Below are 288,358 nucleotides of genomic sequence, written 5' to 3'. Positions count from 1 at the left end.
TATATTATATTGTTTATTGGTACAGTATATCACTTTTTATGCATTTCACTTTAGTCTTTTAGCGCTATTCACACCACCCTTTTTTCTGTACAGTGTCTTTCTATGCCAACCATAACATGGCCGAAGAAGGGCTGTTATTTTCCTGCATTATGGAGCTCTTCTTTCCCCAGAAGGCGAGAAGGGGGATCCCTGCTACAAGTATATGTCTGAGCAAGGTAGTATGAAAATCAGATTTCACAGAGGTGTGTTTTGGACCAAACGTGATTTCTCATAATTACTACGTCAGTGACCTTTCTGGGAGAGAACCTATGACATATGGTAATGGACTGTATAGGATTTCTATTATATGTATTATCCTGGTATTTTAAGAAACTGTCCTGCATTTACTGTAATGTATATTCATGTAATAATTTTTCTGTAATCTAAGCACTGTATGTTTATAAATATTAAAACATTTAATAAGTGATGCTTTGGGCTCTGAATGAACTGTTGCACGGTCTAAAGAGAGTATCTATATTTTCGGACACATTTTGCAAAAACAGATTTTTGTGTGTTAAGTGCATAGTTTTTTCTATTATAAACAAATATCTGAGACCCTGGCAGATGTTAATTTGACATCTTTAATTTGTATAATTTCTCAGGTGGTGGAAGCATATAGATATGATTGCAATTGAGTAAGGGGTTAACATTAACTAATTGAAAGTACCTTATGGAGGAGAAAGGTGAGTTGGCTAGGGTACCTGTGTGTATTAACCCTGGTTGCATATCTAAGTCACGTGCTCACTGGTGTGCTGTTCGTGACAGGTGGAATATGGGGATGAATTTAGGGGAGATACTGTATTATCCATTTGAGGGACCTTTGCGAAGGTGAAAAGTGGGTTAGCTTGCGAGCTCTATATTAACCCTTGTCCTGTATGCAGGTCACGTGCTCACAGGTGTACCGTATGTGACACTAACCTCCATTTTTTATATATAGGATTGGAAGCAGGGGCTCCCCCAGAGCTTTACTGCACTATTGTCAGCCCCTGGGGCCACCCGGTTCCCCAGATATATACTGTACTGGCAAAGTACCTGGTATTACTTCCTGGTTGTTAAAGGGATTTAAATGGTCACCAATAAGAAACCACGACTATTGGTGTTGCAGCTTCTTATAGGCCCGAGATATGTCAGTCATTTTGTTTGGGAGACTTAAAGCACTAAAATAAATTATTTAAGAGGACCTTTTTTTAAAGGGTGATTTATGTTTTTTTTATTTAGCTAATTACTGTAATTAATATCATAAATATTACATATAATAATATTATAATTACTTTAGTAAGTTGCTAAATAAATTAAATTTAAATATATATATATATATATATATATATATATATATATATATATATATATATATATATATATATATATATATATATATATATATATATACAAAGAAGATACAGTAGCGCCACTTGTGAAACAAGGTGATATAAACAATATTTAACTAAAAAATAATAAAAATATAAAGAACAATATATATATAAATGACAATATATTAATCTAAAAAACTATATTACGTGCCAACAATAGTGATAACATATAACAAACAAGAAAAAAGAAAAACGAAAATGTAGAAAGTCCAACCCTTAGTGCAAGTCCAGAAAAATTCAAAATGAGGAACAAGATGATTGCTGACTGTTGATCCACGAATTTAAGTTACAAAATAACAGGAGAAGGCATGAATAAAATCTGCTTTCAAACAGAGCAAACTTTGTATATTTTTATCAAATTGCATATCTTTTTAGGACAATTTTGCAGGGCAAAATCTGGAGTTTAATGAATAGGCCCTTAGTCTCAAGCTGAGCATCAATAGGAAGAGTTAGGGAACAGGTAAATACTGTACATGTTATAATGAGATGTATCTGTCTGGCCTTGGAGATATGTTTCAAATGTCATGCACCTGTTTCTTAGGCCTGGATACATTGAGCTGCGGTAGCCAAAAAATGCGGTATTATCGCCAAAAAAGTGTTATTTTTACCATGCAATACATCAACGTTGCACAAACAAAAACACACTTTTTATCGCATCCATTAAAAATATTGGATTCTGATAAAAAGTAGGCCAAATACAGCCTTTTTGGCCCTTAACGGCCGTTCTCCAAGTACCGATATTTATCGGAACGGGATTAACGGCAGAAATACCGCAAATAATTTATCACCCACTCCAGACTAGCATTAGTCCTGTTTTTCCTATGTATATAATGGCCAATATACTGGCCATTATATAAACAGACACACCACACCCCTGTAAGCTGAAAACCCAGACCGACCCCACCATATATACTGTATGTATATCAAAAGGGAGTGATACCGGTTTGTGACAATGTACTGTATACAACAAAAGACAGAGCGACCCAATGCTACATCCACTATGACAAATTATATAGTTAAATACTTATGTTTTATTCTCTCTTAAGCGAGGTTAATTTAGTTAAATTCTTTGGCCAAAGCATTTTAAGCTTGCAGACCACATCAAGGTGTCCTTTTTGTTGTCTTAACCTAACACTATCTCTGTAAACGTTCTCTTTACCTCTCTGATGGAGGAAGAAGTCTTGATAGACAGGTTATTCACAGCTGCATCTCAAGACCTGCTATTTAAAGGTGGGCAGGGCGAGCTTGGAAACAGGGAGGAGGGGTCACAGACCTCCAAACAATTGTTTACCAATTAAAATCTACAAACACACACACCCCTGTAAGCTCAAAACCCAGACCTTCCTCACCATATATATTTAAGTTAAAAAGGAGTGCTCCTGGATTTGTGACAATGTATACAGCAAAAGACAGAGATCCCTAATGCTACATCCAACATGACAACTGGTATAGTTAACTAATCACTGTAAATCTTGCATAAGTGAGGGTCCCTTCTTTGGCCAAATCATTATTGTATATACATAGGCATGATAAGATAAATCAACGGGAAACAGATGACAAAATAGTAATTAAAATATATTACCGTACACATTAATCCTTTAGTAGCCCATGGGTCAACCAGTCATGAATTTTCATGATGAGCTGACCACAAAGGGCTACAATGAGGTTAATATAAACATAAAACGACATTACCTACCTCCCTTGGCCACCTTAGTGACTATAAATCATTGCCATGCAATGCTTTACTAACCGCTAAGGTAATCAAGGGATTAACCCTCCAGATACCCCCACCCAACCCCCCTTTCCCCCAGAGAGGCCTAACTACCCTCCCCAGGGGAACTACCCCTACCCCTCCCAAACAAACCTACCCCTCTCCACCTAGACTAATGCCCAATATCACAATTAGCCAAATGTGGCTGAAAGTGCTTTTGGGCATTAATCATAAAACAATATTGTGGGGCGGGAAGGAATCACATGGTACATGATTGGTGTGGTGTGTATCATGTGATTCCTACTCTTTAAGGTGACCTCACCTCACTAAAAATGGGAAGGAATCACAACCAATAGGATGGTGGATATACTGTACCACGTGAGCATCTAATGAGACATCACAGGCATTATATAAGGCCTGGGATGTCTCATTTGACCACAAAAAGACGACGAGTCAACATCCTAGAAGAAAAGAAAGAGAGAAGAAATCAAACATAATAATTAATAAAAAGACGAATTACTCACCGGAGACTGCTCTTCAATCAACGGAAGTTCCATTGTTTGGTGTAAAGTTGATGATCCATGAACCTTCACCCAGAATTTAGATCTGTTTGACCTTCAGTAATTGGCACTTTTTATTTATTTTTGTACCTTCGGCATGGATTTGTTTTTCCTGATTTCTATTTATTATCTTTTTTTGGTGTAATTGGGCAGGGATTTTTAGTTTCTGATTGTTTTTTTTGTTGGAGGGTTTGTTGCATTGGGCATGGGACTATTTTCCATGGTTTTATTGTTTGTTATTTTTATTTGCCATCAGGCAGGGATTGTTTCTTGGTTTTATTTTTATGGTTGGGCAATGTACCTTTATTGGATTAATATGCGGGTGCCACTTAGGATGTGGAGGACTTCATCCCAGCATTGGTAAGTAATACGTTTATTTATTTATCGTCCATTTTTCGTGCCAATGTGGCTATCTAATCCCCAATAGAGGGCATAGGCACTCACAGTGACAATCAATAGATTTAATGGCATAGTTTTTATTATGGGGGGTACTCTTGTTGGGAGTGTTGATGGGAGTAGTAGCCCCGGGGTGAGTGGTTAGGCCTGCTTTTTCTTATACATGTTATGGTGAGGGTGGGTAGGATTGTTTAGGAGGGGAGTGGTAGTTGTCCCTGGTAGGGTATTTAGTCTTCCCAGGGAGAGGGAGGCACCTGTGATGCGTGTGGTATACCTTGATAACCACAGGCATCAAATGGGTTAATATAATTTTGATCAGAGGCTTCTATGTAGTAATACATATTGCAGAAGCCTATGATAGAAACATTATTGCCATATAACACCTATATATTTTTTTCCCCAGGTACGATATTAACACCACTTTAACAGAGTTTGATGTATACGAGCCATAGATTTTATCATGGATCAAGAGAAGTTAAAAAACAAATGCCGATTGGTTTGAAATGTACAAAACCCATACTGGATCAGCACTCAAAAAGTAAATCAAAGAAAATGAAACACTTACGGTTTATTTTTGGTCTCAACAAGTTTCTTCTTTAATATCTCAATAAAAGCAACAATACAGAAAAAAACAGCACAAACAGGGAGAGGAAATTTTACTAGACACACTTTGTTATATGCGCACAGAAGAGCAATGTTTCTAGGCCTACTGGCCCCATACTAAAGATAATGTGTGTCTGCTAATTTTTCCTCTCCCTGTGTGCAAGGCCATTTGATCCATTATGCACATTAGGCAGTGTGCCCCCGGCCTACAAGCCTTTTAAGGGCCTTGTTGCAGGGTACATGCAACTACACACGTGGGTTTCTTGACAAGGCTGTTTTATTTTGCCTTGAAAAATATACAGCACACAAAACAAAAATAGCTCTTTTTCAGCAACAAACGAAAATGGCTTTTCCTTCAGCAAACCGAACAAAACAGTTTCTCTTTAGCAGACAGTTTATATGTATGCAGCTACCCTTTTTCTATGCAGGGGACAGACAGTTCACAGTTTCACTACTTTGCTACGCAGACCTTGTTTTCAGGAAACACTTTAGCAGCTTACTCCTCTCTCATCAACAGCCAACTCCATGTGTCTACAACCTGGGTTTTAACACACCTTGATTAGGCAGCTGGGATCCAACTAATTGTCCTGAGGTTCCCAGCTGAAGTTTAACCTAGTCAGTGCTGCACTGCAGACTAGACATAGGTTTTCCAGGCATATAACTGGTGGCTTTTATTTACCCTGTCACAGGCCTACAAAAAAGTTTGAGACCTTGGGAAAAAAATGGATTGAGCCGAAAATAGGAAAAAGAAACTGCAAAATCAAAATTAATAACTTTTTAATTAAATGTCTTACAAATCTTAACATGTCACAACTCTCAAACTTTTAAATCAAATATCTATATACACTGGCGACACACTTTATTCGAGCTCGGCTAGTCCCACGAATTCGGGTATACCCGGGTGTATTGAGGTTTGTGACTGTTTTCTGCCCGAGTGCATTGAGGTATTTTCCAGGCAGGGATTGAAGCATTTTATTCCCGCTGGCTGCAATACTGCACAGTATATATATATATACTGCATTACAATTCATGAATTTATGCCATCTGGTAGACACGCGAAGCATTGCAGCCTATTAAATCCTAATCATTATCATTTAACAGATCAGCCGCCCATCAGCCAGGCATGAACCCAGGCTGGGAAGGCAAACACAACGGGGCTTGTCAGAGGTGAGGAGCGGCGCATTCCAGGTATCTGCCAGGTACATACTGGGTATTTGCTCGAATAAAGTGTGTCGGTGCAGTATAGAGAGCAATAAAGTTTGCTTAAAATACAAAAATATGATGTTAACAATAATAAAATGAAACTAAGTGGTAGGTACAGTATATTACTTTTATGCGTATGGCAGTATTATACGTTAGTTACAATTTAACAATACAGATGCAGCCACGAGTATTAGAATACTTGTACCTGGGACATGTGGGAGATTCTGGGGCAGTCTCACAGTAAATGTCTCAACATTGCCTCAACATTTCTGTGAGATTCTTAATGGTCCATCGGACTGACACAGCGGGGTGCCCCTGCAGTCCTATTCAAACTGAATGGGACTGCCGGGATCTCTGCTGTGTTAATCCGATGGGCCATTAAGAATCTCACAGAAATTTTGAGGCATTTACTGTGAGACTGCCCCAGAATTTCCAAGGCAAGAGATCTTATACTCGTGGCTGCATCTGTACTTAATGAAATCAGCGGTTGTCACGGGAGACCAGGGAAAATACCCCTTTATACCGGGATCTTATCAATGAGCAAAACCAATAAGTAAAATATATTGTAATTTATTCCATAGAAACAGGCAAACACACATTGAATTACAATAGGCAGAAAAAGATACACTTACTGGGGTTGACAAACTATACTTCCTAAGTGCAGGGGATCTTCACTCTGATACAGTTGCAAAAACAAACAGCCAATTTTCAGGCAGTTTTTTCTCTTGAAGCAGATTATTCCTGCTGGATAATTGTAACTGGACACTTACAATATGAGCATCTTAGATGACTTACTCAGAGCTTGGAACTAACTTAGAGTCTTTGGAAAACTTGTAAAATCTGGAACACAAACATTGAATCCCTTGGAATCACTGGGAGAAAAAACCTCTCTTGGGAATCTCTGGGGAATCTGCCAAATCTGAGCTAGGTCAGAGTTTTTAAAACCTCTGGTATTCATTCCCAGAAACCCAGTAGCCCAATCAAAAAACCTTAGCAATTTCCCTAGCAACCAATCTGAGACGACTAGACGGGGTTTCCCAAGCACCTGAGTGTTCCCAACATATTCTTCTTTGCCCCTTTGCCCACCACGGTGCGAGGATCCACTCTGTCTGGCTAGGCCACATGGACCCTTTGAGATGAGGATATGGGTGCTCCATTTAGCCCTCTATGCTAACAAATGGTTCACACCTCTAGCATCTGGTAACTGTGGCCAGAGAGCATGGTGCTAGCCCAGGATGTGGGTACTCAAGCAGAACTGCAATACCCCTCCTATTTTAACACCTTGGCATCCCTGAGGCTTGCAAGTCCTGACTTCTCCCAGACACATAGGCATCAAGCTTTGTAGCCATAACTTGGAAATCCCACAGTTCATTTACAGGTTACCAGTACATATACTGTACCTATTAAAAAGAATTATTTAATAAAATATACTGTGTCCTGTCTTGTGGGTGGTAAAATATGTCTCTGTTCTGGTGTCATGGATGGGGTGAGAGTATAATTCACCTATCCTCACTATGCCTGGCACACATTAGAAAAATAACGTTTAAAACTTTTACACACTGCGAATATGCTCAGCTTTATCACCTAGCTGGAGCATCCCCTGAACCCCTATTGTAGGCTCCAGGTACCTAGGCGTATATCTGGGTACCTGTCCTTATACTAGGACCCCTCTTATACCAAGGACTGTTTCAGGTACCCTTTGAATTCCTGTGCTTCCTTTTACTTTTTCTGGTCTATGCTGAAGCAGGACCTCCTAGTGGTGAGTCGCAAGAACGCTTTCATGGTAGGTTTTTGACCGGAACACTGCGCTTCAATGTACAGTAGCCGGGAATCTAACCTGAATCTGGGGTACTTTTTTGGGGTCCCCAGTAACTTTGGAACTCTGCTAAATACACGCAATCTGAAACATGTTTCTCTGTCAAACCTACCCTGAAACTCACAGTCTAGAAATCTCCTGTCCCAGCATCCCAGGAAAGGCAAAACACACAGACATCTTTAATGTCACATAATTTGCACACAGTCACAGTAATGCATTTAGGACATCTGGGTCCAAGAGCTGACACTCTAGGACCCCAACACATGGATCAGGGGTAACCAAGTGGGCTTGACCTTTATTGATGAGCCTGGTTAACCCCTTCACCGTCACAGTGGTTAACATAGCACTTGTCACTTGTTGCGGATGTCATCATCTTAACCATTAGGAACCCTTTGACATCTCTCCCCAATCTACAAATGGTTCTTGAGGAGTTTGGAGCCCTGTAAGGGTATAAACATAAAAAGCTTTGATAAATTGGAAGCCATGAACCTATCGCTCCCAGAACATGAGGTGAAACAAATCCAATTAAACTTTAACTACAGATGGCAGAAAACAAAAATGAAATACCTACTGTAGGGATCTTTCTTACACAGAAGTATCAAGACGTATTTAAACAAAATTTCCCAGACCTCTTCTCCAAGATTAACAAGGATCTAATAGAATGGAGTAAATATCAGATTTCCTGGCTAGGGCAAATAATGGCAGTAAAGATGAATATCTTACCCAGCTAACTTTACCATTTCCAGACCTTAGCTATGGCAATCCCCTCAAAGTGTTTCAAAGATATTCAGAAGAATATATTCCAGTTTATATGGGGGAAGAAAAATCCTAGGACTCCTATATTGGTTATGCTCTCCTCAAAAATGAGAAGACACCTAGCAGTTCCAGATATAAAGAAATATTATCTTGTATGTCACCTCAAACTAGTTACTTATTGGCACTCAAATATCAAGCAATACCGTTGTGTGGACATTGAGACGTCGGTGACGGCTCCAATTTCTTACCAGCATTATTGTGGTTAGAAAGGGACAGATTTAATAAAGCAATGCTTCAACAGCATTCTGAAGTGATTAAATTCACCATGAATATTTGGTATCAATCTAAAAAAAAAATGTGTCCTACTCCAAAACCCCTCGAGATTGAGGCAATTTTAGATAATCCTAATTTAACTACAGGATTTAACTCAAAACAGCTGGATCAATGGTGAAATAGGAATATTCTAGACATAGGATATCTTATATCTGAGGGTAATTTACTCACCTTTGAAGACCTAATTATAAAATACGCCCTTCCCAAAGAAGAGTTTTATAGGTACCTACAAATAAGACACTATATTTTGAGTGCGCAGTCGATCTCAGTCTTTTCAATGCCTATGATCTTTGAAGGCCTTTGTAGATACAGGAAATATCAAAAATGCCTTATCTGAAATGCGTATCAAGAACTGATCCAGGAAGTAGATATATTAGATCATGATTATATGCGTAAATAGGAAAAGGATCTAAATATGGAAATTGCTAGGAAGACATATGGGAGGCAGCTTCAAAAACATCTATTTGTACAAAACTTCGGAAAACGTGTATAAAATAATCTTACATTGGTATCTGACTCCAAACAGACTTAACCTAATCTACCCTGGCACCTCAAACATGTGCTGTCGAAATTGTGGCAAGATTGTTGACCTTGTACAAATTTGGTGGCTATTCCCCAAGATTCAGAAGTATTGGAAGCTAGTACAAAGAATGATAGAGGAGGCAACTGGAATTAAAATACCATGGGAACCATTCATTATATTTTTAGCCAAGCCAATGGAGGCTATCGATCGCTATAATAAAAAAATGATATCCCATTATTCTAACCACGGCAGGATGCTTGATCTCAGTATAATGGAAGAACCAGAATACTCCCCCTAAACGCATGATCGTGAGGAGTATAAATTAGGTTATGGGGATGCAGAGGTTGACGGCCTGTTGCACCATAGAATGAGATCCTTTCATAAGATATGGGTGCCTTGGACAAATGCTTGAAGTCCTAGGAGATGGATATAGATATAGATAAGAAATCTAAAAAACCCAGCTAAAGAAGCGAAGTAGAGTTTGATAAAAAAAAAAATGGTTCTTTATAGTCATATCAAAACTATAGCAAATAAGTATAGATTATTCAGTGATGATAACTGGTAGACTTAGATGTAGTTGTTGTTATTTTTGTTTTTTTAGAGACAACATATTGTAAGTGACTTCATGTTTCCCTCTCATGTCCCCCCACTTGTATTCCTTTCTGTATCCCCTAAGTGAAAATTCAATAAATCTATTTGTACAAAACAAAAAACTTGTATAAATTTGCACTGTGATCGTGTTATCAATAACTTGTGAAGTTGTGAATACTTTAAAATTCAATTTATTAAGGTCGCATCTAGCAATCTGTACTATATATGTGTCACATAAACGGGAAAATCACAATATGCACTAGTTCATGTGACACCATTGCGCATGCGCGTCTGACATGATGTGGGGTGGTGCTTATGAATGCAAGAGTGCCTAGGGCCTTCTATGATCTTAAAACGGCCTAACCTATGTGTGTTGATTTATTATTTATTGCTGCTTTTTTATACATTAAAGAACAAACTTGGTGAGACCAAAAGAAAAATTTAAATCTTTCATTTTTGTTGATTTACTTTTTGAGTGCTGATCCAGTATGTATTTTGTATAGTTGTATGCATGTAGTGGTATAGTTGCAAGATCATAGCAATTCTATCTGAATTATAGTAGACAGGGTGAGTGCTAGCTCATTCTATTTTTTGGGGTTTGAAATGTGTACAATATCCCCAAAGTCACCAAATAAATTATTTTCAAAGCTAATAATATATGGTATAGTTTAGTTTCAGATATCATACTGTACTTCATTGCAACATAAATTAGTTCTTATCAAACAAAATGACTAGAAAATATCATATATGGTGGTCTTCCTCAAATCTGCAGTCAAAAGGCTTTGGTTAAAGCTTCCCAGAGGAACTGGGAAGATACACAATGCTTGTAAATTGTCAGTTTGTCTGTCACATAATAAAAAGTTTCACAACCACAAAAAAAATGCTTATATATTTATAAGATTTCCTACTGGAAAAACGTCTAGGTTTGCCCTTCCCTTGTGCCCATTTGCATGTCATTACCCAGAATCCCTGGCTGCAGTGGAAGCACTGTATGCTAAGAGATAATGGGGAAAGGCAGGGTTGCAGACCTGTCTGAGACGTATGAAAGTGCTCACATGCGGTGTTTTTATTTGCCGTTCACCGTACGGTGCACGGTTTATGTCACTTTTTTTTTTCTCACCAGCACTTTTTTTGTGTCTGGCTGTTGCCACCTCCAGCCTCACATTGCAAGGCTAGTATAACCAACCTCACACCGATGAGACCCAGAAGGTTGAAAAAGCTGTGTCTGAGTAGGTTAATGGTAATCATTCAATTACTGGTAATGCTGAAAAAGCTGTGTAATACGGCAGACATACGCTTATACGTTTGAGTCCATGTTACAATGGACAAGAAGCAAAATGTGACACACTGTGTCCCCATTTGCATGTCATTACCCAGAATCCCTGGCTGCAGGGGAAGCATTGTATTCTAAGAAATAATGGGAAGGGCAGGGTTGCAGACCTGTCTGACACGTGAATGTGCCCACGGGCGGTATTTTTATTTGCTGTACACCCGTGTCTCGTGTGAGTGCGGTGCTTATTATGCTGGTGGCGAATTTAGCAGAATGAGCAGTCAAATGGTAAAAACCAATGCAACCTGTTATTTCAAGAAGCACATTACCATGTTCCTTATTTACTATGTGTTCATTTTAATCACTGTGCTGATGGAGGATCTTACATTCTTCATCCATCTGTTGCTTGCTGTCTCGCTGCAATCTTTTTGTGTAATGATTAAACATAGCCAAGCCTTTTGCATCATTTTCTGAGAATGCAAGCTGTTTTCATTTAGTTCTCCAGTGCAATAGTAGTAAGACCCTGCAGGAGTGTTCTTTTTCTTGAGGGTATATAATAACTGTGTGGGATTACCAAATGTTGTCCCAGCATTGGCACAACAAAAACTGAAAGCCTCAGGAAGGAAATTAAATGTGGTAAGAACGAGTGGCCTTGTGGTTAAGGAACTGGCCTCTGAAATGGAGAACCACAGTCTGAGACTCAGTGCCAGCTCTATGTCACAAGAGAATATATAGCATGAGCTCTTAGTACCAAACAACTGAATTGCCCTCCGGGTAATGGAGAGAATGCACTGTTTCTGCATTGTTCTATAATACAGTACATATTAAACGAACATGAGTATTAGACAAAATGATTAGTATTATAATGGCAGTCTAACACTACAAGACCTTAATGGCTGTTTTAAAATATTTCCTATTAGGGGGCATTCTAGCAGAGATATAACCTAGTGCTAATCAAACTCCTACAGGCTGAACATATAAATTACAGTGTAGGTGCCTAAAAGTAAATAAACAAGCAATGTGTAAGTACATATGTATGCATATACCATCTACCATGTACACAGCACTTTACATAAAATAATAAAATTACAATGCAATAAATTATGATACAGCCAGGGATAAATGCACCAAAAATAAATAACACAGAGTGAGGAAACCTCGCCCCAGTAAGCGTGCATTCTAAGTACTATGTAGAGAGACCTACAGAGACAATAGGAGTAGGTGTTACAATTTTTTACACCCTCTCCCAATCTAAACAGGATCAGCTGTACGGCTGGACCATACTCCTTCCTGAGGTATACTCGTCCCACAATGAGCAGCCACTTTACTTTTTGTTTTAACATTGATCTTATTCCCTCATGATCGAAAATTCTTACGAGCAGGTAAGATACCATTTGTATCTGTGTAGCCCCTGTAAACAGCACAGGCTATACCTATCTCCTTCCTACTGTGGTAAGTCCTGTTAAGGGCAGGCACAAGTAGTCATCATGGGTTTTCCCCCTTTCAAGCCCTGCCCTGAGTGATGGATGCCGGCCCCTGCCTCTGCTGCAGGCATGAGACAGAGGGGAGGTTCTGATGACATCATGAGGGGTGGGGCTGACCAAACCTAGTTGCAGTTCCTGCCTAGAGAGTTGAGTTAGTGCTAGAGGAGTGAGGAGTGCGGCAGAGGAGTTGGTAGTACTGGAGCATGCAGAGGAGAGGAGAGACTCTGACACCTTGAGTAGAGCTGATAGCACCATAGATCCGGTGGACCAATGCCCCTCACCCCAATGCTGGGGTGATGGGAAGAATCCATTCCCCACCCAGAGGATACCCTCTGAGGTGGGCAGTGGGGTATTGATGCCCCAGTCCAGACCATCCTGTCGGAGGAGAAACTTGGAGGGAAGGAGAGGAGGAAGGATCTGTACAAAGCGGAGGGTCGAGTGATAAGCGGCACATTGCTGTTGTTGTTGTGGCTGCTTGTAGCCACTTCTGCTGGAGGCGCTGATCCGACAAAATAGAGACAATACTTTAATAACAAAGACTGTGTGTGATTCTGGAGCATCCACCCTGGGACCAGGGTTCACTCTTCTATACAGGTCCTATCCCACATCCCTGGGAGTATAGAGGATGGAGGCGCTGCACCACTAAAGCATGGAGGCTACTACCCCAGAAGCCTGGTCGTGTGATCCCCACACCACCACGGGAGACTCAGGCCCTCCTGTTCCACACAGGTATGCACCACTAAGTACATGTAGTTCGCCCTCACACACCCTAGACATGTCAGATGAGTCTAGGGGGGGGAAGAGGGGTTACATCTGTTTATGCTCGTTTGTCCTCATTTGGTATGTCATTCTGTTTATGTTTTTGTAATATATATCTCTCTGTACCCCATTTGAACCATGCTGAGGAATATGTTGGCCCTTTACATATAAATAAAGGTAATCATACAAATAATAATACTATTGTGGTATGTATTGGCCAGATGGGTAAGTGCCTTCGTGTAGGGTTATGGAGTCTTAATTTGAAGCTACTGAAATGCTACATAAATAAGGGATGAGGGCTCAGATAAGAACTTAAAGGTTGTTATGAAAGATACTAATGGGAAAGAAGTGTACAGTGTCCAAAATCGTGCTGTGGGCAAAGAGAACACAGTCTACATATTACATAGAGCTAAAATTGATTTTCATAGCTATTTAGATTATACTATTTAGGGATAGATAATAGTAATTACACTGAATATATTCCTACTGTATGAATGTAAAGTATGTAAAGGATAGAACAGTCGTGCAAATTGCCACTGACCCGTTTGCCTGGGATGAGCGGTAATTAGACGAGTGGGCCGTCAACAAGGGAGAGCGCCAGGACAATTGTCCCAAGCCCAACGGCGGAGGGGAGCATGGCCCAGCAGTCCAAAGCCGTAAGTAAGGCCCAGTTGGAAGTCGGCCCAACTTTCGCTATCTGCTGTCATAGCAGCCCCCTCCACCATCAGGTAGGTCCTGAACACCTCACTAAACAGGTATGGCCCAGGGAGTGTGGGCGGGGGGGAAAGTAGGAGAGTATGTGGTGGAGCAATAGAGGCGATGTGTGGGATAGAGAGGGGGGAATGTGGGAGACGGAGAAGGGTGAGGGAGAAGGGGAGTATGGGGTACATAGAGGGAGAGGGTTGGAGTGTGGGAGAGGGTTGGAGTTATGGGGAGAGAGAGTGGAGATTCTGGGGAAATGAAAGAGGGGGAATGTGAGGGAGAGATATGGGCTTGTGAGGGAGAGAGAAAGGGGAATGTGGAGAGGGGGTTAAAGGTAAGCGGGATGGGCTGATAAACATTTTTGTTGGCTGGTACATTTTTTCTACTTATCTTCATGGCAGGACTAGAACATAAACATGAGAGTTTAGTGCAGGTTTAACTTGTGAATACAATAGCAGCATGTGAATGTGAACATAAAATATATATATTTTTTTTTAATCATGCACATGCCACACATACTTTAATACCTGTCATAACTTGTTATACAGTAGCTGCTAGACAAACCAGGTGCTCCTAGTAACATGTCACCATTGAGATATTATGCAAACCTCTGAAAAAAACCATCCATAAAAAACAGACAGAAAATTAAATAGAAAAATAGGAAATTGTAAGAACACAGAGTACAGAATGCAGTTGAGTGTACTTCTTGTTGAGTACCCAAGTTCACTTTGTGCCCTATTGATTACAGCCGAATTCTTGATACAATGTAAATGAAAAAAGAATCAACCTATTACTGTAGCTGCCCTAAAATACTTGGCTAATAAGTAACACAAGAACATGTATTTTCTTGTGCCATTTAAACTGACAATGCCTGCTAACCAGTTACAATTAGGGTTGCCAGACGTCCCGTATACACAAATTGTCCCTTATTTCACTGACTTGTCCCTTTGTGCCGGAAAGGTTTGTAAGGATGTATAATTGTCCCATATTTTAGCGTCTTGACGTGAAATGCCTGAACTTAAAATGAAATGAGTCATGAAAAAATGAATAGATTTTTACTTGAGTGTAACAGTTATTTTTTCTGCTAGATGTCTCCTTAGTAAATTATTAAAATAATAATGTTAGGACACTGCCTGGTCATCTCATAATACCATGGCACCCACTCCTATAGGCGTTACTTTTTCTCTCGCCGCCCCTTGTTAGTTCAGTGCGTCTCTTTCCCTGCCCTGTCAAGAGCAGGGATGATACAAAAACAAAGACTATAGCGGTCAAGCCGGAGAAACCATTCTGCTCAAAGCATTTGCAAATCTTTCATCACTCATTATGACGTAACCACTTGCCCGTATTATAAAAACTTAACTGTGGTAACCCTAACTATAAAGGACATTTAAAGGGGCTATATTTTAAGGTATTTAAAAGACTGTTAAGAGTGAAGTTTAGCTTGTGCTTGTTCATTTACCACTGGTAGATTCAGCATTTCTCACATGCAATTGTTAATGTTGCTGCAGGAGATTTATGTATATGCGAATAGGAAATAGGTGATATTAAGTGAGATTTTATGATACCAACCCCTAGACAATTTATAGTTTTTCACTTTATCCAAAACTTCAGTTAGTCACTCCTTTTGCTTGCAGATCTGTCTCTGATTGTATCTTTCAATTTATGTTGGTGGAAGTATTCTTCCGTGTGTCACAGTACTGTATGTTTGTTTGTCAACTGGCAACATTATGCCAGCATGCCTCTAAGGCCGCATCCATGCTGCCTGCGCGCGAGCACGAGACAGAATTGTATTGTATTGTATTGTATGTCTTTATTTATATAGCGCCATTAATGTACATAGCGCTAAATAGAATGCCGTGACGTTGCGCTTGCTTGCAGCAGAGGCGATTCATAGGTCTACGTATGTTTTTAGAAGCATAGATCTCAGCCTATGGATTCACGTACAGGAGTCATTCCAGTTTTTAAGAAGGTTACACCATTGAAGTCTATGGGGCCTATTTACTAAACTTCGATAAAATCAGTGTATTGCCGATCGACTGTGCATTGTTTTATCGCGCTATAAAACATGTTGGTAAAAACGGTATTCACTGAGAAAAAAAACGTATTTTTTAAAGTTCGTTAAAAAAGTGCATGATTGACCAACTTGTTATTGAAGTGAAACTTCTTTGCTAGCACCTACAGAGTTTTGATAGGAAAAATCCCTTGTGTTGTAACAAAATTCCATGATGGAAGTGACGTCACAGCTGCCAGAACAGGCCATCAGCGACGTCGGGGGAGGGAGAGGAAAGACACACACACACACACACCGCCATGTCCCCACAGCAGTGTTGACAGCTTGCACCAGCGAGGATGAAGGCACCGCTGGATCCATGGGGGAGAGAGAAAGGACACACTCAAAATCCGGCCGCCGTATCCACAGCTCCGCCAGGGGGAGTGAGTGGGGGCTGCTACACACACACACACACACGATATCCGGTGGATGCTGAATAGCGCCCACAACAAGTGTAAAATGGGCAGACTACAGTAGGTAGATGTGCGAAGTGGTCCATGCTGTATCTGCCATCAAATTCTATTTTTATATAATCAACTCAACATGCATCATTTGCTTTCTGAAGTATTTTCATTTTAATTATAAAGAGATTTCGGGGGATTAGTAATCTAAATCCAGATCAGCCTAGCTATATTGTTTTCTTGGTTGCATGTTGGTTACTTACAGTACCCTAAATGTTTTCCTGAAACAAGGTACTGTACAGTATGTGCATTCATTGCATCACTCCTGTATTCATCAAAACAACTACTTAAGGCAAATCAATGTAACTATAATATGTGGACTAATGAGAGATCAGTGCCCATTCCATGATTTTCTGATTGAAATGCTTTATGGTTCCTGCTGTTTCCTTACAGATTATCACCCGAGAAGAACATTTTAATGAAACATTGATTAAGTAAGGATCACATATCCTGATACTATTACTATGATTAACGTACCTTTTGATCCTGAATGTTTTGACGTAGTCACTAACCGTAACACTTATTTTAAAACTGTTTTAACATTTTGCATTTCAATTGAATGTGAATGCAATCTATCAGTATTAAGGGGGATTATCGTTCGATGATCCATTCTTGAAAGAGTTTAAAACGGTGGAAGATCATATTCATATGAAAATTACATATGATTTTTCAAAGACATAAAGCCCAGTTATATAACTAACAACTGTTTTTCTGTTTTTATTTTGCTGATAAAACACAGATTGCTCCAAAAAGACAAAATAGTCATGCTAAAAGCAGACGTTAGACTCTTTTAAATGTGTCACTAACATTGAAATAGAGGGTTATATAGAAGAATATATGTCATTGTTGTGGAAGTTGTTATACATCTGGTATAAGATTTGCAGGTAAAAGTATAAATAAATAAGGTACAATGAGGTATTGCAAGGAAAACATTTGGTCAGATGTTTTTACTATAAACAATATTCTTGCATACAGTAAACATAGTTATTTGTTTGGCACAGACAGACACTTACTTACAATCAAAGCCAACGAGGAAACAAAAGCTGTTCTACATGTAAAGTATTTGTCTTATAGGTATTTGGAAATAAAATGGTTTTCTTCCAACAGGGACCATAAAATGCGTTATATATTTTAACCAACTTCAGAGATAACAACCGCCAAAAGGCAAATGTCGGGAAATATGGGGTTCACTACCCAAAAATGGGATTTCAATGGAAAAGTGCTGTTTTTAAGCTTTGTGACTACATTAAAGAAGCAATTCAAGCGTTTGTTTTATTTTTATTTTATTCTCCAGAGCTGAACCCCACTAATGTCATCTCTGGGGATCCCCTGCTTCTGGAGGCACTCCGTTGTGAGTGCCTGTAGCCACGCCAGGGTTCAATATAATACTGCTTTTGAAAGCTCCTGGGCCCATGACATCACCCAGTACGGCTTCCTTTTGGCCCATGTGACCAGGGGCTTTAAAGTCAAGAAAACTCCAGAGATACCAGCACCCCTTTCAGACGTAAGTATCTCCTGAAGCATGGGGTCCCCAGGGCTGAAAAAAATGTAAGTTAAAAAAACGGCTTTGATTGCTTTTATTGTCTAATGATGTTAAAACAAATCAGCAAGACTGACCCCAAATTTGAGATTCCAATAAAATCAGTGAGAACTGAAGTTAATCCGAAAAGGGCCAATCAAAAGTGGCGGATATCATGCCTGTAGTAGAGTAATCAGACAGATCAACGTCTTCTGGCTGCAGAAGTGGGGCAAAACTGGAGCAAAAAACTGCACCAAATGTATGAGGGCAAAAAAATGTTGCCATTTATTCCTTGAACAACTGAGCTGTACAACATATATTACAGGGTGTGCACTTTCACTGGTGGGTTATTTAATTTTTTTTAAATATGTTTTGGTTTTGTTTGTGGTTCCAAATAGAAAATTGTATTTTGGATTTGGTTTTGCCAAAAACCCAATTGTTTTTTGGATTTTGACAAATTAATAGGGAAAACAAATTGTTGACCACCATTTTATTAAACAAAACACACACATAATAAAAATAAATAGATGATGAAACAAAACATTTTTTCCCTCAGAATCAAAAACTTGTTCTAACATTTGCCTCGGAATTCTAATCAAACGTCGAAGTTGCTAAGTTTGGATTTCGAAGCCATGAACGTGCTCCTCCATAATGTTGCACAATTATATAAAGTGAAGTTACTGTTAGAGGAAAGGGGGAGCGTGCTGAAAATTAATGTTGGAGAAGAAAGCTCCCGAAATGCGTCGGAGTCTGCTGTCATATGCCCATCCACCTTTGATGTCTCAAATGTCATCCCTTGTATTGTATTGTATGTCTTTATTTATATAGCGCCATTAATGTACATAGCGCTTCACAGTAGTAATACATGTGGTAATCAAGTAAATAACAGATAATATAAATAACAGATCATGGGAATAAGTGCTTTAGACATAAAAGTAACATTAAGGAAGAGGAGTCCCTGCCCCGAGGAGCTTACAGTCTAATTGGTAGGTAGGGAGAACGTACAGAGACAATAGGAAGGAGTTCTGGTAAGTGCGTCTGCAGGGGGCCAAGCTTCATGGATCATGTGAATAAATTTTTTTTTAATTAAGTTTTTGATGTGCTGAACTCCATTTTTCCGCTCCCCTCTTTTTGGGATTATACAAAGATAGGCGCTAGTATAGACTTACTAGCTGCAGTTGCTGTAGAATGTAATGGGGGATACAAGAAGTTGTGTAATGGGCAAATATTATTCTCACACCCTCTTCTCCAGGTATTATAAAATGATGAATTATGTTTTTGAAGTTGAGTTCTTTATTGATATCCACATTACCGTAAGAATTTCAGAATTGATGGACTAATAAAGGTTTGTTAGCATTTATACACATGCTAATTTCCCTGTTACATTAATACAATGAAGAAGAGTATGTTTATAGACATACTTTGTGCTTTGGTATTCTCAATACCTGCAAGGCATCATCCTATTTCCTTAGGCTGCAACATATTTTCGATCTACAGAGCAGAAACATTGTCTGGCAGAGTTGAGCATCACTGTTTTTAACAAAAATGGGTAGAGATGGACAAATGTTTTTTTTTGCCAAAGTTTGGATCCATTAGGAAAAATTGTGTTTTTTCGCATTTTTAAACATTCATGAATTTACCAATAGGAAAAAAAAAACCTGGCGCTTACCTTTAGCTTAATATATGAGGTGTGCTTACAATGTGGCAGTAAATTAGACCACGGCTCTATGACAGATGCTTTGAGCCAGCATGAAGTTCCCCTCTGCTTCAACCCCAGGGAAGGGTTAATCCGGAACCCTTTCAAAGATATAGAGACATACAGGCAATGGGGGAGCGTGGGATTAGAATAACATTTGAGAATAAAAAACAATCAAATTATTGTGGTTACAACAATAATGCTGGGGGTTGGTGAATATACTAAAGACACTTACACGGCCATGTGCAAGCAGACACGGTGATGTGGTTTCTTTTGGCAATTCCAGTCACTCCCAACAACAAGTATTGGTGGTTTAAAGGGTTTTAAAATAAATATATAAATATATCTGTACTCACACGGCCGTGTGTGAGTCCTTGCAGGAAGTTGGTAACTTTGGGGTTAAATTAACCCATCTGCATCTCCCCCCAGTGTAGACTCTTCTCTTTCTGCAACCAACGTGGGGTTCTAACCCCGGTCTTGGGCATCAGATGGGGACTCTCCCCGGTGGTGGTAGTAGGGGGGGGAGTAGGTAGAGAAAGTGAGGCACGTTGTCAGTAGGTTTTAAAACACATTTATTAGTTTTAAAAGCAATTGGTAAAACAAGACTCACATACATACATAGTGGTTGGACCCCTGGCCTCCTCGTGCAGTCCAGGATACAGTTTTAGCAGCCGTTTATGCAACTCACGCGTCCGTGATACAGGAGAAAAAAACTTTTTCTCCTTGTCTGCAATGGCTGCCTGGTTGATCCGGCTACGGGAGCCACGTTGGGCCAAATTCAGCAGGAACTTTAGAGCTACGCGTTTCGCCGAGTCATCGGCTTCCTCAGGCTCATATTCTGACGAGGAGGGGGTCTCTGAGTTTTATAAACCCCCTGTGTAATCAAAGTTTAATTGGGGCGGGCTGTGTTTAATAAAGCCCTAATTACAACGTTTTATTAATGAGATTTACATATTTCATGTTCTGTAATCATACTGTCTTGCCTTTAAAATCAGTTTAAGCTTAAACGTTTTTATATACTTAAATTGATATCCCTATCTGTCGGGGTTAATAGATGACTGCAGTAAAATACATACTTGTTAATTATTTAATTAGACAATTTTATCAGAGTATTATCAAATCTATTTTTAAACTTCACACACATTTAAACAATTTTATACAAATTCTACTAAAATTAAAATTCACAGGTATTTTGGTTTTAAGACCTCCAATGGGGTCCATCTAATCATATGTCAGAATTGGTCATCTGGATGATAATAGTGCAAAGTGTACTTGCTCCTTGAACTTGATTAAAAATTATTACCATGTAGATTTATAAACACATATAAATTAATTAAAACATTTTGGCTATCAAAGTGCCCAAATCCTTTGATATAAAGCAAATTACCCATCCCCGTCAGGGTTATGCGTTGGTTAAAAACAATTATAAATGGATCATACGCAATATGTTCCATTTTAAAATTTGATCACTTTTATAATAGTCGCACAAAATAGTATTATCATTCTAAATCTAAAAGCTATAAACTAAAAAACTAAAAACAAGACTGACAACTAAAAACTAAAACTGAAAAGGGAACTGACGCTGGACAAAGGAAATCTAGGGAACTAAAGGGAACTGTAACAGAATGGAACTGTAAATGAATGGAACTGTAAAAGAAGAAGGGGAGAGGGGAAATACAGTCAAACCCACATCTAATCCAATTTTCTTATGGTTCTAGATAGGGATAAAAAGTTCCTCCCTCATAACTCTATATGGTTTAATGAATGCCTCAGTAGCCCAATAAGATTTAATTTAATTATTCAATTGAAAGCGGGGATATCGAGGTCGACGTTGAGGCCTGAGGGGGACATGGATTTCAAACGGTATATCCAAAACGTCTCCCTCTGCCGTAAACGTCTCAATCTATCAACCCCCCTCCAATTCTCAGGGACCACTTCTAATCCCCTATAAAGTAGTCCTGAGGGGTCCCCCCCATGTTTCTGGATAAAATGAAGGGGCACACTATGGGTGGTCATTCCCCTTCTTATATTGCCCAAGTGTTCCAGTATGCGGGTCCTAAGACTTCTTATGGTCCGGCCCACATACTGGAGTCCACATGGGCATTGGAGCATATATACCACGTATTTGGTTTTGCATGTGATGAGTTGTTTGGTCTTAAACCCCTCCTTTGTAACATTTGAGCTGAATTCTATTTTATCAGTCATCGCATGTTTACAGGCCTTGCATTCAAAACATTTAAAAAAAACCATCGGTTTAGGTAACCAGTTATTGTCTTTAATCTCAGTTTCCTTCCTGTATACGCTGGGCACTAGTTTGTTTTTAATGTTCTCCGCCCTTCTGAAGATGACACGGGGTGTTTCTGGCAGATAGTCTTTTAATAGTGTGTCTTTGCACAGCACGTGCCAATGTTTCATTAAAATCTTTTTGATATTTTGGGCCTCGTTGTTATATCTTGTTATAAAAGGAACGATGTTATTGGTGGTATCTCTTTTTTGCTTGGGTACCATCAATTCTTCTTTATTTAAGTTCAGAGCTCTCATATGTGCTTTTGCAATTAAATCCTGTTTGTACTGCCTTTCTTCGAATCTGGTTTGCAGAACTCCTGCTTGTTCTCTATAGATCTCGACCTCTGAGCAGTTCCGTCTAATTCGTCTGAATTGTCCGAACGGAATATTTTTTAGCCATTTTTGATGGTGGCAACTGCTGTTTAGTAAGAAGTTATTAGCATCTACTTCCTTGAAATAGGTCTTGGTTCTGAGAATATTTTTCTCAATGTAGATGGTTAGGTCAAGGAAATTGATGCTCTCTGTGCTCATCTCTGATGTGAAACTCAGATTAACCTCATTGTTATTAATATAGGTCAAAAAGAGTTTAAGATTTTCCTCGCTCCCCTGCCAAATGATGAGCACATCATCGATGTATCTCCTCCAGAGGACCAGGTTTGCTCCGTATGGGTTTTCCGACCAGATGTTGGTCTCTTCCCAATGTGCCATGAAGGTGTTGGCATAGCTTGGAGCAAACCTGGTCCCCATAGCGGTCCCGCATTTTTGCAAGAACATGGACCCATCAAACCAAAATAGGTTATGAGACAGAATAAACCTTATTCCGTCTAGTAGGAAACGTTTTTGTTCCTGTGGGACTGATGGGTCTTTCTCCAGCGCAAATGCCACCGCTGCACACCCATCCTCATGTCGTATTGATGTGTATAGAGACGTCACATCACAGGTCACTAATATGTAGTCTTCTTGCCACTTAATTGTTGATAATATGTTTAGGACTTCTAAAGTGTCCTTTAGATAGGCTTTTGCGTTAGTCGCATACTTCTGTAAGTATATATCAACATATTCAGAGAAGTTCTGTGTCAGAGACCCGATACCCGATATAATGGGTCTACCTGGTGGTCTTTGACGGTTTTTGTGGATCTTGGGTAAAAAGTAGAACACTGGTTTTACTGGTTCAGATTTGAAAAGATAGTTAAACTCCTTTTCACCCAAGATCCCTACGTCCCTTGCTTCACTCAAAATCTGTTTTAATTCCTCCTGGTATGCCTTTGAAGGATCTTGTGTCAACCTCTCGTAGGTTGTCTCATCACCTAAAATACGGAGACACTCAAAGAGGTAATAACTGGTGTCCATAATAACGACACCACCTCCTTTGTCTGCTGATTTAATTGTAATACTAGTGTCTTCGCTGAGTGTTTTTAGGGCTTGCTTTTCCTCCTTTGTTAAATTTTCTCGATGCTTACCCTTTTTGGATGCAAGTTTTTCAAAATCGTCCATAACAAGTTTGTTAAACACCTCCAGATATTGCCCTTTGCAATGGGCTGGATAAAAGTTCGATTTATTCTTAAGGTTAGAGTGTATGAACACATCCTTGGGGGTAGCTGCAATTTCTGATTCCTTCGTTAATTGATCTTGGCTACACCCTGGGGTACTTTTATTTATAAAAAATCTTTTTATCGTTAATTGCCGTAAATATTTTTGTGCATCGATAAAAAGATCGAAGCCACTAGGCCCCCGTGAAGGCGCAAAATTAAGTCCCTTCGCGAGTACCTGTGTTTGCACTTTGTCTAATGTTTTTGAACTTAAGTTAAAAACACCTTTTAACGTGCTGCTTTCTTGCTCCCTACATTTTCTTCTTCCTCTCTTCCCTCTCTGTCTCTTTTCCTTCCTTTCCCTTCCGGTGTCTCCGATACCCCTGGGTCGTCCAGGCAAGAGAACCTGTTTTTTATCTCCACTGTTCCCTGTGGTGCCTGTTCTAAAAAAGAGACCCCAGCTCTGGGGCCTTCTGTGCGTTCCCAAATAGGGTTTCTGGGTTCCTCATATTTGGTTCTCATTTCCCTGTGATCTCTTTCTTCTCTCCTGTTCTCATAGTATACTCTAGGGAAGGGGGAAGAGAAAGGGAACCCTCGCGTCTGCCTCAAATAAATATGTGATATAAACAACGGTGCAATAAGGGGAGAGAGAGAACAACATTAATACTAGAAAACAAAAGCACCCTTTTTGACAGCACTCGTTGTATATGATAGTGTAAAGATGAATGATTTAAAATGTAATCTTTTAATTCAACTGGTTAAAATAATTGTCAAAACATTAGAGCCAAAAAGGCTTTTGACAATTATTTTAACCAGTTGAATTAAAAGATTACATTTTAAATCATTCATCTTTACACTATCATATACAACGAGTGCTGTCAAAAAGGGTGCTTTTGTTTTCTAGTATTAATGTACTCCTGTTCTCATACCTTTCCCTCGACAGTACCTCTCTGGAACGTCTTGGTGATCTTTCTCTCCTCGGTGAACGATCCCGCCTAACTGAGCGGTCTCGCCTTGGGGAACGTTCCCATCTATAGCTATGGTCATCCCTGGTATACCTGTTATCTCTGTTATATGAATAATGGTCGCCTCCTCCCCTGCTATAGTAATTGGGATATCTTCTTTCCGTCTCCCTTGTGTGATCTTTATCATACCTTGAGGAACCCCCTTTTTTGTAGGTGTTCGTGGGATATTTCTCCCTCTGTCTATCTTCATGCTGATACCTAGACGTGGGTTTTTTATCATGAACATTCCCGCTACTATCTCCTGTTATGTCTTTCTTTGGTTTTATAATTACAGGTTTGGCGGGACTTTTGTTAGTATCTAGAGGTTTAGGGGGTACTTTTTTGTCTCTACCTAACGTTGAGTTACTTCTATCCCTTTTATTCGGTTCCCTTGTCATCGATTTATCCCATTTTCTTTGCTTTCCCTCCTTGTAATCCTCCTCGTCCCTTGCAAATTTTTTATTTTTATTTATAAGGACACTTCTTTCTAATGAATCAAATTCTACGGAGAGTTTACTATTCAGGGTATTAAAGCTGGGACAATTCATAAGGGGCTCCAAAACGGCCTTAATCTGATTTATTTCTTTGTCTAACCTTTCCAGAGTTAACTCATGATGGGATATGAGCAACTTCATTAACTCAATGCTGCAAGTGTCTTGTATTTTCTCCCACATGCAGGCATACTCTATTTCTGTGAGTTCAAATGAGGAAGGTTTAGAGACTCTGAGACCTCTAGGGATCCTTGCTACTCTTAAGTATTCTTCTAGATATGTTTTGTCCAGAAGAATACGTACTTCTTTTTTCATTATTTTATCTAATTTCTCGAATTCAGCTTTAACTATGTCAGAGGTATTGATTTCTTCTTTGACGCTTAATTTACTTTCTATATCATAAGATCTCAGTGCCCTTTTTACGAACACACTTTGTGTAATGACAGTTGGTGTGCTGTCTACGGGGGTGATTGATTCTTCCTCCACCTCCATATCAGCCATGTTCATAAATGTTAAGCTATAAGGTGGCAGCCAATGGTGAGGGATATAACAGAGAGACAATAGGAAAAAAAACCTGGCGCTTACCTTTAGCTTAATATATGAGGTGTGCTTACAATGTGGCAGTAAATTAGACCACGGCTCTATGACAGATGCTTTGAGCCAGCATGAAGTTCCCCTCTGCTTCAACCCCAGGGAAGGGTTAATCCGGAACCCTTTCAAAGATATAGAGACATACAGGCAATGCGGGAGCGTGGGATTAGAATAACATTTGAGAATAAAAAACAATCAAATTATTGTGGTTACAACAATAATGCTGGGGGTTGGTGAAAATACTAAAGACACTTACACGGCCATGTGCAAGCAGACACGGTGATGTGGTTTCTTTTGGCAATTCCAGTCACTCCCAACAACAAGTATTGGTGGTTTAAAGGGTTTTAAAATAAATATATAAATATATCTGTACTCACACGGCCGTGTGTGAGTCCTTGCAGGAAGTTGGTAACTTTGGGGTTAAATTAACCCATCTGCATCTCCCCCCAGTGTAGACTCTTCTCTTTCTGCAACCAACGTGGGGTTCTAACCCCGGTCTTGGGCATCAGATGGGGACTCTCCCCGGTGGTGGTAGTAGGGGGGGGAGTAGGTAGAGAAAGTGAGGCACGTTGTCAGTAGGTTTTAAAACACATTTATTAGTTTTAAAAGCAATTGGTAAAACAAGACTCACATACATACATAGTGGTTGGACCCCTGGCCTCCTCGTGCAGTCCAGGATACAGTTTTAGCAGCCGTTTATGCAACTCACGCGTCCGTGATACAGGAGAAAAAAACTTTTTCTCCTTGTCTGCAATGGCTGCCTGGTTGATCCGGCTACGGGAGCTACATTGGGCCAAATTCAGCAGGAACTTTAGAGCTACGCGTTTCGCCGAGTCATCGGCTTCCTCAGGCTCATATTCTGACGAGGAGGGGGTCTCTGAGTTTTATAAACCCCCTGTGTAATCAAAGTTTAATTGGGGCGGGCTGTGTTTAATAAAGCCCTAATTACAACGTTTTATTAATGAGATTTACATATTTCATGTTCTGTAATCATACTGTCTTGCCTTTAAAATCAGTTTAAGCTTAAACGTTTTTATATACTTAAATTGATATCCCTATCTGTCGGGGTTAATAGATGACTGCAGTAAAATACATACTTGTTAATTATTTAATTAGACAATTTTATCAGAGTATTATCAAATCTATTTTTAAACTTCACACACATTTAAACAATTTTATACAAATTCTACTAAAATTAAAATTCACAGGTATTTTGGTTTTAAGACCTCCAATGGGGTCCATCTAATCATATGTCAGAATTGGTCATCTGGATGATAATAGTGCAAAGTGTACTTGCTCCTTGAACTTGATTAAAAATTATTACCATGTAGATTTATAAACACATATAAATTAATTAAAACATTTTGGCTATCAAAGTGCCCAAATCCTTTGATATAAAGCAAATTACCCATCCCCGTCAGGGTTATGCGTTGGTTAAAAACAATTATAAATGGATCATACGCAATATGTTCCATTTTAAAATTTGATCACTTTTATAATAGTCGCACAAAATAGTATTATCATTCTAAATCTAAAAGCTATAAACTAAAAAACTAAAAACAAGACTGACAACTAAAAACTAAAACTGAAAAGGGAACTGACGCTGGACAAAGGAAATCTAGGGAACTAAAGGGAACTGTAACAGAATGGAACTGTAAATGAATGGAACTGTAAAAGAAGAAGGGGAGAGGGGAAATACAGTCAAACCCACATCTAATCCAATTTTCTTATGGTTCTAGATAGGGATAAAAAGTTCCTCCCTCATAACTCTATATGGTTTAATGAATGCCTCAGTAGCCCAATAAGATTTAATTTAATTATTCAATTGAAAGCGGCGATATCGAGGTCGACGTTGAGGCCTGAGGGGGACATGGATTTCAAACGGTATATCCAAAACGTCTCCCTCTGCCGTAAACGTCTCAATCTATCACCCCCCCTCCAATTCTCAGGGACCACTTCTAATCCCCTATAAAGTAGTCCTGAGGGGTCCCCCCCATGTTTCTGGATAAAATGAAGGGGCACACTATGGGTGGTCATTCCCCTTCTTATATTGCCCAAGTGTTCCAGTATGCGGGTCCTAAGACTTCTTATGGTCCGGCCCACATACTGGAGTCCACATGGGCATTGGAGCATATATACCACGTATTTGGTTTTGCATGTGATGAGTTGTTTGGTCTTAAACCCCTCCTTTGTAACATTTGAGCTGAATTCTATTTTATCAGTCATCGCATGTTTACAGGCCTTGCCTAGACAAAGAAATAAATCAGATTAAGGCCGTTTTGGAGTCCCTTATGAATTGTCCCAGCTTTAATACCCTGAATAGTAAACTCTCCGTAGAATTAGATTCATTAGAAAGAAGTGTCCTTATAAATAAAAATAAAAAATTTGCAAGGGACGAGGAGGATTACAAGGAGGGAAAGCAAAGAAAATGGGATAAATCGATGACAAGGGAACCGAATAAAAGGGATAGAAGTAACTCAACGTTAGGTAGAGACAAAAAAGTACCCCCTAAACCTCTAGATACTAACAAAAGTCCCGCCAAACCTGTAATTATAAAACCAAAGAAAGACATAACAGGAGATAGTAGCGGGAATGTTCATGATAAAAAACCCACGTCTAGGTATCAGCATGAAGATAGACAGAGGGAGAAATATCCCACGAACACCTACAAAAAAGGGGGTTCCTCAAGGTATGATAAAGATCACACAAGGGAGACGGAAAGAAGATATCCCAATTACTATAGCAGGGGAGGAGGCGACCATTATTCATATAACAGAGATAACAGGTATACCAGGGATGACCATAGCTATAGATGGGAACGTTCCCCAAGGCGAGACCGCTCAGTTAGGCGGGATCGTTCACCGAGGAGAGAAAGATCACCAAGACGTTCCAGAGAGGTACTGTCGAGGGAAAGGTATGAGAACAGGAGAGAAGAAAGAGATCACAGGGAAATGAGAACCAAATATGAGGAACCCAGAAACCCTATCTGGGAACGCACAGAAGGCCCCAGAGCTGGGGTCTCTTTTTTAGAACAGGCACCACAGGGAACAGTGGAGATAAAAAACAGGTTCTCTTGCCTGGACGACCCAGGGGTATCGGAGACACCGGAAGGGAAAGGAAGGAAAAGAGACAGAGAGGGAAGAGAGGAAGAAGAAAATGTAGGGAGCAAGAAAGCAGCACGTTAAAAGGTGTTTTTAACTTAAGTTCTAAAACATTAGACAAAGTGCAAACACAGGTACTCGCGAAGGGACTTAATTTTGCGCCTTCACGGGGGCCTAGTGGCTTCGATCTTTTTATCGATGCACAAAAATATTTACGGCAATTAACGATAAAAAGATTTTTTATAAATAAAAGTACCCCAGGGTGTAGCCAAGATCAATTAACGAAGGAATCAGAAATTGCAGCTACCCCCAAGGATGTGTTCATACACTCTAACCTTAAGAATAAATCGAACTTTTATCCAGCCCATTGCAAAGGGCAATATCTGGAGGTGTTTAACAAACTTGTTATGGACGATTTTGAAAAACTTGCATCCAAAAAGGGTAAGCATCGAGAAAATTTAACAAAGGAGGAAAAGCAAGCCCTAAAAACACTCAGCGAAGACACTAGTATTACAATTAAATCAGCAGACAAAGGAGGTGGTGTCGTTATTATGGACACCAGTTATTACCTCTTTGAGTGTCTCCGTATTTTAGGTGATGAGACAACCTACGAGAGGTTGACACAAGATCCTTCAAAGGCATACCAGGAGGAATTAAAACAGATTTTGAGTGAAGCAAGGGACGTAGGGATCTTGGGTGAAAAGGAGTTTAACTATCTTTTCAAATCTGAACCAGTAAAACCAGTGTTCTACTTTTTACCCAAGATCCACAAAAACCGTCAAAGACCACCAGGTAGACCCATTATATCGGGTATCGGGTCTCTGACACAGAACTTCTCTGAATATGTTGATATATACTTACAGAAGTATGCGACTAACGCAAAAGCCTATCTAAAGGACACTTTAGAAGTCCTAAACATATTATCAACAATTAAGTGGCAAGAAGACTACATATTAGTGACCTGTGATGTGACGTCTCTATACACATCAATACGACATGAGGATGGGTGTGCAGCGGTGGCATTTGCGCTGGAGAAAGACCCATCAGTCCCACAGGAACAAAAACGTTTCCTACTAGACGGAATAAGGTTTATTCTGTCTCATAACCTATTTTGGTTTGATGGGTCCATGTTCTTGCAAAAATGCGGGACCGCTATGGGGACCAGGTTTGCTCCAAGCTATGCCAACACCTTCATGGCACATTGGGAAGAGACCAACATCTGGTCGGAAAACCCATACGGAGCAAACCTGGTCCTCTGGAGGAGATACATCGATGATGTGCTCATCATTTGGCAGGGGAGCGAGGAAAATCTTAAACTCTTTTTGACCTATATTAATAACAATGAGGTTAATCTGAGTTTCACATCAGAGATGAGCACAGAGAGCATCAATTTCCTTGACCTAACCATCTACATTGAGAAAAATATTCTCAGAACCAAGACCTATTTCAAGGAAGTAGATGCTAATAACTTCTTACTAAACAGCAGTTGCCACCATCAAAAATGGCTAAAAAATATTCCGTTCGGACAATTCAGACGAATTAGACGGAACTGCTCAGAGGTCGAGATCTATAGAGAACAAGCAGGAGTTCTGCAAACCAGATTCGAAGAAAGGCAGTACAAACAGGATTTAATTGCAAAAGCACATATGAGAGCTCTGAACTTAAATAAAGAAGAATTGATGGTACCCAAGCAAAAAAGAGATACCACCAATAACATCGTTCCTTTTATAACAAGATATAACAACGAGGCCCAAAATATCAAAAAGATTTTAATGAAACATTGGCACGTGCTGTGCAAAGACACACTATTAAAAGACTATCTGCCAGAAACACCCCGTGTCATCTTCAGAAGGGCGGAGAACATTAAAAACAAACTAGTGCCCAGCGTATACAGGAAGGAAACTGAGATTAAAGACAATAACTGGTTACCTAAACCGATGGGGTTTTTTAAATGTTTTGAATGCAAGGCCTGTAAACATGCGATGACTGATAAAATAGAATTCAGCTCAAATGTTACAAAGGAGGGGTTTAAGACCAAACAACTCATCACATGCAAAACCAAATACGTGGTATATATGCTCCAATGCCCATGTGGACTCCAGTATGTGGGCCGGACCATAAGAAGTCTTAGGACCCGCATACTGGAACACTTGGGCAATATAAGAAGGGGAATGACCACCCATAGTGTGCCCCTTCATTTTATCCAGAAACATGGGGGGGACCCCTCAGGACTACTTTATAGGGGATTAGAAGTGGTCCCTGAGAATTGGAGGGGGGGTGATAGATTGAGACGTTTACGGCAGAGGGAGACGTTTTGGATATACCGTTTGAAATCCATGTCCCCCTCAGGCCTCAACGTCGACCTCGATATCGCCGCTTTCAATTGAATAATTAAATTAAATCTTATTGGGCTACTGAGGCATTCATTAAACCATATAGAGTTATGAGGGAGGAACTTTTTATCCCTATCTAGAACCATAAGAAAATTGGATTAGATGTGGGTTTGACTGTATTTCCCCTCTCCCCTTCTTCTTTTACAGTTCCATTCATTTACAGTTCCATTCTGTTACAGTTCCCTTTAGTTCCCTAGATTTCCTTTGTCCAGCGTCAGTTCCCTTTTCAGTTTTAGTTTTTAGTTGTCAGTCTTGTTTTTAGTTTTTTAGTTTATAGCTTTTAGATTTAGAATGATAATACTATTTTGTGCGACTATTATAAAAGTGATCAAATTTTAAAATGGAACATATTGCGTATGATCCATTTATAATTGTTTTTAACCAACGCATAACCCTGACGGGGATGGGTAATTTGCTTTATATCAAAGGATTTGGGCACTTTGATAGCCAAAATGTTTTAATTAATTTATATGTGTTTATAAATCTACATGGTAATAATTTTTAATCAAGTTCAAGGAGCAAGTACACTTTGCACTATTATCATCCAGATGACCAATTCTGACATATGATTAGATGGACCCCATTGGAGGTCTTAAAACCAAAATACCTGTGAATTTTAATTTTAGTAGAATTTGTATAAAATTGTTTAAATGTGTGTGAAGTTTAAAAATAGATTTGATAATACTCTGATAAAATTGTCTAATTAAATAATTAACAAGTATGTATTTTACTGCAGTCATCTATTAACCCCGACAGATAGGGATATCAATTTAAGTATATAAAAACGTTTAAGCTTAAACTGATTTTAAAGGCAAGACAGTATGATTACAGAACATGAAATATGTAAATCTCATTAATAAAACGTTGTAATTAGGGCTTTATTAAACACAGCCCGCCCCAATTAAACTTTGATTACACAGGGGGTTTATAAAACTCAGAGACCCCCTCCTCGTCAGAATATGAGCCTGAGGAAGCCGATGACTCGGCGAAACGCGTAGCTCTAAAGTTCCTGCTGAATTTGGCCCAACGTGGCTCCCGTAGCCGGATCAACCAGGCAGCCATTGCAGACAAGGAGAAAAAGTTTTTTTCTCCTGTATCACGGACGCGTGAGTTGCATAAACGGCTGCTAAAACTGTATCCTGGACTGCACGAGGAGGCCAGGGGTCCAACCACTATGTATGTATGTGAGTCTTGTTTTACCAATTGCTTTTAAAACTAATAAATGTGTTTTAAAACCTACTGACAACGTGCCTCACTTTCTCTACCTACTCCCCCCCCTACTACCACCACCGGGGAGAGTCCCCATCTGATGCCCAAGACCGGGGTTAGAACCCCACGTTGGTTGCAGAAAGAGAAGAGTCTACACTGGGGGGAGATGCAGATGGGTTAATTTAACCCCAAAGTTACCAACTTCCTGCAAGGACTCACACATGGCCGTGTGAGTACAGATATATTTATATATTTATTTTAAAACCCTTTAAACCACCAATACTTGTTGTTGGGAGTGACTGGAATTGCCAAAAGAAACCACATCACCGTGTCTGCTTGCACATGGCCGTGTAAGTGTCTTTAGTATTTTCACCAACCCCCAGCATTATTGTTGTAACCACAATAATTTGATTGTTTTTTATTCTCAAATGTTATTCTAATCCCACGCTCCCCCATTGCCTGTATGAATTTACCAATGTTTGAAAACAGACACCATTTGTCTTTTCTTAAAAATGTCAAACATAACATTATTTTTTTTTTAACTTTTATTTTTTAATGTATTTTGGAAAATAGATTGTTTTGCAAAATTGGAACATTTCACTAGCAGTTTCCAAGCTAAAAGTTTGAAACTTTTTTTTCAAAAACAACTTCAAGTATTTGAAGACTCCTTACAGCCTATTCACTGAAATGGGCTTTCAAAGATAAAAGGTGTCTTGGGGCAGAAGACTGGTTAGCAAATATGCACACGAAAAAGGAATTCTACTGTATAACAATACAGATGATGCTGTTTTAAATTGCTCCCTTTGATGGGTTATGTTTAGATATTCTGTGCTATCACTTACATTGAAATCTATGGAAACTCTGATATTCTGCTTTATAATGAGTTCTGCTGTGCTATAAGTAGGAACAATAACCCTCCCTACATCTGTAATTAGGAAAACACTGCAGGTGTTAAACTCTGCATGGTCAATCACACCGCCAACTGGTAATAAAATTTCAAAGACCAGCACGTTTAGTGCTAGTAGTGTCTTCAAGAGCTATTTATTGCCCAACGTGTAGGTCCATAAACGCTTACAATTTAAGGGATATAAAGTGAGTTGCCTAAGGTCACAAGAAAAGCTCAAGTTGGAAATTGGACCAAGTTCACTCACTTTGAAAACACTGTTCTTACCACTAAAAAACTCAAAATGAAGCGTAGTGCCAACTCCTCTTCATTTTGAGTAGCTTGTCCATGCTGAGAGAGTAGCAGGCTGGACCTGGAAATAAGAAGCACCAGTAACTGGAGAACTGTTGTTCTTTTATGCCACAAAAACCGTGAGTGCTCCAGTTTATTCTTCAATCCTTACCACTAAAAAAAACTCTCTCAGCCCAATGGAAAATAGTTGTTGATCCCCATGATACACAGCCCCCCCTGTGCTTTGTTCCTTTATTTTTTGCCTGGGTTCTGCTTGGCATGTGCACACAGCGGGGTTCCTGTAGTTAGAATTTCAGTCACACAATGCTTCTGAGCTGTTTGTTTGCTGAGGCAGCATGAAACATTTACACAATGAGTTCTAACATTTTGATGTTTCTGATGTTTCTCAGCATATAGTGAAATGCTGTTGGGATTATAATATTTTGGCAATTAGAGGCTGTATGCTTTTAGTGCTCACAAATTATTTAAAATGTTTTACTGATGTGCTCACTGGACCACGCACAAGCTCATGCAGTGGAAAATTCTTCCGGAGGAAAGTAGGCTTTTATCTGCTCTCTTCTCAACCTTAATTAAAGTGGGGTTTTTTTTTTTTAAGAAACCATAAATGTTGATACAAAGCCCTGTTGCTATGGTTTTGTAGAACACCAGGGTTATTTAAAAATGAAAATGATGTCATATATACATATTACAAGATAATTTTAGACCCTTTAAAACTCTGCATAATAAAGAATATGTTACAATTAAAAAAAGTTGCACAAACATTAGAATGTTTTACAACAAAATAGTATGCTTAAACAAAATGTTACCACAAAAACCCCAGACAGTTTTTACTCGAGCACCAAACCTCAAGAATAAATTGGTCTCAAGTCTTTAAAAAAAAAAAAAATTCTAAAGGAAGTCTAATAGATACTTGGTTGGATCAGAAACCAAAGGGATTTTTATCAATGCGACAATGTACAGTAAGTGTATGGCCAGTCAGAAAGGACAGTTTTTTTAATGTTTACTGTTGAATTAATTGCAAAATTGATTTTATAGTGCATCTTTTAGAATACCCGTGTGGCTTACAATATGGCCAGTGTACTACCCAACAAATCAAAATTAGGGTATTAGGATATTAGAACATATATGTAATATCAGTCTCAGTTTGGATTCTCATATTTTGCAATTACATTTTTTTTAAATATCCCAATTCAGACCCCATGGGATTGATATATTTAGGTATAGATTATATTTACCCCAACTGAAGAAGAGGAGGCAATAGAGTCAATGATTTATCACGAAAGGAAACGCTTTGGATTCACAAATTTAATATCCTACTGTACATCCAGATGTGTTAAATAGTGATATAGACATTCATAATTTTTTTGGCTTATTTTGATATAATTCATTGCTCTACCTCACCTTTGTATATTCTGGGTTTCATTTCTACTTTAATTTTAATTATAATTTATATATAAAGTAACAGTATATGGAAAAATATTCCATATATATATATATATATATATATATATATATACATATTGTTTGTGTATATATAAGTATATATACATATTGTTTGTTTTATTTAAAATGAATAATTTTTAAAAGATTTACTGTATATACCTCTATATTTTTTCCTTTTTGTATATACTTATTGTTCGTTTTTTTCATATTCTTTCATATATTTTTCTCATATCATTAGTTTTTTTGCTGTGAATTAAAAATATATTTTAATCATACATAACTTTTTTGGTTGTTCATTTTTTAGGAGGTTAATTTATGTATATATCTCATTTTAATATTCTAAATATCTTATATTATCTGTATGGATTCATAATATTAAGTTTAATATTGGTTTAAAGATCCCGTGCAATGCTACATGGGCCCAGCCATAGCGTCTACCGGCAACCCTACGGAGGTCTATATCTGCAGAAGCACGGGTCCCAGAAACAGAATTGAATGGGGCTCACCTCCGGAGACCCGCTGATTTAATACAGTATGTAGCCCTGCTTCCTATCACTTGCAGGCCGCTCCTATGTGCTGTATCACCTGTAAGCTTACAGGGCCTAAGTCTCTGCCTCGGAGAGCCTGGGGTACTCGCATAATAACTATACCGGGTGCAGCGCCTCCACCTGCGACAGCTCCCGCCAGAGAGGGAGTGGATCTTCGCAGGACATATACGTATACAACAATCACTAACACAAAGCCTATAACTGTAACCAACTTCTTTTACTTGCATTTGAACCCTCACATGAATATACATGCAATACACTCCCTCCGGAGACACTCAATACTACGCCACGGCGGGCGCCAACACTCCCCGATCCCTCCACCGGGTGATCCCACCCCGTGTCCGATCCCTCAAGGGATAAGTCCTCCCATGCCCAAGAGAGCCAAATATGTGTATATATATAGGTGACTGCGCAGCCACTGTGTCCCGAATGAATGGAAGGTACCATTGGTGCACCTATTGAAATACCTGCCGGGTACTCCGGTACCCGGGACTGCTACTCTCTTCACAAAGGATCCACCTGAGGCAGAAGTCATCTTCCCACCCACGCGGTCATCCAGGGCGATCCCACCCGGACACTCGAAATCGAATAGCAGGGTCTGAGCCCAGACCTCCCGCCAATTAGGACAGTCCTGCTCCACTCGACTGATACAATGGGGAATCAGGAACCTCACTATGGTAATCATTAGCTCTGCTTGTCTCTACCATGACTCAGGGCCTAACTGGGCCGGGGGCACACGGCCTACGCAGGGGGGGTTTTGGGGCCTCCCCTACATTGAAGCTCCGTCTCCTCTCCTCTCCTGCTCTGCTCCACGTGCGCGCAACCACCTCCCTTTTCCTCCTCCACCCCCTTGCCCATTGGATCAACTCTGTCACAAGGTACCCGCGTGCCTGCTGGGACAAGGGTCTCGCCACCTCCCACAATTAGCACTCTCCTCCTTCGCGGGCTTGGCAACTCACATCCGCGCAGGCGCAACCTCCCTCCACTAGCAAGGGTGAAAAAGGGCGGTCCCGGCTACAAGTATATAAAAATAATTAAACACAGTAAAACATTAAACATACATACATTACCTCCCTCCATGCTTCGAGCTGGACCCTTCCCCGCATTCCCAATAACCACACCAGACATTCCTTTGGCTGAAAACCAGTCACAGCTTTATTTATAAACAACCAACATGATAAATATAAAAATTTATCCCAACTAGAGACCCAGCCAGATTGCTCCGCTACCATCCACCAAGAGCTCAATGGATACCCTCAGCTCATTCTGCCATTCGGCACCTTAGGCTGAATGGTAGCCCCTTCCCCAAAAATCAACTTACAAGGTCTGAGACCTTCCACTAGGAGACAATACTGACTGAGTCCCCGCCCCTGAGTAAACTCCCGCCACTAGCATGGTCATTTAACCAACATTATGATTGTGTAACATCTCAAGTGTCACATTTAAAGTGTCTGCAGAGTTAATTTTTGAGTTATCATCACTGGATGTTTTCTTTCTATATCTTTAATCATGGATGCATTCTGAATATCTGGGCTAACATTCTGATTCATTTCTTCAAACAGGTATGTTTCTGTGAGCTGATTACTTCTATCAATTGAAAGAGAATTTAAAATCTAATTAACAACTATTTGGTATGTTCCTGTGAGTTGATTAGGCAAACCCCTCCCTTAATTGTTAGTCAAATGCATATGATGAGTATTTAAGACAGTCTATCATGGCTGTCAGCCATATGTCTGTGTAAGATCTTAAGTGTGATATTTATAGTGTCTGAAGAGTTAATTTTGGAGTTTAAATTGGAGGTGAAGATTAGAGGAAGATCTGGACTACACAACAACAACTTTGCAACTGTGAGAACTTGACTTTCTAAATGCTGTGATTATTTGTACTCTTCCTATCCTCCAATTACTGGGAAGTCTCTCCTCCTTAATCGCACTATGCTCTCCCTATTGCTTTTTCTGGTTACTGTTTTTTCACTCCTTTGTGAACGTCTCTGTTCTCTCCAACTTCCCCACTCCCCACTGCACCATTATTTATACACCTCTCTCCAACAACTTCTTTACCCCTCAATAAAAAACACCCACACAAATCCTCTATTCACACCCTCTATCTACTCCTTCCTGCTGCTGGGAATCTCCCCTAAGCCTGAACCCAGACATACACACCTGATCTCACCCATGCCTCCCTGCCATCTCATCCCCTGTAAATGTTGTTAACCTTCTGATTTAATACTGACTAACCTTAAAACTCGCCAACATATCAAGCATTCCATTAGCCTGTACTCATGGCTATTGTCCCACACCCACATTCATTCCTACCACCAAATGTGGTCAAGTACTGCCATCTACAGCACTTATTCCCTCACCTGCTGTCTCTGTAAAACTCCCATCATACCACTTAGATTGTAAGCTCATCGGGGCAGGGATTTCCTTTCCAATTGTCTGATTTTGCTGCGCTTATTGTATTATTATAATTCCCTGTACTTTATTCTTTGTGAAGCGCTGAGTACACTTTTGGTGCTATATAAATAAAGACATACAATACAATACATTAAATTGGACTTGTGAGCTGCCACTAACCTCACCGCTTTATCCAGTGCACCCTGCCATGCCAAAATCAGGATAGCATTCCCGATATCGGATAGGTGAACCTAATCATCTCTAAAGAAGCCTTTCAGCCACCCTTCCAAGTTCACATTCCTCACTGCAAAGCCAGCACGAATGCCGCCCATATTGACTTTTTTCCTCAATCTATCTACTGCAGCGCCAGTCCTCCTGCCACCACTGCATCCTAGGTGACACCTCTGACATACTAATAACATGGGCCTAAATCTCATTACTAACTGCAATATATCCCTCTGCATGTCCCGCATTAAATTCAATCACCAGACCGATGCCACATTGTCGTTATCCCTCCCCCAGCCCCCAACATTCAGCAAAATTATATCAGGAGGGACCCTTCCACTCTTCCTACCAACATCTTGGGAAGCATTTGGTCCCAAATCATGCCCCTACTGCCAACCTACAACATCCTGGCCAAGTCTTTCATTACCCCCAATTGCCTTCCTCCTGGCTTATGCCTTGTCCTCTTCCCTGCCCAGTGGGGCCTGCACTGAAAGTACTCCCCCACTTCCCTTACTGTACAGATCACACTGCCTTCTATCCCCCATTACCTATTCCCGCCTGGTCTGTCTTTGACCTCCTAATCCTAAACCGCACAAACCCAGCTTCCCACACTACATCCTCTTCTGCAACCCGCCCGCGCCCTTCTTTGATGTGCTCACTATTTCGTTAATGCGCATGGCCCTAAAAAAAGCCAAGAAAAATGAAACACTAAACAGCCTTGCCTCGTAACCAGTCAAACATGCCCGGCGTGTTCCGCCACTATTTTTTCCAGCATTACAGCTGACAATGGGGCACGGTCACCTTGGATCTAGCCACCCTCTTCTTACCTGCTACTTTCCTGCATATCACGAAATTCTTTGTATAATCCCTTTCTCCATTCAACTTTAATAAAAAAAAACTGCCAAACAAATCACCGCCATTTAAGCTGAGCCCCAAACTCCAGTTTTCTTAACAGAAATCTCAGCAACCTTTCCCTGATCGCCTCTATCCTTGCGACCTCCATTCCCCTTTCTTCGAAAGCCTCTCTTAACCAGGCCTACCATTCCACCCATGCCCTTGTGTAGGCTGATCACATACCCAAGGTTACCAAAGCCCCCACCAACTCCATCACTCCAGTACTGCTTCCTGCAAAAGTCTCTAGCCATATGGTGAGGGAGATGGTGGCAATGGCGAGTGACATTGTGGGTCTGTATTCTATTATAGATTCACAGCAGCAGAAGAGAGGAAGAATCTGGAGTAACCACCCCCTCCTGTGTCTCAATGCCATACCCTGATGTTATAAATACATTCCACAATAGTAACATATAAATAGTGCCCCAAATCCCCACAATGCAGCCTGTCCAATTGGACAGGCTGCATTGTGGGGATTTGGGGCACTATTTATATGTTACTATTGTGGAATGTATTTATGCCATTGTCACTTGAAAAAGACCACTTAGGTCGAAACGTCGTGTTGGCTCAATAAATGAGTTTATTTTGCTCAAATCCGCAGTGCCCTTTGTTCCTTCATTCATCTGTCTTGGACTGATTGCAGGCTTTCGTGCAAACACTGGAGCACCGGTAATTGTATGTTTTTTCTATTTTTGAGGTGTGCAGCATCACTTTATTTGTTCTATACCCTGATGTTACCCAGCTTCCCAGACAGCGGAAATTGTGGTAACAAGCCTCAGTGATTCAGGGACCGACCTGTAGGAAAGTGACATCCCAGAGCAGTTACCTTTGCCTGATTTACAAAGTACATGGCACCACGAAAGCAAAAACCTGAGATGATCCATAGGGATGCAATAGATGACATCACGCTTTATGTAATACAAACAGAAACTTTGGAAAGATATGTAAGAACCAGTAAGGTACAGACGATTTAACATACTCCCCTAATATTTCAGCATCATGTGACTTTTGATTGCTCTGCCCAATAAAGTAATTAACAATTTGTTCTTGTAGGAAACACATCCAGCGATAATGAATGTAATGTATGCGTTCCATTTAATTGTTAATATGTGTACTGCGCATGCGTTCCATACAGTTCTTACATACAGTTCGCATGCACAACAAATCAATGACACGCATATGCATTCCATACAGGTTCCATAGTACACGCACACGCAGTTTATTGGTAGTCGACACTGTAAGTCATGCATCTATTTCTTCTCGATTATTAATAAATAACATTCTCACAATTACAGTACTTTACAGGTGAAAGCGCACAAGAGACAGCCCGCAGAAGATGTCGGCTGAAGGAGATTGTATTATTTCACAAAGTCTTTGTTATAAGAATAAGGGGTGGGTTGCACTGCATTTAGATTAAAGACACACTAGTGCCTCCTTTCATTAATGCAGAGGACTACGGCTGCCTCATAGCTCCATTTGCAGTCACTGTATCCGCAAATTGCTAACAAATGTTGGGGATTTACACAGTTTGTTACAGTCACGAGGACAGTAAGTTTTGCTTAATCTGTACTTGCAGTTTTAATTTAATTTGCTCTAGATTTTCTTCCCATTTCTTTTAAAGCATTTTCTCAAGGTAAATATTCTATATATCTGTACCAGGTTTATCAGAGCAAAAATTACTTCTACGGAACATTATTTTACTTAATAATTCTGATGGACCTCCTTTGGTCCAGTCGTCTTCTAATTTTGCAGCTGAGACACTTTCATACATAACGCAAATTCACCTAACATGCACAACTAGAAATTGATTTTTCGAGCACCAACTTTCTGTAAATTAAAAAACAGATGTCTTTAATGTATGTGAACAATCCTTAAAAAACATATTTGGTAGAGACACTATATATTGTATTACTGTCTTGCAGTAAATAACAACATACATTTTCTTTATTAGTGTACCAGATTTTCTGATTTAATGAAGAAAAAACACAGGGGTGTTAATTGCTTATTTAATATGGTTTATGACCACTTAATTGAAAAATGTAGATAGGATAAGGTTGAACCATTGTTCGTAGGTTTTCATTTATAATAACTACGTTTTTTCTTGTATAGCGCTGATAGTGTACACAGCGTTTTATATAGAATTTTTGCAGACACAAGTCCCTGCTCCATAGAGCTTAAAATCAATTTTTATGTGCCTGAGACACAGGGACTTACCCAAGGTCACAAGGAGTAAACATCTGGATTTGAACCAGGCTCCCCTGCTTTAAACTCTGTCATTGTTTTCTTTGCCTTTACTTACCGAGCCGCATATGAAATAGTTTTTTATTTCCTGAATATATTTGAGTTGTTTTCATCATTGTAGGAGTCTCTCACATACTAGACTTGGAAGACTACTTGTGAGGAAAGGCTGAGGTTCAGACAAGCTGGCAAATACACAGAAATCCAGGTGTTAGGAAAGTTATGTTTTCCTGTTTTGAAATATTTGAATTGCAAGCACTGAAACAGACCACCAAGGTAAAAGCTGGCAATTGACAAAACCTTGGCCATTTTTTTTTTATATAGTTTTCTGGGTTGACAGAAGCCTCAGAAAGACACAATTCTACAAAGGTTGTAGAAGTTCTTGACACGCATTTTATTAATGCCAACATTCCTGTGAATAAGGCTTGGCATTACGTTACAGCAGTGGTTCCCAGTCTTGTTTTGGATTGGCACCCACATTCTCCTAACATTAGGAGTTTGAGCACTCCACAAAAATCTCAATTGAAAGAATGAAGAGTTTTTACTTAGTAGAATATATTGACTGTTTATTTATGCAGGGAAAGTGCCTTCTTTCTCTTTGTCACTATTTCGGACTCCCTGTTTTTCTGTCATTCTATGACCTTCTTTTTCTTTTGTATTTTCTGTATCTTACAGTATATGTGTCCTGCTATTAAATCCTTTAGGTCCTCCAGGTTGGGAAAAATTGCCTTTCAGCAGTAACTATTAACCAATAAAACAATATTTTAAGCTGGAGATCTGCTGGTGATTTTCCACATTCTAGAAAATGTGCTCTGTAGTTCAGCAGAGCCATATCAGGATCCTCCATGTTTATCATGATCTTCGTGAGCAAGGTCTTTACGATTTTTATTCCACACTCAGCAAGTCCATTACTTTGGGGCTATCCTTTTTTTTTTGCTTAATATGATCAGTTCAATTGCATATGCTACAGTAAAAAGCTGTAAGTGTTTTCCTGAAATATGTGATCCATTATCTGTTTTCATAATTTCAGGTATCCCAAATCCCCCCAAATGTTCTTGTTCTTTTCAATCTGGCAACCTCATGTTTGTTAGAGTATGCATCAATAACAGCCATGTAGTCTATAACTTTGACAGTGATCAGATCAACTCCCATTTTGTAAATCTCTTTCTTTTGTATCTGTAATCATCAGTGGTTCCTTAGTTAGAGCTCATCTGTGAATTTGGCAGACGTTACATATCTGGCTCTTTGTTTACATTTCTTAATTTCCATGTGTCCATAAGGAGTTGTCTTGGTTATAGTATTCTATGTTACATAAGGCCTAAACAAAACAGTGTTCATGGCGCAAAGTGATAAAACAGTTAATATGTGCAAATGAACCCAGTGTTAGTTAGCACTGAAAAACACATGATACTGTAACTCCAAGTAGAAGATTCTCTAGGTCAGCAGACTCTTTGTAGACCCTCATATGAAGAAAAACAAATGCAAGTATATAGTGCATTAACATTTACTTTAAGATGACATACAACACAGAGGGGATGGTAACACACTCACACTCTCCCCGCTGGTAAGTAAACAAGATGTGACTTCGGGCGCACTTCAACCCTTCTCCTTAGATAACAGCACCCGATGCGAAGGCTCCACTTCTCAGTCAGGAACAGACCGTGATTGCCTCTGCCAGCGTCTCTCACCCGCAGTGGGGGCACTTTGCCGCGTCACGGCCGTCTCAGCAGTCTCCTTCCAATCACGGCTTCTCAAGAGATTGGGTACAGTGGCCTCAAAGCATCAAAAAAGGCCCAACATGTTTCGTCCCACCGGACTTCATCTGGGGTCACTTCAACTGGTTGCCACAGTTCCTTCTTGGAAATTGTCAGAAGAGGTCAGTTTAAATTACAAATGGAATGCCCTATGTAACACCTCTACGTCTGGCCAATAGAAGAGGAGCCACACCAAAGTGTTTCACTGTCTCCTAAAGTGATATTTCTTGTGTGTGCTGGTGATGCTCAGCGGTTACCTTATTTCTCAGGGTGCTACAACTTCATGCAGGGATGGGGTGTTGATATTGAAAAGGGCGAACAGGAACTTTCTTTTAACTGCATTGAACAGTCAGCCATGGGCAGTAACAGAAACAGTTTCCAGAGTCAAAAGATAGCTTCTTGTTACATGCAGACACATACACCCAGGTTTCCTCAACCATGAGTAGCTATTTTTCAAGCATTTCCCCTGTTCCCAAAAACAGAGCTGGAACCTTCACCAACAATTCATCAGCAACTCTTCCAGGTCTCCTCAATGATCCCCTGTCTGAAGGACCCACTTCCTACTGTGACAGGCTACTGGTTAAGTGAACTGTCTAGATGGGCCCCTATATTGGGAGATTTGCCCTAACTTAGAAAACAAGAACATGTTGCTTACCCCTAATTACAGGGCTAGGCGCCCCAGAGATCTCCTTAACACGGGTCCACTTAAGATCTAAGGAAGAAGATCCAGGTTGCAAATATTTCTAACCTTTCCTCTACCCCTGTTGCTGGGCAAGAAAAGAGAGGGCCTTAGCTACTGAGTTATCCCCTAAAGGGTTGACATTTCCAGCACATTCTGGAAGAACTCAAACTGGCCAATCACCGATCTAGATCATTTGTAACATGCAAATGGTAACATGGAATAAGTTACTTGAAATTAGTTAGTTCACATTAGTTACTTCCTTGAGCCTGTAATAAGATGTAACCCCATACCTCCCTGTAGGAGCCAGGAATGCACATTATGAAAAGCTTCCCCGCCAAAAGCAATTCCAAATGTTTCTTTTTCTATTTGCGCACATTTGTACTCTGTGCTGGTGAAAGCTCAGTCGGGATGCTGAATGTTGTAATAGTAATGCATCCATGCCATCTTTTGGAACATCTATGGACACCTTGGTAGGGCATGTGATATCAATGTATTGCAGAACAGGAGCAGCAGTAGTAGATTTTTAATAATGAGTATTGCGCTTCAGCTCACTGGTCCAGCTCAATTCTGTATTTTCTGCTAGCAATTTATGCATATTTTTAGTTTCTTCAGCCAGGTTGGTGACGAACTTGCCTAAGTTCCATACAGAGAAATCATTGGAGATATTTATTTTGGTCTGTGTACAGCTTGAACTTTTTCATTATCAAGCTTGACCTATTTCTGACAATATTTCTCCCAAGTATAATATTTATTCCATCACAGTTTGACACTTGGATTTTTTTAGCTTAACTCCTTTGTCTCTTGCTATCTGCAAAACTTGTGCAAGTCTTTTATTATGTTCTGCTAATGTAAAGCGCCAAACTAGGATATGAGCAATGTAAACCCGGGTACCTTGTACTCCATTAACAAGGAGTATTTTTGGAATGCGGTGATGCTCCCATATACTGTAACTTGCATTGATTTATTTTCTATCCAATCTCTCCCCCTCTCCCCACCCCCCCAATATAAAGAGGATGCACCCAGTATGTTGGCTACTGAAACCATTCAATCCCATCAAGAGTAATTCAACTTTGCAGTTCCTTTTGCAGGTCCTCCTTTGAGCTTGCATGTACAGTATTGCAGGATTTGCATCCTCTTTTAAAGTAATTGTACTGTATACTGAAAAAATGTTCAGACCTTTTTAAATATCATCAAATTCTGCCATTACATATTTGGTATCTAATTAAATGGCTTGTGTCAGAGAGCCCTAATTTCTGGCTTGATTCCAACCTGTCTTGGTGTTGCTTGACACAATGGCAAAAACATGCGTGCTCTGCTTCTCTTTATACTGTATAGTACTGTAAGTGCGCATTGTCCTATTGTTGGTGTTAATATGTACATTGTATACCTATAGTGCACCTCAATACTCACCCCAATCTCAGTGACAGGGCATTGCTTTGAGCTCCAGTACCTACCTTGTATATGACCTGTGTGCCCTTAGTATCTGACATTTGTGGTACCATACTAAACAGATTACTGGAACTAGTGTCTGTTTCTTCCATAGCATTCATACTTTTTTTTTTTTATGTCTGTAGAGTTTGGAAAAATGATTGTATTTGTTACAGTTTTTACATTTCTGCCCAGGGGAAGAGCACTTCCTGTGTACATGTTCAACTCTACAATTGCTAAATTTTCTTTGGCCTTTCACGAGTAGAGGAGCAATAACCTTTTTCTATTGTTTTTCTCTTTTCTTTGTCACGCTACATTTGTTTCAGAAATTTAAGATGTTGTGTGTGAGTGCGTACCTAGTGCAGAGAATCATGTTTTTCTTTATTGTTTAAAGCAAACATTTATATCTTAGCTTGCTCTGCTGCCTGGTTTATCTGTATAACTACAGATGGTTAAATCACTCTCTCTCTTAACAAACTTTGGATTATTGCATCCCACAACATCTCTCTCTTTTATCAGAGAATCCTTGAGCGGCCCAAAATTGCAAGATTGGCCTTTCAGTTTAAAAGCTGTAACAGACTCCTCAATACTTTTCCGGTGCTTTCTGCACTCTGGTATTGAAAATAATTCTTGCATAAATCTAATTCTTTCATTTGTACCAAGTATGATTTACACTTTTGCATGACAGCGTCAAATATTTATTGCGATCTGTCAGTTTTATGTCTAGTGCTTCTGCCTCAGCAACTATTATCGGCAGCGCTACTTTTTTAGAGCTACGGAATGGGTCCTTATCAATTGCCTCCAGGTATAAAATGAACACTTGCTCGAAATGCTTCCAGGTTTCCTCTAAATGTGCCACAAACCGTAACACGTGTGGTGACTAAGTTGTCCATCTCCACTGGAGATTAGTTTCACAAGTACTAATGATTCTTCTAATGGCTGCTGCTGTGTCATAGATAGAGATTGGCGAATCCGCCCAAATCCGTTTCCCGCATTTTCCCCCTAAAATCCGTTTTGCAATGTAAAATCCGGGGACAGATTTAGTCAATTTTAATCCGCGCGGATTCATCAAAATCCACCATTGGATACAATCCGTGGATGGATTTGTAGAATCCAATTCTCGGATTCAGCAATCCATTGGCAGATTCTTTAGAACCCGCCAACAGATTGATGAATCCACGGATTGGATTCTACAAATCCACCCACGGGTTGCGGAATCCATGGAGTGTACTGATAATAATAATAAAAAAATCTGCCAAACAAGAGTTGCCCTTTTTCAGATTGATCTGCAGAAATCCACGGTCCAAAGGAACCGGCAAGTCTGCTGCAGATCCAACTTTGCCAAGAAAATGTGCCTATCTCTAGACACAGACCCTTCGGAGGTATTCCTTCTCCATTCGCAGATTCGTATATGTTGAAAGCTCCCTATTACTTTCCCCTGGTGCCATGTGTTACTTGCAGCGCCCTATTGTTCCCTCAGACCGTGATAGGGGGACAGTGCCAGTTTTACAGCAGGCAAGCCAGCTGGAATTGGGATATTAAGCAAATGCACACACTTCAGTGTCCTTTTTCTATAAGAACTTGTACAGTAAGTCAGGTAGTAAACTTCTTTCATTGAGCATTACAGCTTATAATTATAAACTTGGAACTTTCTGTTAATGCTTTCCTAGACCTATTGTCTCAGTCTCTACTCCAAGTAATGATCTGTTTAACCTTTCTGACATAACTTTCTAATATTTACAGATTCATAAGCTTCTACTGTACAAGTTCAGTGCCAGCTACTCAGCACAGCCCACTGTAAGGAACTATATATAATTTACCTCAGTCTTATAAGGAAATGGATATGGTTTGTATACACTGTCTTTTGGTTTGGCAGGGTCCAGAAACAGCTCTGACTTTCTTCATTGATTATTTGAATCAATTACCATAATTTATATGATTTACTGTGAATCGGAGTAAATCCAAAATCTCTTTGCTGAATATTATGGTGAGAACATATGGATAAACATATCACAACTGACATTTATTTCAAGCCTACCAATCATAACACAATTCACTCTGCAAATTCCTGCAAACCCCGTTCTTAATAAAAAGCCTTACTTATAGCTGGATATTAATAGCAAAACAAATTGTATTAGAGGCAGATGCAGAGACTAAGGCTATAAGGGAGACATTTATACAAACAGAAATATTGATCCACCTTAATGGCAGTGTCAAGAAAGAACCATGATAATATACAGAAGGGACAATACTACAGTGTTCCAAGTAACATATTAAAGCAGGTGAGGCATCTAAAAATAGGGTTGAACATGTTTTATCTTCCCCTAACCCCAGTTAAAAATGTATGGGATACTACATTTATTTGACAACTACCTTATTGAAGGTGATTCCTACACACCGTAAACATGGCACGAAATACAAAATAAAAAAAAGTAGAGACATGCAAACCTTTAGTCGAAGTTCCCGAATTTTGCAAAATTTGAAAAAAAATGCCTAACTTCGTTGAGTACCCATTGACTTATGTACCTGCGAAAACTCTCTATACAACATGTGGAGACATACAGATGCAGCAGGCGTTATATTACCCAATTGTAGTGTGTTACTCGGGCGCTAGCTCTAACCGTCACTTGGTAAATGGATATGTATTTTTAGGATAGAAAGGGTATAATACAACCTTATTTGGAGTTCTCTTGAAAAGTCCTCACGTGACTCAAATTACCCCACTAGGGTCTATCCCGGACCCTTGATAAATATGAAACAAAAGAAGAGATGGGGGAGCACAATGTGAGGGGAATGTAATATCTTTCACTGACGGTCAATGTGGTGTTTATACCTCTATTGATCCCTCATAGAAAGATCAAAAAACTCCTTGGATGGGGAGCTTGCGTATAAATGTGTGATCACAGGGATTAGAATGGAAAAATAAATAAACTTACACGGCCTTGTGTAAGTTGTATCCCATCAAGGTTTCTTTTACTTCCTTTCGAGTCTTGCTTCTGGATGGTGGTGCTTCTTTCTTTCTGGTCCTTTTTTCTCCTTTAGGTCGGTGGATTCTTGACTGTAGTTTGCCTCTCGTGTGGATGTAAGTGTAAACAATAAAAGAAGGCAATTAGGCACATATATACACAGATCTGCTGCGGTAAGGGGGTGAAGCAATATGATATTGCATGTATCCAATACTGATAAATAATATTCCACTCACACGGCCTAATGTGAGTGATCTCCTATATCCGTATCTTGTCAACACCCATACGGTTAACAGGTCTTCAGGTAGATAAACATATAACCAATGACCAGGGCTCAGATGTTCAAACCTGGTAGGAGGGGAATAGAGGGATATACCAAAATACTCACACGGGCCAGTGTGAGTACACACTCATAGAGGTATCTTTGATACTCCAGTAGCAATGATAGGAATGGTAGGTAAACCCCTAGGGGCTACACACAATCTCAAATGGACTCAGGGACACTGAACACTATGGGGGGTGATAGCTTTATTATAAACTAGCATAAAATAAAATCAGCAATAAACACTTAAAAACAATAAGGGGATAGGAAATATAAAAACAAAGAAGCCACTGCTGCTTCTAATTGGGAGAATAAAACAGCAAAAGGAATCTCTTGGTGGTTAGTGGGCACAAAGTCTCTTTTCTCCGCGTCCGGATGAAGAGAGTTTCCACAGCACCTCCGGTTCCTCTCTGAGTGCTGCACAGTTCCAAAGTCGATGAGTTACGCGTTTCGCCCTGAACAGGGCTTCCTCAGGCTCGTGGAAGGTGGAGTGGCTGGTTTTTAGTCCCTTTGAATAGGCACCAGGTCTATCCTCCATGATTGGTGATTGGCTTCAGGCTCCCTGCGCGACGGAGAGCCGCCATCTTGATTGATGCGTGTGCTTCCTGTGGTGGGCGCCCGGTATGACATCAGTGGTTTGCGCCCTCGTGGTTGAAAGCGTTCCTGCATAAATTACTGCGCATGCGCTTTGCAGATTAGTCCGGAGTCCCATAGTGTTCAATGTGATCTTTCCCGTATTCTTTCTTCTGTTAAGCATCCTAATACGTCCTGTTCGCTCTCGTTTTAAGTTAAGTCCCCCATGGGATTCTAAAATACATAGACAGGGGTTTGTGTATTTCCATCATTGGGGTATTAAAAAGTACAAATAATGCTCATCATGATTATTGCAGAATGCATAATGCATCATACAAAATACATATAACTCAATGGGTGATCCTTATAATGTGTGACTTACTGATTTCAAAGTTCTATAGCAAAATTTTAATCTAATTGTTGTTCAATTTGTTTAGATATTAATCTAACTGTCGTACAATTGTGACAGTCATATCATTCACTCATTGTTAACAAATGAAATCCAGAGTGGGGTAAATACAGGCTATGGTAAAAACAATACTGTATATCCATAAAAGTTGATGCTATAGTAGCATTTTCATGTGCATTGTGTATTTAATTGCCCAGGTTTCTGTGGGTGTTATAAATAGAATATCTAATCAAACATAATGAAGTTCAAAAAGAGTTTGAAAGAAATTTAAAAGATACTTAAAAAATATATATAAAAATATTATTTAAAATTTTTTTTTAAATAAGGCTATAGACAATAAATATAGAGATTCCAGGAGTGGAACTGGGTTGTGTCCCTACTCAATATAAATCCCTCTTGGTGCCAACTTATGCAATGAAAAATACCCTAATACAGTTGGCTTATCTGAAATTGGGTATAGAGAATGGTTCCCAGGATGTATAAATGCATACTGAGGCGAGAAAAAGATGTTACATAAAAGCCCCTAGGTCTATGTCAATATTCATCCCCCTTGGTGTTAAAGTTTTTAATTTGTAAATCCAGAACGTTTCACGTTGGCATTATTTACGCAGCCTGTCCCCCCCTCTCCAGTGGGCATCCATTCTCTCAATCCCTTTATAGGTTAAAGCTCCTGGATTACCCCCATGGGCTAGACTGAAGTGCTTGGAGACGCTGTGTGTCATTAGCTGCTTCCGTATATTTCCCAACTTTTCTTTCGTTATATCACCCAATATCATGCGATTTCATGTTACCGTAGTTGTGAGTTTTACTGGGTGCTGATATGCAATACAATTCAATGGAGCTGCGAGTTGCCAAATTGTGCGATTTTTAATAAGACAACTCATAAATTAGTGTATTAACGGTCGATAACATCGGCTAAATCTATACCTGTGAGTACACCTCAGACCTACAAAACAAGATACAGTAATTTAAATATGTCAAGTATATTCAAAATAGCATATTTCCCAGGTTTCTATACACATGGTGTATAAAGATGTGTTTTGTGAGGTACAGTGTATATGTCAGAGGCTACTCTAATAAATAGGGCCATTTCTCTTTCTCAAACTTTTAGGGCTAAAAAGTGCTATCAAACGTTTTGCCAAATTTTCTAACTTTTTGGAAAGTTGGAGCAAAACATTGGCAAAGTGAAAACAATATTTTATTTAACATAAAGGGCCTATTCACTAAACTTCGATAAGTGGCTTAATGCATGTCAAATGCCCGTATACTGAAGTGCTATATTGCTTGCATTGCTATTCACTAAGCAGTGATAACAGTGCAGTATCGCGCTATAATTGGCTTTTTAACGACCTTTAACACTCTGAGGAAAAACAGTCATCCAACAAGCCAAAAAAAAGCCCCAAATCGTTTTTTTTGCCAGTAACTGCTATTCACTAAACAGTGATAAGCTTATCGAACTTTAAAATCTTGCAATATTTTGGCGCCAACTAAAGGCTGGTGCTAAAGATATTGCAAGATGCATAAAAGCCTTTTCTTTTTACTGCACAGGATTGATATCGGAGGCCACTGCATAGTTGTTGGTACAGGAGGTGGGTAAAGCTTGTAGTTGCCCAGGGGTGGGTGTTTAGGCCTTGCTGGAGGGTGGCAGCCAGGTCTGGGCCCGCTAAGTCAGCACTGGCTCTACTCCTTTCTGGTATTGGTAGGTCAGCCAGATGCCTGAAGGGGGGCATGCCTCACCTACATAGTTAGTATGGACATTATGTACAGTGGTAAGTTTGTGAATGGGGATCAAAACTCCCCTACTATACTCACCTCCACCCCCGCTCTAGCTGGGTCCCTGGTCCTCCCGCATCCTCCGTCTCCTCCACGAGGAAAACCAAACATACTGTAGTCTGTGGCCTTGTTTAGTATTATAACTTGCTTCTCAGTCGTGAGGGAACGGAGGGAGGCAGGGAAGGGGTCGGAGGGGTCCCGTAGTTCACACCCATAGGTGATCGGGACACAACTCTCCGGTCGGCATCCACGGTAAGTAGGGGGGGGCGGAGTGTGGTACCTAAACTTGTGGGGTAAATTAGGCATTCGATCTGTTCCTTCTGACACGGGTTACGCCAGGACAGAGGTTTCCACGGTTGGACGGGTAAGCGTGTGTGAATTTTTCAAGCCTGTCGCATTGGTCAAGCTTGTCAGCCTTAGGGAAGCCCTGAATCCTCAGGTTCCACCCTCTTGCGAGCTCACGCTCAAATTGGGGAAAGGTTTGTATCCTTGATGTTGTTGTTGGTTGGGAGACATTTGAATTTAGGTTTCACTTGGTGGATCTTTGTTGGTTATGGCCAGCCAATCTTTCTGACATTCGGGGCGGTCCACCCTGGTGGTTTGTTCTCTGTGGTTTTGGCTACAGCTGTGGTTCACTGGTGGCCTGAGAAAGTGTTAGGCCAATTGCTTGCAAGAAGTTCTCTAATTCTTCGGGGGTACCGGAGGGCGATCTGTTTTCCATTCCTTATCACAGATAGCTTGAACGAAAAGCCCCACTGGAATTTAATACCTTTTCCCCTCAGGAGTGAGGTTAGTGGTTTCAGCTCCCTGCGACGTGCCACAGTGACCCTTGAGACATCATTGAAAATTTGTAGGTTGGAGTTTTCAAAGGCAGTATCACCATTTATTCTCCCGCAGTTAATAATCCTGTCTTTTGTGGAATAATGGTGGTGTCTCACTATAACATCCTACGCTCTTTTAAGATCTTCTGATGTAGGTCCTAAAGCTCTATGAGACAGTCCATTTCTAGATCTTGTTTCTATATGGTTTTATCAATTGCAGAGCAGAGCCTGATGAGATAGGGACATAGGTCGTCCACAAGGACCGTCTCAGGTATGTTTCTGACTCTGATGTTTTGTCTTCTTTCTCTATTCACATGGTCTTCCTGACCCTTCTTAAGTAGATGGACTTTGTGTTTGAGCTGTATTATCTCGTCGTCCATATTCGCCTGCAGATGGAGGACTTCATCCATTTTAATTTCCAGATCTGAGGTTCTCTGGGAGAAGGCTGAGATAACTTTTTTAATATCCTTGACTGCCATGTTCAGGTCGGCCTGGAAGGATATTTACAACGACTGCTGCATTTTCTTGAATAGGCCTGCAAGACAGGACCTAGTAACTTCACCCTCTTCCTCCTCTTTCTCTGGGTCTTGATCCGCCGTCACGCATGCTGTCTGTCGATTCAGCGTTGCCGCCATTTTCCTTATTTTCGGCCATTTGTTGAGTTCCCCCAAAAAACGTTGTAAATTCCTGCATCGTGTTTTATTTTTTTACTTTATAGACATCCCTGGTCTATTCTATCGGTTCAAGGAAATTTTTGGTCCGTTTTTCTGAATCAGAAGTTTGCTTTATATATGTTTTATTCCGGAGGATCCTAGGGGCTCCCTCGCTAGTGATCCATGCCCATTGACGTCACCGGAAGTCTCGAGTTCAATGGGTTTTAAGGTATCTTCCAGCTCCCTAAGCTATAGTATCTAGGGTTACCTATGTAACGGTGTTTTCCCTGGGCCCTACTGATCCTGACCCATATGTAAGAAAATCTCCCAATTACATGGATGTGTGATGTGTGGTGCACCTGCTGGCAACAGAATTACTGAGTCTCCCGCTTGGTTGGTATGGGGAATATCAGCATGACAGGTGTCTGAGGTAGTGTCTCTGAGTCCTACTCACATACGATGCAGCGCCTCCACCCCATCAAGATCTCTGCGGCTGCAGGGGGATGTATCTGATGGGGAACTCCTCTGTGGTACCTCCTTCTATAGAATGACTCCACACTCACACAGAAGGGATGTAGTGAACAAGGGCATCTTTACTATCATCTTCATGGACAGACTGCCCCTCATAGCGGTCGTGCTTAGCCGCTCATCCTGTTGGAGTACATTCCTCGCAGAAGGTTCCTCCTCTCTCAATAGAGTTGGCTCACCTCTCCCCTAAGGGAGATCACCATCTGTGTCAGGTCCCTGAACACAGTGTGTAGTCAGCTAGCACTTGAGTCTGACAGCCTTGAACTGCTGCAAACTCTCCTGAACTAGAACTCAGACTGAATACTTGCACACTAACTTTTGACAGTGCTGTGTCTTATATAGACTCAGAAAACAGACTAACAGTGGACACAGTGCATCACTAACAGTGGACACAGAGCATGTTGTCACTTCCCTTGATACATATGACACCTCACCAGGGTGTGAGGGCAAACCTCCATGATTGTTGCTGGCAACCCTGCATACAGTACTTACCAGGTTTAATGCCAGCATGAGAAAGAACTGTATACCATTTTTATACATTGCTACATTCTCCCCCTGGTGAAACCCAGCGGCCCGGCTGGGATCTAAATTTGTGGAACCTTCTTCCAGGTAGCACTGCAACACACAACAGAACAACATATTATAAAAATTCATTATTTCACACTAGATCATTTCTTCATACAGTAAACATAATTACACACAGTGCCTGCTTACCTGCAGACTGCACTGCTCCTACAGAGAATCCACATCAACACCACACTAATAATAGTGCCTAGGGTCTGGCTTCCGCACTTCCCTACCATTGACATCCTTTACAGTCACGCTGTATGATCTAGGCGACCCATTTTCTGGCCGGTACTCCATCCTATTCATGAAAATGTTGCGCCCAACACTCCACACTTTCATAAGATGGGAGATTCGCTCCTTCCTTAATATGAACCGTGTTCGGTCCATCCAGGCCTCATACCCCTCAAACATGGGCGCCCACCACCTGGTTTCTCTCTCTTTGACTCTCTCTGCTACCGCTACCGTGTCCTCACTTTCTTCCGGTTCTCCTCCTGAAGAGATTCCGGATGTCCCGGTGGACCTCGAATTAGATCCAAGGCGCTTAGGCCTACATTTTACATTCATCGTACTGTTACTATCGCTAGTACATGAAGATACTTTGCGCATAGACATTTCCCTCCCCGATCCCTCATCGGAAGTAAAACAATCGCCCCAGTCCAGATTTTCCCCAGTCCGTTCATCGGATGTAGCCCGTGACTCCCCAGATAACCCTTGGCTCGACTGGGACCCAGATGAAGAGGTGACAGGGGCAGGAATTTTAACTACGGCCGGGGGCTGGGCATAGGGAAATGTTAGAGGCCGATGCGGGACTATGACCCGCAGCTTCTCGATACCACGGCCGGTACCAGCAAGTTGGGATTCAAGCTCACCCGTCTCCTGGTTCCCAGGCTTCCGCAGGGCCTGCGAGCTATTTCCCTTCCAGGATCCAGGCGACCTTGTACAGCACGGCGGTCATGAGGGCGCGGCCATCTTCCATCCGGTTCCGCAATGTCCGCCGGAAGTGATGTCATCAGTTGCTGGGAATGAGACGTCGCCATCTTGGGTTGGGTTCCCAACCGGAACCTCTTCTTCCACAACGACATCCGCCGCCGGAAGTGAAGGTTCTGCTCTCCGTTCCGCTTGGGCCTTGGCTGGGCCTTCCTTCGCCATCGCCATCGGGTTCTGTGGAGGGTAAGGGTGAGTCTCACTGCTCCTTCGGCTCAGGATGGTGTCGTCTCCTCCTTCCACATTGGAAGTCATCATAGCCATGGGACTCCTCCACTCCGGTTGTCTCCGCACAGGTGATCTCGGCACCTCGAGACTCAGCTCCGCTGCTTGGTAGGTAAGAGCGGGTTCTTATACAGCTCCGCTGCAGTGGTCCGCCGGTAGGCGCATCACCACCGATGTGGGGCTTGCTTGTTCTTCATCCGAAGATGCGGACTCTGACTCAGGTAGCGGCATACCCGTAGGGGACCGACGACGAGGTTCCAGGTTCTCACCGCGGTTCCAGGCCCCTGATTCTTTAGACTCCGTTGATATCATCAAGTGCGATCCCCATTCTCCGGGATCAGCTTGCTCTTCCTTGACCTTGGGCGAGGCTTCAACCGTCAGCTTGGCTGTCTCCGCTCCCGCCTCCATGGTCTGTTCCGGCACAAAGGGCTGCATGGCCCACAGGTAGTGAATGCCACATTGGGGGCACCTTGCCGTTGTACTGACTGCTCCACCCAGCAATCGGCACTGCATACACAGGCATTGTATAGTTTCGGTATCACCCGCCTTGATCACCAGGAAGCCTCCTGACAACGAGTAGGGGTGTGCTGAGATGTCCATCTCTTTCTTTTTTTCGCTTGCAACGCTGATTACAGGGGACACCTTGCACAGTGGTCTTGCCTGTTCACCAGCTACTCGCAACTGAAGGGCAGGGGTCATTTCTTTAACTCCTCCCTCAGCTATCTCCACTCTCATTTGGCAAAGGCGGAGACCCCTCCCCATGGTAGATATTAGGGTAGGGTCCCACAGATTCACTGGGTGACCCAGCACTGGCTCTGAGCCTGTCACAGTCCAGGAGGGTGCGGCCACAGCTTTCGCACCATACCCCCCAGCAGGGTGGGGTTCTCTTTTTGGCGCCAATCCCGGCCAACTTTCTGCAACTTTAGCATTTGCAGAATTTTCTGCACTCGGCCCACGCGGTCTCCCAGGGAAGCGGGAACCGCCATCTTGGTTTACACGGCCATTCACTATAGTAACTGAGGTAGATTTTTGTCTTGGGATCACCGTCTGGCAATCAGTTTCTCCATCCGCACCACACATAACCACAATGTCCTCGACACTGTCCTCCAGGGTAGCACCCCGGGATCCTAGGCAGGACAAAAACGGCGCGGCCACAGCCTTGACGCCACACCACAACATGCTAGCAAAAGTTCCTTCTGCAGCTCTCTCTTCTGTGGTATACACACCACGTGCACTCTCTCCATCAGCCGCGGTCTGTCATTTTGGACTCTCCGCACCGCGCGGAGCTTCTCTACTTGCGGTCGCCATTTTCACACTATAATTTCTCTTATCACACATGGCGCTCCTCTCTGCGGGGCAGCTGCCATTCCGATGCAATAAAGAATGCCACGATGCACCACCTACGTGTATCTAATGTACGTCTGACTCATATTGCACTACCTCAGGCTAGGCTCACTCTCTCTGTGTATGCTGTGTCCACCTTCCTCCAGTCTGTGTTCTGCGGTAAGTGTCCTGGTTACTGGCTAAAGTACTCTGGCTTCTCCCATGCAGTACTAGGGTGTCTACCTACTGTTGGCCATCACTAGCGCAGATCCTCTCCAGAATTCCTGACCCTTGTTAACAGGCTATCCCTTCAGGCATCCTACCACTAGCTGCCTCAAGGTGACTAGGACAGCTATAGCCCTGTCTCCAGACCCACTTAACTCTTCTTCAGGATCCTATGTTGTGCTTTGCGAGCTGACAATTCCATCACACTCCTGACTACCCCCAGGCTCCGTCCACATCCCACAGCACTGACTGGCAGCATACACTCTCCCTGTTTCCTAGTGTGCCTAGCAAAAGCCTGTCCTGTTGATACACCTCTCAGCAGCACCTCCAACTGAACAGTGTTTTCCCTGGGCCCTACTGATCCTGACCCATATATAAGAAAATCTCCCAATTACATGGATGTGTGATGTGTGGTGCACCTGCTGGCAACAGAATTCCTGAGTCTCCCGCTTGGTTGGTATGGGGAATATCAGCATGACAGGTGTCTGAGGTAGTGTCTCTGAGTCCTACTCACATACGATGCAGCGCCTCCACCCCATCAGGATCTCTGCGGCCGCAGGGGGATGTATCTGATGGGGAACTCCTCTGTGGTACCTCCTTCTGTAGAATGACTCCACACTCACACAGAAGGAATGTAGTGAAGGGCATCTTTATTATCATCTTCATGGACAGACTGCCCCTCATAGCGGTCGTGCTTAGCCGCTCATCCTGTTGGAGTACATTCCTCGCAGAAGGTTCCTCCTCTCTCAATAGAGTTGGCTCACCTCTCCCCTAAGGGAGATCACCATCTGTGTCAGGTCCCTGAACACAGTGTGTAGTCAGCTAGCACTTGAGTCTGACAGCCTTGAACTGCTGCAGACTCTCCTGAACTAGAACTCAGACTGAATACTTGCACAATAACTTTTGGCAGTACTGTGTCTTATATAGACTCAGAAAACAGACACACCTCTGCATCACTAACAGTGGACACAGAGCATGTTGTCACTTCCCTTGTTACATATGACACATCACCAGGGTGTGAGGGCAAACCTCCATGATTGTTGCTGGCAACCCTGCATACTTACCAGGTTTACTGCCAGCATGAGAAAGAACTGTATACCATTTGTATACATGGCTACACCTAGAACGCATTTTTATAAGAGCTGCATTTTTATATATTTTGCTAATCTCTGACCGTAAACACATGAACGTGTGTGGCCATGATATTTAGCAAACATTATGGATAAATATGTGCTTATATGCAGGATTAAATCTTATATCGATATTTTCAAAACAGTCATTTATATTAAAGGTCCAGTTTTCAATGACTACTTCTTTTTTTAATACAAACTACCTTTACAATCCTTTCTCCATCATGAGCACATACTTCGTTATAAAATTACCCCAAAATGTTTAAATGCTTCTGCTTTTGGGATTTTCAACAAAATTATTTAGAATTAAATACGTTTGAGCCTGTAACTAGAGCCTACCAATGCAGTATGTATTGTGTATACTGTAATATATTCAGCTATGATAGGAAATCTACTGTATAAGGGATATCTAAAATGATTAAATAAATGTTAAAATGCTAGGGAATGTCTTACATTGGTTAAAGGATGTCACATAATAGCCATTCCAACATGTTGCTGTGCAGCACTGCAATTTAAAATATAGTAGAATGTTCAAATTTAATTAAACATCATTTTCCATCATAGAAGGGATTGGGTGTGACTTCATCTGTGCTTTCGTTACCTGTGTTCTCTCTTCTCCTATGACCTATAACTACAAAAGTCCGTTTTTAAACGTACATGAAGGGACAAATATCCAGTCTTCTCAATACTGTGTTCAATTACGTATGAGCCAGAGATTTTCTGTAATCCATACCCAATTGTTCATCTGTGAGAATTGACATGGTCCACTAAATTAAATATGCTATGTGTAAAAATTGTGTCACATGGTGGCTATGAATAGATTTGCGTTACTATGCCCTTGACAGCAAATCCTCTTCACCAATCTCAGAAATGCATTCAGTACAGCACGGGTAATCGCCTGTTTATCTTATATATTACCAACAAGGAGATCGCTTTTTATATTCAGTTCCTTCCGCATGATTACTGCAGAGGAAAATGCAGGCGTAGTGTTTGCTTTCCAAATGTGAAACTTAAAACCACAATCTCCGGTTAGGAATACATAGAATGAGTCACAGGAAGGGGCCACTTGCTTGCAAAACTCATTAAAGGCAATGCAAGGCAAAATGGATTTCCTGCATCAATAAATAGATTTCTGGCATCACACTGAACGCCTGATGTCTCTGCATCTCAAAGCAATATGAAACCATAGAACATTTCTTGAATTATTATAATCTTTTCAGGATATCTTTCTGCAATTACTCCAACAACGTATTTGTATATTTTTTTTCCTACTATGAAGAATTAATCCGTTTATTATCTTTACCATATACATCTCAAAGACATGAAACAAATGTATGCAAATATGCAATTTTCAACAGTCGTATAATAAAAACCAGGGACGCTTTATTTTTAGCTATTAAATTATGTAAAGCCTTTTTCACAGCAGTATATTAAGTAATGTGTCAGTGAAGCACAGAGTATTAAAAGCTGTAATGTTATTGTGTGGTATGTATTAAATATTGATTGCTTTTTCCATACATTGTAGTATCTGTGGTTTTAATTTTCTTGAGCTCTGAGGTTGGTATGCACAGATCTGTAAACTCATAAGAAATAGAAAAACCTTCATTGTCTATTTGAGTAGTTTAGTCAGGAGACAAAGACTTGTAGCAATTCATGAGAAAAAATAATAATAGTAAACAAGCAACTAACTCTGGAGACAATTCAGCATGGACACGTCTAAAGCTCTGAGGGGCTGGTTCTATGGGGCCTATTCTAGTAAGTGCGATAACTCATCAAGCATTTTGAGCACTTCTCGCACGAGTTGGCATAGGTAGCTATTCAGAAAGCTTTGATAGCATGCAAAACACGCACGAGAAGTGCTTCTCCCCAATCAGTAGCACTCTCCCAATCACAAACCGAGCGGTAGCTCAAAAAATTATCAAACGCGCATGGGGTGGGTGAAGGGGGTGGGTGAAGGGGGTGGGTGAAGGGGTTAGTTTTTCCCGGGTGGGTGGTTAGGCCTCTCGGGTGGGTAGAGGGAGGGGTTAACCCCTTCATTACCATAGCGGTTGTCATGGGAGAAACTAAAAAATAAGACTGAGGATATCTGTTTGATAGACTTCCAGCTCCGCAGCTAGACTGTGAAATTCCTTTTTAGAGCTTTCAAGTTCTGTGTGGAGACCACTGATCTCCTGGTGTGTGGCATCCACCTCTATGCAGAGTATTAACCTTGTCCTGTGATATGTCCAACTCTGTTCGGAGACCGTTGACCTCCTGGTGAGAGACATCCAGCTCTATATTGAGAGCATGGACCTCTTTTCTTTCTCCCACTCTGTACCAAGACTATGAACCTTGTCCTGTGATATGTCCAACTCTGTTCGGAGACCGTTGACCTCCTGGCGAGAGACATCCAGCTCTATATTGAGAGCATGGACCTCTTTTCTTTCTCCCACTCTGTACCAAGACTATGAAACTCTTTCTGGGAGACTTCCAGCTTGGCACAGAGACTGTGAATCTCTATCCGAGAGACTTTGAGCTCCAACTGAGGCTGTCAAACTCCATTTGAGAGCCTAAGAGCTTTGCACCGAGACAAAGAGACTCCTTCTGAGATAGTCCAAGCGCTACAGTACACTGAGATGGAGGGCCTTCTTTTGAGGCTCATCCTGCAAGTCAGCAATAACTTTGTCCGAGCGGGTCTGTTTCTTGACCATGGCAGAAATAATAGCGTCTGCCATCTTCAGCTCAGACGGCAGGTCTTCAAAGTCACTACGTAAGTGACGCTCCATGTTTATCACAGTCCGACAGTCAAAGGTGAGTGTGAGAAGACCACTCTGTAGCTTAATGTTAGCTTCTATACCCTTTTTCAATAATTCACAGAGGAGATCAGTCATGTCTGGCCTTTTGCAGTACATCTTCAGGGCTGGTCAAGGTATTGTCACTTATTGGTTCTTGCTCCGCTTCCCTGGTATTGTTTATTGAGGGTTTCTCACTGTCAGAACTGAACAGACACCTCTTTGTGATACACAACTTCTGCCTTGGGCCCTCTGGAGAATCAGCCATTCCTGGGATGAATCTCCCATTCCTCAAGGCTGCAAGACATCTCTGCCTCCTTCTGATGGCGGGGGCAGGGGGTGAGAGAGGGGTGGGGAGATGAGAGACATGGAGGGTGAGAGAAAAAGGGTGGGGTAGTGAGACAGAAATGGGATAGGTGGGGTGAGAGATGGGTTGGGGGTGAGAGAGAGAGGGAAGGGGTGAAAGAGGGGTGTGGGGGGGGAGTGAGAGATTAGTTAGGGATAGAGAGAGGAGTGGGGGTGAGAGAGAGGGGTGGAGGAGTGATAGAGAGGTGGGGGAGTGAGAGAGAGGGTGGGGGTGAGGAGGTGAGAGAGAAAGGGGTGAGGGTGGGGGTGAGGGATGTGTGGGGGGATGTGAGAGAGAGGGGTGTGGAGCATGAGAGAGAGGGGTGGGGTTAAGATAGAGAGGAGGTGGCGTGAAAGAGAGAGGATGAGGTGAAAGAGGTTGTATGGGAGAGAGAGAATGGGGGTGAGAGATGTGTGGGTGGATTGAGAGTGTGGGGGTGTGAGAAAGGGTGGGGGAGTGTGTGAAAGAGAGGGTGGGATAGTGTGAGAGAGGGGGATGAGAGAGGGTGGGGGATAAGAGAGGGGTGAGGGTGAGAGAGAGAGGGGTGAGGGTGAGAGAGAGGGGTGAGGGGGATGAGAGAGAGAAGGGTGGGGGGTGAGAAAGTAGAGTGATAGAAGGGTGAGGCTCAGAGATCAGAGAAAATTGGGTGGGGTTGAGAGAGGTGAGGGGAGTGAGAGAGGGGTGGGGGAGTGAGAGAAGAAAACGGGTTGAGAGAGGGTGGGGCGAGTGAGAGGAGTGGGGGGTCAGAGATCAGAGAAAGTGGGATGTGGTTGAGAGGGGTGGAGGTGAGTGAGAGAGGGTGGATTTAGTGAGAGAGGAGTGGGGGTCAGAGATCAGATAAAGTGGGGTGGGGTCGAGGGAATGAGAGGGAGGGTGGGTGGGTTAGAGTGAGGGAGAAGTGGGGACTGAGAGGGTGGAGGGTACAGAGAGGAGGGGTCTAGAGAGAAAAGGTGGGGGAAAGAGAGGGTGGTGGGATAGAGAGGGTGGGGAGAGTGAGAGAGGGTAGGGGAAGTGAGAGAGGGTGGGAGGAGTGAGAGTGGGTGGGTGGATTGAGAGAGGGTGGGGGTGAGCAAGAGGGCAGGGGGTAGAGAGAGAGGGGTGGTGGGGAGATAGAGATGGTGGGGGAGAGAGGGTGTGTGTGTGTGATTCTTAGGAGGGAGGTGTGTGTGACAGATTGTTGGGGGGGTGTGATTCTTGGGAAGTGTGTGCAATTCTTGGGGGTTGGGGGAGAGGTGTGTGGGGTGGCGGATTGAGTGTGAGAGGTGGGGATGTGAGAGGATGGGGGCATTAAGTGAGTGTGCAAAAGAGGTGATGTAAGAGAGGGATGGGGAAGAGGTGAAGGAGAGCGAGGGGGAGAATGGGGTAAGAGGGGAACAGTGATAGAGCAGGGGAAGAGAGAGGAGGTGTTGTGACTGAGAGATGATTAGTAAATAATTGTGTATTTGTATTAGTTTGTCACATTACTGTATATGATTTCCCATCCTTGCATTCTATTATCTTTACATATTTGGAGACTGTTTGCATACTAGAGATATTAGTGTGCACAGATGTCAACAAAACAGTGAGTACTATAAGTATTCATTCTCATTGTATTTATTGAGATTTTATTGTCTCTCTCTGTCACTGTATATTGTATAGATTTTAGACACATACCATAGCCTTAAGGTTATAGAACCCTTCTTCACATTTTCTTGGGAGATTTTTTGTGCCGCCAACGGTTTTGGTAAATTTTTGGAGACAGTTGGAAAGTCTTTTCTGTGGAGCTACTGATTTCACAAGAATTTTAAATACCTTCACTGTGAAACTTATTTGATTTAAGTGAAGGGACTTGTGCTGGTCTTTGGTTCTATTGCATTACTTGCTAAAATGTAAAAGTTTACATTTTGATGGACAATAAAAATGTAAATATGATCATAATACGTGAGCCCCACAGTAGTTCCCAAATGAACTTCTGTGAGAATTGTGTAATAGCAGAGTAAAATAAAGCAAAGCTTGAGTCCCATGTGTAAAATTGTAAATCTCGAAGAGACTTCCGGTGATGTCACTGAGGATGGTTGTTTAGCGAGGGAACTCCTGAGACACTCACACAGCAAACACGTTAAAAAAAGTAATTTTCCTGCCAAAATTCTCAGACCTTTTGGTACAATCCTACAGTACAGCTAGACATGGCTGGAAAGCAGAAAAGGCAGCAGGTGTAGGACGTTTCTTGCAATTTTAGCGGGGTGCGGGGCCCAGCGGTGAAACACAAGATGGCGTCGCTGCACGTGCCCCTCCCGACAGAGAGTGGGAACAGACGCCCGCAATCATAGAAGGGGATGAACTCACCAAGCAATATATTGAAGATTTGTTCTTAAAGATGCGCTTATCCTTCCAAGAAGACCTAAAAAGTGCTGTCAGTGGCCTCAAGCTAGAAATAGACATCCTAACTCAGAGAACAACAGACCTAGAAGCCAAAATGCAGGAAGGCAGGAAGCCGACGATGAGATCGTTTGACTAGGATATGAGGTAAACTACCTAAACAATGGCCTAGAAGACGAAGAAAACAGAGACAGGAGGCAAAATGTAAGAATTAGAAACATTCCAGAGGCCATCACACCCGAAAACCTTCACCCGTACGTCACAAAGCATTTCACCTCAATTATCCCAAACCTCCAGGAGAGTGAGCTTAATTGACCGTGCCCATCAAGCTCTTAGCCCTAGGTCTGAAGATCCCAAGAGTAGGGATATTATAGCAAGACTGCACTATTATGCAACCAAAGATAAAATCATGGTTGCATGTAGGGAGAAAGGCGATATCTCATTTGAGAACAAGTCTCTTCAAATCTTCAATGATCAAGAGTAACGATAGCCAGAAGATGTGAGCTGAGACCCCTGACCGTACTCATTCGATACCGATGTGTGTTCCCATTCAAATTTATCGCAGTTAAAAATGGAAGACACCTCACCATGAGGTACCCAGAAGAAATCAATCTGTTCCTCAGATCCCTGGGCATCTCGGCTCCTGATCAGCAACAAGAACCCAGAAGGACACAAGGTACCGACCGCAACACAGCTCGCCTACGGGCCTCAGGCGATCCTTCCCTGTATATATCCTGCTACCTCCACGGCATTGACCCTTCCCCGGGAACCCATGGAGCCCGGAGCTCCATCCCACATACCTTTCGTCCCCCACCGGCGCCCGAGGAACACTTGTCTCGGCTTACCAACTCCGACCCTATCCCACTGCGGAAGGGAGGACTGGAGGAGGGGGAATGATTGGGTTCAGACCTGACCAGGAGCCCATAGAATAGCACGACTACCGACCCTTCTGCGTGTCCAGCGAGCCTTGGAACCCGAGGAGAAGAAGGGCTATAGACGTGGAAATACTCATCTGACCGGAGGACGCAAGGGGGCAAGAACCATTATTGGGGCAGATCCATATACCTGAAGGCCCCTTGAGAGACTCTGCATATATCTAGCGGTCGGGAGAGGGAGACCTGCCCTGACCCTACGCGTTCGGCCAGAGGGGTGATCCGGGGTGGGTTCCAGTTGTCTTTTTCTTTTCCTGAGGGGAGGGGATGATGAAGATGGAGCCGTTTCTGATTTCTGATCGCTGAGGCTCGTCCCTGAATGACATCAGGACTTGCGGCAAGCGGTGTAGTATATATAGAAATTGGACACGATCCCCAACATCAGGTCTGATTTGGTTTTATACAGTGGGTGAGTGTTTAGACGAGGAGCCGCTGGTCCAAAGAAATGTTTTGGAGCGAATGGAATGCTACTGTAAAAGCAGACAGGGGGAAAAACACTGAAAGATCTGCAATCAATCTATCCGTCTCTGATCGGGATGGGGGGTGGGGGCAGGTTGATCACCCCCCATCATAACCAGTTAGTGTCTGTGTACAAATTGAACAAATTATAAGTTATATATGTTCTCCCCCCTGTTCAGATATGATTAGATATATGCTGATGGGAATATAAATTCTAGTTAGTGTACTGTTTATCTACTGTTCTGAAAAAAAGTTATTGTTTATATTTTGATTGCAAAAGCCAGACACCGAACCATTTGTCAAAAAACTGAGATGCACCTGTTGAAATTACGCATCCCCCCTTCACATTCTCTTTACACCCCCCTTTCTCCACCCCCCTTCCCTCCATTTCTACCCCCCTTCCCCTTCCCCTGTACCCCTCTCCTTCTCATGTCCCCTCTCCTTCTCTATCTCTGCTATCTATTGGGCCAGCTGATGCCTAATTGCAAGCGGAACAAATCCCAAGACAAATATGCTTCTTAGTTTGCTCAGATATGTGCCTAATGTAAATTCTGGCTGTGGACTGTGATGTGTCTGCCCTTCAAAGCTCAAAATAAGTTAGAATCTGTATCTCCATAGGAAAAACAAATATTCTGGGCCCTGAAATAGAACACCCTCCCCCTCTCCCCCACCTCTCCAGTCCCAGCTAATGGACCCACTCTCCTCCCTGGGCTCCCTGTCCACGGGTCCCTGATGGGAGATACTATCTGGCCCATCGCATGGCTTGTTTTGATTTGTATTTTTTTTTACAGATTATTGGGTGTTTTTATTCAATGATGTAATTTGTTGGCTAATGGTTTAATTTACGTGTTGCCTAGCGGATGTATTAATTAATTGATGTGTTGGCTACTGCTTTTATATATGGAATTTATTGTTTGGTTAGTGGTGTGAATTATTTAATTGATTGTCTAGTGGTGTGATTTATTTAATTGATTGTCTAGTGGTTTTATTTCTTTAATTCATTGGTTGGCTAGTGGTTTTATTTATGTAATTGATTGATTGCCTATTGCTTTTAATTTTAAAGTTTGGGGATTTAGGTGCTTGTTGTATACTGTAGGTTTTATTATTGTGTATTTTGGATAGTCAGGCTTATGTATTAGTGACCATTTACTGCAATAGTACAGTAGCTTATCATGCCCATATTATATGGGTATGATGTAATACTAAAACAATCAATGGGTACAGGGTGGATATAGTGGTTCCGGGGTGGGTGGTTAGGCCTCCCGGTTGGGTAGGGGGGGAGGGTGTCTTAACCCCTTAATAACTATAGTGGTTATTAACCGCTAAGGTGATTAAGGGGCTAGCGGCCATTAGAATGTATTTTGCTATGTATTTTTTCTGGCAACGGGGGACATGGCCCTGCAGTAAGCTGACAAGGACGCCCTTGATATTGCCAGGGGTAAGTAGAACAGTTTTATTTACTTTATTTATGCTGCATGGCTAATGTTGTATTTAATAATGGGCAAATAATCTATTATCCATATCTGAATAATAGATATTTTGCCCATTATTGTACTGTATGTGTTTGGGGGGGGTGATGGGGAGGGGGTGTATTGATTTAAATGTAGGCCATATTTATTTTTTTAAATATAGGATTGGTACCGCAGGCCTGCGGGAACCCACAGGGATCACCCGAGGACCCCCGGACGCCCACGGGTACCACCCGGGGACCAAAAAGGAGAGATAACCTGGGGCGCTCCCTCCAAATAGGATGGTGCTACAATAAAATAACGATGGACCATACTAGCCCAAACAAGATGGTATTGATTGCTGCTCAACCCCTGACCAATGATTTTCCCGCGATCCTCGTGGTGTAAATATGTAGAAAAAGAGAACAGGGGGCGCAATGCTAATTACAGGGAGACAGAAAATGTCCCTATCACATAATAACACACAATAAAAATGCACAATAAAAATGCAATAAATGATAATAATGGTAGAGGGAATAAATATATAATATATCACTGTGTACTCACACGGCCAAGTGTGGTACCGAACAAGGGTATTGGTATCTTTTCACAGCTGCCAGCTACCGTCCAAGAACTTTCTGTAATGGAGCTCAGCAGTCTGATGTCAAACACTCGTCTTGTGTATTGTGCATTTTTATTGTGTGTTATTATGTGATAGGGACATTTTCTGTCTCCCTGTAATTAGCATTGCGCCCCCCTATTCACTTTTTTCCACCACCCGGGGACCACCTGAGGACCCACGGGGTCACCTGCGGGGAAGAACTGGGGACCCCACAGCTGTGGGGGACCCACAGGGACCACCCGAGGGCCCCCAGACACCTGTGGGAACCACCGGAGGGCCCCAGACTTCCGTGGAAACACCCGAGGGTCCCCAGACACCCGTGGGGATGACCCGGGGACACGTGAGGATCACCTGGAGGCCACGGAGCCTAGAAGGGACCACCCGGAGGCCCCAGACACCTGTGGGTACCCCCTAGGGTGCACTGTGAATAAGGCTTTATTGCGCCTGTCCCTTTTAACACAGCAAAACATATGAAAACAACAAACGCCTATCCCTGTTTAAGGGCTAACTTACTTCCCCAGTCCCTTTCTCCAGGGCTGGAGGGATAATCCCATTACCACCCTATTCCACAAAGTCTCAAGAGATACCTTAAAGCAGGTGTCCCTTCATGGCAGTCTCTGGTAGGTTCCTGGGTCCCCTGTGTCCAGGAATATAGGTCTTTGGGTGTCTTGATCTCAGCAGAGCCTTTCTGCTCAAGACCTCTTTCCTCTTGTCAGCACGCTTGTGTACTGAGGAAAATCTCCCTTCCTGTCTCAGAGACAGGCTTTTTGTGACACCTCTAATCAGCCAGGTGGTGTTGGTTAATTGTCTACCAGCAGTTAACCACCACACTGCTGGATTAGAGGCACATTTTTGAACAGGGATAAGTCCCTGTTACATACCTCCCCTGTTTGTGGGAAGTTCGGGCTTGCCACGGCCAAAGCCCATCCTTCCACTCTCATTCGAGATCTTTCTGTGACTTAAATGAGAGTGGATGGAGGAAGAGAACCCTCAGTCCCGCTGGGATTGGAGCCCTTTCTCCAGTTTATTTGTGTCTCCTCCTGAAGGTGCTTGAGCACAGCAATCTTCAATCACTCGAGGAGGACTTTTCCCAAGTATCGTCTTCTTTCTGAGTGCGTGGTCATGAGATTTCCCTTGCATCGGGCACTCTTCTTTTTGTAGATCAACTGTATGGCGACAGTTGTAGAGGAGTTAGGACTAGCCCTTGGAGTTTTCCGCCCTTGAAGCTGTCTTTCTGCACTTCCTCCACTCAACGGAGTCGCCAGTTCAGCTTCTTTGGGATTGAGTTGCACTTCCACCTCCCTTTCCAGAGAACGTCCTTAGCTTCACCAGCTAAGAATTTTTCTGGTTTTGATTCGGCACGTATATCTTTTTGTGTTGCCTGTTGGGCCACTGAAGGTTTAGCTAGTGCTTGCTTAGGTGGTTTAGACTTTGCAACCTTGTTTTTTACGTGAGCGGTGTTCCCAGCTCTCACTGTACCCTTTTTTCTTTGGGTTTTTGTGGCTGTGGGACACTGACGCTTGGTCAGGGTCAATACTTGTCCTTGTAGTGCTGTAATCTCATCCGTGAGAGATTCCTGTTTTTTGAGTGCATCTTGCAAGTCTCTTCTCAGGGAATTTATCTGCGCACTTTGCTTTCTCTGATTTTGTATCAGTGTCTCCTTCATATTCTGGAGCCCTGTAATTTTTGTCATCAAGGTTGCCGCTACGTCTGTTTTCTCCTTGGTGTACTGACTCAAGGGGATGGAATAGACTTTCTGTCTCTCCAGCTTTTGCTCCAGTTTCAGGGCCTTCCCCTGCACCTGCTCATACAGAGTCACCTGATCTCTAAGCTCTGCCTTCAGCGAGGCTCTGGTGACATGCAGCGTGGCATTTAGCTCCTCATACTGCTCTGTGGGGCGCACTGTGTATCCAGACATTCCTGCAGCGCTTGTACTTCTTTAGCAGCCTGCAGATTTTCTTCCTGCAGAGTTCGCTGCTTCTCCTCGGTATTCTGGAGGTGTGTATGCAGACTTTGTAGTTGATTCTGCAGTCGGTGCTCTGCTTCAACCTTTTCACCTTCCAGAAATTTCTTTATTTTTTACAACTCGTGGAGCTTTTCATTCTTTCCATTGACGTGGTCTGTCAACTCAGAATTTTCTTTTTTTAGTCTTAAATTTTCTCTTTTTTCAGTCTCTGTAAAATTCAGGGCTTCCTTGTAGTCCGCCTTCCATTTTCACACCTCTGCTTGGAGACTGACTGTCTCCTGGCGTGAGACTTCCGTCTCTAGGTTGAGGGTCTGAAGCTCCTTCTGAGAGACTTTGAGATCTATATTAAGATTGACAATAGTTTTTTTTAGAATTGTCAGCTCCTCAGCGAGACTGTGAAGTTCCTTTTTGGAAACTTCCAGTTTTGTGTGGCAGCTGCCGATCTCGTGGTGTGAGGCATCCAGTGCTGTGCGGAGTGTATGAACCTCCTTCTGGGATACGTCCACCTCTGTCTGGACACTGTTGACCTCTTTTTGTGAGGCATTCAGTTCTAGGCGAAGACTGTGAACCTCTTGCTGAAAGACTGTAATCTCCTTCAGTGCCTCCTCATACTTCCGCTTCAGCTTAGCCATCATTTTATCGGATTGCCTCTGCTTTTCCACCATGGTGGCATTAGAAATGTTTGCAGCATCTAGCTCAGACTTGAGATCGTCCAATTCTGTTCCAGATTCAGAGTACATTGCGAGAACAATCTTCTGTAACTCAGCATTATCTTCCCTCTCAAGTTTCAATTGTTCCCGGAGCAGATCAGTCACGCCTGGCAATTTTCAGGGCATTTTTAGGGCTGGCCAAGGGATCGCCACTCATTGGTTCTGGCTCCGCTTCCGTGGTATAACCATAGTTGAGGGTTTCTCACTATTAGCACCGGACAGACACTTCTTTGGGGTACACGACTTCTGCCTTGGGCCCTCTGGATATTCGGTCATCCGCGGGACTAATTCTCCATTTTCTCTAGGCTGCAGGGCATCTCGGACCCCCTTTCTCTCCGCGGGATCTGCGGATGTGTCTGTTCCTTCCACAGTAAGTGAAGAACCGCTTTTCTTTTTCCGTCTTTTTGTTTTGGAGGACTCCGTCCCATCAGGAATACTGGGGTCTCCGTCTTTATTTGAAACTTTTGCAGCTTCATTGTATACGTCAGGCTTTTCTTGCAGTTGCGTTAGCTGACAGAAATATTCGGTGATCTGCTGCTCCCGCTCTTTCTCCGGCCGATCATATTCGTCATCATAGAGAGCGGTCTTTTCGGTTCGTACCGAGTTCAGGCACCCCAGCCATTCTTGGGGTGTTTTGTGGGTGTGACTCGGTTTGGGTTCCACATAAGAGATGTTTTCCTCCTCATCGGACTGGAAGGGCCACTCTTCTGTGGGGTAGGGTTCATTACAGGAACGCCGCATCTTGTCCTCCATTTTGGGGCTACCAGGTGTATTTTTCTTCCTGACCTCAGGAGGCGCTATTGCAGCTATTGCCACTGTTTTTGCTAGAACCCAAAATTGTGGTAGTCCTACAGGTGGGCATATTTTGCTTGTTGAGGTCGTAGCTCTCACAGGCATCTCTGTAGACTTTTTCTTTTTCTTTCCTTTGGTAAGTTTTTAAACATCAGAAATACTGTGCATGCATTCACTCTCATCATCTGAATAAGGCCTGAAGGGACACTGCTTCGTGTGGTGGGGTTCTTTACACCAGGAACATATTTTCTTCCCTAGTTTTGCAGAGTCTGTATTTGACTTCAGCTGGGCGGCCATTTTAAATTCCCAGAATCAGTACCTTGTGTCGGTCACTGTCTGTAAAAGTTTCCCTTTTTTTATTTGTTTTTCTTTTTAAAGAAAACAATAAACAAAGCATAGCTCCTCTGGGGCGCTAACTCACTTCTTGAACCCTTACTACGGCTGGAAGGCAAAGCCCCTTTTCAACAACCATATTACACATTATTGTGATAGGCAAGTAAGGTTTACCTGCTTCAGCAGTCTCTCTCTCTCCTCTTGGGATTGGGGAAAAGAGTCCATCTGTGGTTTTGTGGCTTTCGTCAGTGCAGTGTAGATTTCCTGCCTGGATGTGTATTCCTTTAATTCTGGTCTCTGCTGCATGTGATTCTTTGCTTTGTTGCTCAGGCTGTTTGCAGGAACTATGAAGGCAAAAGCACAAAAAATGTCACAGGTAGTCTCCGGGGCCCCTTTGAACTTCAAGGGCCACCTCTTATCCCAACTTCTGACACCATATGTAAGAGATGTGTGCAGAGGTATTCAATGGAGACCGTTTTTAAGGTGAAATTAAAATAAGGCTTTATTGCGCCTGTCCCTTTTAACACAGCAAAACATATGAAAACAACAAACGCCTATCCCTGTTTAAGGGCTAACTTACTTCCCCAGTCCCTTTCTCCAGGGCTGGAGGGATAATCCCATTACCACCCTATTCCACAAAGTCTCAAGAGATACCTTAAAGCAGGTGTCCCTTCATGGCAGTCTCTGGTAGGTTCCTGGGTCCCCTGTGTCCAGGAATATAGGTCTTTGGGTGTCTTGATCTCAGCAGAGCCTTTCTGCTCAAGACCTCTTTCCTCCTGTCAGCAACCTTGTGTACTGAGGAAAATCTCCCTTCCTGTCTCCGAGGCAGGCTTTTTCTGACACCTCTCATCAGCCAGGTGGTGTTGGATAATTGTCTACCAGCAGTTAACCACCACACTGCTGGATTAGAGGTACATTTTTGAACAGGGATAAGTCCCCTGTTACAGTGCTTAATAGATATTTAATTTTAAACATTTCAATAATGTAACAGGGGATCGATCTCCGGAGCTGAACCGCATTGATTTCAGGTCCGGGGACCCCCTACTTCCCGAGATACAGGCCCTGTTATGGGGTGCCGGTATCTCCTATGACTTGAAATGTCTCACTTCACGTGTTAGGGACATTTCTATGCGTAGGAGATACCGGCATCCCATAACAGGGTCTGTATCTCAGGAAGTAGGGGGTCCCTGGACTTGAAATCAATGAGGTTCAGCTCCGGAGACCCACTGCTACATTTCTGTAATGTATAAAATGAAATAAAACCCCTGCGATCGCCTGTAAGAGGTGCACAGTTAGAGTGACTGATTCAGCCTCTTACTGCGCATCTATTATAGAAAGGCAGACCCCGGTAGGGCTCATACAGCAGAGACCCCTGCTGTGTTAATCTGATGGGCCATTATAGTCTTCCCCGGCAAAATTTGTGCAGATTACGGGGAAATCTCGAAATCTATTTTGAGATTTGTTCAAATAACGGCCGCTGCATCTGTAAATCACTAAAAGCAGCAAAATCCCCAGGTCCAGATGGACTCTCAAATATATATTATAAAAAAATCTCACAATTTTCTCACCATGTATGCTGGAGCTATTTAACTCCTTTCTAGATGGCGAACAAATTCCAGCCTCCATGGCTGCGGTGAACCTAGCCATAATACATAAAGAGGGCCGAGATCCACTCCAATGTGGCAGTTATTGCCCAATCTCTTTGCTAAATACAGATCTCAAGATCTACAGTAAAATTCTTGCAACAGGCTAAATCCCATTTTACGGAGACTGATCCATATAGATCAGGTGGGATCTATCTCAGGTAGACAGGCCTCCGACAATGCCTGGAAGATAATTGATATCATCGAGCATGTGCATCTCACTGGGACCAAGGCTTTCCTGTTGAGCCTAGATGCTGAGAAGGCATTCAACAGGATAGACTGGTCGTTTTTAGACAGAACAATGCAAAGATTCGGATTTGGGGGTCGTTGTCTAAAGGGTGTTAAAGCACTGTATCAGAATCCTACAGCATCAGTCAAACTTCCAGGAAACAACAGAGGCTTAATCAAAATTAAAAATGGTACGAGTCAGGGTTGCCCCCTATCCCCCCTCCTTTATGCCCTGTCAATTGAACCTCTTGTCTCAAATATTAGAAACGATCCAGATATCCAGGGTATCACCATAGGCAACACATATTACAGTTTCCTTATTCACGGACGATATCATCCTAACATTGTCCAACCCCTAAACAACTCTGCCCAATCTTCAATCCCTCCTAACAGAATTCGGCAAAATATTGGGCTATAAAATTAATAACGACAAATCGGAAGCCCTAAATTTGACACTCCCACCCCAAGAAATTAAACTGTTACAACTGAACTTCAAATACAAGTTGAGTTCCTCCCATATTAAGTACTTGGGAGTCAAAATTAACAGATACTATGGCTCTCTTTTCCAATACAACTACCCTCCCCTATTTGATAAGATCAAAAAAGACCTGCAAAACGGAGATAAGTACCAGATATCTTGGATTTGGAGAATAGTATCAGTCAAGATAAATATACTCCCTAGACTGTTATACTATTTTCAGACCCTCCCGGTTTTGATACCAATTTGCAAAGTAACATTTTCCAATTCATTTGGCAGGGCAAAAGGCCTAGAATGGCAAGGTCAGTTAGGTTGGCCTCAAGAGCAAGAGGGGGCATGGGGGTCCCAGATGTATTAAAATACTATCAGGCAGCCGAATTACAGCAGGTTGTGATCTGGAACGCTGGCCTGAAGTTATTTTGCTGGCTGGGTATCGAATCTCACTATTCTCACTATTCGAATCTCACTAGCAAAGTCTCTATGGACCCCTGGGAAACAGGATACAGATACTAAAATGTTCAAATTGGGCCCGATGGAATGCACCTGGAACATCTGGAATAGAACTAAAGAAAAATACAAACTCACATCGCCTCTGTGCCAACTCACCCCTCTATTCAATAACCCAGATATCCCCCCTAGTTTGCGAACCAAAACAATATGTCCAATTCCAGACTAAAAACATTAAGATAGTAGCAGATCTTTTGAATAAGAGGAAGCTTCTTAGCTTCCAAGAACTCCGTAACAAATATGAGGCTCCAGACCTCCACTTGTGTAAATATCATCAATTAAGACATTTTCTATATAAAATATCCGGCACCCTAGCCTTCCCTGAAATCTCTAACTTCAAATCATATTGTCAGAAAGGAATCTATCAGAAGGGGCTGATTACAAGAATATACCTAGGAATATAAGCATTGATAAACACCCCAGATAATAACTATATGTTCAAATGGACTGAGGATTTAAATGTCACTATCGATAGAGATGACTGGGAAGATATCTGGGAGTACGCAGCCAAGACCTCAACTTGCACCACAAGAAAATAAAACATGTATAAAATCCTATTCCACTGGTACCTAACGTCAGACAGGTTGAGGTAGATCTACCCGGAATTCCCAGATCTGTGCTGGAGGGGTTGAGGACAGAAAGGGGGTATGGCTCACATATGGTGGACTTGCCCCGCAATACAAACCTTTTGGCTGATGGTCCAGGAAATTATTAGGGATACAATCGAAATGGCGATTCCAATAGACCCCTTAATATACCTATTAGCAAAATCCAGTAGAGGATATAAGTCACCCCCTAAGACGGCTTATCTCGCTCATATTAACAGCAGCCAGATGCTCAATAGCAGTTGCATGGAAGAAACTTGCCCCCCCTCCAGACATACAGTAGATAAACGAATAAACGAGGTGATGACTATTGAGAAATTAACAGCCTTTATGAAACAATCTACAGACAGACAATTTCTATAGAACATGGTAACTATGGCTTGAAAAATAAGTCGAGACGAGCGAGATTTGTCTTTATCAATTCGATTTAATTAGAAGAAATGTGGAGGGCTGGGTCTGACCCAGGTGCGCTGGAAAAGGAGCTCCTCTCCTCACATAGCCTGGATCAAATTTAACCAGAACGAAATAAGAGTATTCCAGGTACCTACCATGTGGGCAGACTGAGGACAGATTAAAGGGTGGCCAACAGCCCCCCTCCCTCTCCTTTAATTTTTTTCACACTATTTTCTTTTTGTTTGTCTCCCCGAATAGGTTTGCTACTCAGCAGTTGCATAATAATATGTATGAGTCGTCTTAGATGATTATTGAACTCATATCCACATATCAACCGGTTATTCAAACCATTGGAACCATACCGGTGTACTGTATGTGGACACAGAGAGTCGATTTACTGTTACCTGTATGTGATAGCTGCTGTAAGTTGTTGATTTTTATGTGCTGTAAAAACGAATAAAAAAAATTTGAAACAAAAAAAAATCGTAAATCTCTACAAGAACATTTGATTAGTCTCCTTGAGACTTTGCTCGTTGCTAATGTGGCTTTCTGAATGTCAAAGGTTGAATGCTACTGCTGGCATTGATTACTGAGCAACAGGGATTCAATTGTGCTTGTGGAATACTGTAGTTAGAACAGCGTAAAGGTGACCCCTTCCAGGATAAAAGCAATATATCAAGGAAGTCGGAAGGTAGAGATACTGATGCCTATATTTTCTAGTCTTCTCTTTCTATAACCAAAATGTCAAAACCCTCTTAGCATCCAAAGATTAAAAATGCAAACAAGATAGTCTTTGTAACTGAATTTCTCACCAAATAGTATACATATTAGAGGATGCAAATGGTGTTTTTGACATTTGGAAGTACTTCTTTAGATATCAATGTGCTATGGTATGTTGCACATATTTTGCCCCATGTTCTGTATATCAGCTTTGATTAAGGGAGTATCATTTAGCAAGCAGTAAAGGGACATACACCATAATGGTTTAGTATAAAAAAAAATTTGTGACATCAGGGAAGTCTGAGCTGGCACAAACTCAGCTGAGTAAGATCTGTGTCAAATGTAATGCCTATAATCAACAAGTAGTCTTATTTAAGAACAGAAACATGTAATACATTTGAAATCAAAACACGTAGACCTTTGCAACCAATTTTTATTTCTTTCAGCATGTAATTAGTTTTATACATTCGGCACATCAAAATCTTGCTTTCAATCATTTCTCTCATGAAATATGCTCACACTTACAACAGGGTGCATTTGTAAATATGTAACAGTAATCAGTGATACGTGAGAGTTGTTTATCTGATATGGATCCATCCCCACAGCTTACCAGTAAGGGCTGGGAGTGAGACTAATGAATGAGTAATCTACAGTATGTCTTTACCCAGTGTCCTTAACGCTTAGCCATTGTAGATATAATCTATAACAAAGCCATCCAATGCATCAACCTATTTCTCTTCTCCCAGAACCAAAGGAGTGGAAGTGTTACTGTAGTTGGGAACGAGGCTGTAAATACATTAAACTATGACAGTAAAAGTATATGCAATAAAGTATCACATTAAAGCAAAAATATTGGCAATATTAAATCTCCAATCAAGCTCGTTTATACCAACCTACCAATGTGTTTCTTCTCCACCGCCTGTCTCCATATGGTTACAGAAATAAATACCAGCGGTACTAAATAAACTAGAACATCAGAATTTAAGGGGGAAAAAATCATGTAGCCTATAACTTAAAACCCACAAATTGAAACGGCAGTTGTACTCTTCCATGGCTTCTGTGGTGGATATCAAAGCCCCTCTCATATAAACAGATTGAGGGATGTGTATCAAGGTACAAGTTGTCCAGTAAATACTTGAAAAAGTCACATTATTTGTGTAATTGTAAAGTTGCATGTACAGATGTGTCTCCTGCAGCTGGCTATGCATGAGCACTTTAAGGCTACGGCCCGGTGTTGGCGCGTGCAGCTGTGATCCCCGCTCTATGCAGAGCTGCTGGGGGAAAGACAGGGGGGAGGAGGGAGTCGCGGCCATGATGTCACCAAGCAGGTTAACCCTCATTGGCTGAGCCGCCGGGGGCGTGGCCAGCGCTCCGTCGCCAATTCTGAAGACAGTTTTACTGGTCAAGCAACATGGCGACCAAGGCAGCAAGCGTGCCTGGCCCAATTGAGGAGTAGTTCATGTCCCTGCATCGCACGCACAGGCACCGGTGACCTGGCCTAGAAGCGTGCAGGGGTCATTTCAGGATGGCCAGCAGCTTTCCAAAAGAAGATTTGAAAAGGCTGAATGCAAATTCAGCTACTCAGGTGTTCTTATTTTTACAACGTCTAGTGTGTCTTGCTGTTGGCATACTCATAAAATAATAATCAAAATATACCCAATACTTTAAATATGTCTCCCCCCTTTCACTTCATATCTTTTTAACATCCTTTAGATTGATTGCAATCTCTAAATAAAAAGATGTGCTGTCAATTATACTTTGTTCGTGTAATAATATCGCTTAAACAAAAACAGAATTTTATGGAAAACAGATTTTGGATTCTACTTTTTGACCTTACGTTATCACAACATTCCTCGGACACTTGCAATCTTTACACATTTTTGCGGCCTGCTACAATACAGTACATATTAAACAAGTGCACGCAATTTAGACGTTTTCCAGTAATAATATAATTAGCACAATAATTCCAGGAATCTGCCCCAAATATGTTTGATATAGACACCATGCTAAAATGACAGTAGCACCTTAATACATTTCCTTATAGCGATCACTTATTTAAAAAAAAAAAAAAAAAAAAAAAAAAAAACGTGACTGTGTTGGTGTGTGAATGCAAACAACTTGTGTAACAGAAAGCTGCGTTACTATGTAAGCAGTCTATAGATTTTCTTTCATAGAAAGAATATATATACAATACAACATTCCATTCTGTTTTATTAGGCATCAGGCAAGTCACCTCTAAAAATGTGGACGTACATATTTTAGGATTTAGTTATACCAAAAATGCCGCTTAAATGTGAAACGCAATCTACTGGAAATTAACCCTTCGGTTCTGGAGGTATCGGTTATGCACAGCAAAGTAAAAGGTTTCAGGGTCTTCCAGCACAAAAGGTGGAAAAAAATACATGTTAGGGGCATGTAAAGCAAGTCCCCATCTGTGACCAAAAAGTTAGATGATTTTGTATCTTATCTGCTGCCCTGTCAGGGAACAAATGGTTACTAAATAAACAATGATAATAATAATAATAATAATACAGTATTAACCTAGCTTTTCAGACAATTCCATGTCACCGTTTTGCATGTACAGCGCATGAACAAACTGCTGCCTTCTGGTTTAGATAAAGATAATTGTCCTTATTTGGTTTAGATAAACTAAGTGCCAAGAAAAGTTTGCTTCTCATGTTAACCCTCAGGAAATATATGTAATGAAATTTCACAAAAAACGATGTTACTCCTTTTTTTTTTTTTTAAAGGAGTATGGGCAGTATGCAAAAATACAGTTTCTGCATTCCTAACTGTATTAGAAATGGTGCGTTTTCTATATATAATGAGTACCACCATAAAATAAATGTTTGCTGTTAATATTTTGATAAAGTCCTGCGGGACGAAACGCGTTGGTGCGGCTGTTATATACACCCATGTGTGAGTCTATATAAATAAATAACCCTCGATTTTATTTTGGAGTCTGCCCTATATTTTTTCAAACAATTATCCAGTTGCAGTGCATCCTTTGCTTCCCTCCATTTCTATTGATTTAAGAATACAAATATTTCATTTGAAAAGAGCAGCAGTGCTATGTTGTAGTTCTACTTGTTGTCAAATGCGGTGTTGTTGCCATAGTTCAGTGGTTCCCTTTTCCTTCGTACAGAGGAGTTAATTAAACAAACATGGGGATAAGGACACAAAGCTTCATAGTGCTCATTTTTCATTAAAGTATTCAGTACAGCATTTGAGTGTCCAAACTATAGCATGTGACTATGCGGCCCCCCGGGTGACACTTCTGTCCTTGGATGTAAGCTCCGCTATCTAAGGCTGGCTACTCGGCTCAATAAAAAGTGGTCTAGTTACAGGCCCTGCTGCTTCATATCAGATGAATGATATAGATTAGGAATGGCCAACTTCAGTCCTCAAGGGCCACCAACAGGTCAGGTTTTCAGGATATTTCAGATTTAGCACAGGTGGCTCAATCAGTGGCTCAGTCGTTGACTCAGCCACCTGTGCTGAAGCAGGGATATCCTGAAAACTTGACCTGTTGGTGGCCCTTGAGGAATGGAGTTGCTTCCCCCCGCCCCCTGATATAGATACTGTATGAAAGATGCCTGAAATGTTCTTAAAAACCACATATATTTCCTATATAAGAAAACCACCCTGAATTTGATCTATACAAATTAAATATACCATCTTCTCAGTCTAATTACATACACTGTTAACACTAAGAGAATATTACACACCTGGAACTATTTTATCATCTTTCACATTCCAAGGCCTCATAGCCTTGACACCGTTTCAGATTGCAATGGACCCCCCTTTCCTTTCAAGCCTGGGGGGAACGCAAAGTACTACTTTGTAGTATTATAGAACCAGCTGGCAATGAAGAGTTTACAGTATGTAGAAAGTACAAATTGCTAGCGTCACTCAGCGAGTTCTCGTAAGAACATATTTGTATACAAACCTCCAGGAGAAGGGAGGGGTGGGGTGGGGGGGGGGGGGGGAATCCCAGGTGAACAATTTCAAGTCAATACATTGTTCTAGTCTTTTCAGGTGAAAGAGTGAGGGGTAGGAAATGATGCTGGTAAATTAATGTTTTTTTCTAAGATGCTGCAGGATGAATGTCTTGATGTTCAAACGGGGGCAAAGGTTCCCTCCAGTATGTGAACTGGCTGTATGTATCGGAGCAGGGGAAATCCAAAGAATGGCTTCTTTGCAGCAGAGGGAACACGTGATCCACCACCTCGCAGAGTCGAACGTAGCTGAAACAATACACACGGGAACAGTTAGCACCCGAGAAAAATGTACCAGTTCAAACCATTCTCCCATTGACGAGCAAAATTGCAGTCACAATGTACAGGTACGATGAAAGATAAAATGAAGTATCTCCAGCTACTATACATCACAAAAACAAAGAGTAATAATCGCTTTGGAGACACAGAAAAGCAAATTAAGTGGTTGTGACGGTCGGAGGTAGCTGGCCTTCATTAATAAAGGTGAATCCTGGCAAGTTGCCTCTAGAGACCGTGGGTAATGGCCAAGAAGGTTAGCTCTTGGGTCCAGTAAGGTAAAACCATGTATTTGCTGTAACTCTGTTCCCCTTATACTGTCCCACATAGGGTTATAAGCTAGGAACTGTGTGTGTGGGGTTAACTATATAAGCCAGGGGCCAGGTATCATTGCATGTAAAAGTTAAAGTGACCCCTGCTTTTCCACTTTTCCTGTTCCTTTGTCCCAGAGTCCTGAAACTTCAGGAGTGTACGTTTTAGTGGGATATTTTGACGAAAATGTATTCCTTTTGTTTGCAGGAGTTCGGGGAACAAAGTTACTGGAAGTCCCCCTAATTCTCCCCGGCGTGTGAGGAGAGGTGCTGTGAGAGAGGGAGAGACTGCATACAGTATGCTGTCGAGCTGAGCTGTGTGAGGAGAGGTGCTGTGAGAGAGGGAGAGAATGCATATGCTGCCCAGCTGAGTGAGGAGAGGGGCGGAGGTGCTTCCGGAGCTTGGACCAGGAGAGGTATTTACAGTTAAGTTTTAAAATTGGAGTTTTTTTCTCAGCGCGCTCCTCCTGCATCTCTAAAAAGTGAATTGGCAGGTTGCCAAAAATTACGGGCAATACTGAATGAATAATGCCCGGAATTCTAACCAATCAGAGAGCAGGGATTTCAATAATGCCCAGAATTTTACTGCTTTAGCCTACAATGTAGAATAAATGATGTGAGGAATAGTCACCCAGCAGAGTTGGTAGAGATAACAACGGTAAGGAGTAAATACAAAATTATTTACTCGTAGCATATCAGGATAACCATTTTCTATCACCTCTAGTAATACATTTTCAAGCTGTTTGACTGACATATTTCTTTATTTTATAACCCACAAGTACCAGTTTATGTTCTGTTCTTTCTGTAATATATTGCTTTATTGCTATTGTCAGCGTCATCATTATTCAAATAAAATAATAAAACATGTTGAGGATAGACAAGAGTGTTTTACATTTAGAAAAAAAGAGTATGCTCAATGAGCATTTTACAATAACATAGAAAACAGTGCACAATGGGTAAACCATATAAGGCCAGCAGTGCTACTCCCTAACACACCTCCCAGCGCAGGTGTCTTATGATACAGTTGTGCTTAGTACACATAGTCCTTATATGCCATCAGTTTCTATGTTTCCTGGGGCATTGGTTCAGTTCCCTGCAAGCACAATACACAGATGTAGCCAGACTTAATGTTCACGTGGTCGCGCCCCCCAATTATTAACACAGCGGTAGGTCCCATTGAAAATAATGGAACCACCCCCCCACCCCCTCCCTGTTGCAGCAGCAACCTCCCCCAGGGCCTCGGTATTCTAGTGTTTCCCCCGCAGCCACACGAACGGTAAGGCTCCCTACAGCTGGACAATGCACTTCTAAAAAAACATGAAGTTCTCTCTTAAAGAACTATAGTATTCACTTTCTACTTGGACCTTTATTACTTTGGGCAAACCAGATAATCTGCTGTGAAAATAACACAAGCGATATGTTTTATATTTATGGTGGTGACTAATTCCCTACAGTTCGCTGTGTATAACGTTCAGACAATTCATACCGGAGAGACCTTTGAGGGTCTCCCAAATATCTTTTGACGTACAATTTCCCTTGAATAAACAGCTGGCGAATACATTTACAATGAAGTGAACCCGGTGATAAATGCACCATTGTTAGCAGGACTACTTGTTTACTAGATGCTGTTTAGACATTTATAGCCACCGCTTGCTCATTTTTATAATATACCATCTTTTTTATTAATCAATATAGTACATTTGTAATGTCAAACAAGATACTTACGAGGAGATGTTGGTCTTTGCGTGCTCCTGAATAAGTTCTCCTTTGGGATTGACTGTAAATATTCTGTTTAAACAAACTCCAACTTGCTTATATGAATAAACATCCTGTGTGAATAACAAAATATACATTTGTTATGGCGCTGACATTTTAACAGGGGTAATAATAATGTAAATCCTTGCAAATTCAGTAGCTACAAAAAGATTTATAGCTCTATAAATTGGAGCTTGTGTAACCAGTTAAAAATATAATCCAGAAATGTAAAATAAAAGATTCTCTACAGTATATTACTCAGTAATAACAAAGGAGGGAGTAAGTGATATGATACATTTTATTGGACCAAGAAGTAATTGATCGGGTATAGCAGAAATACAGAAACACAATATTATAATTATTTCTTTATCAAATGTTTTACCAGGAAGTAATACATTGAGAGTTACCTCTTGTTTTTAAGTTATGATGACAATTCATGGTTACATGTAGCAGGGTTATACATTATATTTAAAGGCATTGCATGAACAGTAAAATATAATATATGTTATACACGTATGTAACAGTTGCAGATCAAATTAAAATGTGAGAGAGCTTTAGTTTTCAAAGAACATAGACTGGTGACGGCTTTGAGAGTCTCATGTATATTGTTCCATTGGTATATTGGTATATTGTGAGGTGCACGGTAAGAGAAGGAGGAGCGGACGGATTCCTTGTTGAACTTTGGGATCATCAATTGTCTTCTGAAATTCAGATCTCAGGTGAAAAGTGCTGGAGTGAGGAGCTTGTTCTTGCCCAGAAAGTGTTTGAAGGCAAGACAGGAATAATGAACATTGCGCCTAGACTGAAGTAATAAGCTCTTTGAGCATTTCACAGTGATGCGTGTTGCAGTTACATTGGAGGACAAAGCGGTATATTCAGTTGTAGATAGTGTCTAGTTTGTTACGGTGGCTTTGGGGTGCTGTACCATATACTATGCCCCCATAGTCTATAATTGGCATTAGCATTTGCTGTCCCAGGGGTGCGCAAACTGGGGGGCGGGGGCGGTTGCAGAGGCCCTACGCTCTTCCCCGAGGCATTTCAATTAAATGCCAGGGGATCGCGTGAGGCCTCTGCAATGATATACTTACCTTGATTCAGACGCTCTGTGACGCGTCGCCATGGCAACGCAGTGGGGCTATGTGACATGACGTCACACGCGTCAAATGACACAGCGGGCACGTCATGTCACCCCGAGCGTCATTTGACGCAGCTCTAAGGTAGGGAATGAGGGCACCAGCATCGAGGCAGGGAAGACAGGGGGGCGCAGCTGGAAAAGTTTGCACTCCCTCTTCCTATAACGTACACCTAATTTGGCATAGGTTTTTGATGTCAGAGAATCAATGTGCAACCCGAATGTTAAAATGGGAGTCAAACCATATGCCCAGATATTTCAAACTAGTAACAGGGGCTAGGATTGTATTAGAGTTGGTTCTGATCTGTAGCTCTGTCATTGATTGCTTTAGAAATTTAGCTTTGGTCCCAAATACCATTGTTACAGTCTTATCAGTGTTTAAAACCTGTTTGTTTTAGGAAATCCAGTTTCAAGTCTTGAAAAATCTGATTTAAGTATGTGTCCAAGTTTAGAGAGGCTAGGGCTGTGTGCATATAAGAGGTGTGAGGACACAAAGGCATGGACAAGCGTAGTAAAATTCCCTGTGGGCGGGGGCGGGGGGGCGGTTGACGGATCAAGTACTTAATGCTGGCTTTGTTCTTTAGGTGGAACAATGAAGATTTGATCACGGCTGACACCTGATGTTTAAGGGTAAGTCACAGTCAAGGATAACACCAATATTTGCACACAGAGTTCAGTAGCTTGGGGCCCCAAGCTTAAGGCCGGCGTGTTGACCGCAGTCTAGTCTTCCGATGGTGAGCATCCACCATGAGCACTTCTGTCTTATCAGGATTCAACCTCAACCAACTGGAACTCATCCACTCTAGGTGCTCAGATACACATCTATTGAAGACTGATAATCGGTCCTTAGTGCCTGGTACAAATGGCAAATAGAGTTGAGTGTCATCTGCATAGCAGTGATAACACTGGCCATGTCATCTGATTATGTCACCTAGTGGCAGCATGTACACTGTGAACAACATAGGAGATAGGATAGAACCGGTGTGGCACTCTGCATGACAGGGGCATTGGTGCAGAGGAGTACACTCCTGAAGATACTCTCTGTGACCTGCCAGTGAGAAAGGATCTGAACCAGCTTAGAATTGTGCCATCTAGTCAGCAGAAATCCTTAAAGCGCTCCATTAAGATCCCATGGTCCACAGTATCAAATGCTGCAGAGAGGTCAAGGAGTACTAAGATCGAAAATATTTTTCACCTTGGTGCAATAAAGATATCCCACCCTGCACATAATCCAGTTCTCTTTACAAGGGCTTAGATGCAGTAAGCTCCGTTAGACTTCCCAAGTTAATTTTACGTTAATAGTAACGCTGTATCAACTAAAGACAATAATAAAAAAAGGTGGTGTTTTCTTCCGTAAAGGGCATAGCGTTATCTAAAATGAAAGTTAGTGCTAATGATATGCAAAATAGTTGCAAATCTGTCTTACAGACAGTAGGGGGTGCTTAAGGCCCGGGCCATAGAGCACTCAGGCGTGCTGAGGCGTGCTGAGGCGTGCTGAGCCGCGCTGAACAGATGCAGAAAGCCCCTGCATCTGTTATCAGCGCGGCTATAGTTTCTCCCTGCTCATGCGCGCTGATGCGCGCTGAGGAGGAGAAACTCTTCCCCGAGCGCCAAACTGATATTTGGTGCTCGGGGAAGCGGAGGAGCGGTCACGTGACCGCTCCCATCCAATGGGGCTGCAGCCGGTTCCCTACAGAGCCGCCATTACCAGACAGAAGGCATTGTGTGTTGTGTGTGTTGTGTGTATGTGTGTGTGTTTGTGTAGGTGTGTAGGAGGGGGGGGGGAGGGTGATGCCCCGATCGCTGTCTCCCTTCTGCTCAGGTCCCTGCCCCCCTTCTGCTCCGGTCCCTGCCCCCCTTCTGCTCCGGTCCCTGCCCCCTTCTGCTCCGGTCCCTGTCTCCTGTGTGTGTGTTGTGTGTGTGTCTGTGTGCGCATTGTGTGCCTTGTGTGTGTGTTTGCATTGTGTGTGTGTATGTGTATGCATGTGTGTGCATGTGTGTGTATGTGTATGCATGTATGCATGTGTGTGTGTGTGCCTTGTGTGCCTTGTGTGCCTTGTGTGTGTTTGCATTGTGTGCATTGTGTGTGTGTATGTGTATGCATGTGTATGCATGTGTGTGTATGTGTGCATGTGTGTGTGCATCTGTGTGTGTGTCTGTGTGTCTGTGTGTGCATATGTGTGTATGCATGTGTGTGTGTGTGCATTGTGTGTGTGCATTGTGTGTGTGCATTGTGTGTGTGTGTGTGTATGCATGTGTATGCATGTGTATGCATGTGTGTGTATGTGTGCATGTGTGTGTGTGTATGTGTGCATGTGTGTGTGTGTATATGTGTGTGTATGTGTGTGTGTATATAATGTGTGTGTGTATGTGTGTGTATATATAATGTGTGTGTGCATCTGTGTGTATGCATGTGTGTGTATGTGTGCATGTGCATGTGTGTGTGCATTGTGTGTGTGTATATATGTGTGTGTATATATATAATGTGTATTTGTGTGTGTGTGTGTGTGTGTGTATATATATATATATAATGTGCGTATGCATGTGTATGCATGTGTGTGTATGTGCGTGTTTGCGTGCGTGCGTGCGTGAATATATTTATCAAAGTTGCACAATAATAGTTTATTCTCACCGCGTCTTTTTTTTTTTTAATTTTTAAAATATTATATAATACACACACACACACACACACACACACACACACACACACACACACACACACACACACACACACACACACACACACACACACACACACACACACACACACACGTTCCCCAGTGACACACAAACACACAGAACATTTCAAAGTGATACCCGCCTCCCAAGCGCGCTTGCTGTCTCCTCTGTCAGGACAGCAAAAAGCTCCTGGTAGCGCGAGCGTCAGCAAGCGAGAGCACTGCTCAGCGACGCTCAGTGCACTATGTCCGAGGCCTAAGTCAAGAGCTAAACTTGGTGTTACGCTTATCCACACCCTGAAATAGCGATGAGTTTGCAGTGTTTTGATAAGTAATGCAACAATTAGACGAGATTTAAATAACATAGCGCTATTTCCCTCTCCTCTCCTCTCTCTCTCCCCTTCAGCAAATGCCCTGCTCCAGGGTCTGGATCGGAGTAATGCCAATACTTACACATTTTTGGATAACACAACATTATGCTACAATAACGCTTATTATAATTGTCACGGGAGACCCGGCCATTTACACCATTTTATCCGGATCATACATTGAGCAAAACAAGTGAATTAAATAAATTGTAAATTTATTCACAGGAAAAGGCAAACACACAATGTTACACAAATTACATAAGAAAAGTCACACTTACTTGGGAACTAGGTACACAACTAAACTCTCCTAGGTGCAGGGAAATCTACCTAAGTGTTTTCCTCTGAATAAGATTTAGCCTGAATGTCCTGGAACTGATATTAGCCTCCCTTCTCTCCAGATCTGGAATTTGACTCACTGGACATTGGCGCTTAGTGGAGAACCACAAATCTGATTTGTGCAAGGGGTTATAATACTTCTGACTTTCATTCACAGAATACTACCTCCCTATCAGAAGCGTGAGAATATTCTCAGCAGCCAATCAGAGCAGGGCTCATCAGGCTGATGATGTCAGAGAAAGGGGCATGGCTATCTGCCGGGAAGGCTCTGCAGACTGACAGAACTCAAATGGCTGTTAGGGCCTTTCCCTCTGCCCCTCATTGCTACCAAATGGCCCGACACCTCCATATCCTGGCTTCCCTTTGAGGCCAGAGGGCTAGGTACAGTAGACACCATGTCTCCCATGCAAATGCGTTATGCTGACTGCATGGATTTTTATACATACAGTTTACACCTTCTGAACCATACTTTAATAAAGTATAAACCTTGGGGAACCATATATATGTGTGGGAAATTAGTTGGGGATATCTGGGCTCGAAGGCCAGGAGTCTGGGAGACACGGGGCAGCCCCAATGTAATTCACCCTGCGACCTCACAAATAGTGCTGCCATGCTGGGGAGAATCAGGGAACAACCAGTAGCTGAGCCCCCCAAACTCCTGCAAACAAAAGGAATACATTTTCGCCCCAATATCCCACCTAAAACTTACACTCCCAAAATCTGGAGTTTCTACGACACAGGGAATCCCAAACGCCCCTAAACACGTCAGATTTTTTTATACTTTACAGGTGACTTCCATAACCCACAAACCCAATAAAGGTTCTGGGACACGTTGGCACTAAATGGGGTATCCCTATGTTACCTAGGGATCCCCGCAGCTATAGGAACACTTTTCATCCATGTGCCTCATTTTACTGTGCACACAGATATATGTACTTAACGCACTTTGTTAATAAAATATACACTTAAAAACCTAAGTCTGTCTGGTATGGGAAATAGAGTAAAAAGCTGCACGTTATTTTTCATATGCCATATTACCCACACAACATTGCATAGACTTAGTACGGATTCTAAGAATCCCCTCACAACCTTATATGTAGGGTTGGAGCCCCTCAGAACCCCTAGACCGGTTCTGGGTGACCTGGGCATTTACTGGGTATCCCCATTAACCTAGGGACCCCTTGACTATTTCAGGGACACCTCACATCCCTATTCCCCTTTTACCTTTCTGGTCTGTGCTGAAGCAGGGAACCCCTAGTGGTGAGTCGCGAAAGCGTTTTCAAGGGGAGATATTACCGAGACAATGTGTCTACATGCATCCAGGAATCCTACCTGATTCCTGGGTACATTTTTAGGGGAACCAGCAACTCTGGGCCCTGACTAGATAGACACAATCTGACAACACTTTCTCCGCAAACCCCCCCTTGAAACTCATACCACCGCAATCTCTGCTTGCTGGCACTCCTGGAAAGGTAAAAACACATCAAATACTTTATTACCGCACATTACAGGTTATGCATGTACAAACCCTGGGCTCGAGAGCTGACAATCTATAAACCCAACGAACGGATCAGGGGTAACCAAATGGCTTAAACCTTTATTTGATTGCCTGGCTACCCCCTACCGTCCCAATAATTAGATATATTATGGACTTTTTATGTGCTTATTATTAGCATTGTGGATACAGCGTTATCTCAGGGAACATAATGTCCATTCCCGTTTTAAATAACGTCATGTTATGATATAACGGAGCTTAGTGTATCTAAGCCAAGAAGCACTAAACTAAATTAATTTGAAGAACTTTTTCAAGAGTATTTTAATATTATCACAGACTGCAATAGAAAATACCAAAATGAAGTTGCTCCCCTTTTTTACATAGTTAATATGTAATATCAGGGGCTGAAGGAGCAGCTCAGTGAGTAAAGACACTGACTGGAACTGGTTCAATTCCCGGTGTCGGCTCCTTGTGACATTGGGCAAGTCACTTTATCTCCCTGTGCCTTAGGTTAGATTGTAAGGCAGGGACAGTGTCTGCAAAATGTCTCTGTAAAGTGCTACGTAAAACTAGCTGCGCTATACAAGAACAAACAATTATTATTATTATATCACTACAATAAGGAACCTCAGTGGCCATAAATCACTAACTATGAGTTCATTTCACTTAAATCAATTTGCGGTATCACGTCCGCACAATAGTAGTATTAAAATAATGGACTATAGTTAGTGTTTTCGTTTGCCATCATTGTACTGATTATAAGCAATCCACCATATTCATAGAGATTCAAGAAAATAAACATTCACTACATTTACATTTTAGAGTAGTAATTATACAACAACGCGTCTCACGTGGCTTAGTTAGCGGCACCATTGCATTCACAATTGCTCTGCAATTCATTGTTGGCCCTTCCAGCAAGTTTTTAAACAAGTACAGTATGACCTTTAATTAGCCCTCTTTTTCACAGACTATTTTCAAATTAGATTGAATGATTGAAAAATATATTTAAAAAAAACCCGAATTGCAAGCGTTGCAAAAAATGTATTTGCGATAATAAATATTGTTTTCTATACTTACAGTGGGTCGGTTTCCAAAAGCCGCATAAAAGGGTTCCATGTTGGGTTGGAATAAATTTTTGATGTCGGTCAGGCACTGGATCTTAAATTTTTCAGGCTTTTTTTCTATCACTTCTCTGTTGTAAAATATAAAGTATTGGTAAATGAAGTGTAGCTTTTATTGTGTTTCCAAGAGAAATGCTGTGCAAACGTATTTTAAAGGGTTAAACAATGAAACTAGATGGTATGCATAATGAATGACCACTTTAATTCTCTGTTTCTGCATGAATGGATTAATACAGCGTTGCAAAAACTGGGGGGGATAGTGGCTGTTATAGAGGTCCCGCGCTCTCCTCTCAGGCATTTAAATTAAATGCCGGGGGACAGCGCGAGGCCTCTATAATACACTTGCCATCTCTTCCAGCGACGCAGCAGGGTCACGTGACGTCACGTTACCATGGCGACGTGATGTCATTTGACACCGAGGTTGTGCAGGGGGGGGGGGGCGCAAGGCGCCGAGGAGAGCAGGCAGGGGTCCGCACGGGGAAAAGTTTGCGCACCCCTGGATTTTTAAGCCGGTAACAGAACTTGTGCAAAACATTGAGTCAATTTATTTTATACGTACATTATATCTGTGTGAATACATATATACAGTTAGGTCCGGAAATAATTGGACACTGATGCAAGTTTTGTTATTTCGGCTGTGTACCAAAATAAATTAAAGTTACAGTTAAATAATGAATATGGGCTTAAAGTGCAGTCTATCAGCTTTAATTTGAGGGTATTCACATCCAAATTGGAGGAAGGGTTTAGGAATTACATCTCTTTAATATGTAGCCCCCTCTTTTTCAAGGGACCAAAAGTAATTGGACAATTGACTCAAAGGCTGTTTCATGGACAAGTGTGGGCTATTCCTTCGTTATTTCACCATCAATTAAGCAGGTAAAAGGTCTGGAGTTGATTCCAGGTGTGGCATTCACATTTGGAAGCTGTTGCTGTGAACCCACAACATGCAGTCAAAGGAGCTCTCAATGCAAGTGAAACATGGCATCCTTAGGCTGCAAAAAAAAAAAGAAAATCCATCAGAGAGATAGCAGGAACATTAGGAGTGGCCAAATCAACAGTTTGGTATATTCTGAGAGAAAAAAACGCACTGGTGAACTCTGCAACACAAAAAGGCCTGGACGTCCACAGAAGACAACAGTGATGGATTATCGTAGCATCCTTTCCATGGTAAAGAAAAACCCCTTCACAACATTCAGCCAAGTGAAGAACGCTCTCCAGGAGGTAGGCATATCATTATCTAAGTCTACCAAAAAGAGAAGACGTCACAAGAGCAAATACAGAGGGTTCACCACAAGGTGCAAACCATTCATAAGCCTCAAGAATAGAAATGCCAGATTAGACTTTGCCAAACAATATCTTAAAAAGCCAGCCCAGTTCTGGAACAGCATTCTTTGGACAGATAAAACTAAGATCAATCTGTACCAGAATGATGGGAAGAAAAAAGTATGGATAAGGCTTGCAACGGCTCATGATCCGAAGCATACCACATCATCTGTAAAACACGGTGGAGGCAGTGTGCTGGCATGGGTATGCATGGTTTACAATGGCACTGGGTCACTAGTGTTTATTGATGATGTGAGAGAAGACAGAAGCAGCCGGATGAATTCTGAAGTGTATAGGGACATATTGTCTGCTCAGATTCAGCCAAATTCAGCGAAGTTGATAGACGGCGCTTCACTTTACAGATAGACAATGTCCCAAAACATACTGCGAAAGCAACCCAGGAGTTTTTTAAGGCAAAGAATTTGAATATTCTGTAATGGCCAAGTCAATCATCTGATCTCAACCCGATCGAGCATGCATTTCACTTGCTGAAGACAAAACTTAAGGCAGAAAGACCCACGGACAAACAACAACTGAAGACAGCTGCAGTAAGGCCTGGCAAAGCATCACAGAGGAGGAAACACAGCGTTTGGTGATGTCCATGCGTTCCAGACTTCAAGCAGTCATTGCCTGTAAAGGATTCTCGATAAAGTATTAAAAATGAACATTTTATTTATGATTGTGTTAATTTGTCCAATTACATTTGAGCCCCTGAAATAAGGGGATTGTGTATGAAAATGGTTGCAATTCCTAAACATTTCATACGATATTTTTGTTCAACCCCTGGAATTAAAGCTGAAAGTCTGCACTTCTATTGCATCTCGGTTGTTTCATTTCAAATCCATTGTGGTGGCACACAGTGCCAAAATGATAAAAATTGTGTCAGTGTTCATTGTTTTAGTAGCTGGAATTGACATGTACAGAGTTTGGAAACCTCACACGTCTCTACTTCAAGTGTAAAATAACAGTACAGTAGAATATACCAAAAAGGTAACATAACCCGATCTACATAGTGCAGAATACACAAAGTCCTGTGTTCAATTGGCAGTCGTTCCTGCTGCCGCTCCGGATACTGCTTTCAATTGGCAGACACCTGATGTCATTTTGAATTGTCCTCTGTGAGGACCGAAACGCCGGCTGTGTGTGCCACTTACCACAATACACTCTTTTGGGTATCTCATGCTTGTGTGCTGTCTCCTTTCTGCCGGACTCCAATCCGGTACCATTACTTATGCTATACTTATGGGATGAGCACCAATCTTTACTATAGACTTTAGGAGTGCCACTGATATATATATATATATACTCCAATTCACGTCCTCCCATGGAGCGCAGGATGCAATCTGTATTATATGTAACAAGGTTCTTTCCATTTGTTTGTGTCATAAAACGATACATTATAGGTGACATAAACTCCGGCTAATGATCGCTATTTCTTAAACAGACATGTGTGTTTTGTTTCCCCTATGCCATAGCTTACCATTTTGGATCTTGATTCATACTGTAGCCCCCAGAGTCGGCAAGCCGAAGATAACCCCAGTTAGAATGTGTATAGATTATAATCTATAAAGGGCTCCGTACATGGTTGGTGGGGTGTACAGATTATAATCTATACACATTCTAACTGGGGTTATCTTCAGTTTGTCGACTCTGGGGGCTACAGTATGAATCAAGAATTGGGTCATAACAATTTGATCATCCTCTTTTCCACTTTAGAAGATTTACGATTCCTCCCACAGGACATGAACATCCCAGAATAATTACTGTACCCAACTACTGATGTACTGTAGCAGATGTTATCGCACCCGTAAACGCAATGTGTTGTGTTAACTCTGGCATGTTACTGAATAGTTGTGCTATTGAAAACAATGGCTAGCGAGATAACACAACTAACTCAAGTTAATGGGGGTTATAGAGTCTGCTACCTCTCTATGCCAGTCAAATGCGTGATAGGAATGTTGTTATGAATAGGAAGTAAAGCAAACACTTTCGTAGGCTGTAATGTTTCAAAAACGTAGGGTTCATTACAACAGAAAACTAGTGTTGGACAAAGCAGAGCAGCTATCGTCTGAGAATTCTGCACTCCAGACAACACGCAGTACCGATCATATAAATATATATATATTTCATTTCCCTGAACATTGTCATGAGGGTTGTGAAATCTGTGGTTATTTTAGTACTGCATGATACCAGATTCTGAACCCATCACTTGCTTTCAAATAATAAGCAAAATCATGCAAATGAAGCCTATTTTTGTTTTTAACATTTGCTTACATCCTTTACCAGAGAAAATGATCATCTCAACCATGATTGATTATATACCTGTGCAATGCTGAGAACAAACTACTAGGACTTAGCAGAACGGGTCCCTGAGGTAGCACTGTTCCACGTTCATTAACCCAGTGAAGATATCCTCTAGTCATGTCTGCCATTCCTATAGCACGTGCTGAGCAATACAGAAATTTATACCCATTCCTAGAAAAATAAATAAATAATAATATATTACACAGAATATATTCTACTCACTGTATGTATGTACTGTATGTATATTTAGATTTGCACAGAGCTAACAATGTATGCAGTGCTTTATTATATTGACATTGGAATACAGGAAATTATAATACAATAAGTGCATTGAACATAAAGGAGTCCCTGCCCAGGCAGGACATATCTAATTACTACAGCATCTCACTAATATACTATTTAAATGTAAGTGGTAATAAATTACAGTAGCTCTGCTAAATATTTTTGTCTACCAAATACAGGTAAACCCCGTTATAGCGCGGTCCTCGGGGTCCACCCCGAGACCACCGCGTTAGTAACGGGGTCGCGCTAATTTTTAAAAAAATGGCCGCCGCGCGCCTGATCTGGAGGGAGGGAGCGAGGAGGGAAGGAAGGAAGAGGCCTGCACAACATGCGGCCCGTCTGGCCTCTCTGTGGGGCCCGCAATGACTCTGGCCGGGCGCCAGTTAATTAAATTAATGAAAAAAAAAGTTTAAAAAAACGGCGGCGATTCATCCCTCCTAGCCCCCTCCCAGCCCCCTCCCTCTCCCTCCCAGCCCCCTCCCTCTCCCTCCCAGCCCCCGGCAGCCGTGTGTTTTTTTTCTTCCGGAGAGGTCAGAGCATGAGGGGGCGGGGCTTAGGCCTAGTACCGGTGCTGAGCTGATCTAAGGTAGGGGGGGGGGGGGTGGTGTGTGTGTGAAAAACGGGCTGGTGGGGAGGTGTGTGTGAAAAACGGGCTGGTGGGGGGTGGGCTGCTGACATGTGAGGGGGGGGGGGTGGGCTGCTGACATGTGAGGGGGGGTGGGCTGCTGACATGTGAGGGGGGGTGGGCTGCTGACATGTGAGGGGGGGATGGGCTGCTGACATGTGAGGGGGGGTGGGCTGCTGACATGTGAGGGGGGGTGGGCTGCTGACATGTGAGGGGGGGTGGGCTGCTGACATGTGAGGGGGGGTGGGCTGCTGACATGTGAGGGGGGGTGGGCTGCTGACATGTGAGGGGGGGTGGGCTGCTGACATGTGAGGGGGGGTGGGCTGCTGACATGTGAGGGGGGGTGAGCTGCTGACATGTGAGGGGGGTGGGCTGCTGACATGTGAGGGGGGGTGGGCTGCTGACATGTGAGGGGGTTGGGCTGCTGACATGTGAGGGGGGGTGAGCTGCTGACGTGAGGGGGGTGGGCTGTTGACATGTGAGGGGGGGTGGGCTGCTGACATGTGAGGGGGTGAGCTGCTGACATGTGAGGGGGGTGGGCTGCTGACATGTGAGGGGGGTGGGCTGCTGACATGTGAGGGGGGGTGGGCTGCTGACATGTGAGGGGGGGTGGGCTGCTGACATGTGAGGGGGGGTGGGCTGCTGACATGTGAGGGGGGGGTGGGCTGCTGACATGTGAGGGGGTGTGGTCTGCTGACATGTGAGGGGGGGTGGGCTGCTGACATGTGAGGGGAGGGGTGGGCTGCTGACATGTGAGTGTATTGTGAGAGCTGAGTGCTGTGAGCAGTGTGCAGTGAGTGTGTGCAGTGAGTGCTGGGAGTGTCTGGTGTGTGCAGTGTGCAGTGTGAGTGTGTGGAGTGTGCAGTGGGAGTGGGAGTGTGCAGTGGGAGTGTGCAGTGGGAGTGTGCAGTGGGAGTGTGCAGTGGGAGTGTGCAGTGGGAGTGTGTGCGTGCAGTGAGAGTGCGTGCAGTGAGAGTGTGTGCAGTGAGCAGTGTGCGCAGTGAGAGTGTGCAGTGTGTGCAGTGTGTGCAGTGTGTGCAGTGTGTGCAGTGTGTGCAGTGTGTGCAGTGTGTGCAGTGTGCAAAAAAATGTAATTTTTTTTTTAAAACGGGAGCCACGTGAAAACCGCGTTATAACCGATTCGCGTTATAACGGGTCGCGTTATAACGGGGTTTACCTGTATATGTCAATTTGATTTATGCATATAGTAGACGAGTAAAACCCACTTTTATTTATATCAAATAATTAGAACAACACTTGCACTTATTAGTACAATCAACTTATGGAATGACATTTGCGGAGAAAGCTAAAAATATATTGAATATAATGCAATTTTCTTACAGTACATATGCATATATACAGCTCAACCCCGTTAGAACACGATCCGTTACAACGCGAATCTGCTTATAACGCGATGCAAGCGGGGATCCCACTTTTCGTATTTATAAATTCTTTACAACACGATTATTGGTGTCTTAAATACGTTATTGTACAATACATATAATTGTACATTATTTCTAACGCGATCCGCTTATCCGCGATGTGATTCTTTGGACTCCAAGCACAGCGTTATAAGGAGGTTGAGCTGTACATCGTTTTTGCACCCGCTACCACACTCCTGTGGGTTTTGTGAGTGGATAATTCAAAACAATGACCGCTTCTCAAGATGGTGCGTTGTGCATGTCGCGCTGCAACGCGCCAGCGGCTGCAATAATGTTGGCTACATCTGTATGCACGGCGGTATAAGTAGGAAATGCGAAAGAGCAAATATAAGTAAACCATTCCTAGCTCGGAGACAGAAAGCACTGAATACTCACTGGCTAACTTTGTGATACAGCTTTGCGATTCCTTGGTGCGTCCAGTCCTTGCCCAGTGTGGGCAGAATATGACCTAAAGTATCCGATCTAAGAGATAAGGACACAACTCAGAATGAACAATTAACCAAGCAATAGGTGATGTCCTGTTGTTTAGGAGTTTTAAATAAGAACCCGCTATAAAGTGTATGCTTTCAATGCTGTAATGTCATCATCAGATGTCACAATATGTGGAAAAATAAGTAGACATCCTTAGAACAAAAGGTCTAATAACATGACTCTTCCGAGGGCAGACTGCAGACATCTGACTGTACTGTACTTGACACTATAAATTTTGAATAGGAAGGAAAAGGCAGAATAAGATGACAGGGTCTTAGACATTTGTAATTTTAGGCTCCTGCTTGTGTTTAATGGGACATGTGAAAACTAAAGCACTCCTAGGAATTACACTCCCTGTAACTCATCTTTTCTATGATTATATTGAGTTTTCAGAAATACTTAAGCCTAGGCTATGTACAATGATTGGAAAATAGCATGGCATCAACTCTCTAATGGACTTTAAAACTCAAGACAAAGGGCTGTAAATTATGGGAGACAGAACTCTACTTATTTAGGAAAGTTGCAACCTTTTTCAACACTGCACTAATTGTTCATTCAAATCGTCAGACTGCAAGTACATGTGCTCTGCAGCAAACTCACCGTGTGATGGTGCCATCAATATCAGAAATTATAATTTTATCATCCCAGTTCCACAGGTAAATGGTGCCTTCACATCGACAGGTGCCTTGATATTGGGTAGTAACGCTGAACACGACATCGTTGGGACCGTTTTTAAGTTTGAGACTTTTCTACAAAGACAGTATAACATAATTACATGACCCAGTGCTGTATAAAATACACTGACAACACAGGCTGGAAAACACCACTTCCTCTTTCTAACTTTAGATGTTTAATACCATTTCTCACCCACGGGATCACAGTGCAGAACAATAACTTTGCAGGCCCCTCTTGCAGCAAATGATTTACTGTACAGCAGTGTGAACTCATTATGAAATGTAGGAAATGACAGTGTAAACCAAAAGGGCTGTGAAATACCGCATGACAAAACAGAAAAGTATCTAATGGTTAAAAGGACAACCTAGCAATTAGCGATAACACCACAATTATAGTTTCACGTTATGTTGATAATAAGTGCTTATTAGTAGGTTATTTTAGTTGGATTGTCATTTCTGAACATACTTGGCGCTATGCATAATAATATCTTCTCTTAACAGGTTGTAATTATATTCGGTGGTGCATTTTTGTTTGTATATGCTGCACATCAACTTAAAATAGCAATCCATGTCGTTCGTTTTTATTTTGTATTAGCTGACCTAGTGGGAGAGTGGGGGGGTGCACTGGAGACAATAGAATTACCTGATTCATGAGATATTGTACTTTTAACCACTAAGTAAGTGAGTATACCTGCCTGGTGGAGATAACATGGGCCATTGTGGTCAGCCCCACCCCTTCAGACAATAGAAATCCTCTACATCAATAGGAGCAGACGTTGAGGTATTCAATTGGTGACCCTGTTGCCATATTTGTAATATTTTAGTGTTGAAAACTGGCATCGCGAGCCGATGGAGGATTGCTGCTGTAAATTATATGTTCTTTATATAAATGAGCTGTAGTTAAAATGTAATATAAAACTCTATATGACTTAAATGTTCCATATATATACATATATATATATATATATATATATATATATATATATATCATGTTACCATCCAACAGGGCAGCGGAACAGCAAAGGGAGGCAGCACTCTTTGTAAGTGTACAAAGTGTACATTTTGTAAGTGTACAAAGCATTGTATTGTAACAGACACAAAAATCCATATTTTGAGGGGATTTTTGTATCTGTTACAATACAATTCTTACCTCTGAGTGCTGCGTCTCTTTGCAATTCCGCTGCTCTGCTGGATGGTAACGTCCTCTTTACATTATTTATGGGACTAGCACCAGGCTTATTTGGATTCCAAGGTTGGAGTGCTTTCTGTTTTCCTTATATATATATAATATATACACACACATATAAATACACACACACAATTATCAATGTGTAGTTATTTTAAAATATACATTTCACAAGTGTTCTATTACTCGTATCGGTCTCAATATGATCCTGTTTGCCGCTATTTAAGGCTTTGTATCCCATTTGTCTTTGTGGTTCCCTCATTTCAAACATTTTTATTAAATGTTCCTATTGCAAGGGTACATTGTATTAGATTCAGATTCACTACCGACTACACCACCCTCTCATCAGACATACCAATTTACGCTCTATGTTTCACACGGATGTGTCTAATGGATATTCCTAATGCACTTACATTTGAGATCATACCAATTAAAATTAGATTTTGCAAGCCCTTAAAAACTAGGATTCCTGTCTCCCACTGTTAATGTGTGTATTGTATCAGCATTAAAATAACGGATTCCTTTTTTGTGCTGTTTGTGAGCTTGGTCTATAAATATATGCATGCGTGGTTCATAGTACAGAAAATAAAATAGAATACACGAGACTATATTATTATTAACAATAATAATATTAATAATCAAAACAATAATAATAATATTATATATTATTAGAATACACCGAATGCATATACTGTACACCTGAAGTCTATTCAGTAACTGAACTACAGAGATGGCCAGGCAGCAAAAGGCCAATTGGTGAAGCAAATGAGAATTTCTACAAAGGTATGAAAAACCTATTTATATAAAATCGGTGGTTGTGTTACTTTTTTAACTTGTTTACATAAAACAACAAAGATGATTACAATATGTTCGGTTTTGTTATACTGTATTATCACAGCTGTCAATAATAATAAACGTTTATGTGTGAGCACAATCATTGTTTTATGCAGATACATTACGTGTAGGTTAACTCATTCGGCACTGGGAACTTCCAAAGAATAATGCTTTGCTGCCTACCCAAGGGAAGATGTAATGACATTATAAAAGTCAGTCTCAAAATAAATAAGCCTTAATCCTCCATCTGAAATGGCTGAGCAGATGTGGCAAGCTTTAGCTTTTAACACTAATCATTTCTAATCTTTGCACAGATAAATTGCTAATGCTTCAGAATAAAAAGATGTGTTGCAACTCACAAGCTGGTCAGAGGTCAGTCGCAATGTCTTTTTATACGTAATGCCAGATGATGAAAGATGGCTCTGGTTTGACTGCAGGGAGCCCAAGTTCTGTTTGGCTGCCCTGGGGTCTTCATCACTGGAAGACGACTCATCCTTTATTCTGCAACAACAGAGGAGGATTATGTGATCAACCGGAAAATGCATTTGGCTGTGTGCTCGAAAAATACATTTGCACTGAATCACTCACTGCATTAATTGATTGTCTCTTGAAAGCCTTGTCTCATGGGAGGCCACTAAAAACATGTATGGCAAAGTATCAATGAGCTATCAGAGCTTAGTGTTTCATTCATGCTTATACAGTATCCCTCCATTCAGTATATTATTTACCATTATGGACAACAGTCAATGGGTACGCATTAAAGAACCCTGACTCATTTACACAGTGATTGAAAATGTATCATTATACAGTATTTGCCGTGACGCACGTAGGAGAAAAGATATGACCCAGTCAGCACTGGAGCACTCCAAGCTGCTGAAGATCACAGAATCATAAAGGTCACCCCTAGGATCAAATTTCCCTTGGCTTTTGGTTGTCCAATGTAATGATCTTTACAAGGAAAACGTCTGATTCTCTCCTCCCTATTTGATATGATGAGAAGTCGAATAATGCACAGTTGTCTGTTAATTTGAACAAAAGTTACTGCATCATTAACTGTGCACTAACTCTGCACTAATTGAATCGGAGTCTCATGGAGTCAGAAACGATGGCCCTTATTCTGTAAACTACAAAAGCACTGACGCTGCGCTAACACACCGAAGACCCCATTGGCTTCAATTTAGGTTTTTCATACAATAGTGCCGGATTGGCATTATTGCAATTTACAGAATAAGGGCCTATGGCTCAATCAACATCATTCATATTTCTTCTATGTGTATGTATATCTTAATTTATATAGCGCCTACAGCTGTACTTAGTGTTTTACAAAGGAAACAATACAATACAGAGATTTATAGTACAATAAGTGCAAAAAATAAGATCTGACAAACTCCCTGTCCAGGAGAGCTTACAATCTAAGTGGCATGATGGGAGACTTACAGAGACAGCAGGTGAGGGAATAAGTGCAGTAGATGGCAGTCGTTAGTAGGAGGGACTGTGGGTGTGGGACAGTAGCCATGAGTCTAGGCTATAAGAGGTGCATTTTCATGTTTGTCTTAAAGGTGGAGAGAGAAGGTGCTTAACGTATGCTGAGTGTGAGGGAGTTCCACAGGTAAGGGGCAGTGAGGGAAAAAGGTTTAAGGCGAGAAAGAGAGAGTCGTAGAGGTGAAAGAGGTAGAAAGGAGACAGTTGTGGACAGAACTCAGGAGTTGAGCACGTGCATAGCGAGAGATCAAAACTTATATGTAGGGAGAAGCAGGTGAGTGGAGAGCCTTGAAGTAAGGAGGAGAACTTTGTGGGGATCCGAAACTTGATGGGAAGTAAGGAGAGTGATTTAAGGAGGAGATGAGTAGAGACTGTTTTTTGGGAAAAATTAGATTATTCTAGCAGCAGAATTTTGGATAGATTGCAAAGAAGAAAGTTGTCAGCCAGGGAGGCCTATTAGCAGTATGCTACAATATATCTTCCATAAACCTCTTGTGGCAGCAATCCGTGAGAAGCAAAGCATAGAAGGACACTGAAGCTATGAGTGTGCTTAAGAGCATACAGCAAAATATACAGAACATATTTTGAAAAAATGCAGCTTGTTTGAATGTCTATTTCATAATAGTGAGTACAACCTAAAAATATGTCAGATTATTATGCATACTTTACATGGATTTAATATGGTAAACTGACACACCCATATACACTGTCTCCTATGTACACACAGACATATTGGGAATACTAAATACTCTAAAGAATTATATTATTATTATTATTATTGTTGTTAATTTGTCTAGCGTACACATATACCGCAGTGTGGTACAAAAGGTATGCAGAGTTACAGTATGTACAGTGTATTACATAAACAGAATGACATAACAAATAAGCGCAAACAGATACAACAATAATTAGGGCCCTGCTCGTGAGATATACTGTAAGAGAAAATTGTACTTGCAATTTGTCAGTGACGAGGAGAATAGATATTAAATAATGACATGGGTTCTGAATGGATACACACACACACACACACACACACACACACACACACACACACACACACAAGTGTGTCTGAGTTTTACTAATGTACTATAACTATTTACTATGATTCCATCTGCCTACAAATGTTGGGGTATTATGGGATTGATATTTTTTAGGTTGTGATCATTTTTAATGTACCAACATATCAGACATACATGGTATTCTTATGTATACGCTTTCAAAAAGGCAGAGGTCTCTATCAGATTTGATATGTAAAGATGGGAGGCCAATACCCATTATTCTATCATTATGGAATAGAATTATTGTGTTCCTTACAACTTACAACCTTTCCTCCTTGATGTTTATTTAAAACATTGGACTTTGGAAATAATGGCACTACACGCTGAAGTCAGAGAAGCCAGGAGTCCCTGAATCAGACCAGAGGATCGAATCTGTTGTCCCCCCTGTGACGTCATCGGGATGCGACGCATCAGCTGTTGAAGTGAGGGAGAACCGGCGTCTCACACAGCGTGACCATCTCCATCATCTCTGCTAAGATCTTGATGGTCTAAAAGGTAATTTTTAAATCAGCCAATCTGTGAGTTGGCAATTTTCTTCCGGGTTTACATTACATAAACAATGTTGCACTTTACTCGGTTTCTGTTTTCCAATATATTCGGACATACACCTTGGATCCATTGATATCTGCAAGGAAGACACCTGAATCCTTTCAGACCCACCACTTGATTTTTATTCATATGCATGTGAGTGGGAATACTATTTTTTATCCACTCACTATTGCTTGAATACTAGTGTGGCACTATATGTTCTTGTCTTTCATTTTTTACATACATAGCGGGGGATATTCTCTGCTCCAAATCCCTGCTCTGTGTTAATTCAAAACCCTAATAAAATAGATCTGATTATCTTCTAATAATAATAATAGATTTACCTACCTCTTTTCATTGATGGTCCCAGTAGATTGTTCTCCCATGTAAGGCCCTTTTCCATTCAAGCCTTGTTCTGACTTAGCTTCCTGATAAAACAAGATGTGAAGACAATGTTGACAATGCTAAGGAAATGCGTAACACATTTAAGGCGTTATTGCCCAAATTGGATCTTAAAAACAGGTTTCCTTAAATTGGACAAAAGAAATTTAAAAAAAATAATTCTTAATACGGCAAATGCAAGTACTGTATGTGAATGAACTTCCACGGCAGAGGGAAAGCAAAATGAAAATACAAATATACTGTATCATTCACAAATCTGTTCTTTTGGGGAAAAAAAAGTTATATAATATTGAGAATATTAATTGTATAAAATTGTATAATATTGGTAAATATGTATACCTAAATTTATTAAATCTTCCTTAAAGCAAAAAAACCCACAGAAATTAAGTATATACTGTATAGAAAACTACATGTGGTTACCCTTTTCACTATAATTAACGAATGCTAGAAATTAGAAGTAGACCTGGAATTGTACTGTATGCCATATGTGACATAATATATACCTCTATTCACTCTAACATGTTGTCCATGAAAAAGATACTTTTATTACAAAAATTAACACACTATTACCACCTATTTACAGAGATCTAGTGAAAACGGGACCCTCATTAGCAGCTGGCACATTGAGTGGCTGGAATAGTCACATTAAATTCTATATGGCCTGCAAAATGTTCCTCCTCTCTTTCAACGTTCGACATTCCTTTGCCCTTCCTTATATCTCTGCTGTAATCCCTCTATGAACTGTACCTGCCCACTCCGTCCCCTATTCTCAAAGTTGTGCCCCACTCGCTTCTACTGCTTGGCCCCAACTGAAATATTTCCCTTATACTGCTCCGTACATTTGGAACGCTCTTCCACTCACAATCTGCCAAGCTCCCATTCTCCATCTTCAAGACCTGCATGAAGAGGTAATATGATCACATGTGACCTCCTATAGTTGCACTGTCATGTGTGTCTCCAAACGCATCACTTAGATTGTAAGCTCCTTAATGTAGGGACTCCTTTCTCCCAGTGTTTACTGTTATGTATTATGTGCTTCGTCCCATTTGTATAATCTCCCTGCATTATGTTGTGTATAATATCTCTGGAGAAAACTGCATACATGGTTAGTGTTACAGTATATAAACAAAATAGTGAAAATACAATAACATGGAGCCAGATTGGTAACACTGGAGGTACAGCTGGAGTCTCAGTATTTATCCTGAAAGCTACATATTCCTGTTCAGTCAAGCTTCAAACAAGCTGCCTACTTACCTAAAAGTGTTTAAGTGGAAGGAATTGCTATTACAACAATTAGTAACAGAAAATGTACGTGACCACTTCATATAAATAATGGCATTCACAATGGCCTCAGAGTCAAACATAGAGACTACTCAGTGAAAAACAAACTTGAGAAATTGTTTCCTGTAGGTAGGTATGACTCCATGGATGCACGTATGCCTTTTTCACTGTCATGCTTTGCTTGTCAACAGTAGTGCTATATTGAAAATAGGTGATTTGGCTCTACAAACAGCTGTATATTGTTTTTTCATTAGCACTTTACTTAACTAGTATGGGCCATTCATTTGGTTTTAAATGTTCTGCTCATCTAACGATTCAGTTAGTTGTATATATAATATAAAACATTCAAACACGTTTATGGCTAATTGTGAGACGATGCTTAGTTCTAAACATTCATAAAGGTGAAGGATTCAGATCCCATCTGTAACAACTCCAACTTCTGCCTCTTTTTACACTTACCACTTTAATATTTGTGTTTCTCCCACGCCATGAAAACCACCATCTCCCTCCCTTTTTGGGCATCTTGTCTCTCATTAAAGTATCCACAGTTACCTGTTAGAAATGCGTGGTGACAACAACAAAGGGAAAAAAAAAAAGCAAAAAGAAACATCTAAATGTATAGAAAACAAAGTAAAAAATAAATAAACAACATGTAAAAAAAATTAAATAACATCAAGCAAGCGCGGTATGAGAAACATACATACTGTCTGCTGGCCACAGAGATTAGAAAAACAAAATCTAATGGAATCTACAACTGCACAGAAGTAATCAAAGCAAGAATGCTTAAAACAGTTATAGAGGGAAAAGAAGCAAAGAAAAGAAAGGTAAAGAATGTGTTAGTATTTACGAATCATACAGTATACACAGTCACATGAAAGTGTGCACTAGACTTCCCTATCTCTGGCCTTTCTAGAATGATGAAATGGGAGAAATTGTAAGAGTGTAGGCATTACTATTAAAAAACCATAGGGAGCATCTATGATATGCTAAGATACATTGGAATGGCACAGATCTTATAAGTACTTGGTCATGCACAAAATACCACAAACCAAGCACAGACGGGGTACTAATAGAAATTGTTACACACCATAAAATGATAGTCAAGAATCTACAGTAGGCCTCCTGCCAATTATTGAAAATTAGAGATGTTCCCCTAAAGTATATCGATCACTATGGAAGGAAGACGCATCAGACAAATAGAAAAGGACTTTGAATAGAAAAAACCCCAGAAGTGAAGTAATGTGTCCTCAGAGTATGTACAGGTAATCACTTTTAAATCCTTCATTGTGCAAGATAAGAGAGACTTCTTACACAAATAATTCTGTTCCTATCCACTTCGAAGTATAGTGCACAGCAATAATGGGGTAATTACATGATTCATGCGCTTTTATTCCTGGAATAAACAAAACATGTTCTAATGGAAAATGTTGCTGCATGACCAAATCTGTTCTTATGAAAAGGGATCTGACAATAGGAAAGCTCAATTATGTTCATATATGAATAGTAGGTAGCCCCTAGCAACAAACTATATAATACAGCAAAAAGCTTCTTTTTTTCCCCCCAGCGCTAATATTATGTTCCTAATGTTATAAACTCAGGTCTTTGGCTCTCAAAGCAAAGCTTTGATATGTTGCTGCAGCCAGGAAAAAGACAGTAGACAATTCTCAATAAATGGAATCCTATCATAAAAGTTAGCGTGAAGATCAGTACAACTGTGTCACTAAAGAGCTATAACTTTCTAAAACCACGAAACTCAGAGTTTCTATTTTCAGTACCGAGCATGTCCTAGCTGCACCCAAAAACATGTCTATGTAGACAGCAAGTTACAGAGCAAATGTATTTTCGTTGTTTCCAGCCCCAGCTGAGCAACTGAACTGTAAGCTCGACTGCGGCTCATACTGTTCCTGCATTGCAACCTTTCGACCTTACAAGCCAGTCACCAGACGGAAGTCCCGCAAACGCCAGAGGGAAGTTCCCTGATGAACAGCCATCTAAGCCCAGGAGTCTACCCTGAGGGTCTAGTTGAACATCACCGGAGGGGTCGTGTGAGGAAGTGCTCCTGCTGTCCTCGGCTTGCGGTGCCTGGTAACATATGCCCTGGTGCATGACATGTCTGATATGATTTAACCTGATGTACGCAGATATCTTACCATATACTTTTATAATATATTTTGAATTTACTTCACTATATGCGTTTGCGCTGTTTTTTTCTTGTTTCACCAGCTAAATACTGTCTGCAATACATACATTATTTGCTTAGTCGAGAAATGAAAAAAGCAGGTCTCAAAGCTGCAATACCCAATATTTGTTTCCTCTTCAAAGAGGGCTTTGTTTGTTTTACCATCACGAGACCCTGGGTTCCAGCAGATCAGGGGTTCTCAAACTATTTCATGTCACAGGCCAGTTCGTTGTTGATAATCATTTGGAGGACCACTTACTAATTAACACTGAGCTATGTTCTCAAATAATTTCCATATACATATAATAGAAATACATGAACTTTATCGAAAACTAGGAAAATAGAAAATGCAGACTGCAGAAGACAGCAGCCTGAAATGCATTTTGAAAGGTTTAAACTACCAATAGTGTCAACGGAGACCCACCCGTGGTCCACAGACAAAAGTTATTTAAAAAAAACAGGTAGATACCAGGGTTCCAGAGATATGTCCCTACAAAAATGGGTGTACCCATTCAGCCAATCAATGGGGTCGCACGGGAGATTTCCTTATTCATTGACTTTGCTGCTGTATGTTGCTGGTGACCATTTTTATTTCCAAAATGTCCTGAGAAGAGTAGAGCTATACATCAGCTGATTCAAGGGTGTCCTAGTGTTACGGCGGATATCAACTTACATAAATGAAGAACAATAAATAGGGAAGAACTAATAAAGGAGATAATTACATTAATAAAGCACAAATAAAATGGATACAAATGAAGAGTTTAAACAGTCCTCTAGAAGGACCGTTTAATGAAGAACTTAATTACTGTACATGCTCTATTCTTTCTTGTCATTTGTCTAACTTTAAATTATGCCACAAAGTGAAAACTGAGCTATGATCCTTCTTATTACAAACTATGAGCATTAAACCTACAGTTATTTCACAGTACATAACATATACCGTCAATGGTAAATAAATAGCAAAGCAACAAACCTAACTATCATACAGTATGCTAACGTATATGAAGGTAAACTTGCATCACGTTCTGCAAATCACTAATGTCAGGAGTGTCCCTCGTGGTCGTGGAACCCTGGTCCTTCTCATTCCCTTGTCTTGAGTTCTCCTGTTCTGATACCAGGACTGCTGTTATAATGCTACTATTCCCTGCAGAGAACTTTCTAAGGAGGCCGATTGCCTTCCAAGCCTCACCTGTTTCTAAGCCTCAGCCAGGCCTTTATAAGACCTCCACTTCCTGCTTTCTGTGCCTGTTTATTGGGGTTCTTCCCTGTAGACAAGCTCGCTGCCTCTTTGTGCCTTTGCTGCTGCTGTTATGTACCAGACCCTTTCAGACTTCACTTTGCTTTTTTTCTCTCCAGCCCTGACCGCTGCCTGTTTCCTGACAACCGCTACTCGCCTGCTAGCCTGTGCCAGCCACTAGACGCTAGCCCTGAAGTTGCTCACCATGACTTTTAATTTCAAGAATGTTGTGAACTATTATGTACAGTATGAGTCATAAATAACAGCAACAGAAAGTAAGGCATGCAGTGTTATTTTATAATTACCAATGACGGGAAAGAAAGATGCAACAAGTATATTATAAACCTGCTAACAATATCCAAGCCTACCTTAGGCAACGGTTTCTGGAAAGCCTGCATGGCCAACAGAAGTGGTGCTGCTGTAAGCCAATTGTAGTACCTAAGTAATAAACAAAAAGATGGTCACTGCCCACATAATATAAAGAAGAAATTAGCTACAGTACAAGTTAGGTATTCCCTTAGTGAAAAATAAATTGTATAGTATTGTATAACGTAGATTTAAGCAATACTGGACAGTGTGTATTATTTTCTGTAAATGTATTTATACTCTATAACTGTATACTCTATAAATGTATTGCATAATCTGTATGATGTCATAAATCATACTGACAGATGGAATGGAAAGAACACATATTTGTTAGTGTGTGCACTGACCTGGCTGGTTATAATATTTGGACTTCTCTTCACATTTTTCTAATGAAGGGACTTTCTCTGATATATTATTTTGCACAACCACTTTCTAAACTGATTTTTGGAGCAAGGCAATGCAAGCCTATAACTATTTATTAGGAAATATCTGATACGATTACAGTACTAGTAATGTCATTCTCTACATAATAGATGGTAGAATAGAGAACAAAAAGGACGAATTAGGCACTCTGGGATTTTAAACAGAGACATAAAACAATGAAATACTATTTTTACAGAACAGACACTTACATTTTATGTAATGCCTCCTATCAACGTGTCCATCAATTGGCTAAATATTCACTGGAGGTGGTGCAACTTACATTGTACAAGATAACTCTGATAAAAAATCTCCCCCGGGTCCACTTGTGGGCACAGTGTACTGACAGTTAATATATGGTGAAACCCCGACATTTCCTTCTCCAGTCTGATTGCATCATATTTCTGAAGACATTTTTAGCTTTGTAAAATCAGCATGTTTATTCAAAGTAGCTATAAAAACTACAGCCTGTCCATAGTTATAATCGAGTGGTTTTAAAGGCTCATAGATTATGGCACATACTAGCACAGAAATAGATGCTGAAACAAATACTTCCTATATCTTTATTGTAAATCTTAAACTGCTGAAAGTTTAAAGCTGTAGTCCCCATCTCTACAAATAGTTTTTTTGGGCCATCATTGTATTACACCAAGTACAGTTGTGTATTTTGAAAAAAAAAAAAAAAAAAAGTTTTTTTCTTTTGGATGTAGGAAGATATTAATTTCCATGTGATCATCTACAATATTCAGAATGCCTAACATGGTAGTTCCAGTTGATACCGTAAAACACACATTCCAAATTATTTCACTACTGGAAAAAAATGGCCATACGGTCTTTAATGGAACAGCACTATTAGTATCTCTACACGAGAACATTTTCAGATTTCATCCATTCAAATGTTTATAAGCCATTACACATGCACGGGCCAATAGTCCTAGTAGATTCTCTATAGAAATAACATTCTAATATAAAACAAAACCTTCTATAAGAGTACATACTTGTGTCCAATTTTTACAACCAGGTTAGGGTCGTCAATGATTGCAGGGTTGTTCACAAACTGCTGATATGTTACCACCTGTTCTAAAAATTGCTCTGTCAAAAGAAAAGCAAAGAAAAACAAGACTATTAAAACAAAACAGGAATGAAGGAGTTGTGTAAACCTTTTTGTATTATGTTCTGTTTCACTAAAACACAAAATTGTCGCAACTGCTTTAATGCATGAGCAAATTACCTCCAAACATAGAGGCCTGTTCTAGTACTGTACTTGCAAAAATTGAATAAGGCTAAGGATAATTAGCAGAATTTTGTTTGCCAATTTTTCCACATTCTATCTTTCCACTTCTGAAAAATTAAAGTCCGTTAAAATCTTACATCCCTTGCAAATATACATCAAAACGATGGAATGGAATACCAACTTAGGTTTTTTTTAAACAGAATTAACATAACTTACATAGGGAGATCACTCAACCACAACCATGCAATATTAATTGCCTATTTTACAATTACTGAAGGGATAAAATGCCCTTTAATTAATTTTTAAATATAATATATATATATATATATATATATATATATATATATATATATATATACTGCTGCGACAGCTTTTATTTTAAAACTTCTCGGGGGGGGGGGGGGGGGAGTAGCGGTTGCATTTTCTAAATTCCACGCATTTCACTGCATTCATGCCGCATTCATGCCGCATTCATCCTGCAGTCGCGCTGCCCAGCACCCGGCTGATCCGCGGTTGATCTGTTTAATTATAATGGTTCGGATTTAATTGGGGACAATTCTTTGCGTATCCGCCAGGTGGCAGATATTCATGAATTGTAATGAATTCTAATGTGCTATAGTAATGTATCTACTTGCAGGTGTTTAAAAAAAACCACAGTGGTCCATTGTGAATTGACCTTGGTACTGAAGAAGTTACAATACTGTATCAATTTAGGCGTTTCATAATAAAAACTAAATGCACAGTGTCTTTTTTACATAACTGTACTGGATTTCTCCTGTCCTGCAATGAGTACACCACCGCCGCACTCTGTGTGCAAAAAGCCCGACATAACGTACGCTTATTTAATATGGTCCGCAATTAATGCAGCAGATGATAATATGGCCACAGTTGGTCAAATTTATCAATATTTTATCGAAAATTATGCCTTTTACAAATTTTCACCAGATGATCGTGTGTGGAAGCGTGCAATAAGGAAAAAGTTATGTATCGATCCGTGTTTTTTTCGTATTGCTCCTGCACCCGGAGTTAGAGGAGGGTATTAGTGTGTTGCGCCAGATTTTTCCAGTATCTTTGATCATGGAGACTTCAAAAGGCGAAAGATCATGGCAAAACCAACTAAGATTCGTCAGTCCCAGGCCAGGAATGGAACAGCGCCAGCGCCAGCACCAGCACCGGCTTACAGTAACGGTCCGACCGTCCGTGAAAACCTGGTCACCGGCAACCCTTGCTATCTGTCCCCGCCTGGATACCTGCAGCCTGAGCAGGATTTCACCTACAGATACCAGCAAGCTTGCATGTACCAAAAAGATTTCCAGCTTCATCAGCTCTCAACTACAGGCCCACTGTCGCCTGTCAACTACGTGTATAATCAAGAATACGGGACTGGTGGCAGTGGCTCGGCGCCAACCGATTGGCAAAGTCTATGGTGAGGGTACAGTACAGCTGCCGTATTTTATTCTGTTTTTAAAATATCAATACATTATGCGCACAGTCAAGCGATTAGTTACTGCAGATCGGTCCGTTCTCCTGTAATCAATCGCTTTGCTTATGGATATTTACTTCTCTTATTTTAGTCACAATTCGAGAAAATGTACAGTAGTCCAGCAATATCATTGGCTGAGCAGCTTCTACAGTAGATACTGAACAATTGGTGAACAGGTAGGAGCATGCGCGTACTGTATGTCTCATTGGAACCTTCTTGAAACGCATATGCGTATCATCACATTTAGGCGCATGCGTGTATGTGAACAAGATATACCCCCGAGAAAATTATTGTGGGGACTGAAAAATATTCGACTTTGTTTTATTTTTTTGTACTTTGTTTTTATTTTTCCTCAGAAAATAAACTTTGTCATCAAGCGGAGAACGGCAAATGGGGGGATTTCGATGGATAATATCGCTTTTAGTAATGTTGTAAATATATATATATATATACTGCACCGACACACTTTATTCGAGCAAATACCCAGTATGTACCTGGCAGATACCTGGAATGCGCCGCTCCTCACCTCTGACAAGCCCCGTTGCGTTTGCCTTCCCAGCCTGGGTTCATGCCTGGCTGACGGGCGGCTGATCTGTTAAATGATAATGATTAGGATTTAATAGGCTGCAATGCTTCGCGTGTCTACCAGATGGCATAAATTCATGAATTGTAATGCAGTATATATATATATATACTGTGCAGTATTGCAGCCAGCGGGAATAAAATGCTTCAATCCCTGCATGGAAAATAACCCAATGCACTCGGGCAGAAAACAGTCACAAACCTCAATACACCCGGGTATACCCGAATTCGTGGGACTAGCCGAGCTCGAATAAAGTGTGTCGCCAGTGTATATGTAGAGGTATCAGTACTGTGTTAGCCGAGCTTCAATAATCAAAAAATAAATAGCTGATACCGTTCTGTGGCTAACGAAATGCTTTTATTTGTGCGAGCTTTCGAGATACACTGATCTCTTCTTCCGGCGATGTTACCTTTCAGGAACCTTTTGACACCTCCAGCCATAAAACACATCCACACCGGGGGAAGGACCAACACAGATAACATTCCAATAGACACTGTTTATAGTATAGCTTTTGCTTGCTTCATTCATTGTAACATCGCCGGAAGAAGAGATCAGTGTATCTCGAAAGCTCGCACAATAAAAGCATTTCGTTAGCCACAGAACGTATCATCTATTTATTTTTTGATTATATATATATATATACTAGCTGAGAGACCCGGCGTTACCCGTGAGTTAAATTTCCCGCTAGGAGGGGGGGGGGACAGTGGACAGGAGGGGGGGACACAGTGGACAGGAGGAGGGGACAGTGGACATGAGGGGGGGGGAACAGTGGACAGGAGGGGGGGGGGGACAGTGGACAGGTGGGAGGGGGACAGTGGACAGGAGGGGGGGCAGTGGACAGGAGGGGTGGGGGGGGACAGTGGACAGGAGGGGGGGACAGTGGACAGGAGGGGGGACAGTGGACAGGAGGGGGTGGGGGGACAGTGGACAGGAGGGGGTGGGGGGACAGTGGACAGGAGGGGGTGGGGGGACAGTGGACAGGAGGGGGTGGGGGACAGTGGACAGGAGGGGGGGGACAGTGGACAGGAGGGGTAGGGGACAGTGGACAGGAGGGGGGTTGCTTAAAATTTCCGGGTCCCTCCTCTCCACTCCCCCTGTATGTTTCTCCGCGCCCCCCTCTCTCTCCGCTCCTCCCCCCCCCCCTTCGCAGCTCCGGTCCCCACCCTACAGTGTCTGACACACACACAGTGTCACACACACACACACACACACACACACACACACACACACACACACACACACACAGTGTCACACACACACACACACAACAAATGTACTATAACTCACTTTCACCCTATCTCACTCCTTCAATATTTCTCAAAACTCTTCAGTGCATCATTCACAACCAACTCTCCACCTTCATCCACACCCATTCCCTCCTTCATATTGCCCAGTCTGGATTCCGCCCCTCACACTATACTGAAACTGCCCCTCTCACCATCCACAACTTTCTCTCCCAAGTTCGCCATACTCCTCGACCTCTCTTCAGCCTTTGACACCATCGATCATCATCCAAATCTACTTCCTATTATTCTCACCCGAACTTTCCACTGCCAGCATGTATCTCTGCCTGCCTTTCTGCCATTTCCACCTGAACGTCCTCGCACTTCCTACAAAATAACCCAGCTGAAGTCCTCTAATTTCCTGCTTCCTCCTCCCTTCCATCTTCCCCAATCCCCACCATCTCCTTTCCCCTCTCACCATATCCCCCTCCCCTTCTGCTCGCAACCTTGGAGTTACCTTTGAACCTTCCCTCCTCTTTGCCCAACACAACACCTCCAACACTACCACCAGTCGCTACCACCTATACAACATAAGAAAAATGTGTCCACATATTTCTCTCCTCGGCCAAACTTCTCATCCACTCCCTGGTCTTCAGCCATCTCGACTACTGTAACTCCTTTCTCCTCCGTCTCCTGCTCTACTCCTCCATACCCCTCCAACAAATCCAAAACGCTGCAGCCTGTAAACTTCTCAATTTCCGTCACTCTTCCAACGCCACCTCTCTTTCTCCTCCCAGCTCCACTGACTACCCATCCAAAAACGTTCTCTCTTCAAATTCCTCACCCCTGTCTTCAAATCACTCCATGGCCTTTCCCCTCCGTTTATCTTGCAGCACTCATCTCTCGTTACACATGTTCCCATCTACTTCGCTCCCTGACTGCCACAACCCTCCCCCCACCCGTCACAGCCCTATGTGTCTCCTCTCGATTTCGAGAATTTGCCTTACTCGCCCTCTCCACTGGAACAAGCTCCCCCACCACATCCGATATGTTTCCTTCCTATCTTCAGAAGCCAACTCAAAACTCATCTCTTTCACATTCCATGATTCCCTTGTTAACCTCCTATCCCATCCCCTCCCTCACCCCACCCTCCCCAACACCCATGATCTCCCCTGCCCTCACCCCTTCCTAAATATTCCTAAAGTCTCTCCAAAACCCTCAAAAGTCACCCACCCATCACCATCCCACCAACAAGACTAAATCAAGAGACCTGACCCCAACCAAGCAAGCTCTCAATGCACCTAACCCATAGCCCGATCATAATGTTCCCACCCCTGCCCACCACAGACATCTTAACTCTATAATCTAATCCATGGGAGCGTAATTTTTTTTCCTTTGCCCCCCTGCCGGGGAAGTGGTGAAGGCCTCTTACCTTGGCTCAGACGTCTTCTGGAGATGCGTCGCCATGGCAATGTGACGTCATGATGCCCAGATCGCCGGAGCCGAGGTAAGAGGGAGAGCGCGCAGAGAGGGGGACAGCCACCAGGGGGGCACAGGAAAAAACAATTACACTCCCCTGGATTAGATTATAGAGTTAAGATGTCTTAAGTGCCTTCCGGAAGCACGCAGGGGGCCTCTGTAAATCCTGCGCCCCCCGTCGACAATCTCGCGCCCTCCAGTTTGCGCACCCCTGATCTAATCTATTGTTTTACGAACTAATGTAAAGCGCCCTTGAAAAGGGCACTATATAAATGTTATAAATAAATTATAATCGGTGCGTCTTGTAACTTCCCTCTTACTCTTCCTATTGCCACTCGGCAAACGGTGCAAAACTTGGCGTCCTTGATACATTGACGTAAGATGAAAATGATTACATTTGCATCAATTTTGACTCCAGATTTGCCACAGTATGAAACACCTCCCCCATACAGACAATGTGCCACTTTGTTCCTGGCAAAGGGCATTAAACGCATTGCAAAGAAATGCCTTTCAGGACTCGCCTGCAGCAAGGGGATCAGAAACAAAACAAGAATAACATTGTATTATACCGTTGTTGTTTTTCTTTCTTTATACTGTAGGTGACATATCAAACAAACAAGCAGATGGCAAAGCCACTAGCTGTGGGGGCTGGTTTGTTCTATCTGTACACAATAATATCCCCAATCCATATCATGAAAATACTGCTCTCGTACACACATACTGTAGGGGCCTATTCACTAGACCTCGATAAGTTCAGCACATTGCCGAGCGTGTTTAGCTTTTCTTACCGCACTATAAAAAATGTGTGTCAAAACGGTATTCACTAAGAAAAATCCAATTTTTTTTTTAAATTCGGTAACAAAATGCAACATTGCACCACATTTTTTTTCCCCCAAGACTTATCACATTTAAACTGCTTAAACTGCAGCCTGCATCTCAGTTCACAGCTCTTATAGGTGATCGTGCAGTTTTAATGTTAATTTTGATAACATAGTATTGTAGCAGGGGGTCTCTTGAACTGAACCGTATTAATTTCAGGTCTGGGGACCCCCTGCTTCCCAAGTTACAGGCCCCAGTATGTGGTGCCGGTATCTCCTGTGCATTTAAATGTCCCGGACATGTGACGCGGGGCATTTAAACAAATGCTATTTAATTGCATTTAAACAATTAAAACAGCTTCATTACCTTAGCGGCTAGCCACTATGGCAATGAAGGGGTTAAGCCACAGTAGCTGGTTTATTGGGCATAGAGGGAGTGGATGAATGGGGGTACTTGGCCCAAGGTGTGTGGTTAGGCCTACCTGGATGGTTGTGGGAGGCGTTAACCCCTTCATTAACATAGCTGTGGTAACCGCTATGGTAATGAAGGGTTTAACCCATCCCGCTACCCACCCGGTAGGCCTAACCAGCCACCCTGTGCCAAGTACCCCCATTCACCCACCCCCTCTACCCCCAATAAACATTAAAATACAAAAAACATACTACAACCCCCTCTTCCTCCAACACCCTTCCCCTCCCCCCTCCCAACACATACAATAGAATAATAGGCAACATTCCTATTATCCAGATAATAGCGCCTTTGCCCTTTAAAAATAAAACATGGCCCAGCCAAGATAAAGTAAATTAAAGTTCTACTTACCCCTGGGGAAACTACAAGCTTCACCCTCCCCCTGTACCAACAACAAAGCAATGACTGCTATTTAACCCCTTCATTACCTTAGCTGTAAGCCGCTAAGGTAATGAAACTGGCTGAAATTTTATTTTTACTGCATAGGATTGAATCCGGGGGTTTCCAGAGCTGACATAAATATGCTGGTCAGCTCCGGAGACCCCCGGAGACCCCGGGAATTAATACTATGCAGTAAAAATAAAAGAAACTGCTTGTTATGCATATCGCAATTCTGATCTCGCCACCCTTTAGCTGGCGAGTGAAGAATGCAAGTGTTTATAGTACTACATGCATATCGGAGTTAGTGAATAGCAGTTGCTGGCAAAAAAATGCAAGTTTGGGCATTTTGTCAGCAACCGCACTGTTTGTTGTAGCCAGTGTTATAGCTAGTTAAAAAGCTGTTTTAGTGCGATATTGCCCCGTTATCGGAGCTTTGTGAATAGCTACACATGCAATATCGCTCTAAAAGGGCACTTATAGTGCAATAACGCACTTATCGAAGTTTAGTGAATGAGCCCCATAGACTTTAAACAAACGTAAATCATCTTTAAAACAAATATTCACATTTGTGAGTTTCTTTGAAGATTAGTGAAGTCGTTACAGAAAGAATCCTTTAAACAGGATGTTTCTATGTCTGCGATCTGTTCCAGCTCTGTCCCATCCTTGCCACAGGATGAATCAAGTGCATTGACGTAAGGGAGGGACGTGTGCAGGTTCGGCACAACACACAGCGGCTACACAGAAAGAAACAAGCCAACGGTAATCAAAACCCTCCCAAGTTTTAGCTCACTGTGTTTACAAAATGTGAGAACTCACTTAAATATACTTATCTCATCAATGATTTAGATTGGACTTTAACATGTCTGCTTTGGCCCTGGAAGGGACACTAAGTTTAAACAAGATTGCATCTGGCTTTTGTTTATCATTTCCTCTTCCTCTGCAGCCTTGCTTGGTCTAGGTCGGGATGACATGCTGTAATTCTAATATATCTACTGTAGGGGACTATTTTATTTCCAGCTTGTGTTCACAGACTAGAGGATGAAAACAAAATCTTAGTTGGCACCAAACCGGGGAAGCAAAGTATTCCTTCCTGTTTAGCTACTGTCGTTTTGTAAAGGCAGATTCAGTGCGGGTTATGATGCCCTTTAGAGTAGTGGTTGGCTAACTCCAGTCCTCAAGGGCCACCGACAGGTCAGGTGTTAAGGATATCCCTGCATCAGCAGCTGAGCCAGTAATTGAGCCACCTGTGCTGAAGCAGTGTTATCCTTAAGTAGGCAGTTCAATAAATGTTGTTTCAATATATGCAGCCTTTGATTACCTTTATTGAAAACAAATTAACTAAGCTACTGAACGATTCGTTCTACCATGATCGATCAGCAAAGATCCTGCTTCCCAGGGTTCACTAAATGGCGGCCTTTCAGTTTCAACCAATCCTTCAGTCAGTGTAACTCAACAGCTACAAAGTATTCTTATATTACTAAGGTGACATTATCTATTGTTACAGTTTGCAGCTCAAACTGCTGGGAATATTGGCAACAAATTATTACAAACAGGAAAGTGTTGTAAAGATCTATTACTGCTGGGGAGGTGAGCTAAAGCCTGCTATAGAAATCAAAGGATGCTCAGTATATTAAAACTCATAAAAAGGGCATTGAGTTGAATAAATAGAAGAAGAAGAATGTACTAAGTGTTATCTAATACTACAGAACTGATTTATTTTTAAAAAAAACACACCTAGGATATTGCATGGACTGTTGGTAGCTCTTGATCACTGGAGTTAGAGAATCAATGTTAGAGTTCTTCATAGTTTAAGATACAGTGTACAGAGCTTGGGTGTATACGGTGCGCCATGACCAATACTGTATGTCTACAAGAACTTTCAACTACGTAACCAATATAAGCAGCAGCCAGGAGTACTTACATTTTTGGGTGGGGTGGAGTACATACAAAATTTGTCACCTAAATACTGTACTGTACATGACCGTAATGTAAAAATGCATAAACCCTGTGGGTGGTGGCACCCCAAGTTCCCTTGGCAGCTGCACTAATAGGGTTATGCTCTGGCACGAGTGCACAGAAACTCACGCTGACTTGAATTGGCACTAACGCACTTTAAAGAATAAACTGTTAATTACTGTACCCTAATGAAAAAATGTAATACTTTAAAAATACTTTTTTAGTCCTCTGAACGTTTTAGGGGAATAAGTGGTGGGTTACATTGAAATACGTGGGATATCCTATTAAATGAACGGGAATAAGGGATGGGATACCTTGCATTTAGATTAAAGACACACTAGCGCCGCATATAAGTACTGCCGACTACTAAGACGAACGCCAAAACTCAATATTTTCAGGTTGATGCGCACTCGCAGGTCAGTCGTGGTAACCGCATTGAACCTGAAAAGCATAAATCATTGCCGGGGATTTAGACCCAGCTGCTCATGGGCACGGGTGTGTAAGTCTTGCTACGTCTGCACATTTCTCAAAATTTCTCTCCACTGCAAAATATAGCAACAAATATTAGAGCCTATCTTACAAACACGAGTAGCTTGTGGCATTGCATTTGATTGCTGAAGAATCAATTAACATTTTGGGCAAAGATTGCAATCCCATATACATTTTTTTTACATATTTATTCTACAAGTGGTTAATTCAAAACTTATTTGAATGTGGGGAAAAATGTAAAGATTTCGCTTATAAAAAAAAATATATATATATTGTTGTAATTATTGTACTGTATGTAACAGGTACTTCCACACTTCAAACACTGGTAAAAACAAAAACAAGCTCATAAAGCAAAAGTAGATCTCCCTGCATGTCATGCTGTACCTTTTGTTATCTCCTTATTGTCAGTAAGACCTCCGCAGAGGGATATTGCAATGGATGGCAAATCTCGCATTCCATCAGAGATGCTTTCAACTCCACTGTCAACACCGGAGCTTCCCACAGACTGCGGAGACTGGCTAGCAGACCGGGCTCCATTTTCACTTGCGTTCTTGCCTGGAGCGGCCATATCCCCACTTAAACAAAGCAGAAGTAGAAATTAGTCTTAACGTTAAAACAACAAAGCAGGTTTAAAATGTATTTGCATCTGAAGAAAGTTTGACTTCTCCACTTATGAACATACAGTATTTTGAGTTCTTCTGTGCACTGACTCACTGTTCATGTACGTTTTATGAGTGGGAGTTAAAACCGACATTTATGTCATGATAGCCACCTGTGGAGGTGCCCATTATAAGGTGCTTAACATAGCTCTTTCCCCGAACAAGTGAGGCTCCAAATGAATATATAAGGAACAAATAAAAATACTGTGCTGCTAGTTACAGGAGGCGTTTGGAGTTAAAAAGATGGATTGTCACTTATATGTGTCAGATATGGATACAAATTGTGTCAATCACCCTTTCAACACGTCACTTGAATTAGTTCACTTTGGGTTTTTTTGGAGCGGGGACTTTATTTCTAAAGATCAGCTTTGTTAAATACATCTCAACATGGGTCATTTTCTGGAGTCCTTAATTTCTTTGATAAATTGGTATATTGATTCCTGATTAGCAGGATATCAAATTTCGGTGAAGGACAGGATTATTAAGCAAATGCTAAGTGTAATATGTGAATAATATTTAAAACTAGCAAAAAAGTAAAACAACACAAAAATATCCCATTTTACAAGACCATAAAAATTAATCTGGAGCATTTTTAAAGTCATGACCAAAAACACATTGAGACGTATGCTAGAAAAAACTAGTACAAAATAACTATTTCTCCATCAGTACATGGCAAGAAATATCTCATTCATTGACTTGCGACTGAGAAGTTTTGTTATCTTAGAGGGGTTATATAAACATACTGAATAAGCTTGGATCTTGGGTGTAATGTCCATAAAAATATCTTACAAGAGTTTTAATGCAGCAATACGGGTTAAACTTTAAAAAAAAAATATTACAGGATTGAAGCAGGGGGTCTCCAGAGCTGTGAATTGTGTTCATTTTAGCTCTGGGGAACCCCTGCTTCCAGAGATACAGTACTTACCTCCATAAGGGTGACGGTCTCTCTGCAGACAGAGAAACTGTGTGCCTAACATAATGGCGGCGTTTTTATGTCCCTTGTCACGAGGGCCAATTGAAGCTGCAATGTCGTCCGTTGCGGCTTCCAATTGGCCCTCATGACCTGAACATTTAAACTGAATAAAGTTGTGTACACTGAGCACGTGCATTTTAAGCGAATCTTCTTTGTGCTTTGTCACTGTTTTGTCACAGAAATTGTATTTGCGATGGTGATGTTTTTAATTAAATGAAAGAGATTTCAGAGTATAATTTAATTTATTTTTGTGTTGAAATTTCCATGCTATCACTTGGAATACATTATATAATTGACTTATGATAACTAAAGTAAGATACATATTTTTTGGATTGTAAATGATCTAAATGCCGTTACTCTGAATTGTCTTTCATTCAATGTAAATTATAAAAATCAAAACACAATTTCAGTGACAAAACACAAAGAAGTTTGACTTAGAACGTGTGTGCTCAGCACACACCCCCTGTTTTTTTTTTTAATAATCATTACAGTTACTATATTATATTAATCTATATACAATTAATGTGTTATATGTTTAGACAACTTGCATATTTTCCACTTCTGGGATTTTATGTTATATGATAGATTTTTTAAATGTTGTTATTTGTACTTCTATATTTATACTCACACATTGACCACAGCTGCCAGGAGAGGGGTGTGTGTGTGTGTGTGTGTGTGTGTGTGGTGTGTGTGTGGTGTGTGGGGGTATGTTGGGTGGTGTGTGGGTGGGGTGGGGCGCTTGTGGGTGGGAGGTGGGTGGTGTGGGGAGAGTGGTGAGTGGTATTTGGGTGGGTGATGTGTGGGGTGTGGTTGGGGTGGGTGATGTGTGATGTGTGGGGTGTGGTTGGGGTGGGTGATGTGTGGGGTGTGGTTGGGGTGGGTGGGGTGTGGGGTGAGTGGTGTGTGGGGTGGGTGGGAGGTGGGTGGTGTGGGGAGAGTGGTGAGTGGTATTTGGGTGGGTGATGTGTGGGGTGTGGTTGGGGTGGGTGGGGTGTGGGGAGAGTGGTGTGTGGGGTGGGGCGCTTGTGGGTGGGATGTGGGTGGTGTGGGGAGAGTGGTGAGTGGTATTTGGGTGGGTGATGTGTGGGGTGTGGTTAGGGTGTGGGGTGTGTGGTGTGTGGGGTGGGGAGAGTGGTGTGTGGGTGGGGTGTGGTTGGGGTGGGTGGTGTGTGGGGTGGGTAGTGTGGGGCCCCTGTGCCTCACACCGCTTCACAGTGTCTCACGCCACCTCACAGTGCCTGACCCGCCTCACAGTGCCTCAGGTCACCTTACACTGCCTCAGGCCACATCACAGTGTCTCACGCCTCCTCACAGTGCCTCTGCACATGCGCACTTGGAGACGGCCACGTATGAGCACGTGCATTACATTACTTCCTGTAAGTCGCATGCGCTGGCTGCGACTGCTGTGTCTACACATGCACATCCAACACCAGCACAAGACGTCACTTCCGCAACGGCTTTTCGTCCCCATCTAGGAGATTTTCTCCATCAAAATTCAGTAGGTGCCACCAAAGAAGTTTGAAATAAAGCAATATATGAAATATACCGGCATCACCTACAAAGGTAAGCATCTCTGTAAGCAGGGAGTACTCAGAGCTGAAATTAACACTGTTCAGCTCTTGAGACCCCTTGCTTCCAACCTCTCATAAACATTTTAAAATGAAACCTGTATTGCTGCTTTAAGAGCAAGCACTGTGTGTTTATCTATTAGGCTGGGGCAATGGTGCCTTCTCCCGTGCGGAGGCGCGCGGAGGCTGAGAGAAAGCGGGTGCTTTCCCTGGCCATGACAGACGGGCCATGGGGGGCGTTCCTAGTGACATCACCTCATTGGGCAAACCGCTCACGTGACCTGTCTGTCGCGTTGAGAAATCAGTTTAACTGATTTCTCACGCAACGCGCGCCCCCTCCTGCTTCCGCGCGCGCCCGCACGCCACATGGACGCAAACACCGCCTTAAGGCAGTCTGTTCGCTCAGCGTGCGGATATGTCTGCATAGTCTGCAGCACCATGTCCGAGGCCTAAGGTGCTTCATGCGTCAGCGTCCATTTGTTTTAGCAAGCAGTACATGCAATGCTGTACGTAGCTCACGGTCTCTTCTGTGTGTTACAATGAAAAACTGGAAGTAACATATCACTTTAGTAAACTTCTGCACCTTTTTGGAAAGTATAAAGCAGCAACTTCAGGATCCATGCAAGTGATGTCATCTAAATAGACACCGTCAGCTCCCAGATGTCTGCTTCTTTTATCTGCAATAAATAAATTGTGGGGCGAAGAAAAGCTCAGAAAACTCCTGAAGTAGAATATACATTTAAATGCACAAATAAAACAGAACACCCATGAACTTGGAATGCCCGATTTCCCATGGCAAAAAAATACATTTGTACACAGCAATTCCCTCCAACTATGACATTACAGCTCTGTTCATATTTTGATGCAGCCTTGGGTCCCTATTTTCTTTTAAAGAATGACTAGAGATTGTTGCCATTACATCCATCCTTGGAATACTGAGGGCTGAAACCCCTCAGGATGATGCTGAAAATATTGCCGGGTCTAACACTGTTAGAAATTTTTTTATTATGATTTGAGCTAGCTGCTTTAGAAACATTATTTCTATATGCTTAAATGCTTGATTTGAAAAACTATTGACATGCAAGAAAAAAAAAAGCATAAGGAACCAACCAGGAAACATAAAACAATAATAAGTCATAAGAGTTTTCAATTTCAAGTCTTGAAGACTACTTGTTAGCATAACCCTGATATGTAACATGTGCATTTACTTCGTCCATATTGCTGTTATAATTGACATTTGCAGATGGTTTGCATATTCATAGACTTAGGTTAGGAAACACTGTAATGATCTGATTCCTGGCCTTATACTGTAACATATCATTTCCATTCTTTGCCAAGACAAGGATCGGAGTTTACAACATGTTTACTTTTTATATAATTTTCTTCTACTTTACAAAAAACAATAATAGGCATGTTGTATGTTAAATACATTGACACAACTTATATGGGTCATTTCAAAATAACTAAATTACTTAAATTAAATAACATGGGCTGAAGGAGAGACTTGGAGGGAAAAGGTACCGACTTCGAAAAACAATAACACTGACTTTGAAGCCGGGGAGCCCGGTTAAAACCCCAGTGTTAGTACTTGTGTCTTTGGGCAAATCCCTTTATCTCCCTACAGTATGTCTCAGGCACCACAAATGAAAAGGTGATTTATTTTTATTTATAACATGTTTTACCACAAAGTAAAATACTTGAGAAAGACCACTTTTTGTTAGTTGAAACGTTGTGTATATTGTGATATAATAAATTCTTTGGAAATCCGTAGAGCCCTGAACCTTCAATTATTTTTCCAGGAAGTAATACATTGAGAGTTTCTTCTCGTTTTCAAGTATGTCCTGAGCACATAGTTATGATGATTATACATGGTTACATTAAATGAACACAGGTTATACATTATATTTACAGACATTTCATTGACAGTTAGAGATAATATGATTATCAGCATACAGGCATACCCCGCATTAAAATACGCAATGGGTCCAGAGCATGTATGTAAAGTGAAAATGTACTTAAACTGAAGCACTACCTTTTTTCCACTTTTCCACTACCTTTTTTCCACTTATTGCTGTTCAGGAAGTGCTGACAGGCGCATGCGTGAGCTGCCGTTTGAATATTGGGCGATATGTCCTTACTCGCGAGTGTCCTTAAACCGGGGTATGCCTGTATGTAACAGTTACAGACTACATTATAACATTAAGACAGCTGAAGTCTTGAAAGAACTTAGACTGATGGTGGATTTCAGAGTCTCTGGTAGATTGGTTCATAAGTGCACCACAACTGGCACAAAGTGGGGAACCAAATAAAACAAAAGAGACAAAACATAAACCATGAATTAAACATAAGACAGGATTTTGATCCAGGGAGAAATCTGATTATGCCATTATTTGGAGTCAGTAAGGAATTTCATTTTCCCCATATGAAATATCATTGGATGATGTCTCACTGGGGTTTTTTATTTGCCTTCCTCTGGATCAAAATACTGTAACTACTAATATAGAATAAGTATCTGCCGTCTAAATTTAGCACAGGTTGAACTTGGTGGACATATGTCTTTTTTCAAACTCTAATCTAATATGTAACTATGTAACTCAGAAATTGTTTTACAAATGAGTGCCAATGAAAGGCATAGATCAATTGACTTACCTTTCTTTTTTGAAGGTGAATCAGTCTTGCTTATTGATTGGCTTATACAGATGATGGTTGGACTGTTATCTTCTTCTGTGGAGAGTGAAGGTGCAGCTGCTCCAAGGGATTCTATATCTGGCTCACTTGCCTGTTGTTGGGCAGGTTCAGGCTCAACTTCATCGATAATCACATGAGCTGACTGGTCCAGAGCAGGTTCTGAAGACACGGCCTTACTCTCATCTGAGCAACTCTGAATGATCCGGAAGTGTGTACTTTCTGACACGTTTATATTGACAACGCTGTGTTCCTTAGATTTATGTGGGAACTGTGAAAGATTTTGTAGACGATTACATTGACATTTGGAAGACAAAAACTTAAACAAAGATTATAAGATCAGGAGTTAGTCTTGTAAATTAAACTACACATTTTTTTAACCCGGTAAAAAAATATAGTGGTCCGATGTATGAAGGCAAAGGCGGTGCTATCCTGGGTCACAAAATCGGTGCAGATGTATAAACGGAAACAATGCAACAGAAATGAAAGCAATATGATTTTTTTTATTTGATACACTGGATTGTTTTGCCCTAGAATTGCACCACTTTTGCTTTAAGGCCTCGTTCAGGGTGCCAGAGGCAGGAGTTGGAGGGAGGGCGTTCGGGAGAGAGGGCGGCAGTCTGCTGGGCGATGAGTGTTCATCCTCCCAGCAGACTTTTTCAGAGTTGAGGAGGCGGGGAGGGGGCGGGGCTACAGACGGCAGGTTAGGGATCCAAGTTGCAGTCTTGTAATCATTCTCAAGAATGATTTCATTGGCTGCCGAGGTCCCAGTGACGCTGCTGCAGCTTCAAAAAACGATTTTTTTGTTTATTGAAACTGCAGCCAGCGTCAATTCCGTACTTCGGAGACAGTGCAGCTGCTACCCTGACAACCAGTATTCAATTTGAATACATTGTGTCCCACGGCAGTTCGCACGGCAGCACGCCCTCCCTCCGAAGCCAGCACCCTGAACGAGGCCTAATACATAGACCCTTGTAGATGTAATGAAAAAAGTTAAATAAAAGGAATAACTATTATTTTTTGCCTTTACTTGTAGCTATAACGTAAAAAAACATAGCACCCTACTTCCTACAAATCAAGCATTGCACAGCTGCTCTGGCTATTTGAATGAGGTGCTAAGTCAAGTAGTCTAGTTATAATAAATACTAAGATGCGTCGACGTGTACTGTGTAACATTGCCTTAGCAAACTCCTGTGCAAGGTGTGGGTGCCAGTAGGATTTGGGATAAAATGCTAACTAACTAGGTTTTTGCATTGCTAAGTGCAGAAGTGTATCACAGATTCAAATACAGTCTTTACACTTATCTCTGTTAAGAAATGGAAGGTGCTATGCATATGAATGGGACTAAAATCTTCTCCAGCACAGAGAAGCAGCTACACATCAAGCTGAAAAAGAGCCACAGTCACAGAAATAGGGAATGGCCAGTTCTGCGTGAGAACTCGGATACCTTGGTAGCTTGAGGAAGCTCTCCCCAGGCCCAGTGCATTGAGGGTTCATTATTTTGCATCCCTCTCTCCAAAGGTTTGCTGACCAACTCAGAATCACTTTTAGGAGTTGCAGGACGGTAACCTGGAGGACTGAACAAAAGAAAGCTCATAGGCAAACAGACATACATTGTTATATACTGTACATCTGCTATGCCATGTATAGTAAGAGGTTGGATGCTTATAGTTTTTACAGCAGTCAACATCCAAGCGTAAATTTGCAAACATGTAACATTCTGTATAGACCTATATACCTACAGTATGTACCTGTATATACATACAGTATATAGTCCTAACCTTTACAGTGTTTAGGGGACTGCGCTGTGTTTAAAGCCTCTCTAGTACTGTAAGAAAGGGGATAAAGCTCTAAAATGTTTAACAAACTTCAATTAAAACACTGCTTGTGGCATGTAGTACTATATTTTGTTAACTAAAATGTTATTTATGCTATATGTTCAGTCATTTTACCATCAGAAAAGTGGTGTATGAAAGCAGAACAATTTGGCTCACATTTCTATGTCTTTTGAATACATGGCCATGACCCCCAATCAGAAAGCGTCCGATTGTACCTGTTGTATGATGTTTCAGCAGAAATCTAGAGGTATTATTGTACATTCCATGGTTCCAGACATGGCAAAAACTGCATTAGATGTATCCTAGACATTTTCCAATTGAATGGGATGTTTTCATTTGGTAAATCTGGTGCTGGTGTTGCACCTATTTTACCCCAGGGAACTTTAGACATAACCATACTGTATTTACTTTGCAGCTTTTTGCCATAAGACACCATAGCCCATTCAAGTCAATGAACGTGTCTAATGGCAGAAGGATGCTTAGTACATATGGCCCATAACTACAATGATCTGGCCGCGGGAGGTCAGTGATAGAATGTAGCACAATCAATAAAAGTGTTAAGAAGACATGCCTCCGTAACATAGCAATAGTACTATATTCTAACTGAGAAATGTTTGCGGCTGAATATTTTAGACAAGGCCAGTCATTATTAATAAGGTACCGTTCCCAGACGTTTGACTACAATAATTTATTTATCTTTTTTTGCATTTACCACAAGGTTTTAAAACCTTCCTCTTATTTCTTCCCCATTTGTTTCCCAGACAGCTTTAAATAAGGTCAGGACATGTGCCTCATTTCCCACTTGCAGACCGAAACATTCTGGATACATCTAAAAACTTGAAAATTATAATACAGGTATTTCAAGATTTTACAAGCATTATAACATCTGCACCATATATGTGTTTTAGTGTGAAAAATTGCACTTCGCTCCTGCTAATTTCATACTAGTTGCCTGGGCAGCTGGGACTCCAAGGACCCCAATTGAAGAGCGCTCATTTAAATCTTGTAAACCAACACTTATTTTTCCACAGTGTTTCTTTTTTTCTTTTGGATTACCAAAGTGGGTCCAATATTTTAATGGAAGAGCCGTGTTAGGAAAGGTGGGCATTGCTGCTGAGATTAGCATAGAACTACTGATAATTGCTCATGAATTCTCTCCTAAAGGTTTTTACATAAAGTTTAAAAAAAATAAATAGAATCATTTGTTCTAAAAGAGTTGACCAATTTAAGGAAACGGTTAAGCAAAAGTCCCCAATGAATGTAAAAATAATTAGTGGACTACTATTCCAATAAATCGTAATTACACAAACCAATAATATAATTAATAATTATATACAGTGAAGTCCTCCAGAATCTACAAGAAAATGAATTATTTATTACTGCTGTTCAAATCCTATTTAACAAATAGTGTTAGTTTAATCCTTTCTACGGCTCTAAAAAGAATCAGTGTCTATTAACTGAAAAGTATCAGTTCAGTGGTTTCAAATCTCATAACATAATTAATCAATATTTTACTCCAAGTCAACACTGGGTTTTGTTACCAATTTGGAATTGAATGTAGAACAAATTGCTGACCTCTAACTTAAGAGTCTAACATTTCAAGTATGAAATGCACGGAACATTTTGTCAAAATGAAATATAAGGCCCTTGAGATGCTGAGGGCTCACGAGTTCTTCAAGGTCTCAGTATATCGCAGCCTCTAACACATTTCACATACATTATGCCAGAAGCAAAGTAAACTTCACAGTCAATCTCAGTAAAAATATTGGTGAATTGTGCCCTTGAGTGCAATTAATCACATTTCGACTCAGTTTTGCTCTAGTGCACTAATTCCTTTAGGATTTGTCCCAGTGAGAGTAGATGGACAATGCCATTGATATATCTGGTAGAATGTTTATCGCAGTGTAAAAGGGGAGTAAAGTTGTCATTAGCTCTCTTCATTCTGTGTTTTATGGAAGATGTGACCCGCAGTAATTCAGTTTCACAGTAATTTATTCTGAGGAATGTGCTCTGAATCAAGTATAAATGACTTTTTATATACACTTGTACCAGAACAAATGTGGCCAGTATTATTTTTCCCAAAGGAAAGAGAAAAAAATGCACGGGCGATGTCCTTAGCAATGGGTCTGCTTGTTGTCTTCAAAGTGGCCCATAAGGGGATGTGTATGGTTTTCGCAACAACACATTTCCCATCTATTTTAACCTGTTGACTGCCAAGACAGCTGGAAGGGATTACAAAGCAATGTGTTTGCAGTAGGTCTCGTTGGCAGCTAAGGGATCAGTGTAATAATTATATACAGGGAAAACTATTACATTATTTACATGCTATTAGCTTTATTGCTTTTTAATGGTACAATGACGAACCACACTTTAGCCAGCAGCAAGTGACATTGAGCACTTTCAACAGCATGTTTTTCAGCAGCATATAAACTGCCCACGACCTATTAATCCTACTCTGATAACATGGTGCGTGATGATGAAGGGAGTGTTTCATGTACTGTATTTTACCCAGGTTCATTTAAATAATTGATATGAAGCCATGTCTCATACAGTATGAAACAGGCTCCAATTTGTGTTAGAAAAATCAATGCTTTTTGTAATTATACTTTACTTTACTAAAACTGTAAATGGTTTATAAAATCGTTTTTGGGATGTTAAACAGGTAAACAAAGATAACTAAGATGGAGAATTTGATTTTAATATGATATTTCTGAAGCTAAACACAGAAATAAAGATACCTTTTTTTATATTTTACAGTTATATTTTAAATGTATGGCTAAATGAGCAGATAGTCATCAGAACTCTGTCTTTGAAGTGGGTGAACAAGGTTTGAATCCCGATGTCAACTCTCCTAGACAAACCCATTAATCTCCCTGTGTCACCAAAATTAGATTGTACGTACGCCCTTTGGAGCAGGCACTCACTATGCCTGTAAATTATATGTAAAAAGCAATCTATGCTGTCAGTGCTATATAGAAAATATGATAGTGAAATCTTTTGGCTGTATGTTTGTACTACAAAAATTATCTAAAAATCACATGCAGGTTCTCAAAGGACAAAGCCATATTAGTTGATCCCGCTCCTTGGCTGCAACATGCACGTGCAATGCGTTCCAAAGCAAGAGGTTACGGCTGCAATACAGTGATATAAGATGTCTTTAAATTGCACACGGGTTAACTAAAAAGAGATGGGAAATATCTCATTCTTAAACAAGCACAATGGGACATACTGTACAACTGTACAGTTTGTATCAAGGCAAAAGTGGTGCAATTCTGGAGCACAACATGCTGAAGTGATTGAGCTGTAAGGTGTCTTCACACAGGGAAGGTGTCTTATGGAATAACAACAATCAGTAAATTAGCCTCTTTATGACCCATTCACTTGACTGGTGTCTTCAAGCATGGTAGGAGTGTTATGGAGTAGCACTTAGTAGATATGGCCCTATATCCTTTAAATAGCATGTAAAGTGACACAAACTACACTTTTTTTCTTCAAGAAATACCATCAGAGATGTTTTCTTCTATAAATAGCTGCACATGAGCCAACATTTTGTACAAGAGTCGGTCAGTTGCCAAACTTTGTCATGCTAAAGAAAAACATACAGGAGGTTTATCATCTAAATGAGAAAAATGGTTAGTAACACTTACAGTAGCAAAATAAAACAGTCACATTCCAAATGGGGTTAGTTATTATATAGAAGGGTAAAATAACTCATCTACCTGTCAGAAGCAGGGAAGAAAGAAGATTGCTGAGGACAAGAGCTAGATAGACCTCCGTCAACTGGAACAGGTACATAAGAGGACGACCCTTTGCGCTCTACTGATTTACTAAATATAATGCGATTAAAAAAAGTACAGTACTTAGCATCAATAACATTTTCTTTGGACTCGCGTGTTTTCAAATAACAGTTTTAAATACTTTTGCCACCTACTTAATCACAAGTCGTACCCAAATCAAAGCCCACTGCAGAAATACATATGGTGAATCCCAAAACATTCAACCCCTTGTTAATTATTCAGTGGGAAAGGTATGTGTAATGCATTCCTTTGCAAAACATTGCATGCTTTTTTCCCCTTAGAATGGTTAAAATACTACTTGAAATCCTAATTTCACTGAATTAACCAACTTTTTAACATTTATTAAACTTACTTCAAAACATCAGTTAAAAAATAATAGGTAAATATGGTTGTGGTTCTTTAAAGTCCTACCACTTTGCTCAGCTTCATTATTGCTAGATCCACTAACTCACACAGCCACATGGAAAAAGTGCACAACTGCCCTGGTGCACATGGTACAGGTTTAAAAAAAATGGTATGGAATCTACGAGGTATGGTGTAGAAGTCCACATATTTACCTATTGAATGGGCCCAGAGGTTTCACAGTTTGGTAACTGTGGGACAGAGAGGCCTGCAGAGCATTGCAAGGTATTGTTTTGCGTGTGCCTCTTAGAGGCAAAGGGGTTTAAGATAACTTCTTTTTCAGTATGCTCTTGGGCCCGGATCTACAAAAGGGTGTTAAGCTTTAGCACACCTTAACCCCCATTCAAATGAATGAGAGTTAAGGTGCGCTAAAGCTTAGCCCCCTTTTGCGGATCTGGGCTTTGGGTTCATATTACAGCTCAAATCACCTTTGTGCGTTAAGCATGCAGTACGCCATAGCCCATTCACTGCAATGTATTGTAAGGCCACCTGGTAGTGAAGAGATGAAATATTACTGACACAGCATGCGTTTACCCTCCATTTCATAGCCATAGTGAGTATGCTGTGATATTTAACCCCTTCAGTACAAGGTGTAGCAGTCGCTTAAACGCAGGAAATCCATCAGGCTAAATAAATAGCATTACACAATTAAACCTGGCAGAACAGTTTGAAACCAAATACATGCAGTGAAGTAAAGTATTGAATGACATATGGCAATGAGACGAAGGAAGGAGCTTGGGGGACATGTGGGAAATGTTTTTTGATACCTTCTACCCACCATAACCTAAGCATTGGTAGACCCTCTAATGGGAAATCGGCTGTCTATGTACAGTATAAGGAATTATGTGTTAACATTTTTTTTAAAAACGAGACATTTATTAAATAAATTTCAACTGTTTTAGAATTTGGCGAAGGACTTATGACACCGTTTTATTCTGCATTTCTTTAGGCAATAGCATAAGCATTAAAGAGGCATGCGAACAGCATTGTCAAAAGTGCAAATACAACGGGTCTAGATCACACATTTAAGTGTTACTGCTTATTTCCCTCTAATTTTGCCTTTAAAAAAAAAAAAACTCAGTGTTACATAAAGTAGCTTGTTATGTGTTTGATGAGGCATATTCTGAAAACCAGTGCTTGAAATCCTTAGAGAGAATCTTTTTGAACATTGCTCACCTTCATAATGTAACACACTGTGCATCCCTAAAGACTTGTTACACACCTTTGAATTGGTGACCAAACTCCATCAGAATGAAGGTAGGTGTCGGATTTGGAGAATGGATTGACCCGCGATGGGATTATCTCGGAAACACGGTCGTTGTAACTGTTCTGAACAGAAGACCTAGAAATGAAGCAGTAGAGCATCAAACTTTTTTTAAAACAAATATCTTATATCCAAGTGCAAAGCTCAATAGTAAATAATTCAAGGGCAGGTTGACCTTCCTTATTTCTTCTCAGGACATACATGATAACAAGAGAAATATTTAAATGTAAAAAAAACCAGGCAAAGTAAAGAAAATTGTACATATAGATGTAGCTAGCCTGATTGTCTACCGCGCCGGGGCATGCTATGGGAATGCGACTATGGCTGCCCCGGTGCTGGAGGATTAACACAGCATTTTTTTTTCTACATGCCTACCTGCATCTTATTGGTGGGCAACAGAGGGCATCCTCAGGGACTTCACCAGCAGCCTGCTCTCTCTCTCTTACCAGTGTAGAAGGAGCAGAGATTTGCTGCCCCCTCCCGCAGCTGCTTTATGATCGTGCGCTGATAAATACTGTACTGGCTCACTCCTCTCCTGTGCTAATCGCTAGTTCCCTGTGTAAGAAGAGGAGCGGGACAGTATTCACCAGCGCACTGTCATTAAGATGCTGACCGGATGCAACGCTCCTTCTACCTGAGCACTTTTGTGTGTGAATGTAATGTGTGGCCCTTTTGAGGGTATATCATGTTGCCCACCACTGCTCTTGTTGGACCCATCTAAATGGCACAAGTGGTCATGTAACTGTAAATTTTAGCTGCTATGTCAGTATTTAACAAAAGAGTCATTTGGTTGCATCTTTTAATTAAAAAAAAAATTGCTAGCCACACCACAGTAAACTCCATTTAAACAGGTTCCTACACTAAATACATCATACCCCGTTATAACGCAGTGTTTGGGGTCCCCATAATGAGACCGCGTTATAACCGGGATTGAAAAACAAAAAACAAAATGGCTACCGCGATCAGGGGTTCCGCATCCGCTGGAGGGGGAGAGCTGGGATCACGCTCCCAGCGTTTCCAGTCCCGGAGGCACAGCGGCAACCCCACGCACGATTTACCCACCTGGCAACTGGCAGCTCTCGTCCTCCGCTTGGCATCTGGCAGCTACTGTACCAGCTCTCTGTCTCCCAGCTACTCTACGCTTCAGCTGTCAGCTTCCGGCTGACAGTTCAGCGCAAGAGCCAGGTCCCTTAAAGGGACAGTGTGTGTGTGTGTGTGCGTGTGTGTGTGTGTGTGTGTGTGTGTGTGTGTGTGTGTGTGTGTGTGTGTGTGTGTGTGTGTGTGTGTGTGTGTGTGTAATGCATCACCTGATTGCCTATGGACCCTGGATAGGACTGAGAGGTAAAGTGCCATAAATGAAATGCATTTCTTATGCAAAAGAGTCTTTCAAAGACTTTCAGAGTCTTTCAGAGATTCAAAAGAGTCTTTCAAAGAGTCTTTTGAAAAAGTCCCATAGGGACGAAACGCGTCAGAGGATCCTCCTCGTGTGCTTTTACCTGGGCTTGTATGCCTGAATAAAGTAAATTTTTTTTGCTGCACCCTGCCTCCAGCCTTCATTCACAGCAGTGCTCGTCCAAATCCCTTTCTCCTTTTACTTCTACGTGGGACCGAGGCACGCAACGGCACATGGGCCATCCAGTCCTCCAGCAAGGGATACACAGCGGTATACAAACGCAGATGAAGAAAGAAGTGAGTACAGACTAATCCTTCAAGTCGGGTTTCCAGGAGGTTATACTAAGCCCACCCACTGCGGGACCGCCGGGTAGAGCTACAAACTCACCGGACAGGTTAGATGGCTTTTCCCTCCTCCCACCCTCACCTTTATTACTGTGGTTGCTGTGTTATGGCTGTTCCCTCTTTTATGCAAGGACTTTGAATATCATTGATGTCATTTCATTAGGATGATGTATACCATGTGCCAAGTGCTTATATAACAAAGATATGCCAATATGAATGTTTGCACTGGACTGTTTGAGAGCATCCAATTAAGGGAGTTTCCCTTACCTACCTTGCTACTGTATATGGTAGATGACTAGAATCAGTCATCATATAGGGCGCTATAGATATAGACAAACCCTATTAACAGGCAGTGTGTTGTATGATACAACTGACAGAGATATCCAGAGAGGGTTATTGTTTTTTTTGGGTGTCACTTTCTTTCAATGTTTTATTCTATTAAAGTTTATGTTGTATTATATTTTATTACTATATTTGTGTTGCTAACTGTCCAAATGTTGTTTATTTTGCATCTTTTAATAGTTATATGTAATGTTTACTTTCCACATTTAGTGCGTCACCATGGTAACCGCCGTCAAATGACCCCGCAGGGTCACATGACATTGTGTTACCATGGTGACGTGACATCACATAACCCCACGAGGTCATTTCACGACGGAGCTGCGGAGGAGCAGGGGGGCAGGGGGCGCCTGCAGCACGATCACTGAAACAAGACTGGTAGGAGATCTTCAGCTTCTGCCCTATTCTATTCTGCTGCCAGATCTCAGTGGGTTTGTGTTTTTTGGGACGTGACATGTCAAACTTCCCAAAATCCAGGAATATATTAGTCGGCTATCAGTAAGTATAAAAGCGCACTCCTGCGTCCACACTGGTCTGGTAAATAATTTCAGTGCTAGTATAAATAGTAGTGCATGTGGAAACAAAACAATGATTTATCTTAAACAATAATGCACGGACTGTACTGAGTGACAGCACAACTCCTGCATCTGCGCTGACTAGTAGAACTCTATCAGCGTGGATTTGTGTAGTGCGGTGCGTCTATGAGATCACAGCAATTGATCTAGAGTAGGGGGGCGCAAACTATTTTTCCTGCGCCCTCCTGCAGGCGGTCCCCTCACCTCCGCACCCCCCCTCACCGACGTCGGCTCCGGCGATGTCACGTTGCCATAGCAACGTGACGTCACATGACCTCGCGGTATCATTTGACGCCGCGTTGCCATGGCGACGCGTGTGAGAAGCCGCCGGAGCCAAGGTAAGTTAGGTTTACAGAGTCCCTGCAGCTCCCCCGACACTTCATTTATGTGTCTTCGGGAAGCGCGCAGGGCCTATGTAAACCCCAACCCCCCCCCCCGTACTCAGTCTCGCGCCCCCCCTGGGAGTCGCACCCCAACCCCCAATTTGCGCACCGCTGATCTAGAGTATCCATTTAATTCATAGTCCACATTGAACCTGCAGCACATACAGTACTGTATTTGGCATCTGCAATAGTCATCCAAATGCCTGAATGCAGATATCAGTACACAGTTGTACTCGGGCAGCACAATAGGTAAATAGAGTCAATATTGCTATACGATATGAGTATAGTACAGTAGATGGTACTGTACTTTCCTGCAACTGCGTTGATCATATAATTTGATATCAACGCTGATGTCAATGGAAAAGTGCTTAAAACAGTAGTAGATGGCACTTTCCTGCATCTGAGTTGACAATTTATCATTATCAATGCTTAAATATCAAAATCAATATACAGTATATCAATATCATATCAATATAAATATCAATATAAGTGCTTAAAAACTAGGTTTCCTGTTCTTGTGTATCTATGTAGTTCTTCCTAGTAAGCACCTAACTCATCACTTTATTAGCTGTTGCGGGGTATCTCGGGTTGCTCGTGTGTCTCTCTCCCCATGTGTGTGTCTCTCCCCATGTGTGTGTCTTTTAGCAAAAAAGCATTGAATATTTGTATTAAAAAAAAATGCAGCTTAGCTTGTAAAAAACGGGAGCCACGCTCACACCACGTTCTAAGCGGATCCGCATTGTAGCGGATAACGCTATAACGGGGTTGAGCTGTATTTCTTATTGTCTTGTGGACTAAACATCTTCACTATTACAAGAGACAGTTGCAAACTGGGAATGAAAGACAAGGGAACATGTGAGATATGTGAGGGTGCCAAAAGGGTTAAATGAATGAATGAAACCTTCTCTTGTAATAGTGAAGATGTTAAATCCACAAGACAACAAGCAATATTATGTATTAAAAAAATGGGTGGGGCTCATGTGTTAATGTACCTGCAGGCACGCACCAGCGGGTGCAATGGCGCCTGCCACATCTGTTCCGGCTTAAATGGAGTTTACCTTGACGTTGTTCGTATGACTAATTATTTCCCTAGCAGCACTCCTAATGCCGCGATTATACAGCGAGCGATGGCTCTCGCGTGCGTGCCTGTGCGCCAAACACAAATTGCCTAATGCCAACGAGGCCACTCCTAGTACTCGCACAACAGAGCGCGATCGCGATTCGAAGAGACAATATTTTTTGTCTTTTCAAGCGAGGCCGCGTGACGTCCGCATGACGTGAGCGGTTCAGCCAACAAGGGCGTACCAGCTTTGTGACGCCTCCATCACGCCTCCCCAATCTCCTGCAGCCAAGTTCACAGATCACTTGGGCTGCAGGAGTGCGCGAGGCTATGCGCTCCGTCGCGCACAAGCAGTATGATCTTAGCCTAAGGCATTGAAAGATATATAGTATTACTGATACTAACTGGTGTTATGGGTAGGTTTCAGCTCAGCTAATTCACTTTTGTATGTCAGTATTTAGCCTCGTCTCAGCAGACAACTAGAATCTCATAAATCAGGATAGTAATGGATGTAGTACAATATGTGGGTGAGAAGAAAACAAGAACAACCAATAGCACAATATCATCACACTAGGTACAGTATGTGGTCTGCAAATTCATCTGAAATGCTTACACACATGTTAAATGGATTTTAAAAGCATATCCCATACAGTGGCAAACTCTGGGTCAATCTGTGAACTGCAATCAATCTTGGAGGAAAGTGGAGAAAAACGCAATAGTGCAGATAAAATAAATAAACTTAATCTGGACATATTTAAATATGCGCACTCGCATAGGAAGAACCTTTAAAACATTGCAGAGAAAATCTCCTAAGTGACAGCCTCACCGCGATCTCACTGCCCCCACTACCTTTCGTCGTCTTTCGGCGTGTCACGTGACCATGCGATCAAACACTTGCGGTTTTGGTCGTCCAGGAAACACAGACGCGTCTCCTCCGTTCTCCCTGTAGACCAACAACTCAGGAACTCAATATGTTTCGCTGATGCACTCAGCTTCCTCAGGAGTGACTCCTCCTGAGGTTCCCGAGTTCCTGGTCTGCAGGGAGAACGGAGGAGACGCGTCTATTTTTCCGGGACTACCAAAACAAGAAGTGCTGATCGCAGTCAAGTGAAAAGCCGAGAGACGCCAAAAGACAGTGGAGGCGGTGAGATCGCGGTGAGGCTTTCACTAAGGAGATTTTCTCTGCAATATTTTAAAGGTTCTTTCTATGTGAATGCGTATTTAAATATGTCCAGATAAAGTTTGTTTATACTATCTGCACTACTGTGATTTTCTGCGCTTTCCTCCGAGGTTGATTGCAATTCACAGATTAATGGCTTTAGTACTGTCACTTTAATATAATTACTATTTAAGCACTGAGACACTTTTTAGATCCCCCTGCAGACAGAATTACACATCCTGCATATCCCCAAAGGCTAGAGGAAAATTATCAAGAATGGAGTAGCACATCTATCAATTTTCCTAAATATAATGTATTAAATTATAAACTACCTTGTAAATCCAAAAGCTTTAATCTGAGTATGGCGTCCTCATCAGCGATATCATACAAGTAAAAGCAAAACAATGTCAACACACCAGCTAGGGTTGGAAAAAAGTTCCTACAGCCTTTTTGAAAGTTCACCGAGTTCTTACAACTATTGTACTGTATCACCAACACTAACATCACTCTCCAGCTGCTAGAAGTGGAATGGAATGGGGACAACTCACTGGTGCAGTATTCCTAGATTTTGCAAAGGCTTTTGATACAGTTGATCATGCAATCCTGCTTAACAAACTCCAGAGCTCTGGAATGGGGAAGCATACTTTAAACTGGTTTCAGTCCTACCTATCAGGAAGATCCCAACATGTGTCCATCTCAGGCTCTAACTCCAACCCCCTGGATATCACCGGTGGTGTCCCGCAAGGCTCTGTTCTGGGGCCCCTACTCTTCTCAGTGTTCATTAATGATCTTCCCACAGCTTGTAAGGAAGCCTCAATACACATGTATGCAGATGACACAATCCTATATGCACACAGCCATAGCCTTTCTGACCTTCAACACATACTTCAGTCTGACTTTTTGAGACTCGAAAACTGGATTTCCCAAAACAAACTGTTTTAAACACTGACAAGACTGTAACAATGGTATTTGGGACCAAGACTAAATTTTTAAAGCTTCCAGCGACTGAGCTCCAGATTGAAACCAACGCTAACACCACCCTAACCCCTGTCACTAGTTTTAAATACCTGGGCTTATGGTTTGACTCCCACTTAACATTCGGAATGCACATTGATACCCTGACAACCAAGACCTATGCCAAACTAGGGGTACTTTACAGGAACAAATCCTTCCTAAGTCTCCTGGTCAGAAAGCGTATCGCACAGCAGATGCTAATGCCAATTATTGACTATGGAGACATAGTATATGGCACGGCTCCTCAAACCCACCTTAGCAAACTTGACACCCTCTACAATTCAATTTGTCGTTTTGTTCTCCAATGCAACTACAACACACATCACTGCAAAATGCTCAAAGAACTAGATTGGTCATCACTAGAGTCTAGGCGCAAAGTTCACCTTTCCTGTCTTGCCTTCAAATTCTTTATGGGCAAGCTACCCACCTATCTGAACAAGCTCCTCACCCCTACCACATGCAGCACTTATCACCTGAGATCAGACTCCAAAAGACTGTTCATGGTCCCAAGGCTCAACAAAGTATCCGGCCGTTCCTCCTTCTCTTACCGTGCACCCCAAAACTGGAACAACCTACCAGAGACTCTCACATCCACCACCAGTTTAAGTTCTTTCAAATCTAAGGCTGTCTCACATTTTAATCTGGTCTGTAACTGTTTCATTCGCCCATAATATATATTTTCTTTAACTGTGCACGCAATGTCTTGTATATAATGTTCATTTGTGTAACTGTATTTGTAACCATGTATTATTTGTCCTAAGTCTGTGCCCAGGACATACTTGAAAACGAGAGGTAACTCTCAATGTATTACTTCTTGGTAAAATATTTTATAAATAAATAAATAATAAGTACAACAATCATTGCAAAATCTTATTCTGCAAGCAAATAGGCAATACAAGTCTACACACAATGTCTAAACCTCAAAAGTAAAGAAATATGTGCATACTATTCTTCTTCTTCTTGATATGGTGCGTTAATACACAAGGGGAAACGGGTTAAAAGATAATGTCCGAGACTCATCACTGCACGATGCAGGTTTCACTTGAATGGCAGTTACGCACCCATCTGGCGCAATCACCCACATCACGCTTTGATGACTCCTGGCCATAGTGAGATATTTCTATTCATTGGGCTGTCTGCAAACAACGAGAACTTGTAATGCTGAGTGCTACAGTATACTATACTCCATCCACATTTGGAGAAAATGTTACAGAGTTGACCCCAACTTTTAGTTTTTCTACTATAAACAGTGCAGGGTGGATCAATATCTTATTATTGTGAACCAAGTCTTTTATACTTTTTTTTTTTTTAAATATTTGCTTAATTGTAATTAAAATAATTTTGTGTGCCCAAACAGTACATTGAAATGTATTGTTATCCCAAAAAATAAATAATGTAATCTCACCTTGTATTGATTTGCCTTCCTTTGTGGCTTTACCCGGAATATGACAAAAGCCGACACACCCCTATGGACCTAGTGATGTTCTCTGAACACTGCTTAATTTCAGGATGTACCAGCTGCCCAGTGATGGCGTGGGATTCTTTGAGAGCCACATGAGTGATTAGAATGGAAGAGTAGGGCCTCCTCATTTAGGCCAGCCATGTAATTGCTGCTAAAGTGACCATGTGTCCTTGGACATTCTAGCATTCATGGAGTTAAGAAAAACCTTTAAAAGCGGCCAAACAATACAGTACATTATTGAAGAGTTTAGTATTCGTCAAGTGCATCAGGTGGTCAAATGATAAAACTGTTGTGTCAATGACTTTCTGTAATAGCATTTGTGACTTACTCTACAGTTCTGAGTCTCATCACTAGATGTCACCCAAATATTCCTTTTAAAATATATATTTTGTAATCCTATGAAAGGCTCTTTGATGTGTTTCTTATAAAGGTTTAATTGCTACCGTATGTTCCCCTACAAACAATACAGGTCAAGCCATTTGGACACGGATAATGATATTGCTTACTAATCACTTTGTGAGTATCTTAGCATATACCAACTTCTCTATTCTTTTAATGATTGTTCCATAATTTAACATAGGTCCAAAACCTAAATAAAATACTGTAGCACACAATATGTAATACATACTGTTTTAACTCCTTCGCTGCTAGAGGGGAAAGTAAATGCCTGCATTGCACTGTAAAGTTACAAAGATACTGGCTCATCCTTAGCATGGGGCTCCACGCGAATACAACTCTGGGCCACATACAGTAACTGTGCGTGTCTGAGCTGATGCAGTCAGTGAAGGGTTAAACAGAAGCATGGTGGTGGTTAGGGGATTTTGGGGGGAGGAGGGGTGGGGTCATTTGAGTGGTGAAAGCGGCATATACCGGCAGTTACCCTCGCATACCGAAACGTGTATACAGAATTCTTTCTACATTTTATTTTGATGTTATTGTATTCTATTTTTATGTTATTGTGTTATTATTAAAAGAATATAACAAAAGTTATGATTTACACTGTAAAATGTCATTATTTGGATAAATCTGTGGTCTGTTTTCCCTCAATTGATTTGTGGTGTGTGTGTTATGATTGCTGATGAAAAGGTTGTTTGTTTTGATGGCCTGGCTGCAGGTTAAGAGGTTATACTGGGGTGATTGTAAAGTTGCAGTGACCAGAGTGGAGTAATGAGGTATTATTCAAAGTGCAACTTCATCTTAAAGCAGCATTCCCCTTTTTTTTTTTTTTTTTTACCCCCTATGTTTTTTAAAGCATTGGAATCAGAAGATCCCCCAGAGTGGAACCATGCTATTTCTGCTTCAGAGAACAACCCCCCCCCCCCCCCCAACCCCCAGGCTGGTTCCCCAGATACGTTTCTCTCCAAGACTTCCCTGGTGAACACCTCCAAAAGAACAGCGCTCCTGATTCCTAAGGCCCCTGGGTCACGTAAAATATAAAACACATATAATGTGATGTTGTGGTTTTAATCATGAAAAATTCAGCAGCCTTTTCTTTCAATCTAACCAGCAAAAAATGCATACAAGTGGGTAAGAATTACTGTGGGCAGTATAAAAAGACTAGGTAAGATACCATATCACCAAAAAATATTTACTTTCAAAAAGAGGAAATACTGGTTTACTGTAAAACTGCCTTTGTGTTTCAACATAATAAAAATAGAAATAAATGTCAACTCAACGAATTTAACAAACCTGGCACTTTCCAATGGCTCAGTCTCCTCATCAGAACTCATTTCTATTGGAAACATGTCCTCTTCCTCAGTGGTATCTCCAGTGTCTTCTCTCTTTAAATTATCTAGCTTTGATTTTCTCCGGCGTTTCCGTCTTTTCTTAACCGAGCCACTACCACTAGCTATAGTATTTTCCGCCCCAGCCTGAGCCAAATGCATGTTGACAGGTGACTGTGAGGGCCCAGTAGAGTCCATGCTTTTTGTCCACTCCTTGGAGTTTCTCTTCAGTTGTGACTCCATTAGAACGGCTCCTTCTAACAAGATAGGTGATGTGGCCAGGTGTGACGGAATTAATTCCTATCATAAGAAACATGATAGGATTAATATGCATCTGACGGTAATTATAAAATTAGTAGGATTCATACACCTGTATCATCAACCATCATGGTGCATTGTATAATTAAGACAAGTACTTTCATATATCCATAGAATACAATTTGTAGTAAACTTACTTAAGTGTTAACCTGATTTGAAAAGGTAACATTAACATTAGTAATTGTTTATTTCCACTACAACTATAAATAGTTAAATAATTCTTTTAATCTTTATGAATTTACATGCACATTGAGTCCCTGCCCTTTAATCTAGTTCTTGGTGCCCACGGACATGGAGATGGTGTGACTTGACCAATGTCAGAAGTAGCTGGTACTGGAGATAGAACTAACATTCCCACTTCAAGTACCTTTTCTACTAGTCGTCTGCCCTGGACATAGATCATGATTTCACTGAACTTGACAGAAAATACTCTGCCAGCCCTGAACTTGCTCCCTACAACAGAATATTTTTTAGGTCTCATTTTCCAATACAGAATAACATCATCTCTGTTCCTATCCTGTCACTTTGTTATTGCACGTATGCAGTCAGCCTGCATTTCTGGATAATGTCAGAGAGCAGGAACATTATACAAATAGATTATGACTAAGTAGCTGCTACGCACTCGTGTTGTATTTTTTTTTTTAAATGGAAGCGATACTTCAGTTATACAGTACACACTTAAAAAAAATGGGTAGGAGAATTGGTCGCGGACGGTTTGCTCACCTCGTCGCAAGGACATCTCGCCACCGGACGTTTTGCCACTAAAGTTAGCCCCTAACCTTACTCTTTACCCAAAATACCCCTAATCTTAACCCCTAATACTAACGTTACCCCCATACCCTAAAAACCTTAATTCCTTACCCTAAAATCCCTATCCTATACCTACCCCAACCGCTAAAACCCCTTATTGGCAAAACGGCCGGCGGCTCAGTGTCCAGCGGTGAAGCGCCCCTCGGCAACCAAACGCCGGCGGCGACATGGTCGCAACGAGATGTCCACGACCCAATGTCCGATTCTGCTTAAAAACACCCTGCATCGTCAACAATGTTTGTGAATGGTTTTCATTTAGAAAAAATACTTTGGGGGTTATATGTCAAAGACTCGCAGGTGCCAGACTGGGGCAATATTAGAACAAAAACCAGCGCCAGAGTTACCAAATAAAAGAATCCCGTTGTTTTGTGCGGGGCATTGTTTTCCTTGGGAAATTCTGGGAGATTCTGGGGAAGTCTCACACTAAATGCCTCAACATTTCTGTGAGATTCCTAATGGCCCATCGGAAAACACAGGAGGGGTCCTTGCAGTGCCATTCAAACTGAATGAGACTGCAGGGACCCCTGGCTGTGTTAATCCGATGGGCCATTAGGAATCTCACAGAAATGTTGAGGCAATTACTGTGAGATTGCCCCAGATTTTCCAAGGCAAGTGATCTAATACTGGTAGCTGCATCTGTATCTATTGTATCTGGGTAATGAATTCCACATTGTAAAAGCCCTTACTGTAAAGAACCCTTTCCTTTGTTGCTGGTGAAATCTCCTTTCCTCCAACTTTAAGGGATGCCCCCGCTTCATTTGTATTTCCCTTGGGATGAATAGTTCTTTTGAAAGCTCCATCTATTGTCACCGAATATATTTGTATATACAGCTCAACCCCCTTATAATGCTGTGCTTGGGGTCCAAAAAAATCACATTGCGCTATAAGCAAATCGCGTCAGAAATAATGTACAATTGTATGCATTGTACAATAAAGTATTTACGACACCAATAATTGTGTTGTAAAGTATTCATAAATACGACAATTGGGAGCCATGCTTGCATCGCGTTATAAGCGGATTCGCGTTGTAATGGATCGCATTATAACGGGGTTGAGCTGTAGTTATCATATCATGTTAGCCATGAAAGTCAGACTGTTTTTGATAGATTTCTAGCGCGGAGTACGCAATCTTCTGTTTATGTCACCGGGGACCAGCGGTGACTACGTGATCACTACCCCCAAGCGACCATGTGGTTGTGATCCCAGAAGGAAACCGTCAACCAAGGGTCCATCAGCGAGAAGGTTTAATATGCATAGCAAAAATGTTCACGGAGGAAATCAAATAATGCAGCTTATAAAATCATTAAATATGTATTTATTTAAGGAAAATAATCACTTCCTGTATTAAAAAAATAAATAAAAAACAGGCAGGCATTTTTTACACTACTAAAAAATTTACAAATACAAGCAGACGTCTCTGGAGTGACCTAAGGGGGTTACTTATTAAGCTCCAATAGTGCCGATCCAGGCACTGTTACATGGAAACTCCTGTTAAAGGCAATGGAACTTTCCATTCGACTACACCTCTAATCGGCACTATCCCAATGTAATGCAAGTAAGAAAGTAAGGTATGACTGCACAAAGTACTGTACCTTTAGTGCAGTTTTTAAAATAAATATTAGATTACACTGATCATTTGATCCTAGGTAACACTGTTAGTCAATTGCACTATTTTGCAGGTTTAGAATCCCTTTTATTACATCAATATGAAAGTCACACATTTAATACACAGGTTATTTTAGATCAAATGTCAAAGTCACATCTGAATATAGACTCCTGGACATACCTACATATATACTGTACAGTATATAAAACACTAATAGAATTCCAATCAAATGGAACACTACCTAAAGGGAAAATCTGGTTTGCTCCAGAAACACAATGGTTTTTTTTAAAATGCTGTATTTCAAGTGCAATAGGATGAGACCCACCTTATTTTCCTCGGTTTCTTCAACAAAAAATGCTTCTCCGTTGTCTCCCAATTTCATATGCAAATCCACACATTCCCCATTAATTTCAATATCCACCTACAGGAAAACAGATATTGCAGCTGTGTAGGCAAAGTGTAAGAATAATCCAAATTCAATTTGCAGCAAAACATGATGGGGCCCAGATTACTTAAAGCTGCAGTTCAAGCTCCCGTTTTTTTAATTTTTTTTACTTTAATAGTTTCAGTTGTGCAATCTCTACTTACCTAAAGAACTGCATAGCTGCCGGTCAATTCGTTCTCCGTCTATTGATCGGCAAAGTTTGGCGACATCTTTAGATATGGGGAATGTAAATGGTTTCTATAGTAACAAGCATGCTTGTTAAAATAGAATACAAGAAAATTGGTCTTTCAAAGTTGTTGTTTTTTAAAACAGAAAATGCTAAAAGTATTTTTTTTTCCGACAGAACTGATTTATTAAAAAAAAAAACACACATGCAGGATACTGCTTGAACTGCAGCTTTAAACAGGGGTGACATTTGTTGGTCATTGAAACTTGAATAAAGGCAAGATGCAGCTACTATAATTTGAATTATGTTTAATATGCATAAAACATATGCTCAACTCCAGTCCTCAAGCCCCCCAAACAGGTCAGGTTTTCAGGATATCCCTGCTTCAGCACAGGTGGCTCAGAGACTCAGACTGAGCCTCTGAGTGAGCCACCTGTGCTGAAGCAGGGATATCCTGAAAAGCTGACCTCTTGTTGGTGCGTGAGCACCCCTGCTCTAAAAATACAAAGTCAAAGGGAATTCTAACATGTGTGGGACCTCTCAATCTGGAGGAATAAGGGGGATGAAACGGTAGAACGTCATGCTTAAAAATGCGTAGTATTTATACACCTGTAGCATCAACCATCATGGTGCATTGTATAATTAAGACAAGTACTTTCACATGGAACCACTAGAATTCAACTTGTGTTAACCTGATTTGAAAAGGTAACATTAACCTGGCACTTGGTCACAAAGTAGGACCTTGAATTTCAGGATCGATCCACAACTGGTCTAAGGCAAGTATTTATTATAAAGGCAGGAAAACATCAGCGTTTGTTAAATTGGAGTTAATATTGCGCCCAGTAAAAAAATGACATTGGAAAAACAAAAGCCAAACAAAGTCCACCAAAATTATAAAATAATCCAAGGCTCAATGGCCTATATGTATGCTGAAGACATCCAGGCTGGTTTTTGTACATAGACATAAATGCATTGTGTGTTTTTCATGTATTTGTTTACATGTCTTTTCTTTTTCTGTCTCATTTTTGGTGTTCTTTCTTCATTATACAGTATGTATGTATTTTATACATATTTTTGTCAACTAGTGAAGGAGATCAGATTCCTTATTAGTGTCACTTTATTAGTCCAGTCATGTTATTCATGATTTGACACTTTTTTTATTGTCATATGCATCTACATATCATTATAGTTGGTATGACTTAATATTAAATTAGTATTATATCATATTAGTATTTACTTATTATAATCTATTCATTTTAGGATACATTTAGTTTAATATATATTATGATTTCACCTTTATAGTGTTTATATACTTAATAGTTTTTCATTTCATTGTAGATTTGATCCTAATAGGTGTGTTTTTCTCCTGGTTATTTATACTTTTCATATAGGTTCATTATTTTTGTATATTGTTTTCATCAGTTGTTGATCAAAAATAATGAGTTGGCTCTGACCAATTTTTTAATTAAGTGATGGATGTGAACCTAAACAGGAGAGCCTTGTCACAGTGACGTTACCCCCCGATGAAGCGCGTTATATGTGCGAAACGCGTTGAGGTCACACGTCAAGCGTTATCCCGTTGGTGCGTCATCACATGTAGACGCCAGTCAGCGGTTTAGCCTCTACGGATACAGTGCTGCGGGTTTGGAGTTCAGGGACCAGTTGCATCGGGCTCTTGCAGAATTCTAACTACAGACCTTTCCTACTTCTCATCTTGAACTAAGAGTACACCTCTATTTGGGGTTAGTGTAGTGTTACAGTACGTAACGGTAGATTGAATACAATATATATGAACATTTGCCATCATTAGATAGATATTTTATCCTCTGTGAAGCACAATGTCCCCTATGTGACAGTGTATATACCTGTTGCTATGTCCTAGGTACCTGTAGTGTAGCTACCTATGGGCCTAGTCTCGTACGTCCGAAGTTATAATTGCCAAACCGCATGGTATGACAGGTTCAGAAATAGCAGAGGGAAATGTGAGTAAAAACCTTATTCTCTATTGCAAATCGCATCTTCTAAACCGCTTCTATAAAAAGTAATAGCCAATCCGCTTAGTTTTTACTTGCTTTAGAAGTGGAATGACCTGATGTGGGGCTAACTCAATAACAAGTGTGCGAGAATTGCAATCAAAACATTTTAACTTTGAATTTTGAACCTGAGTTTGCTGCTTCCTGCATATGACTTTATTCCCTCACATACAACATGTGTTAGGAGTGCTGTACCAGCCAGGGGGTAGGTAATGTAGTTTAATGAAGATATTAATAGCCCTTAGTGATCAGCTTGTTGCTCATGACCACCTGCTTGCACATGAATACCTGGCTTCCTGGGCTACTAAGGGTTAATACCTTGTAAAATATATTGATATCACCTATTATAGGTTGGATAGACTTATCTGCATATATGTATATAATGGCTATGATATATAGGCAAGAAAGGCACAACGCCAGCCTGATGTTGGTAACAAAACTGCGTTACATTTTGGCATTAACCCGCCAAGTCTCGGAATTTAGACTGGAGTATTTTACTCATTTTTATTCCACATTTCTTTACTGCACGTATTAAAACAAAATGCCATGTGGGTGATGACTTGCCCGACAAAAATTAAAAAAAATTGTGATACCAATTTAAACATCAATATGAAATCAATCTATCACCAATTATCATGTCTGGAGGTGCTCGGGAAGCCTACTATTGTTACTACGTTCTGAGTCTGTAGAATATGACATATGTTCAGGATATCAGGGAAAATCAAGATCTTGAATTTCATGTGCCCAAATTAAAACAAGTCACTTTGTCATTCATTTCAAATGCATTGATATATTACATTTACTTTAAAGGGATATTGACCTATATTTACTAAGTGATGCTAAGCTATAAGACCTCTTCCGTCCCCTGAAGACATTGTATGAACCATTTAAATGGCCCATAAGGTGTCTTCCTGCGACGGAAAGGGTCTCATGGAAGAGCACCGGTTAGTAAATATGGGTCATTGCTGATTATTACATTAGGGAAACAAAGTAGGTGGGCCACATTATCAGTATTAATTTATGCTGCAACATAACTTTATATACTGTAGTGTGCTATAGTTGTAGGGTTGTGTAAAACCGATCTTACCACTTTCTCCCTAGAGCGAAGCACCCCCATTTTTCCAAAGCGCACATGGAAGGGGGAACACTGGAAGTTGCCATTGGGTTGTCGCACAACAATAATATCAATGCAGCCGGACAGTGTGGCAGGATTCAGTCCTCTGTACAGCTCCTTCACAGTAACAAATACTTGGCCAGCTAACTGTCCCACGTAATTCATGGTTTGAGTCTGGAGAAAAACATAAAAGAATGTACTGGAATACATGTATGCAAAAGTACATGGGAGAAGTGTACAGTAGTTGGCAGCAGCATTTGTAAAGAACGGACTTTATCTGTCCTCTTTATTTATATTAACTATCTTATCAAATAAATGTACAGTGTATTTAGGATATAAATATTTTAAAAAATTATATTCATTTTCAATTATTCAAATCTTTTGAATAACCAGTCTGAGACTTGGTAATTTTACCAATGAGTGCTTCAGTATTATGTGATACCTTTTTTATTTGGACTAACAATATATGCAGTATTATAAGAAAAGCTTTCGAGGGTTCTCCTCTCTTCCTCAGGTCAACAATACTGATTTACAAAGATACCATGAGCTTAACACAGATGTAAAAAGACAAGATAACAATCTAAGACAGGAGATATGGAGATTTCATTGCACAAAGACATATAGGCGAGTTCAGTTGTATATGAACTGCAGTGTCATGATAATATCATGAGATGTTACGTTTTTTAATCAATCTGGCACACGAGAGGTTAGCGTTAGTTACAAATGGTTTTAAAAAACAAGAATTGTTTTTATGGCCTGCTTTACCCCTGACCAGGCCTGTGGTTAATAGATTGTAAATCACCTGAAGAGCAGGGAAATGGAGAGCAATGCTCCAAGAAAAAAAGGGGAACAAATCTGAAATTGCTGATAAAAAGTAGGTTTATTAACGGAACACTAGCAACATGTAAGTCACAAAAATGGTAATCCTCCTACGCGTTTCACGCTCTAGGCGCTTTACCAAAGAGTGACAAACCCAAGTATGCTATTTATAGGTACCAAGGTGGTCTGCCGGATAGCCTTGAAAAAAAGTTTAAGCAATCAAAACACATCTAGAAGGAAGTATCCCAGGTGTGTCATAATATATGCAGTGATTGCTGAATTAAAAACACCAGAGCCACTGAGAGCCCTAGAAAAAAAGCACAAATAAATCTAAATTGGTGAAAATTTTAAAGATACTTCCAAAGAAAGAAACTATCCAAAGTGATAAAAAATAACAATAATAACAACACAAGACATAAATGTTGCAGAATGCTGCTTGAAGTTATCCACAATCAAAAATACATATAATAAAGAAATAAATAATCCCTCTGATATGAGTACTATATATTAGACTAAACTTCCTGCAATGTATTTTCAATATCAGAACACGCTATGTACATAAACAAAAAAACTAGTCCAAAACGAAAAAGAAACAGAAGAATAAATGGACAAGGTCCAGGGGGGTCGGGGGCAGAAAGGGGAAGGGGAAAAGAAGGGACACATAAATAACACAAAGGATCGAGAGATTGATAAAAGGGGCGGGTTTAAAACACGCCCAGAAAAGCGGGCTTATGCTATTCTCAATTAAGGGAATTAAGAATATAAAACCCTGCATTTCAATAATGAAGTAGATTTTAACCCAGGGAGAATCTGACATCAACAAGATACAGGAAGTCTCATACTTTACAACTCAAGACCTTTGTAAGGAAGAAACCTTATATTATATATACATGTGTGTATATATATGTATAGCGTTGTTCCTGTACTTTCTTTCATAGACCACGTGGCCATTTTTATAGCATTACTGTGATAATCTAAAAAATATATTATTTTAATATGTTTTACAAAACAATTGGAATGTAATAATTATTATTTATTAAAGTAATAACAGATTCGAAAAGTTTTTGAAATGTGAGTAAATGTGTATATTATTGCGCATGTCCAAGAACAATTTTTCGCACAGCAATCTGGCAGTGCTGTGCGGCTGGGCACGTGTCGGCTGTGCTCTGTCTGTGTGATTCCGAGAATTTGTGCAGGCGAAAAAAAAATCTTTGTTTCTCCATGGGCATCATTCTGGAATACACAACAGTAGCAAACAGCGAAATCGAGACATTAATCCCACTGAAGGCAGGACTCAAATTTGGTGTCTCTTGTGAAACTTGTCCAAAGTTACGTTAATATTTTTTTGTATTGATTTTAGTTGTTCACATTTCTCAAATAAAAAGCATGTCTTATATTTAAAAGCTTTCTTTTTTGTCAAAAAAACTTTAAAAAGGTACCTTCCCCCACCCCATGGGTCCCATCTTGACCTCAGCGTTCCCTCGCCTTTTTTTGACGCACCAAGCAAGCTTAGACAAGTTGATGCCCCTCCCTCTGCCCCATATACACCCAATTCCGGAAATTTCAGGTGTGCAAGGGGAACTAAATGCTCACTGACTGTGTAAGGCCTTGATTATACCGGCCGCACGCTGCCTCAGGGCGATGCGCCCGCCCGAAACCTGAACTGCAGGCAGGAGGCATCAGGAGGCGACAGGGATATGTGCCATAGGCGTGGCCATGACATCACATGAGCGGTTCGCCCTCATTGGCTAAAACGATCACGTGATGTGGCCGTGACGCAGCCGTCGCTCGGGGAAATCAATTTCCCAGATCTGCTCAAAAATCGCGCACTTGGCCGCCTCGGTCGTACGCACATAGTGCGCGCTCAGTGGAAACGTGGATTTGTTTTGGCGTCGCGCGCCAGGCCGCTTTGTGTATAAGCATGGCCTAAAATGGAGACAAGTCTTACTCACAGTTCAATCTGGATTGGATTTCTTCAGACATGTGAGCTTCAGTTGGAAACCCTGCTTACAGGCATTGTTACTACGTCACTGTGGACTCTGCTAATGTAGCTGAAGAGCTATATCTTGGGATATTTAGTAGTCGACAGCGACGTGAGGCTAAATACTTATCTGCCACATATTCCGCTGCTGGATGTATCTAATAACCTTGACAACGGCTACTATCCATAAACTGCTATAAACTATCTGTGTTCTGATTGAGAGAGACAGGAGTGCGTCTCACCCTCATACAGCTGCAGTTCGCTTGCTCTTCCTCTTGATACACACTTTAATTTTCAGCTGAGGATCTCCATGATCAGATTTTTCCCATCTGCACTCTTTTCCATCTATATATATCAATTTGAAAATCTTGGTTGTGAGTGTCTGGAGACCATTTTATTGGTCCGTCGGTCCGCCCGCCCCCCCACGGCTCTCATTGGCCGGTCTACTCTAAGCCACTGTTCCACTCACACACCACACTCTCACCCGTGTGGACTGCTCACACCCCAGAAGCTTCCTCATACTGTGTGAGCCCTGAGATCTGTGAGCCTACCCTGCGGATTACATCTGTAACAAACACACACACACACACACACCCCTGGAGACGCTGACCACGACACCAAAAGTAAGAACAACACTTTCCCCATCTCACTCCTCCAGACATGCCCCCCAGTCCCCCCCCCGCCCCCCACTATCACCACCCCTCAGGCCCTCCTCAACGGCTGTCCGCCCTTTTTACAAGGATGATTGTGAGTTTTCTACCTCTTGCTTTGAGGTTTTAACTTTTTGTACATTAAATAATGCACTAGATATTGCACTTTTTGTATATATATATATATATATATATATATATATATATATATATATATATAAAAGTAGTGCAGAATAAATGAGTTCTTCAGTATTAGGTGATACCTTTTTTATTGGACTAACAATTTATGTCATAGGACAAGCTTTCGAGAGTTATTCTCTCTTCTTCAGGTCAAGCAACACTGATATACAAAGGATTCAATACTGAAGAACTCATCGCAACTGGACTAACACGGCTATTTTCTGCTTTATTTATATATATATATATATATAGAGAGAGAGAGAGAGAGAGAGAGAGAGAGAGAGAGAGAGAGAGAGAGAGAGAGAGAGAGAGAGAGAGAGAGAGAGAGAGAGAGAGAGAGAGAGAGAGAGAGAGAGAGAGAGAGAGAGATCTCTATCTATCTATAGAGAGAGAGAGAGTTTCCTGTCACGTTAAATTCCCCATTTATGTCCCGGACCCTCTATTTGCCCATATAACATATTTACATTTATTATGAAGCTAACTGCCACTTTATATAAGCAGAAAACAGACCAGACAAAAATCTTTCCAACTTAATTATTCATTAGTATGTACCATATGAAGCAGCCAAAAAAGAAGTTCCACTGCTTCCCACATGCTGCATATTATATACATATTTGTGCTTTAAATGGAACAAGTTGTTTATTTTGTATGACTGCAGAGCATGTGAGTACAGATTTTAGATTAGCTTCTTTTCAGCAAATAGTAAATTAAATAAAAACTGAAACGTACAAACATATGTTGATGTGCTGACACAAGGTACCAAGCCAACTTTTTGTCAAAGCCAGGTTTTAGCTAAAAGAAAAATTATTCTCACTCCAATTTTTTAAATAGTGAAATAAATGTTTTTTGATAAATACAAAGGTCTTTGTAGCCCGGTGGTCACACACAGAACCTGCGACTTCTTTAATACTGGGGACTGTACAGACAAAAAATGTGCACCAAGAGTGGCACACCAAAAAGGATCCCCTTTAGATAGGCGCACTGCAGACCTGAATATAAAGACGGTCAGGGGTGGATGTGTAGTATAAAAATAACTTTATTAAATTTTCATGAAATGGTGTATATATAAAACTGTATATAGTGCTGTGCTATATACTGTATGATTAGACTACTGTTGGTCTATTCAAACTGCGTCTGGCGTTACAATATGCTCCCACTAGTTCTGTCTCCCTTCCTAGTTATAGTAGATGCTTATGTTCATTGAAGTCTAAGTGGTTACGTTAACCCTGCAGCATAGTTGTAGATTTAGGCTATACCAAGACTTGCAATACATACATGGGGCATATCCACGTTGTGTGCATACTGCGCATGCGTCATGTAAGTTGAAGAATCACGTATCTGTATATGTACGCATTGCGCATGCGCCGGAACAGTGCGAGAAGCTGACTGTCTGGACGGCCCGATTTAGGTGAGTAACGGGCAAAGGGAGTACTAGGTATGTGTTAAAAACATTTAGCAGTGGTTGTACACAGTGACACACAGTGCGCTGTGCCTCTGGATCCCTGCAGATTTTAGTCAAAACCCATTGATTTGTGGGACGTGTGTGCTTAATATATCAATGCGTGCATGCATCCGAAAAAGGTAATTACTCTATTGATATGTCCACTGGTGTAGGCGCAGGTACGGAGGTGCTGTGCACCTATAGTTACAAGAGTGGAGAAGGTAGTTAGCGTAGTGCTGGGCTAATTTGTGATAGTGAATCAGGTAGAGTAAAGCCCGTGTGGCCACAGTACTGCTTGTTTGTACACTGCTACAGTGAGGACATATAGCATACCATGCGGGACAAAAGATAGTCAGAGCAGCTGTAACTATACAAGGCAGCATAGATACATATGCACGGTGATATCAGTAGTATTTAAAGCAAGTACGCTGTGCTGGTAGTGAGTATCGAGTGCCGCCCTGTGGCAGCACTAACACCTCTTTAATTGGGTGTATCAATGCAAATAGCTCTGACACAGATCAGCGCACAAAGGAGCTATTGGAGATAGCCGACGCAGTTAATCATGAATCATGAGACAGCTAAAAGACCCGACATGCCGCATGTTTCGTCACTTCCTGTGACTTCATCCTGGGGACTGTAGCCAGGGTAAATCTCCCATAAGGGCGGAGGGGGGGGTGTGGGACGAGCAGTGCTACATGCGCATATTAGAACACGTTTAAGTAGTGCAATATTGTCGTTTTCTATCAGTTTGATAAAGTCTTATGGTCTGGATGAGCAAGACTATTTAAGTAAATTCGAAAGAGTCTGTTTCTGATGTCATTTCGCAAAAAAAGTATAATCTTCGCTCAATACAATAAAGAGGCCACAAAAGCAGAAAATAAATCAGCAAATGCCTCTTTGACCGACATGCGGACGAGCAAGTAAATTAGTAATTTTTGCTAAATTACTCGTTCACATGCTATTCAATAAACTCAGAAGAGCTGCAGTTCAGCAATAATAATAATTATTATTGTTTATTTATCAAGCATGAACATATTTTGCAGCCTGATACAGTTAGGAACGGTAGTTACATTAGCTAGAATGCCAAACAAAATAACAATAAACTAATTAAAAATAATACAGACGATACTGAGGGCTCTGCTCATGGGAGCTTGCAATTTAGTGCAGGGTTTCCAAACTTCTCCTCATGACCCGTGGCCACACCCAAAAAAAAGTGCATTGGTTAGTCCAAAAACTTGGTGGGGTTGTGGGTCAAGAGGAGAGGTTTGGAAAACACTGACCTAGAGGAAATAAGGGGCATAATTGAAACAAAAGATATACAGTAAGTGGCTGCTCATTTTAAGACCAGGTATGCCTTAAGATGGAGTTTGGTCCAGCCGCACAGCTGGTCCATGTTGGAGTTTGGGGGTGTGGGTGTCAAATAGGCATCCATAAAGAGGTGAGTTTTCAGGGAGCTTTTAAAGATCTGAAAGCTGGGGGAGAGGCCAATTGTTCGGTAGGGAATTTCAAATAAAGGATGCCGTAGGTGGGAGTGAGAGGAGGTTATAACGGAGGATGAGAGGTGTAGGTAATGGGGAAAACGAAGGGGGCAGTTGGAGGAGTATTTGGAGATGAGGGCTGAGATGTAAGAGTGCAACATCGTTGAGGGCTTTATATGTCAGAGCTAGGATTTTTAACCTAGATGATATGGGAAGCCAGTGTAGGCATGTGCAAAGTGGAGTAGCATATGAAGTGAGGTAGCTGATTCTGGCAGCAGCATTTTAGATGGAGTGGAGTGGGGAAAGTCAGATGAGAGAATAACAACTAGGACGAGGTTGGTAGTGGAGGCGAGATATGATGAGTGAGTTAAGATTTTGGTTGTGTCTTGAGTGATAAAAGGATATATTCTAGCGATATTAGGTAGGTGGAGGCAGAAGGACTTAGTGAGAGACTGAACGTGAGACATCAAGGAGAGGACTTAGTCAAAGATGACCCATAGGCAGAGGGCTTGGGGCGTTAACAGGATTGTGGATAAGATAGGGAGTTCTGCTTTGGACATATTAAGCTTCAAGTAAGCAGTGGGACATCCTGGAAGATATAGTGGAGAGACAGTTGGTGATGTGAGACAGGGGGAGGTCAGGGGAGGCGAGGTAGATTTGAGCGTCCTCAGGATAGAGATGATACTGAAAGAATATGTTTTCACCAAAGAAAGAGTAAAAAGTGTAGAGAGCTTAAGACAGAGCCTTGTGGTACTCCAACAAAAAGCGGGAGAGGAGACACCAGAGACGGAAACAATGAAGGAGGTAGGATGTGAGCCAGGACAGTGTGCAGGAAAAGGGGACATTCAACATTGTCAAAGGCAGATTCAGGAGGAGTAAAAAGAAATGGCCCTAAGACTTTGCTGTAAGTCACTGAGCACTTTTATTAGTGCTTTCTCAGTGGAGGGTAGATGGCGGAACTCACATTGCAGGGTCATACAGGGAGTTGGAGGAGAGAAGGTGAATCAAGCGGTTATATTCAAGTCCTTCAAGTAGCTTGGTAGTCAGAGAGAGAGGCTGTATCAAGAGAGGTTTTCTTTAGAATAGGTGAGATGAGCGCATATTTAAATGAAAATAGGAATGTGCCAGTGATGAGAGAAAGGTTAAAGAAGTTAGTTATGATGAGACTTAGTGTGGCAGAGAGGCAGTGAAGAACGGTCTAGGGCCCAGGCTGTAGGGTGAGAAGATGAGAAGAGGGTGGAAACCTCCTCCTAGGTCGAGGGCAAGGTCTTGGACCGTGAAGGCGGAGGGAGTCCTTGTTTAGTTGGACATAGCAGGGAGTTACAAATGCCACTTAAATGTTAGGGTTAAAAGACAGACTAGAAAAGAGAGAAAAGAAGTAGGTTTGCATGGCAAGGAAAGGGCAGTGTTATAATAATAATTATAGCAGGAAAGTATTGGAGGAAATCTGCCTTAGACTGTGATATCCTATAGTGGCGTTCGGCAGTGTGGGAGCAGTGTGGGAGCATTTTTGGAGATAGCAGGTCAAGTTAGTGTGCCATGATTGTGACTTATTGCCTAGTGCGGAGTGTGGTGGCAGGAGCCGTCTTGTCAAGGGATACTGAAAGTGTGCTGTTGTATAGAGAGATTGGCAGATCAGCAAAGGAAAAGGTAGAGATGGGAGAAATAATATGGAGACTAGAAGGGTGTCTAAAGCATGTGCGTGTGGAGTAAGGTGTTATGGAGGTGCAGGAGGTTGTGAGGCTGAAGGTTAGGATGTGGTTATTAAAGCTAAGGAAAGGAGAGATAGAAAATGTAGAGAATCAGGAGAAAATCAGGTCAAGGGGGTAACCATCTGTGGTATAAATATTTATGTTCATGGACGTTGACATTGGACATAACGAGTTTCCTACTAGGCATGCGTTTGGTACTGAAAAAGTTTCCATTACTGAAGAGGTTACAATGTCTGCACTTCTCACACAACAAAAATGATTTTTTTTTAGTAGAAGTTGAAAGGAGTGATGAACACAAACCACACATGCTGCTTCCCCCTCCTCAGACTCAAAAGTTGATACAGAGAAAATGGATCAAAGATAATATGACCGTGTGTAGTGTAAGCTGGATACAGAAGAAGAAAGGTGGGTAAGCTTATGAGTAGCGTATGCATGTTAGTGATATAATATATGTAAATATATGTTTTTATAGGAGGAAGATGGGAGAAAAAGAGAGTGACAGTATGAATTTCAAAGGATAAGAAGGAAAAAAAAGGGGGGTAAGATATGAAATGTGCAACATGGATAACATTTGTATACTGAACCTACTCCACCTCTATCTGTCTCCAGTTGGGGTAAATAGTGTGGGAGTTAGGGATAGAGGCAAAAGTAATAGCGAGCAAGCAGAGGTAAAGTACAGTAGGGAAAGCAAAGCATTGGTAGCCTAATCTTGAGAGGGAGCTGAAGTCATTACTTTAAATGTGGTAGTTTTGACATCCATCCCGTGTGTTGGCAGGTGCAATGCATGAACAGCAACAAGTTAATTGCACCCTCTGGCTGCCCTTCAGCTGCCGCCAAAGGCCAGTCCAGAGTTTATTAGGAGAATGGTTTCAGATGGAATGAGCCGCAGCTGAGCAAGAATCCAGCAAACACACACACAGAGCGATAAACCTGCTGGCTAGAAGGCTGATGATTTCCTTCAGTGTCTCTGCTGGGCCTTTAATTCGTTGCGCGATCATACTGGCGGCGCGAGTGCAACGCCATAACAAACTAATAGAGACCAACGAAGCAAGCGACCGCGCGACAGACTGGACAAAAGACAATTTAAATTGTTTTTGACGTGCGGTGGCTGGGTCATGAGAGCGGTTCAGCCACTGAGGGCGAACCGCTCATGTGACGTCACAGCCACGCCTCCCTGTCGCCCCCTCCAGTCTGCAGTGCATGTTTTGCGTGGAACGTCACGTGGTCGCGCACACCGCCAGTATAATCGCGGCCTTAGGCAGGCCCAGGGTGTATTAATGGAAAGGTTGCAGATGAGCAAAAATCCATCTCAAATACACACTGATCAATAAAACTGCTTGCTAGAAGTCTGACGATTTCCAATTACTGCCCTCGATGCATATTCACCATATAGAAAACATAAACCCTCCTCAATGCCAGCCCGCAGTAAGGTCTCACATGATATCATATGTTAACGAAGTTCCCGCACCAAAAAAGAAATGATGAGGTGTGAGGACATTAACCCCTTGGTTACCATAGTGGTCATGAAGTCATGCATTGTGATGAATGGGGGTGCTAATGGGTTAATAGCTAAAGCCTTTTATTATCCATTAAACCAGTTATATTGTACAGTATATGCTTAGCAAAAAGCAGACACTTCAACCACAATAGGCAAAGAGATAAAAATAAACTGCAAGTACTTTATACCACTTTTCTAGCAATTTGGTGCCATTTGTTAATTTTGGGATGCAAATGAGGTACTCATTACCCCCAAAACGTGCATTGCTAATTGTTGTTGTTCAGATTTGTCAGGATTAGAGCATGGAAATGCGTTTGCCCTAAATCAGTTATTCCATAACTATTATCTCCTGTCAATTATCAAATGATGGACAAACGCAATGATCTAAATTAAATATTGTATAAAGCACACAAAACTCAAAGGGGGTCATTTAGCAAAGTCTCCCACATTGCAAAATCAGGGGAAACTGGTGCAAAATCACAGCAGCAGGTCTATTAAATATGAAACTCCCATTGGTTTCAATGAGAAGGGTTTTTTTTTTACTAATAAAATTGATGCACCATCTTTGCCTCAGTTTTGCAGATGGGATACATTGATATATTATAATATACAATATTATGTTTACAATAATACACCTGGATAAAAAATTTCAATAACTCAATGTGAAAATAACTTATTGTCAAGAAATCCAAGGAGCAAAATTAACAATATTTGTAGATTCAGGTGCAGATAAAAATACCACTTGTGAGCAAATTTGCATGTTTCAGACAGGTCTGCATCATCTCATAGCACACACTACTTCCACTGCAGCCAGGGATTCTGGGGGATGACCTGTGTCACCTGTGAGCAAGTGACCTGCATATAGGACAAGGGTCACAGGGTTACACAGCTCTCTAGCTGGCTCCCTTTTCACTTTCCGCAAAGGTCCCTCAAATGAGTCATATCTCCCCTCAATCCTTCCCAATATACCATCTATCACGAACAGCACACTTTTGAGCATGTGACTATGCAACCAGGGTTAATACAAATGGCTATTCTAGCCAACTCGCCTCTCTCCTGCACAAGGTACTTTCAATTAGTTAATATTAAGCCCTTACTGTATCTACTCCCTTCACCACCAAAGGTAAAGATATTAGAAAAACATACAGAGCCTCTGGTCTCTGTTTATTAAAGAAAAATTACTACGCACTTCACAGACAAATCTATTGTAGCAAAATGTGTCTTAACATGTAATTTACTCTCTACAAAGCGTGCAACCAGTTCAATCAGAGCCCAAAGTATCACTTATTAAAGTTTGGCTTTAATGTACAGTACGAAAAGGCAGTGCTGAGATTACAGAAAAAGATTATTACAAGAACATACAGCTACAATACATGCAGAAATGTTTCTTAAAATAAAAGGATAAAACATAAGTAGAAATTCCTACACTTTACCACAGGTCATAGGTTTATCCAAGAGAGGTCACAGGCGTAGGAAATAGGAGAATTCACGTGTCTGATCCCAAAACACACCTCTTGTTGAATTCTAACTCATAATTAAAAAGTAGAGCTTTATATTCTAACTCTCCTTCATTGAGAACACAAGCTCACCCCTGTCATCAATCAGCCACTGGGTTGACAGTTTTATGACGTAGAAGAAAAAAACAACCTTTGACAGTCTGACTAAATATAAAATGACCTCATATCTTTATTTCTAAAATACTTAGACGCGAGTCATATCAATTCAGGCGAGTTTAATGAATGTAACAAGACTCATTTTGACAGACTTGCCCTAAGTTTGAGCAATAAATGGATATCTGTCCCCTGCCACCTTCTAAAAATCAAGTGTTTGGACTTATTGCGTTTGTCTCCTTAAACCGACTACAAATATCTAAACGTTATACTTCACAATAGGTCTCAGGTCCAGGGTTCCATATTTCAGATCTTTTGAATGGTAGGGTTAGTCACAACCCCTTGGCACTCTGGAGAACCTTTCCAGGGATGCCTTAAAAGCAGCCCAATTCAGCAGGAGTGAGTGAGAGAGAGAGAGACTTCGTTTTTGCTACATATACTAAGGACTTGACGGTTTGACTTTCTACCTTTTTCCAAATTGCATTTGTCCTCTTGATGGTTCTGGACTATATCTATTGAGCTTAAACTCTGTTATATTGATTTAAATATTATCATAATTTGTGGGTTCTGCTCAGCTGGTTGGGGACACGGGGTTTAGGGAAGTACATTTAGAACCAGAAGGAAAGGGAAGTACTGGGTAGACTAGCAGAGGTGGCTGTTTTTGGGGAGTGTGCAGTGGGTTAATTTATTTTTAAAGTGTGCTGTAATTTGAAGCCTGTAACTTTTTTTTCCCCTTTCTCCTGCCTGAGGCAGAGTGGGTGTGGTTAGTTAATTCGCTGGCCTAACACACCTGCAGTGGGTGGGGTTAGTTAATTGATAACCTAACACACCTGGTGAGTGTCCCTATTTAAACAGAGGCTTCCAACGAATCCTGAGCTTGCGTGTACTGACTGATCCATGTGGTTGATTTGAAGTGCTGGTTGTTTAAAGTGTGTGCAGTTAGAACCAGAAGCAGTAAGTGCTGGTTGTTTAAACTGTGTGCAGTTAGAACCAGAAGCAATAAGTGCTGGTTGTTTAAAGTGTGTGCAGTTAGAACCAGAAGCAGTTTGAACAAGGAAGCGGTTAAACAAGGTATAGTTTATTGAAGTACAGTTTACTGTTAGTACTTCTAAACTTCATATTTGCTAGAATGAGCAGGATTGAAAATGCCACTCAATGCACATCTTGCCACATGTATGTGCACTTGGAGCAGCTGTTCCAAGGAGCATACCGCTGTGAGAGGTGTGAGCGGGTGGTCTCTTTAGAATCAGAGATTGCTGATCTGAAGAGGCAACTTGCAATATTGAGGGACATTGGCAATCTTGAAAGGGAATTAGAGCTCACTGAGCAGGCCCTTGGTTCGACTAGTGGTGCAGATGGTGGCGCTGTTAGTGAGGAGCAGGTATGTAGCTTGGTTGCCGTTAGTGAGGAGCAGGTAGGTAGCTGGGTGACAGTTAAAAGGTGAAGCAGGGGCAATAGGGAGAGGCAGGTCGTTTCTGAGCTGACACATCCCAATAGATTTGCCGTGTTGAGTGAAGATATTGGGAATGTCGGGGCAGAAATGGCAAGGCTGGGGGAGACTAATTCCTCTAGCAGCCAGGGGAATATTTCCTCCAGCACCGTGGGGACTCAGGATGCTCAGATACAAAGAAAGATTGTGGTGGTAGGGGACTCCATTATTAGGAAGGTAGATAGGGCAATCTGTTGCCATGACCGCATGAACCGAACAGATTGTTGTCTCCAGGGTGCTCGGGTTCGGCACATTGCGGATCGGGTAGACAGATTGTTGGGGGGGCTGGGATTGACCCGGCGGTCTTGGTACACGTTGGCACCAATGATAAAGTTAGAGAAAGATGGAGGGTACTAAAAAATGATTACAGGGATCTAGGCCAAAAGCTTAAGGCAAGGACCTCCAAGGTAGTATTTTCAGAAATACTACCAGTGCCATGCGCTACCGCAGGGAGACAGTCAGAGATCAGGGAGGTTAATGTATGGCTAAGAAAGTGGTGCAGGAAGGAGGGGTTTGGGTTTTTAGAGCACTGGGACTCCTTTTCTGAGAGGTGCCATCGATATTCTAGGGACGGATTGCACCTCAATGAAGAGGGATCTTCTGTGCTAGGGGGGAGAATGCTAAAAAGGTTGGAGGCGATTTTAAACTAGGATGGAGGGGGGAGGGGAATGAAACAGATAATTAACTAAATGGAATAGAGGAGGATGCAAGATGGTATGGAGGTAGAATGGGGGCAAGTGTGAGTTTGACAAGCAGTGAGACACCCATAGTAAATACAGATAATACTAGAAAACTTCTAAAGACTAAACCAAGTGGGCGCAGAAAGGAAGGAGCAGATAAGATAATAGTACAGGCTGAAAAAAAACTTAAATGCATGCAAGCTGTGTTTTATTACTTAACTCTAAGGCTGCGATTTATGAGGTGAATGGTTCTGAACGCCATCAATATTAGCTAACAGCAAGAACATCTGACATTTAACCCAGGTGGCTATTAGCACAGACGCAGGACTCACCTCTCCGCATAGCCCTGCTATACAGAGTCTCTCAGCTGATACTCAGGAGATGAGAGACTCAGTGATTAGCACAGAGCGCAGGGAGGCAGGGCGCAGGTTTCATTACTCGGTGGAGCATATGCTTGCGGACATTGATCGCAGCCACACGCCGGGAGAACCAGCAGTCTAGCTGTGGCTGATTCTGTTCCCTGCTGCAGGCAGAGCTACGATACCTGCTTAGCAGCTTACAGTCCACGGGTGCTGGTTTCTCTCTTCCCCCTGTAACACACCTTACTAGTGCAGCTCGGCAGCACAACTGCTGCTGAATTTTACTGCGCACAATCAGTTAGAGCTACTATACTATATATACTTTCTCCCGTGGCCAGGGGGTAGTATTATTAGTACCCAAAACGGAGACTGTAGCCCTCATCACTCAGGACTTATAGTCATCTGATGCTGCCACATCATGAGACCGATATTAGGGGTCAAATTAGAAGTAGAAATCTACTATCATTAGTACTGTATAGTCTTAGATTGCCACTCATAGAGCATTTCAGTATACCACAAGGGTTGAACACTATGATTTCAATGATATAGAACACAAACTATACCTTAGGGGAGCTACTTAGGGGACTGTAACATTACTATTTAAACCACAGTTCCAAGCTCCAATAGGAAATTAACCCTTAATTTTTGCTCCCTTTTTGCTCATTTCATTGCACCATTTATTTTAATCATAAGTATTCTAATAAAGATTATTTTTAATATTGACATTCATCATTACTGATACTTGAGTGCTAACTTAAACTGCGTACTTTCTTTCTTTGGTATATCTAATGCAAGAAGCCTGACAGATAAAATGGGGGAGCTTGAATTAATAGCTACAAGGGAGCAGTATGATATCATAGGCATTACTGAAACATGGTGGGATGAAACTCATGACTGGACAGTTCATTTAGAGGGTTATTCCCTTTTTCGGAAGGATCGAACAAATAGAAGGGGAGGTGGAGTATGTTTATATGTTAAACCGGATCTAAAACCTATTATAAGGGATGATGTTTATGAAGAGAATTATGAAAATGTAGAGACTTTGTGGATAGAAATTAGCAGTGGAGGTAAAAGTATTAAGAAAATGTTTGTGGGAATATGCTATAAACCATCAAATATCTGTGAGATTGAAGAAGCTAAAATACTTTTGCAAATGGAAAAGGCATCAAAACTGGGTCATGTTTGCATAATGGGGGATTTTAATTATCCAGACATAAACAGGGGCAATGAGATTAGCGTTACAACAAAAGGAAACAGGTTTTTGGGGGTGCTTAAAGACAATTATATGACCCAAATTATTGAGGAACCAACCAGGAGAGGGGCAATACTGGATTTGGTCATATCAAACAATGTAGAAGTAATAACAAATATTCAAGTCCTGGAACATTTGGGTAACAGTGATCATACTGCTGCGGCCGAGTTTATTCGAGCATTTGCCCGTTCTCGGCCGCAGCAGTAACCTGGCGCGCGCCAGAGGGTGCCGGGCGCACGCCGAAGACACGGAGGAGCGCCCTCCGATCGGGACTTTCTCCCTCCCGCTGCCGGGTCCGCCGGGTCCCCCGGAACCCCCTGCCGCCGTCCCCCACATCGCGGGACACCAGGGCTCCCTCGGGGAGCCCTGGACGCGCGTGCAGGGGGCGCAGGCACCCGATGACGCGTAACCGCGCGTCGCACGCCGAGGGAGTATCCCCAGGGGCATCCCCAGGCTTGCGGAGCTAGCCGCACTCAAATAAAATGTGCCGCCTCTGTAGCATGGTCTCATTTGAAATAAATGATCAAAAAATAGATTTCTTGGGTTCAACAAAGACCTTAAACTTTAGAAAGGCAGATTTTAATAAACTGAGGTCTAATCTAGTAGTAATACAATGGGATGATGTTTTTGCAGGGAAAAATGTAGAAGATAAATGGGCAGTCTTTAAAACATTGTTAGAAAAGCACACTTATCAGTGTATACCCGTGGGTAATAAGTATAAAAGAAATAAGTCAAAACCAATGTGGCTAAATAAACAGGTAAGGGAGGAAATGGACAAGAAGAGGAAGGCGTTTAGATTCTTTAAGTCAAAAGGGACGGAGACATCGTATCAGAATTATAAGGAATGTAAAAAAAATTGCAAAAGGGCAATCAAATTAGCAAAAATGGATAATGAAAAAAGGATTGCAATAGAAAGTAAGGTCAACCCTAAAAAGTTCTTTAAGTACCTTCATAACAAAAAAATGAGAAAAGAAAATATAGGACCCTTTCAGTGTGAGATGGGTAGGCAGATTATTAATGGAGATAAGGAAAAAGCTGAGGTATTAAACAAATTATTTGCCTCTGTGTTTACCAGGGAAGAATCAAGTTCAATAGTAGTGCCGCAGGAGGAAGCCACAACCGCCATATTAATGAACAATTGGTTAACTGAGGAAGAAGTTCATAAGCGACTTGAAAAAATTAAAGTAAATAAGGCACCTGGCCCCGATGGCATACATCCAAGAATTCTCAAGGAGTTAAGCTCAGTAATAGCCAAACCATTATATTTAATATTCAAGGACTCCATTTCCACAGGCTCAGTACCACAAGATTGGCGTAAAGCAGATGTGGTGCCTATATTTAAAAAGGGAGCTAGATCACAACCGGGAAATTACAGACCTGTAAGCCTGACTTCAATAGTAGGGAAACTACTTGAAGGTTTACTACAGGATAATATTCAGGAATACCTAATGGAAAAAAAATTATTAGTAATAGTCAGCATGGATTTATGAAGGATAGATCTTGCCAAACTAACCTTATTTGTTTCTTTGAGGCGGTAAGTAGGAATTTAGACCAGGGTAATGCAGTTGATGTGGTCTACTTAGATTTTGCAAAGGCTTTTGATACGGTTTCACACAAGAGGTTGGTGTACAAAATAAAGAAAATTGGACTCAGTAATAATATATGCACCTGGATTGAAAACTGGTTAAAGGACAGACAACAGAGGGTTGCCATAAATTGAACTTTTTCAGGTTGGGCTAAAGTCGTGAGTGGAGTACCTCAGGGATCGGTACTGGGACCCCTGCTTTTTAACTTGTTTATTAATGACTTTGCGGTTGGGATCGAGAGCAAAGTCTCCATCTTTGCTGATGATACTAAATTGAGTAAGGTAATAGAATCAGAGCAGGATGTAATTTCTCTTCAGAAGGACTTGGAGAGACTGGAAACGTGGGCAGGTAAATGGCAAATGAGGTTTAATACAGATAAATGTAAGGTTATGCATTTGGGATGCAAGAATAAAAAGGCGACTTACAAATTAAATGGAGATATATTGGGGGAATCCTTGATGGACTGAGTGAGAGGACAGAAATAACCCCTATATTGTGGCACTAAAGAAATACACCCTAGTTAAAACTTAATATTTATTGTATAATCTTAAAATAAAACTGTTTGGAGTGAACCATAAATGCAGGACAAAAAGTTAAATAAAATAATTAAAAGACCGGAGAGGTGGAGTGGTACATAGGGTAAAATGTGTATAAACCCTATTGTCAGTCTATTTAACCCTGTAGTGAGAACCTCACTTGGTTTTTTTGGGGGTTTTTTTTCCGTGTCAGAGAAGTGTCACACAGGTAAGTATAGTGGGGATATTGTTATATCACTAATCCCTTATAGTCAAATCCTAAATGTAGGCTGAGTGGAAAAAACTATAAACTTACAAAAAATAAGAGGAGGTGTAAATGGATCCTAGCTATATAGGTGAATATCTATGTCTAGAGCAGCCATCTAAATAGCCCTAGCTCTATCTATATAGCTAACCTCTTATGAAATGAACATGGACACATACACTTAAATTGAACAGACTGACACTAAAGTCTGGGTGCTCTTGCTGCCCACGAATGCAGTCTACGAAGCACACAGACGGTACACAGGCCCACACCTCTCCGATGAGCCGACGTCACGTGATGATGATGTCAGTCGTACCCTACGTACGTTTCACCGTGACGGGCTTCATCGGGGGCGGGTTCCAAGTGATTTCGGTAGGTTTTTATTGGCTGTGGTTGCCGAGGTATATGAATCCTTGATGGAGAAGGATTTAGGAGTGCTTGTAGACCTCAGGCTTAGTAATAGTGCCCAATGTCATGCAGTAGCTGCAAAGGCAAACAAGATCTTATCTTGCATCAAACGGGCAATCGATGGAAGGGAAGTAAACATAATTATGCCCCTTTACAAAGCACTAGTAAGACCACACCTTGAATATGGAGTACAATTTTGGACACCGATCCTAAGAAAAGACATTATGGAACTAGAGAGAGTGCAGAGAATAGCCACCAAATTAATAAAGGGTATGGACAATCTAACATATGAGGAGAGGCTAGCTAAATTAGATTTATTTACATTAGAAAAGAGGCGTCTAAGGGGGGATATGATAACTATACAAATATATTCAGGGACAATACAAGGAGCTTTCAAAAGAACTATTCATCCCACGGGCAGTACAAAGGACTCGGGGCCATCCCTTAAGGCTGGAGGAAAGGAAATTTCACCAGCAACAAAGGAAAGGGTTCTTTACAGTAAGGTCAGTTAAAATGTGGAATTCATTACCCATGGAGACTGTGATGGCAGATACAATAGATTTGTTCAAAAAAAGGTTGGACATCTTTTTAGATGGGAAAGGTATACAGGGATATACCAAATCAGTATACATGGGAAGGATCCAAAAAAGGGGGAATGAACCCCTATGCTGATGCTACTAAAGTCACATATATAGGGACTAAAAGTACCCACAGTCCACTACTTTCTGTGATGTGCAGCATATAATTTATTAAAGCTGATTTTATTCTACTTTGGCTGAACTCCAATGCTGTGACCGCCTTCGTTTCATCTTCTATCTACATGGGAAGGATGTTGATCCAGGGATTAATCCAATTGCCAATTCTTGGAGTCAGGAAGGAATTAATTTTTCCCCTTAATGGGGTTTTTTGTTTGCCTTCCTCTGGATCAATAAGTAAGTATAGATATAGGATAAAGCATCTGTTGTCTAAATTTAGCATAGGTTGAACTTGATGGACCTATGTCTTTTTTCAACCTCATCTACTATGTAAATAAGTAACTATGTAACCTTGTGGTCCATTTGGACCTGAGGGAACAGGCCTGAGGAAGGGGTCTTCAACCCGAAACGTTGCCCCCCTATTACCCTCCACCCCAGCATTTTTTCCCCCCATACCCCATCCACCTCTTGCACTCCCTTTTCCCAGTTTTTTTCCCCACACCACCTATATTTAGGGATCATATTACCCGCTTTGTGACATCTCGCCAAGTGTATTACTGTCTTGTGCTTGCATTCAATTTTCCATTTTGGCATATACCCTGTTTGACAGTTTTCTTATAGTCAGTGAGTGCTGGAACCTTAGTTGGTGTTTACCTTTAAAAGTGTTCTGTTTATTTGAGTGCCAAAATAGCATATTTTAATTCCATCTCTGGCAAAACAAATACCCTTATCTCTAGATTCTATAAGTCCCATACAAAACATATTTCACTTTTAGTGGGCCGTCAGTGATATCTCCCCAATTAAGCCCTCTTTGTGGATCAGCACAGATACAGGAAGGGTCTTGACATGTCATAAACACAATTTGTTTTAAAGTCAAACTCTAACCACATTAACCCCTTGTAAGGATTCTGCTTGATCCGTGCCGGGTTTTGCTGCGATTCAGGTTTTCCAAGTCGCCTGCCCTTTCTGCTCACTGTGGCCATTTTGGGTACTGGCAGCCTGATATACTGTATAAGGCTGCAGTTCCTAGTGGGAGTCGCCAAGCAGGGTTCTACGTTTGCAGTTCCTGTTTGTCTTCTCTGTCACGCCTTATTACCCTTTTGTCTGTTTGGATTCCCCAGTTGCTGACCCCGGACCGTGACCCCGACCTCGCTGCTTTCTGCCTGCCCTGACCATTTGCCTGTTCACTGAATTTTGCACCACTGCTGCCAGCCCTGACCTCTGCCTGTTTACTGAACTTTGCACCACTGCTGCCAGCCCTGACCTCTGCCTGTTTACTGGACTTTGCACCACTGCCGCCAGCCCTGACCTCTGCCTGTTTACTGGACTTTGCACCACTGCTGCCAGCCCTGACCTCTGCCTGCTTACTGGACTTTGCACCACTGCTGCCAGTCCTGACCTCTGCCTGTTTACTGGACTTTGCACCACTGCCGCCAGCCCTGACCTCTGCCTGCTTACCGACTACGGATACTCTTACGGGACTCTGTTCCTGGGCTCTGGTCAGTTTATTTGCATCCCTACCTCAGCCCTGCGGGTCCGCTTCCTGATCTGAGACGAGCACCGTCACACCCCTCAAGCACCAGATTGATTAAAATACTTCATATTCCCCACCGTTTTTATTACAACATGTAAATGAGCACTCACAGTGTGTGTCACCTTTTTCTTCGTGTCCATTTTAACATGGATCTCCATAAGCGTATGCCTGCCGTATTACACAGATTTTTCTGCATAGCCTGGGTTAAAGAAGTGCATAGCCAGTAACCCTACTCACAGACAGCTGTTTTGATCAAGATTATGGGGCAAAAATATGCAAATAGTATACAAGCATCAAACTCAATTGAAGTCTGCGACTCCATGGATAATTGTGACCCCCCCCAGACACGTCATATTTCAACTGCTCATATCCTATGAACGATGTTTTTCGAATTTAAAAAAATAAAAACAATCATCACCCGAAAGGGAAAGAGGTGATCAGCGCTTTACCTCTGGACTCTCCATACTTCCGAAAAATAAACTCAAAACCAAAAAAACCCAAATCAACTTAAAAATGTAGTAGCCTTTAGAGAACGGTTTTAAATAGCTTCATCTTCTCACTTTACGTGCAATACAACTTAATCACTGACACACTCTTTGATCTCTGACACGCTATGTTATATAACTACATACATTTCTTTAGAAGTGTTGTAGTATAGTGAGATGAATCTTCTATTCCTCTTTTTTTTACTGGAGTTTAAATGTTCCATTGGAAGGTTGGCCCAGACATGTAAATGCAATCTTAGGTAATCCAGTTCTGGGATTTCGTTAAAGCAGGTTTAAGCACCTTTTAGCCATCCATGGCATGCAGGATAATTACGGTTTACCTTGAATCCCTTGCCAAAGGCAATTCAAAAAAGTCAAAGCTATGCAAGAATTGTGCCTGCACAGCGTGAATTTGTGTTCACCGTAGCTTGCTGTCGTCACCTGTTTCATACAAACTGGAGGCTCTAAAAGACAAATACTGTAATACAATTCAATGAAGTAAAAAGCCTCCCTTATTGAAACAGCGAGTTCCATTTTGCATTTTTCAGCTGTACATCGCCTTTCCTGCTTCTTGATCTCGTCTCAGGGAAGATGACTTGGTAAAGCGGTAAAAGGAGCTTGAGCGAGGAGTCTTCTACAGAGATGAGGAAGCGATGCACATCATGGAACCGTGCTTGGAGAATTCCCTCGATAAGAGACTAAAGCGTGCAAAGGCACATACAGGAAGAGACACTGGTTATCTGCAGCAGACACAAAGACTGCGTAAAGGGCATCCTTTTCAACCACAGCCACATATCAGTGACACAAACTGCTAGAAAGGTGGCAACCCTTGTTGGTTCATATCAGGAGTGTCAGATGGTGGCCCAAAGTCGAACCATCAAAATACTGGGAGTGAATGGTACCTAGAGAAAAGGCCCCAATCCCAGCGTGACTAGGGGTTCTCTCCCTCCAACTACTCTTGTTTCAAATCACAGCCACATCGAGAGAGAGAGTGGAGGGACAGGCTTCAGCCTAGGCTAGCCCAAGCTACCCACAAATGGGGGAGATATGTGACAGGGCCTTTTCCCCGGTTAAAAAAGGCAACACACCTAAAACTTGTCTGTAGCTGATAAATCCAACAGGGAGATGGTTAATTGTAGCTACAGTCAATTAACCAGTCTCCATCTGGCTGATCAAGCAGGTTTAAATGTCTGCTGCACAGACTGCATAGTTCCCTTGAGCAGAGGGCCTGTGCTGCTAGAAGAGATTTCCAGGAACAGATCTCTCTAGCACATGGGAGGTGTATGGTGACAGATAGGGACCCCAGGAAACCAACACTTCATATGGTCAATGTCATTGATTGTGTATTTCCAATCTTTTCATTCCCAAACTTTTGTTACCATAAAATATTTTTGATGAGTTTGTTTTCAATTAATAGAGATTTATTTATAGCTCAATTTTCAGAATGTAAATGGCACAAAGTGTAGTAGAACAGAGTAATTAACTGTAGAGAGATCCAGATTGATCTTTGACCGGTTTCTCTACAATGCCAAATGAATGATACAACTCAAAAAGAAACACATTCATTTCTGAGTTAAGTGAATACAACGTCTGACTTTTCGTGGCTGTTCTCATCATAAATAAATTTACTGCTTGTTTCTTTGTTGGATTTGCTCATAAATAAATGTAAGAGAACTTACTCATTTTATATAGATGAGAGTTCATGGCTATTGCTATTGGACACGTTCCAAACGAACTGGTGTTTGGCAAGAGAGCAGCAGTTTGAGCAGAACCGCGGGTTTTGACATTATTTCACCCAATTCCTCCTCTCTTAAGTGACTCTTAAACATATTTACTTACTAGAGTTAGGCAATATACCAATACGTTAGTAATATTGTGGTAATACAAAATGGTGATCGGTTGAAATGTTTTATTATCAAGTCATGCTTTCAGTCATCTATTGGAGTCAAAGATGTTTTGGGACAGCTAGTAGACATGTAGTTTAAGATGTGACTACTTCAAAGAAGGCAGAGCTGCCATTTATACGATGTACCCAGACTTCCCGGAGCAGCGGCATAAAAAGCAAAATGTCATGACTTCGGCTGCGGTAAAAGTCGCGGCTCTGTGCGAGGATCTGTTCTTCTGATAAAAAGCACTTTTAAAGTAGTCAAAAGCCTTTACATGTACAGTATACTGTGGTATGTCCAAAGTATAGAAACGAAAAAAGCATTACAGAAAGTATTATGTTTTGTCAGAAAGCTGCTTAACGCTTAAAGACCTGCAAATTTGGTTATGCCTTGACATGGCTTGCGGGCTTATAATGCTTTGGCCAAAGGGTTTTACTAAATGACCCTTTTTCAAGAGAATATATAGGTATTTCACTGTGTACTTTTGTCATATTGGATGTAGCTTTGGGCTTTTCTGTCTTAACGGTTAAAGAACCATATTACCTTATGTAAATTGTGCTAATCCTTGGCACACCTACGGAGATACTGGAAGGTGAACTAAGGGTGAGATTTGTCTAATGCTACAGTATGTGGCCCCAAGTGCATTAAAGAAGGTATTTATTTATTTATAAAATATTTTACCAGGAAGTAATACATTGAGTTACCTCTCGTTTTCAAGTATGTCCTGGGCATAGAGTTAACACAAATAATACATGGTTACAAATACAGTTACATAAATGAACAGGGCATACATTATATACAATACATTGCATGCACAGTTAGAGAAGATGTATATTATAGGCGTATGTAACAGTTACAGACCAGATTAAAATGTGAGACAGCCTTAGTTTTGAAAGAACTTAAACTGGTGGTGGATGTGAGAGTCTCCGGTAGGTTGTTCCAGTTTTGGGGTGCACGGTAAGAGAAGGAGGAGCGGCCGGATACTTTGGTGAGCCTTGGGACCATGAACAGTCTTTTGGAATCTTATCTCCTAAACCTAATTTCACACCGTACACCTGTCAAAGATTTGGGCAAAGAACTTTACACTTTATTTCAGAGTTACAGATTAGCCAGATTTACTCTTAGCAGAAAAGGTCAACAGCGGGGTCCATTCTTCTCCATCAGCCCCCCCCCCACCCCCTGCAGTGTTAATAACCTTCCGCTGCCAGGGAAATCTATGGATTGCAACCACGGCATTGCCCGGAAGCTGGCAATATAAATCTGCCTATATCTATACACAATTATTTTGCTCTAAAATAAGAAATGAAGAGCGTTACTTTCGAATAAATCCGTTTTTACTAAAAAAAAGTTCTTTTGTAAATGTAAAAATTATTATTCCCTAGATTTGTAAATAGAAAAGCAGCAGCGATCTGCGCCCATAAATATCATCAGATTTTGACTGCTGAGGGTGAAAAAAAAACCTCAATGGGGACTATGGCCTATTCCCTAAACTTCGAGAAGTGGCTTGTCAAGCGATTATACATGTGTACCTATTCACAAAGCTCTGATAACATGTTAAAATCACTTGTAAATAGCTTTGTAACTAACATTATCACTTACTGAGAATGGCTAATTCCCTCCAGGGAGAAGCAGGGGGCGGAGGAGTTCCAAACCTAATAGGTACCTCCAGATGTATATATGTTCCCTCAAATCTCCCTCCAAATAAATTAGGGAGGCATGACTGTGCTGAACATACCTGAGGTACCATGGTAGATATGCTAATGTCTATTCAAAGTATATTTAAATGAGTTACACATCTTAAAATATATCCTTAAGACCAATTAGTTTAAAGACCCTTCTGATGAAGGGGGTACCAGTGTCAGAGCCAACAGGATTAGAACCCAAAACTTCTGCTATTCAGGACAGCAGTTCTAGCATTTTTTAATCTGCATCCAAAAATCGCTGATTAAAAAGGTAGAAAAAGTAACGCAGAGAGATGCTCAAAAGAGCACTGTGTGATACTGTACATCTCATCATTTGTGCATCATGTAATTCCTCTCTAACTCCCCAAATCGCAAGGCAACGCATATGTGTCAAACAGCGGTGCAAAGCGCTTCACACACGGACACATTAAAAGTGCAAAATGCACTGGATACATAGCACCTGTAGTACTAAAACATGTGTTTTATTAGTCAAATACAGGATTGTACTTTCATATTTATAGATGCAGAAAATGTATTTAAGAGTGGTGTACAGTACGTAAATGTTTTACAAACATGAATATGAGGCTCCCAGTGTCAATGTCCATAATAATCATTTACAACACTAGATATACGTCCCTTCAGGGCTTTGTCATTTGAAAATAAACAGCATGTAAAAAAAGGAAGCTAAACACAGAGCTCAATCAATACAAAGGGGTCATTTCTCAAGCAACTTCCGTTTGACTGGAAAACCATAAACAAGGCCTCTTGTTATTGCTCCAATTCAACACAGTATGTACAGTACAGTATCTCCAATGAGACTAGCAAGAGCAGATTCCCATACACAGGCTCCATATACACTGCTTACATTTACACCCCCCTCTTCCTAGGTGCTCAATCATATAATCAACAAACAGTGTAGGTGTAAACAAGATTCTTCTTTACACTTACTGTACATAGCAGTGAGCTGAAAGGAGGAGGTGGGGAGTCTTCTCCGTGCATAGGAGGGAGGCTGCAAGGTGTCCCTGCCTCCTCTCTGTCTCCTCTCTGTCCCTGCTCCTCAGCTGTTACTGCACCTACAGTAAGTCACCTGCCTCTGGGAGATCAAGCAGCAGACACCTCCCCAAAGCAGCATGTAACAACCTGCCAATGCTGAGACATCCAATCCCATCCACAGGAAACAATCCCTTTAAATACAAAAATAAACACACATAACAAAGAAGCAAGGATAACCTCCTCCTCTCTGTCCAGAGGTCCTAGTGCTCTGCAGTGCAAATACCATGCTGAGATGCTACTGCTGCTGCTATCTGTCTGATACCCACTGTGTGCTGGCAAAGCATCTAGCTCACTCAGGCTAGTGTCCTGCTGCTGAGGGTCATAACTAACCCAATATGTATCATTGTACCACATTAGAAAGTAAAATATATTTATTTTACATTATGTTGCTATACACTTCTCATCAAGCTTTCAGTTGCCCAATCTGTGTATTGACAGGACTACCAATAAACGCCGGATCCTACGCATCTTCTTGATTTTAGTGGGTTTAAGAGCAATCTATGAATGTCCAAATATAACCAAGGTCAAATAACGCAACCACAGAACCCTACCCCTTTTCTGTTTATGTATACACTGCCAGGGCAGGACGTATTGGACATGATATAATATCGTGTATTAGTGCAGTATTAGATTGTTCTGATAACACATGATCAGTCCCCATTAACACCCTTCACTACACCCTTCATTCCCATGGGGTGCCGCTGTGTCCCTTTTAGCTCTGCTCCTGAACCCCACAAAGAAAACGAAGGCAAAACGTTGCACTACTTACGATGCGTCCGTCCCTGTGCACGGATACAGTAAAGTGATCGGCTTGGGGAGACACCCCGCAGCGGCCCCGGCGATGTATGTATTACTGTATATTGTATAGCTGCGGCCCCGCAGGCAGGACACTGTGAACCCAAGGAGGTAGCGGTGGGGGGGATTCGAGGAGGATTCCAACGTGCGGCAAATCTCAGCAGAAGCAGCCCTCACTGTAATATAAAGGCAGACCTTCTTCTTATTCTAGCAGACAGGTTTCCCCCCCTGTGGGGCCCCCTTGGTGTAAGGAAATGTGTGTAGCTGCTTGCCTGCACCCATGCTCGATCTTATTATTTGTGACTGTAGCACTAGGGGAGGAGGCTGAGGTGATCCTGCCAGCCAATCAGGAGGCTGTCTCTGCTCAGCCCAATGCATCGGCTGCCGCAAGCACTCTTCCAGGAAGCTGTTGGTGGGGTGTCGGTGTGTACTGTACTGTATGAGTGTGTCCTGTTCGGATCTGCTCTGCTGCTGAGATGTGCTTAGGACAGTAGCAATGCTCACAGAGAGGAGCCAATGGGGGTTGTAGAAGACAATTTGAGTATCTATTTATTACATTTTCCTGACTGTAGAACATTATATATATATATATATATATACACACACACACACCACCCCCCCCCCAAGCTTATAGGGGACCATGTTAAATGGGTTTGAAGCAAAAGGTTTCATTTGCATGTCGTTTCCCAGTAGGGTTGCCAGGTGGCTTGTCCAAAAATACTGGACACCCAAGCCCCCCCCCCCCCCCCCGAACACATATAAAAAATACCCCCACGCTCCCCAAATACATTTTAAAAATACCCCCACGCCCTCCAAATACATTTAAAAAATACCCCCACGCCCCCGAATACATTTTAAAATACCCCCACCTCCCCAATACATTTAAAATATACTCCCACCTCCCCAATATATATAAAATATACCCCCACCTTGCCAATACATTTAAAATATACTCCCACCTCCACAATACATTTAAAATATAGTCCCACCACAATACATTTAAAATATACCCCCACCTCCCCAATACATATAAAATATACCCCACATCCACAATACATATCAAAAATACCCCCACATCCACAATACTTATCAAATATACCCCCACCTCCACAATACATATAAAATATACCCCCACCTCCCCAATACATATAAAATATACCCCCACCTCCCCAATACATATAAAATATACCCCCACCCCCCAATACATTTAAAATATCCCCTATCATCATGATCTCATCTCCCCAGACTGGCCCCCATCACCATCTCATCCCCCTCCCCCATTATCATCTTATTCCCCCCTCTCACCCTGTCCCCCCCATCCCTCTCACCCTGTCCCCCCCATCCCTCTCACCCTGTCCCCCCATCCCTCTCACCCTGTCCCCCCATCCCTTTCAGCCTGTCCCCCCATCCCTCTCACCCTGTCCCCCCCCAATCCCTCTCACCCTGTCTCACCCTGTCCCCCAGAACCCTCTCACCCTGTCCCCCCATCCCTTTCACCCTGTCCCCCCATCCTCTCACCCCATCCTGTCACCATCTCACCCTGGGCCCCCCATCCTGTCACCATCTCACCCAGGCCCCCCCCCCCCCATCTTGTCACCATCTCACCCTGTCTCCCCCCATCCCCCAATCTGTGTCCTTACCTTAATGCCAGGAAGGATACACTTCTCTGGGCCGCCGGGGTGTGGGCTCCGCCCCCGCTGTCCTCTGATTGGCTCTCCGCTCCTCCAATCAGGGACAGGCTACACAGACTCACGAGTGCTCCTCCCGCCCCCGCCTGCAGTCTTAGCACTGCCTGCCCTCGCGCCGCCCTCTCCGCAAAAATGGTAATACCGGACACATAGGTGGCCGGTATTACCTCCGATTTTATACCGGACAGGCATCGGAATTACCGCCCTGTCCGGGTAAAAACCGGACACTTGGCAACCCTATTTCCCAGAATCCCTTGCTGCAGTGGAAGTGCTGTGTGCTGGGTGATAATGGTGAAAGGCAAGGTGGCAGACCTGTCTAAGACATGCAAATGAGCATACAGTAATATTTCCATTTGCTATATGCTTTACTGTGGAGGGTTTTTGTCACTTTTTTACCCACCATTATCATAACTTTACTAAGTGTGGTATATATATATTCCGATTTATTCCAATCATACTTTTTACTTTGACAAATCTAATGCTGTTTTTGCAGCAGTTTTGCAACTGGAAGGCTGTTATAAACAAAACACCTACAAATGCGTGTAGTGCAAAATGTTTTGTTTCTTGTAACAGAAAGAGGCACATTTTGCTTGGTCTTAACCTCTTCTGTGCCTGAAGTCCAGGCACCACCAGAGTGCCACCGAACTTCCGGGATCATGACCACTTGTGGTAGCGATCAGTTGGTCACGGCTTGCCCCCGGGTGCCCTACACATGCACGAGTAGATGATTTCTAACAGCATACCAGTGTACATCATTCCCTTACTAAGGGACTAGAAAGGGGTAGTTATGAACCGGGGGGGGGGGGTGCTAGTTATGGGAGGGGGTGCAGAGAGGTCCAAAAAAAACTGGCGGGAGCTGAGTGGACCTACAGTACCTGCTGCCTTGGAGAATTGAGGGCGCCTGCAGAGGTGCCTGTCAGAGGGGCCTGATGGAGGGTGCCCACGGTGGTGCCTGTCAGGGGGGCCTCCCTTTCACCAACCTTCAGCAGGCCCCCTCTGACAGGTACCACTGCGAATACCTTCCAACAGGCCTCCTCTGCTCTGACAGACACCTCTGCGGATCTGGCACACCATGTTAGGGTTTCCCCTTGACTAACATGGCCCAGTGTAGGAGTCCCGGCTGTCCTAGGGTCACCACTCAAAAAAGAGGACACCAAGCCTAGGATGACCAGATTTGTCCTGACACTCACCGACTGCACATGCGCGATCGGCACTTCCTGGCTGCTCATGCGCATGTGCGATTGGCATTTTCCAACTGCGCATGTGCAGTCGGCGCTCGCCAGCAGGACAGAAAACCAGGACAGAGCCCGAAAAAAACTTGAATGTACCGGCTAAATCGGGACATCTGGTCACCCTAACCAAGCCAGAACACTCATCGCGCATGCGCAGTTGGTGTTCGCCGCTCATGCATGAGCGATGAGCGCCGACTGTGCTTGCATGGCCAGAAATCCAAGACGTTTTTAGTTATTTCAAAATCTAGTTATTTCAAAATTCCTCCCGGATGGCGACTTTAAATCAAAATGCTGGACATGTCTGGGGACATACGGACGTATGATAACTCCAGGCTCTCCCCTCCTGTCGGTAACCCCGATTGCACGCACTGGCGTCCTCCCGTAGGTGAAATAGCCCTGCTCCCTTCTAACGAGGCTCATTCAAAATAATGGCCGCTTTTCCTTCCGGAGCGTTGTGTATGTCCTGCTGCAGAGCGTCAGCGGTTGCAACTAAAGACACGGAAGCAGACTAATGTTGGCTGGAACTATTTAGCTGCAGCTAAACCATATTCATGTTTTGTAGTCTGTCAGTTATTTGATGTGAGTCCTATAACACCATAATAACACGCTGTCACGCAGGACAAGAGACACCAGGACACATGCTAAGTGACTTTGTATATTCTAAATCGAATCTTTTTCAATACAGTACTATTCTTTTTTTTTTGAGCACATAAGGGAAGTACCACATTTATTTAGCGTGGCAACGGGCCAGAAGAAGGGGTTCTTACCCTGAAAATTTGCCCCTCTTTTCTGTTCCATTTGTTTAATTTTTGTGTTATTTCCTTACATGACAGTGCTCTGAAAGAATTATATAAGCTTTGATATGATGCTGACCGTGTAACACATATATCATGTACCTTTGAGTCCTTGAAAATCCTGCAGACGGACTGGATCATCACTTTGTAATTTGTGTCTCTTTATCAAACGGATAAGTATTTGCTTTCCTATATACAGTCAATATACCTGTCTACAGTGCTACAAGTGTGAGATAGTTGCTCACTAAACTATACTGGGATGTTGTATCTTTGATAGATATTGGTCCATGTGACTCACAGAGTCTGGGTACATACGTTGTTTATATATATTTTGTCTGTATCTATGTCCAAATTCCTTTCATTACGTCCGTAAAGATGATATTTTTCAGTAATTATCTTTTTGTCTCCATTACTTCATTTTCGCGAATGAAGTGAGTGCAAACCTTTTGTATATGCTATAATAACGTCTACAATTATTCTTTCAAGTTTGATATATTTGACAGCAAATATCACTTGGTTTGCACTATAGAGTTGTTTATCAAAGCGGGAGACTTCAAGTTGCATCTGTCTCTTCACTATGTACCTCTGCCGCACTTCAGTGATTTGCATTATGATCTAGCAATAATCTTGTGCTACGCCATCATCACACCACTTAAAAAATATACTTGGTTTGTAGTTCCCATTATTAACCACAAAATATTCCCTCTATTCCATATGGCGAGAAGTGGGTTAACAGACAGTTGATGACACAGTGGCCCTTCTTCTGGAAAGTGTAAATAGCGCAGATCTGACACTATTACATGGAAAGGCCAAATGAAGTCAATGGGGCTTTCTTTGCTATAGCGCCAGGCAGGCGCTATTCACTCTTTACAGAATACGGGCTAGTGACTTATTTTTAGATGAATGGAAGTTCATTTGTTGTTTACTGTGCTTGGCCCTATTCCTCACAATATTGAATAGAAGGCAATGGCGTGGCATATTCCAAACCTATGCTGACAGTCGTATTCTCTTTAAAAAGCACCTTCCCTCTTACAAACATATATTAGAACCACTTTCATCATATATATGACAATAGCAGTGAACACAGTGCTGTAGCAGTTGAGCCCAGTTCAGATTATATGGTCTTCAAACTTTCCTGAAGATAAAGGCAATATTAATATTTTTAGTTTGCGTTGTTGCATTAGTGGCTTCTATTGCAGTCCTTGACACTTGTTTTAGACCTCCCGTTTAACTCTGTTTTTCAGTATCTTGAAAATCGGCATGTGCTACAGCTTACAGGGTTCAAGCAATGCGTGACTTTTTAGTCGAGCAGTGTACATTACTGTTTTAGGGATTGAAAAAAGCTTTGTGAGGCAGTGCAGCTGCCTTCGGGAAAAATTGTGGACTGGGACCGCTCTGTCTGTACAAAAACTTTTATTGGAACATTACAACAAGAAGTCCGTAGAGCTAGCAGAGATATTACTGCCACCTCATATAAGATATTGAGTGTGCAGTACTACTGATGTTCATACTGTATGTGTCTTCGTGGGACAATGTTAAAGGATTTATTGTGCTGTTTGGGAACTTATAAACAAATATAAATGTGTCAAGGCTGGATATACTTTGAGTAGCATCACAAGGGGGTTTTTGTACCCCCACCTCTTCCTTTTGTTTTAGGGATTGGCTTGATCTCTGACGTCTGGGCTCAGCTTCCGTCGTGCACCGGCATGTAAGTGAGGTACGCGTCAGAAGCTCGACGTGGGACAGTGTTTGTGTTAGTGAGGGCGGCCCGCAGCTGGGGAGTGCCAGGGCCAGGCACTGAGAGGACCGGCAGCCGGGCCAGAGGTTAGGCCCAACTTGCAGTGCCGGCCGCCCCCCCCCCCCCACAGCCACCGGTGCCCGGGACACTAGACCCAGCTCTCCCACCCCCCCGTCGGTGGTCTTAGTACAGCTCCCTGATGATTGCTTTCCAAAAGGAGTAACATCAAAGGATTTAAGCTGGACTCTTTAATTAACCACTTGAGTGCCATTTGGGCATGTGATTTACCATTCCTCCCGGCACTGAATGGATTAATAGAGTTAAGTAATAAAAATAGAAACAGACCGCACCTTTAAACATAGAACAGCATGATATCTGAAATAGACCAGAGATACGTTGTTTTCGTTCCTCTCCCACTCTTTACTTTCTTCAAACCTCAACTTCCAACCTATTCTTAAAACAATAATATTTTTTTCTTACATACTGTAGCACTTTGTATGCCACGCAGTACATTGCATTTTGCAGGCACAATAAACGTACTATCTAATTTTTAGTTCCTGAGGCACGAGGAGATTAAGTGACTTGCCCCAAATCACAAGGAGCTTGCAGAGAGATTTGAATCAGGCTCCCTGCTGCAAAGTCTGTGTCATTCTTTTCAGAGTCAGTGCCTTTACTCGCTAAGAGACTGTGACGGTGCTCGTCTCAAATCAGGAAACGGACCCACAGGGCTGGAGGTAGGGATGCAAATAAACTGACCACAGCCCAGGGATAGAGTCCTGTAAGAGTATCCATAGTCAATAAGCAGGCTGGGGTCAGGGCTGGTGGCAATGGTGCAGAGTCCAGGGTACAGGCAAAATGTCAGGGCAGGCAGCCGTGGTGCAAAGTCCAGGCAACAGGCAGAAGGGCAGGGCTGGCAGAAAGCAACGAGGTCGGGGTCACGGTCCGGGGTCAGCAACAGGAAATCCAAACAGGTAACAGGAAAAGGCGACAGCAAAGACCGACCGGAGCTGCAAAAACACAAAACTTTGCTCTTCGACTCCCACCAGGAAGTGCAGCCTTATCTAGCAGCCTGCCAGTAACCAAAATGGCCAAATTGAGCAGAAAGGGCAGGCAGCCTGGAAAACACTAACTGGCACCAAAACCCGGCACAGATCGAGCAGAATCCTTACAGAGACTACTTCCATATTTCCATGTGGTCTTACTAATGGTTTATAAAGGGGCATAATTATGTTTACTTTCCTTCCATCTATTGCCCGTTTAATGCAAGATAAGATCTTGTTTGCCTTTGCAGCTACTGCATGACTTTGGCACTATTGCTAAGCCTACTGTCTACATGCACTCATAAATCCTTCTCCATCAAGGATTCCCCTAATTATCCCCATTTAATTTGGAAGTCTCCTGTTTATTCTTGTTTCCCAAATGCATAACCTTACATTTATCTGTATTAAACCTCATCTGCCATTTACCTGCCCAAGTTCCCAGTCTATCCAATTCCTTCTGGAGAGAAATTACAATCATTTTCTGATTCGTCTACATTACACAATTTAGTATGATCAGCAAAGATGGAGACTTTGCTCTCGATGCTAACCTCATGGTCATTAATAAACAAGTTAAAAAGCTGGTGTCCCAGTACCGATCCCTGAGGTACTCCACTCACGACTTTAGCCCAACATGAAAAGTTCCATTTATAACAACTCTCTGTTGTCAATTCTTCAACCAGTTTTCAATCCAGGTGCAAATATTTTTACCGAGTTCAATATGCTTTATTTTGTACACTAACCTGTTGTGTGGAACTGTATCAAAAGCCTTTGCAAAATCTAAGTAGACCACATCAACTATATTATCCTATAGTATTAAACCTTCAAGTAGTTTCCCCACTATTGAAGTCAGGCTTACAGTTCTGTAATTCCCTGGTTTGATCTAGCTCCCTTTTTAAATATAGGCACCACATCTGCTTTACGCCAATCTTGTGGTACTGAACCTGTGGAAATTGAGTCCTTGAATATTAAATGTAATGGTTTGGCTATTACTGAGCTTAACTCCTTGAGAACTCTTGGATGTATGCCATCAGAGCCAGGTGCCTTATTTACTTAATTTTTCAATCTTTTCTATTTTTTTTTGTTATTAAGGTACTTAAAGAACTTTTTAGGATTGATCTTACTTTCTATTTCAATCCTTTTTTCATTGTCCATTTTTGCTAATCTGATTGCCCTTTTGCAATTTTTGTTACATTCCTTAAAATTCTGATATGAGGCGTCCATCCCTCCTGACTTTAAGAATCTAAACGCCTGCCTCTTCTTTTCCATTTCTTCCCTTCCTGTTTATTCAGCCACATTGGTTTAGACTTATTTCTTTTATATTTATTACCCAAGGGTATACATTGATAAGTGTGCTTTTCTAACAATTATTTATCTTCCACATTTTTCCCTGCAAAAATATCATCCCAATTTATTCTTTGTAGATTAGTCCTCAGTTTATTAGAATCTGCCTTTCTAAAATTTAAAGTCGGTGTTGAACCCAAGTAATCTGTTTTTTGATCGTTTATTTCAAATGAGACCATGTTATGATCATATCATATTTATAATGCTTACTGATCAGCGAGCAGTTTTGGGCACATGGAAAAAATAGTGTACTCAAAGGGGCCACCGGGTCAGGGCTCCCTTTAGCGACAATAGAAAGGTGTGTTGCAACTTTCTATTCGTGGTGCCTCATTGCTACTGTATCGTCCTCACAATTTTAAAGACTCGCATGACTGATCAAATTTAAGCTACATATATATCATCTGTTCAAATAATGTGGATATAAATGAGAGGAAGAAGATAGACTGGTAGTTTTTACACCAGTGTTTTGGGTACTACTAGTTCTATAAGGGGTTAACAGCCTTATCGGGTTAACTGGGTGGGTTGACTCCAGTATTGCTCCAATCTCTGCATGTCTTGTGACCCGTGATGTCACTCTAGGGAGTATAGACGGTATATATAGCTCCACCTTATTTTCTAGAAGCAGGTTCTTCAGAGTTCTGACTGGGGTCATCACTATGAGTCGTGTAAATAGGTTTGTGTGTATAGCTACATGTATTAAGAAGTGTCCTTTCGCTGTTTGTTGTTTTCAGCTAGAAACGTGCCCTGTAAGTAAGCGCCAGTAGTATAGACCCACAATTGATCTCGCTATGATAAGGATGCAGCATGCTCTTGATAGGGGTTCTCGGTATAGTAATTGTGGAGTATGTTTGGAACGGCCCAACCAGTAGGTCCCTTGCACATTCCTGATTGAATAGGTGGAGGAATATGGAGGAAGTATGCAATACATAAAAGTGGCTGGCTAATCTAGGAGCCCAAAGTGTATGCCTGAAAGGCCTATTCGAAAAGTGGTGGAGCTTTACTAACGCTATGCAAAAGGCTGCCAATTTGGTCTTTACTATGGTCTTTTCAAGTTTAAGTAACTTCCCAACACGAGTGAGAACTGCCAGGGGATGAAGTCTAGAGTCATATGTTTTGCCACAAGTTTTTGTCAAGTATGATGTATGTCGATACCTGTGGAGCAGTATACTGTAGACGGCTCTCCAATAAAGCACCTTTTTGTTTTATCTGCTTATTCACGCCCAGCCTGCACCTACCCGCACCTTGCAAAGGCCTGAGAGACGGAACACTGCCATTGTGTATAGTTAATCTGATGTGACCTCCTTTAGTGCCGGGTGAGGAGTGTTACAAATGTTATCTATAGAAAGGGAATATGTATCTAAAGGCGCCTAGGTGAATAAATGAATAACAAAAAGGATATAAAAACCAAGCCTGTTGGACGATCAGGAAATGAGAGATGCTCATCGCATACTGTTCCTGTTCCTGTCTGGTCCTCCTTGGGACCTTTACTTTTCTCCTGTGGATTCCGGAAGACTGGGACAGTCACTCATACTACTGAGCGTCGCCGGCGGTGCGCGAGTAATTAGCTGCGGTGCGCTGTGCACGAGTCTGCGGCAGCGCGGAGGAGGAGACTGCAGCATCCCGGCTGATCTGACTCAAGTTTCACACGGGAGACCTCGGAAGACAGGTAGGGAACACCTCCCCTCCAGCATAGTACCTTGAGGGACTGCGGATCAGATGTCCACTCACCGAAATCCAAGCGACCTGGAAGCACAGGAACCAATCCACAGCACACCCAGAGGAGCCATTTCCTGATCGTCCAACAGGCTTGGTTTTTATATCCTTTTTGTTATTCATTTATTCACCTAGGCGCCTTTAGATACATATTCCCTTTCCATGTGCATGTCCTGACCAGGGGGTCAGTTTGTTGTATCATAGGCAGCCCCTTATATGTGGATAATATCCACACTTAGGGTGTTATATCATATATTATTTGTTGTAAATTGGTTAGCGCTACCTGTTCCTATGTTTTTTCAAATGTTATCTATAGGAAACATCTGAGATGAAGTCCTTTAATTGCATTGTACCACACAGGGATATGATATGTTAAAAGTATCCAACCTCGCTTGCATCTCACGGAGGAACAAGAGATGGGCAAAGCTGTGTTTTATCAAGGTGACATGTGCAGTCATCCTTAAATTATTTATTAACCACATGTGCCACTTTTAATAGGGTTTATGCACCACTTTGTCATAATAGTATCACTTTAAATTTCTGTAGGGGAAACCACATATGCAGCACTCACAGTAGAGGTATATAGTATTTCAAATGCAGGGAACTATTATATATATATATATATATATATATATATATATATATATATATACTGTATTTATATAGACTTTTCTTTTTTATATACACGGTACAATGAACAGTATTGACTATCTGTTTTTGATTATTTATTTATATATATAGGGGAAAGCCTCAAACGTAAATAAAACATAGATAAGAAGAAATCCGTCACTGAACAGTTTACAATCTACAGCCTTTAGTAATCCAAATTCTTTGAACATGCCCACATCTTGCTACTTAAAGCAGCAATAGTACATTCCCTCTTTTTTCTTATTTGTATATGTAAAGCTTGTGGCAATGTATAATCCTACATTCTTACGTAAACTTGCAATAGTGTGGTGCTCCTGTTATAAATCTGTAAAAATCCTGATTGTGTGCCTAACATAATGGCTGCTTCACTCAGTGTAACTCAGCAGCTGCAATGTATCCTTATATTACTAAGGTTGCATTATTACAGTTTACAGCTCAAACTGCTGGGAACATTGGCAACACATTATCATAAACAGGAAAGTGTTGCAAAGATCTTAAACTTCTTGGTAGGTAGTCAAAAACCTGCTATAGAAAGCAAATGATGCTTTAAAACTCATTAAAAATTGCTAAATCAACCATTAATATATGATCGCACTATAATTATTATTTTTTTAAAGAATCTTACATCTTAAAAAAACACTCTTTAATAATTGTTAGTACAACAAAAGGCTACAAACCGTTGTCTTTTTCACTTCTGAGTCAGACAAGAAGCTGTTATACTTCAACGAGTGTAAAATTTGTTTTACTCTTCCCATGATGCAGCTCTAACGGGTACAGATATGGTGCTGTCCGTCTCTTCATAGAGAGCTCCAGAAGGCATACCAGCATCCTTGTTCATCCCATGGCTGCAGTATCTCTGCAGCTACAGTATGCTGTGTCTACTAAACTAAAGCAGCCAGTGTGGTCTGACAAACAGAGGATTCTTTGTCATCTGGTTGAACAGTACTTTCTAGTATATGTGTGGTGCTTGTTAATGATGCTGCAAGCTAATTTTTTGCATATGACATTTTGTTTACACCGTATAAGCAAGGATGCTTAAAATCAAGCTACCCTCAATATCAGGCTACTAGTGGAAAATATACCGCTTCAGTGATGTGTTTCCTTCTGTATGACACAAAACAGCCTCGAATGTTCACTGCGATTATACCATAATGTGACAAGACAAACCAACCTGTCATTATAGTAAATATTAACTGTGCATATTTTAGAGGACTGGTTATAAAAGACCTCTTACTTTAAAATGTGTTTAAACGCCTTAGACATTATCTGAGTGATAGTTATACAAGAAATAATATAGGTAATAGAGCAACATGTAAACGCCTAGTTCTTTCTATTTTGCCATATAAATAGGATGGAAAGGTGGTTTATTCCTTTGGTTGCTGCTTGTATTATCTGGCACAAATAATTGATTTTTTATTCTGAAGTAAATAGCAGAATAATATAGACACAACAACCGATTCCTGACTTGAAGAGCATGCAATCTAATTTCTAGTAGCTGGACTAAGATCTTCAGTGTTCAGTGCCTTAAACAAAAGGATATACTGTACTTACTTTTCCTAACCGTTTTTATTGCAATTTGAAATTAAGTGACGTTTTTAACTATTTTTCACTTTTATTATTACATATAAAACTTCTATTTCATGCACACTGTCCGTTCAGACCAATAATTGCTGATTACTCCATCTTTCTCTCTAGCACCTACTCAATGTGGTGAGAACAAGGGGGCAGCAATACATCAACTTTCATTTAAGTGAATGCACGTGTGTGCATCCTTACCTGTGTGTCGCCTCTCCTTCTCACTGTAATAAATAGGGCTGCCTGTGTCTCTGAAATCACTTGTCTGTTCTACAGTGGGTGAAAGTGCCTTGTTAGTCTCTGGATCTGGTTTACACCAACTCACATCTCCCTCCATCCGCTGCTTGAACATCCCAACTGTCATGGAACTCTCATAGGGGTATATTCTCAAAGCGCAGCGTGTGCCGAGTCAGTGGGGCTTTCTGTGTTAGGACTGGGACATGGTGCAGGGAGCGGCGCTGGGCAGCGCTGACGCTCATGCCCTGCATGAGCGTCACCGAGCACGCTTGTGTGCAGGGTGGGAGCCGGGCGGGAGGCGGGGCTAGGGCGCCACGTCACGGCGCCGACGTCACGGACTGCCATTGGCTTCTGGCAGTCACGTGACCGGCCCTGCGCTTGCATGAGCGGCAAAATTTAAACTTGCCTGTCTCCTGCATTTCCACACGCCCCCGCACGCCTGCGGAAGCGTGCGGGAGCGCCGTCTAAAGCCGCGCTGATAGGGATAATGTTTCCCCTCAGCGCGCCTCAGCACGGTCTTTTTGACCATGTCCGAGGCCTTAGATGGCACAGATCGGCAAACTTTGAGCTATGAGTATCATAGCCCCATTTGCCCCATAGACTTAGAAGACTCCAGTGCTGCAGAGAAGTATTCTGGAAGGCCTTCAAGCAATTAATGGATTTAGCTTCTGTTCACTGAACAACAGTATAAGCAACAATATAAGCAACACTGGTTCATTAAAGCAGTAATCCCCACCCTCAAAAATGAAATATTATTTCTTTACCTTATATGAACCAAGAGGTCTTCTGGAGCTGGTCTGTGGCAACTCAAAGTTGCAGGGATTCGCTAAATACCAAGATATCATTTTTGTTACTTTTGCTAGTACTTGCTAGGAAAAACAACGATACATGCTGGGTCACGCTATAGGAAGCTGCAGTGTCATCTCACGATGTCACAGCATTCTATTGGCCACTAGAGTGAAGCTGGCCATATTTTTTCTCCCAGACAAAAATTATTCTAATGGAATTTAAAAACTAAATATCGCAGGAACTGGTGGCTTCTTGGAGCTTGGAGTGCTGCTGTTCAGCGCCCTTTATTTAAAAAAAAAAAAAAAAAAAACAGCATGGACAGATGCTTTAAAAGTTCAGTCAGCAGTCTAATGTTTATAGTATATGAGAGGTCTGCAATGAATATGTTTCTGGTTAGTGCCACAGAAAGAGCGTTAACCTTCTTCATCTATATTCCCTTAGTAACACTTAAGACCAGATTCACTAAACTCTATTAGGCTACTTAACGTGACGTTAAGTTAATGTCGGGTAATAGTAACGGTGTATTCACTACATTTAATAACAATGTTACGCTATATTTTTTCCCGTAAAGAGTCTAGCGTTAACTGAAATGGACGTTAGTGATAATAAGATGCAAATGGTATGCAAATCAGGTGTTCTCATAATCATCAACTTTTTCACTGAACTCTGTTAAGGTTAATGCGCCAAAATAATGGTACGTTATTTAAGTCAAAGCTAAATGTAGTATTACTCCAATCCAAGCATTGAAATAGACCTTTTGAAATGAAAGTATAATTTAATATAACTGTAACCCCCTTTTGGGATTACGGAGGCCTTAATTGGTGAGGTGATAGGTGCTGGGAGTCACTGTGAAGGGGCCTCATTGTGTATATTGTAAATAAGTTGGTGTCTAGATGATTCTATACCATGACAAGTATCCCTTTCTTGCTTTTAGGGAGTGTACCTGTTCCGGTGAGGAGAGGCAATTCAGCGGGCACCACGAAGCAGAAGAAAAAAGTTGCTGAAGCTGGACTGTGCTGTATAACAATTCCTTTAATAAAGCATGGTTAAAAAGAGGGGGGACACATAGCCCTGCGCCTCTAACGCGTTTCACCCAGAGATTGGGCTTTTTTTTTTTTGAAAAAGCCCAATCTCTGGGTGAAACGCGTTAGAGGCGCAGGGGTATGCGTCCCCCCTCTTTTTAACCATGCTTTATTAAAGGAATTGTTATACAGCACAGTCCAGCTTCAGCAACTTTTTTCTTCTGCTTCGTGGTGCCCGCTGAATTGCCTCTCCTCACCGGAACAGGTACACTCCCTCTGCTTGTTATATCAGCCTGGAGCACACAGAACCGGCGTTCTTATATATGTGAGTACAATTGCTGCCCCATGAGAGCTGCCCCAGGCATATAGGTCAATTCAGTTCAGAGAGACTGGAGAGGTCAAAGGGGGGGTTTAAAGACTCCCCCCTTACAACTCTGCATATCTCTGCCATACCCGGTGCCATCTAGGGGTTTCATGCATACAGCCTCAAGCATGCATTATCACACCAAGTGATCCGGTTCAAATGCAGTTAGATATACTCATTTTTTATCATTGTGGGTTAATACAAAGCTCTATAGCACCGGGTGATTGGGGTCCTCTACCCCATATTTTTGCTTTCTTGCTTTTAGTTAGGGCCAGTGCCCTTATCTGCTAGTGTCCATAGAAATGGCTCATCCCAATTCTCCTGGCTCACATGGAGGGAGCCTATCCCCAAAAAGGATTCCTTGAGCTGTAACACCAAGGCATAGCAGAATCCGTCCAACCAGAGGGTCGCTAGCTAACTCAAAACCAAAAGGCCAAGTGCTGGCCTTCAGTATCCAGAGACGGGAAATACTGAGAACAACACAAGAGTAGATTGCACAGGGCCCAGAAGGGGTCCCCAGAGGATGGAGAAGTACAGACACTATACAGGAAAAGGGTTAGTTAGGTAACACAGGATGAGTAAAGCGTCTGCACCGCCCTAGCAGGCTGAGATCAGGGGCAGCTGGGGAAGAGAAAAGAAAGACAACAAACAGTAGAGAGACCAGAGACTGTACAGATTGTGAAGGGTTTGTTATGACTGTGCATTTATCAACGACGATTAATAAAGCTCCTGTTTGTATGAATAAAGTTCCTGGCGTCCCTCATTGCATTTCCAATGCCTAACCTGCACAAATCCAGCACCCAGGTAACAAAGGCTGAGCAAGCATGTACAGTAAATAGCCATTTGATGCAGACTCCTTAGGAGCCAGGCAAGGAGGGTTATATTTGGCACCCAATGTGGGGCTGGGCAAAAAATGTTTTTTTGTGTGTTTTGCTAGTTTTGGAACTTTGGAAGAGTCTGTTTCTGTGAGTTTACTATTTCTGAACAGGAAGTGTGAAGATGTCTTTTGAGATTTTTCACAGAATCTGTGTGTTTCCCACCCTGGAAACTCTGCTTGCTGCTAAAGACTGAACTGATGTTTTTCTTCATCTTCAAAATAAAAAATAACTGTGGCAAGTACTCCATTGCAAAGTGTGAGGGTTTGGGAGTCACGCCGCCCTCGGCGTGCTCCTCACTTACCTACAGCTCCGACGGAGATCCCCGCAGCACACTCTCATTCTCTCACCGGAGCGCCGGTCACTGCTTCACGTGGGCGCGCGCGCGCACGCCAGGACTGCACTTCTAATCTCGGGCTGGCGGCTTCACCCGCTCACGCGCACGCAAACCCCGCTATACGGAGGCATGGCCACACGGCGTCGCCCCAACCCCTTAAAGGTACAGCGCATAAAAACATTGCTGCAATCAAATGCACTCAGACTACTGGGCTTTATGGCTCCTCCCATGGGACTCATTCTGGACCTATCCCTGCGGTAGCCTGGCCCTTCCACACACCCCCACCTTGCTGCACTGCTATTGGACCCTCTCTCCTATATATACCTGGCAGAATCACTGACTCGTTGGCTGAGCATAGAACCAGTTGTTCTCACCTTTCTCTGCCTCCCTAGTTCTCTTTGCAGACTTCCTCGTGCACCGAACCGGCTTCCGCTACGTCTTCCTTTACCTCTGGCAACCTGAACTCGGCATACGGCTACACGACTCTCCGCACCTCTGGCATTCCGATCCTGGCTTACGGTAAACGACAACGTCCCTCTCTCCAACCCCGGACTTGGCAAACGGCCTTCCTACCAACCGTACCTCTCCTACCCCGATCCGGAACCCCAGACCAATCTACTCTCAAGACATGCCCACGTGGCTGTGGGTGGCGTTCTAACCTTTCCCACCTCAGCACCGCGGTCCCGTCTCGTTTGTGGTGAGCACATCCTTACATTATGCTCAGCCCACCAAAAATGGACCCGCTGAGGTGGAGCGGACTTTAAATGCCCATACTGCTCTTTTTACAAGATTAGAGTCTTATCTGGACCAATCTGATAAACGAATGGATGCTTTACAGCAAAGCGTCCACGCCCTTACTCTTCAAGTTCGAGGCCTCACGCGCCAATCTCCACCCGTGGCACCGGCGAATCCTTTCCTGATACCTCCGTTCACTCCAGAACCACGTATTCCTCCTCCCAAACACTACGCGGGGGATCCCCAAGGATGCCGGGGTTTCATTAACCACTGTCTCGTTCAATTTCGTCTCTCCCCCTCTCGCTTTGTGTCTTCTGTCTCCAGGGTTGGCTACATCTACTCCCTTCTCACCGACCAGGCACTGGCATGGGCCTCTCCCATCTGGGAACAACAGGGGGCTCTCACACAGGACATCGATCTTTTCGTCGAGGAATTCCGAAGAGTTTTCGATACTCCAGCACGGAAGTTAACGGCAGCTTCTGCTCTACACCACATAACTCAAGGAGATCGTTTGGTTGCCGTGTATGCTGTGGAGTTCCGCACTCTTGCTGCTGAGACGGGTTGGAACAACGAGGCTCTATCTTCTGCGTTCTGGCAAGGTCTGGCTGAAACTCTAAAGGATGAGCTCGCCGCACGAGATCGTCCTACTAACCTGGAGGAGTTAATCGCTCTGGCTATCCGTGTGGATCAGCGCCTACTGGAGCGGAGATACGAACGTTCTCATTACCATCAACGGGTTCCAAGAGGTCTTGCTCCCACCTTCGTGGCTCCGTCACCTTCTTCCGGGGACATTCCTGAACCAATGCAGTTGGGGGGCAACAGGCTGTCTTCTGCTGAGAAGCAACGTCGGTGCACGGCCGGACTTTGTATGTATTGTGGCAATTCCACTCACGCTTTACCCCAGTGTCCCCACAGACCGGGAAACGCCAGCTCACAATGAGATCCCGGAGAGTTTCGTTGGGAATACTGACCCTTTCTCCCATCGTCCAAAACATCCTTCCTACCAGGATAGTCTTGCCTATAATACTGTCTGGAGAGGGGTTTCACACCCGGGCACGGGCGTTCATTGATTCCGGTTCTGCAGGTAATTTCATTGATGAGACTTTTGCTAGACAGAACAATATTCCATTTCTCAACAGGAGGACGCCTGTAGGTCTGGAGGCCATTGACGGTCGACCTCTAAATCCGGCATTCATCACACTACAGACGGTACCTCTTCTACTACAGTTCGTCGACGTCCATACGGAGAACATTACTCTCGATGTAATCCACACTCCCTCTGCTGAGTTGATTTTGGGTCTTCCTTGGCTCCAACTTCATAATCCTCGCATCGACTGGACGGATCGGGAACCTGTGCAGTGGGCTCCTTCTTGTGCCAAGACATGTACCAGGGTTTTCCAGAAGATCGGTGGAGTATCTACCATATCAGAGAAGATCAACTCCTTACCTTCTGTGTACTGGGAATTCCGTGACGTATTCGATAAAGCAAGTTCCGAGGTACTACCGCCGCACCGGTCTTTTGATTGTCCCATTGACCTACTTCCTGGAGCACCTCTTCCCAGGGGAAGATCCTACCCTCTCTCTCTTCCAGAGACAAAAGCCATGAACATTTATATTGCCGAGAACTTAGAAAGGGGTTTCATCAGAAAATCTTCCTCCCCGGTCGGAGCAGGATTCTTCTTCGTCAAGAAGAAGGACGGTTCTCTCCGTCCATGCATCGACTACCGGGGTTTGAATAATATCACACGCAAAAATCGATACCCTCTGCCTTTGATTCCGGAACTCTTCGACCGCCTCCAGGGAGCAACTATCTTTTCTAAACTGGACCTGAGAGGTGCTTACAATTTAGTAAGGATACGAGAGGGGGACGAGTGGAAGACTGCTTTTAACACCCATGACGGCCACTACGAGTTCCTGGTTATGCCATTCGGTTTGTGCAACGCACCAGCAGTTTTCCAGGATTTTGTCAACGAGATCTTTCGGGACATTCTTAATACATTTCTTATTGTTTACTTAGATGACATCCTCATCTTTTCTAAATCCGTTCAAGAACACATCAACCATGTTCAACAAGTGCTGTTACGCCTTCGGGAGAACCATCTCTTTGCGAAATTGGAGAAATGTCAGTTCCACCTCAAATCGGTGGCGTTTTTGGGATACGTTATCTCTGACTCCGGTTTCAACATGGATCCAGAGAAACTTAAGGCTATTTTGGACTGGCCTCGTCCTACCACTCTCAAAGCCGTGCAACGCTTTCTGGGTTTTGCAAACTATTACCGACGTTTCATCCGCAATTTTTCCTCTACAGTATCTCCCATAACGGCTCTCACTAAGAAAGGTGTAGATCCTTCATCATGGTCTGAAACCGCCATACGGGCATTTGATCTGCTAAAAAAGGCTTTTGTGTCTGCTCCCATCCTCAACCACCCGGATCCTAAACTTCCATTTACCTTGGAGGTAGATGCATCGGACATCGGGGCTGGGGCCGTCTTGTCACAAAGGACATCTCCCTTAGCTAAACTGCATCCATGTGCCTTCTTTTCGAAGAAATTTTCGGCCGCAGAACGGAATTATGATGTCGGGAACCGGGAGCTTTTGGCGATCAAATTGGCACTAGAAGAGTGGAGACACTTCTTAGAAGGTACTGAGACACCCATAACCATTCTTACAGACCATAAGAACCTTCTCTACTTAGATGGGGCACGTCGTTTGAACTCTCGACAAGCCCGCTGGGCATTATTTTTTTCTCGATTTAATTTTCTCATCTCCTTCATCCCTGGCTCCAAGAATCTAAAGGCGGATGCTCTGTCTCGACAATTCCTTGCTGAAGACAAGTCTGAAGAGCAGCTTGAGACAATTATTCCCTCTAGATGTATCCTGTCCGCCAACTCGTTTGATATTATGGGCAAGATTCAATCCGAGCAATCACAGATTCCTATGGGGTTCAAGGTTCCGGAGGGAAGACTCTACACGGCGCCTCAACACCGCAAAAGGGTTCTCGAGTGGTGCCATTCCTCTAAGTCTGCAGGACATCCAGGGATACGGAAAACCAACGACCTTGTTCAACGTACCTTCTGGTGGCCTGAGAGGGCTAAGGATGTGGAGGAGTTCGTCAAAGCATGTGGCACCTGTGCTCGCAATAAAGTACCCCGGGTTAGACCTGCAGGCCTTCTTCTTCCCTTACCCATTCCAGACCGTCCTTGGAACCATATTTCTATGGATTTCATTGTGGAGCTCCCAGACTCCAAAGGAAAGAATACCATCCTTGTGGTAATTGATCGTTTTTCCAAACAAACTCACCTGGTGCCCTTAAGGGGTCTTCCAAATTCCTCCAGGCTTGCGGACATTTTTATCCAGGAGATTTTTCGTCTTCACGGAGTACCTGCAACCATCGTCTCTGATCATGGGTCCCAGTTTGTGTCAAGATTTTGGAGAGCCTTTTCTCGGAGGATGGGTATTTCACTTCATTTTTCCTCGGGTTACCACCCACAGACCAATGGGCAGACGGAGAGGGCCAACCAAAACCTGGAACAATACCTTCGGTGTTTCATAGCCGAGACTCAGGATGATTGGGTAGATCTACTTCCTTGGGCTGAGTTTGCTCTTAACTCCCTTCGCAATGACTCCACTCAAGAATCGCCCTTCTTCATAAATTGTGGCTTTCACCCTTCCCGCCTACCCTTCTCTCCTATACCCTCAGGAGTACCAGCAGTTGATAAACGCATCTCCCGCTTAAAGGACTTATGGACAAGGACTCAGGAGAACTTAAGGGTGGCTACTGGGAGACAGAAACTTCAGGCAGATCGTCTTCGACGCCCGGTTCCGGAATTCGTCCCAGGAGACAGTGTTTGGCTTTCCTCCAGGAACATTCGTTTAAAGGTTCCTACCATGAAGTTAGCACCTAAGTTTCTCGGTCCCTTTCCTGTGGTCAAGAGGATTAATCCTGTGGCTTATCGTTTACGTCTTCCACCCTCGTTGAAGATTCCTTCAGTCTTTCATGTTTCCTTACTTAAACCTGCATTCCGGAGTTCTCGCTTTTCTAAGTCCACGGCATCTCCACTTCCTCTTCTGGTCCAAGGTCAAGAGGAGTACGAGGTTCAGTTTATCCTGGATTCTAGGATCTCCAGAGGAGGGTTACAATATTTGGTTCACTGGAAGGGCTTTGGACCTGAGGAACGTTCCTGGATTCCCCATCGGGATCTCCACGCGCCTCGCCTCGTTCAGGCTTTCCATCGCAAGCATCCCTCCAAGCCATGTCATGGACGCCCGGAGGTCGCCCCTGAAGGGGGGGGTACTGTGAGGGTTTGGGAGTCACGCCGCCCTCGGCGTGCTCCTCACTCACCTACAGCTCCGACGGAGATCCCCGCAGCACACTCTCATTCTCTCACCGGAGCGCCGGTCACTGCTTCACGTGGGCGCGCGCGCGCACGCCAGGACTGCACTTCTAATCTCAGGCTGGCGGCTTCACCCGCTCACGCGCACGCAAACCCCGCTATACGGAGGCATGGCCACACGGCGTCGCCCCAACCCCTTAAAGGTACAGCGCATAAAAACATTGCTGCAATCAAATGCACTCAGACTACTGGGCTTTATGGCTCCTCCCATGGGACTCATTCTGGACCTATCCCTGCGGTAGCCTGGCCCTTCCACACACCCCCACCTTGCTGCACTGCTATTGGACCCTCTCTCCTATATATACCTGGCAGAATCACTGACTCGTTGGCTGAGCATAGAACCAGTTGTTCTCACCTTTCTCTGCCTCCCTAGTTCTCTTTGCAGACTTCCTCGTGCACCGAACCGGCTTTCGCTATGTCTTCCTTTACCTCTGGCAACCTGAACTCGGCATACGGCTACACGACTCTCCGCACCTCTGGCATTCCGATCCTGGCTTACGGTAAATGACAACGTCCCTCTCTCCAACCCCGGACTTGGCAAATGGCCTTCCTACCAACGGTACCTCTCCTACCCCGATCCGGAACCCCAGACCAATCTACTCTCAAGACGTGCCCACGTGGCTGTGGGTGGCGTTCTAACCTTTCCCACCTCAGCACCGCGGTCCCGTCTCGTTTGTGGTGAGCACATCCTTACACAAAGCTATCCCAATACCCAAAACAAATATTGCAAGTCATTGGGACTGAGATTCCCACCAAGAATACAAGATGTGCATGGGTGTAATTAATGTGCAGAGCAGTTGCAGAGTGGTGGGAAAGTATAGCCACACCCTCTTTGGGCTATACAGGCATACCCCGCTTTAAGGACACTCACTTAAGAACACTAGTGAGTAAGGACATATCGCCCAAAAGGCAAACAGCAGCTCGCGCATGCGCCTGTCAGCACGTCCTGAACAGCAATACCGGCTCCCTACCTGTACCAAAGCTGTGCGCAAGCGGGGAGACTATAGAGCCTGTTACAAATGCATTATTTACACCAGTTCTGCACGTATAGGATGATTGCAGTACAGTACATGCATCGATAAGTGGGAAAAAAGGAGTGCTTCACTTTAAGTACATTTTCGCTTTACATACATACTCTGGTCCCATTGCGTTCGTTAATGCGGGATATGCCTGTAAAATGACAGTCCGCTGAGAGAGGAAGACAAGAACCATGGTCTGCCCCATCTAGCTTCGATAGGAGAGGGACTTATTGTTGCCAAGTAAGAAGTGTGTGCAGGCAAGGGTGACCACCGCCCACACTTTCCCAAATGTTCTGGGTTGCATCGGCACTCAACCCAAAGCATAGAGTACACAGCATAGGATCACCTCTGTTAATGATGGCTTCCAATGAAAATGGCAATGACCATTGTACATTTCGAAATCTCTGGCGGGGTTTCCGTAGTAACCGTAGATGGCAGAAAATTTCTACAGGTGTTGGGCACCTCTTGCAGATGCCCAGGAGGGGAACTCTCCGGTACTGTGGGCCTATAGTGCGGCATTGGACATCTAAAGCTCTACCGATCCCGGACTTTGCTAGGGCTACTGAAAACACAAGTGAGGTGGACGTCTCCTTTCTTGGGCTCACCGATGATCAAGTACCACCTCCACCACACTATAGCCAGTCCAGATCTGCCGAAAGCGAATGGGACGCACCAAGTACTCTGCAACCAGAGGACAGGAGTGTCGATCCAATGTCATACCCTGAGGACGAGACCTATGTGGACGTTGCTCCGGTGGGACCATCAGTGAGAGCAACAGCCCCAGAGGTGAGAGAGGATGAACTGGAGCTTCAATCCACCAGGTGACTTGACAGGTTCCAATGCAGAAAAATACGACCCATTGGAAGATTGTGTGCCGGCCAGGTGCCCTATGAGATGGATATACCCTTCACTGTCATCAGTGGGATGTCCAATTGCCACTATATTGTCTGGCTGTGGGAGCAGCTGGGAAAATTAAATGAAAGATGCTGAGTCCCCTCTTTTGTCCGAGGAAGGAGATGACCTGACCATCAGAAGGTCATCTGTCCCAAGATGACACGAGTAACTACTTGCCGATGGGTTTGAATAATGGTGGGAGGGACCCTTGATCCCTGATGAGTGTCAGGACTCGGGGCACACGCCGCCCTCGGCGCTGCCCTTCCTCTGTCCCTGCTTGGTGCCTCAGCCAGCTCGTCCACCCCCCCCCCCCCCCCGGCTTGCACGCACGCCACCGACGCCGGACTCGTGGTTGCTCCACTTACAGGGCGCACGCCGCACAACTTAATTTATGCACTGTACCGGCCAGGTAACTCCGCCCTCCGGCCAGCTCCGCTCTCAGGCTCAGCTCCTCCCACCACCTTCCGGCAACAAACTAGACCGTTAACCCCTGCCCTATCACAAAGGGCTCCTGGGCGTGCCTCTGCTCCGCCCCTTCCTCCCATTGGTCCTCCTCACTTTATAACCCCCGTGGTTCCTCTCCAACCTCGCTCTGCATAATTCGTGTGCCTTGTGCTGTTACACACTGTGCCTAGCTCTCAGTTTCAGCTTCGTTACCGATTCGGCTTGTCTTCCTTCCCTCTCTGGCTATACGACCCCAGCTTCCACTCGAGCACGTTTACCTCTCGGATCCCTTTGACTCGGCACCTGGACCTCCACTTCCCGGAACTCTGTTATCCTCGACCTCTGGCTTCGGACCTTACTACGGCACCTTCTCTACGCCCGGATCTGGCAAGTACTTTACCTACCCTGGTACCCCTGACCTTGTCCACACAACCAATCCACACTCCGGGCACGCTCTCACTACTGCGGGTGTGTGGTTACTCACTTTCCACCTCAGTATTGGGGGTTAGTCTGGTCTGCGGGCAGAACAGCGTGACAATGAGAAAAACGAGGCCTACCAACAATGTCTGGAGGAAATCAATGATCGGTTGTATTTTAGTGAAAATGTACTATGGGACATGGCTTTAGCAGAAACCCCTAAAGAAGAACCACTAATATGGGTTCTGCCACGGGACCGATGTAGCCAAAGGTTGACCTGATTGAGCCGCGCTAATCGCATGGTCCAAGAACATGTGGGGGTATGAGTGTTCCGGTTAATGTAATAGATGTGATTGACATGTTTAGGAGTCAGTGGACATAGCGTTATTTCTTTCTCCGTTTTCCACTTAAGCAAAAGCCCTTTTTTAAGGTCTGAATATAAGTAAGGCAAAAGCTTACATAACAGGAGGTTACATAAGTTAACGCTGTTACGTTAACGCAATTTATGGATGTTATTTTTTGCAAAGAATTAGCTTTGTGAATATTAACCCTGGGAAAATAATCTACGTTCCTGCTTTAGGTAACATCACATTATCTGCCCTGATTCAACAAAGTTCAGTGAATACCCCCTTAAAATTATATATATAAATATCACAAAAACAATCAAAAGATCTTCATGGGCTTACATCCTATAACTCTGCCCACTTTGCATTGGGATTTCCTTACAAACCATATCAAAATATCTTTATATAAAAGAATCATATATTATAAGGTTTGCATTTTAAATGTACAATTCAGATTAAAGTGACTTTACCTTTTTGTTTTTACTAGGTTTGAAGCCGGGGGTCTCTGAAGCGGAACACGTTTATTTCAGCTCCGGGATCCCGCTGCTTCCTGAGATACTTACATCTGAAAGGATTGCCGGTAGCAGCTCTCGCTAGGCAGAGAAAATGTATGTTTAAAGGTCCAGCGTACCGTGGGCCAATAGGAAGCCGCAACATCATCTCTTGTGGCATCCTATTGGCCCGTGGGATGCGGGACCTATTAACAGAAATGAGATACCGGCATCACCTTCAGAGGTAAGTATTCAGAGAGCCGGGGGTCCCCGGAGCTGAAATTAACACAGTTGTTTTTGGGGTTTTTTAAAGGCAAAGCGCCTTTAAGTGTAAACACTCAGCCATGTAACACTACCTCTACCATTTTGAACAGTGGGTCCGTTATTTAAGATATCGTATTGAAATGTCAAAAGCTATACTGAAGACAACAACAAATAACACTGAATGTACAGTACACACTTCTTAAGAAAGGCTCATACTTATCTGAGAAAAGACTAAACAAGGAAATAAAAGTTGGATTAATCAGCGCTCAAGTTAAAGAAGCTTTACTCCCACCCAGATCCCCCCCACCGCCTCCCACCCACCCCCCTCCGAAAAAAATATTTTCCACCTGAGTGGGAAGAAGGGGGTTTCTAGAGCTGAACTGCATTAATCTCAGCTCCGGGGACCCGCTGCTCCCATAACTAATTACCTCTAAAGGTCATCTAATGTAGGTTTAAAGGTCCCTGGTCATGCAAGCCTATAGGAAGCCACAAGGCATGACGTCATGGCTTCCTGTTAGCCCGCGTAACACGGGGCCTTTAATAGCCATATTGTTTGCCCAGCCGGGGCTGCTACCGGTTCTTCTAAACGCAAAATAAGTGGACGAATTGTCAATGTAGTATGACAGGAAATATTTTAATGTACACTGAAGCTGCCAATCGCAGTAAAAAGCGAATGTAATTTTTATATGTAGTTTTGACTTGCTTAGTGGTACTGCACAAATGCAACTTTAGGGCAGTTTAAAATAAAGAAACACAGCACAAAGATCTGAAACATAAACCTAATAATTATCACTTGCAGCATTATGCAATCCACAGTGTGACCGAATGACACACATACTGTACAGTGGATGAAACATTTCATGAAAATCAGGTTCTACTTGTGAACATCAGGAATAGTCAGATCATAAGGTGAGCATTATAGTTGCAATAAAGGAAATCCTGAAGCAATTAATGCAAGGATGATATGACTGCAGTTTCATATGACTTGCATGCACCCAAGTCAGGTGAGAGGATGGTTTGAGGGGAGGAACAAAATGTCACAACAAATGGTGACTAATCTAAGTACTAGAGATATGCAAAATGTTCACAAACATTTACAAACCAGGCCCCAAAAATGTAGCAAGTATTAATGTCAATGTGCAAGTGACATGACCCTAAATTCAGGTCACAGGACCCTGGGCTGAAGGAATGGCCCAGTGAGTAAAGACACTAACTTTGTAAACATTTACACTGAGTAGCCTAGTTCATAATCCCAGTGTCAGCTCCTTGTGACCTTGGGCAAGTAACTATCTTTATCCCACGCACCAAAAAATAGATTGTACAGGCGGTCCTTGTTTTACGACGTTTCGTTTTACGACAAACGGCTTATCCGACGCTAGTCAATGCATCCCTATGGCCCATTTTACGACGCCCGAACGGCTTATCCGACGCTCTTACGACGCTTTACAAAATTGCTACAATTGCCCAATCAGAAGGCTGCAGGTTAAGGAAATCATTCTGAACAGTCTGTGTGAAGGTTTAGTGGTGTATTTTAGGCCCTAACCATGTCTGATAAAAGCAAAAAGCAAAGTGCTGTTACTCCAAAAAGGATTAGAAAATCTATTACTTTGGAAACCAAACAAAACATAATAAAGCGCTCTGAGAAAGGAGAGGCGAACACAGAAATTGGACGTGCCGTGGATATACCTCGCACAACTATTGTGACAATAATAAAAGATAAGGCAAGAATATTGGAACAGATCAAGGGCTCAGCACCTATGCAAGGTACAACAATAAGGCAACGTGTTGGGCATATTGCTGAGGTAGAAAGACTCCTCATCATATGGCTGGAAGATCAATCCCAGCGTCATGTGCCTATTAGTTTAGCCTTAATTCAGGCCAAGGCTTTGAGTCTTTATGAGGACATTAAGCACCAGCATGGAGAAGGGACCACTGAGGAAATGTTCACTGCAAGTAAGGGCTGGTTTATGCGGTTTAAAGAGAGGGCAAACTTGCATAACATTAAAGTGAACGGTGAAGCTGCTAGTGCAGATGAGGAGGCAGCTAAAACCTTCCCTGTTACATTGGCCAAAATTATAGAGGACGGTGGCTATTGCGCACGTCAAGTGTTCAATGTTGATGAGACTGGGCTCTACTGGAAGAAAATGCCCAGTAGAAGCTACATTGCAAAAGAGGAAAAATCTATGCCTGGTTTTAAAGTTGCAAAGGACAGGCTGACTCTTCTGCTTGGATCAAATGCTGCAAGTGATTTCAAGCTAAAACCTTTGCTTGTTTATCATGCAGAAAACCCTAGGGCATTCAAGAGTTATGCAAAGAGCACACTTCCAGTGATTTGGAAGTCTAACTGTAAGGCATGGGTAACAGGGAGCCTTTTTGAGGACTGGTTCCAGCATCAATTTATCCCAGCTGTGCAATTATATTGCATAAACCAGAACCTTGATTTTAAAGCATTGCAGCTCCTGGCCAATGCTCCTGGCCATCCCGTGTACCTGGATGACCATCATCCAAACGTCATGGTGGTGTTCTTGCCCCCCAACACCACCTCATTGATACAGCCGATGGACCAGAGGGTTATCGCTTCTTTCAAGGCCTACTACCTTAGGCGAACATTTGCCCAGGCCATCAGAGCAACTGATGTGGAAGGAGGTCCAACGTTGAAAGAATTTTGGAAGGGTTACAATATTCTCCATGCAGTAAGAAACATCGGAGAGGCATGGAATGAGGTCAAACAATCCAATTTAAATGGAGTTTGGAGTAATTTGTGCCCTGATTTTGTGTCAGATGTCCAAGGCATTACAGAGACTGTTGCAGAGGTTACAGAAACTGTTGTGCAAATGGCCAGAGATCTCAACTTGGAGGTGGAAACCGAGGATATTGAGGAGTTGCTCGCCTCACATTCTAACGAGTTGAGCAATGAAGACCTGATGCAATTAGAAGAGCAAAAAATTGCTGAAGAGGAGGCCCACCACTCTGCTGAAGTGGCACAGCCACGTAAATCTTTGTCAACCAAAATGTTGGCTGCGGCATTCAAGCACATTGATAGCGCACTGGCCATATTTGAGGAAAATGACCCTAACATTGAATGGAGTTCAACAGTCAGTCGTGGAGTGTCCAGCCAAATCAGCTGCTATAGAGAGATCTACACGCAGAAAAGGAAAGGATCTGTCCAGACTTCATTGAAGAAATTCTTCAAGAGGCCCAAACCTTCAAGTCCACCTACATCACCTCCAAAAAGTCCATTGTCTATTGAAGATCCCCCCCCAATCATCTTCCTCCAATAATTGATGTGTTTTTTTTGCTCATGTACATTACTGTACAGCATTGTTTTATTTTTATAGTTTTATTTTACAGTTCTGGAATCAATAAATATAATGTTTACATCATAATCTATGTGTGTGCTGCCTATCTTATTGCTTGAGTAAGATTTTCTGTGTATTTTAGCATTAAAAATGCCTTCAGGAACGGAACGTTTGATTTAAACAGTGTTCCTATGGGAAAATGGGTTTCGCTTTACGACGCTTTGCTATCCGACGTCATTTTGAGTTACGCATTGTGTCGAATAACCGAGGACCGCCTAGTCAGGACCTAGCGAGGACCTAGTGAGGACCTAGCCTCATCTAGTCAGGGACGGTGTTTAAAAATCCTAAATGCTGCGTGCCACGCACTATACTGTAATTGTGAAGCACTTTGAGTCCCATTGGGAGAAAGTTATTATTATTTAAAACATTTTATTACATCAACAGTGTACAAAATATGTATATACACCCAACCAAACACAACCAAAACACAGCCACTAATACTAACTAATTTGCTTCCCAATTCAATTAAGACAGTGACACAGCTCTATAATATAGATTTTATAAAGAATGACTGGACATTTTTTTTAAAATATTATTAATCAATATATGAATTTAATAGTACAGAAACCTAGTGATTCCCAGCACTCAAATGAAAAATAAGAACTGCGCCTGACAGAATACTGCGAATAATGTTTTTTGTAAAATAAAAATCTTTACATATTCATAGCTCAGTGAGTTGCATAAGAACCATAAAAGACATATAATGAAAGTTATGAAGTTTCCGAAAGCTTATAATGAAGGTTATAAAGTGTCCATCAATCAGATATATAAAAACCACATATGAAGTTTGGTAGGAAATGTATGTTATGCGTGTCTCCAGAAATTGCTGATAGCGTCCAATCTGTGAGTACTGTAAATACTCCCAAAATATTTAGTCAGGAGTTGAGCAAACAAAAGGATGAAATGAAAAAAAAAAGAGGGGGGAAGAGAGAAAAAGGGAGACAGGAGAAAACCACACCTTAAACAAGCCCATTTCCACATGTACAAAACCTGTGTCGGGATACTTCCCTTCTCCTGCACCACAACTCTCCCAAGTCAAAAGGGTAATTGAAAAATGTTCAAGCAGAATGCCCCAAAAGGCTATCTAACTCAGTGGCAGAGTAAAACTGCAGCAAGGCTTGTGGTGGATAAGTGCTGTATATACTGTATATTTTTATATATATGATTAGTGGACACTTTATAACCTATATTATATATTTTCTGTAATTTTCAGAACGTTCTGTGAGGATTCAGGGATCGCGGCGCCCGCGGCCCGGCCCCTCCTCATCTTCTTTACCTCCCGCTGCTGAGATGCGTGCCCCTCGCTGGCGCCACTTACCTCCTGCTGCTCTGGGGGTTCCTCGTCATCCCCGGTGGTCTCTCTCCCCTGCTGGCTCTTCCCTCTCCCATGCGGCTGCCGTGTGTCCCGGCCGCGTGCGTGAACAGCGCGCGCCGGGTGAAGATAATTTATTCACTGCTCAAGCAGTGAAACCACAGCCCCAGCAGACGAACAAGACCTCCTGCCAAAATAAGAGCCATCACCTGCCTGCCAATCAAGTGGACCTATCCAAGATAGCTCCACGCACTCCTCCAGGCCTGCCTCCACTTCTGATTGGTCAGCCGCACTTTATAATGCCTCTCCTCCCACTCACTCATTGCTCGACATAGTTTCCACTAGGATTACTACTCTGGAATTCTCTCTCTTATTCTCTCAGGTTATGACTTGGCTTGGCGGACGTCTATCCCTGGCTCTCGACCCCGGCTTGGACAATGAACTTCCGGAATTCTCCAATCCCTGACCTTGGCTAAACGGCAACGATGACGGCACTTCTTCACCGGTACCGGCAAGTATTGCTAGCTAACACCACCTGGCCGAGCAACGCCTAAAACACCACACTCCGGACACGCTCCTTTTGCTGCGGGTGCGTGCCCATATACGTTCCTCACCTCAGTAGAAGGGACGGGTCTGGTCTGCGTCTTCAGGTACGCCGCGTTCAGCGTCAGCAACCCTGGTCTACGCCTTTCCGTGCTCCTCCAGGTTCTCTACTACCTCGAGACCCATCTTCTCCCCGCTGCCTGCGCTGGAAGCCCCAGAGCCGATGCAACTCGGAGTCCAGCACCCTCAGGCACCCTTACGACAATTTCGCTCAACCGGAGAGTCGTGCCATCATTGCGGATCTTCTGAGCAGCGTACCCGTGACTGTCCACCATCTCCGGGAAATGACCAAACCCAGTGAGTACGAAGGGGCTCTCCCTGGGTGCTAAATCTCCTTGTCCCCTATCCAGAAGGGAACTCCCTAAAAAATTGACCATTCCCGTCTCCCTTTCTGGTCCTACCTTCCGCACCTCCACAGCAGCATTTATCGATTCCGGCGCAGGAGGGAACTTCCTGGATCAGACCTTCTGTGAACAAAATCAGATCCCACTTTCTAAGAAGAAGTCCCCCATTGCCTTGGTCGGGATTGATAATCGGCCACTCACTCCGACATATATCTCCTTGGAGACCGGACCTATCACCCTTTCTTCTCACTCCCACAAAGAGACCCTGGGCTTTGACGTGATTCATGCCCCGAGTACACCGGTCACGCTTGGCCTGCCCTGGTTGCAGAAGCACAATCCGCGAATCGATTGGGTATCCCCTAATCCCATTGTCTGGAGGTCAAGGTCAGAGGAATCTTCTTCGTCTATGGAACATCCGTCTCATCTACTAGCTAACACATCCAATCCTAAAAGGGAATTACCTCCCCCTTACGCAGAATTTTTGGACGTTTTTAGCAAGACGCAATCTGAACACTTACCCCCTCATCATTCCTACGACTGTCCGATTGACCTGGTACCTGGATACATTTTGCCAAAGTCCAAATCCTATCCCCTCTCGTTGCCCGAGACGGAAGCCATGGATGAATATATTCGTGAGAACTTAAAGCGGGGCGTTATACGTCATTCCAACTCTCCCGCGGGGGCTGGATTCTTCTTCGTCAAGAAGAAAGATGGTACTCTCAGACCGTGTATTGATTACCGGGGCCTGAACCATGTTACGGTGAAAAATCGTTATCCACTCCCACTCATCTCCGAACTCTTCGACAGACTTCAAGGGGCCAACCTCTTTACCAAACTTGATCTCCGTGGGGCATACAATCTCATCCGTATCCGGGAGGGCGATGAATGGAAAACTGCCTTCAACACCCGTAGCGGGCACTACGAATACCTAGTGATGCCCTTCGGTTTGTGCAATGCACCAGCAGTTTTTCAGGACTTTATCAATGACATCTTTCGGGATGTCCTTAATCGCTTTGTGATTGTCTACCTGGATGACATCCTTATTTTTTCCCAAAACTTACAGGACCATATCATCCACACGAAGTTTGTGCTTTCTCGTCTCCGAGAGAACCGGTTGTTTGCTAAAATGGAGAAATGCCTTTTTCACCAGTCTACCACTTCCTTTCTTGGGTACATTATCTCCAACAGAGGCTTGGCCATGGACCCAGAGAAACTGAAAGCCGTAGTGGATTGGCCGCAACCCAATTCCCTCAAATCTATTCAGCGATTTTTAGGATTCTCCAACTATTACCGTAAATTTATTCGCAATTTTTCCACCATCATCGCTCCTATCACGGCACTGACCCAAAAAGGTGCAGATCCTTCTTCTTGGTCACCCGAGGCAGCCACGGCTTTTAAGACGTTGAAACAAGCCTTTTTGTCTCTGCTCCCATCCTTCGACATCCGAACACTAATCTTCAGTTCACCCTAGAGGTTGATGCTTCTGACTGTGGGGCTGGTGCGGTTCTGTCTCAGAAATTTTCTCCCCAGGACAAACTTCACCCTTGCGAGTTTTTTTCTAAAAAAAATTCTCCAGCGGAGAGAAATTATGACGTGGGCAATAGGGAACTTTTGGCTGTCAAGCTGGCTCTTCAAGAATGGAGGCACCTTCTGGAGGGGTCAAAAGAGCCATTCACGATTCTCACGGACCATAAAAACCTGTTGTACATCGAGAATGCCCGTCGCTTAGGTCCTCGCCAAGCCCGCTGGCCGTTATTTTTCTCCAGATTTAATTTTATTCTGTCATATATTCCCGGCACAAAAAACGTCAAGGCGGATGCCCTCTCTAGACAATACTCTTCTGAAGAGAGACCGGAAAAGACCACCGAGTCTATCCTTCCTAAACAAAGGATCATAGTGGTTGCGGCGTTCAAGAATCTTGAGAAGATCATCAAATCACAAAAACAACTTCCGACTGGTCTTGAGGTTCCGAAAGACACCTTGTACGTAGAGCCCAAGTTCATTCCTGAGATACTCGACTGGGGACATGCTGCCCGTTCGGCAGGGCATCCAGGATTCAAGAAGACCTTGGATCTCATCCGTCGCACCTTCTGGTGGCCCAATATGGCCAACCATTCTCGAATTTACACGGTCCTGTCCGGTATGTGCACGTAACAAAATTCCTCATCAGAAACCTCAGGGCCTTCTCTTACCTTTACCTATTCCAGAGCGTCCCTGGTCACACATATTGATGGACTTTATTGTGGAGTTGCCTAGGTCGAATGGTATGAACACCATTCTTGTAGTAGTGGACCGGTTTTCTAAGATGGCACATTTTATCCCTCTCAAAGGATTACCCTCCTCATCCGCCCTAGCTGATATTTTCTCCAAAGAGATTTTCCGGATCCATGGGATTCCTACATCCATCGTATCTGATCGGGGCTCTCAATTCGTCTCCAGATTCTGGATTAATTTCACCAAGAGACTGGGCATCTCATCTTCCTTTTCTTCTGGATATCACCCTCAATCGAACGGACAGACTGAGAGGGTTAATCAATCCCTCGAGAAATACTTAAGGTGCTTCGTCTCTAACTCTCAGGATGACTGGGCAGAATTACTTATCTGGGCTGAGTATGCCTTTAATTCCTCCAGGAATGAGTCTACCCGTGAGACTCCCTTCTTTATCAACTATGGATTCCATCCGGCTCGCCTACCTATTCTAAAATCTCCTCTGGAGTACCAGCCGTGGACGAGCACATCGCCCTCCTACAGGACTCTTGGTCCAGAATTCAATCTGCACTGCAAAAAGCCTCCTTGACATCTAAAACCCAGGCTGATCGTCACCGCCGACCGGCACCCAACTACAAACCCGGGGACAAGGTTTGGCTATCTTCCAAGAACATCCATCTCAAAACTCCTTCCCCCAAATTGGCACCTATGTTTCTGGGTCCTTTTTCCATCGTGGAGCAGGTAAACCCGGGTTTCCTTCCAACTTCAACTACCTCAAAGCATGAGAATTCCGAATGTCTTTCACACCTCGCTTCTCAAGCCCTTCATCTCCAGTAGCCTCTTTCCGGACCACACTTCTAAACCAGACCCTGTGATTGTACAGGGTAATGAAGAGTACGAGGTCCAGGCCTTACTAGGTTCCCATCTTTCGAGAGGTAAGGTCCACTTCTTGGTCCATTGGAAGGGTTTTGGACCCGAAGAGAGGTCGTGGGTACCCCTTAAAGACATTCATGCCCCCGGACTCCTCAAACGCTACCGAAATAAGTTTCCATCCAAACCATGGAAGGATCGTCCTGAGGCTGACCCTGAGGGGGAGGGGGGTACTGTGAGGAGTCAGGGATCGTGGCGCCCGCAGCCCCTCCTCATCTTCTTTACCTCTTGCTGCTGAGATGCGTGCCCCTCGCTGGCGCCACATACCTCCTGCTGCTCTGGGGGTTCCCCGTCGTCCGCGGCGGTCTCTCTCCCCTGCTGGCTCTTCCCTCTCCCATGCGGCTGCCGTGTGTCCCGGCCGCGCGCGTGAACAGCACGCGCCGGGTGAAGATAATTTATTCACTGCTCTAGCAGTGAAACCACGCCCCCAGCAGACGAACAAGACCTCCTGCCAAAATAAGAGCCATCACCTGCCTGCCAATCAAGTGGACCGATCCAAGATAGCTCCACGCACTCCTCAAGGCCTGCCTCCACTTCTGATTGGTCAGCCGCACTTTATATTGCCTGTCCTCCCAGTCACTCATTGCTCGACATAGTTTCCACTAGGATTACTACTCTGGCATTCTCTCTCTTATTCTCTCAGGTTACAACTTGGCTTGGCGGACGTCTATCCCTGGCTCTCGACCCCGGCTTGGACAACGACCTTCCGGAATTCTCCAATCCCTGACCTTGGCTAAACGGCAACGACGACGGCACTTCTTCACCGGTACCGGCAAGTATTGCTAGCTGACACCACCTGGCCTGGCAACGCCTAAAACACCACACTCCGGACATGCTCCTTTTGCTGCGGGTGCGTGCCCATATACGTTCCTCACCTCAGTAGAAGGGACGGGTCTGGTCTGCGGGCAGCACCGGCGTAACACTTTCATGATAAGTCTTGTTTGGTTCTTATGCAACTCACTTAGCTATGAAGAATAAGTAAAGATGGTTGTTGTTCAAAATACTTTACGGGAAGTAAATAGGTGGTCTCTCAACGCTCCGCTGGCAGGCTGGAATCTTGGAATCCTCTTTAGATAGAACTGGGAACGGCATATCCTCTGGCTTAATACACCCCACAGTTGCTCCATTGCCGCTCTGGCATGATGCCAGCGAGGACCCTGTGGGTGTGCCTTGTGTTTGTTCTGGCTCTCGGACGGTCACTGGCATTTTGTTGGGAACTGGGTCCGGAACCATCGTCGGGGCATACGGCCCCCCTTTAGCAGCTTTTAGAGCCCTTAGACCCTCTCTGATTTCCCACGGCAAGGGAGAGTCATCGTCCTCAGAATCAGAGCCGAGCCAATCCTGGAAATTAAAATCTATAGGTTCTGGTAGCATTGGCAGAGAATAATCCGTTCCGCACCGTGGGCAAGTAGCGCCCCAGACCAGCTCGCCTCCCAGGTAATCACAATTGGGGCATAGACACAGCATGGGCCGCGACTCACCGACTGTTATTTCCAGGAATCCCCCGGGCAGGGCATAGTAACCCAGCACATGGGTCGCCATGTCGACCCTGGTCAAAGTGCGTGAAGACAGGAGCACAGGTAGAGGAGCTCGATCGTCTTTGGTGATTCCAAGGAACTGAGGGTGCGGTCGAGCACATCCGGCTCCTCCTTTCATTTTCACCTTCGCTGTACATTGGTTGTCATGGTACCTCCTCCCTCTGGTGGAGATTAGAGGAGGGGCATGCAGTGACAGGACGTGTCCCGTCCCCCTCCCCCCCCCCCAATCGCAGATCGGGCCATTACTGCGTGTTTGTGGTGCATACCTGCTGGTAACAGGAGGGCAGAGTCGTCCGCGGTAACTTTGTGACTTCAGGAACAGGCTTCTGGGGTCCATACCCCACAATAAACTTAGCAGTGCAGCACCTTCATCTGCCGTAGGCTCCAGAGATATGGAGGTGATCTCCCACGGTAGAATCGAAACTCTCCCCCAAGTTAGATCACACACCAGGCAGGAGGTATATTGCAAAACAGGAACGGGTTTATTACTACTCTTAGTGCAGTAAGGTACAGGTACTCAGAAGTCACCTGCCGGATCACAGTCTCGTATATCAGCTCTCAGTTATCACCGGAGATAGTCCCTGGACCGTCACTATAGGCTTAGGGCACCCGCAGTCGTCCTAGCTCTTCCCCACCTCCCTTGCAGAGGCAGAGGTATAGTCACTCTCCTCCTCCCTGGAGGGAAGAGCACATGGGAAGGCCCAAATCTCAGGCTCCGAGTCGTGACCTGCCTTCCTCATGGGGAAGGAAAAACAGCCCCAACTTTAGGATGGTCCTGCCCTTAAGTACAGCCAGGGGGCGTACATCCCGTTGGCCCAGCCACAACAGAATATGCCATCCCCTGCCGTCACTCAAGTGCAGTACCAAAGGATGAAGGGGAAACCCTATGATAACTACTGGCAGACCTGTGAATACCAGGGTTTACTGTCAGCCCATAGGGTAGATTTAGTAACCAGGGGGTACCCCGCTACATTTATTTGCATTATTTTTCTGACACAGTTCTTAGTTCACCCTTAGAGGGAAAAGGGTCCCTCGCAGTTCTCTAGGCACCGACATACTATTTTAATATCTTTGAAATCACTAGTGGTGCTGTCTGACCATTGTATATTATCTAAACAAAAATGTACATTTATTAATGTAATTTCCAAATGAATTGACATATATACATTTACAACTCACAGTAAGAAAATCATCCGAACACGGTAATGTGAACTAGTGCAATATTTGCATTGACAGAAAAATATGTCATAACGAATAATATAATTTTAGACAGTATTTTGCTTATGAATGTAATATTGCACACACTGTGCCTTGTTGATAACATCTGTAAGCCTCCTTAGGAGTGGCTCAGTGAGTAAGACACTGACTCTGTGAGCAATGACACTGAGTTTGCATCATCTTGTTCAATTCCTGGTGTCCTTGTGACCTTGTGCAAGTCACATTATCTCCCTGTGCCGCAGGCACCAATAACATAGATTGTAAGCTCATCTGGTCAGGGGCTGTGTCTGTTAAAATCCTATGGGCTGTGTACTGCGCACTATATGTTAATTGTGAAGCGCTTTGAGTCCGATTGGGAGAAAAGTTCTATATGAAATAATGTTATTATTATAACAAATTCTGCCTTTTCCCCAAATGTGGCGAAAATAAGGAATTTAAGAAATGCTCATGAAACATCTCTACGAAGTAACTGGAAAACACAGAGTCAGTCTAAGAGAAGACCGGAGATAGGATTAGGATAGCAGGCTGTTCCGAAGCTTTCTGTTTGTGGGTTAGAAGATGCAGAGCTGGGTTTGGCAGCTGTTGGGTTGTTGTGGTATATTCTGCCACTGCCTGTTTCTTGAGATCAGAGCTTTGTGGGTTATGCTCATTTAAAGTTGACTGTGGTACTTTGAGGGCATCACTGAGGTTGCACAAGGTGAAGGGGAAATTATTGACTGTTCCAGTTACATCATAAGATGATAAAGTAGCTGATATATACTGTAACTAACAACCGAGTCACAACTTAGTAAACAACATCCTACAGTGTGTTATGACTATAATGACTTTACGCTCACATGCTAATCTGGGAACTCTGCCAATTATTTCAATACACAAAGATTTGACATTAAGCTGACGCCCTTGTAAAAAGAAAAAGAAGGAAGAACGAAAGATAGAAAATAATCTGTGTCAATATCATGCATTGTTGTGAAAAGCGACTGTGAGAATTACTCAAGTGGGGAAGGTTGTAACAATGAGTTTGAAAACAGCATAGTAAATATCTCAAGCTCTAGGGAAGAGATTGGTTCAGTTTCAACTACCAGATGGTACAGACCTAGAATTCTTAGAAATTGTGTGCGTGCTTGATAACTTTCTGTATAGTTTAAAGAAATCAGACAAATGTTTTGTTTGCATTTTTGAAAAGGAAGAAAACATGTGTGACCTGTCTTGTCCCTAGTCTTAGAATGCCTGTGTAAGATACTGTAACTCTTATGTTTTTAAGCATGTCTGATTTTAGCTCATTAATACTTGTTGAGCACCAGACTGACCTTTAGCATATTGCTTGCTACTGGTACTGTACTGGTACTTAGTGGTTAACAATAGATGAATCCAAGTCCAATTACACTACTTTTCCCAGAGCAAAGCATAGCAGACCCTAGCAGAGCTAGAGTTTATTACATATAATCATATTTATCTCTGTAGTTTTACTGTTCTTATGTCCCTGGACACCTTGGGAAAGGAACCTGCAAGCATTTCGCCTTTGTTTTAAGAGTCACAATGCACATTGCCTCTCTGGGATCTGTTGTAATAAAGGGCTAAACAGCTTTTTGCTTTCATGCAATGATTTTCCAGAAGAGTTCTATTTAGTGAAAGCTTGTCGATAAAATAGCTAATTCATCCATGTGAGCCATAGGTCTAAACCTGACCATTATTATTAGCTGACAATGTCTTTCATCTGAACAAGAGGCACAACAATGCTTATGTAAATGTTTTGCATGGCCTGATTTTGGCTGTCCTAATCTTCAAAGTGAAACATAGAATCGATTCTAGTTTGCAAAAAAAGATATTGGTAGGTGTTACTAATTAGTGGAACTAAAAGATGGAAACTCCAGCTAAAGAAAATGAAAAAGGAGCAATACTCCACAATCCAAAGCAATCCCAAATAGTGAAAATATATTTTAAGTCATTTATATAAAAAAAAAAGAAAAGAAAGGCAAGTACAAAAAAAATACTGCATTAAATAGAAATAGCCGTGTTAGTCCAGTAGCGTTAGTGTATTGTAAATTACTGTAGTACTTCAGTATTAGAGGATACCTTTTTTTATTTGCAGTAACAATTGATATTATAAGACAAGCTTTCAAGAGAAAAGATATTGAAATGAAAACAAACATATAGAATATATATATATCTAAGAATACATACCCTAGTGTAACAGGGACAATGTTTTCAGGCCATCTTATCCCTTTCTCAAGCTGTTCTAATGAATCCAATATGTAGTTTGTCATTTACAGTATATCTATCCCCTAATGTGCGAAGCTCAGCGTATCTGTCCCAAAGTGTGGTATAGTGGGACGAGGGTAGTGACGGTAGTTACTTTACCATAAAATGTCAGTGTACTCAGGGTAATATATTCATTGGTCTATCTATATGATTTATTGATTGAGAGCTCATGTTTGTATTGTAGTATGAACTTTTTGACCTATTGGTGTCTCATCATGTCACAACTTTATAGCTGACAGGGATTCCCCTCTCGACATCATATCGGTTAATATACCTATGTTTTAAGAAGGTTTATGGCTGTATACTTCTTCAAGTACATGTACAGTTGTTAAGGGGTTAAAGTCTACTCCCGACAGTTCCGTATTTTTGTTGAGATTTCACAGCAACCATACAATAGACACAGACGAACCGAGTATTCTAAAACTTGCCTTAAACTTGCCTTAAACTAGCCAGGTACATGCTGGGTACATGCTGGGTACATTTCAGTGACATTTCTGCAGAGGCTAATGGCCCATCGGATTAACACAGCAGGGGTCCCTGGCAGTTTGAATGGGACTGCTAGGGACCCCTGCTTTTAATCCGATGGGCCATTAGTCTGTCTGCAGAAATGTCACTGAAACGTTGCATCATGTACCTGGGTGTTTTTGGTAATTGCCACTGGTTTGTTTTAGAATAACCGTTGGCACTACAGTAGCCACAGTAATGTGATTACAACTGCCCCACGGTACCACGCATCAGTTTAAGACAAGGTTTTTTGTACATCTTTCTGATTAACTCTATGCCTATATAAAATAATAAAGTTTATTTCATATAGCACTTTTCTCCCAATGGGATTCAAAGCGCTTCACAATTACAGTATGTGGCGGGGGAAGGGAGAACCAGGCTTATAATAAAGGTTCCAGAGGTGCTGGGATGCCCTGCTTCAGCACAGTGCAGGAAAAGGTAAAAATGGGACACAATTGGTTAATGTATACCCCACACTCCAGCTAGGTATAAGACAGAGGTTTGTTTGATTAATATAGGGTTCAGGGGGGAAATCTTATAATGTATGAAGTATGGTAACAATGTTTTTAAATAAGGGAAAAGAGAATGGGGGTTTTAACCATCCCCCAAGCTTGATATGTTTGAAGGAATGTCCCAATGTTCTAATTTGTTGTGTGCATTACCGAAGGCCTGGCTTCTACGGGACCCTGGGGAGATGCTCTCCAGGATGTGTACAAAAGTTAGAGCTTCAAAGGGGTTAAACAGCTGGCCAGCAACTGGGGGGATTCTTTGACCAGAAGCAGATATTCTGTCACTGAGCAAAGGGGGTTTGGCCAGGTGCTATTATAAGTTGGTGCAGGCCATGGGGAAGTTGTTCTCTGCTGTAACATCAAGAAGGAGGGGGTGGGGGAGAAGAGGAGTTTTATCACCATCACAGATTTGAACCCCGCACAAGATTCATCAGTTCTAAGAGATCCATCTAAGTTTTTCATGAGTCCATCAGTTCCATCTTGTGTGATTCACCTGAGATTCAGTCCCATTGGAGAAGTTCCAGCTCTGAGTAAATCGTCTACATTTCTCAGAGGATAAGTGACCCGAATTCAACAGCAAGAGGCTACAGGAAAGAGACGTAGCCTGGAATATTTTGCTGTGTGTGTGCAATTAGGAAAGATTAGTTTTGTTATCCCAGTTTCAAAAGTAAGTGTGTCTTTTTACTGTATTTTTCTGTAACATAGTTGTGTGCGTTCATTAGGTGAATAAGCGCAATTTATTTTTATCTCTCTGTTTGCTCAATCAATTATCCCGGTAATTAAAAGTCGTAATAAGCTGGGTCCATCGTGACACAGTATAGTGCACAATACGCAGGATTTTTAAAGACCCTGTCCCTGCCCAGGTGAGCTTAGCATCTATGATTTTGGTGCCTGAGGCAGAAGGAGATAAAGTGACTTGACCAAGGTCACAAGGAGCAGGTTCCCCTGATTCAAATGCAGTGTCATTGTTTACAGAGCCAGTATCTTTACTGACTGAACCATTTCTCCCTAAGCTAAATTTCACATACTGCTCTTTGTTTTGTACCTGAAAAGGAAGTCAAACTAAAAGTTATAGAGATTAATTATAGACCTTGTGTCATATGACAGGTGTTTACTGATATTGGTACAGTTGAATTTGCGTTTGTCCTCATTCACCAAAGTTTGAAATACAAGTAATTTGTTTGTATTTAGTTTGTGACTAACAACTATAATGGATGGTGCAAAGTTAGATGCCAGATGTCCATTTAAGTTAATTTAAGATTTCTTTTTAACTTACGATCTACGATCATTCACCCAGTAGCCCAAGCACGCTGCCTAGGGGTCACACTCGACTCCTCTCTCACATTCGCACCTCACATTCAAAACATATCTAAAACCTGTCGCTTTTTCCTCCGCAATATAACAAAGATACTTCCTTTCCTCTGTTGCTCGACAGCTAAAACTCTGACTCAGGTCCTCATTCTCTTCCGTCTTGATTACTGTAACCTCCTGCTGTCCGGCCTTCCTGCCTCTCACCTGTCTCCCCTACAATCTATCTAAACGCTGCTGCCAGAATCACTCTACTCTTTCCTAGATCTGTCTCAGCATCTCCCCTTATGAAATCCCTCTCCTGGCTTCCGATCAAATCCTGCATCTCACACTCCATTCTTCTCCTCACTTTTAAAGCTTTACACTCTTCTGCCCCTCCTTACATCTCAGCCCTAATTTCTCGTTATGCACCATCCAGACTCTTGCGTTCTTCTCAAGGATGTCTTCTTTCTACCCCCTTTGTATCTAAAGCCCTCTCCCGTCTTAAACCTTTTTCACTGACTGCCCCACACCTCTGGAATGCCCTTCCCCTCAGTACCTGACTAGCACCCTCTCTATCCACCTTTAAGACCCACCTTAAGACACACTTGCTTAAAGAAGCATATGAATAGGACTGTGGATATTCTGAACACATGATACATAAAGTTTGGCCCCCTGCAGACGCACTTACCAGAACTCCCTCCTACTGTCTCTGTACATTCTCCCTACCTACCAATTAAACTTTAAGCTCCTCGGAGCAGGGACTCCTCTTCCTTAATGTTACTTTTATGTCTGAAGCACTTATTCCCATGATCTGTTATTTATATTTGTTATTTATTTGATTACCACATGTATTACTACTGTGAAGCGCTATGTACATTAATGGCGCTATATAAATAAAGACATACAATACAATACAACACAACTTCTGTTATACTCTGTAAGACACTTATTTCTTGTGCCTACCAAAATTTTGTTAGGGTCACCAGCAGGGTGCCTGAACCCCTCGACTCACAGAGTCCAGGTAATAGGCTGGCCTGTCTGTCCCACCCACCCCCCTGTTGACAGCCACAGCTACTACTGACTCTGCCCCTGCCTATCGGTACACATCATACCTGTGATTGCATTACCTTGCAGCTGTGGAGTGTCCTGATATTAGTTACTTTGCACCTGTGTGCTGCCTTACCATTGGCTGACTGCCATTTAAATACTCAGCCAGCCTTCCTACAAACTGGCTGAGTATAATCTCTTGTGACTTGTGCTTACCTCAAGCTTCCTGCTGCCCTGCCTTGTCTTGTTTGATCCTTGTTGTTTTGACCTCATCTTGCACCCTGACTCCTGACTTCTCTGACCCCTGGACCATGGCTACGGACTCGACTATTCTACTGTCTATACCACTCTGCACTCCGGACGTGGCTGCTCGGTTGTTGGTCGGTGGCTATCCATATCCCCACCTCATGCTCGCGGTCCCGCCTTCTTTGCGGTGAGCACTCATGACAGATACAAAGAAAGAGATGCTGACAGAAGGAGGCACAGAAGTGTATAAAGACCTCATTGATGAGAATCATTCTCACACACAGCCGTGTGAGTAAAGCATTGACATATATTTCCATCCATCAGTCACTCTCATCCCCCCCTCTTGCCCCCCCCTCCTTTCAAGAGAGCTCGGATTCACCTTGAATAGCACATGTGTAATATTAATCACTGTATACCTATCCTTTTCCTTTACGCTCACCGCCATTTACCTTATTTGCTACATGAGGATCAAGGGAGGATCTTTCTTTGGTTGAGCAGCATCCACTATTTGGGCTAGTATTGTACCATTTGTTTTTTTCTGTGCACATTTTTTATATCTGACATTTATATGTTTATGAGGGAGCTCCCCAGATATCTTTTAATAGTCGAGATGCAGGCAGAGGTCAAAGCAGGAAGCAGAGATGCAACGTGAGGGTCAAAGGCTGGGGTCGCCAACAGGGAATCCACAGGCACAAGGACAGGTAACATGGCTAGAGCTGAAGACAAACAGTAACCTGGTACAAGACTCATACACAGGAATCAGGAATAGGACTAGTATACAGGGCACAGTAACAGGACACAGGAACACATGGAAAAGAATACCATGCTCAGGCCCAGGCTGGGAGTAGCTGGCTGCTATTTAAGACCCTGGAGCAGATGTTGCCAAATTACCTACTCCAGGAAGAGGCTTGCCAGGAAACAATATGGAACCAATGGCCACATACGGGCAAGTTCCAGACAAACCCGGGACTGGAACACTTACATCCCTATATTCTGCCCACGACATCTGTCTCTCCTCCTACCTTATTACCTTCTCTCACTCCCACCTACAAGACTTCTCCCATGCTGACCTCTCTGGAATTTCCTACCACATACCATTGGACTCTCCCTCAGCTTTCAGATATTTAAAAACTCCCTGAAAACTCACCTTTTCAAAAAAGCCTATTTGGCAGATGCCAGACCTCTAACATCTAACTCCCCCCACCCCTCCAACTCCATTAGGACCAGATGTGTGGTTGCACCAATCTTCACCTTATATAACATTCCTTCCCCAAACCTTAATGGATTCAGCTGTCAGGCTGGGCCATATTCCAACCTGAGCTACACTCCATCCTACAATGAGCAGCCACTTTAACTTGTTTCAGTATTGGCCCTAATTCCATCTAGATTGTAAACTCCCAAGAGCAGGGCCCTTCTTACGTCTTTGCATCTGTTTGTGCATATCATCCTCATTTGTATTAACTGTTTATATAATATACATACTGTAACTCTGTACCCCCATTGTATCACGCTGTGGAATATGTTGGGGCTTTAGAAATAAATTATAATAACAATAAGTGTCTTTTATATTTTTTCTTAAAAAAGATAAAATGATCTTCACCATTGCATCTTATCTTTTTCTCCTGAGATACATAAACCAAGACACAGCGATTGCTGATAAAAGATTACACCAGGGAATTGCTGTTGCCACAGTTGAGGAATGCAGTTATTTGAGTGTATAGGTTATTTTAGTTCCACACAAACACCCCAAGTCTGAGAACGTGTTAAACTATATTTTGTGTATTTTTATCTCTTAGTTTTTTGGTCATGGTATTGTGCACTCCTTTCGTTTGAAGATATAACTGTAGATGTAAGAGCATGTAACTGACATGCTGAAGAAGACTATTGAAGATAAAAGTTTAAAGAAGATGAAGCAGCAATTTATGATAGGGAAAAGAAAATCATTGCACTTAAAGAAGACGAGGGATCAACAATAAAAGACTGTGAACTATCAAGAGACTTAACACAAATAACACAAGGCATAATCCAGAGGACCAGCGAGAAGAAACCACCAATGATGTACCATGCGTCCTTCCAGAGAAGAAGCAAAAGCAATACAATCCTTCAAGAACGGGAAAACTGTAAGGAATCCGTTCCTGGTTTTGGCTGGAGTTCACACTTGCAGAGTTGGTGAGCTCTCAGACAGACCTTCCCTTGGATTTGCAAGCACTATTACCTGTGCGTGCAATCACTGCAGCTCTGTCTCTCTGCTCTGGCATTGGAGGAATTCCCACACACCTGTAATGGATCGGGGGACTCGCGCTTCCCAGCGTGTCCCCTTCACCCCAGGTCCCACGGCACTTAGCTATCCCTCTTCCCTACGTACTCACTCTTTCCCTTCCACCTCTCTCACCCACTCCTCAGCGGCGCGGTCTACGCTTCCTGACGCGCGTTCGGGTCACGCGCGCGACTCCCGCACTGTGTGTGCGCGTTCCCGGTCACTCGTTACTCTCCGTGAGGCGCGCGCTCCTCGGCGTGCTCCCATCTCCCCAGCCCTTGCCTTACCTGGCTCTCCCGCTTCTCCTCCGCCTCCAGTGCAGAGCATTTCCCCAGCGGTGCGCCCCTCACGCCCTGTGACACGCGCGGTGCGCGCGCATAATAGGCTTACAGAAGGCGCGCGCACCCGCTCCAGTTATCTGCCGTCCCTAAGTACTGGCTCCGCCCCCGTTGCCTACAAGCCATCTCCCTGGATTATTTCCCTGTCTCCTCCCCTGCTCTCACAGACCTATCCCTACAAACATTCACTCAAGCCTCTGCTCCACCCCTCACCCCTATTGGTCCTCCTTCCTATATAACCCCACTCTGTCCTTTCAGTCATTGCTCTGCATAGCTTTCCTGTAGCTCCTGTGTGTGCAGTCTCTATGCTAGCTCCCTTGTCTCTTTCAGCTCTGGTTCCTGTCCCTGCCCTTGTTTGTATTCCCTTGGTTTGAACTTGAACTCTGCTTTGGATTTGACTACGCTACCTTCTCCTGCCCTTGGACCCTGGCTTACGGACATCACTACGCTGCTCTCTCCAACCCTTGAACACTGGCACTTGGACTTTACCTTCCGACCTCTTGCACCCCGGACTCAGCAAGTATACGTTAACCCTTACTCTACAGGCCCGGCTATTTACTGCTATTTACCACACTCCGGGCATGCCCTCACTGCTGTTGGGATATCCACATTACATCATTATAGATTTTATTAAAATAGTTTTATATTCATTTTCTTAATATTTACAACAATTTTAATTAATAATTTTTATTTTTATTTAATTTATATTTAGCAAGAAAAACATTACCATACTATATTGTAATTTTGGTTAATTTATAACATCTTTAGTTGCGTGGATAGATTATATATATATTTATATTTATTCATTCATTGTTTATATTTGTCTGCATTATTAATTATTTATTTCCATATTAAGTCTTGCATTATATTGTTTTATATCCCCTTAGGTAGATACAGTATGATGTTATATGTTGTTATTGTCTGTATTGACAATTGTATTATGTTCAGCTAATGATGTGCATGTTTTACTCTTATTAATGTGTATTATGTAACAAGTGTATGGATTGGCTGAACAAGCTCATGACATGATTGGCTGCAACCTCCCTGTCACAGCCAGATTCAATCTGGCATTATCAATGGTTAGGTATATATAGACAGGCAGGCTGTCAGCCAATCATCCCTTGAAGAAGTCACTCACGTGACGAAACGCGTCGGACGTCGTGACGCATGACACACTGACGTCATTTTACTAACCAGGAAGTGTGTATTCGGATTTGCAGCAGCTACATGTGGTTTTCAATCGGCGATTTTGCTGGACATTAAGTTAGAGGAGAGAGGCTTTTTTCATTCTACTGCTGGGGTGGTGCTCCTACATGGTGTAGTGTGGACAATCCCTCTGTTATATTGAGGGTCCCATTTAAGCGCCACGAGCACCATATCTCTGGATCCAGCTTCATCACCACTGAGGTGGATTACATCATCTCTCCCCTCAATTGCCTTGATGACATCTGACTGATAAGTATCTGCCTTGTATACTACAGCTCAACATATTGCCTTGAACATATCCTGGCTGCATCTTCCCCCTTTCCACTCCCTGGAAATTTACAGATTGTCTCCCATGAATGTTTTTTATATATTTGAAGTGAGTGCATGTCATGGCGGCCTCTCTTGCAATTGAATAAATTTGTGTGTTTTTTACAACAGTATTATGCTATGGAGCTGGTGCTTCTTCTTCTTTTGTTCTTGTAGATTTCGTTGATCTGGCTAGATCATATAGAAGCTTGCCTCCCCATACAGTGACTGGAACACCTTTTCTGGACTTGTTTTCATCTATTTAATTGGACTGGTTTGTTTTATTTTTTCACTGGACACTGTTTCATTTGATTATATTCACCAAATGTTTTTTCTTTTTGTGTTTTTTTTATACTGTATATAACTTATTTCAGTTATATATATTATTATATTAAATTATAAAGTTCCTTTCACACCATTATATTTCAACACAATTGTCATTGCACCAATTTTAGAACACACAGAGCTACTCTCTCTTTACTGTATATATATATATATATATATATATATATATATATATATATATATATATATATATATATATATATATATATATATATATATATATATATATATATATATATATATATATATATATATATATAGCAAAGGGAAGGTTCCTAGAGTTACGAGAATAATTCAGCTTCAGGGGTCTCTGGTTCAAATAAGGTAAAGCAAAACAAAAAAATAAAAGCTTTCAGAGGTGGATTGCCAGTGATTTAGATTTAATTGATATTCTTTTATGAAATCTGGTTACCAAGGCTCTTATTCCAATATAACTCACTCAGCAAGAAAACATACTTGACATTACAAACATGCAACAGCAACCCTTCTAGTTCCTAGAAACCACTGACTGTTCTCAAAATACTCTTGTGCTTATGCTTAATAAGAGGCGGTGGTCTTTATCATCCAATCAGGATACTCCAAGAATGGCTGCATGAATCTAAACATCACATGACTAGTGGACCCCTGACCTTATGTAACAAATCTGTTGAATATAAGCCTTATACCGCTTGTGGGAATACTACATTCTGCCAACAAGTAATTGGAATTTCCTTTAAAATGTGCATTCATACAGTACATAGCAATGAATGTGTTATGTTAAACTCATTAGGTACACATTATTATCCTACAGTGTGCATAGTTGGCAACCTAATTGTATTGTATTGTATGTCTTTATTTATATAGCGCCATAAATGTACATAGCGCTTCACAGTAATAATACATGTCATATAAATAACAAATAATATAAATCTATACTTGTCTTAATCATATTAACCCCTTTAGTGCTGCCATGGCCAACCCTCAAAGGGTTACACGGTAAAGCAACTTCAGTGTTATACATATTCAACATCATTATACAGTACTGCTCTATGTTTACATAAAGCACCATATGTAACCCGCTAGTAATATAGTACTTATATGCTTTTCTGATTTTCCTATCTCATGCTTTCATGCTGACCCTGTTAAGTCGTCATTGATGAAATACAGTAGTCATACAGTAAATGCATTACTCTGTAGACACATACCATGTATATTTACACATAAAGGGCTCCTGTGGGGTTAGTTTGGCTGCATAGATGAGACTTATATTACTTCTTATGTGTTCTGTAGGGGTTTTCACCCCAGAAGAGAATCTAATCCATTCAAATGAATTCATATAAATTGGTAATGTTTATTTAGAAAGCATATTTGAATAGGCAGTCTGCACTGATCACCTTTTTCTAATTTAAGAGATCTCTTATTAGCCTTTCCAGTGCTGTTCTTATTGAAATAATCCATTGGGGAGATACAGTATAAGCATTTGATAGACTACGTGCCTGCGAAGTTAAAATGGAGCTCTTCCCAGAGTCCAGTACAGTCTAAGGGTTATATTGGTAACGTCAGAGACTAGAAATTAAGAAAACCATATTTTTTTTAACATTACTTTTTTTTTTATAGAAAAACCAGGACATGCTCAGTGGGCAAAGTACCAAGCTTGTACGATTTAAACTCATGCAGGCTTCGGGTGAGAGGGGCGGGGAGCGGATTGCTGCTTTAAATTAGATTCTTTCCTTCTGTAAATGTGCAATGCTTGGGGACATTTTTTAAAGAAGAGATTAGAACATTGAAACAAGGTCACTGGAACAAAGCGTGAGATGAGTGGCAACTGAACACTGGCTGATTTGCGAGTGAATAACATTTGTTTATGCCATTGCCAACAGGCATTTTATTCATTTATGTAGTAAAGCATGTGCATTTATAAAACAGAATTCAGCCTTGTGCAGTAGGGACAAAGAGGTAGTGCGGTCTGCACTGTGTCTTCCAGCGCAATCTGACACTCCCAGCTCCAACTGTATTTACAGATGTAGCTAAGGGTGTTGCCCCGGCTGGCGCGTTATGGTGGGATATTCTGTGATATTCTGTATTTTCACTGCCATCGAATCCTATGAAAAATCCTTGATGTTCTGTATTATAACGCAATATTCTGAGTTATATACGAGTGCAATAAACTTGGCTACATATGTACACTAAGCTTCTGCAAGGCTTCTTGTGGCTTCATAGTCATTGGAGACATAGTATATGGCTCGGCACCTCAAACCCACCTTAGCAAACTTGACACCCTCTACAATTCAATTTGTCGTTTTGTTCTCCAATGCAACTATATCACACATCACTGCGAAATGCTCAAAGAACTAGATTGGTCATCACTAGAGTCTAGGCGCAAAGTTCACCTTTCCTGTCTTGCCTTCAAATTCTTTATGGGCAAGCTACCCAGCTACCTGAACAAGCTCCTCACCCCTACCACATGCAGCACCTATCACCTGAGATCAGACTCCAAAAGACTGTTCATGGTCCCAAGACTCAACAAAGTATCCGGCCGCTCCTCCTTCTCTTACCGTGCACCCCAAAACTGGAACAAACTACCGGAGACTCTTACATCCACCACTAGTCTAAGTTCTTTCAAATCTAAGGCTGTCACACATTTTAATGTGGTCTGTAACTGTTTCATACGGCCATAATACAAATTATCTTTAACTGTGCATGCAATGTATTGTATATAATGTATACCCTGCTCATTATGTAACTGTATTTGTAAACATGTATTATGTGTCTTAACCCTGTGCCCAGGACATACTTGAAAACAAGAGGTAACTCTCAATGTATTACTTCCTGGTAAAATATTTTATAAATAAATAAATATAAAATATATAAATTCTGGTGGTCTGGCTCACGAACACACCTTGCAGAAGGGCCGTGGGGGAGAAGATGCTGTTGGTCGTCTCTCAAACTAATTAGCTAATTTTAATGTAAGATTTTACCATGCGGCTGTACAGTAGCTCCCGTCCTGTAATGCATTTTCCATGTCACCTACTTTAAATATGTATGTATGTCTTTATTTATATAGCGCCATCAATGTACATAGCACTTCACGGTAGTAATAAACGTGATAATCATATAAATAACAAATAATACAAATAACAGATCATGGGGAAAAGGGCTTCAGACATAAAAGTAACATTTAGGAAAAGGAGTCCCTGCTCCGAAGAGCTTACAACCTAATTGCTAGGAGGAACAAACAGCCGCGACCCTTTTTATTCTTACACTTTTTCCGAATGCCACGCGCTTCGCCGCGTTCGTGCGTCATTCGTGCCGTATTTATGTCGCAATCATGCCGGCGTCACCCGCGCTTGATCTGTTTAATGAGAATGTTTCGGATTTAATTGGTTGCAATTCTTCGCGTATCCGCCAGGTGGCAGATATTCATGAATTGTAATGCGCATGCGCTTCAGTAATGTGTCGACTTGCAGGTGTTTAAAAAATACCACAGTGGTCCTTTGTGAATTGACCTTGGTACTGAAGAAGTTGTACAACATTGTATCTATTTAGGCGTTTCATATTAAAAACTAAATGCAAAGTGTCTGGTGTTCTATTCCATTGTCCAGAGAGGTCCAGAGATGAGTACATCACTGCAGTCCGTGTTCAGAAAGCCCAACATAACGTACGCTTATTTAATATGGTCAGCAATTAGTTCAGCAGATGATAAGATGGCCACAGTTGGTCAAATTTATCAATATTTTATCGAAAATTATGACTTTTACAAATTTTCACCAGATGCTCTGGGGTGGAAGCGTGCGATAAGGAAAAAGTTATGTATCGATCCACGTTTTTTTCGTATTGCTCCTGCACCCGGAGTTACAGGAGGAGGGTATTGGTGTGTTGCCCCTGAATTTTCCAGTATCTTTGATCATGGAGAGTTCAAAAGGCGAAAGATCATGGTAAAACCAACTATGAATCGTCTGTCCCAGGCAAGCAATGCGCCAGCGCCAGCACCGCCTTCCAATAACGGTCCGACCATCTGTGAAAACCTGCCGACCGGCAACCCTTGCTATCAGCCCCCGCCTGGATACCTGCAGCCTGAGCAGGATTTCACGTACAGATACCAGCAAGCTTGCATGTACCAAAGCGATTTCTAGCTTCATCAGCTGTCAACTACTGTACAGGTGTAGCATGCCTGCTGTCACCTGTCAACTACGTGTATAATCAAGACTACGGGACTGGCAGTGGCTCGGCGCCAACCGAATGGCAAAGTCTATGGTGGGTACAGCTGCCGTATGTAATTAATTTTTTACCATATCAATATCAATGCACAGTAAAGCAATTCTCCTGTAATCAATCGCTTTGCTTATGGTTATTTAGTTCTTGTAGTCACAATTCGCCAAAATGTAGTCCAGCAATATCATTGGCTGCGCAGCTTCTACAGTTAGGCGCATGTGCATTGGAACCTTGTTGAAACGCATACAGTATGCGTCTCATCATATCTAGGTGCATGCGTGTACTGTATGTGAACAAGAGATGCCCCCCAAAATAATTGTTGGAACTGACCGAGGGGACTGCGGGGACTGACTGTGGGAACTTCTTTAGGGGACTAACTAGTTTGTGTCGTACAGTATTTACAGTATTTATTTTTCTTCCTCACAAAAGAAACTTTTTCATCAGGCTGAGAACAGCAAATGGAGGGATTTCGATGGATAATATCGCTTTTTGTAACGATGCTTGCACACTGCTGAATCTGAATCAGTGCCATTTTTATTGATTAGAATAACTGAGCTTTATTACATACTTTTTTACATACTGTACTGTATAATAAACCCCAAAAATAAAAAGTATGCATTTATTCTGTACATGTAGTACAGTATGTGTTTTCTACCGTAATAATAATACAAATACCGATAATGTGTTTTAATACTGTTTTGATGTACTGTAATGTGCAGTAAGTAAAAAAACATTAATGGTGTACTGTAATTAAAAACATACAGGTATATTTTAAAAAAGCAGCAATTTATTTTATTGGTGGAGTACTGTAAGTAAAAAAACATGAATGGTGTACTGTCATTAAAAACATACAGGTATATTTAAAAAAAACATATTAGAATACAATTTAAAACAATGAACAAGTCAGAAATGAATCAACATTTTAACAGACGGCCAATCACGAAGCGAATTCGATCCCCAGCAGATTGTCCTTCCAGGTCCGATGCCTTGTATGCCGCAAAATGCCATTAATGGAGTCTCGCATGATTTTCATTAAAGGATCGGTAATTGAAAAATAGCGCCGCAATTCCTCCACAATAGTCTTTCGTAAATTTTCAGGAAGAGCCTTTTTCTCGCGATTCCCTTCGTAGTTTACATTGTGGGCCCACCCTAAATACAACGGTATGGCACTTGGTGCTTGAAAATTAACAAGGTATGCCTCTGGGGTATACGAGCACTTGCAAACCTATACTTCTCCCTGAGTGGCTGGGGCAGCTCGCGCAGGATGATGTCGGACACCGTCTCAATGCAAGCGTATGTGGGTTGGATTCTGGAACAGGTGTTCTTCTGGGAGCGGGTGTGCTTGTGGCGGCGTGCGAGGGTAGGTTGTCTGGGAGGATGCTTTCCTCCTGTCTTGGTCTCCTTGTCAGTGTTGCCTCCTGGCGTGGTCTTGACGGGGTTGTCATGTCATCCTCGTCAACGGCATTCATGAACACATATTCTTCTGATTGAGGGGGTGCGCTTGGTGATGGAAGGTTGAAGGTCCCATTAATCCCATCCATGCCACCCTCCTGCTCCAGCGTCCGAGATACAGGGGCATGAACTCCGAGCAAATTATGTATCCCCGCTATCTCAGTCTATATCTTCTCCATCCGTTGATCCATCTTCTCCATCCGTTGATCCAAATTCTCCATCCGTTGATCCATCTTCTCCATCCGTTGATCCATATTTAGCATGGTCTCTAAAAGAAGATCTATCTTTACCAGCATAGAGTTCCCAGGGATATCGACACTTAACCCATTCAGCATGCGGTCTAATGAGCTGGATCTTGTGCATGGGGTGCTGAGGACATCTGGGTGGATGGGTGCATAAGAGGATGAGATGGGGGTTCCCTGGAGATAAGCGGCAGCGTCGTCGAGGAGTGATGGGGAAGGTGTCCTGTGGATTTCCGTGAGAGAAGCGACAGAGTCGTCGAAGAGTGATGGAGAAGGTGCCCTGTGTATTTCCAGGAGAGAAGCGACAGAGTCGTCGAGGAGTGATGGAGAAGGTGTCCTCTGGGTTTCCGGGAGAGAAGCGGCAGCGGCGGCGAGGAGTGATGGAGAAGGTGTTCTCTGGGTGTCCGGGAGAGAAGCGGCAGCGGCGGCGAGGAGTGATGGAGAAGGTGTCCTCTGGGTTTCCGGGAGAGAAGCGGCAGCGGCGGCGAAGAGTGACGGAGACGGTGTCCTCTGGGTTTCCGGGAGAGAAGCGGCAGCGGCGGCGAGGTCTGATGCAGAAGGTGACCATTTGTTTTGCTTTGAGTGTACATCACCGAATTTCTTCTTGACATAATAAGGCTTCTTTAAAGCCTTACCTGTAGCCTTTGGAGTCGTCAGAAGGTTTTCTTTATTAACCTTAGCCTTTCGCTTTGGCCTTGGCTTGGAAACGTCTGCCGCCTTTCGCTTATTCTGCATGACAGGCACAGCAGAGGCGAGTGGCTTCCTGCGTCCGTAGAATCGGGGTTGATCCATGGAAGCAGATGGCACAATGCAGTATCTGGACAAGGGCAAGTTCAGATACAGATCATCGAGTGGTGGGCTATGCAATGTGTGTCACCTTTTATGCATGGCGATGAGGTGCAGGTGTTAAAAGTGGGCGTACTCTAATGTGAGTCATTAAAGTATAAATACACCATCCATTTTGTGGATTCACTGCACATTGAATACACATCGACTAAACATTGAATATACATTCTTGTGCTTGTACAGGCATACCCCGGTTTAAGGACACTCACTTTAATTACACTCGCGAGTAAGGACATATCGCCCAATAGGCAAATGGCAGCTCACGCATGCGCCTGTCAGTACGTCCTGAACAGCAATACCGGCGAGAATTAAGGCGATGTACACGAGAGGACAACGAATTGCGGATATTCAACACTGGCTAAGTATTTCTGGCCTCGTTGTGCCAGCAGCAACTGTGAGCTATTATGCCCACGGTAAGACCAAAAAAGTAAAGAGGACACTAACGGTAACTACCGCGTAAGTACTGTACTGTACTGTATCTATCTATTATTATTGTTATCGCCGTATATTTATATAACTCTATTCTATACAGTATCTATCTATTATTATTGTTATCGCTGTATATTTATATAACTCTATTCTATACAGTATCTATCTATTATTATTGTTATTGCTGTATATTTATATAACTCTATTCTATACAGTATCTATCTATTATGATTGTTATCACTGTATATTTATATAACTCTATTCTATACAGTATCTATCTATTATGATTGTTATCGCTGTATATTTATATAACTATTCTATACAGTATCTATCTATTATTATTGTTATCGCTGTATATTTATATAACCCTATGCTATACAGTATCTACAGCAGCGACATCCTTTATTCTTACAAATGCCGGCGGCATGCCGGGATCTACTCCGGCTGGCGCCAGTCTAGACCGCGCGCCGCCGTGTTTCCTCCACGCACCCCCCCTCCACTTCGGGCGCATTTTAGCCCCCCTTCCCGACCCCGAACCCGGCTCCTGCTCTGCCCCTCTGCTTCCCCGCACCCCCGCTTACCTCACTTTAAACTCCAGGGGTGTCGGGGAAGCTGGGGAAGCCGCGGAAGCCGGGCGCGCACGTGACTGTGACGTCACAGTGGGCCGCAACATGCCGCGTCACCACGCTTCCCACACGCATCCTGCCGTGCGGGAAGTGTAAGAATAAAGGATGTCGCAGCTGTATCTGTTATTGTTATTGCTGTATATTACACAGCATAACTATTCTATTAAAGTAATATCTATATTTGGCCATACTGTAGGCCTGAGCATAAATGTACCTGTACTTGTGGCCTACTGTAACGTATTGTTGTTTTTCCTTTAAACTGCAGGGAGACAACTGTTCTGGTTGACAGAATAAGTGAAGAGAATGATGAGAAGAGTGCCTTAAGGGAGACACTCTGCAGAAAAATCACAATCTAACCGTATCAGAGACCAGCATTAAGAAGATGAGACGCAGAATTGGATGGAAATACAGTATGGACGTGTGAGGTTAGTATTGGACAGTGCTGGAGGTGAAAAGTGTGGTTTAATAAACTGTACTGTACCTATAAAATTATTCCTTGTCATTACAGAGCATACCCTATGATAAGGGACGTCAATAAGATAAAGAGAGTGGTCCAGGCACAGGCATGGATCGACAGTGGTGAAACTTTTCAGGATTGCATCTTTACTGACGAGTCTACTGTATCTCTGGAGAGATTTGCCACCTTTGCATTCCACAAAAAAGGACGCATATCTATGAAGCCGCGTCCAAAACACCCAGTGAAGATGCATGTGTGGGGTGCCATCTCTAGGCGTGGACCAGGATGCATCGTCATCTTTGATGGTACAGTATAATAATGCACAAAGTCACATGCTGTAGCCTTAAGCACTGTACTGTACTACCGTAGTGTGCATTATTTTGAGCACTTTTCTTTTCAGGAATCATGAATAAAGCTTTTTTCCAAGAGCAAATAGTGCCTGAGATTGTGGAATACATCACACGTGAATTTCCAGATGGTCACCGTTTCTACCAGGACAACGATCCGAAACACACCACGTCAACTGCGCATATTCTTGCCTGCGGTATCAACTGGGTGAAGACGCCAGCGGAGTAAGTACGGTAACCGTGTCTCGTTTTTTCACACTGTTTACTGTGTATCTCTTTAACTAATTCTCTTTTTTTCTTCCTCCAATGACAGATCGCCAGACTTCAATCCTATCGAAATGGTCTGGCATCAGCTGAAGGACCATATCTGAAAAGTGGTGAAACCCTCAAAAAAGGATGAGTTGGCGAATAGCATAATGAGTTTTTGGAATGATGTGCTCACAGTGGAACGATGTAATAAATATATCGACCATATTGCGACTGTGTTGCCCATTGTGATAGAGCGTAATGGGCAAGCATCAGGAAGGTAGTATAGTACTGTACTGTAGTATGGCAAGTACAGGCACACCAAGTACAGCATGATACAGGTAAGTATGGCACAGATTTTTTTACAGTGTACAGCATGCACTTTACTGCGCTAATTTTTAATTTTTAGAGAGAGCTGCACTACCAATCTTGTTACAAAGTATTTTTCAGTATAGTAGTTCCAGTATACAGTAGGCTGACAGTTGTAACTGCATACAGTAGTCCAATATCAGTAGTTTTATTGTGCACAATGCAATTATATGCAATTATATGCACTTAACTACACTTGGCTGCACTACAAAAGGACGGTTGGGGGGGTTATCATGTGTAAATTGTGTGTATAATGTATCTACAGTCTTGATTTACACAACCCCCCCCCCTCTCAATGAACTACAGAATGCAATGTGGCCATGACGAACAAGATAAAAACTAAAAATTTGTATTACTGTTTTTATTATTATAAATGGGCATTATTCATGATTATTTGTATTTTTCATTCTTCCATGATTATGCACTGGCCCTCAAATTTCAACTGACAGAAGAACTACAGTACACTACTGTACAAAGAATATAAACACTGAAAATGATTATTTGTATTTTTTATTCCTGATAAAATAAAATAAATATTTCATTACATTCACATTTTTTTCCTTTGAACTTTAAATTCACTGTTAATGTGTGAGGAAAGGGATTCTTCAAGAAGGCTTACATTTTTATTCATGGTTACATTTTTATTCATTGGTTACATAATCAGATGAACATATTCAATTTGAGAAGGGTTTATCACAAGTGCACATGCGTTACCGTAAACAAAGCCTCAAAGGGTGGGGGGGGGGTCATCATAATGGATTAGCATAAGGGATTAGCCAAGCATTTGAAAATGAATGTGAAGTTATACACGCATGTGCATTAATCATAAACTAGGTCCCTTCCCAAAGAGGATTACACGCAGGCGCAGAGATGTGACGCTCGGCTCGGGACGATTAAAAGCACAAAGCCAAGCTTTTGAAAATGAATGGTTTTCGAGAGGTGTCGATAAGAAGTTGAAATCCTTGAGCCTTGTGTGTGTCTGCGGGGGGGAGGGGGGTAAAGCTGCATGAAGGATTAGCAGTACTGTACTGTAGTTCAAAGACATATTTTCAACAGGTTATCATAATGTTTTGATCCCCACACCCCCAAATAAATAAAAATTACATAAAGCATGTGAATGACCAGTGTCACATTAAAAAGCTACAATACCGATAGAATATCGAAATAACAAGAATTTTTTTGCAGGCACACATGTCTGGAAACGAACAATAAAAAAAAATATATAATTTTTTTTTCCAGACTTGAACTTCCACATGATTGTGAAGTTATACACGCATGCGCATTAATCATCAACTAGGTCCCTTCCCAAAGAGGATTACACGCAAGCGCTGAAATGTGACACCAGGCTCTGTACGTTATACACACAGGAATGTGATGACAAGTTCGGGATGATTGAAGCCAGAAAGCCATCTGGCTGGGAAAGCCATCTGGCTCTACTGAACTGTAGATAAGAAGTTGAAATAGTACTTTAGCCGTGTGTGTGCGGGGGCGAGAGGGAGAGCGCTGTATGCGCCGAAATGTGATACTGTAACACGCCTATGCGTTTCAACAATGTTCAAATGAGACATACAGTACTGTACGGTACATGCATAATACTGTATAAAAAGAGTATGAAAACAAGTAAAAGTACCGATTACAAAATAATACAGTATATACAGTACTGTATAGAAATGTGATAATTTTATATTCGAAGAAGACGTGACGCTATATTTTTGTAATACTGTATACTGTAAATTTTCCATTTTACAAATACAGTACTGCGCGCGCACACACAGACATAATGCATTCGACTTTTAAGACAACAGCTCGCGAACGCCCACCTGTGTTTTTAGACGGTATTGCAGTATAGCGGACAGCGCTAAAAATCCGAGCGCTAACATACCGGAAAGCGCTACGGAAAAAAAAGAAAATATACAGCATCTGGCCGTGGTTAGCAGAGCGCCGTGGATCCCGCAGCATTAGGATAAAGGCGGCCGCAGCTATAAAGATACAATAGGAGGACATACTGGTAAGTGTCTCTGCAAGGGGCCAAGCTTTATGTATCATGTGTATAGTGTTAGCCACGGAGCTAATCATACGCTTCATTAAGCGGGTGTGTTTTAAGGTGGGTCTTAAAGGTGGATAGAGAGGGTGCTAGTCGGGTATTGAGGGGAAGGGCATTCCAGAGGTGCGGGGCAGTCAGTGAGAAAGGCTTAAGGCGGGAGAGGGCTTTATATACAAAGGGGGTAGAGAGAAGATATCCTTGAGCCGAACGCAAGAGTCGGGATGGTGCATAGCGAGAAATTAGAGCTGAGATGTAAGGAGGGGCAGAAGAGTGTAAAGCTTTAAAAGTAAGGAGGAGAATTTAATATGTGATACAGGATTTGATAGGAAGCCAGGAGAGGGATTTCAGCAGGGGAGGCGCTGAGACAGATTTAGCACAGTGTAGAGTGATTCTGGCAGCAGCGTTTAGGATAGATTGTAGGGGAGACATGTGAGAGGCAGGAAGGCCGGACAGCAGGAGGTTACAGTAATCGAGACGGGAGAGAATGAAGGCCTGTGTCAGAGTTTTAGCAGTCGAGCAACAGAGGAAAGGGCGTATCTTTGTGATATTGCGGAGGAGGAAGCAACAGGTTTTAGATACGTTTTGAATGTGAGAGGAGAAAGTGAGAGAGGAGTCGAGTTTTACCCCTAGGCAGCGTGCTTGCGCTACTGGTGTATGACTGAACTTCCAACAGTAATGTGGAAGGAGGTAGTGGGGCCAGGTTTGGGAGGAAGTATGAGGAGCTCTGTTTTTGCCATGTTAGGTTTAAGTCGGCGGAGGGCCATCCAGGATGATATCGCAGAGAGACATTCAGAAACTTTGGTCTGTACAGCAGGTGTAAGGTTAAGGGTCAAAAAGTAAATGTGTGTGTCGTCAGCATAGAGGTGATATTTGAACCCAAGAGATGTGATTAAGTCACCTAGATAGAGTGTGTACAGAGAAAAGAGGAGGGGTCCCAGGACAGAGCCTGGGGTACCCCCACAGAGAGGTCGATAGAGGAGCAGGAGGTGTTAGCAGGAGACGCTGAAAGTACGATGGGAGAGGTAAGAGGAGATCCAGGATAGAGCTTTGTTACGAATGCCAAGAGTATGGAGAATGTGAAGGAGAAGAGGGTGGTCCACAGTATCAAATGCTGCAGAGAGGTTGAGTAGTATGAGCAGAGTGTAATGGCCTATGTCTTTGGCAGCATGGAGGTCATTAGTTATTTTAGTGAGGGCTGTTTCAGTGGAGTGAGCAGTGTGGAAGCCAGATTGTAGATGGTCTAGGAGAGAATCCTGTAGGTTTTGAGAAAATGGAGCAAGCGAGAGAATACAACATGTTCAAGGAGTTTAGAGGCAAAAGGCAGGAGGGAGACAGGCCGATAGTTAGAAAATAGACTTTAAATAGACACTCTGGAAGAAACACATTGAAGCTGCATTTACTGCACACCATCGTATAAATGTAAACTTACTCATATTTCCCCATAATCATTTATATTTAAGTCTGGCGTGATTTATATGATTTGGAAATGAGTTCATGTTAAATAAACATGATTATTTTAAAAAATATATTCTTTTACATTTATTTTATATTGTTTTATTATATAAGGAAAAATGGTAAAAAGTAAGCATGGCGTGTGCACAAATCATAACGGAGCCATAGATAAAGGTACATCACCCAAATCATCCACGTACAAACGACATTATAATGAGAAATATCACAATCTGTCTTTAGAAAACAACATTTTAGGATGTCCAGTAAAAAATGTTTTGACATCAATATTTCAGCATTTTACTTATCAGCATCAAAGAACACAGGAAAAAAACAGAGGAGAGGTTAAATATCTTTGAACATTTTTCAAATTTATACTAATCCTTAATTTAAAGTGTCAATCAATTTCTTTCTTTTCTCACATTTTTACAGCTGCACCATAGTTTACAGATACGCCCAAATTCATCCCATGCCAGTAGAAACTTTACTAAATCCACCCCATAAAAATGAATAGGTATTTTAGAAGAATTTTCTAACAATGTGAATGAATACAAAATGGGCACTTATTCAAATGAATTTGGGGAGGTCGTTTCAGTTGACTTGGGGTTTTAATTGCAACTTATTCACCATGCAATAATTTCCAGTAATTAGAATAAATGTGTTATCTTCTGGACAGAATCTTATATTGAATCATATTCCGGGACATACATATGTTAAAGAATGCAAGCGTTCTTGGGTTTGGTGACTATTACGTACGTATGAAGTCAATCGACCGGCACAGCTACTGCAACAGGAAATGTACGTGGCAACAGGCTTAACATACCAATTAGAAATATTTAATGCACGGCTACCATGAAAAATGTCATGAAACTTAGATCTATGTTACTGCATGGCTTGGTATTACTTTACATCCTAAATATGAGAGCAGAGTAGCACAATAAATAGTTGTGCAAACATAAAACCCTCTAGCACATTATACACTGAATGTTTGCCATTTGATATCTAGCACTCTGTTTACTCTCAGGGTTTGAGATGCTGGCAGCGTTGTAGGAATTCTACGTCATTCATGCATAGAGCCTGAAACTCAAGAATGTCAGACCATTTACACTGCAGAATCATCCCATCCTCTTAAAGCACCAGTCCCTGCAAAATAATCTTTTGCTATTATCAGTCGTGTTTTTTGTAGGAAGAGAAGAATATATATATTTTTTTTTTATATAAATACGAAAATATTTACATTTTAAACTACAATAAATAATTCAACTTTCAATAAAGAAATGTAATAGATATAGCAATTACCAGTGTTAGTATCTAAACTCATTTGTGATCATTACATGGAGTTACTTTGCTGATCCCTGAAAAGTGTCAGAATGCAATTCCTCCACGGTATTAACCTAATTTGCATTCAGGTGTTTGGGAGTAATAGAGGTCGTCCCTATCGCAATAATCACCATTAGCACCACAATGTCACATGCAAATAAAAACTTTGCTACAATTGGTAATGTAATAATAATGATTACAGTACTCTGTGGCAGCAAATGCCAGAGGGGGCCTCTGTGCATTGGAACTCAATGCGTTGCAGGCCCCTTCGGCACCAAAAAGGTTGACATCAAACACAAACACCAACAATAAATATAACTAAATATACATATATTACAAATATATAAGGCCTGTCTGGTCTCATTTGAGCCTAAGAAGACTTCGAGGCAACATCTCCGGCCCCTTTTGCATTATACAGCAGAGAAGACAGAAGAAAAGAAAGAAGACAGAAGAAAAGAAAGAAGACAGAAGAAAAGAAAGAAGGAAAAAACTTGCCAGAGACATTTCTTCAATCAACAGATGATTGTGCAATTCTTTGCATTGGCTGTTGAGGAGCATTTCGTCGTGGGTCAAGAGATGTTGCCGGAGTACGACGGGGGTGAATACAGCAAAGGTAAGAAACACTTATGATTGTATTTTATTTATTTGTGTTTATTTTAGGTTGCCCATTGTCTGCCAATGTGTTTATCTATGCCCCTTTTTGGGTATAGTTAATCACAGTGACAAACAAGGCATTTTTAGGCAAATATTTGTTTTTATTTCCTATCGCTTGCTCCATTTTCTTACCACCTATTCTCTCCTAGACCCTCTAGGATATGGATTCCACACTGCTCACTCCACTGAAACAGCCCTCCCTAAAATAACTAATGACCTCCATGCTGACAAAGACAAAGGTCATTACACTCAGCTCATATTACTAGACCTCTCTGCAGCATTTGATACTGTGGACAACCACCCTCTTCTCCTTCACATTCTCCATACTCTTGGTATTCGTAAAAAAAAAAAAAGCTCTATCCTGGATCTCCTCTTATCTCTCCCATCGTACTTTGTATCACTTTTGCTAACATCCCTTCCTCCTCTAACGATCTCTCTGTGGGGGTACCCCAGGGCTCTGTCCTGGGATCTCATCTCTCTTCTCTTTACACACTCTCTCTAGGTGACCTAATCACATCACTTGGGTTCAAATATCACCTCTATGCTGATGATACACACATTTATTTTTCAACCGCTGTACAGACCAAAGTTTCTGAATGTCTCTCTGCTACATCATCCTGGATTGCCTGCAGCCGACTTAGGGCCTCATGCAGTAAAGTCCGATAGAAAAATCGCCAGGGTTTTTAAATTGCCATTTTTTACAGCGTTGCTATCACAGTATGCAGAAAACCCTAAATACCAGTGATAGCAACATTTGCAAAAATGGCGAGTAGCCGGCGACGTGAAGATCACCTCTCTGAAAGGGCTTACCCGATGAGTTCTATCTGCTGCAGAGAGAGAGAGAGAGCCGCCTCTCTCTCTGCAAATCTCAGCCGAAAATAATGTTTTTACATTTACATTTTATTAATAGTGTAGATGAGCAGGGAGTCTCTGGATCAGAACCGCGTTGATTTCATGTCGGGGACCCCCTGATTCCCAAGATACAGGCCCCGTTATGAGGTGCCGGTATCTCCTATGCATTTAAATGTCCCGGTCACGTGACACGTGCTTCGTGCATTCGTGCTTTTGTATTAGGGTGACCATTGACTGCTATAGTAGATTATCATGCCCATATTATATGGGTATGATGTACCACTATGCAAATCAATGGTTACAGGGAGGGTATAGTTTGTCCGGGGTGGTTGGTTAGGCCCCCCAGGTGGGTAGTGGGGCAGGGTGGGTTAACCCCTTAATTACTATAGCGGTTATTAACCGCTAAGGTAATTAAGGGGTTAGGGGCCATTAGATTGTATTTATTATGTATTCTTTCTGGCACTGGGGGATATGGCCCAGAAGTATGCCGACGAGGACGCCCTTCATAATGGCAGGGGTACGTAGAACGGTTTTATTTACTTTATTTATTGTGGCTGGCTGATGTTTTGTTTAATAATGGGCAAATGATCTATTATCCATATCTGGACCACTCGGCCTCTGGTATTAATCCTGTGTATAAAAAAAATAAATGATGGTTTTATGTGGGGGCACAGGGGGTGGGTTGTGTATTGTGTTTATTACATAATGTAATAGATATTGATGGCCTAGGAGGTGGGTAGTAGGGCTGTTGTGTGTATTTTTGTTTATTGTGGGTAGCGGGGTGGGTCAAGGGGGTAGTAGCCCCAAGGATGGGTGTTTAGGCCTACCGGGTGGGTAGCAGGAGGGGTTAACCCCTTCATTACCACAGTGGTATTAACCGCACCCCCATCCCCCTGCAAGGCCTAAACACACACCAATGGCCAAATACCACATACATCCCCCCCCCCCCCCGCTACCCACAATAAGCATGGCACTGGTGGTTAACCCTTCATTGCCTTTAGCGGTTTTGTTTTGGAATTTTAATAGTAAATTGTGTAATGGATTTTGGATTGTATTAATTGATGGTAATTTATTTCAGTTTACTTCTTGCTTTGTTTTTATTTTCTTATTGTTTGGATGGCATTGTACTGTATATTGTTTGTGATTGTTTCTTTTAGTTTGAACATTGATTGGCAAAGTGTTACATGTACACACTGTATCATTCAATTGATTGATTGGCATTTGTTAGATATTTAATTGGCTATGTGATGTTTTGATTTTGCTTTGCTATGTGATGTTTTGATTTTGCTATGTGGTGTTTTGATTTTGATTTGCTATGTGATGTTTTGATTTTGATTTTGCTATGTGGTGTTTGGATTTTGGCATATTTTTTAAATCCTTGACCATTTCTTTGTGTATTGGTTAATCATGGCCATATTACTGTATATATACTGTATATTCTATATGGGCATGATGAAGCCACTGTACAAATGAATGGGTGAAGGGTGGGGGTAGTTGCCTGGGGAGGGTGGTTAGGCCTCGTGGGTGGGTATCGGGGCAGGGTGGGTTAACCCCTTAATTACTTTTGCGTTTATTAACCAATTAGGTAATTAAGGGGTTAGGGGACATTAGAATGTATTTGCAATGTATTTTTGTGGCAACGGAGGACAGGGAGCTGCCTATCCTGATATATTTATTTACTTTATTTATGCTGGTTTATGTGTTTAATACTGGGCAAATAATCTATTATCCATATGTGGATAATAGTTATTTTGCACATTACTGTACTGTATGTGTTTGGTGGTGGTGGCGGGGGGTATTGATTTATTTAAATGTAGGACATGTTTTATTTATTTTTTACATACAGGGTTGGTATCTTAGGTCTGCGGGGACCTATGGAGACCACGGGTACCCCCGGATGCCCACGGGTACCACCTGCGGACCCACAGGGGACCCTTGCGGGGACGAACTGGGGACCCTGCAGACCTGCAAGGACCACCTGAGGGCCCCAGACCCCTGTGGGAACAACCCGAGGGCCCCCAGACACCTGTGGGGTTGACCCAGGGACCCCCAGACACTCACAGGCCCACCCGTGGACCCCATTGTGGCCCACGATGACCTGCGGGGACAACCTGGAGTCCCACGGCACCTAGTGGGGACCACCCAGGGAGCTCCAGACCCTGTGGGCACTGCCCTCTTGTGCACTTTGGGGCCTGCAGACACCCATCCCAGGGACAGCTGCTAAGGTAATGAAGCTGCATGAATGTATTTTTTATTAATAGTGTGCGGGAGTAGGGGATCTCCTGAGCTGAACTACATTGATTTCTGGCTCAGGAACCCCCTGCTTCACACATACCCCCATTCACATCCCACTCATCACCCCCCATGCACATCACACAGATCACCCCGCCCTGCACATCACACGCATATAATACTCCCTTGCACATAACATCCCCACTTCACATCACCCCCCCCCCTTCACATAACCCTCCTTCACATCCCATCCCTCCTGCACATCCCATCCCCCATGCACATCCTATCCCCCCTGCACATCCCCTCCCCTACACAAGCCCACCCACCCCCTCCCCCCCCACTGCACATCCCACCCCACACTTTGCACATCCCATCCCCTCTCCTGCACATCCCATTCCCCCCTGAACATCCCACCCCCTCTGCACATCCCATCCCTCCTTGCACATCACATCCTCTCCCCCCTGCACACAGCACACATCACCCCTCCCCCACCCCATGCACACCACACACATAATGTGCTCTTGTACATCACATCCTCCAGCACATCACCCTTCTCTGGACATCCCTTCCTCCCTGCACATCACATCACTCCCCCCTGCGCAACACCTCCCCTCCCCCCTACACAACACCCCCCACTTACCCCTCTTCACAACACCTCATTCCCCCCTGCACATCATACACAATACTCCCCTGCACATCCTCCCCTCTGCTCATCACACGCAGCGGAGAGATGCCTGCTGTAGGAGGTGTAGCCTTTTTTCTGAACACCTTCCTAAGGGACTACGGGTGACTGTCTAACACCTGTGGCTCAGGATAGCTGAGCCTCCGCTAGCTGGGAGCCTGGGGTAATCCACACACATTTACATAGTGCAGCGCCTCCACTTACCCAGGATCCCCATTATGAAAGATTTACCCTGGGCAAGAAACATACCATACTTTGCGGGGCATAATAACTAGCTCTTATACTAGAGTGGCTCGGCCACACCCCGAGGGGAATATCGTCCTGTACAGCCGTGGCTCCGCCACTCTCTCCTAGATTATTTCCTTGTGAAACTTATGTAGGATGTATTCTATCCGCTAGCCACTTGCTAGTGTCTGTCAAAGTTAATACTAAGGCGGGATCAGCGCCTGATGACCGGTGTCGGTGCACTTGCTGTTTACAAAGTACCTCCCGGTCACGGCGGTGACCGCACCTCTTCTCAAAGGGTCCGTCGCATCCGGCCCTGACCTTCCGATGTCGCGCGGCTCCACCGTCTGAGCCCAGACAGCAGTATCCGTCCACAACTCCGTGCGCTTGATGTCTGCCTAAGGTGACAATGTCTGTCCACTACGGGCGTCCCTACAGTACCGCAATCTACGGTGACGCGGGGAATACTCCTATGGACCTGGGGATAGTATCTGGCCTAGGCAGGCGGGTCACGGACCCCCTGCACTCGCACTACCCGTTTCAGCACTGTCCCACTCGCTTCTGCTAGCGTGGCCTCTCCCCCACGCTTCCTGTTTTCCTCCCCTCCAAACCCAGCCTGTCCATTGGCTCCTAGCGTCAGCTGACTCCTCCAGGGTTCGCGGGGGTTATAGTTCAGTACAGAGCCCTTTCTCATTGGCTCGTTGTTCGCGCGTTTCCAGAGCGCATGCGCAACCTCTTCTCTAGACCAGTGACCTCGGCAACATTGCGCAACAATATGGCGGCGCCCTGTACCAACTTGCCGTCATGGAACCCGCCGTACAATGCACACATATACGGTGTATTAACACATCCTTACATTCTCCCCTCCCCAGAATCCAACGTCCCCACTTGGCTATACTACATAACATATATACAAAATAACGTATCACAGTACATCCCCTCTGTCTTATATTAAATTGCACATTTCATTGAACATTACCACTACTGAATGCATTCTATGCCGAGCCCACTGCTGAGCCTCATAATGGGGTGCCCCGAATTGATCGTAAGCCATTCTCATTGGAGGTTGACTAGTTCTTTGGCTTCGCCGAGGTTGTTCTTCATCTGCTTCCTCTGAGGAGTATCCAGTCTCAACTGGCCTTTCCATTTCTGCCCTTGAGGGGTTCCTTGGATCTACAAAGTCTCTCTGTGGTACAAAGCACGGGCTCTGCGGGTCTAATGGCTGGCTCATTGGAGTCAGTGTATCTGTCGTTGGACCAAGGGGCCCTTTACCCGTAGCTCCTTCGGGAGATGCCCCCGCAGCCGGAAGGCCCCTTTGAGAGGTTCCCTCCATAGGATTCTCAGAGGTGGCATTTATTACAGTCTCTAGGCCATCCTCTGTGTGTTCAGTTTCTCCATCCATTGATACAGTGGGTACCTCCAATTCGTTGTCCCCTACTTGAGGTATGGGGAGTAGGTGATTCCTATGCCACACCTTCACCCGGCCTTCGGAGTCCTTGATACAGTATACCGGGAGGCCAGGCATCTGTGACTCTACCTCATACACCCCTTCTCTCCATCGATCAGCCAGTTTATGCTTTCCGGGGATGCCTAGATTACGAAGGAGAACAGCATCCCCCGGGCGGATCTCCTTATGTCGCACTTTGTGGTCATAGCGTCTCTTGTTACCCGCATTTAGTTGTGCCGCCGCCCTTTCAGCCAATTTATAGGCCTGCTGTAGACTGTCCCGCAACCTCTGTACATAACGAAAGTGCGTTCTGTTGGATACCCCATCGGTAGATATCTGCAGTCGCACATCCACAGTTAATCGGGCTTCTCTCCCGAACATCAGGAAGTACGGCGTATACCCGGTAGACTCATGTCGGGTACAGTTATAAGCATGTACCAACGTCTCTACATGCTTGCTCCATTCTGTTTTCTGGGAGCCTTTTAAGGTCCCCAACATGTCCAGCAGTGTGCGGTTGAACCGTTCGGGCATAGCATCCCCCTCTGGGTGGTACGGGACGGTCCGTGACTTAGCTATGTTTAGTAACTTTAGCAGTTCCTTAATGAGAGTACTCTCGAAATCTCTGCCTTGATCAGAGTGGAGTCGGTTCGGCAATCCATAATGAATAAAGTATTTTTCCCATAAGACTCTGGCCACGGTCACCGCCCGTTGATCTTTGGTAGGGAACGCTTGTGCGTACCTTGTATAGTGGTCTGTAATCACTAGTACGTTACCGATGCCTCGGGTATCGGGCTCAATACACAAAAAATCCATGCACACCAAATCCATAGGACCGGAACTTTTCAGATGGGCCATGGGAGCCGCTCTTGTGGGGAGTGTTTTCCTCTGTAGGCAGCGGGTACACCTCCGGCAGTGCCTTTCCACTGACTCTCTCATTCTTGACCAATAGAACCGGTCCCGAAGTAGCTCGAAGGTCTTGTCAACGCCCAGATGGCCATGATCATCGTGAAGGGCCCGGAGAACCATATTTCTCAGACGTTCAGGCAAGAATAGTTGTCGCCGGTCGGGATGATTGTTTTATGGAACTACCCGGTACAATAGGCAATTGTCCAGTTCGAACTTCAAACTGTACTCCATACAAGTAGTCGTGTAATTTGTCCACCACCGTCCATTTGAGTGCCAAAAACTCCAGCTTGTGGACAGGATAGTTCTGTTCACTGGGGGTCAAGCTTCGGCTCGCGTACGCCACGGGGCGGAGCCCGGTGTCGTATTTCTGGTGCAGCACTGCCCCTAGTCCGCTAAGACTGGCATCCACGTGTAGGACGTATTCACGATCAGGATCAGCATAGGCCAGTACTGGGGCCTGGGTGAGACTGGCTTTCAATTTCAGGAACGCTTGTTCACAAGCAGGGGTCCACTTTTCTCCAAAAGGCGTTTGTGCCGTGACCCTTTTTCTGTCCGTATCCTCAGGATAACTTTTAAAAGGTTATTCAGGAGTTTGGCTTTACTTGAGTAGCCCTCCACGAAGCGCCGGTAATAGCCACAAAATCCCAAAAAGGAACACAGTTCTTGGACGTTGCGGGGCCTGGGCCAATTCACTACAGCCTCTATCTTCCCTGGATCGGTGGACACCCCTTCAGCGGACACAATGTGGCCCACGTATGTCACGGACGGGCGACAAAACTTGTATTTGTCCAAGGACAGTTTGAGGCCCTCCTTCTGAAGTCAATCCAACACCTTCATCAATCGTTCCTCGTGCTCCTCCAAGGTTTTCCCGAACACTATAATGTCATCCAAGTACACTAGGCATTCTTGCTGGTTCATGTCTCCCAGGGTCCGTTCCATCAGCCTCTGGAAGGTGGCGGGGGCTCCTCAGATCCCTTGTGGCATGCGGGTAAACTGGTACAACCCTAATGGACAGATGAAGGCCGTCTTCTCCTGGTCTTCCTGATCCATTGGCACTTGGTAGTACCCTGACCTCAAATCGAGCACACTGAACCATTTACTTCTCGTCAAGGCGTTCAGAAGGTCCTCAATTCGTGGCAGCGTATACTGATCGGGGACCGTGCGGTTGTTCAGTGTTCTGTACTCCACACAAAGACGGACCGTCCCATTCTTCTTACGGACTACCACGATGGGCGAGGCGTAAGGGCTATGGGATCCTTGTACGATACCAGCTCCCTCCATTTCGGCTAGTAACCTTCTCACCTCTTCCACGTCTCGGGGGGCTAGGCGGCGGGAGTGTTCTTGGAATGGGGTAGCGTCACTCATTCGAATGGTAGGACAGGCACTGCGACTGCACCCCACATCCATATCACTCGTGGAGAATACTCTTCGTCGTTCTTCTAGCTGGGCCTGCAGCCTTTCTCTCCATTCTTCCGTGAGCGGGGAATCTCCGAAGTCAAAATCCAACGGGGAGTCGGTAGCAGGGGTAGTGTCCGCTGGCCGTCCCTTCAGGGCCTTCTCCTCGGGTATTACGGGGTATATTCTACCCAGTGGCTGTCGGCGATCAATGCTCATGGGATACGGGGAGATATTCTGCACATACACCCAGGTTCTGTCCGGAATTTTCCCCGGCCATTTCTTTACAGAGGCTAACACCTCGTAGCCCAGCCGCTGTTCATCTTGTGTCACACTTTCCAACGAGAAAAACTGATCCTCCGGGCATCGGTCCGGGTAGTGGCAGGCCGCGATCATCATCCTTCCTTCTCCGGGGGGGAATTTGAGTCAGTCCCCACTCTTGACTATATAGCATCCCATGCTCCTCTTCAGTCGCAATTTTACCGCAAGCCTCTTGTAGTACTGGACACGTAGCGAGGGCTAGCAGCGGGGCCTCGCCCGCTTCTTGCAAGTACATGCGGATCACCGCGCGCACAATGTCGGTGTTGGTCCCCAAGATTATCGGAGCGCTGGGGTGATCTTGAGGTTCGGGACACACTAGGGCTTCCACTTCCATGGGGTGATGTTTACCAGTGTTCAGCTGTGGGATGTCCAAATGTACCTTCACTACTCCATCGATGGGATAATCTTTGTGACTCAACCCCCTTAAACGTAAGGCATCAGCGGATAACAACGGCAACCGGTGTAAGTGTTGATCATAGAAGGGCCAATACACTATGGTCACCTGGGACCCCGTGTCCATCAATGCCAAGGCGTAGATACCTTCAATGACTACCCGAACAATGGCGGCGGGTCCAATTCGATTGTTCGTGGAAGGCTGGGCTCCGGCGCCGCCGTCCTGGGGAGTGCACGGCATCGATTGAGCCGGCCGGGACGCCGTTTTCCGTAGGGAGGGACAGCGGGCCCGAAGGTGTCCCATCTTCCCGCATGCATAGCACTGGATTTGGCTGAGGTAGGTTTCGTTTCACCGGGGCGGTGAGCTTCGTCCCGGCATAGGGCGAGGCCGTGCCGCTATCGGCGCCCCTGAGTCATCTGTGTCAGGATCCCCATTCTCGGACACTTCGGCTTTCGGTTCCGACTTTTTGACATACTTGCTTCCTTGTGAGGCCTTTTTCCCTGGGGTTAGGTCACGCCTCGTGCGCTTGGACACGGTCCATTAGATCATGGAACGTCATGGCTTGTCCGGGCGTTAGGCAGCCACCGACACGTACGGACATTGGATGCAGGGGCAGGAGCCCCCTCAACAGCTGGGTAGTGCGCAGTCCGTCGGCATCCACCTTCGGTACCACGCCCTTTCTCACCATAGCCCACAGGTCCAGATGCAGACGTCTGAGGAAGTCGGACACCATCTCTCCCTCTTTCTGAGCCAGAGCATGAAATTTTGCCATCAGTGCATAGGTATCCACAGGGGCCCCATAGGCCTTTGTCAGGCAGTAAATGAGGTCTGCCGCATCAGCATCCGGGTGAACGTCCCGGTAGTAGTGTACCATGTGGGACGCTGGAGGTCGCAGACACTCAACGATACGCTGCCTCCGGACCGCAACCGTGCAGGTCCACTCAGGCAGTACTTGTTCAGTGTGATCCAGCCATTCTTCTATCCCAACTTCTCCTTGAGGCGTGGGTTTATCACCCGAGAACGCCTTTAACTTCCGGTACTGGAGGGACTGGGTGGAGTGGTGAATGGCTGCGGCAACCGCTGGAATAGAGGCATCGTCCTGTAGACTACCTCAAACTGAGGGGTAGGCGTCTAACCTTGACATACTGAGTCTATTTAGCGTGGGCCTCAGGGCGGAGGGGGTGAATGAAGGGCCCAGGCTCAGTGCAGCAGGCCATCGAGGGTTCAGACTACTGTCAGGGGTGCGGTCGGGGCCACTGGCAACGGCACCTAACGCGGGGAGGTACTCCCTCTGTGGGGTGGAAGCGGCCAGCGGTTCGGTGGGGTCCACTTGCACTATGGGACAGTGTACGCCAGAAGCCTCAGGCAGCAATAGTATCCGGGTCAGCGCTTCGGGACATATATCCCGTTCAGTGACGTTTAAGATCCTGCGCCACATCGGGTCCTGGTCGTAAAAATGGTCTTGCACTCGGGCAGTGTCCATGAGTGGGAGTTTCCTGACATGGTCAGTCACAGTGCCTAGGGAGATAGCGGCGGGGACATGCCCCAGGCCGATAACACGGTTCAGGGGAACCTCATGCCGCTGGGCCCACTTGCGCACCTCGAGCGGTGAGGGCACAGACATGATGTGTAAGGCTCATTGCACAATTGAGAAAAAAATAATTGGGGCACCCCAGGTCTAAGATCTCAGCAGCGCCTCCAAATGTAGCCCTTTTTCTGAACACCTTCCTAAGGGACTACGGGTGACTGTCTAACACCTGTGGCTCAGGAGAGCTGAGCCTCCGCTAGCTGGGAGCCTGGGGTAATACACACACATTTACATGGCGCAGCGCCTCCACTTACCCAGGATCCCCATTATCAAAGATTTACCCTGGGCAAGAAACATACCATACATTGCGGGGCAACCAATCTTTACTGTGTTTGTCTGTGGTACCTCACTGGTCACATAACATGCATATATATAGGTATATCATAACATTGACATCACTCATAACACATAACACCTCATAATAACTGGCTCTTATACTAGAGTGGCTCGGCCACACCCCGAGGGGAATATCGTCCTGTACAGCCGTGGCTCCGCCACGCTCTGCTAGAGTATGTCCTTGTGAAACTTATGTAGGATATATTCTATCCGCTAGCCACTTGCTAGTGTCTGTCAAAGTTAATACTAAGGCGGGATCAGCGCCTGATGACCGGTGTCGGTGCACTTGCTGTTTACAAAGTACCTCCCGGTCACGGCGGTGACCGCACCTCTTCTCAAAGGGTCCGTCGCATCCGGCCCTGACCTTCCGATGTCGCGCGGCTCCACCGTCTGAGCCCAGACAGCAGTATCCGTCCACAACTCCGTGCGCTTGATGTCTGCCTAAGGTGACAATCTCTGTCCACTACGGGTGTCCCTACAGTACCGCAACCTACGGTGACGTGGGGAATACTCCTATGGACCTGGGATAGTATCTGGCCTAGGCAGGCGGGTCACGGACCCCCTGCACTTGCACTACCCGTTTCAGCACTGTCCCACTCGCTTCTGCTAGCGTGGCCTCTCCCCCACGCTTCCTGTTCTCCTCCCCTCCAAACCCAGCCTGTCCATTGGCTCCATAGCGTCAGCTGACTCCTCCAGGGTTCGCGGGGGTTATAGTTCAGTACAGAGCCCTTTCTCATTGGCTCGTTGTTTGTGCGTTTCCAGAGCGCATGCGCAACCTCTTCTCTAGACCAGTGACCTCGGCAACATTGCGCAACAATATGGCGGCGCCCTGTACCAACTTGCCGTCGCGGAACCCGCCGTACAATGCACACATATGCGGTGTATTAACACATCCTTACAGAGGGAAAAGATGGGACCTGGCAGTCGGACGTGGACCTGGGTGGCCCGGGGCAGCTGCGGCCCGGCCAGAGGTCAGGTTTAATTGCCAACGCCAGACAGGCCCCCGCAGTCTCTGGGTCCGAGACAACCGCCCCGGCTCTGTCTCCATGTCTGACCTATTGGGGGGGCTTGAGGACTGGAGTTGAGCACCCCTTGTGCTAACTCAATAAATCCAACAACGCCACCCATAAGTGTAAGTGTATGAGCCTTAGGCCTCGGCCAGGCTCCCTGTTGGCGTGCTGAGGCGCGCTGAGGCTCAGGGAAAGCGGGTGCTTTCCCTGACCTTGTGGTTGCTTACCGCACACGCTGTCAGGGGGCCATCAGGGGGCGGGCCGGGGGCGGGCCAGTGACATCACGGAGCTGGTTCGCCCTCATTGGGCGAACCACTCACGTGACCGGCCTGTCGCGCCGGCAAGTGGGGGAATTTTAAATTCCCCTAACACCTACGCTTCCGCAAGCTTGCGGAAGCGTAGGTGAGCCCCTACTAAAGCCGCTCTAATTGCGGCTGTAGGGCTCAGTGCTGAGCGCTTCCGACAGCAAGCATGGAACATGGCCGAGGCCTTAGGCCTCGGGCATGGTCAGCGCGCTTCCGCCAGCAAGCAGGGAACATGGCCGAGGCCTTAGGCCTCGGGCATGGTCAGCGCATATGCGCTGACCCGTGCTAAGGCGTGCTGCTGCTCGAAACTGAGCCCCTGCAGCTGCAATGAGAGCGGCTTTAGCAGGGGCTCGTGCAGGGGCCGCAAGCGTGCGGAAGCGTGTGTCTCACAGAGTTTTGAAATTTGGCGCTCGCTGGAGCGCAGGGCCGGTCACGTGAGCGGTTTGCTCAATGAGGGTGAACCAGCTCCGTGACGTCACTGGCCCGCCCCCGTCCTGCCCCTGTCCCGCCCCCTGACGGCGCGCTGTGTAAGGCCAGGGAAGCTTTCCCTGAGCCTCAGCGCGCCTCCGCACTGTTTGGGGCACTATGTCCCAGGCCTTATTAGTGTGAGTTTAATTCCAGCAAAAAAATGTAAAAATATGTTTCTCCCTTAAAACGGAAAAAGGGATTAGGTTTTATAGGTGGGTAAGTATAGTGTCCTATGCCTACTTACAGAATATGGGCCCTGGGAAGATTAGAGTTGGATTAAACAGATATCTGAGATCCACTCAGATTGTACCTTCAGTATGTATCATATTATTTAGGATCATTGTAAAGACTTGATTTTGTCCTGAAAGTGTCCCCTTTATTAATTGGATGAAGACATATTGTAAATGTCATTTTCTTCTTAGTATCTGTATATAAACAAAAACATGTTTCTTAGGTTAATAGATTAGATCGGTTTGTAATTACGATATATATATATATATATATATATATATATATATATATATATATATATATATATATACAGGCATACCCCGGTTTAAGGACACTCACTTTAAGTACACTCGCGAGTAAGTACATCTTGCTCAATAGGCAAACGGCAGCTCATGCATGCGCCTGTCAGTACGTCCTGAACAGCAATACCTGCTCCCTACCTGTACTGAAACTGTGCGAAAGCGGGGAGACTATAGAGCCTGTTACAAATCCTTTATTTACATCAGTTCTGCACGTATATGACGATTGCAGTACAGTACATGCATCGATAAGTGGGGAAAAGGTAGTGCTTCACTTTAAGTACATTTTCGCTTTACATACATGCTCCGGTCCCATTGCGTACGTTAATGCGGGGTATGCCTGTATATATATATATATATATATATATATATATATATATATATATATATATATATATATATATATATATATATATATATATATATACATAAAGCAGAAAATAGCCGTGTTAGTCCAGTTGCGATATAAATGAGCTTTCGAGAGTTCTCCTCTCTTCTTCAGGTCAAGCAATACTGATATACAAAGGATTCAATGGCTAATACAGTGTAGCGAGAGGGGGAAAAAAACAAAACAAAAACATATTATTTATTTATTTATAAAATATTGTACCAGGAAGTAATACATTGAGAGTTACCTCTCGTGTATATATCCCTTCCCCTCCCCACCTTTCTTTGACACTGTCCCCTGGCTTCAAACACTTAACACCCTACCTTATCTACAGTAAATATCTGTTTGTTTTTTTTTTTGGTTTTTTTCCCCTCTCTCTACACTGTATTAGCCATTGAATCCTTTGTATATCAGTATTGCTGACCTGAAGAAGAGAGGAGAACTCTCGAAAGCTTGTCCTATGACATAAATTGTTAGTCCAATAAAAAAGGTATCACCTAATACTGAAGAACTCATTTATTCTGCACTATATATACACATATATATATATATATATATACTAGCTGAGAGACCCGGCGTTGCCCGGGATGTAATGTTCCCGTTCCTCTCTCTCCTCCCCCCTCTCTCTGTTTGTCCCCCATTCACATCAATCCAGTCCCCCCCCTCCCTCCCTCCTTTACAGCTTCATGTAGCGTGTGTGCGTCAGTCACTGTGTGTTTGCTCGTGCGTCAGTGAGTCTGAGGCAGAAACACAAACACACACAGACTGACTGACGCACACACAGTCAGTGTGTGCCTCAGTCAGTGTGTGCGTGTGTCAGTCAGGCTTTGTGTGCGCGTCAGTCAGTGTGTGCGTGCGTGCGGCAGTCAGTCAGTGTGTGCGCGCGGGGCGTCAAAGGCAGGGGGGGGCGTCAAAGGCAGGGGGGGGGCGTCAAAGGGAGGGGGGGGGCGTCAAAGGGAGGGTGGGGGCGTGAAAGGGAGGGGGGGGGCGTCAAAGGGAGGGGGGGGGCGTCAAAGGGAGGGGGGGGCGTCAAAGGGAGGGGGGGGGCGTCAAAGGGAGGGGGGGGCGTCAAAGGGAGGGGGGGGCGTCAAAGGGAGGGGGGGGGGCGTCAAAGGGAGGGGGGGGGCGTCAAAGGGAGGGGGGGGGCGTCAAAGGGAGGGGGGGGGCGTCAAAGGGAGGGGGGGGCGTCAAAGGGAAGGGGGGGCATCAAAGGGAGGGGGGGGCGTCAAAGGGAGGGGGGGGCGTCAAAGGGAGGGGGGGGGCGTCAAAGGGAGGGGGGGGGCGTCAAAGGGAGGGGGGGGGCGTCAAAGGGAGGGGGGGGGCGTCAAAGGGAGGGGGGGGGCGTCAAAGGGAGGGGGGGGGGCGTCAAAGGGAGGGGGGGGCGTCAAAGGGAGGGGGGGCGTCAAAGGGAGGGGGGGGGCGTCAAAGGGAGGGGGGGGCGTCAAAGGGAGGGGGGGGCGTCAAAGGGAGGAGGGGGCGTCAAAGGGAGGGGGGGGCGTCAAAGGGAGGGGGGGGCGTCAAAGGGAGAGGGGGGGGCCGTCAAAGGGAGAGGGGGGGGGGCGTCAAAGGGAGAGGGGGGGGGGGCGTCAAAGGGAGAGGGGGGGGGCGTCAAAGGGAGGGGGGGGGGCGTCAAAGGGAGGGGGGGGGCGTCAAAGGGAGGGGGGGGGCGTCAAAGGGAGGGGGGGGGGCGTCAAAGGGAGGGGGGGGGCGCCTCAAAGGCATGGATTCCTCCCCCTGCATTTCCTGCAGTGGACAGGAGGGGGGGGGGCAGTGGACAGGAGGGGGGGGGCAGTGGACAGGAGGGGGGGGGCAGTGGACAGGAGGGGGGGGCAGTGGACAGGAGGGGGGGGCAGTGGACAGGAGGGGGGGGGCAGTGGACAGGAGGGGGGGGGGGCAGTGGACAGGAGGGGGGGGGGGCAGTGGACAGGAGGGGGGGGGGGCAGTGGACAGGAGGGGGGGGGGCAGTGGACAGGAGGGGGGGGGGCAGTGGACAGGAGGGGGGGGGGCAGTGGACAGGAGGGGGGGGGGCAGTGGACAGGAGGGGGGGGGCAGTGGACAGGAGGGGGGGGGCAGTGGACAGGAGGGGGGGGGCAGTGGACAGGAGGGGGGGGGCAGTGGACAGGAGGGGGGGGCAGTGGACAGGAGGGGGGGGCAGTGGACAGGAGGGGGGGGCAGTGGACAGGAGGGGGGGGGCAGTGGACAGGAGGGGGGGGCAGTGGACAGGAGGGAGGGGGCAGTGGACAGGAGGGGGGGGCAGTGGACAGGAGGGGGGGGCAGTGGACAGGAGGGGGGGGCAGTGGACAGGAGGGGGGGCAGTGGACAGGAGGGGGGGGCAGTGGACAGGAGGGGGGGGCAGTGGACAGGAGGGGGGGCAGTGGACAGGAGGGGGGACGCAGTGGACAGGAGGGGGGACGCAGTGGACAGGAGGGGGGACAGGAGGGGGGACGCAGTGGACAGGAGGGGGGACGCAGTGGACAGGAGGGGGGGGCAGTGGACAGGAGGGGGGGGCAGTGGACAGGAGGGGGGGGCAGTGGACAGTGACACACACACACACACACACACACACACACACACACACACACACACACACACACACACACACACACACACACACACACCTCAGTTGATGCGCCCTTTCTCAGTTCCGTTTGGCGCCGGAGGTGAGGGAGCGACACCTACCTGTACTTCCGGGCGCCGCCACCGTCTGACTCGGCGCCGCGAGGGAGGAAGGGGGTCCGCCATCTTACGCGCCGCGTGGCAGCTGCGGGAAGCGAGGTGATTTGGAGCGGGGAGGGGGAGAGGTGATTTGGAGCGGGGAGAGGTGATTTGGAGCGGGGAGAGGTGATGCCGCTGGGGAGGGGGAAGAGGTGATGCCGCTGGGGAGGGGGAAGAGGTGATGCCGCTGGGGAGGGGGAAGAGGTGATGCCGCTGGGGAGGGGGAAGAGGTGATGCCGCTGGGGAGGGGGAAGAGGTGATGCCGCTGGGGAGGGGGAAGAGGTGATGCCGCTGGGGAGGGGGAAGAGGTGATGCCGCTGGGGAGGGGGAAGAGGTGATGCCGCTGGGGAGGGGGAAAAGGTGATGCCGCTGGGGAGGGGGAAAAGGTGATGCCGCTGGGGAGGGGGAAGAGGTGATGCCGCTGGGGAGGGGGAAAAGGTGATTTGGAGAGGGGAGAGAGGTGTGTGTGTGTGTGTGTGTGTGTGTGTGTGTGTGTGTGTGTGTGTGTGTGTGTGTGTGTGTGTGTGTGTGTGTGTGTGTGTGTGTGTGTGTGTGTGTGTGTGTTTTATTTATTTTTTTGGACCTTTGGCCCGTCACTCCGCCTCAGGCCAATGAGAGGTGTGGGGGGCGGGCCAAGGGGGTGGTGTGAGTGTGTGAGGCCAATGAGAGGTGTGCGGGGGCGGGCGGGCCAAGGGACCAATGAGATTGCCGCTAGGGACACCGGACATCCAGCAGGCAGGCATGCATGCATGCAGGCAGGCAGGCAAACATACAGTGCTTTCACTAATATAGTATAAGATGGGTGGACAAAACTGTGTGTGGCTAAGTACAGTACTGTCGATCTGTGTGTGATAATTTTGCTCCCATTCATTTCTGTGTATTGTACATGATAAATTGTTTCCTGTTTCAAAGCTTTAGCAAGACTGGAGAGAAACTCAAATCCAACCATAACTAGACAATATAGCACTCACAATTGTTAGTTGAATAATAACATACAGTTTCACTGGAGAACATGAGTGGCCACTTGGTGTCACTATTCTTTCAAATATAGAAGTAAAAAACTGCAAGGAAGGAAACCATTTTCATGTTTACATTAATCTATACCAGAAGTGGGCAACCTATTTTTCAATGTAGCCACAGGTGTGGCAAATGAGAAGTGAAAATCGCCACACCATGTAAAAATTGAGAAATTAGGTTGCCCAATTGAACATTTAAAACAACACACACCGTTTGTCTGCTTCACTCACCTCAGCACTATCACCTGTTGCTGCGTCACTCACCTCAACACTATCACCTGCTGCTGCTTCACTAACCGCAACACAATCACCTGCTGCTACTTCACTCCCTCAGCACTATCACCTGCTGCTGCGTCACTCACCTCAACTGTACCACACAGCCACGTAATGCCTAAAATGCATGTTCCTTTTTCAATTTACTATTCTCCCATATTTTTGTAATTGCAGATTTTCTCCTATGATTTGGCCCCAAATTAATAATGGTGAGTAAAAAAAGTGACAAACTCTTCACCGTAATGTGTAAAGCAAATAAAAAATACCAATTGTGGGCACATTTGCATGTCACAGACAGGTCTGCTACCCTGTCTTTCACCATTACAGCTCAACCCCGTTATAAAGCGATCCGTTACAACGCGAATCCGCTTATAACGCGATGCAAGCGTGGCTCCCAATTTTCGTATTTATAAATACTTTAACGATTATTGGTGTCTTAAATACTTTATTGTAAAATGCATACAATTGTACATTATTTCTAACACAATCCGCTTATATCGTGATGTCATTCTTTGGACCTCAAGCACAGCGTTATAAGGGGTTGAGCTGTATCTCTTAGCATATAGTGATTCCACGGCTGCCAGGGATTCTGGGTAATGACATTCAAATGAACGCAGTGCGTCACCATTTGCTTCATTTTTGCTGCATTTAAACATTTTACATAATATATTTCACATTATTGTTTCACACCATTTGTTTATTCACAACAAACTCACACAAGCATAAGAGACCTGTGACGTCTACAGATGTAGCAGACATCATTGCTCCCACTGATAACACAACATACCGGGTTATAACGCAGAATATCACAGTTTCCATAGGATTCAGTGGCAGTGAGAAAGCAAAATGTCACAGATAATCCCTCCATTAAGATTCAGCGGGAGCAATAATCAATAATCTTCTTCTGTATGAAGACGTCTTATGTTGGTCCGTTGGAAGGTATCAAAACCTACAACAAATTTACACAGCACCAGGGCCAATATAGCTACTAGAAATTTGAACTACTTAATACAGAGCTGTCAAGGGTCCCCACTCCAGGGCATAATTAAAGTTTGATGTATAGTAATGTATACAAATTATACATTGTTATACATAAATATTTATTACATTTATGTAATAATTATTAATTAAATAGGAATCATTCTCTTGGCTATTTATTATAAAATTAATTATTGTTTGCATACAATGTATTTTTTGTTATATTCTATGACATTGTGGATTATTCTTTCAATTACATATTTCTAAAATATATATTGAATATATATCACATAATGATCTCTTTGTTTTTTAGTGACTGTATCATGATCGCTCTCAAGTCAGAAAATTTTCATTTACACATCCATCAAATTTTATATGTTTGTCAACACACAAATGCAGTGGCCGTTATTCGAACATTTCACGGGTTGTATCCCTTTGCACACCCGGTCATGGTGCGTTATTTCTTGAAAATTTCCCACGTAAAGACACGAGTTTACTGGTGCTTTGATCGAGTGCAGAAAATTGCATTTTAGCATTGTCTGCAATACCGTCGAGAAACTGAAGTGGGCGAACGCAAGCTGTTATCTTAAAAATCTAATTGCAATGCAACCTATCTTTTATTCCCATACAGTACTTCGGGTGTGTGTAATTGTAATTTAAAGATTTAAAATATGAAGACACACAACAAAAGTATTTCTAACGAATTAAATGTTTTATTTGTACAGGATGATAAAGTTAAAATGAAAAAAAATTTCATCTCTTGTTTCAGGAATCATGGATATCATAAGTATTTTTCCAAGAGCAAATTGTCACCCGTATTGTTAAATACATTAGATATGATTTGCCATCTGGTGGTCACCGCTTCTTCCTGGACAATGACCCTAAACATACCGCCTCTTCTAAATTTATTCTTGCGAGTGGGATCAACTGGGTTAAGACGCCACCGGAGTAAGTGTAAGGAATCGGGGAACACCTCCCTTGCGGCGTGTTCCCTCCTTACCTCCTTCTGCACAGCATCCCGTTGCAAGAGATCAGAGAGCGTGTCCCCAGCGGTGTGCTTCCTCCTTGCCTCCTGCTGTTCAGCCTCCCACGTACCTTACAGAGCACGCACGCCCATGGAGGGCTTTCAAGATTCCCATGGAGCTTGGCTCCGCCTCTCCACTTGTGCCGCCCCACGTCGCGCACCCATGACGCGCGTGCCCCGCTCCCAAGCTGTGCGTCAACTCTAATTGTATAACCCTCACCTGTCTCCAGCGTCTCAAAGCCTATCCCTGCCTCTGCAGAGGCTGCTCCTCCGCTCCACCCCTTCTCTCATTGGAATCCTGTTGCTATATATGCTCAGCTCTGTCACTTCCTCTTTGGCTGAGCATAGTTATTGGTAGCCTTGTGTTCCCACATCTCTATTCCTGACTCGTTTCTCTCTGTCTACTAATCTTGTTGCTGCTTGCCTCCCTGTGTACTGACCCAGCTAGACTTTGGACCATTCTCTGGATCACCGACCCCGGCTTGCCTCTGACCTTCCGCTCTTCTCCATCCCTGACCATGGCAAACTGACTATCTTCTGGCTCCAACCCTAGACCATGGCACTTCAGACTCTGACTACTCTCCTGGCACCTACCTATGACCTCTACAAGTATCAAGGCTAACCCACTCTCTCCAACCCAGATCCGGCAAGCTTGACTATCCACCCTCCAGGCGTGCCTCCACTGCTGTGGGTGCGCAGTTCTATACTTTCCCACCTCAGTGCCAGGTTCCAGCCTTGTTCGTGGAGAGCGCAAGCGTTACAGTAAGTGCTCCAGTGTACAGTAACTGTTTCTCATTGGTTTAAACTGTTTTTATCTGTTCAACTAATTCGCCATTTTTTTCCCACTCCCATTCCAGATCATCAGATTTGAACCACATAGAACTCGTGTGGCATGCACTGAAGGATCATATAAGAAAGGTTGTTAAACCATCCAACAAGGAGGAATTAATAAAAGGAATAAAGAGTTTCTGGAACGAGATACTCACCGTACAAAAATGCAACAACTATATTGACATTTTAGCAGCATTTTGCCCATTCTTTTAGAGCGTAATGGGCATGCCACCAGCATGTAGTATGGTACTGTATTGTACTGTACTGTAGTATGGTAGGTACAGTAAGTATGCTATAGGTAAGTATGGTACTGACAATAACCTGTTTTAATATTAGCCTTACTATATATTAAAGGTAATTGAACGTTAACCATTTTAAGTCGGCGCGTACTCTCCACTCTGTATATATTATACAGTATACAGTATATACAATATTTGTATTATACATGTGTGTATTACCTATTATTTCTAAAAATTCATTATAGTTTACAGGTGTGGTAAGTTATAGTTTATGCGTTTTGTGTGGCTATCAGTTGTGTTAAACAGTCAAGGACTTCAATTCACTAATCATGCAGCAATTTTTCTTTCTTCCTCAGGAGATGCTGCATTACTAGGGAAGGGGGGGAATGTCCAAGCTTATTGTACTGCGTTAATAAAAACAGTCAATAGTTTGTCCTAATAGTTTGTCCTCTCTCAATGACAAAATAAACCCACAGTCGTTTACACCGGGTGAGGTGACTCAGCTAAACCCCATGGAATTAAAAATCACAATAGCTAAAGCCTGAAACATTATGTGTCTTTGTGTGTGAATGTGGCGGGAGGGGAAGGTGCAACTAAATTAGTCTGTCTTTGTCTAATGATGTCCACCTCTCCGTTTTAAGTGGGAGATCAAGTTTGACTGGCTGCAAAAAATATCCGACTGAAACTGCCCTCCTCCAAACTCAAGCCCAAGTTCATTGGGGAAAAAAAAAACATATACCCTAGTGCATGAAATGATACCATAAATAGGAACCACTGTTCCCTAGAGGTTAATTGTATTCCAAAAATGCCCGTGTATCATTTCAAAAGAATTTATTCTAAAAAGACAATAATAAAAACAATCAAAAAATATACTCATCGAGTATATCCAAGCTGGGTGCAAGCTTGACCACAGAAAAATATATATAAAAAAACAAAAACAATAACCTACAGATGAGCCAATGAGTATTCTAAAACTTGCCTTAAACTTGCCTTAAACTAGCCAGGTACATGCTGGGTACATTTCAGTGACATTTCTGCAGAGGCTAATGGCCCATTGGATTAACACAGCAGGGGTTCCTGGCAGTCCCATTCAATTTGAATGGGACTGCCAGGGACCCCCGCTGTTAATCCGATGGGCCATTAGTCTGTCTGCAGAAATGTGTGAAATGTTGCAGCATGTGCCCAGCATGTACCTGGGTCTTTTTGGAGATTGCCCCAGGTTTGTTTTAGAATAATCGTCGGCACTACAGTAGCGTGGATCTTTGCAACAGCAGTAGCTCTCTTAGAGTATCATCAGATGAATATCTTTCCAAAGGCTAAATACTGCTGTATAGCAAAAATGCAGGCAGGCTTATAGTAGATTTAAAACAAACCTTTGTATGTAGTTGTTCAAATAGACATACTAATTGCATATTTACTGGTTAAACATACCACCCCTGACTTGAAAAATGTTGCTGTAATGCACGTAATATTGCCCTTGTCTTATACAGAGAGGGCTTTAAATAGTGTTTTAGATTTTTATTGCCTCTTATTAATAAGTAATGTTTCTTCACAGCCAAAACAAAGTTGCAAGTCAAGTACAGAGCACTGTTTTGGTAACAAAAATTGTATGCAATATACCACTTGATAGAGGTGTGAGAATATGTATCCTCAGATTAATAATTCAATTTTGTCCATCTGTTGTGCTTTTTGTTGATATTTTGTAACCACATCTAATGGTACTGTACTGGGATAAAATTGTGCTCACTGAATTCTTCAGCTTTGTGAGTTCAAAAGAATTTTCCAGGTTCGCAGGGAAATGCTGCAGTTTGAAGTATAATTACTTAGTTACTCCTTTGTCCGGACAAATTAAATAGTGTGTTACAGGGTTGGATAATGCAAACAAAAATAAACCTGGCGCAAATAAAGGCCAAAAAGGCAAGTCCTGTAATCCTCAGTAAAACTGCACGGATGCTTTCAAGCCATGGAACGAGAAGAAAGACAAACAAGAGAAATCATAGCGTAACACTGCTGGGTAATGACAGTCTATGCTATACCACAAAACATTAAACGTTAAACAAACTCCTAGTGACAAAGCTAAAACGTATTTATTAAAATACATATAATGAACTATGCCATTAACATTGGCTGCAAGGGGTTAATAATGGATTGGATAATGGACACACATGTATATTCCTGCGCATATAGTCCTGTACTGGCTGGGTAAAGGGAAATGGAGAAATCAAAGTAAAATACTCACAGACCTCAAAAAGGTGACTTCTTTCACACAGCTCCCGGCTCTCCCACAGTATAGTTGTACTCCTCCTTGGCTGTATGGTCCCGCAGGTGCTGTGATGGTGCCGCGAGTGCATCCAGCCTGAGCCTCCACGTCTCTCTGCACAGCCACCGACGTGTTCCCGCACGGTGCTGTTGTGGTGCTGTGAATGCTGCAACTCGCCTATGACCCCCACTTTTCTCCACTCAACCGCCGGAGTGCTCCCGCAGGGTGTTTTAATTCTGTTGCGGACACTGTTACTCGCCTGCAGCCTTCATGTCCCTCCACATAGGCATTGGACCGCTCCCACATGTACAGCGACTTGTCTGCGACCCCCACGTCTCTCATATTACATATTATATATACACACAACAATCCCACAAGAAAGTCTCTTATCTGTTTCTGTTGTTGTTGCTGTAGGGGAAGGCCTCTCTGTTCTCCTGGGTCAGCATCCTTGTGTGCTATGGCACTCTCTGTGTCCAGGTATAGAGGTCTTGTCCCCTTGTCTTGCTGCCAGCATACAGTCCTTCTGTGTTGTTAGGATTCGGCATCCCCTGCGTCCCCCACACAGAACATCCTCTACCTTCAGGGAGACCCTGGACGCACGGCGCAACCCTGCCTTACCGGCCTCCGCGGCTCCTCGTCCCGGCCGCCCTCGCGGGATCACCCCTCTCGGCGATTCCGCCACTATTCCCCCTCCTCGGCGCCGGGCGCGTTCCCTTCTCCCCGTACGCACGTGTGCAGTTTCCTCCGGCACGGGGCACGCTCACACACGCCTTACGGAGCGCGCGCACATGCACACTTTTCTTCCTGCCCCCCCAACCTCAGGCTCCGCCCCCGCATGCCGCACGGCCGTACTCACTGCAGTACTAGGATTCACCTGGATTGTAGTGGCTGCACCAATCAGGAGAGTCTCCCTGCAGTTTCTCCTGACCCGCCCCCACTCCTGATTGGACCTCCCTGTTTTATCTAGCTTCTCTGTCCTCTCAGTCCTCGCTCGACATTGTCTCTGCATGGATGATACTCTGTCTACTCTTGATGATTTCACAGGTTCTGACACGGCTTGTACGACTACCCCCTTTGGCTCCGACCTCAGCACTCCTCGGATTACGCACTCTCTGGCTCTCCTCGAACACGGCTTGGACTTCGACCTTCCTCCACTCTCCGCTCCCTGACCTTGGCATGACAATCACAATTCTACTTCTTCTCCCGGTACCGGCAAGTATTGTCTACCTTACTACATCTGGCCTGGCAACGCTTAATACCACACTCCGGACACGCTCCCTTTACTGCGGGGGCGTGTATTACCACTTCCCCCTTCAACTCAGGGGACGGGTCTGGTCTGCGGGCAGCACCGGCGTAACATGTGTGCATCAAGACATCATCTTTTCCTCAGGTCCGTCCAGTTGTGGGCTAAGGAAATCTCTGGTCTGTCCTCCTTCTCCTTATGTCAGTCCACTTGTGAGCTAAGGAATCACTCTTCTGTCTCTCACATGAGGCTTTTTACAGAGCCCTTCTTAGTCCAGGTGGAGTAAATATATAAAATGGGGGGAAGGGAGGAGGAGGGGAAGGCTCCCGCATCAGCTTCTAAGTGGCAAGCATAGTAATTAGCAGTGTAAAAAACCATGAGGTGCAAATAGGGACAAGGGACTAGGTGAATTAAACAAAAAGATACCCCAATGAATGCACTCAAAATGATAAAGTGGAATTGGTAAAAAACATTAAAAATACTGTTTATTATATATGATGAAAGTAAAAATATTTGTACAGAGGGATGTGGTAAATTGGTCCAAGACCACTCCCTAAAGACACACCAATAGAAACTTCCACATGAAGTCCATGTAGAAGAAAACCTAAGACAACACTAGTCTATGAAACGCCTAATAATGGATAGGCTATCTTGTCCAGGAATAAAATCCTAAGGAAATAGTTGTAATGATAAATGTCGCAATACTATCATCTAAAAAACTGATAAGGTATTATAATACCAAATATCAGCACTGGTACCAAAAGGGATAGACAGGCACAAAAAGTACATACCAGATTGGTAGACCTATGTTATAGAACTAATGTATCATAATAATAGGATAATACTTCGACGTATGGTCACTAAACATACACAGACCGGTGAAAAAACACTTATATACAGAGTCAAAACACAGCTCATAAAATAAAACCTGAGAGAATGGGATCCTATGACGGGCTAGCATAAAATATGCAATAGTTCAGCCCAGAGGCACGGTTCAAAGGACCGTATCCAGTTATAGCCTCCTAAAATAAGGTGAACCATAGATGTTGAGCAATAGTATGTATGATAAACAGCATATGTAGAAAAGTACACTGGGAACACCGTAATATGATATCTCTCAGGAAACAGACAGTGTCATTGAGTGGTCAATGCACCAGTAGCAAACACTTAATGCAATATAATCAAATGTAGATACTGTTAATCCACATGCTGGTGACAAATGAATACAGTAGTTGAAAATAGCCCAAAGCATATAGGATGTCCTGGGTCTAGGATAATAATCCAAAACGTCTACAGTATCTTCATCTGTGTTCTTCCGTCTTCTTTCTTGTTCTTCTGGGGTCTGCTGGGGGTCTTCTTACTGTCTGCTGCCACGCCCCGGTCCTCTTCTTCCTTCCGGAGGTCCGTCCTCCTCAGCGTCTGCCTTCAAAATGAGACGACATAGGCTTTTATAGGCTATGACATCACATTATCATCATATGGTTCCCACGGCCCTGATTGGGCCGTGAAAATCATGTGATTGTGGGGGAGAAAAAATAATTTTGATGACGTCATTTAAAGGCAATGACGTCAGCCAATCAGAATGGCTGTGCTTCAATTGCCTTTAAAACAACGTCATGAAAAGAAAGATGGCCGGCCTCACATGGTATGGTAGCCAATCAGAGCGTGGGAACTACATCCCTACTCTGATTGGCTCTAGTATACCATGTGACAGAGGCTTTGGGGAGAACGGATGTGACGTCATTCAAAGCCTGTCACATGGTACTAGAGCCAATCAGAGTTGGGGTGTATTTCCCATTCAGATTGGCTGGCGTCATTGCCTTTAAATGACGTCATCAAAATTAAGACCCCAGAAGACCACAGAAGAACAAGAAAGAAGACGGAAGAATACAAATGAAGATACTGTAGACGTTTTGGATTTTAAAAAAAGTCTTAGTTTATTTTGTTATGGTTTGATATTTTATGGGTTCCTGTTGCTGTGCGTGGATTGGTTGGAGAGCTTGGTGTTCAACGGGAGTCGGTGAGTGGGCCAGCTAATGGTAAGTAAACTAAAGAAATTTATTTTTTTGGAACTTTAACTGTTTTTTGTAATTTATTCTATGTGATACAATTTTTTTCCATTCTCATTTCTTGCCACTGCATGTATATATGTATGTATGTATGTATATCTCTATCGATATATACATACAGGGTAAGAAATCATTTGGTTGGAAATGCTTGTTTTGCACTATTTAAATGTATTTTGATATGCTGCTATTGTTAAATGTGTGTAATGTAATGTTTAATTAGATAGATGTAATTTTTGGTGTTCTATGGTGTACTTTAGGTAAGGGTGAGGCTTGCTTTGTTATAGTGGTTTTATTTTGGTACTACTATTTTGTCAGATGTTAACTTTTTTGGCGAATGGGTTTGTTTAACGATTAAAAGAGTTAATTGTGTAATTGATTTGGATGGTATTTTAATTGTTTTGGGATGTCATTAATTAATGGTAATTTATTTGGCTTGCCTTGCTTGGTTTAAATAGTATACTTGTTTGGATTTCATTGTATTTTCTTTTGAATATTTTATTGTTAACATTGATTGGTAGAGTGTACTTGGTGCACAGATTTTATGCATCATGTATACAATGTCAATTCAATCTTTTGATTGGCATTTGATGCTTTTGATTGCCACATGAGAATGATTTTATGAGGAAATAGGATTTTGTTTTACTGTGGCAGATATGGAGAACTGGTATTTTTATTTTTCATGTTTTACTAAACCCTTAAACATTTCTTTGTATATGGGTTATTCATGTGTGTGTGTATATATATATGAGAAGTCCGAGGAGACCTCAGGTGGTCTCCATACAGTAGGTATATATATATATATATATATATATATATATAGTTGCATGATGAAGCCACTGTACAAATGAATGGGTGAAGGGTGGGTTAACCCCTTAATTACCTTTGCGGTTATTATCCGATAAGGTGATTAAGGGGTTCATCGATATCACAATGTAATAGCAATGTATTGGCTATGTATTATATTGGCAACGGAGGACATGGATTTTGCTGTCGAGGGGGGCTTTATATTGATCAGGTCAGTAGATTTCTTTTATTATTCTTGATTTCTTTTATTATGATACTTAATGTGTTTAATAATGGTCAAATAATCTATTATCACTATCTGGATAATAGTTATTTTGCACATTATTGTACTGTATGTGTTGGGGGGGGGGGGATTGATGTATTTAATGTATAGGATATGTTTATTTATTTTTACATACAGGGTTGTTTCCTCAGGTCTGTGGGAGACCTACTGTATGGAGACCACCTGAGATCTCCTCGGACTTCTCACGGGTAAACGGCTGCCGGGTCCACGGGGGACACCTGCGGGGAAGAACCGGTGGCCCCACATCTGTGGGGGCACCGTAGGGACCACCCGAGGGCCCCCAGGCCCCGTGTAAAGCACCCGAGGCCCCTCAGACACCTGTGGGTCTGACCCGGGGCCCACCAGACAGCCGCAGGCCTACCCGTGGGGACCCCATTGTGGCCCATGGTGACCCGCTGAGACCACATGGTGGACCAAGGCGCATGGCGAGGACCACCCATAGGCCTCCAGACCCTGTTTGAAAGCAGGTGCTGGGCTACTGTAGGTCTGTGAGGTGACCCGTCAGGCCACCGGGGACTCCCGTGGGCCTGGGGTATTAACCCTGTATGTAAAATAATAAATCATGTATTTATGGGGGGGCACAGGGGGTGGGTTATATATGTAATAAATACAATGATGTTTATTGTGGGGCTGTGTATTGTTTTTATTATGAGTACTGGGGGTGAGGGAAGGGGGTATTGGTCCCAAGGGTATGTGGGTAGGCCTCCCGGCTGGGTAGTATGTGAGGGTGGTTAGGCCTCATGGGGTGGGGGGGTTGTGGGGGAGGGTATTTAGGCCTCCAGAGTGGTGGGTGAGGGTGGGTTAACCCCTTAATGACTGTAGCGGTTAATAACCGCTATGGTGATTAAGGGGTTAGGGGACATTACATTGGCTGTTTTTATTCTTGTTTGTGTTTTGCAGCATCGGAAGGTGCATGGACGGCTATGAAGATGAGGATGGCCTTCATCGTGGCAGCCGGACAAGGGTGAGTGCAATATGTATTTAATGTATTTATTGTTCTTTATGTATTTAAAATGGGCACATTCACTATTATCCATATGTGGATAATAGTAATTTTGCACATTACTGTACTGCACTGTATGTGTTAGGGGGGGGTGTATTTCTTGTAAAGTATTTGTGTTGTTGGATTTTTTTGGGGGGGCACACAATTGGTACTGCAGGCCTGTGGGGAACACCCGAGGGCCACCGCCGGCCTCTAGTACAGTATCATTGCTGTGCATCCCAAAAATTTAATATATGTAATGGCGGTATAGGGGTTGTTGGGGGCACAGGAGGTGTATGTGGTTTATTGCAATGTTTATTGCGGGCAATTGTCCCCAATAAACATGCTATTGTGCCTTAACCCCTTCATTGCCTTAGCGGCTATCCGCTATGGTAATGAAGCAGCATTAATGTATTTTAATAATATTGTGCGGGAGCAGGGGGTCCCCTGAGCTGAATCGCATTGATTTGTGGCTCAGGGACCCCCTGCTTCCCGAGTTACAGGCCCCAGTATGGGGCATCGGGGGCCAATGTTGCCGCCATCTTTATTGCGTCCAAGACGCGACGTGGGCTCTATAAAGATGGCGGTGACACTGGCACCCGATGACCCATACCGGGGCCTGTAACTCGGGAAGCAGGGGGTCCCTGATCCACAAATCAATGTGGTTCAGCTCAGGGGACCCCCTGCTCCCGTACACTATTATTAAAAATACATTAATGCTGCTTCATTACTATAGCAGATAGCCGCAAAGGTAAGGAATGATTGTTTATTGATATGGGTGTTACTCATAGTGTAGATGTGCAGAGGGTCTCCGGAGCTGAACCGCTTTGGTTTTAGGTCCGGGGACCCCCTGCTTCCCGAGATACAGGCCACTTTATGGGGTGCCGGTATCCCTCTGCTTTGTTTACATTCCGTGGTCACGTGATCGGGACATTTAAATGCAGAGGGATACCGGCACCTCATAAAGGGGCCTGTATCTCGGGAAGCAGGGGGTCCCCGGACCTGAAACCAATGCGGTTCAGCTCCGGAGACCCCCTGCACATCTACACTATGAGTAAAAATTGTTTAGAAAGATTTTTATTCTTGCCGATGTTTGCGCAGAGAGGGTGGAGGATCTCTCTCTGCTGACATCTCAGCAGGGGACGGCGTATCGCCAGGTTATCGGGAGACAGGCTGTCTCGCCACCGGCTACTCTGCGCTTTGCTTTCGCAGTGATTCACCAGGGATTCGGCCCTTCCTGAATTCTGCGAGGACAAGTCGCCAAAATCATGCCGATATTGAACCCCTGCCGAGAGCACTTTTTGGGCGCTTACTGCATGAGGCCCTAAGTCAGGCGTCAGAACCAAGTTTTGAGAATTGAACGTTGCGGTCTCAGCTAGGATCTTTAGCCAAAAAGAGGACCAGGAAGCCCGGGTATGTATCCTGGTCAGGGTAAGCCTTCCAAAGCAGGCACCATGCACCTATTTGAGCCTAGATTTCACCCACAGTAAGTGTGTATTTCATCTGTATTTTGTGTATTTATTGTGTGTACCCGAATAAACTTCAATTTGTTCTACTACCTTGTTTTCCCTAGTGAATGATCCCAGTATAAATTTGCAAAAAGTCCTGGTGTCCCGTGACACCAAGTAAGCAACATACTACTATTACTGTACATCCCAGCAATGAAAAACATAGATATTGTGTCTTTTCAGTATAAACACCACCTTATAAGAGTGTAAAGTACCGCCATGTGTCCCTGGTCCATCAGATACGGATCTTAAAAGGATATAGCAATTATGTCTTCACTGAATAGAAAACAGCCATTCTTGAAGCCTGGTTTAGATTATTCAAGTTACAAACCAACCAAACTCCATTTTGTCATGAGGATGTATAGTCATGGTTTGTCAAACTCCATATTCACATAAAATAATGTGCTAGTCCTGTCAAATATATATATGGGGAAATGGTATAAGTACTGATGTTTATTATCTCTGACTTGAATGTAGAAGCTTTCACTAGCTGATTATCTCACTTGATTAGCTGACAAGGGACATTCAAACGTTATCATACTGTACAACAACAACAGATGTGTTAGAAAGATTTCATGTTTGATCGAAATATAGTGCTGCTAAGACCAGTATGGGAATTCAGAGAAGGTGAAAATGAGAGTCGACATTTCTCAGATGTCAAATAACGATATTTAATATGGCATTCTTGTGTGAGCCTGACCTTTTTGGGGACAGTTCCCAAGAGAGCTATATTTACACTCTGCTACTGACTAAAACCGGCAAATAATGTTATCATTTGATGAGTGCTCATTTGCTTTTCCTCATTTCAGCAATATTTTAGTTGTGTTTAAAGTAAATTGTGTTATTATTTCAGTATCTCATTTGGTTGCACAGTTCCTATTAAATGTTCATTGTCAGTGGAAGTAATGAAATGAGAACTGTAGCAAAATCCCATGGGGACTCGAAATGAGCTTGGTACAGATGCAGCGACCGTTATCCAAACATTTCACGATTTGTGTTCCTGGGCATACCCAGGTCGTGCCGCATGATTTCTTCAAACTTTCCAGCATTAAGATGCGTGGATACTTTACTAGTGTTTTTACTAGTGCTGGCGCTGGCACATTGCTGGATTGGGATAGGTGTGACTGGTGTGATTGGCGACATTCACGGCAGCGTTCACGGAAGAATAACGAGTGAATGCCGCGTGGAATGCAGCAGAGTTCACGAAAACGGCTCCGTGAAATGTTCGTATAACGGCCGCTGCATCTGTAAATCCTGCCAATTGTTTCTCTGTCAATCAATACTATATATCTTAAAGGCACTAAAAGTTCAGAAAGAACTAGTATGAAACATACTGTACTAGTGAGGAAACCAGCAACCTTTACCTATTCAGATCCAAAGAGGCCGGCAACGTGAAGTAACCCATAAGGGAACAATTAGAAATACCTTTTCAGCTATATATTTTTATTGACAATATATACTGATTTCATTTTCTTTAATGGGGCTGAAAGGGAATACATATCCATCAAATCACATAAGTGTTTTGTCATTTACTCAGGCATTCACGCCTCCTCCTTGTACCTTACACCATCCGCCCACATTTTAGAAGAGTCATCAGTCTTTGTTCTATTAATACTGCTCTCCTTGGATTTCTTGACCAAAAATGTTGGCTGGGTGCATCACAAACCTATAAACTATTTTTCAAACTGAAGCAGGTTGCAGGCTTTATTAGGATAGCCCACACTCCCTTCATATGTATCAGGCAATTTAATTGGGGCCACATATGTCCTGAGTGAATAATATAGAGGTGAATAACTAACTAGTGTGTTGAAAAAATACTTGTAAATCTTTTAGATATTCCGTTCCAACACGATGTCAAGAACATGAAATGTAAGCTCTCTACTAGTCAGCCCAACCCCTTCATTATATGCCCTAAAGGCAATTGATTATTTTTGATGCTGTCATTGAACCTTATACGGTATATACTGCAATCATAGTATACACATCCCACAAGGTATTTGCAAACAAGTACATGTTATTAGGAATTTATTTAGAAAAAAAAGTCATTTTTTTTTTTTGCTAGAACTATGTTTCCATAGATATTGCCTGAACTCTTGCCCTAATGGCAAAACATAAGGGCCATGTTTTCTAAGCGGGGATTAGCCACAAGACACCTTATGGCCCATTGGCTTTAATGGGCTGTTAGTTGTCCCCCTGCAGTGTAGGAAGCCATAAGCTTAGCACCGCTTAGTAAATATGGCGTATGATGTGACAAGTCTTGCTTAATGTGGTTATGAAAGCTCCCTCTTTTTTTTCTCTCTCCAGACTCTCAATGTCTTCTCTTTCTCTCTATCCCTTCTCTTAATGCTAGTGAGAAGTGGGAGAATGCGATAACATTCAGGTAACAATGCATTCACTTCCATTCATTGCATGGGAGTTGATACATTGCAAACGCATCATTAGTCTGTAAACAAGGTAGACGAAAAGACGCTGTTTAGTGAAGAACTGCTTTATATGCATTAAGAAATCTGCACTGCCTTTCATGTTGTGCAACCTCTGCTCATGTAGCTGATGTACCTCTAAGGACCTTATTCTATATCATCTGAAGCGGCCGTTTCAGGACATTTTCGGGCAAAAATCCACATTCTAGTCAGTAGAGATTTTCAGATGAAAACTGCCCTAATGGCCACTTTGGGCAGTATAGAATCAACCCCTGAGCCTCCACATACAAAATTGAGTGAAACCACACGGTTCTGTACCAAACACTAAGGGGGTAATTCTTTATATGCCAAAGTAGCCGTGCGGTCAGTTACTGGCTTAATTTGTTACAGAAAATGCCCCGAATAGACTATTTTGACTATATAGAACAGGGGCGGCCAATTCCAGTCCTCAAGGGCGACCAACAGTTCAGGTTTTAAGGATATCTCTGCTTCAGCACAGGTCACGCAATCAGTGACTCAGTCATTTACTGCACCACTGATTGAGCCACCTGTGCTGAAGCAGGAAAATCCTTAAAACCTGACCTGTTGCTGTCTCTTGAGGACTAGTTAGACATCTGCCGCCACTCAGCACTGAGTCTTTAATTTTCCACCAACTCAGCCACCTTTCGAAAAGTGGTTACGTGGTTGTGACGAGTCTTCCATATTTTTAAAATCTTACCTTTGGAATGTATATTAACTTGGTTGTATTTTTCTCACCATACAGGTATAACATGACTTTAATGAGACAGATTAGTAGTGTGGAAATCCATATTTTTTTATTTTAGTAAATAGGTCACGTTTAAAGAGTTAAGTCAAATGTATATTGTTTGTTACTGCAACACTTCATACTTTTTATTTTTGAGGGAATAAGTTTGTTGGGACTGCAGAGAACAAGGGGGAAAAAACATTCCATGTCAATTTTTCTCCAAATATGCATTTCTGTATGTATACAATTTCTAATACAGTAGATTCATAGGAATACACTGCAACCTATCCCTGCACTCAGAGGGTTAACAAAACCCACAATCACACTGACCTTGGCTCAACCCTCTTCTGCTCAATGGTGCCTTTATCATGGGGTATAGGCTTATATTTTTACTCCATAGGATCACATAAAACCAGAGTTATTCTGTAGCCAAATCATAACAACAAACAGACGCTTATGAATTGTAAGAGCAGAATTCGTACTTATATTACTTCCAAGCAGATCAGGAGTTTACTCTGAAATTTTGTAAAGATTTAGTCAGCTTTAGTACTTGTAACCATTTGAGAGTTTTTCTGCAAGACATCAATGAGTTGTGGTCTCCCTAAATCAGGTGTATCAGCTACCAACAGTATCTGCAAACCCAGCATGGAGGGATTTTACCTTTTTACCAGCAAAACTCAAATTCACATTTGGATCTTTTATTCCCAGTTGGGGTAAAAAATAAAAACTATCTGAAAAAATAAATGAAGAAAACATTTTTGGACATTGGGATTTGTAAAGGCAATGTAATATACATTTCATAAACATTAGATTTTAAAAACAAAAACAAAGTGAGTTTATAGACCTTTCTAACTCTTCAAACTTCTCTTTTCTGCCATTTATTTTAAAAGGAAATTTAGAAACATTACCCAAGACCAATTGTACTCCAGGGGTATCCATGCTACTGTCACCCTTCTGTCGTGTAAATGGTGTCGTAGCAGATTTGCTTGTTTTCTTTCTTCTAAGTCGTCTCCTGATAGATTCGTTGCAGGCTTTACATCCATTACCAAGGGACCTGTGATCTCGGTGAGCTAAAATCTCAGAAACTTTCTACTGTAAGCTAACATTCTGTCTTGAAGTAATAGCTTTTCACAATGAAGAGCCAGAGAAAACGTATTTGCACCGATCATGTTTGCTTGCTAATTTTACCTGCACAAGTTCTTGGAATGGCAGCTAATGCAGAAACATGAGACAGACCAACTAGTATACGCTTTCCTTACAACTGACTTCTTAAGTATTCCAGTCAAGTCACCAGCTCCAGATCGTAGTTAAACACAACAGCTTTGGCTGGATGAGGGTTGTCAGCTGCTCTTCCCTTGATTTTGAACATGTTGTTTTGCTGTGTTCACAATTTTGATTAAACTTTTTAGTGACCTATAGAGCAGAGCAGACTGTAGCAGAATCCATTGGCATAAGTGGAGTTAAAACATATTAAGAATTGCAATGTAACCCTCCGTACTTTAACTCTTTGCGTGCCACCCCAATCATGAGATCCCTCCTGGGAGTCTCCTGTTCCGTTCCTCACCTGGAGAGGTGCGCAGAATGTGATCTCTCATAGAATATGAGCAAAAAGCCCATTTCTGGCATGCGACCCATACCTCATGGCGTGGTACTGTAGCTACATCATTGGGCAAGCAAAGAGTTAAATAACAACACAAGCTGTTTTTTGTGTTATTTTGTTTCAAACACAAATATAGGGCCTCACGCTATAAGCAGCGATAAGCCCATTATCGGCAGGTTATCGCCAAAAAGCCTACTGCTATTCAGTAAACCCTGATAAGCTGGCGGTACGCGCAAAAATCGCTGCTTTTTTTGCCAGAAAAAAAAACCCGCCGAACGCACGGCGATATGCCACTTATCGCCAGCTTCTAAAACTCGGTCAATTCTAGTAGCCCTGATCAGCTTATCGAGGCTGATCGCCGCTCTAGAATGGAGATTTCTTCTCCAAATCGTCCCGCCACAAAAACTTGGCAAGAAGGTGCTGAGAAGAGGCTGAGAAGTAGCGAGACGGCACTTAGGGGAAAAAAATGCATTTTTCCTGCATCCGGAGCTGATACCCATTAATATCACCACCGAAGACCCCAGGTATGAATCTGATGCATTAAAAATGCATTTACAGGCAACTTCATTACCTTAGCAGCTAACCGCTACGGCAATGAAGGGGTTAACCAGCAGTGCCATGCTTATTGTGGGTAGTGGGGGTGGGTGAAGGTGGTATTTGGCCCTAGGTAGGTGTTTAAGCCTTGCGGGGGGCTTGGGGGTTTGGGGATGGACTTAACCCCTTCATTACCTTAGCCTTTAATACCGCTAAGGTAATGAAGGGGTTAACCCCTCCCGCTACCCACCCGGTAGGCCTAAACACCCATCCTGGGGGCTAATACTCCCTTCATCCACCACCGCTGCCCACAATACAAAAAAATACACACAACAGCCCTACTAGCAACCTCCTCGGCCACCAAAAACTATTAACATATTTAATAAACAACAATACAATACCCACCCTCTGTGCCCCCACATAAAACCATTATTTATTTTTTTACACACAGGATTAATACCACAGGCCGGCAGGGGTCCCCACAGGTGTCCGCAGGCCCCACAGGGCACCCCAGGGGGTTCCCACGGGTGATTCCCGCTAGGCTCTGTGGGCCCCCAGGTGGTACCCGGAGGTGTCCGTGGGCCCCAATGGGGTCCACGGGTGGTCCCTGCGAGTGTCTGGGGGTCCTCGGGTCATCCTCATGGTGTCTGGGGACCCTTGGGTGGTTCCCACGGGTGTCTTGGGGCCCTTGGGTGGTCCCTGCGGGTGTCTGGGGGCTCCGCAGGGGTCCTCATGGGCGTCTGGGGGTCCTCGGCTGGTCCCGTGGGTCCCCGCTGGCCTGTGGTACCCCATTCCTGTACTTATAAAAACAAACACACAGCCTACATTTCAATAAATACACCTCCCCCCCCACCAAACACATACAGTACAGTAATGTGCAAAATAACTCTTATCCAAATATGGATAATAGATTATTTGCCCATTATTAAACACAACATTAGCCAGCCAGCATAAATAAAGTAAATAAAAACCGTTCTACTTACCCCTGCCAACATGAAGGGCACCCTCGTCAGCATACTGCAGGGTCATGTGTTCCGATGCCAGCAACAATACATTAAAAATACAATCTAATGGCCCCTGACCCCTTAATCACCTTAGCGGTTAATAACCGCTATAGTAATTAAGGGGTTAACCCACCCTGCCCCACTACTTACCTGGGAGTCCTAGCCACCCACCCCGGACCCATTATACCCACCCTGTACCAATTGAGTGGCATAGTAGTACATCATACCCATATAATATGGGCATGATAAGCTACTATAGTAGTCAATGGTCACACTAATACAGAGGCGGCACATTTTATTTGAGTGCGGCTAGCTCCGCAAGCCTGGGGATGCCCCGGCATGCTAGCCGCACTCCCTCGGCATGTCGCGCGTCATCGACGCGCGGTCACGCGTCATCGGGTGCCTGCGCCCCCTGCACGCGCGTCCAGGGCTCCCCGAGGGAGCCCTGGTGTCCCGCGATGTGGGGGACGGCGGCAGGGGGTTCCGGGGGACCCGGCGGACCCGGCAGCAGGAGGGAGAAAGCCCCGATCGGAGGGCGCTCCTCCGTGTCTTCGGCGCACGCCCGGCACCCTCTGGCACGCGCCAGGTTACTGCTGCGGCCGAGAACGGGCAAATGCTCGAATAAACTCGGCCGCAGCAGTACAAAAGCATGAATGTCAAAAATACACAACACCCATAAACAAAAATTAAAACCACATGCCAACCAAGCAATTAGCTCAATAAAACCACTAACCAATCTGTGGACGGACGTTCACAGAGGTACGCAATTAGGAGGCTTTATAATGTGAAATTATAATAGGCTTTATTGTGCCTGTTCCTTTTCATCAGGAAAATTATCCAAACACAGGGGGGAGGGAACAAAGCTTCCATTCACTTGGGAGTAATTCTAGTGAAAACACTATGTAACCAATTCACATCTCCCTAGTCAAGCATTTCTCCCCAGCCCCAAACATAGCATGAAAATAAGCAGATACAGTATAAGCAGTCTCTTAATCATGAAAGTCTTATCTGTTTATCAGCTGTAGAGTAAGCTTCTCTGCTCTCCTGGAACCGCACTGAGCGTGCACAGAAAATCAGCATCCAGGTTTAGAAGTCTTATTTGGGCCTTGTGTCTTGAAAGCAGCTCTGCTAACTTTGGCAGAGCTCAAAACAAGTGTGTCTCCAAGTTCAGCTCAGGTGTCAGCTAAAGAGTTCTCACTTCCTGTTTGAACAGACAGGCTTTTGTAAGCCATCTCAATCAGGCAGGTGGTGTTTAGTAATTAACTACCAGAAGTTAACCACCACACTGCTAGATTAAAGGCACATTACTGAACAGGGATAAGTCCCCTGTTACACAATCAATTAAAGAAATAAAACCATTAGGCATTAAATAAAATAATTAAAACCACTATGCAATAGAAATAAGAAATTGATGGGCTTTAAGGCCCACCTGCTCCATCCATTTTCCTGCCTGCCGTGTAACCTCAGAGCCCATTTAATGACTTTCCTAATAATTGCTAATAATTATCCTGCTAATTGCTAATAATTATCATGCCTGCCGTGTAACCTCAGACTCCATTTAATGACTTTCTTAATAATTACCCTCATTGCTATAATTAACTGCCTCTACCCAAGGAGTTTTGAATTCCGCTAATGTGTTACTGTATCCACTATTTGTTGGTGGACGCTTCCATGAATCCACCACCTTTTCAGTGGAGAAGTACTACACTCACATTGTATTCACTCCTGTTTTTGTATTAAGCTTGGCAGTGGTTCTAATAACTTAATTTAGAGGGCAGACAGACTGGCAGAGGGAGGCCTAGATACGTCTAGCAGTGATATATCAAAATGGCAGTATTATCGCCCCAAAAATGTGCATGGTTTTTAAAGGGCAAGTCACCAACCTAGCACCGCGTAAAATAATGCATATTTTAACATGTGCGTTAAATATATGAGAACCAGGCACAAAATGAGTACATAAATAGTGCAAGTTTACTCATTGTGATACTACTCATCAAATGGCGATACTTTGCAATATATCGACTGACAACATTTTATGTCAATTGCTATTATCTATCCCAGCCTGGCTAGGCTTATTTTGCCTATGTGTGTAATTGCCATTAAATTCATATAGGCAAGAAGGAAAAGATATTAAACATTTATAATATTAACATTTTACTATTAACCCTTAATAACCCACGTGTCCAGCTACAGTAGTCATGACTAGCTGACCACTAAAGGCTACTAAGGATTATTACCTACCTTTAGACTAGCCTAGCTACCCCCCTTGGCTACTTAATATGCTAGTACGTCAATACATGCCAATTCTGTACTAGCCACTAAGGCAACCAATGGGTTAATGTCACGGTAGACCAGGTCTTACCAACACATTAATACCGGGATTCTGGATTGAGCACACAAGATGGGCAAAATAAATTGTAATTTATTTCCTTTTAAGACAAACACACAATATTCACAATTACACTGGATAAAACACTTACTGGGATGGAGAAATGAAATCAAATGTCCACAGACCAAAACAAAGTCTCTGGGCACCCCTGCACGCATGCAAGTGGGTGCGCAATTTGAGTCATGAGACAGTCCTTGGCTAGGGGCGCAACTTGCCACCCCTATATCTTCGCCGAAGGGAAAGATTTCGTAATGTCCTTACAGGATTTGTTCGGGAATACTTAGCTCAAACGAATTCTGGAAGAGGGGTGCAATCTTCGTTACGATGTAGGTTAACCCCTCACACTCCGGAACCGCTGACGCTAAACCTTGGACGTTTCTTGGTTGATCTTAGGTGAATCTCTCTGGGACTGGGTTGCGGGCATTTTTATAGGGTTAAGGGTCCTATACCTAACATATACACCAAATCCTTTTGTGGGAATAATTTTCCCCACCTATCCCAGACTTGCCAGTACCTTACAAAGAAGGCAGAAGTTGCTTCCCGGTGTGCACAGAGCATGTGCTAACCTCACACATGATCTACTTAGCATACCGGGCCAAACCTTACCTGGCGACAGTAAGTCTGGGGTTTGGCTACCAAGTGTGAAGTGCCCATACTTCACACTGGTATCTGGTACTTAACAATATCCCGGCCACCCTAGCACCTAGGGTCTCTGAGGCTTTTCAACTCCGGACTTCTCTTAGACACTGGGGCACCATCTTAGCAGGGTGCCCTTTGAAGTCCAGAGATGAAAAATCCCTCAGCTCATTCATCCATAACATATGGGCATGTTAATGGATGCACTGCCGGTCTGGCAGGAAAGGGTTCCTGCCTGTACATTTTAAAACACCATTACAATACAGTTAATTTATAAATGTATGTTCTGCTTATGCAACCATTATAAACATTATATGTATGCTTATGGTTTCTTTTTACTTAGCTGCACTCCAAAAATTAGAGTGCAACTCTTTCCTAATGCAAGTTATCCACTTAATTGAAGGGGCTCTGTGATGTGGGCTGCGGTTTGACCTATACTCGGTCTGGGTTACAAACCGGCAAACAATGTATCCGTCCGGGCTTTGATCAGTAACCGCAGACATGCGCCATTACTTCAACTCAAGTGGATAACGAGACGGCAGGATACTATGTATCAAGAAGGCACTTCAGCTAAACCGCAGACCACTTATTCAATTGACTTTGCGGTTTCAACGTCTGTGGTCTGAAAACTGATACCTATCTTGAGAGCAGCTACTTATTCACAGGCACACTTCTTCACTTAGCGCTTGGTTCAGCGCTAGAAGCTCCCCCTTGTGTCGCAAATACAGTTAGCACATAGTTCATTCATTCCTTCAACTGCAGCTAGCTGCTAAGCTGCAAAACAGAGACAAGAAAGGTAGAGTAGGGGAAACCATGGTGTTATGTTGGCAATACATTTTAACCCCTTCTGTCCCAACATGGTTTAGGGTTAACCAGCCGGGCATAATACCTTTATTATTGGCCTGGTTAACCCTCCCACCGCCACAGTTAACCCCCACCATTCTCATCCCTGGGAGGCCTAACCACCCTCCCCTGTCCAACTACCCCCATTACCTACTCCCTGCTCCCCTTTACAAATGTGGCCAATAGGACTGTAAGACAATGTGAAAAAAAAACTATTGCACATATATATTTTTTGTCAAGAATTTTCTTTTTTTTATAACTTATATCTATATAAAACAATACAGTATATATATATATATATTATTTTTTTTAATCAATCTCCAGAAAAAAATGTATGTCTTCCCACAGTATTACGTCCATAAGTGCTTCTTCGACCTTCGAGTGTTCGCACACCTTGACGATGGGATGCATTCATAGAGATACTTGGGCTGTAGTTGCAGCACATTATCCCAGCGATTAAGGGAGTGAGGGTCGCTCAAAACCAACTGTGTTTAACTACCACAGCTTAGTATCCCGTGTTGTTAGAACAAATCATGCTTAGAACATGAAAAATACAGCAAGTAAAAAAGATGGCTCAAAACGTCAAGGGGTATAGATTAAAGAAAAACTACTAGCTCAAAAAACATGTTCCAATAGTAAAAGATTTATAATATCAATGAGATAAAGAAAGCACAAATAAGTGCCGTATAGGAAAAATACACTTGAAAATGCTAAGCAATAAAATTAGAATGATACAAAGTTACCAGAAGCTCCTTATATGCTGTAAATGTAGCCGTTGAAAGGGCAACAATCTAGTAGTCCTACGATAGAGGCAATGCTGATAGGCAAGGCACTCGCTCTCAGCTCGTCAGTGCAGGCAGCTCGCGCCTCAGCAGTACTGTAGGTGACTTAGACCAGTTTGTCCACTCCACGTCTAATTCCACTTAGTACCGGATAGGGAATGCACCCGCTCCCGGTTGTCCAATCTCGATTGGCACCGGTTAGGGAAAGCACTCGCTCCCGGTATGATGTTCAAAGCGGTCACATGGTTTCACAGTGGAAAATTCACAAACCCACAATAGGACTGCAGGCATAGAATATTGCACAGCTCCACCTCATCTTCTAAGTGGTTTAGTGCAAAATAGCACCAAAAAGGAGCATCAATGGCAGTTCGTTACTAAATAGCAAAATATGAATATAGAATACAAATGGATAAACAGGCACACAATCTATTTCCTATCCAACGCATTTCGTATCATAAAAGATACTTCATCAGGGAGTGATTGATTATGGAACAGTGTGCTATTTAAACCCCAAAACAACTAGAAATGGGTGTGAGGTTGAGAATCAATTAGAGCACCTCACATCCCATTGGTAGACCCATAGAACAATTTAAACATCAGCTGTAGTTAGTTTGGAGTAAACATGCAAGATCACACCCTTCAAAAAAAAATTTCAAGTTGCCCACAGATTTATACAATTAGCTCAAAATTCTAGCTACACATTTCTACCATTATCATAGCAAATTATAGTGTATCCATGAACATCTGAAACAACAAAAATTAACATTAGAATCATATAGAAATATTTAGATACATTAAGACCAATATATTTAGTCCTATTTGGAATTAAAAATGATTAAAGGCCAGATTAATTCTGTTACAAAAAAGCCAGTTATAAATACACATAGATAAGATTATAGAAGTGAAATAATATCGAGATCTTCATTTAACCCCATTGGGACCATGGTATTCAATTGAAATATCAGTAGCTCTCTTGTCTAGAGAGTACAGTACCTTAACCCTATCCCCACTCCTTCTGTTAGTGGGTATACACTGAATACCTTTGTATTTTAGATGTGTTGGATCCCGAGTGTGATGGGTCTTTAAATGTCTAGAGACACTATGTTGTAGAAATCCCATTTTAAAATTGCGAACATGTTCCCAGATGCACCTCCTCAAGTGCCTACTGGTCTTGCCTACATAGAGGAGACCACAGGGACACTGGAGGAGGTGCACCACATGTGTAGTGGTACATTATATGCAATCTTTGATATTATAGAATTTGTCTGAATTTGTGCCTGAAAAGATCTTTCTATTGCTATGAATATGTGAAATTGTGTGGAGAGTGACGCTCAATATAAGTGTGTACACTTGAAAAATCGTCATAATATTGAAGAAATAATTGGAGATGGGAACACTATGACTTATCCATAAGGTCATATAGGTATTATGCATGCAAAATAAAGACGTAGCGGTCAGTCAGCCAGACTACCGCAGATATGGTCAAAATGAACACCCCTCTCAAAATATAAGCTTCCCCAATACAGGGTTAGAGGTAGTAATATAAGGGCTATTGCCCATTACCTGCCCTTGGGGGTATCTTGAAGTCCAGAAATCCAATGATGAGTAGTAGTTCCACTGCGTACAATCCTGATGTGTAGGAACAATGATTGAAGAGTAGAGTAAAGGAGCACTGCTGCCAGAAGTAATCCTGAAGAAACAAATATCACGGGCAAACTCCAAAGGTAAAACTGAAGGTGTTTAATGAATAAGCACACAGGGAAATGAACATTGCCAACGCACCAACGTGTTTCATCCCATGGGACTTTATCAAGGTTTAATGTAAAAACATACCTTCTTCTTTATATAGCCACCATTTCGCACCAAAAGTCCCGCAGGGCCGCACTGCGCATGTGCACCAGTGACGCGTCGCACCACTGTGACATTTCATCATGTCCAACCCCTCACCTCGGTACATGAGGTGACATCACTTGTGTTCGCCCGTATCCACCCTGGAACGCAAGCCCGTGATGCTCCTGCTGGGCTAGAGGTGGAGAGAGTGGTTAAAATATAACAAACTTTATTGAAAAACTTTAACTAACTAAACTGACAAAACTAGCGAAAAATTACAAAGTAGACATAAAAACCTTGAGACAAATAAAATACAATACATGCAAGAAGACATATTAACAATCACAGACACAAACTGGCTATATCATAGTAAATACACATAATTATCACTAATTTAAATGATAAATAAATGTATGATAAATACATGAAAAAGAACATTCTATATTCATATTTTGCTATTTAGTAATGAACTGCCATTGATGCTCCTTTTTGGTGCTATTTTGCACTAAACCACTTGGAAGACGAGGTGGAGCTGTGCAATATTCTATGCCTGCAGTCCTATTGTGGGGTTGTGAACTTTCCACTGTGAAGCCATGTGACCGCTGAGAACATCATACCTGGAGCGGGTGCTTTCCCTAACCGGTGCCAATCGAGAGCGGACAACCGGGAGCGGGTGCATTCCCTATCCGGTACTAAGTGGAATTAGACGTGGAGTGGACAAGCTGGTCTAAAACCTAGTGCTGAGACGCGAGCTGCCTGCACTGACGAGCTGAGAGCGAGTGCCTTGCCTATCAGCATTGCCTCTATCGTAGGACTACTACATTGTTGCCCTTTCAACGGCTACATTTACAGCATATAAGGAGCTTCTGGTAACTTTGTATCATTCTAATTTTATTGCTTAGTATTTTCAAGTGTATTTTTTCTATATGGCACTCATAAATTCTCATTGATATTATAAATCTTTTACTATTGGAACATGTTTTTTGCGCTAGTAATTTTTCATTACAGTATCCCGGCGTTGTCCCTTGAGGTAGGTTGTAGCACTCGTGGTTGTATAGATGGCATTTGTGGAAGGTCTAACCACCATCCCAAGTGCATCTACACCAGCGCCGCCGACAGCTTTCTTGGGGCCCGAGACTAGAGTTTCCACTGGGTTCCCCATGTCTGCGGCCTTGCAAGCCCCCCCCTTTTCTCTTACCCTCCCCCTTCTCACATTCGTCTTTCCCCATGTATTTCTTTTCTCCCTCTCTCACTCTTCCCATCTTACACTCTTCCCCCTTTCTCTCTCACTCTTCCTTCTCTCTCTCTCACGCCCCTTTCTCTCACACTTCCCCTTCTTTCTCTCATGCCCCATCTCTCTCTCACACTCCCCCTCTCTCAAATGCCCCCCCTCTCTCCCACTTTCCTTCTCTCTTATGCCCCCCACTCATACTTTCTCTTTCGCTTCCCCTCCTCTCACTCTTCCCCCTATCTCCCTCTTTCCCCCTCTCTCTTTCCCCTTCTCCCTTCCCCCCTTTCTCCCTCTTTTTCTCCCCCTCCCTCTTTTTCCACCTTTTGCTCACTCACTTCACCACCGCTATAACTCAATGCCCCCCTTCTCTCACTCAATTCCATTCCCTCAATCCCCCTCCCTCACATTAAATCCCCCTCCAAACACACACACACACACACACACACAATTCCCCGCCCCCATACACACACAATTCCCCCTCACACACTTGGCACTTGGTTGGGTACATGGTATACATCAGATTGGCCTTCAGAGCTGTGAACTCTAGCACTGCCAGCCCACCTGCTTTTTATATCACGCCACTTGCTGTAAAATATTCCACTCTCTCTTTGGTCCTGTTAATAACACCTTTACTCCCTAAGATAGGCAGATCATGAGAAATCCATAAGAGATGCATAAGGACGTCAATCATAACCTAGGAAACAATTTTAATCACATTTTCTTGGGATTCTGAGTATTTGTTTAATCCCTTTGCTGCCAGTGTTGTCTGCAGCACATAGCTTTGTAATGTACTGCAGGGAGTTTTGCTTGCACAGTAGTTAGTACAGATGTGCTACCAAGTACCAGTGTAACTCCCCGGCATTCATGTGCATGTTGTGGCCCTGCGACTGTGACGTATTACTCTGCAGGAACGATAGGTGGTGCTAGTGCGTCTTTAATCTAAATGCAATGTAACCCACCGCTTAATTCCCATAAAAAACTTCAGTTTACTAAAAAGTATTTTTAAAATGCAATTTTTATTTTGAGTAAATTAGAGCTTAGATGTAAATAACAAAGACTGTATTATTGTAAGAAGATTGTGAAATAATACAATCTTCTTCAACATGTCTATTTCACCTGCCTCCCTTACGTTTAGTGTAAATAAAAAAAAGGTTTTATCTTTTCTTTGCTTCAAATTATTTGTTCAGATTTCATCATACTGTATATACATCATACTGTACGCACAATATATACAGGCATACCCCGCATTAACGTACGCAATGTGTCCAGAGCATGTATGTAAAGCGAAAATGTACTTAAAATGAAGCACTACCTTTTTTCCACTTATCGATGCATGTACTGTACTGCAATCATCATATACGTGCATAACTGATGTAAATAACGCATTTGTAACAGGCACTATAGTCTCCCCGCTTGAGCACAGCTTTGGTACAGGTAGGGAGCCGGTATTGCTGTTCAGGACGTGCTGACAGGCAAATGCGTGAGCTGCAGTTTGCCTATTGGGCGATATGTCCTTACTCGTGAGTGTACTTAAAGTGAGTGTCCTTAAACCGGGGTATGCCTGTAGTATACTTCAATGTTATATACACACAGAAATATATATATATATATATATATATATATATATATATATCACTTAATGAAGCAGTTTGCACTCACGTTCACATAGAAATCCTGATGCTTGTCCCATACGTATAACATAAACATATAGCTACCAGCTACCTTTATCCAATAGGGACGCGCATAGTAGGAGACGCCAGCCGATTGGTCAATTAGATTGTGACGTCACTCGGTAGCGCAATCGGCGCGTATGTTTAAATACCGGCTTTCTATGTAGTAGGGTACACCTTTAGAAAGGGAATAGAGCCCGAAACGCGTAGGTGGATACCTGCTGTAGCTATGGGGGACCTTTGTCTGTTCTTTTTATGAAATAAATGCCTGTTTTTGCTTCCGTGAGCCTCCTTCTGTTTTTGTAGGCAGTGCACTGCCTTTTTTCTACCTGTTCCTGCTCCTCACACTGGTGGACTGCATGCTACTAATCCCTGCTGTGGAATACTTCCCTGGATCCTGGAATTCAAAAAGTGAGTTATATTTGGTGGTTGCCATACCCTTTATTCTCACTGTATGGGACAATGGTTGTACTATATGGTGCCTGTGGCATTAAGTACTAGTCTCTCAAACCCTATTAGGGTACTTTATTGTACATTACAGATTATTGGGAGTTGTTCTATTGCAGACGCTTAAATCTTCAAAGGACTTGTTTAATCTGATGCACTGGCGTTCTACACATCTATATAGCTACCAGAAGCTGGTCCGGCGACAGAGAGGCAGCACACAGATGTTAGAACTCCAAAGTAGTGTATTGAAATTACAGGGCACCGCAATCAACGTTTAGGTCCACGTAGAGGGGCCTTCCTCAGGGTCATGCCAATACACAACTTTGGAGTTCTAACCTCTGTGTGCTGTCTCTCTGTCGCTTGACCAGCTTCTTGCAGCTATATGTATATAAACCCCTGATGAAGTTATCTGTATGACGAAACGCGTAGGGCGTGGTTTCATTGCGTAGCTTTCACTCACATGAGCAGAGATTTTGAGAAGTGTATGAGCCGATTTACCTACCTCTGAGGCTCCCAGGGACTAAGTGCTGACGTCTGGTGGCACAAGCCTTGAATGGTGTCTGTTTCTGGAGGGACTGTTTTACCCGAGCACTGAAAGGGACAAGTTCCGCTTCCGCATCACGTGGAGGAGCAGTGCCAGAGGATGCCGAAATTGCGAGGTGTACCAAGCGCGTCGTGAGGCTAGCGAATGAGATTTTTCTCATATATGCACTTAATATTGCTATCTTTGTGAGTGGCCATTTGTCTATGTTTATGTCCCCTAAATTATAATTTTAACGGTACTAACAACCAACTCACTGCGATCACACTGGGCAGATGGCGTCTCTCATAGCATAGACAGCTTGTGCTAGCTGGTCAATGGCACAGTCCAGGCTTAACCGCCGCCGGTCCTCCGACAGACAACAGGCAATCAATAGGCTCCTAAAAAGTTCAATGGAAGTCTCTCCAATAGTGACGCGGAAGTACCGCGAGACTCTAGTGACGTCAGCCCTACGCGTTTCGTCCACAACTGCGAACTGAGAGACGCCATCTGCCCAGTGTGATCGCAGTGAGTTGGTTGTGTCCCCATAATCCATCTACCGGCTGGGCATTCGAGGCTCCTTAAAGATACCTTTTATGTGAACATTGCATATTTATTTCTTGTAAGTGTGCATTGCCTACCACCTATTTTTATAAATAAATATTCATCTTCCTACTGTGAAGATAATGCACTAGGGGGTGCGCTTTTTTCTTTTCTTTTTCATATATATATATGTAGCTAGGTCCTCCGGTACCACCCCTTCTTACCCTGGTCCTAGTGGGAGCTGCTGGGGCGGCCGTGGCACCCGCGGCGCCGGGGACTCTTGGAGGTATTGGCTCAGGGCGCCGCCATGTTATGCGCGATTCGCGCATGCGCAGTAGCGCGATAGTTGCGGCGGCCCCTATAGATAGAGTTGCGCATGCGCAGTGATACAGGAGAGGCGGACATTTTAGATAGGAGCATCCCTAGCGGCGGCCATTACAAGGGAAGGCTCTGTGTGGGACTACAAGTCCAATGAGCCTCAGGGAGTTGGGATACCAGGTGGTCACAGCAGACAATGGGGTTGTCAGAACTCTCTGCTCTCTGATTCTGAAACATTCCGCACGCTGGAGAAAACAGGCAGTTGGGGACAGTTGGTGCTGGGAGGCAAAGGGAGAGGTGGTGCATAGTGCAGGGGGTCAGTGACCCACTGCATAGGCCAGAATATTCCCCTAGGCCCCAGCGCAGGCCCTGAGTCACCACCAGCTTGTGGTACTGCAGGGAACAGCCCTAGATAGGGACTTTAGCATTTACTGATAGTAGCAGTCAGGGACACAGCATCTTCCTGAGCTACAAGGTGATCTGTAGTTTGGGATCAGACTGCATTGCGGAGTCAAGCCTCGAGAGAGACCTCCCTGACAGTGAGAGACGACGCTGGATCTGCGGATCCTTTTCGAAGTATCAGCGACCGGGTGCTGGAGCGCCCGGCAGGTATTATTATAAAGTGCACCAACACCGGTACCTACAAGCGCTGATCCCGCTTTGGGGGGTGGATTTCTTGGGGACACTAAAGGTTACGTGACCAAGGGACTGGTCCAGTACATTGGACACGGTGTGGGGTGCAAACGGTGGTGGGGAAGGGACACTTGCACAGTGGGTGCACTCTGAACTACTGGTATACAGCTATATCATTCTTCTATGTGTATATGTCATTCAAAGTTATAACTGCCATATAAGTGTGTATGTTCGCTAATGTTATTTCATGCATATGTGTTATTAGGACCAAAGTATATATATATAGTAAACTGTTACATATACTTGTGGGTTGATATTATTGTTCTTGTCCAGGGGTATCTCACATCTAGGGGATCCTGGGCAAGTGGAGGCGCTGCCATTTACTATTGTTGCCCCAGGCTCCCAGTTAGCTGAGGCTCAGATCTCGGTGAGCTAGCAGGTATATACAGCATCAGTAGCTTGTCTAGTCAGCACACAGTGTTTGACAAATCACCAAAAAATCTACTCACCACACAAAAAAATCTACTCGCCACCTAGTACCAAACGTGTGCTGCTTGGGCCAATATTTACTCGCCCGGGGATAAATCCACTCGCCCGGGGCGAGCAAATGTATAGGTTTGTCGAACACTGTATATATATATATATATATATATATATATATATACACACATATATATATATATATATATATATATATATATATATATATATTGTGACAGAAACCAGGGGATGATAATAAATTCCATATATAGTGCTCCCAGGATACTGAACAGTTTCTATCCGGTTTGGCCTGGGAGTGCAGCCTCATAATACATGCACTCCATCCCACAGTTTGGCAAGTGCTGGAACTGAGGGATGAGGGATCCAGACCAGAGTTTGTCTGCTGCCTGATTTCTGTCACCTGTCATGCTAATTAGAAATCAGGTATTTAAGACTGATTTCCTGGTTCCTCTTCCCTCTCCCCAAGAGCCTGGAGACAGGAAGGCTGCTGGAAGCAGAGAGGGGAAAAGCCTCTCCCCAAACAGGTTAAATCATTCTGTTCCTTTTTTGTCTAAAACTGCAAAGTACCTTGTTTTGTTGTTGGAAGTGGAAAAGCCACTTCAACCCTGAGTCAGGGAAAACCAAGTTAAGTTAGTGCTCAGGTGAGCAGGTTTTTGTTTTGCTGTGTTTCTGTTGTATGCACTGTGGCAGTCTCAGTGCCTGGGACTGAATACACCAGGCATAGCCTGTTTAAAGGAACAGCACGTGACGCCTCATCATTTAACCTACCCTAAAAGACCGTGTTCTAACAGTCCCGGACAGACGGCGGAGCCCCGGTGTAAGCCGTTTGTCACTATATATATATATATATATATATATATATATATATACATACTTAGTTAAGTTATGGTGGGTAAAAAAAGTGACAAAAACCCTCCACAGTAAAGCATATAGCAAATGGAAATATTACTGTATGCTCATTTGCATGTCTTAGACAGGTCTGCAACCCTGCCTTTCACCATTATCACCCAGCACACAGCACTTCCACTGCAGCAAGGGATTCTGGGAAATGACATGCAAATGAGCACACAGTGCCACCTTTTGCTTCAAAACCATTCAACATGGTTCCCCTATAGGCTTAAGCTTGCTGCATGGTAACCATGGCTGTGCTCAAAGCTTAAGCCTATAGGGGAACATGTTGAATGGTTTTGAAGCAAAAGGTGGCACTGTGTGCTCATTTGCATGTCATTTCCCAGAATCCCTTGCTGAAGTGGAAGTGCTGTGTGCTGGGTGATAATGGTGAAAGGCAGGGTTGCAGAACTGTCTAAGTCATGCAAATGAGCATACAGTAATATTTCCATTTGCTATATATATAACATCGCCGGAAGAAGAGATCAGTGTATCTCGAAAGCTCGCGCCGGAAGAAGAGATCAGTGTATCTCGAAAGCTCGCACAAATAAAAGCATTTCGTTAGCCACAGAACGGTATCATCTATTTATTTTTTGATTATATATATATATATAAATATATATATATATATATATATATATATATATATATATAATCAGACAACAAATAAGAATCCCTTACGGAGCACACGGGTATGATAGAATTAACAAAATTTATTGAATATAAAAAGTAGTGGCGGGGACTCCTCAAAGCTATCTCAGAGACACAGGCAATAATACATAAATATACACAGGGGTGACTGAAAAGAATACCCTTCTCAAAATTACAGCAAGGTAAAGTGAGTGGTATAAAAGTAATAACACCTAACAGCTGGATATATATCCTAGTGTCACACGCTGTATAATGGTATAGGTGTGTAGCCCTTTTTCTGACACTCTAAAGAGACTACGGGTAACTGCACGCAACTGCAGCTCCAGGAGATCTGAGCCTCCGCTAGCTGGGAGCCTGGGGTAACACTTATTAGCGCAGCGCCTCCACTTACCCAGGATCCCCGTGATGTGAGATTCCCCTGGGCAAGAAACATATACACACGCATATATGATGCAACCAACTTTACTATAATGCACGGTAACCTTAGCACTCTATCATAGCAGTCAACACATAACATAACACTTATACTATAATGCTTATCCTTAACTTAGCTAACTGATAGTGTCCTTATAACATAAGTGGCTCAGCCACGCTCTTAATGAGTATGTCTCTGTCCCGTCACCGCGTGCCCCACACACCGTGTCCTTGTACTTAATAGAAAGGATTGCTCCATGTATTAGGCCTTTGGCCACTCACTAGTGTCTCCAAAGAGTTACGCCTAAGGCGGGATCAGCGCCTGTTGACCGGTGTTGGTGCACTTGCTGTAAATACCTGCCAGTCACGGCGGTGACCGGTAACACTTCGAAAAGGATCAGACGAATCCTCTGCTTGTCTTTGATGTCCGCTGTGCAGCTGTCTGGTCCCAAACAGCTTACCAGCAAACCAGCTCCGCACGCTTGTCCCTAACTGTCTACACAGTAAAGTGACTGATCGCTACCACTATGGGCGTCCCTGCAGCACAGCAACCTACTGTGACTCAGGGGTTCTCCTAAGGGCCTGCGGGGTAAAGATAGCCTATGCAGGCGGGTCACGGACCCCCTGCACACACACCCTCCTTCTTTACCTTCCGGATCCCCTCTGACTAGCGTGGTCTTTCCCCCACGCTTCCCTTTTCCTCCTCCCGTAATCCTAGCCTTCTGATTGGCTCCTCACATCAGGTGACCACTCTAGAGCTCATGGGAGTGGTAGTTCCTCAACGGAGCCTTTCTCTTACAGGCCCGTCGTTCGCGCGCTTCCATTGCGCATGCGTGACCTTCCCACTCTCTCAGTGCCCTCTGCAAGGTTGCGCAACAACATGGCGGCGCCCTATACTAACGTGCCACCGCGGAACCTGCCACACTCCCACCGAGCGCACATAGGAGGATCCTAACACATCCCTACAGGTGTATGAAAGCACAACACACAGGTAGGTGGGCCCACAAAAACACTGTGTGTAGGCTGTGGTCAAAAAATACAACAATGCAGATGAATAAAACATAGCACACGTTAGTGTGGAATAAAGGAACAGTCCTGAGAATAAATCAAAATGAAGCAAAATAGCTACAAAGTGAAGAACTGTCCGTATTGAAGCATGTTAGTATCCATTGAAGAGAAAGCAATCCAGATACATCACCATGTGATGGTAAGTAGTGAAGAAGCACTGAGTCCTGGTAGCTGGAGATGAGGAGAAGAACCCACCACCGCACTCTCACTGAGTTTTTATAATTCAACAAATTTTGTTTATTCTTTGTCATACCCGTGTGCTCCGTAATGGATTGTTTTTTGTTGTCTGATACTATTTCCCTTCCCTGGAGCACTGCTGGCTTCCGTAATAATTTTTGGAATTATCTGCCAGCCCTCTGGGTACTACTATACTGCTGGTGTGTATGCGGTAGTCTTTGTGTGTTTCAATATATATATATATATATATATACAGTCATGTGAAAAAGAAAGTACACCCTCTTTGAATTCTATGGTTTTACATATCAGAACATAATAACAATCATATGTTCCTTATCAGGTCTTAAAATTAGTTAAATACAACCTCAGATGAACAACAACACGTGATCTGTAAGGGAGAAGGTCCCTGGTGCAGTGTGGCCAAGCCTTATCTTGGACAGCGGCTAGCGTACTGTATACTGAAAGATGTGTGCTTTTGAATCATTAGCACTTAATACAGTAGAGGAAGAAAAGAGAATCAAGTGCAAATACCGTTTAACAATATAAATAGTGAACACACTTGAAATGCCAAAAATGAATATATTTCATATGGAGGTAGTGCAGCTCCAGAAAAGAACAAGTACCCTGAAGCCAGGGACCAGAAGCGCAAATACCCCCCCAATATGTGGAAAAATAAGAGACACACAATAGTGTAATAACGTATAAATAAACGCTGGGATGGTAATAGGAGGTATCTCACTCACAATTGAGAGGTAAAATATAGGCGGTGTGGTTATTCAGAGTCACCAACTCATAGAGGATTTCTTCCAATACGTGCTAGTGGATATTCCTCAGGAACAGGATAAGGAGATTAGGTCATTCCCATATGCGAACAGAATAGAGAGGACACAGATAGTATAGATGGTTTTATAAACAGAAATTCAAAAGTAATACACTTGCATTAGTGCTAGAGATGCAAGCATGTGGACCACCCTGGGTCACAACATGGATAGGATCTTAGTACAGAGAGCAAAGTCCTTGGCGCACTATCAAGTGCGTGAACCTGATGTAATAGTACTGCTTTTTGAGAACTAGTTCGTAAATGTCCACAGTCTGTCCTCCTGATTTCCTTCCGATATTCAAATATCTGTAATCAAAGAGAACAGGAGACCATTGCGCAGTATCCCATGTGTATCGAAGCCTCATCCACACAGCTGCTAGATACTTACATCCAGATGGGTAAATGCAGGCCTTGAAAGGTATCTTTAAACCGGAGGTCTGTGTCTCTCGCAGGGTTGTCTTGGGTTCCCCACTGGTGATGCTCCCGCTCCACAGATGGCCGATGCGCCCAATGGTACACAAAAGATAAAATGCCAGATAGTGTGGTACAGTACAATTTAATAAAACTATAAAAAGATCAACATTTGATGCACTCACATGCTAGATGATCTTACTGCACGATTTACAATGTGCCGTCCGCAAGCATGAGGGGCTGAACCGTGGTGTGTGTGGAGGCTGGATCCCGCGTGTGTCTCTTCCTCGCGGCCGCAATTCGGAACGCCAGGTCCACCTCAGATGACGTCACCGCCCACAGCAACCTCCTCAGCTGGTACTGGCACGTAGCAATGCGTGCAACTAAGCTCCACCCTACGCGCGTTTTGTGACTGCTGACGTCACTTCCTCAGGGGTAATGGAGCTTTGGTGCTGTAGGGTGTTATTTAAGCACAACTGATTGGCCCAAACTTGACCCTGATAGGATAATTACTCCTGGAGGGGTGTTGGGCTAATTGACTAGAGTGCTGATGTTAACATTGCAAGCTCCTGTCATTCATAGCAGCTGTATCGCAAAATTACTATAATAAGATTATAACACAACATATCCTGAAATACAATCTTCACACAGTGCTGCATATACAGTAGTATACCAAAAGCACAAATAATACAATTAATAAACTTTGATACATTAAAATAAATATATATAAAACATTAGTGTCTGGGACCATTATTACAATAATATGTAATAATTAATTATATATACTATAATAAACTCTATTTAAAAACGATAGAACTACAGAAAGTACCCATAGAGTGTATATGGGACAAGAAGAACAGAGGACTCAGAGAAAATGTATGATATTGGTTGACAGAATTTTTAATGTTTGATATCCAAACCAAAGCTCCATTACCCCTGAGGAAGTGACGTCAGCAGTCACGAAACACCTGTAGGGTGGAGCTTAGTTGCACGCATTGCTGCGTGCCAGTACCAGCTGAGGAGGTTGCTGTGGGCGGTGACGTCATCTGAGGTGGACCTGGCGCTACGAATAATGGCCGCGAGGAAGAGACACACGCGGGATCCAGCCTCCACACACACCACGGTTCAGCCCCTCATGCTTGCGGACGGCACATTGTAAATCGTGCAGTAAGATCATCTAGCATGTGAGTGCATCAAATGTTGATCTTTTTATAGTTTTATTAAATTGTACTGTACCACACTATCTGGCATTTTATCTTTTGTGTTTCCTGAAGAAGTCGTACCGACGAAACGCGTAGAATCCTGTGTTCAGCATCCAGTCTGTGCAAGTCACAGTTGCGAAGTCCTGGCAGCCGGAGATCCCCCTTACAGCACTTCCGCCCACAGCCCTGCGTCACCCGGATGTGACGTTGATGGGAGCAGAGAAGCAGAGGGAAGAAACACACTGTGTACCGGTGAATTGCTTTATCTATCAGGATTTCGTACAATGACTGTACCTATTATTCCTTATGTGAGTGCATAGCCATATGTTTTATCTGTGATGATCTCCAATACATTTTAAGACGTTATTGCGCAATTTTGGTATTTCTTATTATTTCTGGGTATTCGTGCGGTGGTGGAGAAAAAGTGAAAGGGGTCTACACCTGTGGATATCCATGTTCATTGCTCTAAACAGAGAGAGGAGTGTCTCTGTAATGCCTGATTTTGAAAGGAAAATTGTGAGTGGATTACCTTTTTCACTAGAAAGAAAGAATTGAGACTGTATCACACTATGTTGCCTTTATTTTTCTTTTTCATATAATCACGTGAACATTGGCGCTCCCCTGAATCTTTGAGGAATTCTGCAATCAAAAAGACTAAGAGAACAGTCTTTACAAGGGTTTTGAGTAGCTTTTCTATTAGCACCTTTTACACTGGGTGGTGGATTTATCACATGATTAACTAATAGATCACAGTTCACGTTGTAATTGAATTTATAGATATTATTTCTGTCATTTGCTTTTAAACACATTGTTACACATATTTCACTTTTTTAGGACATTGTTATAAGTAAGCGCCGTTGCAATCACATTTTTTTCACTGTACCACACTATCTGGCATTTTATCTTTTGTGTACCATTGGGCGAATCGGCCATCTGTGGAGCGGGAGCATCACCAGTGGGGAACCCAAGACAACCCTGCGAGAGACACAGACCTCCGGTTTAAAGATACCTTTCAAGGCCTGCATTTACCCATCTGGATGTAAGTATCTAGCAGCTGTGTGGATGAGGCTTCGATACACATGGGATACTGCTCAATGGTCTCCTGTTCTCTTTGATTACAGATATTTGAATATCGGAAGGAAATCAGGAGGACAGACTGTGGACATTTACGAACTAGTTCTCAAAAAGCAGTACTATTACATCAGGTTCACGCACTTGATAGTGCGCCAAGGACTTTGCTCTCTGTACTAATACTTGTTATAGCTATATGGAATAGCTTGTTTATAGACCTAGGCAGCCCATTCCCATACCCTCCCCTAATCTGGTGGTTTGTGGACTATTGTGCTTAGTGGTTATCCTTTTACAGTTTGGATACACCAATTGTCACACTTTCATTTAATTTATTTTATTTAATATTTGTTGTTCACTATAATCTATTGCACACAGTTTTTCACAATAGGTTGAGCGCTTGGTTGTAGTATAGTTTCTCTCTTTCACTGTGGATAGGATCTTGTCACTTGCTCCTGGAATTAGCAGCTGTGGTGGCCGTCCACAAAGAATGCTACTCAGGTGCAGGCAGAGACCAGGCAGATCTCGGTGCAGGATCCTCAGAATAGACTTCCACACAGCTCAGGGGGCTCCAAAGGGTCTGCACACTCACCTTACGTGTTTTACTCACAGGAGCTTCATCAGGGGTTAAATGTTTCCCCCTGATGAAGCTCCTGTGAGGGAAATGCGTAGGGTGAGTGTGCTGACACCGAGCTGTGTGGAAGACTATATTATCTGTGTCCTCTCTATTCTGTTCGCATATGGGAATGACCTCATCTCCTTATCCTGTTCCTGAGGAATATCCTCTAGCACGTATTGGAAGAAATCCTCTATGAGTTGGTGACTCTGAATACCCACACCACCTATATTTTACTTCTCAATTGTGAGTGAGATACCTCCTATTACCATCCCAGCGTTTATTTAT

At 43.0% G+C, this 288,358-nt stretch overlaps 1 protein-coding gene across 7 annotated transcripts; it reads right to left on the bottom strand.

Annotated features, from left to right (window-relative positions):
* Positions 1-75,471: 75,471 nt before the first annotated feature.
* LPIN1 (lipin 1) lies at positions 75,472-266,523 on the bottom strand. Of its 7 annotated transcripts, XM_075598376.1 has the most exons (22): positions 171,894-172,204; positions 171,020-171,255; positions 145,840-146,040; positions 142,434-142,529; positions 139,340-139,674; positions 129,880-129,999; positions 128,178-128,285; positions 124,068-124,197; positions 122,585-122,891; positions 120,519-120,612; positions 117,120-117,310; positions 107,619-107,712; positions 106,203-106,272; positions 102,878-102,970; positions 101,084-101,163; positions 98,027-98,168; positions 95,574-95,722; positions 94,878-94,964; positions 92,172-92,324; positions 88,483-88,597; positions 81,367-81,470; positions 77,123-79,303 (listed from the first exon to the last, which is right to left on the bottom strand). In XM_075598376.1, the coding sequence occupies exons 2-22, from the start codon at positions 171,068-171,070 to the stop codon at positions 79,144-79,146; spliced, it is 2,880 nt and encodes a 959-aa protein (XP_075454491.1). In that variant the 5' UTR covers positions 171,071-171,255; positions 171,894-172,204; the 3' UTR covers positions 77,123-79,143. The 7 variants fall into 7 exon arrangements, with proteins under 7 accessions (XP_075454495.1, XP_075454491.1, XP_075454489.1 ...); XM_075598380.1 differs by lacking the exons at positions 128,178-128,285; positions 171,020-171,255; positions 171,894-172,204 and adding exons at positions 103,123-103,200; positions 266,183-266,523 and having other exon boundaries at positions 75,472-79,303; XM_075598374.1 differs by lacking the exons at positions 171,020-171,255; positions 171,894-172,204 and adding an exon at positions 266,183-266,520.
* Between the last annotated feature and the right edge of the window lie 21,835 nt (positions 266,524-288,358).

This window comes from Ascaphus truei, chromosome 4 (genome assembly GCF_040206685.1).
Source record: "Ascaphus truei isolate aAscTru1 chromosome 4, aAscTru1.hap1, whole genome shotgun sequence".
NCBI lineage: Eukaryota > Metazoa > Chordata > Amphibia > Anura > Ascaphidae > Ascaphus > Ascaphus truei.
Note: the sequence above shows the minus strand (reverse complement) of the source record. Positions and strands in the feature narration are given on the sequence as shown.

Bases quoted from the DNA above. Each gene is read 5' to 3' on its own strand.
- LPIN1 (XM_075598374.1), bottom strand. From the start codon at position 266,317: ATGGATGTAAAGCCTGCAACGAATCTATCAGGAGACGACTTAGAAGAA. The intron at 130,000-139,339 runs GTTTGTTAAATT...CTTCATTTCTAG, and splicing joins GAGCCATTGGAAAGTGCCAG to GTCTTCTGTTCAGAACAGTT. The intron at 122,892-124,067 runs GTATCCGAGTTC...AATCTTTCACAG, and splicing joins AGCTTCCTCAAGCTACCAAG to TTCCCACATAAATCTAAGGA.